The sequence below is a fragment of the Schistocerca cancellata genome, chromosome 7 (genome assembly GCF_023864275.1).
Source record: "Schistocerca cancellata isolate TAMUIC-IGC-003103 chromosome 7, iqSchCanc2.1, whole genome shotgun sequence".
In the NCBI taxonomy this organism is placed as follows: domain Eukaryota; kingdom Metazoa; phylum Arthropoda; class Insecta; order Orthoptera; family Acrididae; genus Schistocerca; species Schistocerca cancellata.
The window spans coordinates 469,952,977-470,208,894 of record NC_064632.1 but is presented as its reverse complement, the minus strand read 5'-3'; the positions used below and the strand labels follow the sequence as shown (position 1 = coordinate 470,208,894).

At 42.8% G+C, this 255,918-nt stretch overlaps 2 protein-coding genes, 1 non-coding gene and 1 pseudogene across 3 annotated transcripts; all 4 read left to right on the top strand.

Moving 5' to 3' along the window:
* The first annotated feature begins 4,835 nt into the window (after nucleotides 1-4,835).
* LOC126092831 (aminoacylase-1-like) lies at nucleotides 4,836-32,327 on the top strand. The gene is made up of 5 exons (XM_049908561.1): nucleotides 4,836-5,088; nucleotides 7,390-7,577; nucleotides 9,309-9,538; nucleotides 18,809-18,869; nucleotides 32,181-32,327. Exons 1-5 carry the CDS (start codon nucleotides 4,836-4,838, stop codon nucleotides 32,325-32,327), a joined length of 879 nt encoding a protein of 292 aa, XP_049764518.1.
* On the top strand, nucleotides 19,041-19,158 carry LOC126093035 (5S ribosomal RNA; annotated as a pseudogene).
* Nucleotides 32,328-80,562: 48,235 nt separating the features above from the next.
* On the top strand, nucleotides 80,563-178,283 carry LOC126092169 (aminoacylase-1-like). Its single transcript, XM_049907644.1, has 8 exons — nucleotides 80,563-80,705; nucleotides 110,443-110,612; nucleotides 118,884-119,055; nucleotides 132,574-132,720; nucleotides 160,270-160,457; nucleotides 170,004-170,233; nucleotides 171,428-171,488; nucleotides 178,051-178,283. Exons 1-8 carry the CDS (start codon nucleotides 80,618-80,620, stop codon nucleotides 178,195-178,197), a joined length of 1,203 nt encoding a protein of 400 aa, XP_049763601.1. The 5' UTR covers nucleotides 80,563-80,617; the 3' UTR covers nucleotides 178,198-178,283.
* On the top strand, nucleotides 165,433-165,507 carry Trnas-uga (transfer RNA serine (anticodon UGA)). The gene has a single exon. It is a non-coding gene; the product is annotated as a tRNA-Ser (tRNA).
* Nucleotides 178,284-255,918: the final 77,635 nt, after the last annotated feature.

Below are 255,918 nucleotides of genomic sequence, written 5' to 3'. Positions count from 1 at the left end.
TCCCATTGCCCAGTAATGAACGTTTCGAGTTTTGTAAACGCCATCCCAATGGTAGGTGCAGTCAGCGGTAAAGAACACAATGGCGGGGAAGTCGGGATCTCGTGTAACACGTCGCAGAAACCACCGGCAAAACGCTAGCCTGTGTTCATAGTCCGCCACAGGATTTAGGTCTTCGCCATGGTGGAAACTAAATCGATGCTGGCCGTCATCCCCGTAAACGTCCCAGAGTAACCGATGAGAGACCGCCATGTCGTGTCTAACGGCTCGAGTACCTGTCGTGGGTGCTTCCTCGAAGCGCTCGGGAACAATCTCTTCAAATGCAGCATCCCATCGTGTTCGAGGTCTTCCAGCATTACCATCATATCCTGATGACGAACCTGTTTCGCCAAGTCGCCGGTGAATTGCTGTAAACGTTTGCGGGTGTGGATGGCGTCTTTCTGGGTACCGTTTCTCATACAACCGTCGAGCTTCATGCGCATTACCTTCGGCCAGTCCATAAACAAAAACCATATGTCGTTGTTCCTCAAACGAATACTGTGCCACCATATTGAGACTTTCACTCTGCAGCGGAGTGTGCGCTGATGTGAAACTTCCTGGCAGATTAAAACTGTGTGCACTTGCCCGCGAAAGGCAAAGGTCCCGAGTTCGAGTCCCGGTCGGGCACACATTTTTAATCTGCCAGGAAGTTTCATATCAGCGCACACTCCGCTGCAGAGTCAAAATCTCATTCTGGAATCATCCCCCAGTCTGTGGCTAAGTCTCCGCAATATCCTTTCTTTCAGGAGTGCTAATTCTGCAAGGTTCGCAGGAGAGCTTCTGTAAAGTTTGGAAGGTAGGAGACGAGGTACTGGCAGAAGTAGAGCTATGAGTACCGGGCGTGAGTCGTGCTTCGGTAGCTCAGATGGTAGAGCAATTTCCCGCGAAAGTCAAAGGTCCCGAGTTCGAGTCCCGGTCGGGCACACAGTTTTAATCTGCCAGGAAGTTTCACTGTGCTACCACGCTTACTGTATGACTTAATCGCAGGTGACGTGTGTGTGGTCCAAAGCGAAGCTTATATGCGAATGCCTCTGACTTGAGGTGAAGACGAACAGCAAGACCTATTCGACGCGTGTGCGTATCACGTTGGGGCAGTGACGGGGCGAGGGACGTTTGTATGTGTGTATCGACAACCATAACGCTGCACGCCAAACGACATACGGGAACAGGGCAATCCCACGTCAAGTTTCAAAAATGGCTATAAGCACTATGGGACTTAACATCTGAGGTCGTCAGTCCCCTAGAACTTGGAACTACTTAAACCTAAATAACCTAAAGACATCACACACATCCATGCCCGAGGCAGGATTCGAACCTGCGACCGTAGCAGCCGCGTGTTTCCGGACTGAAGTGCCTAGAAACGCTCGACCATAGCGACCGGCGGCCAAGTTTCCGTGATATGAAAGTAGTCGATCTACATAATATTAGCAACTTCGGTTCCTACTGGCATCAGTTATCCAGGGTTAAAACTCTGTGACCCAATTTTTCTCCAACTTGTATACACGATTCTTTTTCCCGGGACCACGCTACCGACGTCCATTACTATATGCCTTAGCTGAATTACATAATATTTAATTTTTATGCATAAAAGTACAACGTGATTACAATTAAACTTTCGGTACTTGAGACAGCGTAACCTCAAAGCATATACCTAACTTTATAAGAATGATGTTCAGACTTTGCGCTGCAGGAGATGTGTTGTTAGAAGTGTTACTTTCATGACATGGCGTTAGGCGTCGGTACTGCACAACGACGTAGTGTTGAGCAACTCTGACGCCGAGGACCAAGGACACGCAGCGAGAAACGTTACTGCCTCGCCAAAATAAGACCCCTGCTCTACGGTAGAGAGGCGCTTTGGACTAAACTGTTCGGATAGACAATGGAGGTCCACCTCGCATTGTGTACTGTGTATTAAACCAGTGACCTAGAGACGATGGAGAGGCTTCGTCCCGCCGCAGTGATCAGTGATTCACAATCCCACAACAGGCCACAGCAGTCCACCCACCCCACCGTCGCCCCACATCGAACACAGGGTTATTGTGCTGTTCGACCACCAGTTCCCCCTCCCCCCCCCCACCACCACCACCACCAGGAACGTCTCCTACCAGAAGAGTGTAATCCCAAATGTTTGCGTAGTAGAGTAATGATGTACGCGTATGTGGAGGTAATGGTTGCACAGCAGTCGCCAACATAGTGTAACTGAGGAGGAATAAGAGGAACCAGCCCGCATTTGCGAGGTAGATTGAAAACCGCCTTAAAAACCATCCACAGGCTGGCCGGCACACGGGACCTCGACACTAGTCCGCCGGACAGATTCGTGCCGGAGACCTGCCCGCCTTCCCGCTCGGGAAGCAGGCCGCTAGACCGCGCGGCTAGCTGCATGGGACACCCACCTCGCATTGCTCGATTACTCCGAGACTATGGTGTGCGCAGCGCTGCCCCCTGCACATTTCGGCCACCACACTAACGTGCATGCTTCCAGGCCAGGTACTACTTGACCACGATATTACTGAACCTGGTCACCCGTGGCCGTTATCGGAAACACACGATGACCTTACAGTAAACAAGTACGTAGGTGACGCGCATCGCACTGTGAATAATTTCAAAATAGCTGTGCATATACTTTCAAGTGGTTCAGCGTGTCTTAGCGAAGTGTCACGATAAAAATTCAAGGTAAGATGACTTAAGCGGCCTCACTCCCAGATACAATAATATTGTGGTAGACTAATACAGCCCAATATATCATTGCAAGTAGCAAGCCGCCAGCAGCCGCCACAGCCTTCGGGCGCCATAACCTCTCCGACAGGCAGCTTGCCTGTCGCGGCAGTGAGCGCTATAGGCGACACACTACCTCCCTACTCTACGCCATGTGGCCTTTCAGTGCTACGCGATTACCCATGTGCGGGACACTATTTACTCTGCCCCTGACCACGCAGGAGCCTTCTGTCTCAACGACTTCACCATAGTAAAACCCAGGTAACTAACCCTCACCTACTCGCCACCTAACAGAAAGCTCACTAAATCTACTAACTTGTCGAACATGGGAACTATACCCTACCAATGTCTTTACGCATACAAATCCCTCATTCGTCGCATCCTTTGTTATGCAAATGTTGTGTGGATATCCTCCTCACGCAAGTTCTAAAAGATCATCCAGACACACTAACGCCATGCTTCCGCCTCGCTTTCTGCATCCAGTTACCTTACCCCACAAAATGGTTCAAATGGCTCTAAGCACTATCGGACTCAACATCTGAGGTCATCAGTCCCCTAGACTTAGAACAACTTAAACCTAACCAACTTAAGGACATCACACACATCCATGCCCGAGGCAGGATTCTAACCTGCGACCGTAGCAGCAGTGCGGTTCCGGCCTGATGCGCCTAGAACCGCTCGGCCACAGCGGCCGGCACCTTCCTCCACGAAGATCCTTTACCAGATCATCAAATTCCACCTCTCTTAAATCATATCGAACGCCTCCAAATAATCTACACCATCAGCAAACTCGACTCCAACAATACTATTGTGTCCCGCCTCCTTTCGAATCTTAGTGTGCTGCCGCGCCTCTACCTATATATCCGACCAACCCTCCACCTGCATGCCCTAGACGTCCTCTCCTGAAGAAATTTTCGCCGTCTCTCCCACCCAGACCATGAACTCCAATCCGACATATACCCATCGTACCAAACCGGAATCCAACCCAACTTATCCAGCTCCTCCCCTCCCCCCTACCCCACGTGAAGGGCTTCCTCGTCGTCCTCTACCCAGACCACACCTCCTCCTTTTTCCCTTCCCTGTCGCACTACGGCCCGTTTTCTTCCAAAATAGATCGCAATATCAGCTACACCACTCTCCTTGTCCGTCATAGCCACCCCTATGTCATTAAAAGTCTTTATCATTAGTCCTCATCACCTCCACTCTCCTATCTCCAAACATACACACATTTATTTTCATCAACAATTTACCGTCCGAGTGCAGGTGCTTTTCCAGGTTTTAGTTATAGTTTGCTGTGTTACATTTTTATTGGTCGGTGCCTCTTCTGTCGTGTTCAGTGCTTTTCTTTTAAAAAAACTTATGTCTCCTGTGTTCTTGAAGTGTTTTTAACCATGCTGTCTGTCGAAATTTCTGTCAGCGTTCTTAAACTATTCATGAAGGCAGCAGGCAAGGGAATGTGTACAAGTCGATGGTAAGGCCTGCTATGATATACGGAGCAAAGACACGGCCAATCAGAGTAGCCCAGGAAAGGAAGATGGAAGTGGCGGAAATGAGGATGCTGAGGTGGATGTGTGGGGTAACAATGAAGGACAGGATTAGAAATGAATTTGTTAGAGGAGCTGTGAAAGTGGGACCCATGGGGAAATAGATACAAGAGAGCAGATTAAGGTGGTACGGACACTTACAGAGAAAAGGGGAAGAGTATATCGGAAACAGAATTGAAGATATAAAGATTGAAGGAGCGAGAAGGAGAGGAAGACCGAAGATGAGGTAGAACGATAAGATATCCGGGCACTAAGGGAGAAAGGGTGGAAGAAGGAACAGGCAATGGATAGAGTATTATGGAGGAGGAGGATCCAGAAGAGCAACGCCGACCCTACTTGACGTGGGACAAGGCGACGATAAAGAAGAAAAAGAAGAAGGCAGCACTGTTTCTTACGTTCTCCCTTAACGCCGTCTTTAAAACATTAAATTCGTGGTAAATACGTCTCCTTGTTTTGTGTTCAACAGCTAAATCTGTGTCTGATGTTTGCTGGCTGAAGAGGAGGTTGAATGTACCGCTGCCAGCCGAATCCCCCGCCCACATGGGGACGAGAGGGGATGAAATAACAAAGAAACAAATGCTGGAGCAGTTGCGTATCAGGGCTTCACGCCTGCCACTTCAGCAGCTCGCCGTCCGGAGTCACCGCCCACGCCATGAAGCACCTGTTGCTGACGCCACGCAGGATCTCCGTCTACCAGAGCCAGGTGCCACGCCACGCCTCACGTCGTCCCACCGGCAGCTGTCGTCGACACAGCGATCACCTCCGATATATGCCGACGCCCGACGTCCCGGAAGTACTGTCGCCACTCCGGCAGCCATCATCTTCCTAGCCGTCGTCTTTGACAACTGCTGACACCCGAATTCCAGGAATTACCCTCAGGTCGAATACTAACGTCGATCATTCTCGGCTCCTCCTGATCCGCCGCCTGCTACGAAATTGGCGCATCTCAGGCAACATCATGGAGAGATTTTTCTGTTTTTACTGTAATTGTGTAAACATTCATCCACGGACGTTGTATACGAGTCCTGATTTCTATTTCGATAGTAAACATTGGTGTTGCAAAGTGTGTTTCATCACTCGTCGATACGAGGTTACTTCAGTAACAGATATGGAGAAGACCGATACCAGATTTCTCGATAACACAAGAAGTACTGCTCTTCTTTGAACTTCCTCGATGTAGTCGGTTAATTGTTTATCCTATCTGCTAAGGACAGCAAACGGAGGATGCCACACCGCGGAGCAGCACTGCAAAAGAGGATGGACAAGTGTAGTGTAGGCAGTCTCTTTAGTAGATCTGTTGCATCTTCTAAGCGTTCTGCCAATAAAACACAGTCGTTGATTCACCTTCTGCATAAGATTTTCTGTGTGTTCTTTCCAATGTAAGTTTTTTGCAACTGTAATTCCTAGGTATTTAGTTGAATTTACGGCCTTTAGATATGACCGATTTATCGTGTAACCGAAGTTCAACGTATTTCTTTTAGCACTCCTGCAGACGACCTCACACTTTTCATCATTTAGGGTCAACTGCCAATTTTCGCATTATATAGATACCTTATCTAAATCGTTTTGCAGATTCTTTTGATTTTCTAATGACTTTACTAGACGATAAACGATAGAATCATCACCAAATAACCTTAGACGGCTGCTCAGATTGTCTTCTAATCGTTTGTATAAATGAGGACCAGCAGTGAGCTTGTAACAGTACCTTGGGGAACGTCTGAAATCACATCTGTTTTACTCGATCACGTTCCGACACTTACTGTGAACTGCAATCTGTTTGACAGGAAATCACGAACCCAGTCACGTAACTGAACGATATTCCATAAGCACGCGATTTCACTACAAGCCGCTTATGAGGTACAGTGTCAAAAGCCTTCTGGGCATCTATAAATACGGAATCGATTTGAAAACCCTTGTCCATAGCACTTTGTGTGAGTAACCACCTGGTTGTGTTTCACAAGAACGATGTTTTCCCAATCCGTGTTGACTGTGTGCCAATAGACCGTTCTCTTCGAGGTAATTCATAATGTTCGAACACAATGTACCTTCCAAAATCTCGCTGCTCAAATGGATTAATGAAGTGGATTATTCCTATTGCCTTCCTTGAATGTTAGTGTAACCTGTGCAACTGTCCAGTCTTTGGGTACGGAGATTTTGTCGAGCGAGCGGTTGTATATGATTGTTAAGTAAGGAGCTGTTGCATCAGCATGCTCTGAAAGGAGACTAATTGGTATACAATATGGATTTTAAGACTTGCTTTTATTAAGTGATTTAAGCTGCTTGACTACTCCAATGTTATATACTTCATGTTGGCAGCTGTTTTTGATTCGAATTCTGTAATATTTACTTCGTCTTCTTTCGTGAAGGAATTTCGGAAGGCTTTGTTTAGTATCTCTGTAGCACACTGTCATCGGTAGTATTTCCATTGCTATCGCGCAGCAAAGTGATCTATTGTGTCTTACCGCTAGCATACTTTACATACGACCAGAATCTCTTTGGATTTTCTGCCAGGTTTCGAGACAACGTTTTGTTGTGGAATCTATTATAAACATCTAGCATCGATGTTCGAGCTTCTTTAAAAGGTAGCCGATCTTGGAGGTTTTGCGTTAGTTTGAATTTGTCATGCTGGTTTCGTTGTTTCTGCAATAGTGTTATGACTCGTTTTGAGTACCAAGTTGATCAGCTTGGTCGTTTGTTACAATCTGTGGCATTATTCCAGTCTGTGGCATAAATCAGGAAACCAGTGTTTGATAGCATTAGTTGAAAACAGTCTTAGTTGAAATTTTAGTTTTTTTATTTATCAACTACGCGATTCACCTTATTTAGGCATCTTCAGGCTGATCTTAATTTGGTATTTCTTAGGACGATCCTTTAGACAGTGTAGCTAAAGGGCATCGTCCAGTACATAGGGCCAACATTGCCTTCGTTAACCTCAGTAAATACTTTCCACGTTAACGAAGCGTTCCGTTCCGAACATGGGTCTGATTCTTTGTAAATAGATTTACTTTTAACTATAGAATGTAATTTTCCGTGCACTCTCAACCTGTATTATCTGGTTGTGCGAATTGTACAGCAACACTTTTCTGATTCCCAGAAGTCAAAGTGCGCTGCCGAGGATTCACTGGACATGGCTCCATCCTCGTGCCTGGAACTCCTGGAGAAAAACTGCGGATCGTTCTGGATCGCTTCATGGACTTCCGCCAGGAAGAGCTGGACAAACTACAGCAAGATCCCAACCTATGGATGGCCGACGTCACCAGCACGAATCTCACCACAGTCGAGGTACGAAACACACACTCAGAATGCCAACATAGGCTTCTGTGTGAAATGATCCCATTTAAAATCAACAAAAATCCATCACTTCTCTAATTTTATGAAAAGAAATAATAAAAGAAATTCTCTCCATGCTTTAACCATTCAAGTAACCATCAGAATGACATCTGGTTTTCGGATTTTAACCGCATTTCTCAGACAAAATTTTCGTGTCCTGCTGCGGAAGCCACTATCAGATGCCTTCCGAAAAAAATTGCTATCACAAGCAATTCTAAAAATAAATTATTCAAACACATTTTCTTTTGTAATCTGAGAATGTCTGTTATAGCCAGTGTGATTTTGTAGATAAGTACTAATACAACTTAATCAAACGAGCTATGTAGAAATTTTTCCCAATTTCACACACTGTATGTGTTTCAGCGATGCCTTCATAATGAATCTGGTTTTCCAAGCTAAGTGCAAACTCGTATAGGAGTCGGTAAAGTCCATCTCTTATAATAATGATGTATTAGAAATCTCGGGGCGACATTTCTGTTTTAGCAGACCTCGCATCGGACCATTTGCAGAATGACGCCCAATTTTACAACTGAAAAACATACACCATGTTTGTTTGCGACACTATCATCCGCAGCAAGCATAGAAATATTCGTTTTCTAAATAAAACCCACTTTTTTTTGCTGCAATGTATTTCATTTATTCCAGACGTGTTTCAGCTTTCTGCTTTAAGGCATCTTCAGAGGAATAGTTATTCGGGTTTCTGGCTGGCATCTGCGCTTCCTCATCTGGTGACATGCTGCAGGTCGCGTTTTAACTTCACTTACGAAACAGAAGCACATCTACACGCTACAAACTTCTTTCTTCGCAAGTTTCATGTTCTTCGCGCTAATTGCTGTGGAGCACAATTATTCTTCTTCTCTCACTAGTTGTCGATGTTTTACCTAAAGGTATGATTTTAGTTGTAAGTGTTGTGTGTTCGCCGGCCGTGGTGGCCGTGCGGTTCTAGGCGCTGCAGTCTGGAACCGAGCGACCGCTACGGTCGCAGGTTCGAATGCTGCCTCGGGCATGGATGTGTGTGATGTCCTTAGGTTAGTTAGGTTTAAGTAGCTCTAAGTTCTAGGGGACTGATTACCTCAAATGTTAAGTCCCATAATGCTCAGAGCCATTTAAACCATTTTTTTATTGTCTGTTCACGTTATGTCCTAGCAAAAGAAATAAAGTGGAAACACTTTAGTCACGACTTCATATAGGTACATGACCATGTTGTACTATGGAACATGCTTTCAGATTTAGAAAAATATTAATTTTCTGAAGTGATTTTTGTAAATTCTAACTAACTAGTCTCTTCAACTTCAGCGTACTTTTCATCACTACTAAGCTGTGATCTGAGTCTGTATCTGCTCTTGGGTACGCAGGACATTCCAGTACCTGATTTAGGAAGCTAATCTAACTGAAATATTTCCGTATAACGTTTTCCAAACATATCTCCTCTTCTTGTTATCCTTGAACAGAGTATTCTCTATTACTTGCTGAAATTTATTGCAGAACTCAATTAGTCTTTCTCCTCTCTGATTCCTAGTACCAAGCCCATATTCTCCCGTAATACTTTCTTCTACTCCTTCCCCTACAACTATAAACATCGAATAATCTAAACATTCAGCATCGTACTTGTCAGTAGATGTGCAGCAGGGTGATGAGTATTTGAAGAGCACAACATCCCTGAGATAACTGTTTGATTACCAGGGAGGGTCTGCACTGAACGTAATCCCACCCGAGATGTCTGCAGTGTTCGACTTGCGCCTCAATCCACTGATGGACTTCGATAAGCTGGAGGAGAAGATCAGGCAGTGGTGCTCAGATGCTGGAGAAGGAGTTGAGCTCGAGTTCTTGGCAAAGCAAGAGAAGGTACCAACCACTCTTATCGGCGCAGACAACAAGTGGTGGACAGCCTTCCAGGAAGCCACCGAAAAACTGTAAGTAAAATTTAAATATGCGCTGGAAGTCTCCCGTCTACGGGTAATATTTTTAAGTCATTACGCTAACGTAGGGCATTCTCTGTAGCACACATTTTCCTCCTACACCTAGCGGCAATGAAATCAGTAGCTTATTATCTGAAAATCAGAAGGCAGCTATGAAAAACATAACAAGATTACTTGCATGCTGAAAGCTACGTTAAAAAAAAATCAAAAAACTAGAAAAAAATTCTTCTTCATGCAGAGCAGTTGTCACATCCGAATGTGCGCGCTCGCACACACACACACACACACACACACACACACTGAAGATTTCTCTGTACATTGCTAAACATGATGATGGAAATCTTGGTTCAATCTTTACGGTACAGACGTAATAAATTGGACCGGTGATACCATTTCGACACAGGAAAATAACCGTTGATACACCGTCTTCGAATCGACCGTAACAGACTTACCGACGAGTAGCATTTTAGTATCAAATGATTAAAAAATTAGCCGGCCGCGGTGGCCGAGCGGTTCTAGGCGCTTCAGACCGGAACCGCACGACTGCTACGGTCGCAAGTTCGAATCCTCCCTCGGGCATGGACGTGTCTGATGTCCTTAGGCTAGTTAGGTGTAAGTAGTTCTAAGTTATAGGGGCTGATGACCTCAGGTGTTAAGTCCCATAGTGTTCAGAGCCATTTGAACCATTTGACTGACTTTATTCACGAAAAATTGGTACGGGATAAATTTTTCCCCCATTAGCGTTCTGCGAATTGTATATTAACAGAACGCATCATGTATATAAAATACTGCAGACTTTGATACTATTCTTATTGTCATCTTCAGTCCGAAGGCTGGTTTGATGCAGCTATCCATGCTACTCAATCCTCTGGTAGCCTCTTCATCCCCGAAAAACCACTGCAACCCGCATGTTTCTGAATTTGTTTACTGTATTCCGCTCTTTGTCTGCATCTAGAATATTCACCTCCGGCAATTCCCTCCAATACTAAACTGGTGATCCCTTGATGTCTGAGAATGAGTGCTATCAACCGATCCCATCTTTTGGTCAAGTTGTGCCACAAATTTCTTGCCTCCCCAATTCTATTTAGAACTCCTCATTTGATACGTGACTTACGCGTCTCATCTTCTGCATTCTTCTGTAGCACCACATTTCAAAAGCTTCTGTTCTCCCATAACGAAACTGTTTATCGTCTACGTTTCACTTCCATACATGACTACACTCCAGACCAATACCTTCAGAAACGACTTAAATCTACACTCCTGGAAATTGAAATAAGAACACCGTGAATTCATTCTCCCAGGAAGGGGAAACTTTATTGACACATTCCTGGGGTCAGATACATCACATGATCACACTGACAGAACCACAGGCACATAGACACAGGCAACAGAGCATGCACAATGTCGGCACTAGTACAGTGTATATCCACCTTTCGCAGCAATGCAGGCTGCTATTCTCCCATGGAGACGATCGTAGTGATGCTGGATGTAGTCCTGTGGAACGGCTTGCCATGCCATTTCCACCTGGCGCCTCAGTTGGACCAGCGTTCGTGCTGGACGTGCAGACCGCGTGAGACGACGCTTCATCCAGTCCCAAACATGCTCAATGGGGGACAGATCCGGAGATCTTGCTGGCCAGGGTAGTTGACTTACACCTTCTAGAGCACGTTGGGTGGCACGGGATACATGCGGACGTGCATTGTCCTGTTGGAACAGCAAGTTCCCTTGCCGGTCTAGGAATGGTAGAACGATGGGTTCGATGACGGTTTGGATGTACCGTGCACTATTCAGTGTCCCCTCGACGATCACCAGTGGTGTACGGCCAGTGTAGGAGATCGCTCCCCACACCATGATGCCGGGTGTTGGCCCTGTGTGCCTCGGTCGTATGCAGTCCTGATTGTGGCGCTCACCTGCACGGCGCCAAACACGCATACGACCATCATTGGCACCAAGGCAGAAGCGACTCTCATCGCTGAAGACGACACGTCTCCATTCGTCCCTCCATTCACGCCTGTCGCGACACCACTGGAGGCGGGCTGCACGATGTTGGGGCGTGAGCGGAAAACGGCCTAACGGTGTGCGGGACCGTAGCCCAGCTTCATGGAGACGGTTGCGAATGGTCCTCGCCGATACCCCAGGAGCAACAGTGTCCCTAATTTGCTGGGAAGTGGCGGTGCGGTCCCCTACGGCACTGCGTAGGATCCTACGGTCTTGGCGTGCATCCGTGCGTCGCTGCGGTCCGGTCCCAGGTCGACGGGCACGTGCACCTTCCGCCGACCACTGGCGACAACATCGATGTACTGTCGAGACCTCACGCCCCACGTGTTGAGCAATTCGGCGGTACGTCCACCCGGCCTCCCGCATGCCCAATATACGCCCTCGCTCAAAGTCCGTCAACTGCACATACGGTTCACGTCCACGCTGTCGCGGCATGCTACCAGTGTTAAAGACTGCGATGGAGCTCCGTATGCCACGGCAAACTGGCTGACACTGACGGCGGCGGTGCACAAATGCTGCGCAGCTAGCGCCATTCGACGGCCAACACCGCGGTTCCTGGTGTGTCGGCTGTGCCGTGCGTGTGATCATTGCTTGTACAGCCCTCTCGCAGTGTCCGGAGCAAGTATGGTGGGTCTGACACACCGGTGTCAATGTGTTCTTTTTTCCATTTGCAGGAGTGTATATTTGATGATAACAAATTTCTCTTCTTTAGAAATGCTTTTCTTGCCATTGCCGGTGTACATTTTATGTCCTTTCTACTTTGCCCATCATCAGTTCCTTTGCTGCCCAAATATCAAAACTCATCTGCTGCTTTAAGTGTCTCGTTTCCTAATTTGATCCCTTAGCATCAACTAATTTAATTCGAATACATTCATTATCCCTGTTTTACTTCTGTTGATATTCACCTTATATACTCTTTCCAGTACACTGTCAATTCTGTTCCACTGCTCCCTGAAGTCCTTTGTTGTCTCCAACAAGATGGCAATGTCATCGGCAAACCTCAGAGTTTTTATTTCGCCTCCCTGAACTTTAATTCCTACTCCAAATTTTTCTTTAGATTCCTTTACTGCTTGTTCAGTACGTATTGAATAACATCGAGGGTAGGTTACAACAGTGTCTCACTCCTTTCTCAACAACTACTTCCCTTTCATGCCCCTCGGCTCTTATAACTGCCGTATGGTTTCTGTACAAGTTGTAAATAACCTTTCGCTCCCTGTATTTTAGCCCTGCTACTTTCAGAATTTCAAAGATAGTACTCCAGTCAACATTGTCAAAAGCTTTTTCTGAATCTACAAAAGCTATAAATGGGTTTGCGTTTCCTTAACGTACCCTCCTACATTTTTCCGGAACAAACTGATCTTCTCCGTGGTCTACCTCTATCAGTTTTTTCTTTTTTCTGTAAGGAATTAGTTTTAGTATTTTGCAGCCATGACTTATTAAACAGATAGTTCAGTAATTTTCACACCTGTCAGCAACTGCTTTCTTTGGAATTAGAATTACTCCATTCCTCGGTGAGCCGGAGGGTATTTCACCTGTCTGATGCATCTTGTACACCAGATGGAAAAGGCTGGTATTAGTTCTGGCGGAATATCGTCTAGTCCCGAGCACTGTTTCGACTTTAATGATTTATAGTTTTGTCAAATTCTTCCTGCAGTATCGTATCTCCCATCCCACACTCACCTACGTCCACTGTCCTTTCTATAATATTGCTTTCAAGTTCATCTTCTCTGTATAGACATTCCATATATTCCTCCACCTTTAGTCTTCTACTTCATTGCTTAGGGCTGGTTTACCATCTCAGCTTTGTATATAGATACAGCTGCTTCTCTCTTCCCCAAAGGCCTCTTTAATTTTCCTGTAGGCGGTATCTATCTTTCTCCTAGTGAAATATTATTCTGAATCCTTACAGTTGTCCTCTAGCCATTCCTGCTTAATGCTAGGAGAACTATTTTATGAAAGCTTAAGGAGACTAGGTGGTCACCACTGCTGCAAGTTCAATTCGGAGTACTCTCGACGATTACCACGCTCACAGTCCACGGTTGTGTGTCGCATATAATGACGAACATTCAAAGATGTGACGTTGCAGCTGTCGATCCCGAAAGTAAATTGGCTGTCCGCTTCCTGCAGGCGAATAAAGTTATTATATTGGTATCTTCACTTTTGTATGTTTGATAATAGTATCCACAAAAACTTTTAGACGTGCAATGTATGTGCGAGTATTCCCTTGCTAGGAAATTCCTACGTGTGAAACCAATAATTTCACTATCAAGACTATTTCAATCCGTTCATAAAAGTATTGAAAAGCTAATCGCGATTCGGCCGACTAGCCATTATCAACAGCGCGCTAACATTGCTTGCCGATGACTGAATCAAAACGTACCAGCGTAAGCCTCAATCAATTCCTGACTCCTAGCAAGAGTCCATTTGAATCATCGTCATACTGGACACTACCCTGCAGTACTAATTATTTTACACCACCTGTCTGAAAGCGCATTGAGGGGAAACTCCTTAGTGACGGCGGCTCATATTTCGACATGCCCCTCAACACAACATACTATCTGATTAAAAGTATTGGAACACCGACTAGTGGACAACAGTATGGGATGTGCGCAACCTTCGCCCTGATGACTGCGGGAACTCACCTGGGGAAAAAGTCAGTGAGTCGTCTGAACGTCAGCGGAGGCATGGCAGACCTGAAACCAGAGATGGTAGTGATGTTGGAAGCTCCGATCTGGAGCGAAGTCGACTTTCTGTCTCATCCCAAATGTGCTCTACTTGGTTCATTTCAGGAGCCTGTGTAGGCCAGCACATATCATGAATTTTATTGTGGACAAATGACTGCGCTACAGATGGTGCTTCCTGACATTATGAGTGGTCGTAAAGATTCAAATAATCATCCATCGTTTCCGAACTGTTCATCAACTGTAGCCAGTACAGTGTGTCCCTATCCTTCGGGTTTCAGCGTTTTCTTAAGTTCAGTAAGAGAACCACACCCTAACCATGATGAAAGATACTACCGTAACGTCAGCTCCTCTGTACTTCACTGATTGCGCTGCACACGATGGCGGGTAACGTTCTCCAGGCACTGGTCCAATCCAAACGGTTCCATTGGATTGTCACAGTATACAGCGTGATCCATCATTCCAAATCACTAGGTTCCAGTCGTCTAAGTCAAGTGGCATCTCCCTTTACACAACCAAGAGTGCCACCGAACGTTGACCACAGAAATTTGTGGCTTATAAGGAGATGCTCGACCATTCTACCCCCTTCTTATCAACTTCCTAAGCACAGTCGTTGTGCTAACTGACCTGCTGGACTGCTGGTGACAAAAAATGATTCAAATGGCTCTGAGCACTATGGGACTTAACATCTGAGGTCGTCAGTCCCCTAGAACTTAGAACTACTTAAACCTAACTGACCTAAAGACATCACACACATCCATGCCCGAGGCAGGATTCGAACCTGCGAACGTAGTGGTCTCGCGCTTCCAGACTGAAGCGCCTAGAAACGCTCGGCCACAACGTCCGGCCTGCTGGTAACACTTTGCAACTGACGAGTTATTCTTCTTTCTGATTTCATGCGGCTTTTTACAAACATCACCCGCAATGCTCGACGGGGAACGTCCTTCGCTACACCAGGACTGCCTGGTCTCGGTTCAGCTGTGTTTCTACATCTACATCTACATACATACTCCGCAATCAGCCATACGGTGCGTGGCTGAGGGTACCTCGTACCACAACCAGCATTTTCTCTCCCTGTTCCACTCCCAAACAGAACGAGGGAAAAATGACTGCCTATATGCCTCTGTAGGAGCCCTAATCTCTGTTATCTTATCTTTGTGGTCTTTCCGAGAAATGTAAGTTGGCGGCAGTAAAATTGTACTGCAGTCAGCCTCAAACGCTGGTTCTCTAAATTTCCTCAGTAGCGATGCACGAAAAGAATGCCTCCTTTCCTCTAGAGACTCCCACCCGAGTTCCTGAAGCATTTCCGTAACACTCGCGTGATGATCAAACCTACCAGTAACAAGTCTAGCAGCCCGCCTCTGAATTGCTTCTATGTTCTCCCTCAATCCGACCTGATAGGGATCCCAAACGCTCGAGCAGTACTCAAGAATAGGTCGTATTAGCGTTTTATAAGTGGTCTCCTTTACAGACGAACTACATCTTCCCACAATTCTACCATTGAACCAAGCCTTCCCCACAACTGCCATTACATGCTTGTCCCATTTCATATCGCTCTGCCATGTTACGACCAAATATTTAATCGACGTGACTGTGTCAAGGGCTACACTACTAATGGAGTATTCAATCATTACAGGATCCTTTTTCCTATTCATCTGCATTAATTTACATTTATCTATATTTAGAGTTAGCTGCCATTCTTTACACCAGTCACAAATCCTGTCCAAGTCATCTTGTATCCTCCTACAGTCACTCAACGACGACACCTTCCCGTACACCACCGTATCATCAACAAACAGCCGCACATTGCTATCCACCCTATCCCTATAGAAAACAACAGCAGACCTACCACACTTCCCTGGGGCACTCCAGATGATACCCTCACATCCGATGAACACTCACCATCGAGGACAACGTACTGGGTTCTATTACTTAAGTACTCTTCGAGCCACTCACATACTTGGGAACCAATCCCATATGCTCGTACCTTAGTTAGGAGCCTGCAGTGGGGCTAACGGCTCTGAGCACTATGGGACTTAACAGCTGTGGTCATCAGTCCCCTAGAACTAAGAACTATTTAAACCGAACTAACCTAAGGACATCACACACATCCATGCCCGAGGCAGGATTCGAACCTGCCACCGTAGCAGTCGCACGGTTCCGGACTGCGCGCATAGAACCGCGAGACCACCGCGGCCGGCTGCAGTGGGGCACCGAGTCAAACGCTTTCCGGAAGTCGGGGAATATGGCATCCGTCTAATACCTTTGATCCATGTTTCGCAAGATATCATGTGAAAAAAGGGCGAGTTGCGTTTCGCAGGAGCGATGTTTCTAAAGCCGTGGTGATGCATCGACAGCAGCTTCTCTGTCTCAAGAAAATTCATTATATTCGAACTTCGCGTTTCCAGTCGACAATCGGGCCACTAACAATCGACGTGGGCAGCTTTAGAAGAGTTGAGATGATCCTAACTGATGTGTTACTGAAGCGAAATCCAAAGATTAATGCAGGTTCGAAGTAACCGAGATCTTCTTCTACCACACTGTTTCTCTGCTGACATTATAGCACTCCACGCCTCCTTTTGTATAGGTGGCATATAGAGGACAGTTCTAGATTATGTAAGGGTGTCCTGATAGTTTTCAGAGAGTGTACGTCAGGAACAAAGGGTGAGATCTCGTCCAGTTGGCATTCCTGCCACGTACTACAGTAATAACAGTGCACTTGACGGTAACATCCGTTCTTACGGAGAACGTATCCTAACTCTTTGGATTAATTTTGTTTGTGCAATTGTATAAAACCACAAAAATGAAATAAATTCGATTAGGTTCATCAGCTACAGGGCGAAAAGTATTTAAACCGACAAACTCTGGGAGGTTGTAGGGGACATCAAAGCAAATATTTTTCCTTAATGTCATTTTTTCCTATGAGGATTATTTAAACCGGTGGAGTCCGTATTACGATCTTTAGTTGTTAGAGGCCGTATTACGATCTTCAGTTGTAGGCAACTGCTGTCCACCAGTGTAGTAGTGCATTGTCTCTGTTTACTAATGGAGCGATACACCTGGATTGAGTACAATGATATGGTTGGTGCGTACCACGTAGCGCACCACAACGGACGAGCTGCACAACGGGTTTATCAACAACATCCTAATCACCGTATCCCACATTATACGACCGTTGCTGCTGTGTGCCAACGTCTGCGTGAGACCGGGTCATTTAGCAGATTACCTGGACAGGGACGCCGTCACACGGTAAGAACGCTGCAGTTCGAGGAAGCTGTCTTGCAGCATGTGGAGCCCGATTCTTCAGTCAGCACTCGTGCAATTGCACTTAACATGAGGACGAATCAGACGAATGTTAGATCAGTCCTTCGAGAGCAGTTGTTACGTCCATTTCATTTACAGCGTATCCACAACATGGAACCAGTTGATTATACACCCAAAGCACAGTTTTCGCAGTGGTACCTGGAACAGTTTGAAATGCATCCCACATTTCGATCCTCTGTGTTTTTTACCGATGAAGCAACGTTCGGGCGTGATGGAGTCTTCAACATGCATAATTCGTATGTTTGGAGTGAGGATAACCCACATGCCACAGTTACTAGAGCTCATAAAGGGCGGTTATTTGTTAATGTGTGGGTAGGTGTTGTTGGGGATTGTTTAATTGGGCCGTATCTGCTACCTAGGCCATTGAGTGGCAGGCACTATCACAATTTTCTCGCCAGAGTATTGCCAGAATTACTGGAAGACGTCCCGCTCCCTAGAAGACAACGCATGTGTTTCCAACATGACGGGGCGCCGGCACATTTCAGTCGTCGTTTGCGTCGATTCCTGGACCGACGGTTCCCAGAAACGAGGATTGGCAGAGGTGATCCTGTACCATGGCCTGCTCGATCCCCAGATATGGTCCCCTCTGGATTTTTTTTGTGTGGGGAGAGATGTGCAACCTTTTTTACGCAACTCCTGTTGCATCAGAAGAGGATCTGGTTGCCCAGATACGTAGCTGCAGGAACAATTCAGGATACTCCTGGGGTTTTTGCCTGTGTCAGTCAGAACATGATCCGACCGTGTAACCTTTGTTTATGTGTCAATGGAGGCATTTTTGAAAATCTACTGTAATTGAAATTGGGTTGTGTTAATGTGTTGTCTCTTGGTCATAAAAAAATGTAAAAGTGTTTGTTGGTTTAATTAACTGGCCCCCAGAGAAATCTTCCTCTACCGGTTTAAATAATCCTCATAGGAAAAAACGACTTAGGGAAAAATATTTGTTTTCATGTCCCCTATAACCTCCCAGAGTTTGTCGGTTTAAATACCTTTCACCCTGTATAACAACTGAAGCCTATATTGTGAATGTGCCAAAATCATTTATTTGGGACCACTGCCTTAGGGCTTGCCTCTATTATTTTTCAGTACTATTTAATTTATTTTTATTATATAAGCACTACAAGTTTATTGCTACAGCGTGAATTACAGCTACAGAAGTCGCTATTTTGAGTTCGAAAAATGTAAACTACTTTAGATCGAAAAGATTACTTTCACTGTCTTAATCCTTCCATGTGTAATGGTTATCACGTATCGTTGTTTACAGGGAAATGAAGATAAAGCCATTGATTCTTCCAGCAACCTCTGACGCGCGCTTCATAAGGAGGGTAAGCAGCATTCCTGCAATTATGCTCAACAATCTTTTCAATAAATTCATTCTGTAAACCATCGTTCCTGTCATATGACAGCTTTAATCTGCTCCACTTCTGTTATAATCGGTGGCTTCACAGTTCTAATAACATTATGTAAGATAATAATGAGAACTGAAAGAATCTGTTGCGAACGGCCTTGCCGCAGTGGTAACACCGGTTCCCGTCAGATCACCGAAGTTAAGCGCTGTCGGGCTGGACTAGCACTTGGATGGGTGACCATTCGGTCTGTCCAGCGCTGTTGGCAAGCGGGGTGCACTCAGCCCTTGTGAGGCAAACTGAGGAGCTAATTGACTGAGAAGTAGCGGCTGCGGTCTCGAAAACTGAGGACGGCCGGGAGAGCGGTGTGCTGACCACATGCCCCTCCATATCCGCATCCAGTGACGCCTATGGGCTGAGGATGACGCGGCGGTCGGTCGGTACCGTTGGGACTGCATGGCCTGTTCGGACGGAGCTTAGTTTTAGTTTTACAAAGAATCGGTTAGCTTCCGTCATTGTGGTAAGTTACGCCCTTCGTGAAATTGGCCGCAGTGTTAGTGAAGACACTAGAATTATTGCTAAGCTTGTTAAGACTCGCACTAACGTACTGAACCAAATTTATTTTCTTTTGTATTTCATACGCTTAAGCATTTTCAGTCCACGCTAGGATTTTGCGTAATGTACACTCCCAAAATGTTATTCTGCACTCAGTGTAACGACAACTTTGAAATCCAATATAATCTCTTCAGTTGCTGTTTACCACTTTAACGTCAACAGCGGTTCTGAGCTCCATGATTCGTATATTAGGAGGAAATGTTCAACACGCACACGCAGATATACCGGGTGATCAAAAAGTCAGTATAAATTTGAAAACTTAATAAACCACGGAATAATGTAGATATAGAGGTAAAAATTTACACACATGCTTGGAATGACATGGGGTTTTATTAGGAAAAAAAAAGTTCACAAAATTTCCGACAGATGGCGCTGGACAGCAAAACTGCTAGCGTGACGGGTGAGAGGTACGCCGATTTTTTACAGACTCGCGTCATCCCCAGCCTGGCTGATAAACACCTCCTGGAACACACGATGTTTATGGAGGATGGTGGTTCACCCCATATTGCTAGACGCGTCAAAGATCTCTTGAGTGCGTCGTTTGGTGATGATCGTGTGCTCAGCGGCCACTTCCGTCATGCTTGGCCTCCCAGGTCCCCAGACCTCAGTGCATGCGATTATTGGCTTTGGGATTACCTGAAGTCGCAAGTGTATCGTGATCGACCGACATCTTCTAGGGATGCTGAAAGACAACATCCGACGCCAATGCCTCACCATAACTCCGGACATGCTTTACAGTGCTGTTCACAACATTATTCCTCGACTACAGCTATTGTTGAGGAATGATGGTGGACACATTGAGCATTTCCTGTAAAGAACATCATCTTTGCTTTGTCTTACTTTGTTATGCTAATTATTGCTATTCTGATCAGATGAAGCGCCATCTTTCGGATATTTTTTGAACGTTTGTATTTTTTGGTTCTAATAAAACCCCATTTCATTCCAAGCATGTGTGTCAATTTGTACCTCTCTCTCTACATTATTCAGTGATTTATTCAGTTTTCAAATTTATACTGACTTTTTGATCACCCAGTATATGAAGCATCTACAAGGCACTGTCGGATGTCAATGTATCTTCGTACATGCACACACCATCATTGCGTATGAAAATCGTTTGAGTTACAGTTGTGTGTTAAATCAGAACGGTCACCAGAGTTCACTGGTGTTTTGGACAGCGTGGTGTCACCGCCAGACACCACACTTGCTAGGTGGTAGCCTTTAAATCGGCCGCGGTTCATTAGTACACGTCGGACCCGCGTGTCGCCACTATCAGTGATTGCAGACCGAGCGCCGCCACATGGCAGGTCTAGTCTAGAGAGACTACCTAGCACTCGCCCCAGTTGTACAGCCGACTTTGCTAGCGATGGTTCACTGTCTACATACGCTCTCATTTGCAGGGACGACAGTTTAGCATAGCCTTCAGCTACGTTATCTGCTACGATCTTGCAAGGCGCCATATTCAGTTACTATGTCTTCTGAACAGATAATATTGTGAATCATGTACCGTCAAGAGAGACGTTCATCATTAATGGATTAAAGTTAAGTATCAAACTAATTAAGTCCGCTTTCTGAATTCTATTTCCTAGTCATGTTCCAGACCTCACGTCAGTATAGTTCTTCCCTCCTCACTCCAGCTTGCGTGAGCTAAAACGCGTGCATTTTGGCCTCCCCTAGTAACACGGTGTTGGCTCTTCTGCCAACAAAACAGACAGTATCTGCACTCGTCACAGATAGCGTTACCAGGTGCTGACAGGGTTTGATAGGGGTCTCGTCGTTGGTCTCCATCCGGCTGCCTGGTCGACTCGTGCAATATCCAGATTTGTGGTGCATTCCGATATGACAATGGTCCGATATTCCCCATGGCACTATAAGTACACACACTCCACTACGTTACGGTCGACCGCGTCTGGCCACCACAGGGGAGCATCGCCGTACTGTGCTCCAAGCACACTGCAATTCCTTCATATCTGCTCCAGCCATTTGAGAACAAGTAATTTGAGGCCAGTAATGTAAGTCTGAATCATTTGGTGTAGTGCAACCCATCCATCGTTCAGTAAATTCTTCGATTTAAAACTTCTCGCACTTCCAGATGCCAGTGTGGCGGTGCCCCATCCTTTTGGTAAATGAAGTCGTTCGAATCAGCCTCCAATTGTGTGAAAAGAAAGTTCTCAAGCATATCGAGATATGTACTTCCTGTAACAGTGTTCTCGGCAAAGAAAAATGGACCATACACCTTTACCTGTGAAACTGCACGAAACACATTAAATGTTGGAGGGTCCCTCTCATGTTGTACAACTTCATGTGGTTTTGCCGTACCCCATATTGTCACATTATGACGGTTCCCTTTTCCATTTAAATGGAATGTTGCCTCGTTACTAAACACGAAGCGTGGAAGAATAACTGTCATCCTCTGTCTTTCCGAGAACGAAATTACAGAACTCCACACGTTGTTGTTTATCACATTCGCAAAGAGCTTCCAGTTCCTGAATTTTGTGTGGTTTCATGTGTAAACGTCGACTCAACTCACGCCACACGGACATCGGCGGCCTGTTGAGCTGTCCAGCTGCACGGCGAACGCGTTTCTGCAGACTCCTTGTGAAACTATGGCGGATGCATTCGACATCTGTGTCAAACACTCGGAGACGGCCCAGCGATATACACTACAGGCCATTAAAATTTCTACACCAAGAAGACCACGTGCTACAGAGGCTAAATTTAACCAACAGGAAGAAGATGCTGTGATATGCAAATGATTAGCTTTTCCGAGCATTCACACAAGATTGGCGCCGGTGGCGACACCTACAACGTGCTGACATGAGGAAAGTTTCCAACCGATTTCTCATACACAAACAGCAGTTGACCGGCGTTGTCTGGTGAAACGTTGTTGTGATGCCTCATGCAAGGAGGAGAAATGCGTACCATCACGTTTCCGACTGCGATAAAGATCGGATTATAGCCTATCGCGATTGCGGTTTATCGTATCGCGACATTGCTGCTCGCGTTGGTCGAGATATGGAATCGGTGGGTTCAGGAGGGTAATGCGGAACGCCGTACTGGATCCCAACGGCCTCGAGTCACTAGCAGTCGAGATGACAGGCATCTTATCCGCATGGCTATAACGGATCGTGCAGCCACGTCTCCATCCCTGAGTCAACAGATGTGGACGTTTGCAAGACAACAACCATATACACGAACAGTTCGACGACGTTTGCAGCAGCAGCGACTATCAGCTTGGAGACCGTGGCTGTGGTTACCCTTGACGCTGCATCACAGACAGGAGCGCCTGCGATGGTGTACTCAACGACGAACCTGGGTGCACGATTGGCAAAACGTCATTGTTTCGGATGAATCCAGGTTCTGTTTACAGCATCAGATGGTCGCGGTGAACGCACATTGGAAGCGTGTACTCGTTATCGCCATACTGGCGTATCACCCGGCGTAATGGTATGGGGTGCCATTGGTTACACGTCTCGGTCACCTCTTGTTCGCACTGACGGTACTTTGAACAGTGGTCGTTACATTTAAGATGTGTTACGAGCCGTGACTCTACCCTTCATTCGATCCCTGCGAAACCCTACATTTCAGCAGGATAATGCACGACCGCATGTTGCAGGTCCTGTACGGGCCTTTCTGGATACAGAAAATGTTCGACTGCTGCTCTGGCCAGCCCCATTCTCCAGGTCTCTCACCAACTGAAAACGTCTGGTCAATGGTGGCCGAGCAACTGGCTCGTCACAATACGCCAGTCACTACTCTTGATGAACTGTGGTGTCGTGTTGAAGCTGCATGGGCAGCTGTACCTGTACTCTCCATCCAAGCTCTGTTTGACTCAATGCCCAGGCGTAAAAAGCCGTTATTACGGCCAGAGGTAGTTGTTCTGGGTACTGATTTATCAGGATCTATGCACCCAAATTGTGTGAAAATGTAATCACATGTCAATTCTAGTATAATATATACGTCCAGCGCATACCCGTTTATCATCTGCATTTCTTCTTGGTGTAGCAATTTTAATGGCCAGTAGTGTACCTTTACCCAAACAAACTATTTCTCCGAATTGTTCATGCCATCGTCTAATGCTCTGTGCTGTAGGAGGATCCACACCATACCTAGAACGAAAGTCACGCTGAACAGTTATTACTGACCCGCACTGCGCAAAACGTGGAACACGAAACGCTTTACATATTTCTTGAGACAGTCACTTTCAAAAAATAGTCAAAATGCCTCCAAAAGTCTTCTGTTGTCCCGACACCATTTTTACTACAACTGAAGTTGCCGCACACTGCTACTACCAGCGGGAATCATGTAAAACTCGGGAGTTTCCTCTTTCCAACAGTACGTTGTTCACGCACATACCTCAAATACATATTAGTTATGATTTTTTAAAGATAGGATTGTTCTTTTTGTTACACCCTGTATTTTATCTGTTACCCATTGCTTCTTCGCACTTACCATAGTTGCACCTGTGTTGTCCTTTTCAATGTCTGTGATTACCCTTTTTAGAGATTTTCATTCCAACTCAACTGAAATGCCTGCTGAACTACTCATTATGGCAATGGTTATAGCCTCATAGAACATTAAGTGTATCTCTTCAGTCCTTAGCCGTTTTTCCGTATCCCACTTCATTGCGCATTGATTCTTCTTTTGGAAATTTGTGGTAAGGTCTTGTGGGACCAAACCACTGAGGTCATCGGTCCCTAAGCTTACGAACTACTTAATCTAACTTAAACCAACTTACGCTAAGGACAACACACACACCCATGTCCGAGGGAAGGGGATTCGAACTTCTGAAGGGGGGGTGGGGGGGGGGCGGACCGTGACAAGACGCCCACAGACCGCGCGGCTACCCCGCGCGGGGCGATTCTTCTTGACTAGTCTATTCAATTTCAGCTTACTCAAAATCATTACAAAATTGTGAGCTGTTCCTATATCTACCCCTGGGTACGCCTTACAATCGAGCATCTGATTTAGGGATCTCTACCTAACCACGATAGAATCTTCCTCTATCTCCCAGCCTTTACCACACGCTCATTTCATTTTCGAGTGATCGATCTCTTCTTGTGATTCTTCAACAGAGTATTCGCTACTTCCAATTGATATACTCCCTTGCATAGTGTGGAGATAACACCACAATACAAATGGATGCGTTTACAGTACTACCGTCACCAGGGAGGAGGGACAGCTGATGACTGGCTTTGCACTGTGTTCATCAATGAGCTGCTGTTCTGTTCCACTCCGGATGACCTTATTCGGCGAACATGGTAGCGCCCTCCGTAGAATTCCCATTTCTCCAGTGTTTTGGAGAGGCATGCTTTTGGGAGCCACTGAGTAGGACTTCATATCATTAGTGGTAGTGATTGAGAGAATTCTGACGCCAGAGGCTCTGGACATCGTACATCCTCTTATGTTCCCATATGCAGTTGTGCGCCACCTAGCCTCAGCAGGAGATAAAAATATTTTGTTACGCTTCCCAACCGAATAAATGCGTGCATGTAGACCAGAGAGGGTGAAACATGCTGCCAATTTCTTCGCAAATTTGACTCGATTTTATAGTCACTGAAGAAACATCATATACCCTTTGAGCATGTGAAGTTTCATTTCGTTTCCTCCTCCCTTTTGAATACTTTTTTACTCTTTGTCAATACGAATCTTGTAAAGCTATAATTTTGAGTCAGTCTTCTTCTTATATTATCTGAAAATCATAATTGAGAGGTTGAACTGGTTACGTTGTGAGATGTTCTAGTGACTGTATCAGTAACAGAATAAAAAGAAAGAGATCAATCCTCTCCTTTTTAATTACCAACAACATTACAAAACTTCTCTTCCTGTCAACATTAATAGAAGAACGATTACGATATCCCTTGTTGGATTACCACTCTTCCAGATCATCAGACATTTAATGTCTACTTCTGAAGAAGGTTTTGTTTTTGAGTCTTCTATTCATTGCGATGTTCAGCTTTATGGATCCACGTAGATTCTTCGCTGTCTAGTAATGCCATCTATCCTCCTTCCATTAGGACGTTTGAATGCGATTAAAATTTCGTCTGTTTGACCTTACAGTCTGGCGTCCCTTCGCTAGGTGCTTCTGTCTATTGGCAAAGGATAGGCACATATGCTGTTCTAGACTCCTGGACCACGTACGCTCGTATGGCAGGGAACTAGTTGATTGGTTTTCTCGAACTCTCAATTAAAGTGAACTGTATGCACAACGGACAGTGCCTGCCGAATGTTGGGTTCTGAATTTGCTAGATTGCATTACAGGTTTCATATTTTCCGATTACATAAGGTATTCACCCGGTACGATTAATTTGGAAATAACGCTGCGAGAACCTAGGAATTAACAAAGTCCAGAGGAGCGCTTGATAGGACTAAGTCGCAACGCTGACACAATTTCGGAAGCTGTTTGGAACTCACTAAATCTGAGAGACGGTTGAAAACCAACCTAGACGTCAGAGACGAATCGGAGATCTTTTGGGCAGCAATACTGTTAGACAACGTTATACATTGCTGTGGTAGAACGTTAGCAACTACCTAAAAAGTTATTCCCCATTTAATAATGTTCACAAGAGTTTACAAGTGCTTTTCCCCTTCGTGAATTCGATTCATAGTCAGGGGTCTCGTATTAGATCGTGGAAATGATGCATAGCTGTAGTTGGAAGGATGAAATTAATATATGTTTGTTTCCTGTTGCATAGCTGGAGTTGGAAGGACAAAATTAATATGTGTTTGTTTCCTTGGAAGCTTTATGTATTTTTGTGTGACTCTTAACCTACATAGTTGTGAACTGATACCCTTTTCTGGAGCAAATTTCTGTGCAGATTGCAGGAGATCAACAGGTACAGTGCGTCGTATTTTAGCAGTGTACAGTTTCCAATCCAGTTACCGAGACTTGAAATTTATGTTGCTACAGAGCGCATTTTACTGATCTAGAAGGTGGTACAAATTGAAATCTTTTTACTGATCAAAGCGATGATAACCACCTGTATTAAGCTCAGTTTACGATGGCAACAATGGCCAGAATCGAACTGGATGTGTCGATGGAAATTTTTTAATCAGTAACTGTAAAGCGTCACTTAATCTGTGACAGTCATTGGGCATTGTTACGAGCACGTGAATTTTGGCAGCGTTCGAGTGTGAAACTTTGAGAAAAACAACGGTGTCACAAAGAAAAAGCCCAAAAAAAGGCCTCCTGCTGTCAAAAGCCTTCTCTGAACTTAGTATGGGATTGTTGTTTTCATTTGTAGTTGCCCATGTATATGTTGTCATCTATCCACCTTTTATTAGGCCATCAACTCTCTTGGAATCTAGAAAACACTGTTGATCTTTCGTGTTTTCTGGTGTCATCTGCCCACCTTTGATTAGAACGTTTACTCTGTCCTATATCCTCGAATTTAGAAAACAACTGCCTTTCTCTGCTTACCATGCCACTAGATGACTATGTTCCAATCATGACCATATCATTTTCGTAGCAATGATAATGCAGTTTACCACTCAGTTTTGCTCCATGACTCATTTATTTGACTTCAAGGACATCTATGGAAGCGCTAAACAGTTGTGAAATGATTCTGCCTTCTTTTTTCACCCGTACATGTTTCGTGATACTTCACCATTATCAACATATATCCTATTACACGAAAAATTTAGGTCCATGGAATAATATGATAACACTGATTATTCTCACTAAGAACATAATGTAAGAAAAGGGGAACCATATTTTGTGCAACGTACGACAGCCACATATCTCTTTTATGGAAGCCAATTCCTTTCTTTTTTTTTCAGTATTCCAATACAATACTTTACTCCCCAATCTTTTGGATACAGCACCCTATTTTTCCACACAGTCTCCGTTCAATGCGATGGACTTACGCAACCATACTGTGGTTGCCTGTATGCCTGCATAGCACCATTCTCCTAATCGACGGAGGAGCCAACGCCTTGCTACATCAGTAAACTCCCCATCAACCTCGTAACGCGCAAGCAGTTCCGCTGAGATGGTCCTTCGTTCCTCTTTCTGATCTTCAGTTATGGGGCTAAGAATCCAACGGGCACACACCTTTAAGTATCCCAACTTGCGGACAAGTGAGTCAGCATCACCAACAGAGACGTCAAGTGAAGCAACGTGGTGTTTCATCGTGTTCTGTAGATCACCTCGAATGAAAGTGTCCTCACATTCCAACATTGCAGCAGTCACAGTTATTTACGTCCGTTCGGCATGCAAGAGATCGAAAAGGTTTGTGCGACCTCATTGCGATGAAGACAGACCTCTCGTCCAACGATTCAGCTTGCTTTTGCTCACTGCCAGGTCTCCGTAGACATTCTACAAGCGCCTATGAATACCTGCGATGCTCTGTTTTTCTATCAAAAGAACCCAATGAGAGCGCTCTGCTTAGAGCGCACCTTCATTACGGACGCCATTCTGGAGGCTATGTACAATGCCGCCAACCATCGGAGCTTCATGAAACTACAGGCGCTGAAGTGCGAATATTCTACAATGTCCCACAACAAATTACGCATGTTTTCAATCGAAACTATCCGAGAAAACAAATTTGTTGCACTACTTATCGAACGTCACTCGTACTAATACTGGGCATAAAACAGGAACTTCACTGAATTTCATGAAGTACTGAGAAGTTCAGTTTACAGGATATGTGTACATGATTACTGTTAACGTTAATGAAAAGATCATTTTATTGCTACTCATGCAACTAAACTTGAAAATATGTTTTAGAATGAGTTGTCCAGGAGAGTAGATTTTGAATTAGATTTGAAACTTGCGTCGCCACCTGTCAGACATTTTAAGTTGTTGGACAAATGATCAAAAAGTTTCATTGCTGCATAGTGAACTCCTCTCTGAGCCACTGACAGCTTTAACAGTGATAAATGCGATCCATTTTCGCCTCAAGTGTTATAGGTATGTACATCACTGTTCTTCTCAAATTATGAGGAATTATTTGTGATGAATTTCATTAGGCGAAATATGTATTGCGGCATCACATGACATCTGTGGGTCAATGCCACATATTATTCTTACTGCTCGCCTTTGTGCTGTCAATACTTTCTTTCTGTTTGATAAGTTACCAAAAAAAGTATTCTGTACGAGATTATTTTGTGGAAATATACAAAACATGTCAGAAGTTACATACGTTTGTTTCGAAGATTAGCAGTCATATGACGAGTAAAAGTAAATGAACTTAAGCTCAGTAATATGCTTCTTCCAGCTCAAATTTTCATCAATATGTACTCTAAAAAATTTGGAGCATTCTACCATAGTTACTGACTCCTGCTCATGTGCTGCATCAACTGGTGTGATTCTCTTTATTACACAGAACTGAACGTAGTGTGTTGTTTTCAAAATTTAGGCAGAATCCAATTTGAGACAACCATGTAATAATTCTTTGGGAAATATCATTTACTAACTCTTCTGTTGCTTTCTCTCTAATAGGATTATAAGACTACTATCATCTGCAAAAAGTACCAGTTTCGCTTGTTGAATGTTAAATGGAAGGTCACATATATAATTAATAGGAATGGACCCAAAATTGAATCTTGTGGAACTCCCGTTGTGATTTTTTTTTTTACCCCAGTCACTAAAGTTTTCTACCTTTACGACACTGTCTTAATTATTCAGCACAATTATTTGTATTCTGTTTGTCGAGTATGATTCAAATCAGCTGTTTGTAAAGGCATCAGTTCCGCAAAACTTGAGTTTTTCTAAGAGAGTATCACGATCTGTACGCTCGAAGGCCTTGGAGACATAATAAAAATACCAACTTGTGATATAGTATTATTTAAGGCTTGCACTATCTGATGAGTGAATGTTCTGCTTAAATAGAATTACCAGCTAAGCATCCTTTCTCGAATCCAATCTTTTGTGTACTACTTAAATTGTTTCCACTTAAGTGTGCGACTATTCTCGAAAACATTATTTTTTTCTAACAACTTGAAGAAAGAAGTCAGTAAAGTAATTGGATGATAACTGTTTAAGTCTGTCTTCTCATCTTTCTTCTGAAGTGGTTTAATAATTGCAGATTTTAACCTGTCTGGAAAAATTCCCTGTGCCATTCATGCACTGCTCTCATCACTAAGGACATTGCTTACTAAGTTGGACAAACTTTTGTAAATTTTGTTTGTAATTCCTCCTGCCTCACAAATGCTTTCGTTTTCAGAAATTTTATAATTATATTAATTTTAGTGGAAAATGATGATGCTACTTCTAGTTGCTTAAAGTTTGGTTGCATGACCTTTCTAATACACTCCTGGAAATGGAAAAAAGAACACATTGACACCGGTGTGTCAGACCCACCATACTTGCTCCGGACACTGCGAGAGGGCTGTACAAGCAACGATCACACGCACGGCGCAGCGGACACACCAGGAACCGCGGTGTTGGCCGTCGAATGGCGCTAGCTGCGCAGCATTTGTGCACCGCCGCCGTCAGTGTCAGCCAGTTTGCCGTGGCATACGGAGCTCCATCGCAGTCTTTAACACTGGTAGCATGCCGCGACAGCGTGGACGTGAACCGTATGTGCAGTTGACGGACTTTGAGCGAGGGCGTATAGTGGGCATGCGGGAGGCCGGGTGGACGTACCGCCGAATTGCTCAACACGTGGGGCGTGAGGTCTCGACAGTACATCGATGTTGTCGCCAGTGGTCGGCGGAAGGTGCACGTGCCCGTCGACCTGGGACCGGACCGCAGCGACGCACGGATGCACGCCAAGACCGTAGGATCCTACGCAGTGCCGTAGGGGACCGCACCGCCACTTCCCAGCAAATTAGGGACACTGTTGCTCCTGGGGTATCGGCGAGGACCATTCGCAACCGTCTCCATGAAGCTGGGCTACGGTCCCGCACACCGTTAGGCCGTCTTCCGCTCACGCCCCAAAATCGTGCAGCCCGCCTCCAGTGGTGTCGCGACAGGCGTGAATGGAGGGACGAATGGAGACGTGTCGTCTTCAGCGATGAGAGTCGCTTCTGCCTTGGTGCCAATGATGGTCGTATGCGTGTTTGGCGCCGTGCAGGTGAGCGCCACAATCAGGACTGCATACGACCGAGGCACACAGGGCCAACACCCGGCATCATGGTGTGGGGAGCGATCTCCTACACTGGCCGTACACCACTGGTGATCGTCGAGGGGACACTGAATAGTGCACGGTACATCCAAACCGTCATCGAACCCATCGTTCTACCATTCCTAGACCGGCAAGGGAACTTGCTGTTCCAACAGGACAATGCACGTCCGCATGTATCCCGTGCCACCCAACGTGCTCTAGAAGGTGTAAGTCAACTACCCTGGCCAGCAAGATCTCCGGATGTGTCCCCCATTGAGCATGTTTGGGACTGGATGAAGCGTCGTCTCACGCGGTCTGCACGTCCAGCACGAACGCTGGTCCAACTGAGGCGCCAGGTGGAAATGGCATGGCAAGCCGTTCCACAGGACTACATCCAGCATCTCTACGATCGTCTCCATGGGAGAATAGCAGCCTGCATTGCTGCGAAAGGTGGATATACACTGTACTAGTGCCGACATTGTGCATGCTCTGTTGCCTGTGTCTATGTGCCTGTGGTTCTGTCAGTGTGATCATGTGATGTATCTGACCCCAGGAATGTGTCAATAAGGTTTCCCCTTCCTGGGACAATGAATTCACGGTGTTCTTATTTCAATTTCCAGGAGTGTGTATTCTCTTGCATCTTCAACTGAACCATTCAATACTATATTTGGTGCTATGTTTCGAAAGTGTTTGTTAAAAGTACTTGCAGCTTGTGAATTATCAGTTATGACATTGCCATTTAGTTTAAGTATTATGGAATTTTGTACGCTGACTGGCTGTCCTGTCTCTCTCTTTTGACGATTATCCATGGCTTAAGTGTTTTTTTTTTAATTGATCGCTTAGATAATTTTTTAGGAAAGGAACATTCAAATATGATTTAATAGCCCATTAGCAATTGGGTGCACATTAATTGTTTCGGCCTGAGCACTGTGCATAAAAATGCTATCTGTCAATGTCCCACTATTGTGCTGCAAACGAGTGGAAAATTGACTACCGAAATTATATTAGAACACTAAAATAATAATTCTACTTAATTTTTCCTGTCAGTATCTTTTAAGAAATTTACATTGAAAACACCACAAACTAATAACCGTTTCTTCCTGTCTGACAGGTAGCTCAGTAACGCATCTACATTTCTCATACAGAGCTGAAAGTTTTCTATAGGGGATCTGTAGACAGTTGCAATTATTAGAGAAGTATTCTGCACTAACAAGTCACAAGCACATGCTTCTAGGTTCTGATCAACACAAAAACTCTTTGTTTCATTATTTTTCACTTTGTGTCCAACTTTTACATACGTTAAAATTCCTCCTTTCGCAGTGTTAACTCTATACGGAAATGAAGCACGTCTGTAATCCCTGACATTTAACTTATCTCTCCGTGTGGTTACATGGTGTTTAGAGACACAGGACAGCTGTCCCTTCAGAAATTTCCACATTTTCATACAATAAGTTAGTCTGTCTTGTTTGTCAACTCCCTAACATACTGAAGCAAGAAATTGATTTTATTTTCCTGGAAACTGCTACATAATTTATGGTCTTGTAGTGGTCTAATTTATTTCGCCACATTAGATTTTTTTTTAAATAGATCAGAAACTGAATCGTGTGCTGCAGCCCTCTTTGTGTTACAGGCTGGAATTCCTGCGCTGGGATTCATGCCGATAAACAACACTCCAATACTTCCGCACGGAATAGACGAGTACATTACAGCGGCCTCCCTGCTGCGTGGCATCGACATCTTCCAGGGTGTGCTCCAGGAGGTAGCCAACGTCCTGTAGAGGTCTCCAGGGGCCGCCACTTACCCACTTAGCTGGGCGCCGCTCGTGGTTGAAACCACCAACCCTTCCGTACCCATATTCGATTAAGACATTATGGACAACATTCACACAATACACAGCATTTAATTTCACAAAGTAACAGCCAAAACTTTAGGACTTCTTCGAAGTCACCAAGCACAGACATCACATTTCACAGAACTTTTTGTAAGGTTCGCCTATGACCAACCACAATAAACGTTGGAATACGCAGTATGTAACTGAAGACACAGCTCTGTTGTGGAAAATAAAAACTGTTCAGAGAACAAAAATACCTTGTTGTTTTACTGGGATGAAATAAATCAAGTTTATGTGTATTATATGGTTAAGTTTCAATGCTCCTTTAAGCTGCTTTTCAGAAGAAGTGCAGATGACTTCTGGTATATACTGAAAAAAAGAAATCGCAACACCAGAAACGAGTTGTGCAGCAATCGAAAGTTGATATGCATGACTCGATATCTGAAAGATGATATCTGTTCAAATTTCAAGCCAATCCCACAAGACACTAAGAGGATGGAAATCAGGTTTACTTTAAATGCATGCTGTCACGGTCGTTACTTTTGAAACTGGACGTGGTGAGTTGATGTTAGTCAAGAATGCCTGTACTTGAACAAGGATTACTTGGTTGGTTGTTGGAGTTAAAGGGACGTAACATCGAGGACATCAGTTCCTTCATCTTACATGTATCGAACCACAAATAACCTTCAGAAGGAGGATACAAAAAGCAAATCGTGAGAAAGCAAGTGCTGGGAAAGGGAATCCGGGGAAACTCGATTGTAAGGAAGATACAGTAAGACAGACAAAAAATCGAAGCAGAAGTAGGAGGGGAGTTAGAGGGGTAAGTTGGAAAGCCGCTCTGTCAGAATACAATTGGAAATCCCTGGAGCAATGTTTTCTGTGGGTGACGCAACCTTTGCATCACACCAGCACCATGTCACTGCGTGTTACACGAAGGAAACAAACAACATAGACAAGATAATGAAAGTTTACCAAAGATAAAACATTAAAAATGGCAAACTAAAGAGGACAAGGAGAATAAAAAGGTGGGAAGCAGAGGGGCCAGGCCAGACAACCGAGCAAGGGCCAACATGGGAGCCCTGGCCACAGAAAGCGAGCAGTGAACCTCCAAACCGTCATGCGATCAATGAAGCAAAATTGTCCCATCTCGCAGAGGCAAGTCGAAATCGCGCTCACGGGTGGAACACAAAACCAGGTCAGCAGCTTTGGCACCGTCCGCTAGCGTCAGAGGCAGCGTGTCAAGAAGTTTAAGATATTGCCACAAAGCAGCAAAATTTGGACAGTGTAGTGGGATGTGGGCCACGAACAGGTGGCTACAACATCGATACTAAGGTGCTTCTAATGTCTGAGAATATGGCTTCGGATTAGCCAAGTGTGGCCAATGCTTAGCCATCGAAGGACAGTGGATTTCCAATGAGATGTGTAAAAGAGAAGACCGCCACATGGTGTGGTCTTCTTCATTGCCCTCAGTTTGTTTGGGGACTCCTGGGCGAACCATTCTGATTTCCAGACCTCCAACGATTAATGGTGTAGAGTCAACCGAAGGTCCAGTTCTGGGACCCTCATTTCCGAAAGTATCATCTTGGTAGCCAACTTGGCCAAGTGGTTGGAATTTTCATTCCCTGAGATCCCAAAATGTCCAGGGGTCCAAATAAAGACGACTGGCCGTCCCGCTTGATGGAGGTCCTAAAGAATATAGTGGATAGATGGGACTAATAGGTGAGGAAGGCAGTACTGCTCTATAGCCTGAAGCTGCTCAGGTAGTCGCCACACATTAGAAGCAGGTGCACGAACGAGTGTGGCTAAGGGCTTGTTTGATGATCACCAATTTAGCAGTGAAGATACTGCATACCTTCGGCAAGGAGTGTAGTTTCCTGCAACTTGCATGTGTGTATGCAAAACCGTTTCATTCATGGACAGTTGAGCTGTCAGTGTATACCGCTTATGAAACTGGAAATGCATCGAGAACAGCCAGAAGTCCGTGGCAAAACACGATGGGATCAACCGAATCTTTCAGTCCAAAGGATAGATTGAGGCAGAACCGAGGTCGCGGTACACGCCATTCGTGCACGCGCAATTGCTCCCTGACAAATGGCGACAGTGGGAGAAGTTGGAGTTCAGAATAAAGACACTGTAGTTGAACTGTAATTGCGCCTGTTGTGGGAGGTGGACTTCCTTACTAGGAATAATAACGTGGTAGCTTTGACGCTTAGGACAGCTGTGAACATGTATAGCATAACTGAGTAGTAGTCGTTGGCACGTGATCTGTAGTGGAAGGACCCCAGCCTCTGCAAGCAGGCTGTTCACAGGGCTAGTTCGAAATGCTCCTGTTGCCATTAAAAAGAGAAGTAAACTTAATAAAGAAGCCTGTAGGACCCCATTCTCTTGGATGTTGAGTCTATTATGTGAAGCACCAACTAGAATGTGGAAAAGTGGTGTGACAAAACAACAAGCATTGAAATAATTCATAAGCCTTGGCTGGGCAATGGATCCACTTTTTCCGGTGCGAATACACAAATACGTCCAAACTCCTGTGTGAATCCGTAAGTAAGATGATTTAAGACTCAAGGTAAAGTTAAACAAAAAGACAGAAGGCCTTATCTTCAATTAGGCAGAAGGCCCCAAACAACCTGATGCTCGAAAGACAAAGATCCTTAATTTCAAAATGGCTGAAGGTCCCAAGACTCAAAATTCAAGGTAAAATAAATTTAAACAATAAAGCCTTCTCTTAAATTAGGCTAAAGGTGCCAAACAATCTAACACTTGACAAGCAAGGAATTTTAATTTTAAAACGGCTGAAGGCCCACAACTTGAAACGCAACTAAAATAATTTTTATTGTGCAGAAGGCCCAAGGCTTTATCTTTAAACAATATATTAATCAGGCTGAAGGCCCAAAAAATCTAACACTTGACAAGCAAGAAATTTTAATTTTAAAACGGCTGAAGGCCCATGACTTGAAACACAACTAAAATAATTTTTATTACGCAGAAGGCCCAAGGCTTTATCTTTAAACAATATATTAATCAGGCTGAAGGCCCAAAAAATCTAACACTTGACAAGCAAGAAATTTTAATTTTAAAACGGCTGAAGGCCCATGACTTGAAACACAACTAAAATAATTTTTATTACGCAGAAGGCCCAAGGCTTTATCTTTAAACAATATATTAATCAGGCTGAAGGCCCAAACAATCTAACACTTGACAAGCAAGGAATTTTAATTTTAAAACGGCTGAAGGCCCATGACTGAAACACAACTAAAATCATTTTTATTATGCAGAAGGCCCAAGGCTTTATCTTTAAACAATATATTAATCAGGCTGAAGGCCCAAACAATCTAACACTTGACAAGCAAGGAATTTTAATTTTAAAACGGCTGAAGGCCCATGACTTGAAACACAACTAAAATAATTTTTATTACGCAGAAGGCCCAAGGCTTTATCTTTAAACAATATATTAATCAGGCTGAAGGCCCAAAAAATCTAACACTTGACAAGCAAGAAATTTTAATTTTAAAACGGCTGAAGGCCCATGACTTGAAACACAACTAAAATAATTTTTATTACGCAGAAGGCCCAAGGCTTTATCTTTAAACAATATATTAATCAGGCTGAAGGCCCAAAAAATCTAACACTTGACAAGCAAGAAATTTTAATTTTAAAACGGCTGAAGGCCCATGACTTGAAACACAACTAAAATAATTTTTATTACGCAGAAGGCCCAAGGCTTTATCTTTAAACAATATATTAATCAGGCTGAAGGCCCAAAAAATCTAACACTTGACAAGCAAGAAATTTTAATTTTAAAACGGCTGAAGGCCCATGACTTGAAACACAACTAAAATAATTTTTATTACGCAGAAGGCCCAAGGCTTTATCTTTAAACAATATATTAATCAGGCTGAAGGCCCAAAAAATCTAACACTTGACAAGCAAGAAATTTTAATTTTAAAACGGCTGAAGGCCCATGACTTGAAACACAACTAAAATAATTTTTATTACGCAGAAGGCCCAAGGCTTTATCTTTAAACAATATATTAATCAGGCTGAAGGCCCAAAAAATCTAACACTTGACAAGCAAGAAATTTTAATTTTAAAACGGCTGAAGGCCCATGACTTGAAACACAACTAAAATAATTTTTATTACGCAGAAGGCCCAAGGCTTTATCTTTAAACAATATATTAATCAGGCTGAAGGCCCAAACAATCTAACACTTGACAAGCAAGGAATTTTAATTTTAAAACGGCTGAAGGCCCATGACTGAAACACAACTAAAATAATTTTTATTATGCAGAAGGCCCAAGGCTTTATCTTTAAACAATATATTAATCAGGCTGAAGGCCCAAACAATCTAACACTTGACAAGCAAGGAATTTTAATTTTAAAACGGCTGGAGGCCCGTGACTTAAAAGACCACTAAAAAAATTCTACTTTAATTCAAAACCATCAGCTATGAGCCATACAAATACACACAACAGAAAATAAGAATAGGCGTTGCAGCTAACGGCGCTCAGAAGTTTCAGGGGTCGGCCAGCACTTGAAATACTAGCGTTCACTTAGGTGAGAAAGGCAGTCGGCCCAACCATTCTCGATCCGATGACAACCCAACCAACAGACAGTCAATGGACCCACTCGATCTGCACACAACCAGGAGTTCAGTGCAAAACATAAAATGCATGGCCGCTCACAACCAAGCATACATTAAGCTGTCAAACTAAACACCGTGCTGGAAAGGGACAACATGGTGAGGAAAGGACACTGCCTGAATTTACGTTAACGGCCACGGCAGGTAACCAGAACGTTAACGACCACAAGGCTGAAAATTCCTCTGATGCACTTCAATTGCAAATAACCAAATGCAGTTAGACTCCACCGGATGGTGGCTAAGCCTTCGCCACCTCGAACACACACGTTGTTGCTCGCAGGAACGTTCCAACAGCCAACAACGAGAACCAGACGTCACAATGTGAACAGTCTTGACTTGCTGATAAATTAAATCCAAACTCAACTTTCGTGTCCAGGGTCGGTGAGCCACGGACCTCATAGCAATGGGAACAGCCCCACACACTCCGACACTCCATAGAGACCGCCATCGGGCCCGACCAAACTATGCCCTGCAGAGATTTCGTCGCTGCTCCACGCCAACCGACCAACTGCTCACACACAGCCTGGAGACAGCACTAAACTAACTGAGCAGTCGACATCACAAGCTACACACAGTTTTATGAACACTTGCACAAAGGACTAGACAATACTAGCGGCAGCGATTGAGCAATAATAAGGACGAATCACGAGTCGTTACACGCAGGCAACACCTAAGCGATCTCTGGCCAACATACATGTCGTCCGACAAGATGACCGACCGGTGACCAACCAAGTTAGTCCACACTCAAGTGATATGTATCGGCAACCGTCGGGCGGGTCATGGCTGTCCGGATCTAACTGCAGCCACTCCTCGACTGAACTTCTGCCATGTCCTAAGTCAAACACTACCTGGTCTGAACTGCACTGCTAGCTTCCCAACTCACTGGCAGATCTGAACTAACTCCAAACACACGACAACCGGGAAGTAATAGCAGTCAGAAAAGATAATACGCCAGGGCATATATCGATAAACGCCGCTGCTGCCGCTCACGGGCAGGCAAGGCTCAACTCAGTGACACCAGTAATTGAAATTAACATAACGAGGCGGTAGTGCAGTAAAAACCGATGCCATTGAGATATGGCACGAACACGAGCCACACACAGCTCAAGAAGTATAATGGAGAGGGGCTGTGGGCGGGTGGCGCTCAGTGGGAGTGTGGATTGGCTGTTGCGATAATGCTGTGTCCCAGATGGCACAGTGGTTACCGCACCTGCCTAGTAAGCAGGAGATCGAGGGTTTGAAGCCTGGTCTAGTACACATCTTCACTGATTGATGCTGATTCCGCTTATTGTCCCGCAGCTGCTGATAGCATAAACCCCCTTCAATTTACTTGTAATATCTAATGGTCTTGGTGATTTCCAATTTCGCTATATGTAGAGTTTAGAACTACTGTGTCAACTCCACCTGACACACTACCACAATCTGCACGATTCTTAAAACATCCACGGTAGCCATGAAGGACAGGACCCATGCTCCTGGAACCAAGATCCCTGAAGGGCATGCAGAAAGCAGGGGATAAGCTTAACAAATTTCACAGATCAGGCAGGTGGTGGGGAAAAACACTACATGTCCACTGGAGAATCATGCCCTCGGTATACTGTGAGAGCATAAACGGACTGCGGAGGTAGGTCACATCCTATCGTCACCTGCTGCCACTGGTTGAGAGGGTATGGTATTAAGACACATAGGTTTTGAGGCATATTATACGGTGCGATCTAGAGTCTCAGGAGCCACCACTGGTTGAGAGGGTATGGTATTAAGACACATAGGTTTTGAGGCATATTATACGGTGCGATCTAGAGTCTCAGGAGCCACCACTGGTTGAGAGGTATGGTGTTAGGACACATAGGTTTTAAGGCATATTATACGGTGCGATCTGGAGTCTCAGGAGCCACCACTGGTTGAGAGGGTATGGTATTAAGACACATAGGTTTTAAGGCATACGGTGCGATATGGAATCTCAGGAGCCAGGGGGATAACTGCCACACCCACAGAAGCAGAACATCTGGGATCTGGTGATGTGGGGACCACTGGAATTTGCTTGATCTTGGAAAACTTCTTTTTATGTCTCTTTTCTTTAGGGGTTTAGATGACTTGGAAGGTTTCCATGAATTAGTTTTAGGCAATGAAGAACATTATGAAAAACTACGTCTGAGAAGCCAGATGGTTCTGTGACCATGGCGGGGGGTTGTGGATCGGTGTACCCAGTGGGTGGGGAGCCATTGCTCCCAAAGTGGGATGTCAGTGAGGAGGAAGCAGCAGGAGGGGAACCCCCAGCCATCAGAGAGGATGGGGAGGGGAGGGGGCGAGGCACGGCTGAATGGCCCTCTGGACTCCCCGTAGGGTGCAAAAAGAAGGGGCGTGTCATTGGCAGCGAGAGCGAGTTTGGTTCAAATGGCTCTGAGCACTATGGGACTCAACATCTTAGGTCATAACTCCCCTAGAACTTAGAACTACTTAAACCTAACTAACCTAAGGACACCACACACACCCATGCCCGAGGCATGATTCGAACCTGCGACCGTAGCAGTCCCGCGGTTCCGGACTGCAGCGCCAGAACCGCACGGCCACCGCGGCCGGCCGAGTTTAAGTAATATATCACACAGATATCATCATCATTCGTTGAATAGTTTAAGAGACATGAAAGGTGACCATCATTCATAACCATCTTCTTGGATCCCAGGAAAGAAGCAACGTTGATAGATACGTTTGTTTGTATCAAATCATGACGTGGAACCTCAGTAGGAAACACCTCTCACAGAACTACTTGTCCCTGGGGAATAATGGTTCTGTCAGCGATGGAAACGGCATCAGATGACTAAGCTCAGAAAGTTTCACCAAAACTAACGCAGACTGCGTGCAGAGGCGTTTTACGTAACAGTAAAGAGGTACTTCACAGTGGCACAGCATACGCAAAGTACACACCTTTTGATTATTTTGGAAACTTACTAAAAGACAGTTACAAAAAATCGCAAAGAACAAAACATAATGATGTTGTCTAGATATAATAATTAAGTCACAGGTTAATTTAAGCTCGAGATTAACTGTAGCATACGACATTATCAAGCATGTAGGATGTAGACGCTCATACTTTTCATTGGCGTCTTTGTATGTCAGTCCTGAGTTATATACTGTTGTATTTTTTCTCTTTCTGAAAGACAATGTAGTCTGTTGAGCAGGGAGAATGATGAAGACTGGGCTACCATCGCAACGCGAAGACATGTTCCCTTCATACATTTGAAGCAGCGCATGTGGGGAGGGGGTAGCTCATACGGTTTCACATTACATCAGAATACCATCACCTTGACCTTTTCGGACAACGAATCACTCTCAAAGGCCAAGAGGAAGCCTTGGAGCATTTCTATTGTGCTTTGGCCCGCTATGGCTGCAATGGACAAAGTATACACCCTGCGCTGCAAGTTGGTGTGTAGCTCATCTTCAGACTGCAAGAAGACGTCACGATGGAAAATGATGCCTCGAACCATGTTTAGACTATTATTAGGCGTGAAAGTCATCAGAATGTTATCTACCTTGTCACCTTGTCAAAACAATGGTCAGGGGGGTGGTGTTTTAATCACAACAGACCCACTCTTCATTTTTGAGATGGCTGCGACTTCCCCAAACTTGTCCTCTTTAGTCTCTACAATGAATAAAGGCTTTGTGGCCAAAACAGAATCCCCATCTGTCCTTCTACAAATCTGGTGTTAGGAAGAGCATATTTCTGCTTTTCGCTTAGCCTGATGTTCCACCCACTGTATAGACACGGAAGGAAACATTTTGTGGTCGTATCTTTTTGCATTGAACGAATTCTTTTGTTTGGAAGAGACTGCTGGGGCCGTTTGACCATCAGTGAAAGAAAGCTTCATCCTCTTCGTATGCAAGTAATCGATCTAGGTGCCAACGCTCTACATGGCACCAACCAGCCTCAGCAATGGTTACCCAGCCAGTAAGCCATTGCTTGGAGACCCTGTGCCCCAGGCACATACTCCTTGGCATACGCTGGGAGATATCAGTTCAGAGACCAACGCTGCGATGCCTGCGTGGTCAGGGTGCTACGACCGTGCAGGTACTTGATAACCTGTCAGAATTGGATGGCTACAGTGCAGGCTATAGGGCACACTCCCTTATTAGGAAGGAAGGGTGCTAAAGCTCAAGGTGGAACAGACTTTTCCTCCATGACCAGCAATTCTGATAAGTTTGGAAAAGTGGTGGCAGATCAAACCCAACAGTGGGTACCGTGTATTTATTAATGCAAAGATGTAGGGAGCTCAGGAAGTTAAATGGAAACCAGGGTCCTAAATCAAGTATAGGGTCCAAGTGGGGTCTACATCAGAAAGACCGTACGGTGGAACGGTACAGGTGAAAGGAACAGTAGAAGTGTAGGCTTGCATTGCAGAAAGAGAAGTAGTGGTGCAAAGGCTAGGGACCCGTGGTAGCTAAGAACGTACTCATGAAAGAGTTGTGAGCCATCTATGGAGGGGGCTGGGAGTAGCGGCGACAAAGATGCCAATATCGCACCTCACTGAATTTAAACGAGGTCGTGTAATAGGGATACGAGGAGTTGCATGTTTCTGCTACTATATTTCAGAATTGCTTGCAGCGAAGGTCACCATAATGTACAGTCACAAATAGGCCGATCTCTGGACGGTCACGTGGCACTAACGAGAGGGAAGACCACTGTGTTTGGCGTATGGCTCTGGCGCATCTTACTGCATCTGCCGCAGCAATTTGAGCAGCAGCTGAATCACAGTTATACAGCGAACCGTTACATATCAGTTCTTCTAGGATAGCTTCGAGCCAGACGCCATGTAGCGTGTATTCCACTGACCCCAAACCACCGCCATTTGTGACTTCAGTACATTACCAAATATTGGTTACGATTACTTCTTGTTCTTAATTTCTGTCATTCCCACGCAACGGGTGTTTCTATTAACAAATGTTGCCGTACTTTGATATTTTCTGACGATTTTCTGGTCGTAAATGTAATACGACTAATGTATCCTCGTTAATGTAATTTTGTTTTCTTTATACGTTTCGAAGAACCAAGAAGAGAAGTATATGACTTGACAAGGATGCTTGCATAATCCAGCATTTTCCTTAATTCGGACTGACGGAACTGTGTTTCGTCTACGTCATCCTCCCGGAAATACTGAGAAAATATTTTGCTTCGTTTGGTCGGATTCCAGCCTGTCCTCACAGAGTTCATCAGGAGAGCTTCTAGAGTTGGATCGATACGAAATCTAAGGTTGAATCACAGAAATAAAACCAATAAGGCAAAAGCACTTAGTGCAACCATAATTCATGTATATAAGAGACAATGTCGCTTGAACAGGTCCCATTACGAGTGAAATGTGATTTTCTTGCACATTAGGCTATAATTAAAACGATTTTTTATCCAGATACTTCCATCAGAAGCTAATATTTTGGTCACGTAACAAGGCGGAAATCGGCTTCAAATTTGTTACCCCAAGACAACTCCCCTTATTATGCTCCATGCGGTTCACATATGAAAGACAGACATTGTTTATTTTTAAGTAAAAGTTTTTATTACTAACACACAGCTGTGAATACTTTTATCACGTACATGAATTTTGTATAGAAAAGTGCAATGTATTCGTAATCAGGTAATGAAGTTACAAAACGCAGTTTTACAGATTGGAAAAGTGAAATTATGCATCCCTTCAAGCAGAGGAATCCTCTGCTCCAAACAATGCTCGAATTAATTCGCATTTAAGCTTAATCTTGCTAGCAATAGCTGTGAACTGATTGTACAGTAACATAGCACAACGTAAACACATCATCTGGTGAGAATCTTCAGTACAGAAGACTTACAAAATTTTTGAGTTATACTGTTTGCACTTTACAGCGAATCAGTGGACGATGGTGGGATTAAGTGAATGTTCACAGTAATCATTCACATACTAACAAGGCACTAGAAGTGATGAGAGCTAATTCACTTTTGGAACTACATCCTGTATCCTTGTTCCATACGAGCCAGCGCTGCATCTCCAATGAGCTAGTCTGTAATACAAAACGAAACATACAGGGACCAGATGGGTCTATAAATAAAAATACTAAAATTTATCACTCGTTAACTAATGTATATAACGTGATAGTCGTAACCTCTTTCGACTGATCGTAGATTCTCGCATGATCAGAATCGAAATCTATAAAACAGCTAGAAAGAAATAAAGTTGTCACACAAAAAGTAAAAAGTGTAAACTATGTAAATTCATTTAGACTAGGAAATGAATCTAATTACAGTAATCAACAAATACAGGATCTTACGTACTTAGCCGAAATATATGCAAACTACTATTATTCACAGTAGAAGGTGTTGGGAGTATAAATAAATCAAAACTAAAGAATATCTCGAATGGATCGAACAACTGTCGAAGCAGAGACGAGGGATTCATGCAAACTATAACGCAGACACAGTGATAATTGGTAAATGAAGAAAACTAAAAAGAACACGTAATGAAGTTGTTCTTCAAGCAATCGACATGTATGCGAAGAAAACAAAACATATTTGTCAGGTACACATTTCATCAGCTGCAAAATATCTAGACCTAGAATAAAACATTATTCTGTTTCTACGGTGTATTTTGTAACAAAACAGTCCACGGGTGTCCCGTCGGGTATTAGTGTCCAAAGGGCACAGTATTTTGGCAAATCGATTCTGTCGCCTACATCAGGTGTGCAGTTGATGGTACTGATGAGATCGATCGTCGAAACGTTGTGCCCTTTTGACACTTAACCGTCAGGAGAACTATAGATTATTTTTTTAACACAGTAAATTAGTACATGAATACGAAATGTTGTTTAACATTTTGTGTAATTATAGAGATGAAGCAGGAAAAAAGCTACGTATTTAATGATATCCATGGAATTGTATGAAATGAGGTAAGATATTCTAGAGTGGAGACTTGAGTCTTATTTATCACTGCACCTAGAATTCATAGTATTGAGAAGGCTTTTGATGTGATTTCAGCGAAAAATGCCTTAAAACACGGTACCGAAAATACATACTACGCCAGAACTCTGAAGGAAATAAGCGTCAAACTGACTGTCTACGTTACAGTACATTAGCACAGTGAGAAATACAAAGTAAAGAAATCAGGTAATGAGTTCCTTATTACCAAAATATAACAAGCAACCCTAGAGGAAGAAAGCAGGTGTTGACAGATGTGAAATTTACCAGTAAATTATCATTTTAATAAGTCACAGCTGCAAAATACTAATGCGAATTCTTTACAGAAGAATGGAAAAACTGGTAGAAGCCGGCCGTGGGGAAGATCAGTTTGGATTCCGTAGAAATTGGAACACGTGAGGCAATACTGACCATAAGACTTATCTGAGAAGCTAGATTAAGGAAAGGCCAACCTACGTTTCTAGCATTTGTAGACTTACAGAAAGCTTTTGACAATGTTGACTGGGATACTCTCTTTCAAATTCTAAAGGTGGCAGGGGTAAAATGCAGGGAGCGAAAGGCTATTTACAATTTGTACAGAAACCAGATGGCAGTTATAAGAGTCGAGGGGCATGAAAGGGAAGCAGTGGTTGGGAAGGGAGTGTATACTGAACAAGCAGTAAAGGAAACAAAAGAAAAATTCGAAGTAGGTATTAAAATCCATGGAGAAGAAATAAAAACTTTGAGGTTCGCCGATGACACTGTAATTCTGTCAGAGACAGCAAAGGGCTTGGAAGAGCAATTGAACGGAATGGACAGAGTCTTGAAAGGAGGATATAAGATGAACAGCAACAAAAGCAAAACGAGGATAACGGAATGTAGTCGAATTAAATCGGGTGATGCTGAGGGAATTAGATTAGGAAATGAGACACTTAAAGTAGCAAAGGAGTTTTGCTGTTTGGGTAGCAAAATAACTGATGATGGTCGAAGTAGAGAGGATATAAAATGTAGACTGGAAATGGCAAGGTAAGCGTTCCTACGGTCGCTGGTTCGAATCCTGCCTCGGGCATGGATGTGTGTGATGTCCGTAGGTTAGTTAGATTTAAGTAGTTCTATGTTCTAGGGGACTGATGACCACAGATGTTAAGTCCCATAGTGCTCAGAGCCATTTGAACCATTTGAACCTCTCGATAGGCCACGTGGCCGTCTAGAGCCCGGTTTTCTGGCGACCGTAGGTTCTCGTGACTATCGCTGCCAGCAATGACGTTCAGTGCCTGCATTCCTGGTAAGTCTTTCTGCAATATCGTGAAAGGAACATCCAGCTTTTACGTAGTCGTATTACACGACGCAGTTCAAAATCATTGAGTCGTTGACAATGGCGTCTTTGTCGTCTTAAAGGCATTTTTCACTAACAGAAACTTACCACATTCAACGTCAAAGCTAAGTAACGGTCATGGGCGTTGGTGTGAGGATTTAAAACAAACCTCATTTGCATCATCATGGTGGCGCTACTAGCGCCACTCTTATGTGACTGGCGCGAAATTTTAATAGAAAGCATCTTTCAGATGTAGAAACCAGCCTACAAACATTTTTATGTCGCATACTCCTTGGTAGTCTAGAATTTTCCTGTCAGTGTACTTCTGTCCACAACTCTCCATTCTAGATACATGCTGCGCCAAATCAATAAATCTTCATTATAATCACAAATTCTCTTTGTCACCCCATAAAAATCTGTACTGTTTTTTAAATGTACGTTGATGTATTACCGAGTCAAATGCTTTCCGGAAATCGAAAAATACTGCATCCTCCACGCTGCCTTGTCCCATAATTTCAACACGTAGTTTGAAAAAAAGCGCTAGTTGGGTTTCGCACGATTTTGTTTTCCGAATCCGTGCAGGTTAGCATTGAGGACTTTATTCTGTTGGTGGAACCTCTTTGTATGTGAGCTTAGTGTATGTTCTAGGATTCTGCAACCGATGGATGTCGATAAGACTGATCGGTAGTTGTGTGGATCACTTGTATCTTTCTTGTAGCTGAACGTGATCAGTACTTTCTTACAACGACTGTCTACAGTTCCTCGTTCCAATGATCTGCGGTATATGATGGTTAAAATGGAAGCTAATACAACTATTAGTTCCGTGTAATATTTGACAGTATTTTGATCAGGGCTTGGAGTCTTGTATAATATTAGCGATTTTATCCTGTTATTTTTCCATACTGACACAAATATCTTTCAGCTTTGTGCTGTTCCAAGAAGGTAACTGGGAAGTTTTTCCGCATCTGTCTAGTAAAGCAACCCCTTAGGAGGGGCTTCTGAATTAATGCTTTTGGTTTCCTATCCGCTATTTCAGTTCCTGTGTCTTCGATATGTCTGGACACTAACTCAAGTGAAATTGGCAGCTTTTGTTCAATTGTTCAAATGTGTGTGAAATTTTATGGTACTTAACTGCTAAGGTCATCAATCCCTAAGCTTACACACTACTTAACCTAAAATATCCTAAGGACAAACATACACACCCACGCCAGAGGAAGGACTCGAACCTCCGCCGGGTCCAGCCGCACAGTCCATGACTGCAGCGCCTTTGACCGCTCGACTAATCCCGCGCGCCCGACAGCTCTTGGATTTGATTAGAATTTGTTTGGGTTTTTCGACAGATCTCTCGATATGATTTTGCTACTGTACCTTTCAAAGCCTCACGCATTGCCATCTTGGCAGCCAAATTGTCTTCGTAGAACAGCCGTATCTATAGCACTATGCCTTGTTTTACACATAATAGTCGGCGTTTCTTTTCAAGTTTTTAGACAATCATGAACTATTGTGCTATGTACAAGTCTATCCAGTGCATGGTTAACCGATTTACTAAGCGTGAGCCGCAGTCCTTCTAAATGCTCTGGCCCGGATCTAAATATTTGGGCTTTCTGTTTGAGATATGGCATTACTGCCTCTTCATCTAGCTCACAGAAAATGTAAATGCTCTCACTTGTTTTAGTCGCCCTTCTAACGTTAGTAATCATCTTCATGAGAACAGCTTCTTGGTTTTATTTTCAGAGTGGACATCTTCAACGAAATCAGGTCTGTTTGTTCCCATCAGATCTGATATATCTCCATCATGAGTAGATAGTTAGTGAGATTACTCCAAATCTGGAATGTATTTTATTTTCTAACTTATACGTTTACCAATACTCGGCAGGTAGAGGAATTAATTCAGTGTCTTAGGCTAGGCGCGCATAGCCAATTTTTCAGTCGGCGGGAATGAACAACCGTTATCGCGGAAGTAAAGTATGGCGCGCAGAGCATAGAAGCTCCTGAGTTCTATCTGTGGCTGTCAGTCCCCGGGGGGTTGGGGTGGGGGGCTGGGGGGAGGGGGAGGGGTCACAGGAACACTGTTTATGAAGGTTCCGTTTCATTTAGGGCTTTTGACGAATACTGCTGAACGTATAAAGCTGTGTGGTGTCTTTATGACACAAGTTCGGATGCTGTGGAAACTTGGTGGAAGCTGATAATACCGGCCATTTCTCATCACGCTCAATGCTACTTTTGTTCTCCGTTTAACTTCGCCAGCATTAAAGCAAAATTTTTGCCCTCGTTAATTTCTTCGTTTTGCTTCTCTTTTAATATATTTAAGAGAGATTTCTGGTATGAAGTAACCCTCTTGCTTTTCATTTAGTCGACTGTCTTATTATTGTGCTCTGTACTGCATCGTTGTTGTTGTTTTGTGAAGAAAACCTAAAGGGAGAAACAGCCTGGCTTCCTCTGATATTTCTCGCAATTTCGATGTTGGCGGTGGTCTGTCTCCGATTTGAGGAGCAGAAATAGCATTGCACCAAAGTACAGATAATCATTTGTCATGTTTTCTTCCAGTGTCGCCAGTTGGAGACTTTATCTACGATGCCAGTTCTCTCGCGAAACACACTTTCAGTTTCTTCCACTTCTTTTTAATTGTTTTACCTGCCATGAAAGAAATTAAGACAGTCTATACTCTATAGTAAGTATGTATGGGCAACTCTCGTGCTCAGATAGGCTGCTGTAGCACAGAAGGAGTCTGTCTCCACTCTGTAACACAGTGTGACAGTGATTGGGAAACAGTGTCGATAGTGCGCGAGGATCCAAACCATTGTGCGTTATTCATTCAACATTTGTGACTATCGCGTCGCACGTGAAAGAAGGCCGGGTGCCTCTTTTAGATCACTGCCATAGTTTGATCGCGTGTGCGCACGCTCATATTCCAGCCAACGACGAAAACTCGGTAGCGCGCGTAGCCTTAAGCAGCGCTACAAAATACGATGGTAGCGAGTAGGAAGCCGATGGTGCTGACTAGTGGACCATATGGCGTGGTAGTGAATCATGGGAGTGGGGAGACGTACGCGGACCTTCAGAGAGAATCTTGCTTTACAAGCAACAAGTGTTCTAGCACCGAGCCTACAGGTCATCAGGGCTTTAATACCATAACATCGCTATACAGTAAACCAGTTAATTCAGGAGACAAACGATGACTGTCAAATTACCAAAGGTGCACGAAGAACGATGAAGTTTCGCAATATAAGTAAGAGCTTTCTGCCGCACGCCAATCTCGCCAGTTGAGGATAGAATGTACTCTAAGCCTGTTCTCAAGCGATAATCGCTATTACGATTCTACCTCGGAGTTTCTGTGTCCCAACGCTCGTGCGCCGACTATAACACCACGCTTAAACTATAACACGCACCAATCTTGATGACCTGCCATTGTAACAGGAGTAACAGATCTAACAACTGCTCCAGACACTTGTTCTCTTATATAGGCGTCACCGACCACAGCGCCGTATTCTGTCTGTTTACATACATCTGTATTTGAATACGCACGACTACATCAATTTCTTTGGCCCTTCAGTGTATATTCTCGAACGCTCTTTCCAGGTGGACAGTACTTATGAACGCACCTTGATTTTTCTGTTGTCTCACTTCCATTATCAACTGCGAACTCTGAAATGGCTCTCTGGTGCCTTTTTCCTTTCGGAACATATCCTAAATTTTCTTTTCGTTCTTCTGTATATAATTCTTGTCAGCAATCTGGGTGCATGAGCTGTTAAGCTGATCGTGCAATAAATCAGTCCAGTAAAAATGACGTTACCTGACAAAGAGTTAAGAATGGTCAGAACTTCATTGAAACAAAAGTGTGAAACGATAGAATAAATGTTTATTAAAGGAAACAGAAATGATCAACTAGATAGCAGAAGAAGGAGTAAGGAAACTGATTTTGAAGTACCGGAATGTATTTTCAGACAGCAAATACGTAAGAATGTATTTTCAGACAGCAAATACGCAACGAAAAGTAGGAGAAGGATTATAATATTATTGACACGATGACAGTAATTTATGAAGCTCTGAGATGATGTTTAAAGAAATGGCTTTTGAAATAGCAGAAAGTGTTTTCGAAAAGTGAGTATTTATTGAAGAAAGACGAGAAATCATTCAACATTGTGGACATGGTAAACAAGTATTATGAGAATTTCATAGGTTAGTATACAGTGAGCAGGGTGCCTAACCAAGATCCAGTGGAAGTATCACGTCCTGCATCCCGTCAATAAGAAGTATATACAATGGCCGTTATTTCCAGATATAGCAGTAATGAGTAGAAAGACGTTTGGCTATGACAAGTGTGAATATCAGGTACCAGAAGAAGAAGCATGTCTGTTCTGAACAGATGGAGGATGGTTGAAGAAGGAAGTTTTAAATAGAGTAAAATGTGCAATTAGACGTGACTGTCTTAAGGACCGTGGAAAAATGTAAGTATTTCAAATTTATTTGACTTCATTACAGTAATGGTTCAAATGGCTCTGAGCACTATGGGACTTAACGTCTAAGGTCATCAGTCCCCAGAAACTTAGAACTACTTAAACCTAACTGAGGACATCATACAAATCCATGCCCGAGGCAGTATTTGAACCTGCGACCGTAGCGGTCGCGCGATTCCAGACTGAAGCGCCTAGAACCGCTCGGCCACACCGTCAGTACAGTGATTTACTGCGGCTATGGCTTCACTACTGTAGCGGAGTCAGATAAATTTGAAAAGAAAAGCGTTAAATTTGTATACTAGAGTGGGGAGACGTTCTTGGCAAGAGGCAACTAATGTCAAAGAATCGTGTATAACGTGTCTTATCAGATGTTTGTCAATATCCACAAGGCCGCCTGAGTTGAACTGCAGTGTAGATAAGGAAGCGAGCGGAATATGACTTCTAATGTGGCATTTAAAGTTCATGGTCAGATGGGCAATACAACGCAAATGGCCTCTCGGAAGGAGGCTGACAGATTTCAAGACCGACACGCAACGAAATCATAATGTGACGTAACCACTGACGCGTCACTGTACGAGGCTTCTGTAAACAGGAACTGTGAATAATAGTAATATTAAGGAATTTCCAGAATGAGATTTTCACTCTGCAGCGGAGTGTGGCACACTCCGCTGCAGAGTGAAAATCTCATTCTGGAAACATTCCCAAGGCTGTGGCTAAGCCATGTCTCCGCAATATCCTTTCTTTTAGGAGTGCTAGTTCTGCAAGTTTCGCAGGAGAGCTTCTGTAAGGTTTGGAAGGTAGGAGACGAGGTACTGGCAGAAGTAAAGCTGTGAGTACCGGGCGTGAGTCGTGCTTCGGTAGCTCAGATGCTGGAGCACTTGCCCGCGAAAGGCAAAGGTCCCGAGTTCGAGTCTCGGTCGGGCACACAGTTTTAATCTGCCAGGAAGTTTCAATATTAAGGAATGTTTGTAAACATACACACTGACGGAAAAAATCTCAACACCAAGAGGTTAGCAGCCGGTGTGGCCGAGCGGTTCTAGGCGCTTGAACCCGCAACCGCGCGTCTGCTGCGGTCGCTGGTTCTAATCCTGCCTCGGGCATGGATGTGTTTGATGTTTTCAGGTTAGGTGGGTTTAAGTAGTTCTAAGTTCTAGGGCACTGATGACCTGAGATGTTAAGTCCCATACTGCTCAGAGCCATCTGAACCATTTGAAGCAAGGGGTTATCCGATATAAATCCTAGTTGATAGGCGTGTTTCAGCATCTGAAACAAATTTCGCGCCAGCTGGAGAAGAATGGCGCCGTAGCGCCACTATGAGGATGTAAGTGATGTTTGCTTTAAATACACGCTGCAATGGTCTTGAGCATTATCTACCTTTGAGATAGGACTAGAGCTGATGTTAGTCAAGAATGCATTTAAGGTATCAGAGATGCCATTATCAACTCCTCACTGAGTTTCATTGAGGTCTTGTAACAGGGCTACGAGAGGATGGATGTTTCTTCTACTGCACTGCACAAAGACTTGGCAGAAATTCGACCACTGTACATGAATGCTGGTAGCCGTGTACGGTCAACAGAAGACATGTCTCTGGACGGCCACGTGGGACTACCGAGAGGGAAGACGATCTTGTTCGGTGTATGGTTCTGGTGCATCGTACTGTATCTGCAGCAGCAATTTGAGTAGCCGTTGGCAACAGTGACTCAACGAAGTGTAGCAAATCGATTATTTCAAGTCTGCAGCTCGTGATCGTGCGGTAGCGTTCTCGCTTCCCGCGCCCGGGTTCCCGGGTTCGATTCCCGGTGGGGTCAGGGATTTTCTGTGCCTCATGACGACTGGGTGTTGTGTGATGTCCTTAGGTTAGTTAGGTTTAAGAAGTTCTAGGGGACTGATGACCATAGTTGTTAAGTCCCATACTGCTCAGAGCCATTTGAACCATCTTTTTTTTTTTTTTTTTTTTTTTTTTTTTTTTTTTTTTTTTTTTTTTTTTTTACTATTTCAAGGACAGCTCCGAGCAAAGACGCCCTGTATGTAGCATGCATTCGACTGATCCCAAACCAGTCACTTACGATTTCAGTGGTGTCAAGCGCGAGCTCTTTGGAGGGGAGGATAGAGGTCTTTTGTGTTTTCTGATGAAAGCTGGTTCTTTCTCGGGGCCAGTGATGGCCAGGTGTTGGTTAGGAGGAGGCCATTTGAAGGCCTGCATCCAACCTGTCAGCGTGATATGAACATGGACCTATATTTGGACTTACGGTTTGGGATGCTGTAATATCCACGACTATACAGTGTGAGTCACCTAACATTACCGCTGGATATATTTCGTAAACCACATCAAATACTGACGAATCGATTCCACAGACCGAACGTGAGGAGAGGGGCTAGTGTAATTGGTTAATACAAACCACAAAAAAATGCACGGAAGTATGGAACCCCGTTAGTTTTGTTATCACATCTGAACATATAAACAAATACGTAATCAGTGCCGTTTGTTGCATTGTAAAATGTTAATTACATCCGGAGATATTGTAACCTAAAGTTGACGCTTGAGTACCACTCCTCCGTTGTTCGATCGTGTGTATCGGAGAGCACCGAATTGCGTAGGGATCCAAAGGGATCCTGATCTTACACGTCTGGACTTCTTTCTGTGGGGTACGTTAAAGGAGAATGTGTACCGTGATGTGCCTACAACCCCAGAGGATATGAAACAACGTATTGTGGCAGCCTGCGGCGACATTACACCAGATGTACTGCGGCGTGTACGACCTTCATTACGCCAGAGATCGCAATTGTGTGCAGCAAACGCTGGCCACCACATTGAAAATCTATTGGCCTGACATGTTGGGACACACTCTATTCCACTCCGTAATTGAAAACGGAAACCACGTGTGTACGTGTACCTCACCCCTCATGGTAATGTACATGTGCGTCAGTGAAAAAGACTAATAAAAAGGTGTTAGCATGTGGACGTAATGTGCTGTTCCAGTCTCTTCTGTACCTAAGGTCCATCACCGTTCCCTTTGGGTCCCTACGTAATTCGGTGCTCTCCGATACACACGATCGAACAGCGGAGGAGTGGTACCCAAGCGTCAACTTTAGGTTACAATATCTCCAGATATAATTAACATTTTACAATGCAACAAACGGCACTGATTACGTATTTCTTTGTATGTTCAGATGTGCTAACAAAACTAACGTGGTTCCATTTAAAAAAACGTAGGTTTGTGTTGAAAAACATACTTCCGTGCATTTTTGTATGGTTTGTATTAAACAATTACACTAGCCCCTCTCCTCACGTTCGGTCTGTGGAATCGGTTCGTCAGTATTTGATGTGGTTTACGAAATATATCCAGCGGTAACATTAGGTGACTCACCCTGTATTTTATTCAGAACAATATTCACGACGGCATTGTGTGTGTATTTTGAGCGAACATTCTCGTGATATTAATAAAAAAGGACTCCGTCGATACTAAAATAATCATTATTAATTATTGTCAGTGTTCCAATTTAATTTTCTGTGAAAATTATATCTCAGACAATACACATGGAAAAAGATAATGGAAATCTTCATCTTTTGTTACCTAGAATAATCCTCCTTCTGTTCGAACTGTTGTAATGATCGGACGCCATTGATGTGTTGTACCACTGACGTCGTTAAAAAACTGTTATCTTGCTAAGCAATATTTGAAAAACAGATATGCTGTGACATTGAAATCAATACGTGTGTTTGAACTTTTAATTTGATATGATTCTTGTCCTCTATAAATGATAAGTTTTCTGTTCGGCGCTAATGGAGCGCATCCATTAGCGCCATTGATCTACAGCGCGGATTATTCGTAAAGTGCTGAACAATGAGTGATTAACATGGACAAATACTTTTAAATGTTAATGCATACAGTTAATACATATATATATATATATATATATATATATATATATATATATATATATATATATATATATAATGTTATTTGAGAGTGAAACAACATCTGAAACAGAATTGATAAGTGGCTGTCTTATGTTGGCCGCCATCTTAGTGAAATATTTCAGCGGCAACTTTAAAGCAAACTGCTAAGGACACAACAACCTTTATGGTCAATCTTCACGATAATAATTATGTATTGGTGGCCCAGAACCCACCCAAAAATAAAAAATTCGACTTATATTATGAATAATCTTTAAATATGGTGCAAACAGTATCTTACGTGGTGAAATTGTTCTCTGCTAATGTATGAACCCTGATTATTTCGTAAGAACTGTTAGGAAATATTTTTTGACAGGAAGGAATATATTAGTGTTGTGCGCGTGTGGTATTGTGTTTAAAAATAGTTCATTTTGTTTAAGGAACAATGTTGCCGCCTTGAACAATAGTTCGCTAAACTGTGTGAGATTACGCTTCTGAAAAAATTTAGTCCTATTTACACTACTTGACAGACAACATTGGTACATATTCTCAGGTGGAGATTTCTTTGACAGGATAACTATCTTTAGCGATGAAATGAAACCCCATGTTACGCTAATCATAAGTAATTGGTTATGTTGTATTCCTGCCCACGATTTGTAAAATACTGCAATCCTAACTGCACGCCACAATGCGATTTCGTATGACAGTAGGAACACCCTTGTGGTTATCCTACGCACCCTGACAGCAAATTTGTAAGTCAATCTGGCGATTCGACCTTTTGTGCTGTCATACATGAACAGCATTCCAGGGGGTGTTTTCCAACAGGATAACGCTCGCAAACATACTGCTGCTGCAGCCCAACACGCTCTACAGGCAGACGACCTGTCATCTTGGTCTTCTAGATCACCAAATCAGTCTCCAATCAAGCACATGTGGGACATCATCGACCGACAATTGCAGCGCCATCCACAATCAGCATTAACCTTCGTTGTGTCGTCCGAACAGGTGAAAACACGCATGAAACTCCATCCCAGAAACTGACATCCAGCACGCGTAGATCACCAAGCATGCCCCTTTGCATGCTTGCATTCAACATTCTGGCTATTATACCGGTAATTAGTGTACCAGTATATCACATTTGGAATGGCTAATCTCGCGCTTACATTATCCTGTGGTTTTGCAATGTTAATCACTTAAATACGTTATCCAGACAAATGTATTCCAGAAATTACGTTATTCCATATTAATTATTTTTTTGGTATTGCGATTTTTTTCCGTCACTGTATTTTAAGTATGATTGTTTGGGAAATGAAATCGTTTATCTGAAGGATATGTCAACGTCTAAGGGGCGGAGATTCATTAATTAATTATTTGGCAAGTTGAAAGACATTAGTGTGTCATTTGGGGAGAGAAAGAAAATAGTTAATAATATACAAGCAGTATGGAAACTGTGAGGGTTTATTAGTATGTCGTGTCTAAAATGTTTCTTTGTTACATTTAACTATAATAACAATAATGATGCATCAAATCAGTATTTTAAATATGACTGTTTTGGAAATGAAATTGTTTAACTGAAGATAAGTGAAGGATATGTCAATGTCTAAGGGGCGGAGATTCATTAATTAATTATTTGGGAAGTTGAAATACATTTGTGTGTCATTTGGGGAGAGAAAGAAAATAGTTAATAATATACTAGCAGTACGGAAACTGTGAAGGCTTATTAGTATGTCGGGTCTGAAATGTTTCTTTGGTGCATTTAACTATAATAATATTAATGATCCATCAAGTCAGGGGAAATTTCGAGCCATGATTACAAGGTGACAGGAGGTGAAAGCTTAAAACAGAATCGCAGTCAGTACGGAAGAATTATGAGGTTTTTATGTTTATGTAATGCTTAAATGATAAATAACGCTGTTATGGATCGCTATAGGACGAAGAAATCAAACCGTCGAAAGACATGAGTGATTGGTTTTGTGCATAGGTAGTGTAATGAAATTATATCTCACTAATGAATACGACAAAAAAATTCTATTGAAACAGCATATATCAAATTTTGTGTTCGTTGTCTTGTACGGTATGGCATTTTCTACATTACTTTATATTGATCGTATATCATAATAAACATAGTAATGGGGCTGATATTACGGGAGTACGGGAAGTGAAAAGACAATTTTGTTCGGAGACTAAGAAATTGAAAATCAGTGTGGTTTTGATATTATAGATATTTGTAAAATCTGTTTGCTTATGGTATTTTCCGAGGATATCATTTTAAAAAATTGTTTGAAGTAGGTAATGATGAGATTCTACATTTTTCCTAGAAATTTGGAAAAAACGTGAGTAAACTGCATAAGAGGAAGCTAAGGACCAATTCTACAGGCTATTCCTATATACTGTTATTTTCGAAATATTATTTTTGTTTCAAAAAACTGCAATTTTGAAAAGAAATCACCGAAGAGGATGTGTGAGGTTCTTCTTATTTAGGAAAATACTTTTTTCTAAATTTTACGTTTACTAGAATTCGGCAGATAGCAGAAGTAACTCGCTGCCTTAATAAGCCACATGGTGCGGTAATGAATAATAGGAGTCGCGGAAGGTACGTGAAACAAGAGAGAGAATTTTCCTTGGCAGTAAGTACCTCAGTGAACAAGAAGTGTGGAACGAAACTCGGAATTTTCTTTATTGCGAAGTTTTACGAAGTAAGAACGAAGCAGGAATAGCCTTCGGGTCATCACGAATTTGATACCATAAAATAGCCCTATAGTAAATCTGTTAATTCAGGAGATGAATGAATATAAAACTTCCTGGCAGATTAAAACTGTGTGCCGGACCGAGACTCGAACACGGGGCCTTTGCTTTTTGCTGGAACGTGCTCTACCATCTCAGTTTTCCGAGCACGACTCACTCCCCGTCCTCACAGCTTCGCTTCCGCCAATACCTCGTCTCCTAGTTTCCAAACTTCACAGAAGCTTTCCTGCGAAACTTGCAGAACTAGCACTCCTGGAAGAAATGATATTGCGGAGACATGGCTTAGGCACAGCCTGGGGGATGTTTCCAGAATGAGATTTTCACTCTACAGCGGAATGTGCGCTGATATGAAAATTCCTGGCAGATTAAAACTGTGTGCCGGACCGAGACTCGAACTCGGGACTATTGCCTTTCGCGGGCAAGTGCCAGGAAGTTTCATATCAGCGCACACTCCACTGCTAAGTGAAAATCTCATTCTGGGAACATCCCCCAGGCTGTGGCTAAGCCATGTCTCCGCAGTATTCTTTCTTCCAGGAGTGTTAGTTCTGCCAGGTTCGCAGGAGAGCTTATGTAAAGTTTGGAAAGTAGGAGACGAGGTACTGGCGGAAGTGAAGCTGTGAGGACGAGGCTTGAGTCTTGCTCGGATAGCTCAGATGGTAGAGCGCTTGCAGCGAAAGGCAAAGGTCCCGAGTTCGAGTCTCGGTCCTGCACACAGTTTTAATCTGCCAGGAAGTTTCATAACAGCGCACACTCTGCTGCAGAGTGAAAATCTCATTCATGAATGAATATAGCTAAATTACTGAAGATATGCAAATAGCTACGTAGTTTTAAGATGTAAAAAAGATATTTGAACCGTGCGCCAATCTCACCTGTTGGAGATACAATATACTCTGAGCCGGTTCTTGCATGTTCGTATTACCACGCTCTCGAATTTCATTAACTTTTTGAGAGTAATCGTTTCAAAATGTTAAATTACTAATGTTTTGCGATGTTGGCTAATAAAAGCATCGTTATGGTATTCCTGGATTATGTCAAGTAAATTAGCTACTGCATGTCCACTTATAATCACAGGTAGCCTGCTTGCATCTTCTGGAGAATCCAATGCGCTACAGGAACTGCTAGAAGGGAGTACATATATGAGAGTTTCACGGAAATAGGTACAAGTCAATCCTTCGGTGATTCATTTAGATAATCCACGAAAGGGTTAGCCGAACTATACTGTATGTCGCCTGCACCACTTTCCACGGCAGCGCGGATAAACGGAGAAACTTTTTATCGGCTTAGTAAAGCTCGGGGTTTTAAAAGTTTCAGTGAAGGCTTTTAGGAATGTTTATCACGATACTTGTCACGCTCATCGCTTAGAACAATCTATTGTCAGATGAAAAAATTTTCCAGTGATAAAATTATATGATTGATGGAGGTATGGCATGATATATCTACTAACGAAGTGAAGGTATCGGTAAAGTTTTGGGATACACCTGAGAGTGAACCTCATTGTCCATAAAAAGGCGTACTGACAAATGAATGCCCTCCCTTGTTGCTGAGTCTTGTCAGCCTATTCCGCATGCAACTTCAGTTTCTATCGCGGAAGATATGAATTTCTTGTCTCATGTAAATTACTAAACCTCAATTTTTCATTGGTCTATCTAGTAGATATAAGTTTATATTCCCCCAAAAAATTTCGTTGCTGTCAGTTTCTGGTTTTGACCAGCTTTCTGACGTTCACTGATTTTTATGGCCGAAGCTCTGCGCCTTCCCAGCTAATACTTCGCCAGTCGATCACTAGGAGTTTAGTAGTTACATCTGTGGGGTCGTTTTCTTTGGGTCCTACACGCATATATTAGTGGCTCATAAAGCTACCAATATGCGGGCTAGATGGAGCCGGCTCAGCTAATATAATCCTGAAGAATTATCTCTGAGAGGCTGGAGCACGAAAATAATCTCCAGTAGCGGGATTCCTCAGGGCGAACTGAAGTTTTACTAACTCTCATAAAGCATTTTGGTACAAGGGGCAATTTCGGAGAAAAAGAAAGATTTCGGGTGTATTACATTTATGCCGACGTATTATCTAAGTAAGTTGCCCATCCGGATCTTGATGTTATTCATGTAAACCAGTGGGTTACAGAACTCACGTTGATAATAACAGAAATGCTCTTAAGCTGAAAAAGTATAATTCACTCGAATAATCGATCTACAGCTCCGAAAGGCATGGTGATTAAAACAAATAAAATCTTTTGGCTGCATACAGCCGCTTTGGTTGCTTTATCTGTTCCACTTAGGTAGTTAGGTATGAAACCAAATATTACGCTGATTTTTAAAGCTAGTCAGGGAAACGAGGAATTATAAATAGTACTTCCCAAATATTAAAATGTAAACAAGGTAAAACGGCAGGAGAAAGACGAGTATCTGCTGTAGGCCGTGTTCCACAACTTCCAAATAATTAACAACAGAGAAATTCACTGCTAGCTTGTAGGCTTTATTGCCGAAACTAGGTTCGATCAAAAGACTATCCGTCGTCCAGTATGTAACAGAGAAGAGGTAGTTCACATTGCCTGAAATGATTTGACAGTTGTCGGTGACAAGAGTATCCACTAAAATGATTATTACAGATCATTACTACAAACACTTAACAGAAATGTTCTATGGAGTCGAAAACCATTTTAAAAAAGAATCTGCTGAGAAAATGAAACATTGTCGTGTTTACCTACTTACGCATTTTCGTCGATTGGTCAACAGGTGCAAACTACATCACAGTAACAGGCGTGTACACTAACATGAGACTCATTTCTTTTAAAAATAACCCAAAATAAAGAAATCGTATTGCACTCATGTCAGACATGTTTAGGAAAATTTGTGTAATAAAGTACGTAATGAAAGCGGATTAATACATTTTTTTCTGAATTTTTGGATCAAGAGTGTGGTTAGGGTGAAATTTTGAAAAATTTTCACAAAAGGGCGTCGTTACGAAAGGTGGCTTAGAAGTTTGTAATCACTATAACCTCTTAGTTTATGAATGGGTTTTACTCAGTTTGATGTCGTTGGAAAGATAAAAGGACCAATCATGAAATAAAATTATTAAAATGCTGTAACTACGCACATAAATATTATATTTACAAATATTTAATTAGAGTCGTTTCTAAAGATCTTTTCTCCACATTTTGGGACTTTTTTCACTAAAATGACAAGTTTCACCAGCTTAAATTTTGTTTTAAATAATGCCTGTTATCATACATTGCAAGATTAGTAAAGTTAGAAGGGTGTTTGTCCTTTTTTTTGTTATTTAAAACTAAAAATGTTTCGTTTTCTTTTTTGACTCTTAGCTAGTGTACAACAAATTATGTCCAGTTCACATAAAACCCATTCATAACATTATAAAGAGAGTTCTTGCTTTTAAACAAGTTGTAAATGGGTAATATTGTGTCTGATCCGAAAGTATATACGTGACCAGTGCTCGTGCTTGAGCTAGGAGCATGCAAAGTCACTGAAATATTTCCATTAGGGATTCAGCAAACATCAGCTTGAAATGGCGACAACCTGAAGAAGTTACACTTGGCCTCATAATTGTGATCTTTGCATCTCTATGTTCTTCACAGATATGTTTTCCAATTTTTCCAAGCCACAGCCGGCTATCGTGGACAACTGCGATCAACGACTCTTAAATAATAGTGCTAGAGGCCCTGATTTGTAGCCCAAGATGAACTAGTGTCAATTTACTAGCTGATGAAATACTGTTTATCTGCAACCTGCTGCCATTCAGTGGTTTGAAGAAATGATTGTTTCTTGCACCAGGAACAGCAGAACTAGTTTCATATAGTTTTTGTAACATACTTGTGAAATTTGTTATCTCCCCTCTTGTAACATCAATTGATTAAATTCCAGGAACGAGAGTTTTGATAAAAGTAAACAGGTCTTTTGGACTTAAAACGTGAGTATTTGATGAACACGGTATATTTGCTCTTGTTGCTAAACGTTTGATAGTACCACCAACTCCACGGCATTGTCACAAATTCACAAATTTCCTAAAGCTTTTGTATTGTGCAGAACTGCCATCACTGAAGTAAATGACATATTATATGTGTGGTATTTGTTCCAGAGCATAGGTAAGAGCGGTGCACAAAGTACCATAGAGTCTTTCATTGCTTGATTTTAAGTAGTGACGCTAAGATTTTGATATGTAATTATGTTGGGAGGAGCTTTGAAGTCATATACCGAAATACTCAGCAAATTCATCCACTGTCATCATTAATGTGTCCAACGTAGAACGATCAGTTTGGATACATTGCTTGAAAATAACCTTTACATATTCTTGTAAGGATTCCAGCTCCAGTAAAATTTATGCAGTTCTTCTTCCATTCTGGTGATAAATGAGTACACTTACGTTTATATTCACAGTAAAACACTTGTCACTTATTGCAAAATGAGTCTTTTGTCTTATACACTCTTTTTCTAATACCTGAAAGGTTAGTTAGACAATCGCTTATTAGCAGGAGTTTTATTTATATTAGGTTGATGCATAAGTTCGTAGCGTTTTTCCATGCGTTTAATAAACACAACAGATACACATAATAGAGAATTTAGTCAGCAGTAATGTACAAGGCGTCCCAATATAGTGTATATACTCTTTGAAACACAATATCTCTTTAATTAAGGGAGACAGAAATACAATTTTTATGGGTAATAATTTAGAAGGCCGTGAAAAACATAACAATGCTTTCTTTTGTTTCAGGATTGTCAGCAAACATGGCGTTATCGTTTGAACAACGAAAATGGGTGCTAAAGTATTACTGAAAAACAGAGAATGTGATTGTGGTAAGCCGACGTTGGAGAGTTGAATTTGGAACACCACCACCGACAAAAATTACAATTACAAGAACCAGAAATAAGTTTGAAGTCTAAGGTACGGTGCACGATATGAAGAAGGGACATAGCGGGCGGATGAGAAGTTAAACGGATAATGAGAGTGTTGATGCAGTAATAAAGGCATACACACGATCCTCGTGAGACTGGGATCTGCAGAAGCAGTGTTCAAAAAATTTTGCGGTCTCAGAACTTTAAGCTTTACATTCCAAGACTTGTCCATGCTCTTAACGAGGCTGATCCTGATAGGCGAAGCGAATTTTGTGAGTGGTTCATTAATAGATGTGAAGAACAGCAACGTTTACAAGATCAAACTCTTTGGTCAGATGAAGCGACGTTTAAACTTGATGCAACAATTAACCCCATAATTGCGTGTACTGGGCCAGGGAGAATCCATACGTAACAGAGCAAAGGCATGTTAATCCACCAGGAGTAACAGTCTGGTGTGGTCTGTCTTCTGGAGGCTTAATCGAGCCGTACTTCTTTGACAACACTGTCAAGGGCGACTTGTACTTGGAAACGTTGGAAATGATAACTACTGGTCTTAGCATTGTGTTTGGAAATGAAGATTATTACTTTCAACAGGACGGAGTGCCACCTCACTTTCACCTGGATGTGAGGGCATTTCTCAGTCGTACATTCCCTGCTAGATGGCTAGGTCGAAGGGGCAGTGTGGAGTATCCCGCTCGATCTCCAGATTTAGACTTCTCTAGACTTCTTTCTGTGGGGACTCTCAAGAACACAGTTTACACTGTGAGGCCACACACACTGGATGATCATAGAGAGAAAATTGAGCAAGCCTGTGATGCTGTTCCGTTTGAAACAATAAAGTTGGCATGTTGCTTACAAGGGAACCTCCCCATCGCACCCCCCTCATATTTAGTTATAAGTTGGCACAGTGGATAAGCCTTGAAAAACTGAACACAGATCAATCGAGAAAACAGGAAGAAGTTGTATGGAACTATAAAAAAAATAAGCAAAATATACAAACTGAGAAGTCCACGCGAAGATATGCAACATCAAGGACAAACTGAGTCCAGGAGCGCCGTGTTCCCGTGGTTAGCGTGAGCAGCTGCGGAACGAAAGGTCCTTGGTTCAAGTCTGCTCTCGAGCCAAAAATTTTTCTTTATTTTCGCAAAGTTATGATCTGTCCATGCGTCCACTGACGTCTCTGTTCACTGATAACTTTAGTGTCTGTGTTTTGCGACCGCACCGCAAAACCGTGCGATTGGTAGACGAAAGGACGTGCCTCTCCAGTGAGAACCGAAAACATTTGATCGCAAGGTCATAGGTCAACAGATTCTTCCACAGGAAAACACGTTTGATATATTTTATACGACACTGGTGACGGCATGTGCTTCACATTACAGGAATATGTTGTCGACCCACCTAACTTGTACACCTGGCGAATGGGTAAAAAGATTCTTCTACGTTGCCCGATTTAGGTTTTCTTGTGGATGTGATAATTACTCCCAAAAAAGTGGTGAAAACAAGAGTTTGTCACGTAAACTGCAACAAATGAATCCAAAAGTCTCATAGTCCCACACTTTTCCCTGTGCTCTGTCAAAACATATGTTTTTAACGTTTTCAAATTTTTCCGTGTGTAGACCGTCAAATCCTGCATATGTCCAAGCAAATCTGAACATGTCCTGGAATTTTGGAGAGCGAAGTTGATTATGTGTGAGTGCCTGAACTTTGATAATTGTCTGAAAATAAAAAATTAAACTTTTCGCTCGAAGGAAGACTTGAACCAAAGACCTTTCGTTCTACAGCTGCTCACGCTACCCACGGGACCACGGCGCTGCTGAGTCTTTTATCCTTGATGTTGTATATCTTGCGCACGGACTACTCAGTTTGTATGTTTCGCTTATTTTTTCATAGTTCCGCACAACCTCTTCCTGTTTTCTCGATTGATCTGTGTTGAGTTTTTCAAGGTCTATCCACTGGTGCAACTTATAACTAAATCTGAGGGGGGTGCGATGGGGAGGTTCCCTTGTTAGCTGCAAGTCGTTGTCGACGGTGTATTGCGATGGACGGACACCAGTTTGAACATTTACCACCTTAAGTCTGACCATGAGGCACCTAACACCACACTAGAATTGTATTTCTAACCCCTTTCATTAAAGAGATATTCTGTTTCAAAGAGTGTATACATTATTCTGGGACATCCTATATTCTCCTTCACTGTTAACAACTGTCTGCCAACGCCGGGATAACTTTTCGATTCCACGACTGTAAAAATCACGTGGTTTTCAGGCGAAGGACTCGTCGAACCATCTTTCTTCTAAAAGGAAATTCCTTGAAGGTAGTTCGATAGCGCAAAAGATGAAAATCAGGGCGCTAGATCAGGTGAATAAGGTGGGTGCGGAGTGACTTCCCAACTCCTGTATTGTGTTTTTTGTCAGTCTAGCAGCATGCGGGAGGGTTGTACCGGGGATCAGCATCACTTCACGCAGTCTTCCTGGTCGTTGTTCTTGGACTGCGTCTGCAACACGTCTCAGTTGTCGACAATAAACGTCAGCAGTGGTGGTTATTCATCGAGAAAGCAATTCGTAATACACCACAGTGTCGCTGTTCCACCAGATCCCTAACATTACCTTTCGTAGTGTAAGTAGACTGTATAGGTTTTTTTATTGGTAACGCCACATAGCGCTCTGTATGAAAATCACTGGCTGTGCTGTGTGCAGTCAGTGGCTGGTTTGCATTGTTGTTAGCTATTGTAGTGTTGGGCAGTTGGCAGTTAACAGGGCGTAGCGTTGCGCAGTTGGAGGTGAGCCACCAGCAGTGGTGGATGTGGGGAGAGAGATGGCGGAGTTTTGAAATTTGTAAGACTGGATGTCATGAACTGCTATGTATATTATGACTTTTCAACACTATTAAGGTAAACACATTGTTTGTTCTCTATCAACATCTTTCATTTGCTAACTATGTCTATCAGTAGTTGGACCCTTCAGTAGTTTGAATCTTTTATTTAGCTGGCAGTTGTGGCGCTCGCTGTATTGCAGCAGTTTGAGTAACGAAGATTTTTGGTGAGGTAAGTGATTTGTGAAAGGTATAGGTTAATGTTAGTCAGGGCCATTCTTTTGTAGGGACTTTTGAAAGTCAGATTGCGTTGCGCTAAAAATATTGTGTGTCACTTTAGTGAATGTTTGAGGACGTTCAGTTTTGCTCATCTGTTCGAAAAGCAAATAATGTAAGAGGTTTATCAGCACAGTAATTCAGAAATTTTTCAAAGGGGACGTTACAGTAGTTAATCGCAGGTCTCTGTAACGGGAGTTGTTGCTTTGTTTTCGCTCACTCATTCCTTTTTTTCCCTTACGTTAACATAAAGACACCATTTCTCGTCACCAGTAATGATACGGGATAGGAATGGTCGGTTTTGTTCACGAGCTAGTTACTGACGAGCATCCAGAGACGCACATACGGCTAGTCCCCGATATTTGTGATTTTGGCTTAGAGCATGCGGTACCCATACATCAGATTTTTGAAACTTCCCCAGTGCATGCAACTGTCGCGCGCTGGCGGCACGATGGCACACATTTGCCAGTTCTCAAATACACTGACATGGATCATTGTCGAGTAATACGCTTAAACGGTCTTCGTCACGCCCCCAAGGTCTTCCTGAACCTGGAGAGTGGCTAAAGTCCAAACGATCCTACTTAAAACGACAAAATCGTTTTCTTGCCGTGCTCTGGCCAGCAAAATTATCCTCATACAGGCGCAAATGTTTCTGGGTGCCTCAATTACTGTCACCCCTTCAATGAACTCAAACAGAAGAATACCTCGGAAATGTTCGATTTCTCCACTTGGCACTCCATTTTCTAACATCCACAGCTCCAAACACATCTCCATAAGACAAAACGACAATATGTTAACTCAAATACGAATAGTGAACTACAAATAAAAAAATGGCATTCGATAAATAAACCCGCAGCAAACGAAATACAAACACTCAAAACGAAAACGCTACGAACTTACGAATCAACCTAATATGATCATAATACTAAAAAACGTATGTTTCCACATTTTTTCCTATCCTGCTTCCCACTTTATAGCTTACTTTTCACAAAATCCGTCTTTTACTAGTGGCTGTGGTTTCTGTACCGTGTATTCTATGGTGTAACTTCTTTATTTTTGTTTATCAGATGAAGTTGTTGCTAAGGTAAGTATTTTGATGTTTTCTTTAAGACAACTTCTGCTAAATTTCTCTTGAAGTTTTAGCATTAAAATTTCAGCCACGTTACCAGAAAGAAGAGGCATTGAACGAAGCAGGTAGGAACGTAGAAAGCACGAAATCAAAAAAGTTCGTCTTTAGATACAAAATACACACACACACACACACACACACACACACACACACAGACACACAGACACACACACACGCACACACACACACGCACACACGCACACGCACACGCACACACACACACACACACACACACACACACACTCATACACACGCCCTGTGAGTGTTGACGCTAGACTGAATTTTTCCTTGTTTTTATCATGTATTGTTATTTAATCATCAGAAGCAATACTCATTACAGTATCAGATCTATATAATTTTTTTATGTTGTAAAGTATGTAAATAGGCATTATGTGAAAAAATTAAACTCATGAAAACTATAATTTTGGTAAAAAATTCCTGGATTTCGCAAAAGATCTGTAAATACTAATATGGATAACAGCGGTGTCATATGTCTATAATATAGTTCATTCTTTTAACTTTGTATTGAGAACTGATTGAACGAAACTGATTCATTAATAAAGTAGTTATAGTGGTTACAATCTTATAAGCCATCCAGTCTCTCGACATCCGTTTATGAAAATGATACACATTCCAAAATGGCCTAAATGTACCTTTCATCAGAAAAATCTTGAAAAATTAATATATCCCTGTTCATTATCTACATTCTTACACCAAATTTTCACACACATCTGTTGATATGGGGACAAGAGACACTGGATTATTTCAAATGAAAAAGCCACGGGCAGGGTGCAAGAAAACTAACAGCTGTCACCTACGTCGGCTGGCACATGGAGTCCAGCGACAATCATTCTCAAGTTCTACGATTCGAATTATGTATCACAGCATGGAAGCCAGCCAAATGTACGTAGGAGCTATAGCGTGCCATACATCACAGGATACTAATAAATGGAGATATTGCCATATGCGTCAGCTACCATGCAAATATCAGTTACATAAATTAACCTAACAATGCGAAAGGTGCTACAAAATTGAATGAACGCGATTAGTGTCTTTATGTTATTATTCTCCTTGACAAAAATTCGTTGGTAAGATGTGTTCCTATGCTATGAACTGTTTTTAAAGCGTCTTTTTGCTGTGTGGCTTTTTAACGAGATCCTATGTTGAGAACCTCAGGACTGACACATCAACCATGTGCTATATCTTCACAGTTTTCATTTTTTTGGCTTATCCGTGTAGTTGAAGAGTTGTATTCTCAGTTATTTCAGAGCATTTCACAAGGGGTGGTCAAATGAAGTAAACTGTTTATTATTTCAAAAATAACCTCCATAAATATTAATTCATTTGCCCATTGCGAGACCAGACTGTCAGTGCTTGTTGAGAAACGTTTGTAGTGGCAACCGGAGCCATCGACGGCCACGAGTGTCTTCTTTCTTCAGTGCTGCGAAAGCATCGCGTGGAGAGAGATCGAGGATGTACTAGGGATTTGTAAGGGATTCCCAGCGAAACTTCTCCACCATACTATAGACAGCCTTGGCAACATATGGGCATTTATTCTCGGATCTCCGAACTATCGCAATATTTCTTCTGATTAGTTACCGCGACAACTGACAAGAAGAAACAGGAACCTTTGGAAACGTCGAATTCCCATTTAAGCTGTTTTGAATAGGGATGAGAAGACATTCCCAATCTTATAGTAGCGGCTGATGATACGTGGGTCTGTCACTACTATCTAAACAGTAAGTGACAGAGTATGGCGTGCTTCATGAGAAACGTTTGTAGTGGCCACTGGAGCCATCGACGGCCACGAGTGTCTTCTTTCTTCAGTGCTGCGAAAGCATCGCGTGGGGAAGATCGAGGATGTACTAGGGATTTGTAAGGAATTCCCAGCGAAACTTCTCCACCATACTATAGACAGCCTTGGCACCATGTGGGCATTTGTAAGTAGGCTGTTTATGTTTTCTTATTGGCAACGTTACGTAGCACTCTATATGAAAATCACTGGCTGTGCTGTGTGCAAAAAAATGGTTCAAAAGGCTCTGAGCACTATGGGACTCAACTGCTGTGGTCATAAGTCCCCTAGAACTTAGAACTACTTAAACCTAACTAACCTAAGGAAATCACACACATCCATGCCCGAGGTAGGATTCGAACCTGCGACCGTAGCGGTCGTGCGGTTCCAGACTGTAGCGCCTTTAACCGCTCGGCCACTCCGGCCGGCTGCTGTGTGCAGTCTGTCGCTAGTTTGCATTGTTGTCTGCCATTGTAGTGTTGGGCAGCTGCAGCTGAATATGAACAGCACGTAGCGTTGCGCAGATGGACGTGAGCCGCCAGCAGTGGTGGATGTGGGGAGAGAGATGGCGGAGTTTTGAAATTTGTCATGAACTACTATATACATTATGACTATTAAGGTAAATACAGTTTGTTCGCTATTAATATCTTTCATTTGCTAACTATCACTATCAGTAGTTAGTGCCTTCCGTAGTTGGAATCTTTTATTTAGCTGACAGTAGTGGCGCTCGCTGTATTGCAGTAGTTCGAGTACGAAGATTTTTGTGAGGTAAGTGATTTCTGAAAGGTATAGTTTAATGTTACTCAGGGCCATTCTTTTGCAGGGATCTTTGATAGTCAGATTGCAATCATGAAAAATTTTATCAAATCATTATTGGCCACTGCCCAAAACAATTTGTACAATTTTTTTTGTGGGGAGCATGGGGGCTATGTAAGTAGGCTGTTTATGTTTTCTTATTGGCAACCTTACATAGCGCTCTTTATGAAAATCACTGGCTGTGCTGTGTGCAGTCTGTGGCTAGTTTACATTGTTGTCTGCCATTGTAGTGTTGGGCAGCGGCAGCTGGATGTGAACAGCGGGTAGCGTTGCGCAGTTGGAGGTGAGCCGCCAGCAGTGGTGGATGTGGGGAGAGAGATGGCGGAGTTTTGAAATTTGTCATGAACTGCTATATATATTATGACTATTAAGGTAAATACATTGTTTGTTCTTTATTAATATCTTTCATTTGCTAACTATCCCTATCAGTAGTTAGTGCCTTCTGTAGTTTGAATCTTTTATTTAGCTGACAGTAGTGGCGCTCGCTGTATTGCAGTAGTTCGAGTAACGAAGATTTTTGTGAGGTAAGTGATTTCTGAAAGGTATAGTTTAATGTTACTCAGGGCCATTCTTTTGCAGGGATCTTTGATAGTCAGATTGCGTTGCGCTAAAAACATTGTGTGTCAGTTTAATCACAGTCTTGTATAATTGTTCAAAGGGGACGTTTCACATTTATTCTCAGATCTCCGAACTATTGCAATATTTCTTCTGATTAGTTACCGCGACAACTGACAAGAAGAAACAGGAACCTTTGGAAACATCGAATTCCAATTTAAGTCGTTTTGAATAGGAATGAGAAGACATTCCCAATCGTATAGTAGCTGTTGATGATACGTGGGTCTGTCACTACTATCTAAGCAGTAAGTGACAGAGTATGGCGTGCTTCATGAGTAACGTTCGTAGTGGCCACCGGAGCCATCGACGGCCACGAGTGTCTCCTACCATTAGTGCTGCGAAAGCATCGCGTGGAGAGAGATCGAGGATGTACTAGGGATTTGTAAGCGATTCCCAGCGAAATTTCTCCACCATAATATAGACAGCCTTTGCAACATGTGGGCATTTATTCTCGGATCTCCGAACTATCGCAATATTTCTTCTGATTAGTTACCGCGACAACTGACATGAAGAAACAGGATCCTTTGGAAACGTCGAATTCCCATTTAAGCCGTTTTGAATAGGAATGAGAAGACATTCCCAATCCTATAGTAGCTGCTGATGATACGTGGGTCTGTCACTACTATCTAAACAGTAAGTGACAGAGTATGGCGTGCTTCATGAGTAACGTTTGTAGTGGCAACCGGAGATATCGACGGCCACGAGTGTCTTCTTTCTTCAGTGCTGCGAAAGCATCGCGTGGAGAGAGATCGAAGATGTAGTAGGGATTTGTAAGGGATTCCCAGCGAAACATCTCCAGCCGTGGCACCATGTGGGCATTTATTCTTGGATCTCCGAACTATCGCAATATTTCTTCTCATTAGTTACCGCGACAATTAACAAGAAGAAACAGGAACCTTTGGAAACATCGAATTCCCATTTAAACCGTTGTGAATACGAATGAGAAGACATTCCCAATCGTATAGTAGCTGCTGATGATTCGTGGGTCTGTCACTACTATCCAAACAGTAAGTGACACAGTATAGCGTGCTTCACGAGTAACCTTTGTAGTGGCAACTGGAGCCATGGACGGCCACGAGTGTAATCTTTTTTCAGTGCTGCGAAAGCAATGCGTGGAGAGAGATTGAGGATGTACTAGGGATTTGTAAGGGATTCCCAGCGAAACTTCTCCACCATACTATAGACAGCCTTGGCACCATGTGGGCATTTATTCTCGGATCTCCGAACTATCGCAATATTTCTTCTGATTAGTTACTGCGACAACTGACAAGAAGAAACAGGAACCTTTGGTAAGGTCGAATTCCCATTTGACCCGTTTTGAATAGGAATGAGAAGAAATTCCCAATCGTATAGTAGCTGCTGATGATACGTGGGTCTGTCACTACTATCTAAACAGTAAGTGACAGAGTATGGCGTGCTTCATGAGAAACGTTTGTAGTGGCCACCGCAGCCATCGACGGCCACAAGTGTCTTCTTTCTTCAGTGCTGCGAAAGCATCGCGTGCAGAGAGATCGAGGATGTACTAGGGATTTGTAAGGGATTCCCAGCGAATCTTCTCCACCATACTATAGACAGCCTTGGCACCATGTGGGCATTTATTCTCGGATCTCCGAACTATCGCAATATTTCTTCTGATTAGTTACTGCGACAACTGACAAGAAGAAACAGGAACCTTTGGAAACGTCGAATTCCCATTTAAGCTGTTTTGAATAGGAATGAGAAGAAATTCCCAATCGTATAGTAGCTGCTGATGATACGTGGGTCTGTCACTACTATCTAAACAGTAAGTGACAGTGAATGGCGTGCTTCATGAGAAACGTTTGTAGTGGCCACCGGAGCCATCGACGGCCACAAGTGTCTTCTTTCTTCAGTGCTGCGAAAGCATCGCGTGGGGAGAGATCGAGGATGTACTAGTGATTTGTAAGGGATTCCCAGCGAAACTTCTCCACCATACTATAGACAGCCTTGGCAACATATGGGCATTTATTCTCGGATCTCCGAACTATCGCAATATTTCTTCTGATTAGTTACCGCGACAACTGACAAGAAGAAACAGGAACCTTTGGAAAGGTCGAATTCCCATTTAAGCCGTTTTGAATAGGAATGAGAAGAAATTCCCAATCGTATAGTAGCTGCTGATTATACGTTGGTCTGTCACTACTATCTAAACAGTAAGAGACAGAGTATGGCGTGCAAGCATCCCCCTTCGCCTACAGTCGATCCATATTTGACTAGCTTTTACGTATGTTCACTATGTATTGTTCTTTAACATTTGTGACTCTTAGTTAGCTTCTGAGCCGTGCACGACTCATTTCATTTACTGGCGTCACTAACTTCCTGCCTTATTTGACCGTGAGTGGCAGCGGCAGCGCGTATCGATAGAGCACTGTCGTACAATCTCTGGAGCGACAGATAGTATTTCTCGGCCGTTGTGCGTCTGGAGGTCAGAGACGGACCAGCAGTGCAGTCGAGGACGTAGCAGCGGTCGGCGACGAAGGAGAGTCGGGGGCGGAACACCAGTGAGGTGAAGACAGCCAGTACATGCCGACTGCTGGCGACACACATGCACTGTCCGCCTGAAGGAGGCTGGAGCGGGAATGACCGTTGGTTGGTCGTTCGGTCGGTCGTCCCATAAACCGACGTCTAACTGGTACTTTGGCCGTTTCCAGGTAGTGGCAGTCAGTCGGTGGGGGCACAGCAACGAGGATGTCTCCCCGGCGCTTAGTCAAGCCGGAGCCGCTGGCAGTGTGCACGTGCGGTTGGAGTTGTGAGGCGCTTCTTGCGAGGGTTACGAAGTTCGTCGCCCACCGATCCTGGACATTAAAGTTGAGTGCTCACTTAACCTACTGCCAAGCCTCAACTGCTATCACATCCTGGTTGTCGCTTTCTGGGAGATTCCCGCGAGCAAGAACGTATGTGCTTTGAAGTAGGCTAGAATTCCAGCCGTCTTCCTGTGTCGTGTTTTCTTAATTCATTCCTTCACTAATGAAGTGTACCAGTGGTATCTTCTACACTGTGGCTATTGACGTTCCGGTGACCTTCCATGGTCGTTGATGTAGTTTTTGGCAGTGTATTTTCCTTGTGTTGATGCTGTCCAGCACGGCGTGTAGTTCGACAGCTGAGGTGTTGTTGGTAGTTTTGGGCGTTTATTCTGACCTGGCTGGATTGGGCAACAGCATCCAGAACGTTGTGCTATTGACATGTTGTTGTCGTTTTGCTAGTCGGGTGGAGCAGAACGGATCTTGTTGGTTTGTTCGCCAGCTGGCTTTCAGTTGGGTTGCCTTCCAATTAAGTGGTTGTCGGTCTGGCTGCCTGTCTCACCTAAACGTGCGTAGTGTTACCTTCCCAGGCCGATCCTTGGACCCTTCTGAGCGCCGCTCCTTGTGTTCTACGTATTGATTTTGTTTTTAGTCTTAAGTTCTCTGTGTGGCCTTCAACCGAGTTTTAGCTTATTAAAATTGCAAAGCTCTATTCCTAGGCCTTAAGGCGTTAAATTGTTTGTCGGTATGTGGCCTTCAGCCGAGATTTCAGCCTTTTCAAATCAAAAGATGAAAATTTTCGTCTAGGCTTTAAGCCGTAAGAAATATTTTCTAGTTTTTATGTGGCCTTCAGACTAATTTTCCAGCTTAAATTAAAAATTTCTTTGTCTGGGATTTAAGCCGTGAGATTGTTTGGGTTTCGTATGTGGCCTTCAGCCGAGAGTTATGTGAAGCATTTTAGCATAAAGCCCTTAGCCTAAATTAGTTGGAATTTAGAAGCTCTTCCCTTAAACCGTAAATTTGTTTCCTGCATGGTGTGTGATCTTCAGCCGAGTTTTAATCTCTCTTAAATTAAAGATTCAATCCTTGTTTTGCCCTTCAGTGATAAGATTTTTATTCTTTAGTATGAGGCCTTCAGCCGAGTTTTGCACGAAATATTTTAAGATAAGGCCTTCAGCCTTTTCAAATTGAAAGCTCTTAGGCCGAGTTTTCAGCTTATTTAGGTTAACCACTGAAAATCTTTGTCTCGGCTTAAGCCGCAACACTGCTCTTGATTAATGTGAGGCCTTCAGCCGAGTTCTATGGGAAAAATTTAAGCTAAGGCTTTCAGCCTATTTATATTGAATATAAAAACAAAAATTTCTGAAGAAGTGAAATCTCCAGAAGAACTCCTGTACCTCAATTCCTTCATTAGGCCTTGTGCCTTGGATTTTCAATGTGGCCTTCAACAGATCTAAATTAAATCAAAAGAGGTCTTTCGTTAAAACCTTGAGAGTTTTGATTCTTGCTTGTGTGATTGTGTGTTTTAACAAATAAAGTTTATATGTTGAGTGCAACTGACAAACTTATTTTGGCCCTTTCCATACATATAGCCCCATCCGCTCTGTCCTGTTAGCCCAGGGACTTCAGCTTCCTTGAAAGCATTTGCTGTGAGCTCATAACAGATTTCTTAACATCGACGACTTACACTGATGGGTCAGAACATGATGACCACCTGCTTAATGGCTCGTCTGACTGCCTTTGGTACGAAATACATCACTGATTGTGGATATCAGGGATCCGACTGTTTGTTGATAGATTTATGTAGCTCTGTGGCATTAGACGTCTACGCACAGATCATGTAATTTGCATAAATAACAGGCCGCTAATTTGCGTACCTGGTGATGGCGCCCAATAGCTACTCAGATGGGTTCCATACATTTACATCAGGCGAATTTCGTCGCCGCGACATCAACGTGCGTTCTGTTCTGTGTTCCTCAAACCACTGTAGCACGGTGCTGGCTACGAGACACAGATAATTATACTGCTGAAAGATGACATCGCCGTAGGGGAAGATGTCAGTCATGACGCGATACAGAGCACTTGCACCTGTTAGCGTGTTTTCACCAGGTCCCATTCAAGCGCAGGAGAATGTCCCCCATAGTATAATACTGGTCCCGCCATCTGCGTGCGTTGCGCGCTGCAAGTTTCGCGCCGCCGTTCAGCTCGATGACGACGTTTGTGGCGACGACCATCGATCTAGTGTAGCAAAAATATGATTCACCCTAAAAGCCGACACGATTCCACTGATCGACGGTCGAATCCCGATGGTCTCGTTCCCATTGCAATCGCATTTAACAATATCGTTGGGTCAGTACGTGAACACATAGGGGTGGTCTGCTGTTAGAGCTACTTGTTCAACAATGTACGATGTGCTCCGAAACATTTTTGCGAGCACCAGCACTGTGCTCTTTCGGCAGAGATGCCACAGATCACTATCTATCCTACTTTACAAAGTAGACAAGCCTCTGACCCCCACGTTCTGTGAAGAGGCAAGGACGTCCAACCATTGGGTGCCTAGCGGTAGTTTCACTGTCCTTCTAGCTCTTTCCGTACACGCTGACGGCAGTAGCAGGTGAACATTCGACCAACTTCGCTTTTTTCGAGGCTCTCGTTCGCAGGCTCTGCGTAATACACTCATGCTCATAAATTAAGGATAACTGGAGAATGTTGCACTACTGCCGCTAATGGCATAGGCACATAAGGAACACACACGACACAGATCTGTAAGTCCACGGTATTGGTGACAGGTTGAAAAAACCGTCCCGAAACATATGTACTACAAAACGCCAATTTAACCTGTGCATGTACCCCGACACCAATATGGGATATGATCGCCATGCACACGTACACAGGCCGCACAACGGGTTGGCATACTCTGGATCAGATGGTCGAGCAGCTGCTGGGGTATAGCCTCTCATTCTTGCACCATTGCCTGTCGGAGCACCTGAAGTGTCCTAGAGGTTTGAAGACGTGCAGCGATACGTTGAGCGATAGCATCCCAGACGTGCTCGATGGAGTTTAGGTCTGGAGAACAGGCAGGCCTCTTCATTCGCCTGTATCTTCTATTTCAAAGTACTCCTCCACAATGGCAGCTCAGTGGGGCCGTGCGTTATCATCCATCAGGTGGAAGGTGGGACCCACTGCACCCCTGAAAAGGAGGACATACTGATGCAAAATGACGTCCCGATACACCTGACCTGTTACAGTTCCTCTGTCAACGACATGCAGGGGAGTGTGTGCACCAATCATATTCCCACCCCACACCATCAAACCACGGCCTCCGTACAGGTCCCTTTCAAGGACATTAAGCGGTTGGTATCTGGTTACTGTTTCACGCCAGATGAAAACCTAACGAGAATCACTGTCCAGACTATACCCGGACTCGTCCGGGAATAACCTGAGACCACTGTTCCAATGACCACGTGTTCTTGACACCAGGCTTTACGGGTTCTCCTGTGACAAGGGGTCGGTGGAATGCTCCTTTCAGGTCTCCGGGCAAATAAACCATGTCTGTTCACTCGTCTGTAGACTGTGTTCCTGGAAAAAACTGCTCCAGTGGCTGCGGTAAGGTCCCAAGCAAGGCTACCTGCAGTACTCCGTGTCCGTCTGCGGGCACTGATGGTGAGATATCGGTCTTCTTGTGTTGTTGTACGCTGTGGACGTCCCGTACTGTTGCGTCTGGACACGTTTCCTGCCTGCTGGAATCGTAGCCATAATCTTGAGATCACACTTTGTGCCGCACGGAGGGCTCGTGCTACGACCTGCTGTGTTTGACTAGTCTCCAGTCTCCATAGTGTTCTACCCCTCATAACGCCATCAGTGTGTGTTCCTTGAGCCATTTTCAACACACAGTCACCATTAGCATGTCTGAAAACGTCTGCACACTTACTCGCTGCTCCGTACACTGACACGCACCAACACACCTCAGCGTATGTGGACTGCTTCCACCGCCACTGTGCGACGACCGCAGGTCAAATGCGCCGCATGGTCATACCCCGAGGTGATGTAAACCCGCAAACCGCCCACCAGATCGTTGTTTCACCATGTATCAGCATTATCCTCAATTTATGAGCATGAGTGTAATTATCTGCACTTTGTCATTGCTCTTATCTCAGTGGATTTCCCCATTTGCAGCCCAATCTATGCTGAGGTGATCCACTTGTATGTTTTCGTTACCGTGTCACATGCCCGCAACGCCACTAGGAGGCATCTAACGTCGCGGTGGGCAGTGGTCATAATGTTTTGCCTTGTCACTTTATATCTACAACCTTTCAGGCAATGTAATATTTTTTCTGTCTGTTATGTACAGGACGACTGAAGATGAAGCTAATGAACAAAATGAACAACATTCGAAAAAGTTTTTGGTTGTCAGAAATGAAGTTCATCAAGGAGAAAGAATGATAAGTTATAAAGAATGAACGAAAACTCTAAAACTGGACGCCAGCGTTTGATTCCTTCTAGAACTCCACGACAAAGAGTTTGTATCAAAATTTAGCTCGGTGAATATATTCGGAAAAACACGGTCGCCAAAGAAAATCAGTTTGTCTATAGTGGACTCATGTGTACGATAAGTATCTGTGGTGCCTTCTTAGTCGGTGGGTAAAGTTTCACGTTAGAATACTCGTTTTCCAATGTTTGATGCCGGGCGTAGTTGTACTTTTTTCTCATGTTAGGCTGCGTGATATGGTATTTCGCTTTTTAATCATTATGTAAAGTATTACACCAGTGGCAAGACGCGATGAGTTCCTTAACTGTGTGATGACAATGGTGATGTTATTCATGACAGTGCCATTAGAGTTACTAAACAAGGTATTTCGAAATTTCTTCACAAAAGAAGACGAATTAAATACTCTAAAACTCCAGTTAAAGACAACGGCCAAAATGAGTAACTTAGAAGTAGATACATTGTTGGTGCAGCGATGCAGCTTAAAACACAAGAGAAAGGGAAGGTTTCCGGTTCCCATTGTATGCCAGTCGGGTCCCTCTCAGAGTATGCTAATACAATGGTTCTATACATGGCAATCGCATACAACAGCTCAAAAAATGGCTCTGAGCACTATGGGACTCAACATCTTAGGTCATAAGTCCCCTAGAACTTAGAACTACTTAAACCTAACTAACCTAAGGACATCACACACACCCATGCCCGAGGCAGGATTCGAACCTGCGACCGTAGCAGTCCTGCGGTTCCGGAATGCAGCGCCAGAACCGCTAGACCACCGCGGCCGGCTACAACAGCTCGCCCCTAGAAAGATCTACACGAAGACTGGAAAGTTGCACAAGTCACACCAGTCCCCAAGAAAGAGAATGGGAGTAATCCGTTGAATTAGAGACCCATATCTTTAACGTCCATTTGCTGTAGGATTTTGTAACATATAATGTTCTCGAACATTTTGAAGTACCTCGATGAAAACGATTTATTGACAAATAGCCAACACGGATTCTGAAAATGTCGTTGTTATGAAACACAACTAGTTCGTTGTTCTCACTAAGTAATGGGTACTATCGACAGGGGTCGTCAAATTGATTCCATAGTTTTAGATTTCTAGAAGGCTTTTGACACCGTTGCTCACAAGCGACTTGTAATGAAACTGCGAGCCTATAGAGTATCGTCTCAATTGTACGACTGGATTTCGATCCCCTGTCAGAAAAGTCCCAGTTCGTAATAACTAACGGAAAGTCATCGACTAAAATAGAAGTAATATCTGGGGCTCCCCAAGGACGTGTTATAGGCCTTCTGTTGTTCCTGACTACCTAAATGACTTAGGAGACAATCTGAGCAACCCTCTTACATTGCCTGCAAATGATGCTGTCATTTACCGTCATGTAAACTCGTCAGATGATCAAAACGAATTGCAAAATGATTTATATAAAATATCTGTATGCAGAAAAACACGGTAATTAACTATTAAATCGTACACGAGTACCAGAAGGAATACTCTAAATTTTAGTTACTCGATAAATCACATGAATCTAAATGCTGCCAGTTCAACTACGTACGTAGGGATTAAAATTACGAGTAACTTAAAGTGAAACGATCACATAGATAAAGTTGTGGGGAAAGCAAACTAAGGATTGTCCTTTGTTGGCAGAACACTTACAAAATGTAATAGGTGTACTAAACAGACTGCGTACACTACACTCGTCCGCCCTCTTCCGGGAAATTGCTGTGCGGTGTGGGATGCACGCTGGCCGCTGCGACCGAGCGGTTCTAGGCGCATCAGTCCAGAACCGCGCGACTACTGCGGTCGCTGGTTCGAATCCTGCCTTGGGCATGGATGTGTGTGATGTCCTTAGCTTAGTTAGGTTTAAGTAGTTCTAAGTCTAGAGGACTGATGACCTCAGATGTTAAGACTCATAGTGCTTAGAGTCATTTGAACCAACTTGTGGGTTGCGCATCAGATAGGGTTGACGGAGGACATCGAAGAAGTTCAAAGAAGGGCAGTTCGTTTTGTATTATACCAATATAAGGAGACAGGAATCCGATAAGATACACGAACTGCGGTGCCAGTCATTAATGGAATTTTTCGCTAAGGTAGGACGTTCTCATGAAATTGTAATCACCTACTTTCCCCTCAGAGAGTGAATATAATTTGTTGGTACCCACCTACATAAGTAGAAGTGACTAACATAATAAAATAATAAAAATCAAAGCTCATACGGAAAGATTTAAGTTTTCGTTTTTCCCGCGTGCTCTTCGAGATTGGAAGGGTAGAGATGTAGCTTAACGATGGTTCGATGACCCCTCTGCCACGTACTTGATTGTGAATAGCAGAATAATTTGGTAGATGTAGTTGTAGATACAGCGAATACAGCAGGTCTTATGTGAAACACATGCGCATATGTAATACTAACACTGAAACGGGAGTACAGTCGTTTTTACAGGGTGTTTCAAAAATGACCGGTATATTTGAAACGGCAATAAAAACTAAATGAGCAGCGATAGAAATACACCATTTGTTGCAATATGCTTGGGACAACAGTACATTTTGAGGCGGATAAACTTTCGAAATTACAGTAGTTACAATTTTCAACAACAGATGGCGCTGCAAGTGATGTGAAAGATATAGAAGACAACGCAGTCTGTGGGTGCGCCATTCTGTACGTCGTCTTTCTGCTGTAAGCGTGTGCTGTTCACAACGTGCAAGTGTGCTGTAGACAACATGGTTTATTCCTTAGAACAGAGGATTTTTCTGGTGTTGGAATTCCACCGCCTAGAAAACAGTGTTGTTGCAACAAGACGAAGTTTTCAACGGAGGTTTAATGTAACCAAAGGACCGAAAAGCGATACAATAAAGGATCTGTTTGAAAAATTTCAACGGACTGGGAACGTGATGGATGAACGTGCTGGAAAGGTAGGGCGACCGCGTACGGCAACCACAGAGGGCAACGCGCAGCTAGTGCAGCAGGTGATCCAACAGCGGCCTCGGGTTTCCGTTCGCCATGTTGCAGCTGCGGTCCAAATGACGCCAACGTCCACGTATCGTCTCATGCGCCAGAGTTTACACCTCTATCCATACAAAATTCAAACGCGGCAACCCCTCAGCGCCGCTACCATTGCTGCACGAGAGACATTCGCTATCGATATAGTGCACAGGATTGATGACGGCGATATGCATGTGGGCAGCATTTGGTTTACTGACGAAGCTTATTTTTACCTGGACGGCTTCGTCAATAAACAGAACTGGCGCATATGGGGAATCGAAAAGCCCCATGTTGCAGTCCCATCGTCCCTGCATCCTCAAAAAGTACTGGTCTGGGCCGCCATTTCTTCCAAAGGAATCATTGGTCCATTTTTCAGATCCGAAACGATTACTGCATCACGCTATCTGGACATTCTTCGTGAATTTGTGGCGGTACAAACTGCCTTAGACGACACTGCGAACACCTCGTGGTTTATGCAAGATGGTGCCCGGCCACATCGCACGGCCGACGTCTTTAATTTCCTGAATGAATATTTCGATGATCGTGTGATTGCTTTGGGCTATCCGAAACATACAGGAGGCGGCGTGGATTGGCCTCCCTATTCGCCAGACATGAACCCCTGTGACTTCTTTCTGTGGGGACACTTGAAAGACCAGGGTTACCGTCAGAATCCAGAAACAATTGAACAGCTGAAGCAGTACATCTCATCTGCATGTGAAGCCATTCCGCCAGACACGTTGTCAAAGGTTTCGTGTAATTTCATTCAGAGACTACGCCATATTATTGCTGCGCATGGTGGGTATGTGGAAAATATCGTACTATAGAGTTTCCCAGACCGCAGCGCCATCTGTTGTTGAAAATTGTAACTACTGTAATTTAGAAAGTTTGTCTGCCTGAAAATGTACTGTTGTCCCAAGCATATTGCAACAAACGGTGTATTTCTATCGCTGCTCGTTTAGTTTTTATTGCCATTTCAAATATACTGGTCATTTTTGAAACACCCTGTACCATTCCACTTTCAAAGATGTATTTCGCCTTTAAACGTTTACCCTGTTCTTATCGATGAGCTATGTCGCATCATACTTCTCGGTATATTACCATCATCGCTTTTCTTCTCTTCGGATGTACTCTGTCCCCAAAATTAAAACAAAATATATTCCACTCCTCTCCTTGCTCTATCTCTCATTCTCGTAGCTGACCAAAATCGCCTTCATCGGCGGTAGTTTCTTTCATCATGTGCGTGTATTAATATCTCTCTCCTTGCACCGTAGACTTTTATTGCGAAGCTGAGATTTAGAAAATAAAATTCTTCTTCTTTGGATTAGGCAATGATGTCAGCACTACGTGAGCTTCACAGCTAGAGGGTACTGAATGTAGAACCTGCGATTATATTGTTGCCAAACTGCCTTTGTGTGAGTCAACCGAAAACACGCACTAGACGAAATTTTGTAAAAGACATTTTTGAACTGTTCGTACGCAATAAAATACGCTGTGAGGTCCGAACGCGCGGATTTTTGTTTCCCCTGTATGTCAGAACTAACGCAGATCAGTGGAAGCGGAGAAGTGATGGCTCTGACTTCCACTCAGAGATGAAACATACAGCGTGCTCTGAGTACAGCGGGTGTATTCGGGCCGTTCATTATGCAAAGGCCGCGCTTATCAGCAAGGACAAACTGCCTCACACTGCGCTGAAGCTCCCAACACTCAGAGTGTGCTGTTCGTTTGTGCAATTAGTAGACTTCAAGGCGAGAAGACATGGACAATAAGCAGTTGGACGACCTTGCCGTTGAGACCTTCAGAAGATACCTGCGGATTCGCAGTGTCCACCCTAATCCAGACTACGGTAAGACACTTGAGTTCACTATACCTCGATTACCGACATTCACCTCCAGGCGAACTGTAAATAACGATGCACTGTCTATCTCTCTAAGTGTCCTGAAACCCTGGAGAATAGTTAAAACTCTTTTACAAACTCTAATAAATAACTGTCCTCACAGTTGGTCGCGCACTCTTTTAGGATACTAATCAAAAATTTGCACACTACAATTGCAAGTAGGCTGTTTAGGTTTTTATGTTGGTAACGCCACGTAGCGCTCTGTATGAAAATCACTGACCGTGCTGTGTGCAGTCTGTGGCTGGTTGGCATTGTTGGAATATTTGCTATTGTAGTGTTGGGCAGTTGGATGGGAACAGCGGGTACCGTTGCGCAGTTGGAGGTGAGCCACCAGCAGTGGTGGATGTGGAGAGAGAGATGCCAGAGTTTTTAGAGGACTATATGGACGTGTGTCCGCCAGAAAAATGAAATGTGTGAGGATGGATGTCATGAATTGATAGATATATATATATATATATATGATGACTTTTGAACATTATTAAGGTAAATACATTGTTTGTTCTCTATCAAAATCTTTCATTTGCTACCTACGCCTATCAGTAGTTAGTGCCTTCACTAGTAATAAACTTTTATTCGGCTGGCAGTATTGGCGCTCGCTGTATTGCAGTAGTTCGAGTAACGAAGATTTTTGTGAGGTAAGTGATTCATGAAAGGTATAGGTTACTGTTAGTCAGGGCCATTCTTTTGTAGGGATTTTTGAAAGTCAGATTGCGTTGCGCTAAAAATATTGTGTGTCAGTTTAATGATGATCAGAATAAGTAAAGAGAGAAATGTCTGAGGACGTTCCGTTTTGCTCAGCAGTTTGAAAATCAAATAACGTAGAAGTTGTCCAGCACAGTCATTCATAATTTTTTTAAGGGGACGTTTCATAGTTCGTTATGGGAAATAAAATACTTTTTAATTTTGAAATTTCATCTTGTTACGCTTTGGTTCACAGTTGCGTTAAATTTTGTGAAAGGATTTTTTGCTGTTGATGACGTTTTGTATTTGAAAGAAACCGTTGATATCGTAGTCAAGTAGCGAATTTTTCCCTTTCCGTCCCGGGTTCGATTCCCGGCGGGGTCAGGGATTTTCTCTGCCTCGTGATGGCTGGGTGTTGTGTGCTGTCCTTAGGTTAGTTAGGTTTAAGTAGTTCTAAGTTCTAGGGGACTGATGACCATAGATGTTAAGTCCCATAGTGCTCAGAGCCATTTGAACCATTTCCCTTTCCGTATTACGAAGTAACTTTACACAATATTTCACATCTCACGATCTACACAGCAGTGTAAAGAGGTCAGCGTGCAATTTTCCCATCGAATGGGTTAATATCATCCATATATGTCATGTTCTACACGTACCCGAATCATACGATAATAGTTGGCGGTGACTTTAATTTTCCCTCGATATGTTGGCGAAAATACATGTTGAATTCCGGAGATACGCATAAAATATCATCCGAAGTTGTGCTAAACGCATTCTCTGAAAATTATCTCGAGCAATTAGTTCATGAGCCTATGCGAATAGTAAACGGTTGTGAAAACACACTAGACCTCTTAGCAACAAATAATCCTGAGTTGCCGGCCAATGTGGCCGAGCGGTTCTAAGCGCTTCAGTCTGGAACCGCGCGACCGCTACGGTCGCAGGTTCGAATCCTGCCTCGGGCATGGATGTGTGTGATGTCCTTAGGTTAGTTAGGTTAAGTAGTTCTAAGTTCTAGGGGACTGATGACCTCAGATGTTAAGTCCCATAGTGCTCAGAGCCATTTGAACCAATCCTGAGTTAATAACGAGCATCAAAACCGAATCAGGGATTAGTGAACGCAGGGCTGTCGTAGCAAGATTGAATATTTTAATCCCCAAATCATCGAAAAATAAGCGAAAAATATACCTATTCAAAAAAACAGATAAAAATTCACTTGATGTCTTCCTGAGGGACAATATCCACTCATTTCAAATTAATAATATAGGCCTACGTGTAGACCAGATGTGGCTTAAATTCAAAGAAATAGTATCGGCAGCAACTGGTTAATTTATACCAAATAAATTAACAAACGACGGAGCTGATCCTCCTTGGTACACGAAACGGGTTAGAACACTGTTGCAGAAACAACGAAACAAACGTGACAAATTTAAACAGACGAAAAATCTCCAAGATTGGCGTCCTTTTACAGCAGCTCGAAATTTAGCGCGGACTTCAATGCGAGATGCTTTTAACAGTTTCCACAACGAAACTTTGTCTCGAAACCTGGCAGAAAATCCAAAAAGATTCTGGTCGTATGTGAAGTATGTTAACGGCAAGAATCAATCAATGCCTTCTCTGCTCGATAGCAATGGAGATACTATCGAAGACAGTGCTGTCAAAGCAGAGTTACTAAACACAGTCTTCCTAAATGCCTTCACAAAAGAAGACGAAGTAAATATTCCAGAATTCGAATCGAGAACAGCTGCCAACATGAGTAACGTAGAAGTAAATATCCTCGGAGTAGTGAAGCAACTTAAATCACTTAATAAAAGCAAGTCTTCTGGTTCAGACTGTATACCAATTAGGTTCCTTTCGGAGTATGCTGATGCATTATCTCCATACTTAACAATCATATACAACCGTTCGCTCGACGAAATATCCGTACCCAAAGACTGGAAAGTTACACAGGTCATACCAATATTCAACGAAGGTAGTAGGAGTAATCCACTATATTACAGGCCCACATCGTTAACGTCGATATGCAGCAGGATTTTAGAACATATATTGTGTTCGAACGTAATGAATTACCTCGAAGAAACCGGTCTATTGACACACAGTCAACATGGGTTTAGAAAACATCGTTCTTGTGAAGCACAACTAGCTCTTTATTCACATGAAGTGCTGAGTGCTATTGACAAGGGATTTCAGATCGATTCCGTATTCCTGGGTTTCCCGAAGGCTTTTTACACTGTACCACACAAGCGGCTCGTAGTGAAGCTGCGTGCTTATGGAATATCGTCTCAGTTATGTGACTGGATCTGTGATTTCCTGTCAGAGAGGTCACAGTTCATTGTAACTGACGGAAAGTCATCGAGTAAAACGGAAGTGATTTCTGGCGTTCCCCAAGCTAGTGTTATAGGCCCTTTACTGTTCCTTATCTATACAAACTATTTGGGAGACAATGTGAGCAGCCGTCTTCGGTTTTCTGCAGATGACGCTGTCGTTTATCGACCAATAAAGTCATCAGAAGATCAAAACAAATTGCACAACGATTTAGAAGAAATATCGGAATGGTGCGAAAAGTGGCAGCTGACCTTAAATAACGAAAAGTGTGAGGTCATCCACATGAGTGCTAAAAGGAAAGCGTTAAACTTCGGTTACACGATAAATCAGTCTAATCTAAAAGCCGTATATTCAACTAAATACCTAGGTATTACAGCTACGAACAACTTAAATTGGAAGGAACACATAGAAAATGTTGTGGGGAAGGCTAACCAAAGACTGCGTTTCATTGGCAGGGCACTTAGAAAATGTAACAGACCTACTAAGTAGACTGCCTACACTACGCTTGTCCGTCCTTTTTTAGAATACTGTTGCGCGGTGTGGGATCCTTACCAGATAGGTCTGAGTACGTCGAAAAAGTTCAAAGAAAGGCAGAACGTTTATTATCACGAAATATAGGAGAGAGTGTCACAGAAATGATACAGGGTTTGGGATGGACATCATTAAAAGAAAAGCGTTTTTCGTTGCGACGGAAACTTCTCACGAAATTCCAATCACCAACTTTCTCCTCCGAATGCGAAAATATTTTGTTGACACCGACGTACATAGGGAGGAACGATCACCACGAAAAAATAAGGGAAATCAAAGCTGTACGGAAAGATATAGGTGTTCATTCTTCCCGCGCGCTATACGAGATTGGAGCTGTAGCCATTTCTTCATCTTTGGTTGTGTGAAACAAATATTTCTGCGGCAATCTTTCTGATTTACATATTTTGAGAGATGGTAGTGTGGAGCTAAACAAGGAAAAAATATCCAGTACACATGGGATCTAAAATACAAACCTGAGGTGCTACCGGTACGAGCACTTATTCCGTAGAAGAAATTTGTTCACAGTATCGAAGATGAACTGCCCATAGCTCTTCAGGTATGCTTTTTAGAGCCCATATTTACTTTTTTTTTCTTCCAGTATCGCGTTCTTTAACTGTGTGCGTTTACGCCATTAACTCTGATATTTTTCGCATAAAATGAAAATAGTGCAACCGATCTGCGGTCATATTCACCATACCATGGAGCATTAGGTAACTGGTCAGCATATGTATTCAAACAAAATCACGAGTGATGTGGTCAACGTCTTCAAACCAGCACTACTAAAAACTAGTACTGTGCTCAAGTTTACAGAAGTTGCGCTTACATCTTCGCAGACTGTTTCAACATCGCCCGATTAGTTGCCGTGGTTGTCTTTTTGGAGTCATATTTGAAGACTCATTGCATTCCTTTAAAGAACCGCATTAGTATTCATCACACTCTGCTGTGGGGTGGAATGGGAGACCGAAGCGGGTAACATCAGCATTATTCACAGCTCAAACAAATTAGACACATTATTTTATAAAACATACAGTTCAATTGGTTTAATGGCTCTGAGCACTATGGGACTTAACATCTGTGGTCATCAGTCGCCTAGAACTTGGAACTACTTAAACCTAACTAACCTAAGGAAATCACACACGTCCTTGCCCGAGGCAGTATTCGAACCTGCGACCGTAACGGGAACTCGGTTCCAGACTGAAGCGCCTAGAACCGCACGGCCACACCGGCCGTCAAAACATTCAGTAAAATGTGAGAAGATGTTAAACTACCGCAGCTTAGTGAGTCAGTAATGTGACAGTGACGAATTATTTCAAGAAAATCTAACTACAAGTGTTTGGATTATTTCTCATATGTGCTATGAGTTTCTACTTGAAATTTAAAATTATTTAAAGGTCTTAATTTAATTGCGTTCACAAAAGTAAAAGTAAAAGTAAAAATTGAGAATTTTAAAACTTTGGTTTGAATTAGTTGCTATCTGCAAGCAACAAAAACTCTTAAAAAACTGAATGAAGTGTGAAACATCCATGATTAAATTCAAAATCATTAATTAAGATAGAACAACAGAATGTTCAAGCAAATTGCTTAGTTGGCCAAGGCTCCGTATGAAGGCACAGCGACAAACTCAGATAGGACGCCGACGCCACTGCTAGGGAAACAACGGCCGGGCCGGCGACACCAGACAGCGCTCTACCGAAATCTCTAACACAACTACAGACCAATTACCACACAAAGCACTACAACGTTAGTAGGTTGCCCAGAGAGGGGCGTGACGTAAAATGGCCAGGCCGTATCCTACGAGATATGGAGCCTGCGACAACTGACAGATAGTCCGCGTGACGTCACGATCTGAGTGCCGGGGCCAACGAGATACATGGGTGTTACAACAAACTTGTGATATCACACTAGTCGCCTTGTTCATCACACTTCGCGACCACTCAGCTCCGTGCAGGGCCCACGGTAAATCAATATGTCATTGAAAAGGTACCCACTAAACGTCTAAATTTTGGCGTGCGCTATCGAGAACTTTCGTGCTTTCAAATAACCAGTCAAGAAGTATTAAACTCTTCTGAAACAATTACTCGCTCCCCTCCGATGACAGCTAGTTGCACACCTAAGACCTGCAGTGTCAACTGGTGTGTTGTACGCGCCGCGGAATGTCTTTCTCGTGGGCCACGCTACGTGCCGATCTGTGGGGTAGGCACTTACGCTTCCGGTACTGAATTCACGCGTTCAATAAGCTTTTAGCAATAGTGTCAGGACCATCACCCGCACGTGGGTTTTTCTTGAACTGAATTTGTTTCAAGACTAGTATGCTTTCATATTAGGAAACAGTCCACAGTGAAGGAGGTAAGCACAAACAGTCTTTGCTTAATCCTGAGTATCATGTTTTTTTTGCTAAGTTTACATCCACAAAAATTAACCAGCATATATATATATATATATATATATATATATATATATATATATATATATATATATGGGTTACTTTTTGTAGATGTTTGAAATGGAACGTATTTCCTATGTACCCGGTTGTACTGTAAACTAACTGCCGAATAAGGAAAATATATTTCAATATTTTCTTTTCGAAAAGAGGCAGACAGTCGCGCTAAGTGGTTGTGAACAACTCATTGCGCGAATTTCACACATGAGAAGAAACCTATGGTTATCCTAAGCATTTCGATAAGAATTTGAAGATAGAATGAGGAGAGCAGATGGTTCTGTGCCAACAGGTCGTAGGACAAAAAAAAAAAAAAAAAAAAAAAAAAAAAAAAAAAAAAAAAAAAAAAAAAAAAAAAAGCTTCAAATAGCTCTGAGCACTATGGGACTTAACATCGGAGGTCATCAGTTCCCTAGAACCTACAACTACGTAAACCTAATTAACCTGAGGACATCACACACATCCAAGCCCGAGGCAGGATTCCAACCTGCGACCGCAGCAGTCGCGCGGTTCCGGACTGAAGCGCCTAGAATAGCTCGGCCACTGCGGCCCGCTAGTTAGTAGGACAATTCTGAGATCGGCACCGTATGCTTTTCCTTCTTTGTTTCCTGGACAACCGTCCTATATGCCTGTTGATCTATCTGCTGAGAGAAAATCTCCAGAGGAAAGAGCAAACAAAATTTTGTGTCGAAAGAAACGAAATATCAGTGTAAGGTGTGTGCAGGATGCGATTACGAACTATAATACTTTTACAAGTAGAATAAATGAACTAGGTTTAAGTGACTCTTCGTGTAAGATTACCAAGGATTTCGTATTATTTTGTAGACATTGCGTCAAAGAAATTCCATTTGTTTTACGTTCTATAGTAATTTTAAGAGATTTCATTAGAGAAATATTTGTGGATAGCTGTAAGGTATCCTTATATCTGATGAATTTGAATGTTTGTCTCTAAGCAGCACATATCATAGGGAAGTTTTCAGACAACTTCTGGAAATGCTAGTTGACTTATCGCTTTTCAGAGACGTGCACTTGTGGTAAACATTTTAAGGAAATCATTTCAAAAACATGATCCATTTTGGGGAATATTCTCTCAAATAATTATTCTAAAATAAGGAATAACATCCCCGTAACTAACAGCAGAAGTAAGTTACTTGAATTTTCCAAATAAATGCAGATTTATGTGTAGTGGTGTATGTTTTCGTTTTTACTTTTTCGTCGTGAATGTCTGCTTTCCTCTGCCATGTGAAAAAAAAGTGTTTTTGACATTACATCAAAATCCAGGATTGCATGTTTCACAAAAGCGCTAAAGAGAAGCAAACACTTAAGTAATGGTCTTTGAGCTAAGCTGCATAGTTACGAGTAAATGTGGTTATAATTTTAGTTCCCCTTTCTATGTTCTTTACAGCTACTGTTCAATCTGCGTGAAATGTACAAAGTGCGACGGTTTACACGTTAGCATCAAATGTTTCAACTGTAGATGGTGCTGTGAACTGGAATGAGATTTTCATGCAGCAGCGAAGTGTGCGCTGATGTTACACTTCCTCGCAGATCAAAACTGCATGCCGGACCGAGACTCGAACTCGGGAAAGACACAGGTCCCGAGTTCGAGTCTCTGTCCGGCACACAGTGTGCCAGGAAGTTTCGCGCTGTGAACCGTTACAATGCCGTCGCGCCTCCGTCTGCGCCTAGCACGCAGGCCATGACGTCATTGGAGGCAGTTGCTGGCCTTCCTTCACTTAGGCTTCGGCCAGGCTCCAATGATGAGGCCTAATCCTACAGACGACCTTTTAAGATTTGTCAGTAGCCACTATAAAACTGACGTAAATCTTCATACCAAAAATTCAAGAGATTTTATTTCATAACACACCAGACGGTGACCGGCTTAAATAAGTGACCTGAATATTTCCCTCAATTGTAATTACAGCTTGTGCGAATTTTTAGGGAACTGTTACTAGTAACACACAATTAGAATCATTTGGCCTGCGACTAATAGAGGTTTGGTGAGTCTAAACAGCAGACCTCTAGAAGCAGAACTCAGCACCATGCTCATATTAACGTCATAGTTTAATGACAACCATGAAGCCACGACGTAACACTGGTCTACAAAATTCAACTTTGTAAAACTTTGCGAGCGCCAAAGTAGGTTATCCTTACATGAACACGAATCTGGCATTAGTTTTTCCTCAGCACCCACAGTTTTTGTGTAAATTGCATTAATCACTAATTGTATTCAGTTTTTGTGTTTCTTAAACAATATGATTTCGTCTGTAAATGCTAAAAAAGCAGAGAGCGTGAACTGCAAATGAAATTGTTGTGGATTGGCAAGACAGCCAATCCACTAGGAGGAAGCCGAAAGGCACGCGTTTAAGCACACGCAGGCTGGCGTGAGGTCTGGAACAGGACACGGAAATGAGACTAGTAAAAAACGTACGTAGCTTCTGGAATACTTAACTTTAATCCATAATTGGTGAACATCGCTCTTGACGGTAAATGTCTTACAGCATCAATAGTAACTGGTAATGGCGCCTTGCTAGGTCGTAGCAAATGACGTAGCTGAAGGCTATGCTAACTATCGTCTCGGCAAATGAGAGCGTATTTTATCAGTGAACCATCGCTAGCAAAGTCGGCTGTACAACTGGGGCGAGTGCTAGGGAGTCTCTCTAGACTAGACCTGTCGTGTGGCGGCGCTCGGTCTGCAATCACTGATAGTGGCGACTCGCGGGTCCGACGTATACTAACGGACCGCGGCCGATTTAAAGGCTACCACCTTGCAAGTGTGGTGTCTGGCGGTGACACCACAGAAATATGTTTTCACAAATACCTAAATTTTTTGGAGGTTTTCTGCGCCTCTTATTTGTGGCACTACTATCCTACAGTAGTGTCCCACAGCAGTGAGCCATCATAATTCTTGCACATTGCCCTTGATAGCGAAGCTCCAATGTAGATACGGTCGGATGAAATCTTACTCCATGTTCATTGGAGACTTGTCCAAGAGCACCAGCAAGAAGGAATACAAATGCGAGTTAAGAACAAGCCCTTTCAACGAATTACAGTAGACTGTAGCAGTTCGTTGACTAACACATCTCCATTATCTACTCTCTTGTTTCCAAAGAAATCAGAACACATTTTTATGAAAGAATTCCAGCAGTCCAGTTCAAGATAGAGCAAAGCAGTGACAAAATCAGGATCGTGGATAAAGTAATTTGAGGGCCAACAAAGACACCTGCTTACACTCTGGCTTCTCTCAACACAGGCAATTTCTGACATAAGTACATGAAACTAGGTCCACCTTTGTCCATTGCAACAACGAACGACTTAATAAGTCCAAGATTTATGTGAAGTGGTGGTCACAAAATGTCTCTCAAATTCAACAATGGAACGCTTGCTACGTTCCTCCAACTACGTTCCATGTGTGTACGGTCAGGCCAGATCTGTCTGTCGTAATGACTCGTTCACTGCTATCCCATTCACAAAGGAAACGCCAGTGGTTTCTACACCCAAATTGCAATTTTGTAAGTAAGCTAATTACTTTGAAGGCAGCACAGATTTTCCACTTGTGGCTGTTGTACTGAATTTAATTCCACAAAAGTTCCATACAGCTGTATGTTTTCTTGAAATTAATGGTACAACGAGGAAAATGGTACAGGAGGAAATACGATTGTGTACGAGTACCGCTTTGGGGCTAATTTTGGAGTCATCAACGAATAGTCGCCGTTCCGCTGATTTAAGTTTCATTCCCACACCATTAAAAAGAAGATTCACGTCACTGCAGTAACAGAATGAGTCTTCCATGTCAAAGAATGATGCGAAGGCATCGTGATGATATCGAAAGATACGAACGCTAGTATCTTTCTCTAGTAAATTCCCTAAAGTTCAGCTTGTGCCTTAGAAAGATATAGATCCCTAAAAAGGTCATTCAAGTCATTTTGTGTCAGGAGATCTGCCGTGCTTTCTTCGTAATCGAAATCAGAGCTTACACTCTCCGCGTCTCTGTTGGATTTTACCCGGGATTCAACATTCAGTGGCCACATGTCTGGAGGAATGGGGACAGGTAAGGGAGACCTATGCGGTACGAGTCGATTAGTTGACTTTATGGAGGGATACTTGATCGTCTTTCTGTCCTTGCCGTTCATCCCTGTTATTTGAAACATGCAGAACTAGCAATAACTTACGTAATTGGTCGGTTCCTTCCGTATCATCAAAATTGCAAAAAGCAATGCAATTTACCCTTTTTCTTCACCCAACCATTAAGATGATACGAACAGTTCACCTAATTTGCACCCTAAATAAGTATCTCAATTTCTTCAATACGGGTGTTACATGTCGTCTGCTTTATTTAATAGTGTTCTCCCCACAGACATAACAAAAATTATTTGTGCGATTTAAACATACTCTTGACATTGTACAGGCACTAACACAAATGGACTACTAAAACAACACGGAGCACTCAGTACAAGGTATATTTAGGCCGCACTGTTTGCACTCATGACTGCACTGACAAACAAAGAAAGCATTCCCTCACGACCGACAAGAACACGGGCTTGAAGAGCAACAGATAATGTGTCACTCGCACTGTTGCCGCGTTGTAAAGGATTAATGAAACGGAAGCGTTCCTGTAGTCGTGCCATGAGAGCGGCCTTAATAGGATGCATTTCTTGAGAAATCTACCTATTTTCTTTTTGTAAACATTCCTATGTAATGAAAACTGAAGGTGCTGCAAAAAAAAAAAAAAAAAAAAAAATGGTTCAAATGGCTCTGAGCACTATGGGACTCAACTGCTGAGGTCATTAGTCCCCTAGAACTTAGAACTAGTTAAACCTAACTAACCTAAGGACATCACAAACATCCATGCCCGAGGCAGGATTCGAACCTGCGACCGTAGCGGTCTTGCGGTTCCAGACTGCAGCGCCGTTAACCGCACGGCCACTTCGGCCGGCCTGGAAAAAAAGAAATAACATATTCGTGCATGGGGGCTCGAGAAATATAAGAAACACCCATTTTCATTGTTGAATATTTTCTTCTTGACCGGTGTAAAAAATGTTCAGATGTGTGTGAAATATTATGGGACTTAACCGCTAAGGTCATCAGTCCCTAAGCTTACACACTACTTAACCTAAATTATCCTAAGGATAAACACACACACCCATGTTCGAGGGAGGACTCGAACCTCTGCCGGAACCAGCCGCACAGTCCATTGACCGGTGTAACAAGCGGTCTGAAAGATGAAACCACATGCTTACTTAAAGCTGCTTATAATAACAACAAAGAAAGATTTATGAATTTCAGGGCTCTTAAAAAGAACCGGCAATAAGACGGCCGTTACACTCTATATCACAATACAAATTAAACGAGTAGAATAGTAATTTAAACTCACTAATTCAAACGGGAAAAAGACAATTTAGAGTATGCACAGCTTCTGACCTATTCTGATAGGCCGCCTTGCGGCCCAACACACAATAACTGCACACAATTTGACGACCGCAAGATTAATATAGAAGGTCAAAGTATTAATTGACTGAGGCAAGGTTCAGATAGCACCTCCGCAACACGGCACCAACGGTCCATAAAGTGAAACAGAGTCTCAACGTGCACGCCAGGAACAGCAACCGGCCGCTCGTATCTGGCAGTGGGTGGCGGCAAATCCACGTTTCAGGTTGTCCCTCATAAGCGTACTTCCCGAGACATAGCCCGGCAGGCACAAAGGGGGGGGGGGGGGGGGGGTGGGCGCGGCAGGCACAAAGGGGGGGGGGGGCGCGGTTCAGTCACCGCCGCGTTCCTTGCACACAACACCGCTAGCCGTCCATAACACCCACCTGCCCCAGTAGGGTCACTGTTTTACCAGTTAATAGCACGGCGCTCTGTGGCCACTTCCCTTACGCTGTGTACCTTCCTCTCAGACTCTGCTCCTTGGAGCCCACCGTCAAACTAGCAAGGCGCCGCTGTTACTCGAAGAGGCGCGCTGGGGCAACAATCGCCGCACAACGGCACAATCGACAATCGAAATGTCGAAGCGAGCCGCACTGCTCGAAATGATGTATTTATGAACTTGTCCTCATGAAAAGGCCGTGTTCTGAATCCTAAATTGGTCATTAATGGTTCAAATAGACAATATTCTACATAAATATGCTGCCTAGATGGAAATAAACTCCAGGAGAACGAATTCTTTAACTAAAATGTCATTTCTAAAATATCTCCTGCCCTTCGTTCGTGTGTAAATTACACGTTTAAAAGCGTTTTTTATTCGGAAAATTTCTTATAAGGTATATTCGAAGATAGCTCGTAAGGAATGGATAAAACTAACAGACGATCAGCACATTGTAAAATATCGTAAACCATTGTAGGCTGAACGGAAATTCTGACAACCATTGCCGCCACCACCGATAAGTTATTGTATAAAATAAGCAACATTTATACTCTACAGTGGTATTAATCAAATACTGATGTCAATTTCATTAAAAGTAAAATATTTATGTCGTATAGTATATGGCTAAGAACCTGGAGCAAGCTTGTCTAGTTGCCTCTTTTTAGGTTGTAAATGTTTCGTAACTGGATCTGAGATACCTGTGTTTAAATTTCTAAGTTTTGTTTGCGTTGATGACTTTGGCATAAACGGATGAATGCAAAACGTGACCCTGGCACATCGCCTACGTCTTTCCAGAATTATTACAGGCACCGCCGAACTGGTTACTTGACGTTCCGTGAGACATTGAGAAGAGTTTTTGATACAGCCCACCACTTAACTACACTGCCTGGTAATCACGATCTGAGCTGGAGGGGTGACGCGCAAGGAAGGACCAATACCAGAGTCGTGAAAGCGGAGGAAAGCGTTTGGAGGAAACGAATCACAATTTCTCACAAACTAAAACTGTGTTTATTAATCACCAGACATACTGAGCCATGCTGCGCCTCGCTTTGGTGCTGTTTGTAGGTTTCCGCCCTCTGTTGGAAGCCAGACTGCCTCCTTTAGTTGGCATGGTTGCGGTTGTTTGTCTTCTTCTCGTGTTGACTGGCGGCACTCGGTTTCGCAAGCTTTGCCTGTCCGCTAGTGGCAGCAGCGGCAATTATCGGTATGTAGTAACTGTTGCCCTGTCTTTGTGGCGATGTCATTGTTTTTCCGGGTCGTGTGAGTGGGAAGTTCGGTTGGGGACTTAGGAGGAGCCAGGTCCGCGCAGTACCAGAACACGCCAGGACCGCTGGCGGCACGTATTGTGTCTTTGGTTATATTTGTTATGTTTCGGCCTTCTCTCTTTAGTACTCGTGTATTTCCGACCCTGAGTGAAGTAAATATCCGAAGATGACTTATTTCAGTTATGGGGTGACTGCATTGGTTATAAATAATGGTGATGGTCATAGTGGGTTTCCTATAAATTATAAACTCATGTTTTATGTTTCTCTTGCGTATGTGGAGGTATAAGAAATTGAGTGTTTCATCTGTTTATTTATCAATAGTGAACTGTATTTGCGTGCGGATGGTGTTCATGCCTACATGAAGTGCTTCTACACGAGATTGTGATCCATTTGTTACGAAAATTATATTGGCTACTTATCTGACTTAACATTTTAATTTTTACTGGTTTGGTTTTACTATTTTGTCTAAGATTTAATTTTCTGTTTGATTGATGGTAATCTTGGAGGCCACTTTGGGATCCTACAGGCAGTCCCCCTCGTAGACAGTAAAATTTTTTGCTGAATGTGAGGTAGTTTTGCTTTGTGTTGAGTTTGAGTACAACTGTTATTTCTTGTGTGTTTGTCGTGGATATGTTTCCTTGTAGTTAGAGATTTATTTTCATGATGTTGATGGTTTCTCCTGGTGGAACGTGTGTGTATATGGAAATTATGTCAAATGAAATTAATGTTGCTGTGTTTGGTAAGTTTTCATTCCTCATGTTTTCTTTTAATTCACGTGAGTTCTTAAGACTTCCGTTTTTTGTTTGTTTGTATATTGTCTGTAGCAATGTGGCTGTGTCTGTGTGGCTAAGCAGTATGTTGGTGCTTCGGTAAAATTAATCAGGGTGTGTACAGGGATACCTGGTTTGTTAGTTTTTAGGCAATGATTTTGGAGTAGGGACCTTTGTATTTTTCTGTGTCGTTCTTTTAGTCTGTGTGTCTATAAATATTAGTTCTATGTTTCTCAGAGTTTTCTGTAAGTTCCTTTGGTACTAGTTTATTGGCAGTTGTTAATTCTGTGATGTCGTTGCTCTGGTTTCCTTGTTAGGTTGAGGTTGAATTCAGGTGTATTCAGTCTTTCTTGTTGGTTTATGATGTGTTCAGCTTCTGTTATGATATGCTCTATTGTCCTATGTGACACCATTGTGTTAGTGTTATATTTGTGACCCTTTCCAAGCAGGCTGCTTTCTTGTTTGGATAAATTTATACCTGTTAGATTAATTACACTTTTGTGAAAGATTTGTTTGTTGTATTGATATTAAGATTCATAGATATTTGTGTGATTTATCATTTTGATGATTTTTTTTGTTTGGTTGCCTGTATTCGTTCTATTATGTGATCTGTGTATGTTTTAACACTGTGTATTGGTTCATCAAAGAATGGCGAACACTTAGTACAATTTACTAGTTCTGTTTAGTTCAGTATTGAACTTTTTTCTTTTTCTAAGACTACAGAGAACGGATATCTTTTATTGTCCACATCATTTTGGCTTTCCGTTTGTTCATTGCGCTGTGGATAAAATGTTTACATTTATGATTACATGGCTGCATATTATTTCATATGCTAAACACAGTTTGATGAATTTTATGTGAAGTATTGTTTTTCGGAGTTCGATGGTTGTGTTTTGAAATATTTGAAGAGCTGTACAGAAAATATGAAGTAAGTACCAAAAAAATATTGGTACAGATATGTAGACGATATAATTTACCTAACAGTGGAATCGCAGCTGTGTATCAAAGAACTTCATGGGGACATTAACGCCATCCACCCACAAATACAGCTCATCACTGAAACACAAATGTCAAACTTAGTTTCTTAGATCTCACCATACACAATAGAAACAATAATCATGAGCTTACAGTTTATAGGAAACCCACAATTACCAGCACCGCCATTCACAACCAATCAAATCACCCCTTAACTTACAAAGAAGCCAGCTTTAAACATATACCTAATAGACTGAGCAAACCTCCAATGAACGAAGATGACTACAAGAAGAACTGAACAGAATAAAACAAACTGCAGAGGACAAAGGTTATGATACAAATACTACTAACAACAAAATACAAAAACAGGAATACACACACATGCACACTTGAACTAAACACTACAAACATCAACAACACTTCAAATCTGCGCGCCACATCCCAGACAATCACGCCAGAAACAAATGAACACTAGACAGCCAGAACAACACGTAATGGCGACTGAAACTCTGTACTTGGAGAACAAATCGTAATAAATCCCTATCTATCTACAAAAACGAGAGAAATAAAAGTTTTACCTCGATATAAACAAGGAAAGGTGCCATGACATCAAAAAGTGTAAGTAAAGCGCCAATTAATATGATACATAAATAACCTCAGTCGGAAATGCATAATAAAAATAAAAATAAAATGACGTTTTGCTGTTTGCAGATTACAAGCTGTAGATTGACTTGTACACCTACACCTACAGCTACTACCACAAACTTCAACTAGTTTCATGTGAGATATATAAACAAAAGCACACATCCACTTTATCCCCATATGTACTACAAAAATAGAACCTTTCAAAATGTAGTATGCGGACAACACAGAATGCTTCGCCTCAGTGATAAATTATTCAATTCTGTACTGTATGCAAACCAATGTAAAATATTTGACAGCAATCGCATATATTTTTACAAAAAGATTATTTAAAGGTTAATATGTATCAACAATTTTGCAGAAGAAAAATGAACAAATGAACCCACTGAAGATAGCACAAAAACTGGTGAAACATGTCGGGTGAAATCATAACTACAATTGTGTCTTGCATAAGGCGGAAACCATCTCCAGTGTGGTTATCAAGCACAGAAATAAATAAATTGCAACATTCACAAAATGATTCCATCCATTACATGTTCTGGCTTTCGTCAGTTATTGAGCTGATAACGTCTGTGCGGTGAGACACGACGTGTAGTCGGTGTGCGGAGTTAGCCTTCTTCTGCCAGTCGGGATGTACGATCTTGGCTACATAGCTCTAAATCATAACGAAACACTGTAAACACTGCACCCTGTAGAGCGTCATCAGAAAGCAGATATGGCGGGAAGATAACACTGTAAAGTGCCTAGATAAACAACTGTTGATATAAACTTAGCTTTCAACTTCTTTTTTCTATATTCATACTTACTACAAAAGTAGAGGCATGTTTCACATCTTCTTCTAAATCACTGGATCACTGAAGTTAGTACACGAATCACATAGTGTCTGGAAAGAACCACTGTGGGGGTAAGAAGCGCCTACCTCTCAAAGGGATGGGTGTTGGAGTGAAAGAGGGTAGCCCAAAACAGGCAAGCCCCCGTGCATAGCCAAATGCTTACGATCTACAAGACCCTGATGCTCGTGATTTCATGTCGACAAGAATGAGCTTACAGTCATCTGACACGCAGCTCACGATTCTCTTAAATAAAGCCTAAGGGTTCATTTGAGAACGAATTTTCACTCTGCAGCGGATGTGCACTAATTTGGACCTTGCCTCGAACATGAGACCTTTGCGGATCGTAAGTCACGCTTGCATAGCTCAGTCGGTAGAGCATTTGCCTGCGAAAGGCAAAGGTTCAAGGTTCGAGTTACAGTCCGGCACACACTTCTAATCGGCAAGGAAGTTTCATAACAATACATTATTTCTGGTGATAATCATTAATAGTGGACAACGCTGTTGTGGGATGGCTAGATAACTTGAGAACACAGGTAGTCGACCTACGGTAAAACTACATCGGAATGATAACTACGAAGAGGCAAGACTATCGTATGGTTCCAGGAGAGGGGACGCATCCCTCTGAGTAGTTGCAAGTTCATCTGTGTGACCTTGTTACTGTGTGATCAGACCTTGTAGTATCATCCAGCTTTTCCTTTTCTGGTACATCATCATGATTTAAAGCAAAAGAAAACTGCAGCCGTTGTATTCCCACAGAGATACAGCGAAATCGCGCTACTGTTGTGGAGAATTGTGTGAAACTAGTCTTCGGTCTGCAGATTACAGGAGTGATAATTGTGAATTTAACACGATCCTGGCGGAACAGTGGTTATTAGTTAAATTACTCATTCTCTTTCAATGTGACGAAAGAAGAATGTAGGCGTGTTTGCACTGTCAAAACTAGATGCGATTTCGCACAATGAAACTTCACCAGTCAGTAACGCCCCACATACTGCACGACTTAGTTCTGGAATATCATCAGGAGCCCCACCACAGGGCTGGACGCTATTTCATTATTATAAGTCCCTGTGCTCATTTGCTGAGCGTCGTGACCCCATGAACCAACAGCCTAATCCCCAGCAGTGTAATTTCTTTCACATGTCACAGTGAATTAATTCGCAACGAAGTTTGTAATGTAATATGGTCTAGTGGAGGAAAGTATTCAGAACTTTGTACCCGTCGGATACCACTTTTATTTTCCTAACATAGAAAGTTCGAATGGGCCACGACACCGAAAGGCTTAAGAGATCTCTAAATAAAGGAAAGAACTTTTGATGAACATTTTTTTGTGGTTGTGAAAGCAGTTTTCCATGATTACGGCCTTGAAGTAAAAGAAGAAACCAGCAATTTGATCATTTCTATTATGAAGATATCTTCACGTAATAAATTAATAATATATATTTAAGTGGGCTCATACTTTAATTGGCAATAAGCCAATTCTTAAATAAAGTGCCCCTGCCATGAACTTCAGCTATGGAAAGATCAAGAATTTTATGCGAAATAGAGGCTGAAGTCCCTACAGCGATTTATAGAACCGCGCCCTAACGAAAGACTGAGAAAATTATTTTATGTTCAGGGACCGTGCTGGAGATCATGAGATGCACTTTGCTACGGATACTAATTTACGATTTTTTTTGGTTCACCATTAGTAAAAAAAGAAACGACAGTGTAATCTGCTGGAAAACTTACAGGCACCGTTTTCTGTGATAGGACATATTTCTCGTTACTTTTTCCCCCCTCTTTTTCGATCTGGGACACACGAGACACAGACGTATTTCAATTTTGCTCGTAATTTCACAAAAGACTCCGTTGGGATGAATCACACTAACAGCACATTCAGCCTCCCACTTCTCAAGTTACTGTGGAAAAAATTAAGGCATTTGGGCGCATATGTCTTCCGCACGCTCCCTGTACTTCCAATTTGACTCCTTCCATCTACAATCAGCTGGAGTGGGCTAACAATTAGCTACTACGCCTTTGCTACATACCACTGATGGACATCCAGAAAGTGATGCATCAGTATCTTCGGGCAGCAGAAACAGACTTCCACAGTAACGGAATTTTCTAACTAGCACAAGGGTTGGAAGGATGTGTGCAGAAAAATCGAGAATATACTGAGAAATAAAAGAGAACTCTGCAGGTTAAAATGAACATCATTTGTCAAAAAAATATTTATAACAAAGGATGCTTCATGTCTCTAGGATGCTCGAAAAATATAGAATAACGTCCTCGGTATCTTTCGTTACGAGACGATTCAATAAATCTTTCGAGGGACTCATTCCTCTATTTTCAATAAAATTCTCGATATTTCCATAGCTAAGTGTTACGGCAGGGACAGCAGCCTTACATTCATTTCGAAATTGGTTTACTGCCAACGAAAGTATGTGCCCACTTAAATGTTTATTAATTACTTATTACGTAAAGACCGCATCATATTAGCGGTATTCAAATTTCTGGTTTCCGCAACAGACTACCACCTTCAGGCGTGATTAATCCACTACCAGTTTCATAGTGATGCGTAAAAATTGAAGTTATGTGTTCTCAACAGCATGAAGCCGTATAAAATACGTCATGAATTGTACATCACGCCGTCAAAATTAAACAAACCAGAATAATCAAATTCAAACCATGCGGTTTCAGTTTCGAGAATACTTTATTTGTAATAAATAAAAGGTTGAAAGCAAACAAAGTAAACAAAATTTCTCATTTCAGTGTCAGCGACAGTGGAGATTATAAAGCAGAAAGTTACATTTAGTTTACACTCAAGATCCTGACTGTCATACTCGCGTTTCATCTGTCTTCGGTAACAACAAATTGAAATAATCCATAGCAGCGAAATTTTGCTTTTCCTCGGGACGTCTTACACTATGTGATCAAATGTATCAGGACACCCATAAAACATACGTTTTTCATATTAGGTGCATTGTGCTGCCACCTACTGTCAGGTACTCCATATCATCGACCTCAGTAGTCATTAGACATCGTGAGAGAGCAGAATAGGGTGCTCACGGACTTCGAATGTGGTCAAGTGATTGGGTGTCACTTGTGACTTACGTCTGTACATGAGATTTCCACACTCCGGAACATACCTAGGTCCACTGTTTCCGATGTGATAGTGAAGTGGAAATGTGAAAGGACACGTACAGCACAAAAGCGGACAGGCCGATCTCGTCTGTTGACTGACAGAGACCGCCGACGGTTGAAGAGGGTCGTAATGTGTAATAGGCAGACATCTATCCAGACCATCACACACCAATTCCAAATTGCATAAGGATCCACTGCAAGTACTATGACAATTGGGCGGGATGTGAGGAAACTTGGATTCCATGGTCGAATAGCTGCTCATAAGCCACACATCACGCTGGTAAATGCCAAACGACGCCTCGCTGGGTGTAAGAAGAGTAAATATTGGACGATTGAACAGTGGAAAAACGCTGTGTCGAGTGACGAATCACGATACACAATGTGGCGATCCGGTGGCAGGGTGTGGGTATGATGAATGCTCAGTGAACGTCATCTGCCAGCATGTGTAGTGCCAAAAGTAAAATTCGGAGACGGTGGTGTTGTGGTGTGGTAGTGTTTTTCGTGGAGGGGGCTTGCACACCTTGTTGTTTTGCGTGGCACTATCACAGCACAGGCCTACATTATTGTTTTAAGCATCATCTTGCTTCCCACTGTTGAAGAGCAATTCGGGGATGGCGAGTGCATGTTTAAAGGCGATCGAGCACGTTCATAATGCACGGCCTGTGGCCGATTAGTTACTCGACAATAACGTCACTGTAATGGACTGCTCTGCACAGAATCCTGAAAAGAATTCTTTAGAAAACCTTCGGGATGTTTTCGAAAGCCGACTTCGTGCCAGGCCTCACCGACCGACATCGATACCTCTCCTTAGTGCAGTACTCAGTGAAGAATGCGCTGCCATTCCCCAAGAAACTTTCCAGCACCTAATTGAACGTATGGCTGCGAAAGTGGAAGCTGTCATCAAGGCTAATGGTAGGCCAACAACATAATGAATTCTAGCATTACCGATGAAGGGTGCCACGAACTTGTAAGTAGGTTTCAGCCCGGTGTCCGGATACTTTTGATCGCATAATGTCTACCTAAACATCAGCGACATACTAGCCTGTAAGAAAACAGTGAAAATTATCACTCACTAATACAAAAGCATTCCTCAATATTCTTCGAAGCATAGGTGTTAGAGATTGTATCCAGTATTGTGGAAATTACTGATTTTAGTTACAAACTAAGACACCAGCAAACATGAGAATCTTACATATTTTGCTCCATCCGGATTTTATGTTCTGCTTCTAAGACACTGGTTTAGATCAATGGGGTTACATACTAAGGAGGACGTATTCCACTGCTAAATGCAAATATATCGTCGTTTCCACCTCACATACCGCGAGTGACGGGTTCTCTCGTGAAGCGGTTGGACGTGCGAGTGTGTTCGGCCCGGAGTACGCGCCTCGCACACCGTTAGACGTAAACAAATAAGTGCACTTGCTGTGGGTAACGTAGGTTCATCCAGGCGTGAACACCGTAGTTATGATGCTCAGTCAATCGCCAACGTCGGACGTGTTGCCATTGAATCAGGCGGAGTGCTCCACCAATAAATACTCTGGGACAACGCATTCCATATTGAACATGTCACCTGTAAAATAAAATTAGTTAAAGGACACAGTTCCTCATTGTGAAACACCCGAATTGGCCACTAATGTGTTTAAGGAGAAGGAAGCTGTACTAGGTGGCCAATTAAAATTAAAATCCACATTGAAACAAGTACCTGAAGCAACTGATGTATCGTTCAATTCTATTCGCGGAATCAAGAGAGAGCTGTAAATGATCCAGGCAGATGAATCATCGACATTTTTCGTAGATCATAAAGAAAGGCAGAGAAGATTTTGGAAGTCCAGTTCAGATAGTTTTCATGAGCAAGTCGTTTGCTGCATGATCAATAATTTCTACATTACAGATAAAAAAAAGACCCACTTCAAAGAAATTCATAAACAATTAGGGATTTTAATACATTTTTTGGATATGTAAACACACTTTGTAAAATTCGTAACACTGTAGGACTTAAGAAAGTTTTCCAGGAACAAAGGGGTATTAGGGCAGAACGAATTGCTCACTAAAAAAAGTATCCGAGAGTACAGGTGTGAGTGTCGTCCATTTATCTCTATGGACGAGACACACGTTCACACTTTTCAAACATAAGGGATTTTAATACATTTTGTTGGATATGTAAACACAATTTGTAAAAGTCGTAACACTGTAGGACTTAAGAAAGTTTTCCAGGAACAAAGGGGTATTAGGGCAGAACGAATTGCTCACTAAAAAAAGTATCCGAGAGTACAGGTGTGAGTGTCGTCCATTTATCTCTATGGACGAGACACATGTTCACACTTTTCACCAGCGTCGTACGAATGGCGCGACAAATCACTAAGGGGTCCGCTTATACGTGTTTGGAAGGAATGCTGCATTATCATCAACAATTCTGGCGGGGAAGACGGTTTTGTACCGAATGCCTACGTAAGGCTTAAATGTAGCCGGAAAACAGGGATTTATCACAATCGTATTGACCTCTGAAATTGTGAAAAGAGGGTCAAGTGGAGATCAGTATCTAATCTACCACCTTATATTGTCCTCGTTTCGCGTAACGACCTTTACCACGGGAAATACTTACCCCTATTTGCACATCAGTCTCCACGAGGAGAGAAGTGAAGTCCCTGTTAACAGCAGAAGGAATTCCATTCCACATGGACGAGCTGAGACCCCAGAGATATTCACTGATCAAAATGAACAAAATCAAAATGAACAAACCAGACGACGTCACTTACAAAATAGGTAGTATTTTAACCGAACATCTAAATACTGTGTTACGACGTTATCCATACCACCCACAACTGAATCCAAAAGCGCTATTATGGGTAAGAGTCGAGAACGGCAATTTTGTACTTGATGTGACTATCAGAATGGACAAAAAAAAATGGTTCAGATGGCTCTGAGCACTATGGGACTTAAATTGAGGTCATCAGTCTCCTAGAACTTAGAACTACTGTAAGTAGGCTGTTTAGGTTTTCTTATTGGCAACGTTACGTAGCGCTCTGTATGAAAATCACTGGCTGTGCTGTGTGCAGTCTGTGGCTAGTTTGCATTGTTGTCTGTCATTGTAGTGTTGGGCAGCTGGATGTGAACAGCGCGTAGCGTTGCGCAGTTGGAGGTGAGCCGCCAGCAGTGGTGGATGTGAGGAGAGAGATGGCGGAGTTTTGAAATTTGCAATACTGGATATCATGAACTGCTATGTACATTATGACTTTTGAACACTATTGAGGTAAATACATTGTTTGTTCTCTATTAAAGTCTTTCATTTGCTAACTATGCCTATCAGTAGTTAGTGCCTTCCGTAGTTTGAATCTTTTATTTAGCTGGCAGTAGTGGCGCTCGCTGTATTGCAGTAGTTCGAGTAACGAAGATTTTTGGTGAGGTAAGTGATTTGTGAAATGTATAGGTTAATGTTAGTCAGGGCCATTCTTTTGTAGGGATTTTTGAAAGTCAGATTGCGTTGCGCTAAAAATATTGTGTGTCACTTTAGTGAATGTTAGAGTACGTTCAGTTTTGCTCAGCTGTTTGAAAAGCAAATAATGGAAGAGGTTTATCAGCACAGTAATTCAGAAATTGTTGTAAGGGGACGTTTCACTACTTAAACCTAACTAACCTAAGGACATCACACACATCCATGCCCGAGGCAGGATTCGAACTTGTGACCGTAGAGGTCGCGCAGCTCCAGTCTGTAGCGCCTAGAACCGCACGACCACTCCGGCCGGCTCAGAATGGGCACATTACTAACACTTATAGATGAACAAACTGCTTCCACAATAAAAGAAGCCTGGAAGAAACTCCGCGAGCACATAAAAAAAAATTTACTAGCATTATAGTGCAAGTAAAGATTTACTGGACCAAGCGCTGGAGTAGATAATAAATGTGGGAAGAGGTACACACTCGAATAGTGATAGTCATAGTAATGGAAGCAATACTGATCCCGCCAGTGTAGATGAAAGTGAATCAACTGATATTAACAGTGGAAATGAAACAGAGATGGCTGTTGCAAATGAAGAGACTTCTTGTGGATCATTTTCTAAATACGATTTGTAATTGTAAATAGTGACAGTGAAAGATCCTTAGTATTGTGTCAAGCGATGAACTGTATTATATGTAATGTGCAGTTGTATCTGCAATTGCTCATAAGATTTGTGAGCATCCACTTAGCCATTATGCTACTGTCACGACCAAACTGTACATACCAGATGGCTATGCCTGTAAAATAAACCCGCTTATATTTCCTTATGTACGCACGAGCCGCCTCTAAACCTTCTGCTCGCAATCCTTTTGTAGTACCTCTACCCTTTCCTTGCATTCCCATTCTGCGCATACGAGTATCGTCAGTTCCCATGAAGTGTAGAGAAAGTGACTGCTGTCATGAGGTATGTTTGCTGTTGTGGTCTTCAGTCCTGAGACTGGTTTGATGCAGCTCTCCATGCTACTCTATCCTGTGCAAGCTTCTTCATCTCCCAGTACCTACTGCAGCCTACATCCTTCTGAATCTGCTTAGTGTATTCATCTCTTGGTCTCCCTCTACGATTTTTACCCTCCAAGCCGCCCTCCAATACTAAATCGGTGATCCCTCGATGTCTCAGAACATGTACTACCAACCGATCCCTTCTTCTAGTCAAGCTGTGCCACAAGCTCCTCTTCTCCCCAATTCTATTCAGTACCTCCTCATTAGTTATGTGATCTACCCATCTAATCTTCAGCATTCATCTGTAACACTACATTTCGAAAGCTTCTATTCTCTTCTTGTCTAAACTATTTATCGTCCACGTTTCACTTCCATACATGGCTATACTCCGTACAAATACTTTCAGAAACGATTTCCTGACATTTAAATCTATACTCGATGTTAACAAACGCTTTCCTTGCCATTGCCAGTCTACATTTTATATCCTCTCTACTTCGACCATCATCAGTTATTTTGCTCCCCAAATAGCAAAACTCCTTTACTACTTTAAGTGTGTCATTTCCTAGTCTAATTCCCTCAGCTTCACACCACTTAATTCGACTACATTCGCCGGCCGAAGTGGCCGTGCGGTTAAAGGCGCTGCAGTCTGGAACCGCAAGACCGCTACGGACGCAGGTTCGAATCCTGCCTCGGGCATGGATGTTTGTGATGACCTTAGGTTAGTTAGGTTTAACTAGTTCTAAGTTCTAGGGGACTAATGACCTCAGCAGTTGAGTCCCATAGTGCTCAGAGCCATTTGAACCAATCGACTACATTCCATTATCCTCGTTTACCTTTTGTTGATGTTCATCTTATACACTCCTTTCAAGACACTGTCCATTCCGTTCAACTGCTCTTCCAAGTCCTTTGCTGTCTCTGACAGAATTACTATCTCATCGGCGAACCTCAAAGTTTTTATTTCTTCTCCATGGATTTTAATACCTACTCCGAACTCTTCTTTTGTTTCCTTTATTGTTAGCTCAGTATACAGATTGAATAACATTGGGGAGAGGCAACAACCCTGTCTCACTCCCTTCCCAACCACTGCTTCCCTTTCATGTCCCTCAACTCTTATAACTGCCATCTGGTTTCTGTACAAATTGTAAATAGCCTTTCGCTCCCTGTATTTTACCCCTGCCACCTTCATAATTTGAAATAGAGAATTCCAGTCGAGTCATAAAGTATAGCCTCGTCTTATACCTGCCACGGCCGTTTGTGTGCGAGTAGCACGTAAACTGGCGGTAATTCCAAGCCGTGGGAGGTTGACTTGATACTCGTCGATGCAGATGAACACACGAACACTGTTAAATTACGTAGTTCCTAGTGTAATAATGACGACATATAAACTGTACCGTTTTAGATATTTAATGAACAAGACAACTCTGTTAAAGTGAATTAAAAACCCAGAAATAATGAGGTACACAGCCAGTCTGGCTAAACGTAAAGTTAATAAGTTACGCTAGTCATAAAATTATACCTTCTTTGTTTTAAAATACCGTATCTATGACAATTAACAACAAACAATAGGAATCATAACAGTCAGAGAGATACAGAACAATCACAATGGTCAACCTCTATCATCTGATCTGTTCACAGGTATTTCTCCACACCGCCAGGTCCAGACTTCTTACAGATGTCACTAACGACTTGAAAACAGAAGTATAAGGGAAACATAGACAAAGAAACATTGGTTAGGTTTAGTGTTTAGTTGGAGTTGAGATTTTGTACACCTTTCTGTGCCTTTAATGAGAGTTAAATACACAAGAGGTGAAAAACCTCAGTTACTGCCATGAATCAGTAAACCACTTATTTTGGCACCAACAAATAGAGGAGTGACTTTCGATGAAATATTATGTTTAATTTTGTATTATAAAGTTACAAGCGCTCATAATTTCATATGTATGAAAACAGTACGTTGTGCATAGATTAAGCGTCGTAGCTATCTAGCGTTTGGTGTCGATAGACACAAAATTTAAGCACACGTACTCTTGTAGTTATTTATAGAGGATGATTCAAAAAAATGTTTGCGAAGACATGGCACATCGGGCATACAACAAGGATCAGTAATCACATAGGAATCAGGTGTCGCAAAGGCCACCCAGGGCTACTATATGACGTTGAAATTAGACATTTGCTACAAATGGACGCCCACTACAGGAGATGCTCATTTAAAGTTTTGACCACATTCATCGAGACACGCCTGACATCGAACGTTCCGTTGAATGGGGCACGGTCTCAAAGATACCTGGTGTATCTCGAAGACATCCTGCTGCTGCTACAGTCCTGCCCACTAAGTCCTCCAGAGATATAGCTAATGTTTCATACACAAAGCCCTTGAGAAACCCCCACGGGAAAATTAAAAAAAAAAATTGAGAACAGACCGGGTTATCATGATGGTCATGCGACTGGACCATTGTGACTAATCCAGCGGCCGGGGAAGTTTGCCTGCAGATGTACCCTCACTTGTCTGCTGAAATGCGCGGGGGGTTCCGTCGTGCTGCAATCGAGTGCAGACGCGAATAGGCATGGAAACCTCTCGCAGGAATACCAGATACGTGCGACAATCGAGTCTGCCCGGAAGAACGTACAGCCCAATTAAACATACTCCGACGATGTCAGCGCACATATGACACTGGCGCTCTCTCGTCGTGTTTGCAACCAGGATCATGCTAACCATCAACTAGAACATAATACGAAGGTATGTGGTCCACCCTTAGACTGAGTCCTAAATTTCTCCTTGATCACATACTGCTCCATGCCACACATGCAGTCGGGGCCACTAGTATCATACGAATATAATATCAAGAAATTAATCGTTACTGTAGCTTCTCAGTTCTTTTATCGGCAGTGAAAAAGCTCTTTCTTGGTTTTGGGGACAGACAGATTACTTTTATGCGGCCACCAAGACTTCTCTTTTACATCAGTCTCTTAATAGACGTCTTAAAGTTGCATTTATACAGAAGTTCTCATCTGTTTATTCTACAGGGTGATTATAATTAAACTTTCAAACCGCTGTAGAAATAGCACCACTGGTCAGAATGACGTCAAATTGCAACGGAATATTACCTGAGAAGGGGGAAAACGTATGGCAGCGGAAAAGTAGATAGCTATAAAATGTAGCATTAGATGACGCCGTAATCATCGTAATTTGATAGTGATCGACTGAAAATGACAAATGAATCATACAACAATGCCTAAGGTGTACGTTTGACGCTAAGCAAACTGTACTACTCAGTGTGCATTGGTGCACAGGTGTGATACTGTTGGTTACGTAAGCCCATCCGCCACAGCAAGGTCATATCACATCGGATGAGAAAAATCGGTTTTTAATTGTCTTGCGGCCAAAAACCGTATTAAAAGGATCTATCACATTCGTTTTTATTTGCCCTGAGTCCAAAAACCGCATAAAAAGCATGAATCAAAATCAAATAGGATTTTTAATTTCCGTGTGACTGGGGCAAAACATGTTCAATATGCTGTCCACCGTTTTCGGCAACAAGTTAAAATCGAGAAACAGCATGTTCCACAACTGATCGAAGTTTTACCGAGGTCACGTTTAGAATGTGTTGCGCAATGCGTGCCTTCAGTGCAGCTAAGTTTGCAGCCTGAACACAGATCACAACATCTTTCAGGTAAACCGAGCGGGGTGGCGCAGTGGTTAGACACTGGACTCGTATTCGGGAGGTTTTCCGTGATTTCCCTAAACCACTCCAGGCAAATGCCGGGATGGTTCCTCTGAAAGGGCACGGCCGACTTCCTTCCTCATCCTTCCCTAATCCGATGAGACCGATGACCTCGCTGTCTGGTCTCCTTCCCCAAAAACAACAACAACATCTTTCAGGTAGCCCTACAGCCAGAAGTCTCACGGATTAAGGTCAGGTGATCGGGACGGCCAGGCTGTAGGGAAATAGCGGCTGATTATTCTAGCATTCCCGAAATGGCGCTTCAGTAGCTGCTTAACTGGATTTGCATAAAAATGATCCCATCCACACATACACGCTGATGGAGGGCTGGAATGACGTGGCTGCGCAAAAAACACTCATAACGCTTACCAGTCACGGTACAGGTAACAGGACCGGAAGCACCTGTCTCTTCGAAACAATATGGCCCTATGATGAACGGTGCCGTAAACCCTCAGCACACAATGACCTTTTCAGGAAGAAGTTGTACTCTTTGATTTACGAGTGGATTTTACATTGCCCATATTCGACAATTCTGTGTTTTGACATATCCTGTCAGATGGAAGTGGGCTTCGTCTGTCCACAAAATCTTCCACGGCCGATCATTGTCCACTTCCACGCGAGCAAGAACTTCTAAACCAAAGGTCTCTCTTGCTGGCAGGTCAAAAGAAGCAACTCGTGCACATGGGTAATTGTGAATGGATAGCAAAGAAGAATGTAGGATTTTACTCACCGTGCTAATGAGTATGTCTAATGTTTGTGCAATTCTCCGTGCACCAAAAGTTTGCACACCACCAAGAAAACCATTATATACTTTTTAACACCGATTACAAATTAAGATTTAGGGAAGCATTTTCTGGAAATAGCAGGGTACGGAAGTGAAATGTGGACGGTAAACAGTTAAGGCAAGAGGAAAATAGCGTATAAGTATGGTGGTACAGAAGAATGCTGAAAATTAGGTGAGTACATGGAATGACGAATGAAGACATGCTGCATCGAATTGAGGAAAAAATTTTTGTGGCACAAAGTGACTAAAGGAAGGGATCAGTTGACAGGACACATTCTAAAGCATCAAGATATTATCAGTTTGATAATAAAGGAAATTAGGTGGGTACAACTTATAGAGGGAGCAAAAAAAAAATGGCTCTGAGCGCTATGAGACTTAACTTCTGAGGTCATCAGTCCCCTAGAACTTAGAACTAATTAAACCTAACTAACCTAAGGACATCACACACAACCATACCCGAGGCAGAATTCGAACGTGCGACCGTAGCGGTCGCACGGTTCCAGACTGCAGCGCCTAGAACCGCTCGGCCACTCTGGCCGGCTAGAGGGGGCAAAAATTCGTACACAGCAAGCAGGTTGAAATGCATTTAGGTTGCAGAAGTTATGTAGAAAAGAAGAGGCCTGCCCAGGATAGACTAGGATGGAGAGCCACATCAAACTAGAATTTGGATGTAAGCAACAACAACACGAACGTGAGAACGAACAGCCCCACGGTCTAAGAATGGGAGACTCACTGTGCATCACCATTTTCCGAGAAGGTGGTAGCTTCTTTTCTATCTGGTGAGATATTGTTGATTACGCAAAACATTAAGCAGTCTTGTGTACATTTCCTCCCGTTATTTGAACGCTGGTTTCGAAGTTCAAGACAGTGCTGGGCTTATTTTAGCTCAGTTTTCCTTCTTTTTAATTTGTGTTAGTAAATGACTCTAACGTTCTCCATCCCCTCATTAACGTTCTTTGTTTTTTGTTTTACGTTGTTGTTTTACCAATATGTTGCGCGACCACATAGCGACCTGTAATTGCTGGCTAAAAAACGTATCTTGGGTGTTTAGTAATATGCTTTTCAGCCGTTTACTGTGCTGCTACTGTCCCCTTTCAATAATTTCGGGACTTAGCCTTGTCTTACGCACAGGGGGCAACACAAGCCTAGCTGTGAAAAACAGAAGGCTCAGGAGCAGAGTAGCACAAAGAGTAACGGCTGTAAAATAAAAGGATAAAACATTGTTGCAAGTGTAATGTTCACAGTAGAAGAAAGTTCTCTTCAAAATATTGCCTGTGCTACTGTATTTATTCCTGTTTCTCTGCAGCATCATGTGTGGAGTTCCTACTCGAACAAGCAAAGCTCATCGGACTGGAAAGCAACGTTGTCGAGCTGGTTCCTGGTAAACCTATAGTGGTGATGCGGTGGGAGGGCACGGATCCCAAGCTCTCTGCTGTGATGCTCAACTCCCACATGGACGTGGTACCGGCCAGGGAGGTGAGTACTCAGCAGGCGTACCAGCGCATAGGCAACCCGTATATAACCGCGGAATTTGCTATTCCCGTGTGATCTTAAACTTACTCCATGTTCGTGATTGTGTCCAAAATAGCATTGTGCCGTTTCTCGGCATCGCACTACACTTACAGAGACATGTATTTAAGCACGCGAGTGTCGTGCTTGGAGGAGATTACATGTTACCACTATTAGGAACCATCTATCCTACATCATATGAATACTCGGCAAGGATATGTTGTTATAGTCGTCAGCCCCAACAATGGCTTCATGCAACACACCACGGTAGACTATCCTATGCATACCTTTTCACCTGTGATAACTATTGCCTTTTACACCTATTTCAACCCAATTACTGCTGTCAGGCCTTTATCGTGCTCTACACTTTCTAACCCCCCGTTACAAACTAACTGATCATTGCTGTCTCCCTATCAACCGAGCCGTTCTTTTCCTCATGTTGTGCTGTGACGCTAATTTCTCCCCACATCGATGCACTACCTCTTCAATAGTTGACTGGTCTACTCAATTAACATTCATAATTCATCAATAGCACCATATTTCTAATCCTTCTATTCTCTTGATATTCTGTTCCACTTCGGTGCAACGCTACGCTCAGACAAATAATTCAGAAAAAAAGCTACTACCACTTTTAAATTTATAGTAATCAAGCTGAGTATCCAGCTTTGCCCGGATATGTATGTATTTCAGTTTTTATCTTCTCCTTCCCTTTCTCGCTGTCCACCTCCCCCGCTCTGTCAATCTCCTACTCCCCTCTCCCTTTCTGTCCACCTCCTTCACTCCCACCCTCTGTCCACCTCTCCCTGATCGCTCTCCTTCCATTTGCTCATCCCCCTCTGTCAATCTCTTCCTTCCCCTTTTTGCTCCATCTGTCCCCCCCCTCTTTCTCCACTTCCTGCCCCGATTTTCTATGTCTCTTCTTCCTCTCTGTGTCCATCTCCTCATTCCGCCTCTCTATCCTTGTTTTCCTCCCCTGTTCGCTCTCCACGTTATTACCACCACAACAATATAAGGTTGCTGGTTGTTTCCCGCACAGTACTGGTTTCCAGATCGTAAGTATTATGTGTACCAACTTTGGTTAAAATCGATTCAGGGGTTTAGGAGGAGCTTCTTACCAGTTGCTTTGTCCGCATATGAACATGTCACACATGTTCAACATATTTCAAACATATCTGTACACATATTTTACCTGTATCTCTATCAGATTTCGACGATATGTTTTGTTTTCACGCAGCTCGATGTTTATGACGTCATAAATCCCGAACAATATGTCTTATAATGATATAATTTTTCAGGTACGTCTAGTGGAATATTTGGACATTGTCTGAGAAAGTGTTGTGAATACAGTTATTAGTAAATAAGTAGTCAATTAAAAGAGCTTGTCTGATGTGGCAGTTTTACTGCATGAATAACAGTAAGCGATTAATATTTTCCTTTCACTATTTAGTGGCTTGTGTGAGCGAGAAAATGTATTGAAAGGTTTAAAATAATGTTTATTTCAATTCACCAGCTGTTCCCATTATGAAATACTGGAAGTATATAGTCCGGTTATTTCTGCGTAGTGAGCTACATGTATCTATCACCCCCACCCGCTTGTGAAATAGTTGGTTCTTATCCCCGCAGTCGTTCTTTCCAGAAAGTAAGTAGTATGTTTACCAAGTTTGGTTGAACGAAATCCAATGGTTTAGGAAGATATGTGTAACGTAGATACTTGCATACACTTTTATAGTATGTGTGAATTTGTATTTGTTTGTTTCAGAGAAAGTTTGTTCCTGATACCCTACATTTTACGTCTTCTCTACCTCTACCATTGGCAGCTTTCTTACTATCGAAACAGCAAGACTAATATGTTACTTTCGGTCTATCATTTCCTAATCTAATTGTATCAGCATCATCTAATTTAATTTAGCTGCACAAGATTTTAAAATCAGGGCACCCACAGCCTGGATATATCATTCTAAAAAGATAAGATCGCTTTAGCTGTAAGTCCTTTATATTTTGGCACGACCGGTCTACCAGCATTTTACCTGCATGGTCACGTTCCGATCGAGAAAAGAGAATGAGATAATCAAGCGTTCACCACCAGCAATTTTTTCGCTGCGTAGCAGAATTCAAACATAAAATACCATAGCATTCTCCCGTGATACTATGAGTAACAGTATCTGGTGAGCTAACGAGTTTCCAATGTACAGAAATACTGATCAACGGAAACTGTTGTCAGTGTTCTAAGATAAATATGTTGCGTCATTATTGTCTTGCGTGTTTCCACGTCTGTAGTACTAAGTTACTAATCCGGGACCCGAAACCCAGTACTAGCTGAGGCTGCTTATCTGACGACTTCCAGGAACAAGAAAAATTTTATTTTCAGTTTTTCGCGTAATTATTGACCAAATTTAAATTGCTGTCATAATCCACTCTTTAAGACACATAATCGTTTGTTAAAAGTTCAACACAGTAGGACAAGTATGACAGTTAGAAACTGTGTGTTTGTCTTCAAGCAGGGTAACTGACGACGCTCAGATACGTAGCTAGACAATGTTTCAATGATGGTAATTGGAGACTTCCAGCAAACTTCAAGAACAGATTCATACCTTTTCTATACTTCATCTCGCTTGCATACGTAACGTTAAATATTTAATACATTAACGCATTTGTAAGGTAATCAGACGTTTGAACTGTTTCATACGTGGAACGTCGACTCTTTCAACAATCGTGGGGTTTACTGGTGTCTCCTAACTGATCTTCCATGAGGTCGGCTTCTGGAAGTCCTTCCATTCTTTGGTAAATAATTTGTCTTAGTATTTGGCAACCGTAACTTATTAAAGTGGTGGTTCTGTAATATTCACATTATCAGCATTTGCGTTCATCGGCATTCTGATTGTTATAGAGATGGGGTTGGTTCTCCCGTCTATCTGTATGGGTGTCTATTGTTACGACCTATGCCTGTCAGTGCTCTGTCAGATACATGCCGCATTACCACGCCCCCTATATCATTCGCACCTAATTCCCCTTCACCTTCCACCATATTGCCCTTGTATTTTTTATTTATTTTTTATTTTCTATAGCCCTTCTATAAGTTCCTTCCACCTTTCAGCCTTCCCTCCGTTGCTAGATACTGCCTTCCCGTTTGAGCTCTGGATGTTAGAGCAGCTGCAAGAGTGGGAGTCCAGTGTCTCAAACCACTCGATACAAACCGATATTTCAGTGATGCAATTCTGATGGAGAACATGTTGCGACTGGTACGTTACTATACTTTAAGAGATCGGTACAGAAGACATGCTTGCTCCCACATTTTAAGAGGGTACAAAGACGTGGGCAAATGGGGATTGAACACCATACGTTAATGCACATTTGAATTACAATTTATTAAGATTACATTATTTCACATAAATCAGCACATTTAAAAGGATGACCCCCAAAACCAAACGGTATAGTTAGCAATTTCTAAATTAACAGTACTGCAAGCCAAATATTTAGGTATGATGAAACTGATCAAATATTCCTTAGATCAGTGAGCATTTGAGAGTGCAATTACATTATCTCTACGACACAGTCTTTAAATAAAACCAAACAACTCTTAAAAAGTTTTAGTAGTGCGTGAAATAATGTATAAGAACTCACAGTAACAAATGGTTCAAATGGCTCTGAGCACTATGTGACTTAACTTCTGAGGTCATCAGTCCCCTAGAACTTAGAACTACTTAAACCTAACTAACCTAAGGACATCACACACAACCATGCCCAAGGCAGGTTTCGAACCTGCGACCGTAGCGGTCGCGCGGTCCCAGACTGTAGCGCCTAGAACCGCTCGGCCAAGCCGGCCGGCAACTCACAGTAACACCCTACTGCACCTTAACTGCGCTCATCCAGCGGCAATTAAATCAATTTAAACTATGTTTTGAGGAAAGACGTATACAACAACTGTAATAGGAAATTTGAAGACGAAACTTTTACGTATACATCAACCTTAACAAGAAATTGCAAGGTGAAATTTTTACAAAAGATTCGAAGCAAACTTTTGGCATTCCAAGTGTTTCCCACCGAGTGGTAGAACCCGTGACATTTCACAACAACGAGGCTCAGGAAACCAAATTAACTTGCTCTGAAACATACACGAGACTAGTATTACCAGTACAATAGCCGGCCAGAGTGGCCGTGCGGTTCTAGGCGCTACAGTCTGGAACCGAGCGACCGCTACGGTCGCAGATTCGAATCCTGCCTCGGGCATGGATGTGTGTGATGTCCTTAGGTTAGTTAGGTTTAATTATTTCTAAGTTCTAGGCAACTGATGACCTCAGAAGTTAAGTCGCATAGTGCTCAGAGCCATTTGAACCATTTGAACCAAGTACAATAAAATTAACAATCGTGATGTAGCGTGGCAACAAATAATGGAATTTCACATTCTGGGGATTAGATTTAGTGATTAGCTGCATCCCTTCCTTCAATACCACTCTGTTTTACAATGTAAGAGAGGACAATTAAAAAAAAAGATTCTTGATACCACGTGATATAGTAGAGAGCTACAACACGTTACTATAATTTTCCTTCATTTACATGAAATAGACTTTTTTTTGGCTGCAAGACCCGAATGCCGGTATTTAATAGACAATCCCATCAGTACTAAGAGAGTCCAGGCTAGGTCAACTCCACAAAGCTGGGAGCAACAACACAGATGGAGCCTTAGAAGTCACACCCAACTTTACGCTGTTGACAATGGCAAAATTTACTGAATGTCAGATCCTATGCCCTTATCCACTTGTCTCACCAAAGACCAACGTAATTAGAGGGAAGTCTTTCCACGGGAGGTTGAATCTCGTCAAGCAAATCAAATGATCGGAATAACAAAATGATAATTGGCAGATATAAGCTTCCCGCAGAGGTCCGCCCAGTTAACGAGCATTACCGAGGTTATGCACCTGTCAACACGCTCGGCTGCTATAACGTGTCGTAATACCAGTGGCAACAGCTCTGCTGCACTGCTGAATCTAAGTAACAAATTCAAGCACCTCACCGGGTATTAAAGGAGAGACTTAAATATGCAGCTTTGGCTCCAGTGGTGACACGTTGGGTAGAGCGCTGGCACAGACAGCTGTTTGCAGCATCAGTCCTTTTGCCCCGTTGGAAAAGTCCCCTCTTCGCGCGATACCGCTGACTATAGCGTAACGCGGCCCACACTCCTGCCGTCGAAAGCTCAGCCGGAAACCGCAGACCGCCAGGTCGTCCGCATGCCCCATATGCGTTCCAGCTAACAAGGAAACCTCCCCATCGCACCCCTCTCAGATTCATTTATAAGTTGGCACAGTGGGTAGGCCTTGAAAAACTGAACTCATATCAGTCGAGAAAAGAGGAAGAAGTTGTGTGGAACTATGAAAAAATAAGCAAAATATACAAACTGAGTAGTCCATGGGCAACATGAGCCACATCAAGGATGACGTGAGTTCAAGACCGCCGTGGTCCCGTGGTTAGCGTGAGCAGCTGCAGAACGAAGGGTCCTTGGTTCAAGTCTTCCCTCGAGTGAGAAGTTTAAATTTTTATTTTCAGACAATTATCAGAGTTCAGGCATTCACACATAATCAACTTCGCTCTCCAAAATTCCAGGACATGTTCAGATTTGCTTGGACATATGCAGGATTTGAGGGTCTGCACACGGAAAAATTTGAAAACGTTAAAAACATATGTTTTGACAGAGCACAGAGAAAACTGTGCGACTCCGAAACTGTTGCATTCATTTGTTGCAGTTTATGTGACACACTCTTATGTTTTCATCACTTTTTTGGGAGTGATTATCACATCCACAAGAAAATCTAAATCGGGCAAGGTAGAAGAATCTTTTTACCTATTAGCCAAGTGTGCAAGTTAGGTGGGTCGACCACATATTCCTGTCATGTGACGCACATGACGTCACCAGTGTCGTCACCTGATATATTCTATATCAGACGTGTTTTCGTGGATCAAATGTTTTCGGTTCCCATTGGAGAGGCACGTCCTTTCGTCTACTAATCGCACGGTTTTGCTGTGCGGTCGCAAAACACCGACACTAAACTTATTACAGTGAACAGAGACGTCAATGAACGAACGGACAGGTCATAACTTTCCAAAAATAAACTACATGAACTTTTCACTCGATAGAAGTCTTGAACCAAGGACCTCTCGCTCCGCAGCTCCTCACGCTAACCACGGGACCACGGCGCTCCCGTGCTCACATTATCCTTGACGTTGCCTATGTTGCCCATGAACTACTCAGTTTGTATATTTTGCTTATTTTTTCATAGTTCCACACAATTTCTTCCTGTTTTCTCGATTGATCTGCGTTCAGTTTTTCAAGGCATATCCACAGTGCCAAATTATAACTAAATCTGAGTGGGGTGAGATGGGGAGGTTCCCTTGTAAGAACCATGTGCCTTCTCGGTGAACTGTCTGAAAGAGAGGAAGCCCGCCAGAGATCTATTAGCAGCTACCCGTGGACGCCCTCTAGGCAAGGATAATCGCACACGAAAGCCTGACGCGATAGGTCGATAGACGACACGGTTCAAACGGTATACTTATGTAGGCACTGTATAGCTACTGTTATAATCATGGCTGTTATTCAGCAACCATATACTACACCACTGGCCATTAAAATTGCTACAGCAAGAAGCTGACGTGTTACAGACGCGAAATTTAACCGACGGGAAGAAGATGCTGTGATATGCAAATTATTAGCTTTTAAAAGCTTTCACACAAGGTTGGCACCGGTGGCGACACCTACAACGTGCTGACATGAGGATAGTTTCCAACCGATTTCTCATACACAAATAGCAGTTGAACGGGGTTGCCTGGTGAAAAGTTGTTGTGATGTCTCGTGTAAGGAGGAGAAATGCGTAACATCACGTTTCCGACTTCGATAAAGGTCGGATTGTAGCCTATCGCGATTGCGGTTTATCGTATCGCGACACTGCTGCTCGCGTTGGTCGCGATCCAATGAATGTTAGTAGAATATGCAATGGGTGGGTCCAGGAGGGTAATACGGAACGCCGTGATGGATCCCAACGATCTCGTATCACTAGCAGTCGAGATGACAGGCATCATATTCGCATGGCCGTAACGGATCGTGCAGCCACGTCTCGATCCCTTAGCCAACAGATGGGGACGTTCGCAAGACAACAACCATCTGCACGACCAGTTCGACGATGTTTGCAGCAGCATTGACTATCAGCTCGCAGACCATGGCTGCAGTTAACCTTGACGATGCATCACAGACGGGAATGCCTGCGAGGGAGTACTCAACGACGAAACTAGGTGCACGAATGGCAAAAGTCATTTTTTTCGGATGAATTCAGGTTCTGTTCATAGCATCATGATGGTCACATCCGTGTTTGGCGACGTCGCGGTGAACGCACATTGGAAGCGTGTATTCGTCTTCGCAATACTGGCGTATCACCCGGCATGATGGTATGGCGTGCCATTGGTTACACGTCTCGGTCACCTCTTGTTCGCATTGACGGAACAGTGGACGTTACATTTCAGATGTGTTACGACCCCTGGCTCTACCCTTCATTCGATCCCTGCAAAACCCTACATTTCAGCAGGATAATGCACGATCGCATGTTGCAAGTCCTGTACGGGCCTTTCTGGATACAGAAAACGTTCGACTGCTGCCCTGGCCAGCACATTCTCCAGATCTCTCACCAACTGAAAACGTCTGGCCAATGGTGGCCGAGCAACTGGCTCATCACAATACGCCAGTCACTACTCTTGATGAATTGTGGTATCGTGTTGAAGCTGCATGGACAGCTGTACCTGTACACACCATCCAAGCTCTGCTTGATAGAATGCCCAGGCGTATCGAGGCCGTTATTACGACCAGAGGTGGTTGTTGTGGTTACTGACTTCTGAGGATCTATACACCCAAACTGCGTGAAAATGTAATCAGGTGTCAGTTCTAATATAATATATTTGTCCAATGAATGAAATTTTGATAAATCGTAAAATTACATTGCTAAGAATCAGCTATGAGAATTTAGAGCAGCTAAGCACAAGTCAAAAGTGATATAAAACGTTCTGACCGTTGCATTTTAGCAATGTAATTTTACGGTTTATCAGAATTTCATTTTGATTAAGATACCCTTAGTAGATGTCGAAACCTAGGCCAATGTACCTAACATTTATTTGAAGCTGGTTGGCTGTATAATCCTATGTTGAAACATTGTATAATTAATTGTATTGTTTTAGGGATCTGCTATTGATTTATTGTTTCAGGACCTCTGGGAACACGACCCATTTAGTGCCGAACTCGACGAGGAAGGGCGTGTCTTTGGTCGTGGATCACAGGACATGAAGCACCTCGCCATCATGCACATGGAGGCGGTGCACAGACTAAAGGCGCAGGGCGTCAGGCTGCGTCGCACTGTCGTCATCACCATGGTTCCTGGTTAGTACGAGCCTCTCCTCGCTGTGGGAGGATTCTGCTTGCTAAGGGTAGTAGATCAGAACATAGGCGCATGACGTGTACATCAGTATTTTTTCAGTGGATACCAACTCTCAGAAAAAAACTACGCGCCACGAAGGAGTTACCTAAATTTCTCACCAATTGATACTCATACAGGTATCGATGGAAGAGGCAAAACTGTTAACTTTCGCGGCCGATGGATGAGCGTGTGACGCTGCAAAGCAATTTCATCACGCAGGATAGTAAACATGACGATACAAGCCATAACGTATTTTGCAAATTTCATTTCGTGTACTCATTTGGACTGTAATTATACCTCGCAGACGAGCTCGTGAACGGTACACCCACGCGAGGGGGTTTGAAAAGTCTGTGCAAAAATAAATACTACTTACGTGTTTGGGGTAAACCTTTTTTATTTTTCGACATAGTCTCCTTTTAGACTTATACACTTCGTCCAACGCTGTTCTAATTTGTTAATCCCTTCCGAATAATAGGAATTGTCCAAGTCTGCAAAATAGCTATTAGTTGCTGCCGTCACCACCTTGAATAAAGTCTTTGTCACGCCAGCCATTTCTTCAAATTGGGGAACAAACAGTAGTCCGAGGGGGCCCAGTCTGGAGAATAGGGCGGATGTGAAACGAGTTGGAATACTATTTGCATTAATTTTGCGACCACAACTGATGAGGTGTGTGCTGGTGCATTGTCGTGATGGAAAAGGACTTTTTTGCGGTTCAAACGGTCCAATAAAGTTTTGCCCTTCTCCAGATTGTCGATGAGGATTATCCCTTGCTAATCCCAAAAGATAGTCGCCATAATTTTTCCGGCCGAAAGAATGGTCTTCGCCTTTTTGGTGCAGATTCTCCCTTGGTAACCCATTGTTTAGGTTGCTGTTTGGTCTCAGGAGTATAGTAATGTATCCATGTTTCATCCACAGTGACGAAACTACGCTCAAAGACCTGCGGATTCTTCCTGAACAGCTCCAAACTATCCTTGCAACACTTCATACTATTCCGGTTTTGGTCAAGCGTGAGCAATGGCGGAACCCATCTTGCGGATGGCTTTCCCATGTCCAAATGTTTATGCAAAATATTATGTACCCGTTCATTAGAGCTTACCACAGCACTAGCAATCTCATGCACCTTAACTCTTTTGTCATCCATCACCATATCACGGATTTTATCAATGATTTCTGGAGCCGTAACCTCCACAGGGCGTCCAGAACGTTCAGCATCACTTGTGCACATATGGCCACTACGAAAATTTTGAAACCACCTATAAACTGTTCTAATCGAAGGTGCAGAGTCACCGTAATGTTTATCAAGCTTCTCTTTAGTCTACTGAGGCGTTTTGTCATTCATAAAGTAATGTTTAATCTCCACACGAAATTGTTTTTCGTCCACTTTTTGACAATCACTCGACTTTCTTGATTCACACGAATGCCAAACACAAAGAAATAGACCAATATGGCTGAAACTTGGTGTGCGTTCTTCCGAAAGATGCTACTAACTAAACATGTCCTCGATACGCGACGGGGGTTCCATCTCTCGGACTTCGCACGAACTTTTCAAACGCCCCTCGTATGTCAGCACTTGAGAGAGCACGTGTAGTTGGTCTCAAAGAAGCCGGTTGGAGTATGCAACGAATCTCTTGATATATCAACAGGCGCGAGATAGCGCTGTTCGAAGTTGCTGGCAGGAATGGGTGAACCATGGATGAACACAGGATGAAGAAGGAAGCCGTCGATCTAGGGAGACGACAGAAGGTGAGGACCTAGAAACCTTAAGACAGGCACTCAGAGCCACAGATTCATCATTGTCATCGATCCGACATCCAACTGATCCTTCAGTGACCACAACGACCATTAATAGGCGCTTCAGTGAAACGAGGCAGAGCTCACGGCACCCCTTTCGCCGACTACAATTGACCTCTACACTCCAACAAGCCCGGTTGCATTGGTGTCGGGCACATTTGGCCTGGAATCTCACTGACAGGAGTAGAATTGTATTCAGTGATGACCCCTGATGACGACCGAAGACGTATTTGGACACACCCCCGACAGCGGTGGAATACCAACCTGACGGTCGCTCGCCATAAGGCCGGAGAGCCAGGAGTGATGGTTTCGGTTGGCATTTCGTTTCATAGCACGAACCCTTTGGTTGTCATCCGCGGAACCCTTACAGCACTGCGGTACGTCAACGACATTCTCGACCACATTTGTTGCTCTTCGTGGTAAGTCGTCGTGGGGTTACGTTTCAGCATGGTAATGTCCACGCACGCATATCAGAGTTTTTACTGTTTGTCTTCGTGCTTTCCAAACCCTACCTCGGGAAACATATTCGCCATGCCCCTCACCCCCCCCCCCCCATCCACCTCCCCCCCCCCACCTAAATGAGAACATTTGGAGAATTATGAACAGGGCCCTCCAATCAGCTTGAGAATTTGACGCTATAACGCACCATTTGGATAGAATTTGGCATGATATCCCTCAGGAAGACATCCAACCACTCTATCAATTGATGCAAGTCAGATAACTGGTTGCGTAAGGGCTAGTGGTGCACCGAGGATGTTTTTGACTTGCCAATTTGTGAAGCTCTTTCTCTTGAATAACTCGTCCATTTCCTTTCTGAAACTGTGATCATCTGTCTGTCTGCACATGTACGAGAAGTGATCAAAAATGTACAGGAGTTTACGTTTTTCTTAGAGAATCTTTATTTATGGACTTTTAGATACGAGGCGTGTTTTTTTTAAGTAAGTACCGTTTTGAAATTAAGAAAAGACGTGCTAAGATATTTCAATAATTTTATTTTTACATGAAAGCCTGTACCTTAATCTACGCAGTGACGCCATTACAGTCTGATTCTTCCTTGTTGACGATGTGTACTGAGTGTTTAAGATTCCTCCGATAATTGTGAGTCCCCCCGACTGTGAAGTACGGGCTGTTACAAGATTTATTAGTGCTAAAGGCCTAAAAGCGATCGATATTCATCGTGAGATCTGTGAAGTTTACGGTGGAAACATTATGAGTGATGGAATGGTAAGAAAGTGAGTGAGAGCATTTAAAGATGGTCGCTCAAATGTGCACAACGGAGTGGGCGTCCCTCGGTCGTTAACGAAAAGTGCTGGAAGTGGACAATAAAGTGAGAGAAAACAGACGCTTTACGATTTCCTCCTCGCGGGATGATTTTCCTAATGTTTCTCGTAGTATTTTGTATGGCATTGTGACCGAGCACTTGAATTACCGAAAATTGTGCGCACGTTTGGTACCGAAAATGTTCACGGATGTGCACAAAACTAAACGTTTAGACAGTGCATTGACTTTCCTTGAGCGGTATCACAACGTCAGTGATGATTTCATAAGTCAAATTGTTACGGGCGACGAAACATGGGTGGCCGAAGCCACACCAGGATCAAAGCAACAGACCATGGAAGTTGAGCAAGGGCATCGTTTTGCTGCAAAACAATGCCCGTCCGCATGTGGCGAATCAGAGCAAAGATCTCATCACATCTTTTCGATGGGAAACTCCGGATCATCCTCCGTATAGCCCCGATCTTGCGCCCAGTGACTACCATCTGTTCCTGCACTTGAAGAAACACCTGGGCGGTCAGCCTCTTCAAGACGATGACGAAGTCAAAACAGTGGTGATGCAGTGGTTTAAAAATCAGACTGCAGACTTCTATGAGGAGGGTATTCAAAAACTGCTACAACGTTATGACATGTGCCTTAATACGAGGTGCATTCAAGTTCTAAGGCCTCCTATTTTTTTTCTAATTAACTACTCACCCGAAATCGATGAAACTGGCGTTACTTCTCGACGTAATCACCCTGCAGACGTACACATTTTTCACAACACTGATGCCATGATTCCATGGCAGCGGCGAAGGCTTCTTTAGGAGTCTGTTTTGACCACTGGAAAATCGCTGAAGCAATAGCAGCACGGCTGGTGAATGTGTGGCCACGGAGAGTGTCTTTCATTGTTGGAAAAAGCCAAAAGTCACTAGGAGCCAGGTCAGGTGAGTAGGGAGCATGAGGAATCACTTCAAGTTGTTATCACGAAGAAACTGTTGCGTAACGTTAGCTCGATGTGCGGGTGCGTTGTCTTCGTGAAACAGCACACGCGCAGCCCTTCCCGGACGTTTTTGTTGCAGTGCAGGAAGGAATTTGTTCTTCAAAACATTTTCGTAGGATGCACCTGTTGCCGTAGTGCCCTTTGGAACGCAATGGGTAAGGATTACGCCCTCGCTTTCCCAGAAGATTGACACCATCATTTTTTCAGCACTGGCGGTTACCCGAAATATTTTTGGTGGCGGTGAATCTATGTGCTTCCATTGAGCTGACTGGCGCTTTGTTTCTGGATTGAAAAATGGCATCCACATCTCATCCATTGTCACAACCGACGAAAAGAAAGTCCCATTCGTGCTGCCGTTGCGCGTCAACATTGCTTGGCAACGTGCCACATGGGCAGCCGTGTGGTCGTCCGTCAGCATTCGTGGCACCCACCTGGATGACACTTTTCGCATTTTCAGGTCGTCATGCAGGATTGTGTGCACAGAACCCACAGAAATGCCAAATCTGGAGGCGATCTGTTCAACAGTCATTCGGCGATCCCCCAAAACAATTCTCTCCACTTTCTCGATCATGTCGTCAGACCGGCTTGTGCGGGCCCGAGGTTGTTTCGGTTTGTTGTCACACGATGTTCTGCCTTCATTAAACTGTCGCACCCACGAACGCACTTTCGACACATCCATAACTCCGTCACCACATGTCTCCTTCAACTGTCGATGAATTTCAACTGGTTTCATACCACGCAAATTCAGAAAACGAATGATTGCACGCTGTTCAAGTAAGGAAAACGTCGCCATTTTAAGTATTTAAAACAGTTCTCATTCTCGCCGCTGGCGGTAAAATTCCATCTGCCGTACGGTGCTGCCATCTCTGGGACGTATTGACAATGAACGCGGCCTCATTTTAAAACAAAGCGCATGTTTCTATCTCTTTCCAGTCTGTAGAAAAAAAATTGGAGACCTTAGAACTTGAATGCACCTCGTATTGACGGAAATTATGTAGAGAAGTAGATTAAGGTACAGGCTTTCATGTAAAAATAAAATTATTGAGAAATCTTAGCACGTCTTTTTTTTAAACTTTAAAACGGAACTTACTTAAAAAACACGCATCGTATAATGCACCTGTCTCAGTGCTTTTTCCAATCGTGGAAGCACTTGTGGAACTTACTTTTCGTTATGATGTGCAGTTCCTTTAGTGATTATATTTTGATTACATCTCGGTGGTGAAAGCACGTCCTTTCAGGGTTCCCTTCAGCCTCGGAAATAGAAAAAAGTTGTAGAGGGCCATGTTTGGCAAATGTGGTGGCTGAGGCAACATAGTGATTTTGTTTTTTTCCAAAAAATCGGAAACATTATCATCAAGCCATTTCCACGAGTGGTTTTGCCACATTCTGGTCGTTGTCTTCTGACTGGTTCATGAAAATTTGCGCATAACTTCCAGGTATTATTGACTGTACGGCCATAAGGCTAAAACTCATGACGCACTATCAAATCGTAACCGAAGAAAACAGTGAGAAGAACGTTTACATGTGATGCATTCAAATATTTTTCGGGCTTGGCTCTACAGACAGTCTCCATTGGGACGATTGGGCCTTCGTTTGACATCATACCCGTACACCCGTGTTTCGTCATCTGTTACAACTTTCTTTAGAAGACCTGGGTCGTTGTCATTTAGCAGTTCCTGAGCAATGTCAACGCGACGTCGTTTTTGGTCGAAATTCGACAGTTTCGAAACAAACATGATGCTATATGTTTCATGCCCAAAACATCAGAAAAAATTGTTTGGCCTGAGCCAAAAGATAAGCCGATACCATCAGCAACCTCTCTAATGGAGATTCGGCGATTTTCTGGAACCATTTTTTTTTTATTTCTTCCACATCGTCATCAGTAATTGATGCGCTAGGGGGTTCAGAGCTGTCGTCTTCAAAGTCTTCTCGACCCACTTTGAAACGTTTATACGACTCGTAAACTCTTGTCTAACTCGTAGCAGATTCGGCAAAAGCCACAGTCAACATTCCGAATGTTTATCACACCTCATGCAGCAAATCTAGTGATTTCCGTCCCATTCGAATAATTCCTTCGTGGTGATCGTTTTGTTTTCTTAGAGTGTACTTAATATCCTTTATTTCAGTTATGATAAGCATACTACAGCAGCTTTTTGTGTGGTACAGATGAATAGCTATAAAACAGACAAATACGGATTAAGTCCGTAATACTCCATATTAAGTAACCATAAGAATGAAAAACAGCTTTAGCTTATTAACACAAGAAAGAACCTGTATGCTGAACTCTAACTTTACGTATCGACAACTTCAAACTTCCTCGATCAGCTCAGTGACACTGAACGAGCAGTTAACTACCGGCATGTTGATGTGCTCAACTCTAGAACATTTTCGTTGGCAAGGTCTGATCTAAAATAAACTACACTGTTGCTGAGGATCTCTGTACTTACCAAATTTGTTTAAGTAAAGGTATTAGTCTTCCAGGCGGTAAAAGCGAAGCGCGATAAAAAATTTTCTTGCTCATCGCAAAAAGTCAGCAACAAGAACTTTTCACATGTTGTGAGAAGGTGGCAATGATGGATCTTTGCCAGTTACATGTAACTTTGAATGGCTCATGAGGCTTTCTGAAGGCAGGAATTGGGAGAATAATGATGACCCATTTGGGCGGTTATACGACTCACAAAATGCTACAATTTTGTATACATGTTCAGTGATATGCGTACATAAAATCTGCAAAATTGGTTGCGAACAGAAATAGTAGTTTGTCTATGAACAGCGAAAATGTAGTAAGCGATTAACTTTCACTCTTTCCTCATTCTGTGGGGAAGTGGGGTGTCGGCTTGAAAAAGTTTCGTAAATAAATCATGTGCAAACTTTGTTGGAAGTGGCCAAGTGCTGTTGTATTCAAATACTGCATGATTACTGGAAAATTTATGCGCCACAGGTTTTGCTGCCTCAAGATATACATGGTGGTCCGAAAACAGTCTCAAAAGATTGTAAGAGTGCTGCAAAGAAGGCAGTGCGGAGAAATAATTAAGAAAAAAATTTGTATACGTTGCACCTTTTCCGAGTTGTTTAGCACTGAAGTTTGCCAATCAGGTCATAGCGCTCACAAATTCAAGCAGCCTGTCAGAGACAGCGACGCCAAACTTGTTCTTAGTTGGTTTTTAACCGCGTAAAGGTAGCTTTTGCTCACTCAGTTCAAATTTATCACTTCCGAAGAAGGCACATTGTAATATTGGTAACTCACTGACCTACAGACGACTGTGAACTGCCGCTCCTTAGCCCGTGCTAGTGCTTGAATTCGCATACGCGACGACCTGACTGGCTGATATCGACGTTAAATAACCCTAAAACGGACCAACGTATAGTATTTTTCTCTTAGCAGTTATTTCTAAACACAATCTCCCCTGCATAACCCTTACAAGCTTTTAGACGGTTTTTGACCATTGTATAAACAGTTTATTGTATAAACAGTTTCTAACTGTAATACTCAACGTACTGTTCTAAACTTTAACATGCGAGTATACTTCCTGATGAGTAGATTAAGGTAGCATTTTAAATTCTTTAATACGACCAGTAACTGTATGAAATATCGTAAACAAAATATTTGTTGTCCCTTTAAGTCGTTAAATAGGCAACCTACAACTGAGAGCGTGCCCCGGGTTGGACGTTTAGTAATATAGGTACCATGATCTCTCATTGCGCAAGTTTTAACTAAAGAAATAATGATATTTGCAGGACGTAACTTACGAAATAAATGAAATACCCTAAGCAGAATTTTCGCAGAAAGATTAGAACCATGGTCTTAGAGAACAAGTGCACACGGTGGCAAGAGAGTGATGTGGACGGTATGGAAAAAATGGACGATTAGGCTGAATGAAAGTCATAAAATGCCAGAAAATGTCTGGTTTTTTTTAAAAAAAAATACGGGATCCAATGGAAGCTTCAGGAAGAACAGCCTATTCCATATGCCATTCGAATAGGCGACGGGTTGGTTGGCCGGAAGTTGAAAGGCATAATAGAGAACGCTGGTATTTCAGACGACTGCGGAATAATAGAAGCAGACTGAAGAAGGGACAGACGACATGAAACCGTGTACTCCGTACGACTCTCAACCCACAGGAGAGAGTTTCAGCAGCCTCTCTCGGCACGTACAGTTAATTAGTTAGTTAAATATTCCGGAGATGATCTGAATGTTTCCTTTATCCAAATGATGTGGAACGAATCAGATCATGTGTATACGTGATTAATGTTAAACTTAATAAACATATTTCTTTTTGGTCCTACTCGTGCAACTACACTTAAATACAAGTTTGAGTTTATTTTATGGGCAACCAGATTTTAAGTAAAAATTCACAAACGGAGTTGCTCAGGACAAATGATTTTAAGTAAGATATAAAAGTTTGTCTGATTCCTGTCAGTCATTCTGTGTTATAGGGCAAATAATCAATGTTGCAGCATAGGTAACTCCTTCCCTAGCCGTAATAGTGGGTAATAAAGGTCTTTTTTCCTCTGTAGTTATAGTTATGGACATCACTATTCTTCTCATAGTGTGATGGATTATTTATGACGAACATCATTAGCGAATATGTGTATTGTGACGGTGTGGTTAAAACGAATTATCCCTTGGAAAGATGACTACGTGAAGCCCAAGGGGTGAACACTGCATTTTATGCTCACTGTTCGCTTTTTGCTATCTGCGCTTTATGTCTTAAGTGCTGAGCTACCCCAGAAAATTATTACACAAGCTATAACTCAGTGAAACTCTTGCTTCCAGGTTTAGTAACTGTACGAATACCAAAAGTTACTGACTTCTATTCATGTGCTGTATCACTTGTTGGTAAGACTATTTGTTGTACGTAGTTGAATTTAACGTGTTCCGTCAAAATTTGGGGATAGTCAAATTTCGGTATCAACATAATCGCTTTCTGAAAAAAACGTAAGTGACAATCTCTTCTGTTGCTTTGCCTCTCATGGTATTTATTACAACATCACTATCATTTGCAAAAACTACCAGTTGTGCCTGACGTTTTTAAATCGAATGTCTTTCATATACACTCCTGGAAATTGAAATAAGAACACCGTGAATTCATTGTCCCAGGAAGGGGAAACTTTATTGACACATTCCTGGGGTCAGATACATCACATGATCACACTGACAGAACCACAGGCACATAGACACAGGCAACATAGCATGCACAATGTCGGCACTAGTACAGTGTATATCCACCTTTCGCAGCAATGCAGGCTGCTATTCTCCCATGGAGACGATCGTAGAGATGCTGGATGTAGTCCTGTGGAACGGCTTGCCATGCCATTTCCACCTGGCGCCTCAGTTGGACCAGCGTTCGTGCTGGACGTGCAGACCGCGTGAGACGACGCTTCATCCAGTCCGAAACATGCTCAATGGGGGACAGATCCGGAGATCTTGCTGGCCAGGGTAGTTGACTTACACCTTCTAGAGCACGTTGGGTGGCACGGGATACATGCGGACGTGCATTGTCCTGTTGGAACAGCAAGTTCCCTTGCCGGTCTAGGAATGGTAGAACGATGGGTTCGATGACGGTTTGGATGTACCGTGCACTATTCAGTGTCCCGTCGACGATCACCAGTGGTGTACGGCCAGTGTAGGAGATCGCTCCCCACACCATGATGCCGGGTGTTGGCCCTGTGTGCCTCGGTCGTATGCAGTCCTGATTGTGGCGCTCACCTGCACGGCGCCAAACACGCATACGACCATCATTGGCACCAAGGCAGAAGCGACTCTCATCGCTGAAGACGACACGTCTCCATTCGTCCCTCCATTCACGCCTGTCGCGACACCACTGGAGGCGGGCTGCACGATGTTGGGGCGTGAGCGGAAGACGGCCTAACGGTGTGCGGGACCCTAGCCCAGCTTCATGGAGACGGTTGCGAATGGTCCTCGCCGATACCCCAGGAGCAACAGTGTCCCTAATTTGCTGGGAAGTGGCGGTGCGGTCCCCTACGGCACTGCGTAGGATCCTACGGTCTTGGCGTGCATCCGTGCGTCGCTGCGGTCCGGTCCCAGGTCGACGGGCACGTGCACCTTCCGCCGACCACTGGCGACAACATCGATGTACTGTGGAGACCTCACGCCCCACGTGTTGAGCAATTCGGCGGTACGTCCACCCGGCCTCCCGCATGCCCACTATACGCCCTCGCTCAAAGTCCGTCAACTTCACATACGGTTCACGTCCACGCTGTCGCGGCATGCTACCAGTGTTAAAGACTGCGATGGAGCTCCGTATGCCACGGCAAACTGGCTGACACTGACGGCGGCGGTGCACAAATGCTGCGCAGCTAGCGCCATTCGACGGCCAACACCGCGGTTCCTGGTGTGTCCGCTGTGCCGTGCGTGTGATCATTGCTTGTACAGCCCTCTCGCAGTGTCCGGAGCAAGTATGGTGGGTCTGACACACCGGTGTCAATGTGTTCTTTTTTCCATTTCCAGGAGTGTATATGAGGAACAGGAGAGGACCCAGAATTGAGCTTTGTGGGACGCCGTTCGTGATATCTCGACGGTCACTAAACTTTTCTCTCCTTTTATTACTGTTTTAATTATTCAGCACTAATTCTTGAGTTCAGTTTACTATGTGTGATTCAAACCGGTAGAGTGTAAATTTAAAATAAAACTTAAGTTTATCTGCAATCAAATGCTGTGGAAAAATCACAAAGAACACAAACTAGCGATATTTTATAATTTAAGGTGCGTAATATTTGGTGAGTGATTGCATAAAAATAGCGTTATCATTCGAGCGACGCTTCTGTAATTCAGACTGTAATGAGATAAGTAAATTGTTTCTGCTTATACTCTTGAATCCATAACTTTATCGAACGTTTAGGGAAACGGCATCAATAAAGAATTTGGACGACATTTATGTAAGTCTTTCTTATGCAATTCAGATCACGGAAGTTAAGCAACCGTCGGGCGTGGCCAGTACTTGGATGGGTGACAGTCAGGATATGCCACGAGCTGTTGACTGTTTTCCCTTTGCTTCAAGGTTCAAGACAGGAGGGATGGTGGAGGCAGGTACCTGACCATTAGTCTTGGCGTCAGTAGCTTGGATTAAATCTCGAAAGTCTCCTCAATGTCTCATTAAGTGGGGGCGTGCAACACTGGTGACGGTGACCCGGCCGCGGATTGGGGACATTAAGCTCGGAGTGCCTGTTGGTGGTGTTCAAGAAGAGTAGGCTACTTGCCGGCACCTGTTTTCACCCTCTCCCTACTTTCGCCATCTCCATCACGAATATGACACTGTGCTAAACACACACACATACGTACACACACACACACACACACACACACACACACGCACGCACTACAGCCTCCTACACTCAGCAGGTACGCTTACACACGCAGCTCTCATACTACGCGAATGAACGAAAAGTGCAAGTGGTTGCGAGGGATGGAAAACACCTCCCTTGTTCAGGAAGCTGAACCCTTACTTCAGGGTCTGCCATCAGCCATTCACAACATACGACTTCGCTTTACGTCTCTTATAAAGCGGTTTAATAATTGCTAATTTTAGTCTGTCTGTCGAAATTCCCTGCGCCAGTGATGTATTACGTACGTATATCGCTAAGGACATTCCCTATTAATTTACAGCAACTTTTCAGAATTCTGGTTAAAATTCCATTAACGCTACAGATGCTTTTTTGTTTTTATTTTTTTTTTTATTTTTATGATCTATTAATTTAAGTAAAGGATGTTGATGCTACTCCTAGTTGTTTAAACTTTTGTGGGATGACGTTTTAGTATATTCTCTTACTTAGTCAGCGAAACCGCGTACTTCTGTTTCTACTGTTGCATTTAGAAAGTGGCTGTTGGAAATGTTTGTAACTCATGAATTATCAGTCTCAACTTGTCTTTTTGTTTCATTGTGGTGCCGTTTTGTACAGTGACTGGTTACCATGTCTCCCATTTCACAATATCCCATACAGTTTTAAGCACACTATCTGCACTATTAATTTCTGCTTTGACCCTATATAAATTTAAGTTTTCCTCTGAAAAAAATTTTAATCCCTTTAGTTATCCATAGCTTACTTGTTTCGGTAAGGACATTCTGGACAAGTTTTTAGGAAAATTACTTTCAAATATTGACACCAATTTACCATGGAATATGTCGAATTTCACATCAGCATCTCCTTTTGTATATACCACATCCCATACAATCTCATTTAACTTATTCGTAACACAATGAACTCTGTTTTCGTTAATAAGCCCCCGTGCAATGGATGAACATGCCTCACAGCTATAAGATGTTCTATTAGTTTCATTAATTGTGCGTCGCGATCAGAGAGTCCACTGACCATTGGGTAGACATTAATTGTTTCAGCCTAAGCGCTATCAATAAAAATGTTATCAGTCAAAGTCCTGCTGTCTTGCGACACACACATTGAAAGATCTACCATTTAAATCAGATTGAAAAAGGCAAATAATGATTCCAGTTCAGTTTTTGTACCAGAATCTTCTAAGAAATTTACATTGCAGTATCCACAAACTACTAATTGTTTCTTCGACTCTTGACAGGCACCTCAATGATACATCTGCATTTCTCAGAAATGTTTCCTAGATGGGTTCTGTAGACTATTACAATTATAAGAGAAGTAATCTGCAGTAATAACTCACAAGTGCATGCTTCCAGGTCGAGACGCAGGAGACACTCACAGGGTCCCTCTCCTGTTTAACTGTATTGGTTACTCACTGTATGGTGGACTATGTAGAGTCTTGGTACGCTTATGTACTGCCCTTGGACTTTGGTCTGTCAGTTCAGTACGCATATAGTCGTATGGGTACCTGGCTAGAACAATTATGTACATAATGCAACATGGCAAGGTAATGAAACATTAATAGCTTGGGATCCACGGTGTTACTGAAACCTCGGATTGTACACAAAATTACTGGGCTATTCATACTGCAGGATCAATTATGTTACTGCATCTTCACAGTGAACTGATATCCATGACAGCAATTATGTCCTGGAAGAAACTTTTTACACATATGAGTAAAGCGTTCATAAACCGTGCTAGTATGAGACATTAAATTCGCTTCACCTTACTACTCAGTTTTAGTCACTATACCGGTATGTCATAGTTTTGCCTTCCTGTATGTTTATCTCACTTCAGATAACATTACAATTGAAGTTTTTAGACATGAAGAGCAGACTAGGTTTAAACATAGTGGGAGTTATTTTCCGTATTCCGCCTTCGGCCCTTCTGCGAACGTACTTTCTTATCTACAATATAATGAACACACAGAGTTACTGTTAAGTATGGGTGAAGTGTTGATATGCTACTGCACTGATGATTAAGCGTCTACTTCAACCGAACTGACTTTAGGTACCCAGATATGTCTCTTTTTTACCTATGAAAATGGTTCTTTCAATGTAGAGAAAACGTGTCTCCATTTCAGATGAGGAGATTGGAGGTGCCGACGGCATGGAGAAATTTACCCAGTCGGAACACTTTCGTCGTCTGAACATCGGCCTGGAACTGGATGAGAGCATGCCCTGGATGGAGGACGAATTCATTGTCTTCCACAGCGAGAGGAGCGTATGGCGTGAGTTACATTATGTTACAAGCTCTTATGTCATACTTTAGTGGAATGTAAAGAAATCAATCACATTGTAGTTTGAGACAGGGAACTTGATACCGCTAAACTTAATCGTGCAGTACCACTAACGCTTATTCGATTTGCAGTATCAAACGTTCTCATGAGATTCTCATCCCATAATGGAGCAGTTACTCTACATTAATGGATAAAAATTGAAAAACAGAACTACGAAACTCACGGGTCAAAATTACGGCGTCATAAACAATGAACTGACACTGAGGCGTTCTGTAGAAATGCAAAAAAATGGCTTTGAGCACTATGGGACTCAACATTTGAGGTCATCAGTCCCCTAGAACTTAAAACTACTTAAACCTAACCAACCTAAGGACATCACACATATCCATGCCCGAGGCAGGATTCGAACCTGCGACCTAGCGGTCACGCGGTTCCAAACTGAAGCCCCTAGAACCGCACGGCCACACCGGCCGGCGTAGAAATGCAAATTCAACCCACAGACAACGAAGAGGTTACGGTCAAACGTTTCTGCGTAACTGTTGTGTGAAGTGTTACAAGCAGACTGTACGTATAGCGAAAGACAAATTTGCTCTCCATATCACACTCTCCTAGAGCAAGGGTGAGAACGAGGTCTGGAAGTGGAAACTGCCAGTAGAAACCCATTTACCCAAAAAAGTGAGATTTTTTATTTCATTTGATGTCAATGCTGGTCTTTATAGAAAAAAAATAAAATTTACGAAAGTTTATTGCCGTCAGGCTGAAACACGTACATAAGAATTAGAGTCACGTGCTCCACAGGCACTGAAAGAAATTATAAAACGTGCGTTAATGTGCTCTGTTTACAGTAAGCAGCTAACCTCTGTCATCGATAGTCTTGAAGTGCACACCGCCTCGTAAGATGATGCAATATTATAATTTTTCTAGGGTATTAATGTGCCGATAAGTGGCAACCAAAACATTTGAAAAACTCTCATAAAACATGGAAACATATAAAACACACACAATAAAAAAAAAGGAAACAGACCATCCCAGGATAACCAACACAATGTTTAATAGCGATTAGCTGTAAATAAAAGAATACATTTCAGAATTTTGAATTTCAATTTATAAATCATTAAAAGCTGATAACGTTCGACACAAGAACTATTAACATAATAGACGCCCTACTTGAAAAACCGTAGTTACCGAAGGGACTAACTAAGTACCATAAAACACACACTTATAGCAATTAATGCCTATACAAAAAACACAGTCAGAACACCACATAACCTAGTATACATGTATGTGGGTACAGTCCACCCCTGGTAGCTGAGTGGTCAGCGCAACGGAATGTCCTACCTAACGGGCCAGGTTCGATTCCCAGCTGGGTCGGAGATTTTCTCCGCTCAGGGACTGTGTGTTGTGTTGTCCTTAGCATCGCCATTTCATTCCCATTGACACACAAGTCTCCGACGTGGCGTGAACTCTGAAGACTTGTACCAGGCGAACGGTCTACCCGACGGGAGGCCCTAGCCACACGGCATTCCCATTTATGTGGGTACATGGCCAGCTTCGAAAACTGTAGTCACCAAAGGGAGTAACTTTCGATTAAGTAACGTAGTAAATAATGCCGATACCAAAAAGACAATCAGAACAGCGGAAAGCACAGTACACGTGTAAGAGGGGATATATGGAAACACACCTTTACCCAAACTGCAGTTAACAATTGAAGAACCTCAGTTTATAATAACACACACACACACACACACACACACACACACACATATATATATATATATATATATATATATATATATATATATATATATACTGGGGAGATCAAACCATTACAAAGGAAAACACAACAAGAACCAGATTGTACTGCAACAATATCGAAGGAACAAATGAAGCTTAGCAAGTAAAATAAAGGTAGCAAATGTCAGTGATGCAACGACCATCCACAGCCACGCACAAGCCACTCTGTTGTGGTAGGCAGGGAAGTGGAAAGCATTCTGCCGGATTGAATTTTCTTTGCTGATCCACTCACGATGTGGTGAACGGAGTAGAGAGCTGCTAGAGTTTTGTGCACAGCTGTCATCAGTCTGTCACTAGTCCATCCATTCAGACTGCGGCATGTACAGGCAGAGGTCTTCTCTGATGCAGTATTCCGAGTGCGCCTCCTCCAGTGGGCTGGAAGGCTGAAGTATCTAACTTGTGTGTCTCAAGCAGACAGAAGACAGACAAGGTGTCTTATGTTGACGACATAACGATTTTCACATCGTTACGGTTAAGGATGTTGGGAGCCATCAAGGCCACTCCAAGATAGGAAATCAGAGGCACAATGCAGAGCTAAATTGTAACACCAGAGCCCTGCAAACTGCAGAAACTCTGGGCAGCAGTCTCGGGGGAGAACTTTCACTTCAGAGAATTAACAGGTAACTCCATCCATCGCCAAGACGCTGTTGCAAGGTGATGTGTTGGCAGAAGAGCCAACACCGTGTTGCTAGAGGAGGCCGAAACGCACGCGTTAAGCTCACGCAGACTGGCGCGAGGTCTGGAACAGTTAAGGGAATTTAGAGTAGCAAATAAAGTACGTAGTTGATGTAATACTTAACTTTAATCCATAATTGGAGAACATCGGTCTGAAGGTACAGGCATCACTAGTTAAACATCTATTGATAATGGCGCCTTGCTAGGTCGTAGCAAATGACGTAGCTGAAGGCTATGTTAACTATCGTCTCGGCAAATGAGAGCGTAATTGTCAGTGTAGCATCGCTAGCAAGTCGGCTGTACAACTGGGGCGAGTGCTAGGACGTCTCTCTAGACCTGCCGTGTGGCGGCGCTCGGTCTGCAATCACTGACAGTGGCGATACGCGGGTCCGACGTATACTAGCAAACCGCGGCCGATTTAAAAGCTACCACCTAGCAAGTGTGGTGTCTGGCGGTGACACCACACAAGGCATCATACTAGAACATGGCCACGAAAATGCATGCCTTAGCAGAGGAAGGAAGTTTGATACTTGCTCCTGAGAACTGCAACGACAGTGGCTTTACACAAATCAATGTGCTACCACAGCAGTCCCGACTCACAAAGGGACTGAGTGCGAAGCCAAGTGTTGCTGGCGATAATAGGAATGGAGTGACGTTTTCCTTTAAGCTGATCGCTGTTGCTACGAAACTTGGAATTTGTTAATGTAAAGTCCAGAACCATCCCCACCTACCGAGTATGAGAAAATCTTCGTACATCCATACTTAAGCTGGATGAAGGTGGGACACAGCTGGTATAATTTTTATTAAAAATGAAATTCCTCCAGCTGTACATAACATTTAATATTTACTTCGCTACTAGTTACGGCGTTGCGTCAACGCCATCTTCTGGCTCGTACACTTTGCTGAAATCAGTTGTGTGTGGCTCAGTCTAGAAGTCCGCTGTGAGATCAACACGTGCTCCACATCCGTTGACGCAACGCCGATACTAGTAGCGGAGTAAATAAAAAATCTTAAGTACAGTTGGAGGAATTTCATTTTTGATCAAATAGAAGAGTATGAGAAAGGTAGAAATCTAAATGTGATTGGTCAGAGATATCCTGGAAGTGCAGATCGACTCGTGAGATTGGTCAAAGGTTGTTAAGTGCCGATGTATTGGTGCGATGGCTACAGGAAGGGAGAAACAATGCGCCGCTACGATCCTCTGAAAACTCATGTTTTTCTATTCAGAGGGTGTCCTCAGTCAGAACGTTGGGGCGCCGCATCCATATCACTAATGGCCATCATTGGTAAGCTCCGACACGTCTGTTTTTCTTACTTGGAGTTGACACTTAACATGCTCTTAGTACTCGCTACTTCTGTTAGCGCTCACCCACGTGGATTCAGACACTGGCTTCCGTTGTTGAAGCAGTTGCCTTCTTTGCTTTACTAACCTTTAGAATCAGCCTTCAGTGCAGTAGTTAGTCAGAACAATGAATTCCGTAAGTCTCCACCTGCGAACATCCTGTCGAGTTCGAAAATCCGCGCCTCTCGTACGTGCCCTGTGACAGTGTGGTGCTGATCCAAGTCATCATCCTGCCTCCACTGGCGATTTGTCTTTCTGCATTTGCTCCTCAAGACTCAAAAATTGCAGACTGACCTTAAACTCTCAGACTTCTCTCCATCCAATCCGAAAACAAAGGAAGTAGGTTACAGTACGCTTGTTTGCCCACTGCATGAATACTGCTCAGCAGTGTGGGATCCGTACCAGATGGGGTTGATAGAGGATATAGAGAGGATCCAACGGAGAGCAGCGCGCTTCGTTACAGGATCATTTAGTAATCGCGAAAGCGGTACGGAGATGATAGATAAACTCCAGTGGAAGACTCTGCAGGAGAGACGCTCAGTAGCTCGGTACGGGCTTTTGTTAAAGTTTCGAGAACATACCTTCACCGAAGAGTCAATCAGTATATTGCTCCCTCCTACGTATATCTCGCGAAGAGACCATGAGGATAAAATCAGAGAGATTAGAGCCCACACAGAGGCATACCGACAATCCTTCTTTCCACGAATAATACGAGAATAGAAGGGAGAACCGATAGAGGTACTCAAGGTACCCTCCGCCACACACCGTCAGGTGGCTTGCGGAGTATGGATGTAGATGTAGATCCTGTGATAGGTGTGGGGTATTTTGAGATTGATAGTGGCTTCCCACATACTCAGCCCAGTGCCATAACTGGACCGACGGCTTCATGACTTAATGAGTAGCAGCACTTGCACTCTATTGAAAACAGACAGAGTACAAAGAGCAGAGGAAAGACGCTGAGGTCCGAAGATCGATGCCTGACGAGGGGAGACGCGGCCGGGGCAGCCCTGTCTACGCGACTTCACGACAACGAGGGAGTCGCAGAACGATTACGAGACGGAGCTGCGGGTGAGGTTCAGGGAGGACCACCAGGACTACGACACGGCGGCGACAGCGCGACCCAGTAGCGCAGGGCGCACGCGCGAGTTTCAGCGGCAGCAGCGTCCAGCGATCAGACGGCAGGTGGCGGTGGGAAAAGGTCCGACACAGCACAAAAAATGGTTCAAATGGGTCTGAGCACTATGGGACTTAACATCTATGGCCATCAGTCCCATAGAACTTAGAACTACTTAAACCTAACTAACCTAAGGGCATCACACAACACCCAGTCATCACGAGGCAGAGGAAATCCCTGACCCCGCCGGGAATCGAACCCGGGAACCCGGGCGTGGGAAGCGAGAACGCTACCGCACGACCACGAGCTGCGGACGACACAGCACAGCTGAGGGCAATGCGACACTTCGGGCGTCGTGCAGTCGCGTCCTGCTCAGCTCAGCTTGATTCTGCTTAGCTCAGGTCACCGCACTTCAGCACAGCAATGCACTTACCTTTAAGCAGCGATGCTGTCTCATCTTGCCCCTGCACAGTGTATCATGATACAAAGGTAAGTGATGGGCTTGATACACTACCCACGTTTCTTCAGCATCTGAATTCGCTGCATCCGAATATTAACTTCACAATGGAAGTGGAAAGAGATGGTACTTTACCTTTTCTTGATGTTTTGGTACGAAGGAAAGCAGATAGTTCCTTGGGACACAGCGTCTACCGCAAGCCAACGCATACAGATCTGTAGCCACAAGCTGCCATCATCCTGCACAGTGTGGAGCTGCATTACGTACGTTAGATCATAGAGCACTTGTGGTATCTGATCCTGAAAGCCTGTCGAGTGAACTACAACATTTGAAGACAGTGTTCCTACAGAACGGTCGTTCTGAGAGAGAGAGAGATACGTAATGCATTGAGGGCCAGGCGAGTACAGTCAAAAAATGTTCAAATGTGTGTGAAATCTTATGGGCCTTAACTGCTAAGGCCATCAGTCCCTAAGCTTACACACTACTTAACCTAAATTATCCTAAGGACAAACACACACACCCATGCCCCAGGGAGGACTCGAACCTCCGCCGGAACCAGCCGCACAGTCTATGACTGCAGCGCCTTAGACCGCTCGAGTACAGTCTATGGAGCAGAATGAAGATACGAAGACACCCACCACTTTGGCCTTTTTACTATATTTTGGTGCCAAGTCGTCAAGAATAGGAATAGTCCTCGGAAGATAAGGAATTAAGTGTGTTTTTCAACCATCTGCAAAACTGAGAAACCGGTTCGGTTAAGGACGACCTTGGCCTGAGGAAATGAGGTGTGTACAAGATTCAATGTGGGGCAGCGTATATTGGCCAGACATGCCGCACAGTACAACAACGCTGCGATGAACATCAGCTGCATACACGCCTTCATCAACCGGAGAAGTCCGCAATTGCGGAACACTGAATACAGGACATCTGCATCATCTTCCTGGGATTGCGTCATTAAGGAAGCAATACATATCCGTACAGCCAATAATCTCATCAGTAGGGATGCGGGATTTCAACTGAGCACAGCCTGGAACCCTGCATTGGCTGTTCTTAAATCATGACGCGAAAATCTAGATACTTCGATAACAGGCCCGTTATAACATTGGTCTAGTGCGGCCGTTGGTGAGTAACGTCTGGCCGCACTGTTTGCAAACAGCGTACAGAGCACGCGCAGGAGAGCCGCTCTGCGATTTTCGGCAAAGGGAGTTTCAATATGGCACTATCTAGCTGCAAATCATTGCGCATGCATGATTTCCGGCCTGCGCTTTCTTCGCGATCGTGATCTAGAAACGGGGCGTCGACGTGCGGATAACATCAGTCGTACCTAGCCACCAGCAGGGTTTCACCACCTGAAGATGTCGGACATTTGCTCCGAGTAAATATTGTGGAATTTGCACAACCGGATCCTTCGGCAAATCGTGAGACTATTTACAACACATCCGCCGGGGAAGCTTGAAGAGTCACATTAAATGAATTTATTAGTAATATGGAAATAGCTTTTGAATTATTATATGAAGTAGGCCATCCAATATGTTAAAATTCGTAAAAACCTCTTATTCAGGGTCCTGCATAAAATAAACTGCTCAAGGGCGACTTGGCTTCCACAGGAATACTTTGTTGGAAAATTGTGCATGTAAACATATTTTCTATAACTATGCTTGTGATGTTTTCTAGTAGGCAGTCAAAGAGAGCATCGATTACTGACTGGTACAGCAAAGTAGATACACTTCAACATAAATTTTGTGAAGATGTCCCAGGACTGGGCAAGGTCTTCCCATTAGTAGAAAAATTAAGGCGAGTGGTATTCATTCAGGGCATCTATGATCAGTGCAAACTGACAACTGTGCATGCAAGGGGCAAAAACATCGCCCTCACTGAGGCTGTTGAGGTCGCTTTGATGGACGAGTCGGCAATTAAATCAAACAAGGCAAAAGGATTTGGAGATAAACGACATCAATGTTAGAGGGGGGGGGGGGGGGCGGCGCGCTGGTCTAGCGGTTCTAGGCGCTCAGTCCGGGGCCGCGCGACTGCTACGATCGCAGGTTCGAATCCTGCCTCGGGCATGGATGTGTGTGATGTCCTTAGGTTAGTTAGGTTTAAGTAGTTCTAAGTTCTAGGGGACTTACGACCACAGCAGTTGAGTCCCATAGTGCTCAGAGACATTTGAACCATTTTTTTTTTAGATGGGGGTGGTCACCCTAATTGTTTCTCACGTTTAAGTGGAGCGCACAAGTCCAACGATTACAGAAGTAATGTTAAGTATAAGCTTGTTGTAAATCACGACATTTAATGCAAGAAAAGAATTTGCAAAGTAGGATCGCCTCAAGCATGTCGAGAGTCAGAAGCACCAAAGACAGTCAGGTGCGAAAGTTACAATTTATTGGGACATAGAGGTCCTTGTAAGAAAGCAAAGCGAGTTCTGTGTTTCGCATGTCACAAGCCAGAGGAAATAGCTAGGGAGTTCACTGAAAATGCAGGGTATTCTGTGAAAAATAACAAGCAGGGAAACTAGAAAGGCATAAGATAACAATCGTGCTGAATTGGGAAAGGTATTAAAAGTTGTGTGTGAAAGTAAAAATGAGTTTGTAGAATTGAATTGTCCACAAAGTACAGAAAGTCCATTAAAATTGCTTCTACATAATGTACCACAAATTAGCTTATTCAGTTTGGAGTATCTGCTAAACCAGGTCGAGAATAGACCTGAATAAAGTACGAAGATTAAAGGTATCACAAGTTCAGCCATACATACGTATGGTACGGTAGTTTTAGATCTTGGAATATATCCGAAATCAAGAATATAATATAGGTTTCACCTGGTCAGAGGAGAAAGGGATGCTCCCCATGCCGGTTTAGTTGGAAGATACTTCTTTACGAAGCATGGTGTAGTAGTTGATTACGCCAAAGGAACCCAGTAGAACGGCGGTACGCCCATTAAGCAGCGTACAGAGATAGAAGCACAATGCGCAAGTACACAGGGGCAGGGACTTAGAAAGTAGAGACGTGTAGGTCCAAGATTATAAAGGAATCGGGTCCAGATCTGCATCCAGCTCTGCAGATATGCATTGAGGATCCGTGTCCACTGGACTAAAGCTGGTCAGACAGAGCGTATCTGTGAAATGAATGTTCTCTGATCTAGGAGGATTGCAATTGTATTACACAGGAGTTATATAATATGCGGCCAGTAACATTAACAGATAGCACTGAGTTTTTTTAAAGAATAAGAGGACGTTAACTGTGATAATGTTATGTTTTATTACCAGAAAATTACACTTTGATCCAGTACAAAATCAGTCATCAATTACTATACATGTCACCAAAATCACATTAGTATTTTTCTATTTATTTCTACACCACTAAATTCTTTGTTAACTATTCTTATTTAAGAAAAAACAGTTTTATTCAATCATTATTTTTAAATAATTGCGATTATTAGCTATGTAGGAAATTACATATCGATTCAGCAATGCTTCATGTAAACACATATAAACACGTCCACAAGCATGTATAACTCAATTATTTTAAATTGTGAGCAAGAAGTATTATTTGGGATCTGCTCTGTCGCTCATTAATTATTTGGCTCATCTTGGAAAAAATCTTCCAAATGTTAGAGAGGTGGCAGTGATACACAGCAGTTTCAGCATTATTTTATAGAATTGTGGATAAATATCTTTTCATTGTTTCCATCAGATAGAGGATCTTGAGTCCTGTCAAGTAATTCTTCAATAATATACTTATGTATTTCTATAACGCTCGATGCAGCAGGATTTTGTGAAGCAATCTGATTCTTAACTTTTTGACCAAATTTTCCAAAAATCTACGATTGACATTCAAGTTGAACTGGAAGAGACTATTAATTGTTTGTACTAACGTCTCGGAGGTTTTTGTCAGTATTTAACTTAACTGTAGCACACAACTTTTTGAGATCGCCTATTGATTTTTCTATGTGTCTAGGCGCTGGACCATGAGACCTGATCCTTGCGTCTAGAAATGTCACATGAGCAATTAAATATTCTTTTTAAGCGTCACCAGGTCTTGCGTTTATCTCGCGGTTAACTGTCTGGCATAGTTCTTCAATACCGTATTTATTTTGTTCTGTTCAGTATTCACTTATTTTGTCAAGCATGGCACACTCTTAAATGGTTATTTTTGACAAGGAAACATGTTTTTCTGAGCAAAGAGTCTGTGTAATAACATAAAAATGTGTAAAACTTCTTTGCATTTTGAAATAATTCCCCCCTTCTCAACAGAGATATTATTTAGCCGTGAGTTTTCACCGGCTAGACTAGTTATTATAGCAGTCTGCATTGTATGAAAGCTGCTAATCACATCTTATGTCGAGTTCCAACGAATTACACAGTCCTGTTTCAGTTTCATTATCGGAAAGTTTATTTATTTATTTTTTTTTACTATACTATCCTGTAATCCTTGGGTAACAGAAGAAATATTGAATTTAATTGATGAAAGGAGAAAATATAAAAATGCAGTTAATGAAGCAGGCAAAAAGGAATACAAACGTCTCAAAAATGAGATCAACAGGAAGTGCAAAATGGCTAAGCAGGGGTGGCTAGAGGACAAATGTAAGGATGTAGAGGCTTATCTTACTAGGGGTAAGATAGATACTGCCTACAGGAAAATTAAAGAGATCTTTGGAGATAAGAGAACCACTTGTATGAACATCAAGAGCTCAGATGGAGACCCAGTTCTAAGCGAAGAAGGGAAAGCAGAAATGTGGAAGGAGTATATAGAGGGTCTATACAAGGGCGATGTACTTGAGGACAATATTATGGAAATGGAAAAGGATGTAGATGAAGATGAAATGGGAGATACGATACTGCGTGAAGAGTTTGACAGAGCACTGAAAGACCTGAGTCGAAACAAGGCCCCGGGAGTAGACAACATTCCATTTGAACTACTGATGGCCTTGGGAGAGCCAGTCCTGACAAAACTCTACCATCTGGTGAGCAAGATGTATGAAACAGGCGAAATACCCTCAGACTTCAAGAAGAATATAATAATTCCAATCCCAAAGAAAGCAGGTGTTGACAGATGTGAAAATTACCGAACAATCAGTTTAATAAGCCACAGCTGCAAAATACTAACACGAATTCTTTACAGACGAATGGAAAAACTAGTAGAAGCCGATCTCGGGGAAGATCAGTTTGGATTCCGTAGAAATACTGGAACACGTGAGGCAATACTGACCTTACGACTTATCTTAGAAGAAAGATTAAGGAAAGGCAAACCTACGTTTCTAGCATTTGTAGACTTAGAGAAAGCTTTTGACTGGAATACTCTCTTTCAAATTCTAAAGGTTGCAGGGGTAAAATACAGGGAGCGAAAGGCTATTTACAATTTGTACAGAAACCAGATGGCAGTTATAAGAGTCGAGGGACATGAAAGGGAAGCAGTGGATGGGAAGGGAGTGAGACAGGGTTGTAGCCTCTCCCCGATGTTATTCAATCTGTATATTGAGCAAGCAGTAAAGGAAACAAAAGAAAAATTCGGAGTAGGTATTAAAATCCATGGAGAAGAAATAAAAACCTTGAGGTTTGCCGATGACATTGTAATTCTGTCAGAGACAGCAAAGGACCCGGAAAAGCAGTTGAACGGAATGGACAGTGTCTTGAAAGGAGGATATAAGATGAACATCAACAAAAGCAAAACGAGGGTAATGGAATGTAGTCGAATTAAGTCGGGTGATGCTGAGGGAATTAGATTAGGAAATGAGACACTTAAAGTAGTAAAGGAGTTTTGCTATTTGGGGAGCAAAATAACTGATGATGGTCGAAGTAGAGAGGATATTAAATGTAGACTGGCAATGGCAAGGAAAGCGTTTCTGAAGAAGAGAAATTTGTTAACATCGAGCATATATTTAAGTGTCAGGAAGTCATTTCTGAAAGTATTTGTATGGAGTGTAGCCATGTATGGAAGTGAAACATGGACGGTAAATAGTTTGGACAAGAAGAGAATAGAAGCTTTCGAAATGTGGTGCTACAGAAGAATGCTGAAGATTAGATGGGTAGATCACATAACTAATGAGGAAGTATTGAATAGGATTGGGGAGAAGAGAAGTTTGTGGCACAACTTGACCAGAAGAAGGGATCGGTTGGTAGGACATGTTCTGAGGCATCAAGGGATCACCAATTTAATATTGTAGGGCAGCGTGGAGGGTAAAAATCGTAGGGGGAGACCAAGAGATGAATACACTAAGCAGATTCAGAAGGATGTAGGTTGCAGTAGGTACTGGGAGATGAAGAAGCTCGCACAGGATAGAGTAGCATGGAGAGCTGCATCAAACCAGTCTCAGGACTGAAGACTACAACAACAACAACATCCTGTAATCCAAATAACGCATACGAACAACGCTTAAAATATTCGACAGTACTCTTTACTTTTATTACAACTGATTTAATTTCTTCCTGTGCCAACCACTATTTGCTGCCAGATTTAAGGAGCATCTTCCTTGTTTCCCCCCCACGATTGTCACAGCCCTTAACATGTTGCTAGCCTTATATGTAACTATGGCAGTAACATTATCTTGTATACCCCATTCAGGTTCAACGTCTCTGAGCATTTTTTCCTATATTGTCAGTTGTGCGCTGGCTTTGATGGTGAACACAGTGCAGTAGGACATTTTTCGATGTTGTGTTTTCATCGATGAAGTGAGCTGTGATGGCGTAGAAGTGGTTTTCATAATTTTGAGATGTCCATCCATCAGCAGTTAAACACACATCTTTTCCTCGCATAAATAAATTTCGAAATTATTCCTTTAGTTCATTGTGGATGGCAGGCAATAAACCACAAGAAACTGTTTTTTTTTTTTTTTTGTTCGTATGTTATATGCTGGATAAAGTAAATTAAGCAGTTTTCGGAACTCAGGATATTCTACAGTTTTAAATGGGTGGTATCCTTTTACAATCATTTTTAGTAAATTATTATCAGTTGGCCTCGAACAATGAATTGACAGGTGCCTTGTATTAGTTGTATAATTAGTAATGAAATTTGGTTTTGGTTTTAAATACTGCTTGGGTTCTTGGGATACTCTAATTCAGGGCTGCAAGACTACTGAAGTGTATGGTAAGACATGTACGGAATTGGATGGTATAGATTTGGATGCAGAATTGTGGTTAGTATTGTTAGAATTGGTACTGATAATGGTAAATCCTTCACTGGTAGGAAAATTTATTTCACGTCTTTCACAGTGTAGCAGAATATTGCTGTGTTTCATCTTCATATGTCGAACGAGATTTCCCATTCCAGTTCTGGGATTGTAAGCAAGAGTTAGAGAAAAATATCTGCATTTAGCTTTATTTTCTTGGCTTGCAAAATGATTCCCTACTTCACGGTTCTTTGGCAGTGGCATAATGAAACCTAAAACAACAGAAAAGCTATTCTTAAGCATCTAGACAGCATGCACACACACACACACACACACACGTTAGGCAAGTGTGACTAAAAAGCTTAGTTAGTTATCGGTCATTAAATCAGTGCACAAAGATTAGTGTCAGTAACATCATATGCAGTGGTCAAAGTTGACTTGCAACGTTTACCTGACACAGAGGAGTGGAAAAAATTAAAACTTGTAAAAATATGATAATGAAAAATATCGTAAATATTGAAAATTTGGATTGTTCTTTCCTATTTAACACGTACAGATGTCCACAGCTTAAAACCGTACCACAAAATACACCAAAACCGGGTAATTAGAAGTTTCTATCTACTTTTTTGTCACACAATCAATAAGCTGGCGAGACAGAGAGACTGGCACATTTATCGGTAGGATATTGTAAACAGAGGTTAACAAACTGGGGAATAAGCGATCAAGAATATACCGCTATAGAAGAGGCCTTAGAATGGCATGTCAAAAAGATCCAGAATTCGCAATGTCTAACTGGACAATTAAGCAACGTGAGACACGTAAGAGACGAGATGTTTTAAAGTTTGTGGGTGAAACTAATAAAATATTGTTTCGGGCATTAGATGAAGAGGGTGAGTTCTATTTCGAATGAAAGATTCATTTAACTGAAAATGAACAGAGGCAATTTTTATGTTAACCAAATAGGAAGAAACAGCAGTAAAAGCAGCTTTGTCGAGTTTCAACAATACAGTAGCTAGCCTAGCATGGAACGAGGAAATGATTGTTAAAAAGATGGAAAAGCTCCACAGGTACATGAATCAATATGCTAATAGTACTGATCAAAAGATACAGATGAGATTAAAACTGTTAATGAGCAGGTAATACAATTGGTATCGATTTGTACTGAGGTAGAAGGGGAATATAAGATGCTACTTTCTGCCAAAGTAACTGCTCAGAAAGGAATCCGGGAATCTCATATAATTGCTCCAGTGCCAATTGTTAGGTACTTGCAATTAATTCGGGATGATATTAAAGACGATAAGTTCCATTTGCTCTCCCAGAAGACACGGTGTCAGTTATTACTCACAATTAATTATGATGTGTTTATCTGTGGCCATATACTAAGTTATGTACTGAATGTACCATTAGTAGAAAACGAACTGTTTAACCTATCTTCCGAAGTTGATGGAAGTCAATGTTCATTCATATGCATACAGCTAGAAAAAGAGTATTTGTTATATGATGAATCCAATTGGCATTATGCGAAACTGAAGAACGAGGAACTGTTGTGCAAGGAGACGAATCGCGTTTGCACATTTGTAAAGAAAACTTTGTTTAAATGTCCACATATGATCACCAAATATGTGAAGTAAGGATGTTACAACCCGTAAAGAAAATTCCCAAGGATTGTATCAAGAGGTTTGCGAAACTAAATGATAGTACCTGGTCTCCATTGAGTTAAGACTAATGGGTATTCGTTGCTCCAAAAGAGGAAGGCTTAACAATTTTTTGTAGTGATAACAAGTCAATACATGTACTGGTCAATGGCGCATGGTGACTAACATTTTATGAGCAATGTAAAGGAGATGTTCATATCATCCGAACGAATCATAAGAATTAATGTGACCAGTGAAAACATAGTGCCAGCTTTAAAAATAGAGACTAATTGCTGTATCATAAATAAGGAAAAAAAGGAACGTTTTTGACCTACATTTAGACATGACGCTTGATCATGTAATATAACGTTTAGATGACGTTAAAGTAGCAGATCATAAAATAATAGAAATAGAAGAGGAAGTAGCTTTACAACAGCAGCATAGTTTCTCAGAAGTAACGTGGTATCATTATTAGTTCCGGTCTTCCCTAGGAGTTGTAAAACTTACCATTATGTTTATGTGTTGTTCGTGCAGTTACTGCAAATGGTTTAGAGATTACTTATAATATATGTGGAAACGCCTGGTGATGATTGTTGGCCGGCAATAGTGGCCGAGCGGTTCTAGGCTCTATAGTCTGGAACCGCACGACCGCTGCGGTCGCAGGTTCGACTCCTGCCTTGGGCATGGATATGTGTGATGTCCTTAGGTTAGTTGGGTTTAAGTAGTTCTAAGTTCTAGGGGACTGATGACCTCAGAAGTGAAGTCCCATAGTGGTCAGAGCCATGATTGTTGTGGCAGAATGTGTGTGAGGATGACCGTAGTAAACACAAGTGAAGGGTCGGAAATGACAAGCATTCGTTGTATAAGGCCTTTTCTTTCAAGCAGAGAAAATAGTGAAGATCGTAATGAAAGCTCTGTTACGTTTGAGCACAGTGAAGAAAGAGCCGCTTTACCTATGCCTCCTAGAAGCAGAGATCAAAGATAATGCAAGGCACTGCAAAACTCTCGTAGTGTGCAAGAAAGTACTGTTGTGAAGCACATAAGTGCACTGTAAACAAGAATTTTGTAATATTGTGTGTTTTCTTTTAGATTTATTACTGTAATGATGACATATAATGTGCTGTATTAATATGTTTATTCGTAAGTGATGCGAAGAAAAATAAACAAATAAATATGGACGTGTATATGTAACGTAAAAAAAGAGAGAAAAATATTTTATGTTTGTTGTGTATTTGTATCTGTAAAGTAAAAAAGAGAAAAGTTAATCAGCCAACGATTTAAGTTTATGTTCTATGTAATGTATGTCTTCATGAAAAATGAGAAATTGTTTTACCATGATGATTGCATGCCTGTGTATTTATGTGTACATTAGGATATTGAAAAATGGAACAGTGTTTTCTCTTGAGGTTTACAAGTGTGCGACATTGAAGGATACAAACTTTACAAAGTGCAAAATGCAAAGAAAACTAGAGTCATTAACCAAGAATGTCTATAATGTCATTTCTAGAGGTAAGATATTTTAAATATAACATAAGCCATATTATAAATTTGTTCCCAAATAATTGTAAACAAATTTTTCTCATCTGGGAGATGTCACATATTGATGACAGGAAATCAGCGACACAGTACAGAATGTAGGCACAGTTGGTAGGGTTTGTGTTACCGGAGCTAAACAGTAACACTAGAGCCCTGCAAATTGCAGACGCTCAGGACTGTCCAGGGGAGAAGTTTCATTCCAGAGTATTAACTGGTAACTCCGTCCACCGCTTGGACGCTGTTGTTAGGGGTCACAGTAGAAGGTGGCCACGCCAAGGCACGTCCTAGCAGAGGCCGCAAAATTGATATTTGCTCCTGAGAACTGGAAGGGCTGTGGGTTTACACAGGTCAATGTGCTACCACATCAGTCCCCACTCACAAAGGAACTGAGTGCGGGGCCAAGTGACTTTGACTCGATCGTTCGTTCGCTCCTGAGTATCAAAATGTTTGCCTGCTTTTCTACTCACAACTGAATGTACTGTCGTCTGTTATGGAAAGGTTGAACTGGAATTACTATTTGAAACAGCGTGTCTCAGCGCACATTTACATAAAGGCAAAACTAAATGGAGTGCACTGTGCGGGAGATTAAATCAAAACTGGTACTCAAAAATCACTACCAAAGCCAAATTGTGCACTTTCCAAAACAACTGAAACACTAAAATTACGAAGCAATCCTGTGAAACACAGACTTTTTCCTGTCCCATCAAAAATTTTAATTGCAAAGGAAATGCTTAGAATTTGGGCAATGGAAACCTGAGATGAGACACGTAAGAATCAACAAAATATGAGAAGAACCTCTCCCAAAAATTACAGCATATTCAGCAGCAGCACAGCATGAAGAAATCGCACCAGCTAAAATATACTAAAGTAAAACTAAACTGCGGGAAGGAAGTTTGGGATGATTTCCTCATGCTAAAAAAACTTCTTCATTGAAATGAAAATACTAATCCGTTGATTATAAAGACAACCCTTATTTCAGAAGGATACAAAACCCACATAAAACCAGAAACTTTATTTTATTTACAAAAATCTTAGAAGGAAATACTATTACGATAATGCAAATTGAAATAAATTAAACAGAAATTACCTGAACTGAGGTGGGGAAGTGGACCGTTCTATTGCTAGAATTGCTAACGTTATCAGCGCATGGAAGCAGAAATTATTACCTTCTAAACATAACCATAACGCAAATTCATTTTCTCTGTCCCATAAATGCTGTGTCCGTAAGTTCTTCCATCACATTAATAATTCCTAATACATTCTTTTCAGCAAAATCCTCCTCTAATATGCACTACGTTAAAAGTTCTGCCACCTTATTCCACTTCCAATACTCGACTACTCTCCACTTTACAGCTCAGCCAAAATTACATAAGTTCAGAGATACTACTGTCACTGCCGTAAACCGACTATTCCACAGTTGGACCACACGACTGCTTCGCTCTCATAACACAACGTTTCCTCTCATTCTGAAACTATCCGCAAATAACATCCAGTCCACCCACAAATGTCCACCTTTCACGCTGTTGATACTTACCGAGTAGGAAAAAGGTATGAATCTAAACGTGTTGGCCAGAGATGTCCTGGAGGTGCAGAGAGACTGGTCAGACTGGTCAAAACTAGTTAAGTGCCAGTGTATTGGTGGGTCCTCTGTAGGAAGGGAGAAATACTGCGGCGCCACGGTTCTCTAAAAACTGATGTTTCTGTATTCAGAGGGATTTCTCAGATTGTTGGGGCACCGATCCCATGTCGCCCGTGGATAGCCTCGATAAACTCCTGCAAACTGGAACTCGGAGTCGTGCCTGGGTAGCTCAGTTGGTAGAGCAATTGCCCGCGAAAGGCAACAGGTCCAGAGTTCGAGTCTTGGTCCGGCATGCAGTTTTAACCCGCCAGGAAGTTTCATATCAGCACACACTCCGCTGCAGAGTGAACATCTCATTCTGGAAGCTCTTACATGTCCATTTTTCTTATTTGGAGTGTTGCTTGCATGTCTGTACTTAGTATGCTGCTAGTGTTCGCTACTTCTGTTAGCTCTCACCCCCATGGATAAAGACACGCTTCTGCTGTGCTCATGGACTGTGCGGCTGATCCCGGCGGAGGTTCGAATCCTCTCTCGGGCATGGATGTGTGTGTTTGTCCTTAGGATAATTTAGGTTAAGTAGTGTGTAAGCTTAGGGACTGATGACCTTAGAAGTTAAGTCCCATAAGATTTCGCACAGTTTTTGTTTTCTGTTGTGCAACCAGTTACTACCTTTGCTTTACTAGTGTTTAAAATCAACCTTCAGTGAAGTAGTTATCTGATCACTAGTAAGTAGTGTTAATCAGATCCCTGAATACCTTAAGTCGCCAGCTGCGAACATCCTGTCGCGTCCGATAATCCGCGCCTCTCCTCGGTGCTCTGTGACAGTGGTTGGCGCTGATACAAGTCACCACCTGCCTTCACTGGGATTTTGTCTTTCTGCATTCGCTCGTCAGCGCTCAGAAATTGCAGACTGTCCTCAAACCTCCTGTTGTCCCTGCATCCTGTGTTAGGACATGACAAAGGCTATCAAGCTTCACATACAGTGCAAAAAAAAAAAAAAAAAAAAAAAAAACAATGCTGCGTCTCCTTCAAAGCATTTACATCACGATTACCAGCAATTTTGCGGCTACTGAGACCTTAGGCCACTAAGTGACAGACACACTGTCAGGTGAGAATGCACAGGCGGCATTTGGGCATTGGGAATGGTGTGTACTCTATCATGAAGTGACAGCACTCGTTGCTATGTTAAACGTGCAAAAATACAATAAAGATAAGACTGATGTCCAGAATGAGATTTTCACTCCGCAGTGGAGGGTGCGCTGATATGAAACTTCCTGGCAGATTAAAACTGTGTGTCGGACCGAGACTCGAACTCGGGGCCTTTGCCTTTCGCGGGCAAGTGCTCTACCATCTGGGCTACCCAAGCAAGAATCACGCCCCTTCCTCACAGCTTTAGTTCCGCCGTACCTCGTCTTCTACTTTCCAAACTTCACAGAAGCTCTCCTTTCTTCCAGGAGTGCTAGTTCTACAAGGTTTGCAGGAGAGCTGTGAAGTTTGGTAAGTAGGAGTCGAGGTACTGACGGAAGTAAAGCTGTGAGCACGGGGTGTGAGTCGTACTTGGGTAGCTCAGATGGTAGAGCACTTGCCCGCTAAAGGCAAAGTTCCCGAGTTCGAGTCTCGGTCCGACACACAGTTTTGCCAGGGAGTTTCAAGATTTATGTCAACAGTAAGTTCACGTGCCGATGAACATCGGAGGTGGCATTCCGCTCTCTCACTTTAACAACATTTTCAGTCAGATTAACATTCGTATTTTAGGTCATGATCTCGGTTTTCCCCACTACTAAATTTCGGACACATTGTTTATGACTTTTTTACATGAGGAAATAGTAGACAGAATGTTCGAATAAATGCATGTATAACCTTAGAGAACTTGTACCCGAGGGGCAGTAGTGGAGGCAACAGAGAACAGAGGTGAGGGGAGGGGATGAATTGAGCACCATAAATGTTGAGTGCAGTGCTCAGGCTGTGTGAGTGATTCTGGGAAGCAACATTCAGTGGATCGTACCTGCAGAGGGACTTCTGGCAGTAGCACTTACCTCTTTCCTCTTAGGGTCCGCCAAAAGGGCACCAGTTCGCAAAACATTTTACCTGGGCCAAGTAGCAGTCCATCATGAAGGCAGCCAGTTGATGGGAAGTTGGTGGGGGAAGCCGTTTACGAGAGACTGCTGTAAACTGAGCCTTTGTGGCTCAAATGGTTCAAATGGCTCTGAGCACTATGGGACTTAACATCTGTGGTCATCAGTCCCCTAGAACTTAGAACTACTTAAACCTAACTAACCTAAGGACATCACACACATCCATGCCCGAGGCAGGATTCGAACCTGCGACCGTAGTAGCCGCGCGGTGCCGTACTGAGCGCCTGAACCGCTAGACCACCGAGGCCGGCTGAGCCTTTGTGCAAAGGGTGGGGAGACCATAAAACTCTATGCATTCTCATGTTAAAACCTGGGATGAAATGGACAGAGCACGTGCAGGTGTTTAATGGAGGCACGTTTGAGACTCATCTGACGTCACAAGGACGCAAGGTTATTTCAGCGGGCATCAAAAACATATATTTCATGGGCACGACTTTCTGAGAAGCTTAACTACCTTTTTTTCAGAAATTGGAAATGGTTGACCTCGCAAGATCAGATCTCTCCATACATGATCGCCTTTGGTCCCATCTAGGTAGATGTTTTTTGCCAAAACATGGTCATGCTTACCATGGGAACGACGCCTCTTTGGTCTAAAATCTTCTTTTTCGACAACAGAAATTAGGAGTTGCTGTTTGGCTTCTCTCAGGATATACAAAGTGGATGCTTGCTCCCCCAGTGTGAGAACCCTGGTACTGGTCTGAATTGGCTACTAGGCCAACAGCTCAGCCAAGAGGAGATATTCAGTGAGTAGAGGATAGTGTGACTGGTTTGTACAATGTGGGGGCGATTTTGTTTTTACTAATTCGTCTTCCGTACCGAGGCCTGATGCCAAATGGTGAGGGTTCATTGCTTCTTCACCTTCTGGAGCTCCCCTGATGGAGAATCTCAGGTCTTTCCCTCGTGAGTGAGACTTCTGGTCTGTACCTTGTGGTGGGCTAAGAGCCAGTGGTAGTTTCCAACTGTACATATAGCGGAATTGCATATTATCTCGGACATACCGTGTGTAACGAGGCTGAATTTAGTCATCCTGAGTCGGCCAACGTTGGACAATTCCACTACGCACAGTCGTGCCTGTGAGTCAAATGGGATTAAACAGACCAGCGAATGGGTACACCTCACACTGGAATCTGCCGATATTTCAAAGCTTTGATAGCGAAGTTTCCCGAGTTCTATAATCAGAATGTCTGACCGTGTAGTTTTCAAATGTTCGTGGATACGTCAGAACGTTACAGCTGCAGGGCACTGCTTCTCGCCCACAGCGCACCGTTTTCTGCTGCTGCCTAAATGAAGGTGAAAGGATAAAATACTGCTACATCGGCGCGGGGTTGTTAAATGATATTCACAGTTCCCTGTTCTCAGGTGACCCATAGTTTGGGATATACTTGGCCATGGTTGATTTCATTTGAATGTGGTTGGGCCTCACAGTGGATTCATGTAAACAGATCGCGTTGTAAAAGGGATTAATTCAGGGTAGAATTTGTGTAGCTTCCACCCAAAAATATGCTTTGCCAATCAAACACCATTCCTTTTCTGATTTGTGTATATCATTTTAATTCTTGTCACAAAATTATTAAGAAAGTTGTCATTATTTTGTTGACTTAAATACTCCACTGCTCTCATCCATACTCCCTCAACGATTCACAATTTATGGTGATACATGGATACACGAGGAATTTATGTTCAGTCTTATTAAATTAATTGATTTGGTTATTAATCTGAGTTCTGAAAGTGACCGCAGCCATACGCAACGAAAGTCCCATGAGTACATTCACTGATTCATATACACTCCTGGAAATTGAAATAAGAACACCGTGAATTCATTGTCCCAGGAAGGGGAAACTTTATTGACACATTCCTGGGGTCAGATACATCACATGATCACACTGACAGAACCACAGGCACATAGACACAGGCAACAGAGCATGCACAATGTCGGCACTAGTACAGTGAATATCCACCTTTCGCAGCAATGCAGGCTGCTATTCTCCCATGGAGACGATCGTAGAGATGCTGGATGTAGTCCTGTGGAACGGCTTGCCATGCCATTTCCACCTGGCGCCTCAGTTGGACCAGCGTTCGTGCTGGACGTGCAGACCGCGTGAGACGACGCTTCATCCAGTCCCAAACATGCTCAATGGGGGACAGATCCGGAGATCTTGCTGGCCAGGGTAGTTGACTTACACCTTCTAGAGCACGTTGGGTGGCACGGGATACATGAGGACGTGCATTGTCCTGTTGGAACAGCAAGTTCCCTTGCCGGTCTAGGAATGGTAGAACGATGGGTTCGATGACGGTTTGGATGTACCGTGCACTATTCAGTGTCCCCTCGACGATCACCAGTGGTGTACAGCCAGTGTAGGAGATCGCTCCCCACACCATGATGCCGGGTGTTGGCCCTGTGTGCCTCGGTCGTATGCAGTCCTGATTGTGGCGCTCACCTGCACGGGTCAAACACGCATACGACCATCATTGGCACCAAGGCAGAAGCGACTCTCATCGCTGAAGACGACACGTCTCCATTCGTCCCTCCATTCACGCCTGTCGTGACACCACTGGAGGCGGGCTGCACGATGTTGGGGCGTGAGCGGAAGACGGCCTAACGGTGTGCGGGACCGTAGCCCAGCTTCATCGAGACGGTTGCGAATGGTCCTCGCCGATACCCCAGGAGCAACAGTGTCCCTAATTTGCTGGGAAGTGGCGGTGCGGTCCCCTACGGCACTGCGTAGGATCCTACGGTCTTGGCGTGCATCCGTGCGTCGCTGCGGTCCGGTCCCAGGTCGACGGGCACGTGCACCTTCCGCCGACCACTGGCGACAACATCGATGTACTGTGGAGACCTCACGCCCCACGTGTTGAGCAATTCGGCGGTACGTCCACCCGGCCTCCCGCATGCCCACTATACGCCCTCGCTCAAAGTCCGTCAACTGCACATACGGTTCACGTCCACGCTGTCGCGGCATGCTACCAGTGTTAAAGACTGCGATGGAGCTCCGTATGCCACGGCAAACTGGCTGACACTGACGGCGGCGGTGCACAAATGCTGCGCAGCTAGCGCCATTCGACGGCCAACACCGCGGTTCCTGGTGTGTCCGCTGTGCCGTGCGTGTGATCATTGCTTGTACAGCCCTCTCGCAGTGTCCGGAGCAAGTATGGTGGGTCTGACACACCGGTGTCAATGTGTTCTTTTTTCCATTTCCAGGAGTGTATAAAAATTAAGGGTGTAGCTCACTATTTGAAGGTTATTGAGAATATAATACTTTTATTTACCTAAATATACTAACATTTAGTACCACTCATACATATATTTATGATGCAAACGGTTCATTTGCCCCTTCGATTTCTATCAGACTTGATTACAAAATGTCACTAGTATTGGTAAATCAGTGATCTGACTGATATAACATTGTTGTGCAAACGTAAAAGCACTTGCCTAGCACAGTTTTTCATGAAACTTGTTAGTCCTCGCCTGCTATTTGGAAAGTTTATTCTCTCTATCCCAGTGTCTATCCCGTCGTAAGAGATCCGCTTTTCTCATGATGTGGCAAATTTATTTTAACATTGTGGCCAGACGCCTTTCTGTCACCACATTTGTCACATAAGGGATGGAAATCGTGTACGCCCTCCATCCGTGAATTGTGTACAATTTATTTTATGTGTTACAGTATGTTAACGGTTTCTGTGCAGTGTTTTGTGAGATGACGATTTGTCTAAATAAGCGTGGAAAACCGCGTACAGTCACACTTACGCTGACGTGTGCAAGACCAACAGTCGATGATCTGCAACACATATTCTACGAGGGTGAGTCAAATGAAAACCTTAAATTTGTAATAACAAATCGAAATTTCGCGCCGTTATGCTGCAAGTTGGTAAGCGTGCTACAAACAGCATGCAGAATGGCCTGTAGGTGGTAGCCTAGTGCAGATGCACACATACCGTCGCAGTATCAGTATAAAGGTGGCCGCCCCACTTGCGACTTGCACTAGGGAAGAACAGCGTTCTGTTATTCGGTTTTTGCGTAGTGGAGGTGTGAAACCTATTGAAATTCATAGACAAATGAAGGTTCAGTACGGTGATGCATGTTTGTTACAGCAGCAAGTCTACGAATGGATTAGGAAGTTCCCAAATGGTGTGACTTCAGTGAAAGATGCTCCTCGTTCAGATCAGGCACAACAAGTTGTGACTCCACAGAACATTGCAGCAGTTGATGCCATAGTGAAGGAAAACCGCCGAGTGACACTGAATGACATTGCAGCATGTTTACAGATTAGTCATGGGTTAGCACACTACATTGTGCATGATGTGCTCCAGTCTCACAAAGTATTTGCGGTGCCATGGCAGATGACTCCTGAAATGAGAGAACGACGTATTGATGCTTGTGAAGAACTTCTTCAGCTCTTTGAACGAGAAGGTGATGGCTTCCTTGCATGAATCGTTACTGGGGACGAAACCTGGGTTCACTTCCACCAGCGGGAAACGAAGAGAGCGAGCAAGGCATGGCGCCATTCCTCATCGCCAAACCAAAGAAGTTTCGAACAGAACCATCAGCAGGGAAGGTTATGCTGACTCTCTTTTGGGACGAAAAAGGCGTCATTTTGGAGCATTATATGCCTAGAGGGATCACTGTCACCAGTGCATCATACACAGGTCTCCTAAAAAATCATCTGTGGCCTGCAATCAAATCAAAGCGTCGTGGATTTCTATCATCAGGTGTCCTTTTGCAACATGACACTGCAAGGCCCCACACTGTCCGTACAACAGTTGCATCAATCACAGACCTGCTTTTTGAGTGTCTTCCTCATCCACCATACTCACCAGACCTTGCCCCAAGTGATTTCCATATGTTTGGACCACTCAAAGACGCAATGCGAGGAAATAAGTTCCATTCTGATGAAGAGGTACGCCACGTGATCCATGAGTGGTTGCGCGGACTACCAAAATAATTTTTTTCTAAAGGAATTTATGAACTTTGTAAGCGCTGGAGGCCTTTCATTGAGCGTGGGGGAGGCTGTGTTGAAAAGTGATACAGCTTTGTACCACTTCTGCACAATAAATAATATTTTAAAAAATATTTAAGGTTTTCATTTGACTCACCGTTGTATCTGGTCTCGAAACTTCGTGGCAAATTAAAACTGCGTGCCGGACCGAGACTCGAACTCGGAGACCATTGCCTTTCGCGGGCAAGTACTCTACCGTGTGAGCGACCCATCCTCAAAGCTTTAAATTCCGCCAGTATCTTGTCTCATTCCTATCTGGTGTCGTTCACATTCCTGTCTCGATTGAGATGTCTCCTTTAATTATGCGAGCATCAAATATACAATAACGTCACTTAAAATTATACTTCACATCAAGATAACAGAATATGTACTGAAAACAGTCACAGACTGCATTAATCATTGTCTGTTTCTGTTCGCTTGGGAGCACTGTCAGACTGTACAAGGTGTTAGAGGCCAATGATGAAAGCAAATAATCCTAATAAACATAGTTCTGGGAACCAATGATTTTCGCGATAAGATGTACACGCAACCGTAACTTGATTACCTGCAACAGGACTACTGGTTTAATGCTTCTTGTCGTGAAAGGATAGCTATATAGTGTATGCACAATGGTGCACCAGAACACTATCAAGTTTCTGTTCGGGAACACATAGCACGAATGTTCAACAAGTGTGTGGGTCGTGGATCGTCACTACCACAGTCTCTTGTACCCTAGTTTAACCCAGTGGATACTTTTGGGTATTGATATTTAATAGCTTTGAGGAAATCCAGCTCTCTTAATAGTGTCGATAAACTCCCGGAAGGCTTTGTGGTTGGCTGTCAACGCATTCGGAACGCATCTGGGACATTTAGCGTTTGAGGGCATTGGTGTGGAACGTGCTGAGCCTGCCTTTACATGACGGTGGTAATGTGGAACACTTGTCGTAACGCGTTTGTCCTCAAGTGCATGTCTGCTTTTGGATCCTCCGGGACTGTTATAAGGTGTTTATGTACTCACTCGTAGTACAAAGTATTCGGGGAACCATAGGTTTTCGAAACTATCTTAGTCAGTATTACACTACTGGCCATTAAAATTCCTACACCAATAAGAAATGCAGATGATAAACGGGTATCCATTAGACAGATATACTAGAACTGACATGTGATTACATTTTCACGCAATTTGGGTTAATAGATCCTGAGAAATCGGTACCCAGAACAACCACCTCTGGCCGTAATAACGGACTTGATACACCTGGGCATTGCGTCAAACAGAGCTTGGATGGCGTGTACAGGTACAGCTGCCCATGCAGCTTCAACACGATACCACTGTTCATCAAGAGTAGTGACTGGCGTATTGTGACGGGCCAATTGCTTGGCCACCATTGACCAGACGTTTTCAGTTGGTGAGACATCTGGAGAATGTGCTGGCCATGGCAACAGTCGAACACGACCTACAACATGTGGTCGTGCATTATCCTGCTGAAATGTAGGATTACGTAGGGATCGAATGAAGGGTAGAGCCACGGGTCGTAACACAACTGAAATGTAACGTCCACTGTTCAAAGTCCTGTCAATGCGAACAAGAGGTGACCGAGACGTGTAACCAATGGCACCCCATACCATCATGCCGGATGATACGCCAGTATGGCGATGACGAATACGCACTTCCAATGTGCGTTCACCGCGATGTCGCCAAACACGGATGCGACCATCATGATGCTGTAAACAGAACCTGGATTCATCCGAAAAAATGACGTTTTGTCATTCATGCACCCAGGTTCGTCTTTGAGATCACCATCACAGGCGCTCGTGCCTGTGATGCAGCGTCAAGGGTAACCGCAGCCATGATCTCCGAGCTGATAGTCCATGCTGCTGCAAACATCGTCGAACTGTTCGTGCAGATGGTTGTTGTCTTGCAAACGTCCCCATCTGTTGATCCCCATCTGTTGACTCAGGGATCGGGACGTGACTGCACGATCCGTTACAGCCATGCGCGTAAAATACCTGTCATCTCGACTGCTAGTGATACGAGGCCGTTGGGATCCAGCAGGGCGTTCCGTACTACCCTCCTGAACCCACCGATTCCATATACTTCTAACAGTCATTGGATCTGGACCAACGCGAGCAGTAATGTCGCGATACGATAAACCTAGACGCGATAGGCTACAATTAGACCTTTATCAAAGTCGGAAACTTGATGGTACGCATTTCTCCTCCTTACACGAGGCATCACAACAACGTTTCACAAGGAAACGCCGGTCAACTGCTGTTTGTGTATGAGAAATCAGTTGGAAACTTTCCTCATGTCAGCACGTTGTAGGTGTCGCCACCGGCGCCAACCTTGTGTGAATGCTCTGAAAAGCTAATCATTTGCATATCACAGCATCTTCTTCCTCTCGGTTGCCAGTAGTGTATTTGGGCTGTCGTTGACCTCTACTCGCATCTTTAGTTTGAGCCTAAATCAGACAGCTTCTATATAGTCTCAATCACAATATACTTACACAATGCTCACAAATATTTTAATCTTAATCGTCGCTCTGGATTTAATTAAGAAATGTTGAAATTTGTGTGAAATCTTATGGGACTTAACTGCTAAGGTCATCAGTCCCTTAGCTTACACACTGCCTAACCTAAATTAACCTCAGGACAAACACACACATCCATGCCCCAGGGAGGACTCGTACCTCCGCCGGGACCAGCCGCACAGCCCATGACTGCAGCGCCCCTGACCACTCGGCTAATCCCGCGCGGCCGAATTTAATTCTTCATTGAAATTTTTGTAATAAAAATGTCTGGTTAGCAAAATATTGTGGACAGTGTGTTGAAAGTTATTTCATTTGCAGTTCATCAATTCTCCTTTAATTACAGCAATTTTACTTCTACTGTTAGAACAGACTGAGAAACTAATTATTCTTACTATAATTGTACGTTCGTTAGACAGTGGAAAGCTAATATCGTCTGCAAGTAAGTTCACTTTCTAAAAGAGCCAGCAAGCCTATTGTCTCTTTTCTCCAGAATGGTATGCGTTCCGCCACTTTACGTTCGTTACGTTTGCGCATTCATGGCTGACTACTAATTTCGACAATGCTTTCCCTCTGAGGGCGTTCATACTAATAATATTTCCCAAAAATTCAAAGATTACACATCATTATTTTCAAACCGCATACTGCCGAATATATGTTACACTCTTGCACTGCAGGTCCTCGTGTGACCTGCCGGGGCTTCACGGGCCACGGCGCCAGACTGACGCCTGGAACGCCTGGAGAGAAGCTGCGCGTCGTGCTGGACCGCTTCATGGACTTTCGGCAGGAGCAGCTGGACACGCTGCAGCGTGACCCCGGGCTCTGGATGGGCGACGTCACTAGCGTCAACCTCACCATGGTCGAGGTACGGAAGCCCACGAAGATGGCGTCAAACCGGGAATTCATGTCCCTTTACTAGAAATACTCTGTTCAACCTGCAGTCTCTGAAATCTTCCTGTTTCTCTCAGGCTTTTTTCCAGGTATACCTCCACCTCTTGCCATTCTTGAACATAGCATTCGTTGTTACTAGCTGAAATTTATTGCAGAACTCAATTACTCTTTCTCCTCTCTCACTGTTTGCAACAAGACCGTATTCTCCAGTAACTCTTTCTTCTACTCCTTCTCCTACAACCGTATTCGAGTCCTCAAAGACTATTAGATTTTGATCTCCGCTTACATACGGAATTACCCGTTCAATATCCTCACATACTTTTTCTGTCTTCTCATCTTCAGCTTACGCCGTCCTCATGTATACCGTAACTACTGTTGTCGGTGTTGGTTTGCTATCGTTTCTGATGAGAACAACTATATCACTGAACTGATCAAAATAACATACTATTCATACTATTCATAACGAATCCTACTCCCGTTATACCATTTTCTGCGTACACTCATCTGACCAGAAATCTTTTGTCTTCTTTCCATTTCACTTCACTAACTACCACTATATCAAGATTGAGTCTTATTGTGGTGTCACCGCCAGACACCACACTTGCTAGGTGGTAGCCTTTAAATCGGCCGCGGTCCGTTAGTATACGTCGGACCCGCGTGTCGCCACCATCAGTGATTGCAGACCGAGCGCCGCCACACGGCAGGTCTAGAGAGACTTCCTAGCACTCGCCCCAGTTCTACAGCCGACTTTGCTAGAGATGGTTCACTGACTAAATACGCTCTCATTTGTCAAGACGATAGTTTAGCATAGCCTTCAGCTACGTTATTTGCTACGACCTAGCAAGACCCCATGTTGAGTTACTATTGATATTGCGAATCATGTACCGTCAAGAGCGACGTTCATCATTAATGGATTAAAGTTAAGTATTCCACCAGCTACGTCCGTTTTTCTAAAGTCTAATTTCACATGAAATGAGGTCCTTTGTCCGTAACAATGATGATGATGATGATGATTGGATTGTGGGGCGCTCAACTGAGTGGTTAACAGTGCCCGTACAAATTCCTAACCTTCGCTCAGTCCAATCTCGCCACTTGCATGAATTATGATGATATTATGAGGACAAGAAAAACACCCAGTCCCGTAACAATGACTTCAGGCAATCCTCCAAGGCAAAAAATTGAGGATAATACCTGATTGGTGCTACATGACGTGGTAGAGTTCATATGTACCGCAAATGGAAACCTGGTAAAAGAGTCTACTACAATAGCCCCATGAGTGTTCCAGAATGGTCCTGCAACATCAATGTTCACTCGCTGACATGGAGATTGAGTCTTAGGCCAAGCTGCGGATGTCTGTGGCGGAGCTTATTGGTTGTCCGCGCATGCGCAGCACTTTGACGGTGTCCAAAATGGTTCAAATGGCTCTAAGCACTATGGGACTCAACATATGAGGTCAGCATTCCCCTAGGCTTGGAAATACTTAAACCTAACTAACCAAAGGACAACACACTCATCCATGACCGAGGCAGTATTCCAACCTGTGACCGTAGCAGCGTGGTTCCGGACAGACGTGCCTAGAAACGCTCGGCCACAGCGGCCGGCTTTGACGCTGTTCAATGTGAGCGTGCATGGCCTGCCAAGTACAGTGCCGGCGCGCTATCTGTTTAGTGCGACCAATTCCCGAATGACCTTCGTGAAGCAATTGTAACACACCCTTCTGCAACACTATGAAAACGATCACACGCGACTGTCCACTATCAGACCTTGTTGTACTGAAAGTTTATGCCGACAAACAAAGTATCGGCGTACTACTGAGTTCTGAACACTGTTCAATCAGCGAAGCTAAGAGCTGCGAATGTAATGCTACAAAATCTTCAGATCAGGATCCGCTTCCGTGGCCTGCGCAATTTTTCTGTAATTCATTGGAAAAGTTGCAGCAATTCAGAGTCTGCACATCGCTCTGGCAAAGAAGACGCATCAGAGGAATCAAAATCAGGTTCAGGCCGATAGGAAGCCGAGAAACGGCGTCAGCATTGCCATGCTTTGCCGTAGGTCTGTACACAATTTCGTACTGATACTGGTGTAGAAGCAAAGCCCATCGTTGCAATTTTTTACCAGTACGTGTAGCAACCGTCTTTGATGGATGAAACAAGGACTGCAAAGGCTTATGATCTGTCAGTAAATAGAACTTGCAACCAAACATATAGTGATGGAATTATGTCACACCATACACAATAGCGACAGTTTCTTTTCCACTTTGTGAATAATTGCACTCAGTTTGAGTTAAAGACTATGGGGCAAAAGCAATGGGTATGTTTTGTGCACCAATTCCTTGGGAAAGCACAGCGCCTATTGCGTAAGAGGAAGCGTCTCCTTGCAAAATCACTGGTGTGGCACGATCAAAATGTACTAAACATCTGTCACTGAAGAGAGCATTTTTGTGTTACTGAAATGCGTCGCGACATTCTTCGAGCCACACGAAAGCCACATTTTTCCGAAGCAGGCGATGCAGTGGGGCCATGATCTGTGAAGCTTTCGGAATGAATTTAATGTAGTATGTCAACTTTCCTAGCAGTGACCGCAGTTCAGCTACACTGCGAGAAACAGGCAGGTCACGGATTGCAAGCAAGTGAGATTGGAGGTGGTGCACACCCTGACTGTTTATCACATGATCTAAGTACTGTCGTTCTGACTGAAGAAAGTCACACCTTTCGAGACGACTCTTGAGTCTTGTATCTGACAACATTCGAAAAAGAGTACGAAAATTGCTAATGTGTTCCTCTGGCGAACGACCTGAGACGACAATAACGTCCAGGTTGTCCGAACAGAACGGCACTTGAGCAGTCAGGTGGTTCAAGCAACATTGAAAAATTGCGGGTACGGAGGTACCGACGAAGGGAAAACGCAAATACTTGAACAGGACTAAGTGTGTATTAACAACGAACAATTTCTGTGATTCTTCCTCTAGTGGTATTTGCAAACAAGCATCGGGCAAATCTATCTTAGAAAAGTAACGGTCAGCGCCAAGTGTGTCCATAAGTTCCTCAGGGCGAGGCAATGGATAAGTGTCAATTACTTTGTGTGGATTGACTGTAGTTTTGTAGTCAACACAAATATGAATGTCACCAGAAGGCTTGGGCATCAAAACCAATAGACCTGCCCACTGACTAGTTTTTATGGAAGCAATTACACCACTGTCTTGCAATTCTTTTAATTCACTGGCTACATTGTCTCGCAAAGCAATGGGAACGAGCCGAGCCCGGAAAAACTTAGGCAGTGCATCGTCTTGCAGAGTAATGTGCACTACAAAATTTATAGCTTTTCCAAATCCATCAGAAAAGAGTTCCGGAAATACCTTAAGAAAACTAACTTCACTGTCTTTCGTACTAAAAGCAGTCACTGAAAGTACATTGTCTTGGATGCTAAGGCCAAACAAGTCAAACAAATATAAGCCAAAAATATTTTCACTCTCTCTTGATCGTAACACAGTAAATTTCACTGTCATAGTGTGAGATTTGTAAGTGGCAAGCAAACTACACTGTCCGATTACTGAGATTTCCTATCCGTTGTAAGCAGTGAACGGCGTACTAGATATTGACAGGCGTGGAACGATTAAGTAAAGTTACAGAAGCACCTGTGCCCAGTTGAAAGTCAACACGATGGTTAGCAATTTGTAGTGTTACAAATAGTTTTTTGGGCTGGTGTCGCGCTGTACGGGGGTGAAATGAGGGCGCGACCTTACCTGAATTACTGCTATAACCGGTAGTCGGTTTTGAAAACACCGCATTCACTGAACGTGCATGAGACCTGTTGCTGCCAGAGCGTCCAGAATTGGGGTTCTTTTGCCGTTGCAAACAAACTGCATGGACATAGCCTTTCTTTCCACATGTGTAACATTTCGCGTTGCGTAGAGGGCAATCTTGCCGCTAATGGCGAGCAAAATAGCGAGGGCAAGAATTCACTAGATTTACAGGCCTGGCTACTTGTTTACCAGTCTGTCTGTGCGTGTGTGTGCGCGATCGTTGTGGCGGCTGAGGCAATAGACGACTCGACCCGACAAATCGGGAACTGATCAAATTTATCGGCGGCTAAGGCGGCAAAATCAAATTCTTCCAATATCTGCAACACTTGATGGAGCAGAGGATCTGAGTACTTGAGAATCTGTTCTCTAACTCTGCTATCAGGGACACTGCATGTGATCGCATCACGGATCATCATCATGTCATTAAGAAAGTAGCTACAACGACACTTGAATTAGTAAGAGCCTGTAAGTCAGTATACCAATGACGGTGGGTGTGTTCGATTTTTTTCTTAAGGCGAATGAACTGAAATCTGGCTGCCGCTGTTTATAATGCTGAAATAATGCACCTACTGCTTCATCTTAGGAGAGTGCATCGGGAGGAGACGTAGGAAAGAGTGTTTGAATTAAATGAAACTGAGGGTCCCACGACGAGCAGAAAATAATGATTCCAGAATGAGATTTTCACTCTGTAGAGGAGTGTGCACTGATATGAAACTTCCAGGCAGATTAAAACTGTGTGCCGGACCGAGACTCGAACTCCGGACCTTTGCCTTTCGCGGGAAAGTGCTCTACCAACTGAGCTACCCAAGCTCGACTCACGCCCCGTTCTCACAGCTTTACTTCTGCTAGTACCTCGTCTCCTACCTTCCAAACTTTACAGAAGCTCTCCTGCGAACCTACCAGAACTAGCACTCCTGAAAGAAAGGATATTGCTGAGACATGGCTTAGCCACAGCCTCGGGGATGTTTCCAGAATGAAATTTTCACTCTGCAGTGGAGTGTGCGCTGAGATGAAACTTCCAGGCAGATTAAAACTTTCTTTCAAGAGTCCTAGTTCTGCTAGGTTCGCAGGAGAGCTTCTGTAAAGTTTGGAAAGTAGGAGACAAGCTACTGGCAGAAGTGAAGCAGTGAGGATGGGGCGTGAGTCGTGCTTGGGTAGCTCAGTTGGTAGAGCACTTGCCCGTGAAAGGCAAAGGTCCCGAGTTCGAGTCTCGGTCCGGCACACAGTTTTAATCTGCCAAGAAGTTTCAGGAAATAATGAGATTTCACAGTACTTTGAATTCGATGGACTTGACTGTAGGCCGGGAACTGGGTGAGATATTCCAGCCGTTCCTGTTCTTTTTCCTGTTTGGTAGTCCGCTTGCTTAGCTGGGTGCTAACGTGCTTGCCTCCCATGCAAGCGGGCCCGGGTTCGATTCCCGGCCGGCTCGGAGATTTTCGCCGCTCGGGGACTGGGTGTTGTGTTGTCCTCATCATTTCATTCTCATCACCAGCGCGCAAGTCGCCCAGTGTGGTATCGAATGAATTAAGACTTCGCGGCCGAACATCCCCGAATGGGGCCTCCCGATCAGCGATGCCATGCACTCATTTGCACTTCTTTTTCCTGTTTCGTGGCACTTGTTGGATCGGTTGGTTGGCCGGTTGGGCAGCCGACGCAGCTTGTGCGGTAAGTAGTTGCTGTACAGTCAGTGTGGCAATTTGCTGGTTCTGAAACTGAAATCTGATTTAGTTTCAGCGCAGGAGCAGTCTGCGGCTGATGCACAGGGCAAATAGAAGAGCAATGTGCAAAGCCTGCGAAAAGAGAAATATATTATATCTGCAGCTACCCTCCTGTAATACATCCAACAATAACAATAATAATAAATTAGCAAATATAATCACTGTAACGACAGTTCCCATGCAGCAACCTAGAACACATGAAAAGCAAACAAAACTTGATCAAACTCGCCGCCAATTGTCGTGGGTGTGCCTTCTTGAAATGTTTTGTGATCCCTGGCTCGATTAGGAGAGGGTGGTATGATAGGTACGTTGGTCACGTACGTTTCCTCTCACTACAACACGTAATGTGCATTTGGTTGAATTACACTTTATTGCAGGAACCTACTGAATACTTTAGTTCAATAATGTGCAGTCTGAAGTTCTATGGTTAACAGCAATCAAATAACATGTACTAATTCTTGAATCTTGTCCACGTCCATCTCACAACTATACACAATGACTAGTGTTCCCTCAAAGTTAAGATGCGAGGCGACAACTATCACTGTGGGAGACTATGGAGCAGTGTGACGTATTGAGGTGCAATGCGAACTGAGTCCCAATGCTACTTGCTGAGGTACTGGGATTGAGAGACTGAGACAGCTTGGTCGTCGTCGGCGGCCTATATGAACGCTGCCCAGAGGGCGTTGTCGGGGCGTAGCCGGGGGCGTGTCTTGGTATTCTCTCGTCACAGACGCACCTAGTTCAGCGCCTCCTATACAATGTTTCCAAGTGCCGACCTGTGTGTTTCCGAAGGCGTACGTCAGCACAAAATGATTCTATAAGCCCACAAAGGTACTCAAGCCTGCAAATAAAGAATTCAGATTGACGGTTATCATTCGGGACACCTCATAACTTTTTTTTTTAAGCTCAGAAACTACTTTATTCTTCGGAAAGGGTAAGATTTTAGAATTTACAACAAGACGAAGTGAAAAGTTTATATACGACTCTGTAATCACCTTCCACTGTCCTGAAAATGAGCAACCTATGAGCTTCCATCTTAACTGCTCGGAAACACGCGGCCGAATTCTTACTCCAACCACATAGTACCAATATAAAGTCGCCACTATAATTAAACCTGATCAATGCTAGTAAATTGAAATTATTTCACCCATATCTTTAATCATTGTAGAATCTCCACAACAGCATTGACCACCTCTAGAAAAAGGCAATCTCCCCTAAAAACACGTCTCTAGCAACTAGCAATTAACCGAAGCAATCGCAATCGAGGCCCTGTACACGAAGCGCTGCATCAAAGATCTGCTTCTATCTCTCGCTGCCTCTCTCCAACCTGTATGGTTTCCTAAAGCTTCCACGTCCTTCTCGATGTCATCTTTCCACAATGTGTGAGGTCTGTCCAATGGTTGTGTTGCTTAGAGAGTGTCCTCGAACCCCTTATGAACTATATTGCTTTCCATTCTAACCACATGCCCAGCCCATTTGCAGTTTTCTACTTTTTAACGTCTGGACGACAATGGGTTGCTTCATTTAGTGATAAATTTCAGTGTTCTTTCGAACTCTCCAGATGTCATTCTCAACACAGGTCCCGAGACTTTTCTTATCACTTTTCTTTCTAAAGCATTCTACTTTTCTCTTTCTTTCTTGTTATGCGTCCACCTTTCCGGACCGTACAGTACTACTCGGGAGATAGTTTATCAAAAGTCCCATTTTACTGGCACTGTGCCTTCAGCTCTTCTCCTGTTTCACTGAGCAAGGCTACATCATCTGTGTATGGCAGGAGTTTTACTTCACTGTGCTCTAATCGGACAACTTTATCCAATGCAAGCTCGAAGACAACACATGAAAGAGCATCTCCTTGTCGTATGCCCGTTTTGATTGAAAAGTTGGAGGATATGGATCCTCTGAACTCCACTACTGCCTGTGAGCCATCAATGCACAGTTGTATCATCCTAATCATTTTGCTGGGAATCCTAAATTCTTTTAGTGTGTTGTAGTGGCTACTTCTGCAATTCTGTGGATACTGTCATAGACTCGCTGAAAATCATTGAACAGAGAGTGAATATTTCTGTCATATACCCAATATTCCTCAAAGATCTACCGTAGAGCAAATAGATTGTCATTTGTGGAACTGTTTGGTCGAAATCCACCCCGGTATTCTTGGATAATGTTTTCTGTGTAAGACTTAATTTTTTCGAGAATGGTCACTTACAGAACTTTGTATGTTATGTTTAGCAGGCTGATTACTCTGTAATTCCCCATTCCATTTTATTTCCTTTCTTGTGTATGGAGCAAGTTAGTGCAGTTTTCCACTCTTCAGATAGTGTTTCAATTTTCCAGATCGTTGTAATAAGGTTACCTATTTCACGTAGTTTCTTTCCACCTTATTTTAACATCTCTGCTGACAACTGGTCCTTGTATGCAGCCTTGTTGTTTTCCAGTTTATGAATGGCGTGCACCACTTCCTGTTCTGTAAAGCTGTATTCGCCAGTATTACTGCTGTTACTCTCGATTATTACGTAGTTTAAAATTATGTGAGGGCCAGTGCAATATAAAATTTCGGAGAAATAGTCTTTCCATCTTGCTAGAATATCTTCCAGCTGTGTTAGCATGTTTTGATTTTTATCTTTTATGAAATGTGTTTTCATTAGGATAACCTCTATTACTACTCAGAACAGAACACAGACTCCAGTATATTGGCGAATTCTCAAATAAAAAGGACCTCATGGTTTGCAACCCGCAAATAATATCCACTGGTTGAAGAAAGCTGGCTCCCCAAAGACTTATAAGTGGTTTAGCGATCTGGTACCGCGCGCTGCGGAATTTGAATCCGCGCCAGACGGCATGGACGACGAAGACCCCTAGAGGTCTCTGCACCATCGCGCCGTAAGCCGTGGCGGTGCGAGCCTCCTGGCCCACATTTAGTGTGAGGGCGCCACAGCGGAACAGGTGGTCCCAGCAGCGGCCATTAGCATTGCCCCTGATCATGTATTTAAGCGCCTGCCTCTCTCTCAGTCAGCCCCCCTCCCCCCCTTATGAGTCCTCCCCCTCCTTTTGTTCCTCCCCCCTTTCGTTTTTCCTCTCCTCCCTCCTCGTCCCTCCCCCCCTTTCATCCTCCCTTGGCTATGGTGTGTCATCTTTGTGCCGACATTTTAGCGCAGTGTTTACAGTGAGTGTTCAGTGTTGCGTATCTTTTCCGAAGTGTTGCGAACGGACATCATACTGTCGCTGGGTGTGATTTTTATATCTCTTGCGAACAGAAACCAGACTGTCGCCATGTTTTTTAATTGTCTGTCTACTGTGTTACCTGTCTGCTTCCTGTGTATTTTATTAGCTTTGCCAACCCTTTGCTTTATGTTTTAACTTTCCACAATTTTTCGCCGTTTTACAATTTAAGTCACCGTTTTATCGCCTGCTTATATTGTTTCCTGTCTTCTTCTTACGTTTTAAAAAATCTGTAGGCTGCAGAGCAGCGTAATAAGCTGCTGCCAGCCCGCCCCCTTCTGGGGGAATCGAAATTCAATAAAGGAAAAAAAAAAACTCAGCCAGTCAGTCAAATCTTGCGTACATCTCTCGCCTCGCCTTAGATAGCGTATTTACTTTCTTGTTCTGTCTACGAAGGGACATGGTTGTCTAGTTAGGTTTTCTAGTGACCCTTTTGTTTCGATCTTCTCGTTGTTCGTAAGGTCCTTCGTTGGTCGTGTCCGTCCTCTCCCGTTTGTGTGGTTGTTCGCGGGCCGCTCCATGGGTCCCGCCGCGCTTTCCGTCACGTCCAAGCCGCGACCGTTCCGGGCGCAGTTACAACAGTGAATACCGTGGTCTACGAAAAAAATATACTGGGTAGAAATTAAAGTGCCGAATAAAGAGGCAGCTTTCAATAAATCTTTAGCATCGATATCAGTCAGACGTTTACCAAAAATTCGATACATCCGTAGTTAAGAAAATTTAATTATCCTTACTGGTATCGTCTTCATAAGACCTTTGCTAATGAGCATGTATTGTCTAGGGAGGCATGCAGGCGAACGTGGTACCTCCCGAGATGAGTGCAGTCTTCGACATGAGGCTCAACCCGCGCATCGACTTCGACGAGCTGGAGCGCAGGATGCGGCAGTGGTGTTCCGAGGCTGGAGACCAGGTGGAGCTGGATTTCCTCCAGAAGGAGGCACGGCAGCAGGTCACTGACCTGGGGCCAGACAACGCGTGGTGGGCAGCTTTCCAGAGGGCAGCCGACAAGCTGTAAGCAACAGCTGCTGGCGCGTACACGTTATGTCTCAGACCTGATGAAACGACAAAGGTGCTGTACTCCCTACATTAGTCTTAATACTTCAAGACAGTAATTCAAGGTGTTTAAAACTAGTGTATCCTTATGACAGGTGTTTATTTGCTGCTGCTGGTAAGCTCGCCATGATGCGTTACCGCTGTTTCTCGACAAATATTACGTAGTTTTGACATGCAACATTGTAATGTCTCTTGCAGCGGTCTCCCCGCGATATTTTCAGAAATTTTGTAAATTATATAGCTCAGTACATATCTCGAAATATCTCTTCTTATCTTACCGATCCCTAAACTTTAATATACGACGATTATCAATGGAAAGTAGTTTCAAGCCCTATTATTCCTTGGAGCGTGCATTTACTCCATGGAATAGCTTCTCTGCTATCTATTTTTTTCTCTTATGAAAAGAAGGATTCGGATCTTGCCGATTAGCCAGGAAAGAACGAAGATGTATATGTATCTATTGTTGAGCTAGTCGCCATCTTGATGTGATTCTGTATGAGAAGTAATATATGAACTAAACTAAAGTAAGTGTGTTCGCGTATTATTTAACCGATTATTATTGACAGTGCCTGCTTACTACGCTGTGTTGCACGGGATCAGTGGGGAACGTCTGATTTACACTGGACGAACCTGCCGTTTTGTATGCTCAAGATAACCAGTTTATTACTTCCAATAAATACCAGCAGATCTTCCCCATGTGATCACCGAAAGTTAATAATTATTACAAATGTTTTCAGGAGACCGACTGACAATTTTCGTCGCACCGAGACTTCGAAATTGCTTCATTGCCTTATGGAATTTAAGTTAAGCTCAATTTAATCAGGATAGAACAGTATTGAACTGTGTGAATGTGATAAGCCTGCTTTGTGAATGAAAATTCCCTTTTATAAGCATGTTTTTTACTATCCTGATCAGCGAAGCTAAATCAGGCCGATGTGAGAGAGGTTTTAAATTTTTGATCCCACAAAAAATATTAAAACATGCAGCATCTCATAATGGAGGTCACTTCAACAACTTGCTCAGTCAGTCTCATAAGGTTATTTTTTGCACAGCTTATACGTAATACAAATACTTTCTTACGTTGAAATCCTATCTACTTATTATGAAACATAGACATCTCTCTGGTGAACTCGTTATGTTCTGCTTTTGCAGGGAACTGAAGATACGAGCTGTATCCTGTCCTGGAACAACTGACGCGCGTTTCCTGCGAAATGTAAGTTGTGCAAAGACTTAAGTCTATTATGATGTGAAAGGAAAGGGCATTAGGTTTTGACGTCCTGTCGACGATGAGATATATAGATGGTACGGATGGGTAAGGAAACCAGCGTCTCCATTTTAAAGGAACCAACCCGGCATTTGTGTCTTTCGATGTAAGGAAGCAACAGGAAACCAATATCTGGTCGATTTGACGGGTATCTGAACTTGTCTCCATCCCGATGCGAATTTAGAACCTCACCCGCCTCGCTGTCTTAAGCGGTAAAATATTAGATGTTACTATCCATTAAAAGTCACTTTAATGTAAAAGAGACAACTGTCTAATCTATGTGGGTGTTCAAACACATAAAAATACGAAACGTTTGTTTCGAAACACAAGTAGAGTCTACTAGTTAGCTTAAATCCATCCTTTTATCGGCAACTAAGGTCAATTTAAACTTTGTAATGAGTTATTACGAAAACGAGCCCTACAAGGTCCTGTATTGTCTTTTACAGTACGCCGATAAAGTAGCGTCCTACCGACAACCTGATCAGAATGCACTTCGGCGTGACGTGCCGAAACGCACCTTTAAATGTTGTAACGCTAGTTCGGACTTCGAGGTTCAATTTTGCACTCATTCGTTGCTTCCTCACACAACATCTAAGAAATATCTTGCAACGAAATGATGCTTCATAGCGCAGCATTGTCTTCGTGGTCACCCTTGACTGTTACAGCATCTACTTCGTTCCTCCAGATTTCTCCAAGTCCCGGCACTTAGAATACTGATTTTCACTAGGTAAACAAAATCTAAGAAAAACAGATAAAAAGAAGAAAAATAAAATCAAGAAAGAATTTTCCGAATGGGACGTATATTAGTAGTTATCATGTACCTCTACATTCAAACAAAAGACTATATTTTCAGAAAAATTGGATGATTTATTGAAGACAACGAACTTCGCAACCTGAGAAAGTCAGTAACAGTTGCTCCCTCGAATTCCTATTCTGTGCCAACCTCTTCGTCTCAGAGTAGCACTTGCAGCCCAATTTGCTATATATATCCCAGACTGTGTCTTCCTCTACAGTTTTTTCCTCCACAGCTCACTCTACTACCATGTAAGTTATTTCCTGTTGTCTCAACATGCTCCATCATCCTGTCCCTTCTCACTTTCAGTGTGATCGTCTCAATCGTTACCTTAACAGTCCATCTAATTTTCAACGTTCTTCTGTAACACCATATCTCAGATGCTTCTATTCTCTTATGTTTCGGTTTTCCAAGAGTCCATCATGTCTCCCTGCCGTACAATTAAGTGCTCTAAAAGAACCATGTCAGAAGTCTCTTTCTCAAATAAAGACCTATGTGGGCTTCCCTTGCCCAGGAATGCCTTTTTTGTCAATGCTAGTCTGCTTTTTATGACTTCTATGCTTCGTCCGTCATGGGGTATTTTTTGCCTACGTAGCAGTTTCCGTAACTCCATCTACGTCGTGATCACCAGTTATGACGCTAAGTTTCCCGCTGTTCTCATTTCTGTCACTTCTCAGTACTTTCGTCTTTCTTCGAGTTACTCTCAATCAGTATTCTGTATTTATTACACAGTTCATTTCGTTCAGCTGATCCTGCAACTATTCTTCACTTTCACGGAGGATAACAAGTGCGAATATTATCATTGACATCTTTTCACCCGGGATTTTAATTCCAATCTTGAATTTTTCTTTTATTTCATTTACTACTTCTACGATGTATAGATTGAACAGTAAGGGCGAAATACTACATCCCTCTCTTACACCCTTTTCAATTCGAGAACTTCGTTCTTGGTCTTCCACTCTTATTGCTCCCACTTAGTTCTTCTACAGATTGTATATCACCTGTACTTCCCTGTAGCTTAGCCCCATTCTCTCAGAATTTCGAATATCTTGCATCCTTTAACGCTGTCGAACGCTTTTTCCAAGTCGACAAATCCTATAAACGTGTTAGATTTTTGTTTAGCCGCAACGTGAGAATTGCCTCTCTGGCGCCTTTACCTTTCCTAAAGAGAAACTGATCGTCATCTAATATATCCTCAATTTTCTTTTCCATTCGTCTGTATATTGTAATTGTCAGCAGCTTGGATGCAAGAGCTGTTAAGCTGATGATGTGATAATTCTTCCACTTGTCGGCTCTTGAGATCTTCGGAATTGTGTGGATGATGTTTTTCCGAAAATCTGATGGTACGTCGCCTGACACATTCTGCACACAAACGTGAATAGTCTCTTTGTTTCCACTTCCCACAACGAATTTAGAAATTCTGTGGTATGTTCTCTATCCCTTCTGCCTCATTCGACCTTAAGACTTTCAAAGTTCTTTTAAATTTTGATTCTGATACTGGATCCCCTGTTTCATCTATAATAACTTCTGTTTCTTCTTATACCATGTCATCAGACAAGTTTTATTCCTCATAGAGGCATTCAGTGTACTCTTCCTACCTACGTGCTCTCTCCTCTGCATTGAACAGTGGAATTCCGACTGCACTGTTAACGTTTCCACCCTTGCTTTTAATTCATCCCTTAGTATTTCGGTACCTCAGTCCTGTGCGTCCTGATTCTTCCTGACTAGTTTCTTGAACTTCACTCTGCTTTTAATCACTACTAAATTGAGAGCTGAGTCTATTTACTCTTTGGTGCGCCTTACAATCCAGTATCTGATTTCAGAATCTCTGCCTGACCAAGATGTAATTCAGCTGAAACCTTCCCGTGTGTCCCGGGCTTTTCAAATTTCATTTCCTCCTCTTGTGTTTCTTGAACAGAATATTCGCTATTTCTACTGATATCTATCACAGAACTCAATTAGTGTTTTACCTTTCTCATTCACAGTACCAGACCCACATTATCCCGTGACCCTTTCTTCTACTGCTTACTGCAATCCGGTCATTTGCATCTCCATTTACGTACTGAATTACCCGTTCAATGTCCTGATATACGTTATGTATCTCTTTATCTCCAGCTTGCGACGTTGGCATGTATACCTGAACTATTGTTATCGACGATGTTTTTCTATCGATTCTGTTGAGAACAATCCTGTCACTGAACTGTCCACAGGAAATCACTCTCTGCCCTATCTTCATAACGAAATCTATTCCCGTTGCACCATTTTCTGCTGCTGTTGATATTACCCCATACTCTTCTCACCATAAATATTTATCTTGTTCCCATTTCACTTCACTAGCTTCCCTACCTTGTTCAAGCTCTTGACATTCCAAGCCCGGACTCTTAGAGAGTTATTCCTTCGTTGGTTATTCAGTCTTTTCCTCATGGTTACCTCCCCATTCCCTGTCCCCTCCCGTAGATCCTAATGGGGGGACTAATCCGGAATCTTTTGACAATGGAGAGATCATCATAACACTTTTTCAATTACGGGCTACAAGTCCTCTAGATACACATTAAGTATCTTTAATGCACTGGTTTCCATCGTTTTCTACACAGTCATGCCGCTGTTCGTTGCTGATTCTTCCGTCTTTAGGGACGTTTTCCCACCGCAAGAACAAGAGAATGCTCTGAACCTCTGTACGCTACTCCGCCCTCTTGGCAAGGCCATTAGATGAACGAGGGTGACTTCCTATGCCGGCTTCTTCGGCCTCCAATCTTGATGATTTGTATTCAGAATTTATGCTGTGGTGGGATTCGATCCCGGAACCGAGGACGTTTTTATTACTCATTAAATACGTTACTTCTACATCACGGGTGCCAATGCTGGCCAGTGTGCAAGCAGTTATTTGGCTTGGCACTGACTGATACAATTAGGGATATCGTGCCAAATTCTGTTCAATTGGCGCGTTAGACCATAACAATTCCGAACTGGTTGGAGATCCCTGCCCATAATGCTCCAGACATTCTTAATTTGAGACCTTGCTGTCCGAGACAGGGTTTGGCAATCACGAAGATATGTAGTAGAATCTCTCGCCGCGTGTGGGCGGCCATTATTTTGTTGAAATGTAAGCCCAGGATTGCTTTCCACGAAGGGCAACAAAACGGGGCGTAGATTATCGTCGACTGTGCTGCAAGAGTGCCGTGCATTACAACCAAAGGAAACATGAGATTTCCTGTGAGACCAAACTGCTGAGGTCATCTGTCCCTAGGCTTACACACTACTTAATCTAACTTAAACTAACTTATGCTAAGAACAACAAACACAACCATGCCCGAGGGAGGGCTCGAACCACCGACGGGGGGAACCGCTCGAACCGTGGAAAGGCGCCCAGACCGCGGGGCGACAACCAAAGGTGTGCTTCTACGAAAGGAAGTGGCAACCCAGATCATCACTCCTGAATGACGAGTCTTATGGCGAGCGGCATTCAGGTTAGTATCGCAGCGCTGTTTGGGACACCTCCAGACGTCCTGACCGGTAATCGGAGCTGAGTTCGAAGCACGACTCATCAACGAAAACAACTATATGCCAGTCAATAACATTCCAGGCCGACGACGTATCTGTTGACGCCCCGGACAGTAGTGGGATGCCAACATGACTGTCGTTCCCCATACGTTGCGACGTCCGAGAGTGATGGTCTGGGGTGGCATTTCATTTTGCAGCAAGACCTCCTCGGTTGTCGTCCGAGGCACTCTTGCCGCATAGCAGTACATCGACGTATTCAATGTCCCATTACGTTGCCGTTCGTGGCAAACCACCTGTGCTTACATTTCAGTTAGATAATGCTCGCCCACCAACGGGGAGGATTTTTACTGTTTGTCTTCGTGCTGCTACCTTAGCCAGCAGGGTAGCCAGATCTCTCCCCAATGGAGGAAGTTTCGGTGCGTTATGGTCAGGACCCTTCAAACAGGTGGTGATTTTAACTATGTAATGCACCAATGGACGTAATCTGACACCATATTTCATAGGACACATCCAACAATTCTAACAATCAATGCCAAACCGAATAACAACTTGCATACGGGCCAGAAGCGAACAAATGCGTTATTCGCTTGCTCAATTTGTGAAGCTGGTTCCGCTGTATAAATCATCCAGTTTTACTGAAATTATAATCATTTGTTTGTCTGTAAATATATCGTACATCACATCTACCGACTTACGTCCCAATCGGATAATTCCTCCGTGGTACCGTTTTTGTCGTAGAGTGTATTTGTATTCAACATCCCCTCGACACGTGTGGCTGAGAGGAACTTGTAGCCGGTGGCGAGAGGTAGAGAGAGGGGGCGCATGGGAAATGATTATAGTAGGTCTTCCTAAGAGGAATGATGGTCGACTCTCTTATTTCACCCGGGATCGAATTCAGTATAAGCTTATTCATTACTAGCAGACATCGATTTGTTCAGTTGCCACCACAGCTCCCAGCGTGAAGGCGTTTTGCGCTCACTTGTTCACAGGGCACGATCGATCTGCGATCAGGAGAGCCTTCCAGCAGAACTGCAGCACCTCGAGACAACATTTCGGAAAAATGGGTACAACCAGAAACAAATAAGACATGGACTCAGACAGACTGCGCCAAGAGAACAAGAAAAAGAAACAGAAGAACACAAGTCATTGGCGTGCATTCCGTTTGTGGGAAACACCGCAAGGAAAATCGGTAGAATCCTGGGGCAACACAATTTGAAATGTGTATTCCGACCCCCTGCAAAAACCTTGACTCCACTGGGTTCAGTGAAAGATGACGTAGGCCTTCGAAAACCAGGCGTTTATCATATTCCCTGTCAGTGCGGAAAATCACACATTGGGGAGACAGTCCGCACTGTAGGAGAGAGGTGCCGCGAACACAAGCGCCGTACCGAATTATGCCAGGCTCCTAAATCAGCCGTGGCTGACCATTGTTTAAAGACTGGCCATACTATAGACTATGAAAAAACAAAAATACTCTGTCAATCCTCCTACTTCTGGGACTCCGTTACTAGAGAGGCCATCGAAATCCGACTACAGGACGATCTAATCAATAAAGACAGCGGCCTTCAACTCAGTCAGGCTTGGAACCCTGCGCTCAGCCTGGAGAGAAAGGTGCGGTCCCAGAGATCGAGGACCGCCCCCGACGGCGGCAGCAGGGAGACTGCAGACCCCAATTCAGACCCAGGCGCCGCTTCCCCCACCACCTCCAGTAGCCGCCGCGCCGGCCGCGCCGAAAACACCAGGAGAGGAACCGTGGAGGGGGTAAGGGCTAGTATATACAGGGCGAGAGGAACTGTACAGCATTCGTCAGGAACCACCTGACGATGGCAGCGTGTATGTCTGCTGAAATATTGTGGAGAAATTACGACGCTACCCGATCGGATACCCGAGAACTGTTTAAATTGGAAATACACCGGAAAAACTTCAGATCGCATTTCTTTATTCACTTAGCGGTCCCTCGACGCGACGATACTTGGAACAAAATATAACTACTTATGTTGAACTTAAAGAGGCAATGCACATTTTTTCTTTTTTTCCCTTTTTAGAGTATTTTTTTAATTTGTAATTTAAGTTTTGTGAATATTAAAATGAGGCACAACTTGTGTCAGTCTCGTTATGTTTGAGTGAAATATCAGCAATGATAAACGGCAGTGTATCTTTGTACACGAGGTGGAGACTCTTGAGTCCGTCGTTGTTTTCGTCATTTCCGTGCTGCAGGTGGGCGTGCCGGCGCTGGGTTTCTCGGCCATCAACCTGACGCCGCCGCTGCTGCACGGGCACAACGAGTTCATCAGGGTGAGCACCCTCCTGCAGGGCATCCGCATCTTCCAGGAGCTGCTGCTCGAGCTCGCTAACGTCCCGTAGCACTCCCGCTCCGCACGAACGGCTCGCCTGCTGTGCAGGGAGATGCAGCGACAAATGTACCTCATTCACTATTAAATATACTTTCCACTGCAGAGTTCATCACGTTTCTTGGAATGTGTTCTTAGTTAAGCGTTTCATTTATAAGCGAAACAGTAAACTCGCTGAGATACGATGAAGGGAAAAGAACATTAAGAGCAGGTTTACTACCTTTGACCCGAAAAAAGCATGTTTCTCGGGTTGTGTTATAGATATCACTGTCAAATTTGGTCAAAATGTTTATTGATATTTCCTCTACAAATTCTAATTTTTTCGATCGGAAATGTCGAAGATCAGAGGCAGAAGTGCCGTCAGAACGGAACAAAATTTCTATGTAGAGCTCCACGCGCGGTATGTCACAGCTCAGCCGGCTCCTCTGAAATCAAAATTGAGTTGACTTTAGCGAAGTATATATAATTCTTTAGGAGTTGTACGTCGCTTAAGTTATTTGAACCATAGGAAACAAAATGGCGGCCATTTAAAAAAATAGGTTTTTTTCATCGATTTTTCGACTTTGTCGGTGAAGTAAAAATATTTATAGTTGATGGATCGGAATAAAAATGGTACAACTCCTAGATAAATTAGTTAGCTTCGCCGGAAACAAAGAATCATGCCAATTGGTTCAGTAGATTCGAAGTTACCATACCGTGCGATAAAAGAAAGTCATTTCGAGAAAAACGCGTTTGAAGTTTTGACTACCTATAAATGCAATATTATGCACCTTACGTTCAATATGCTATTCCGGGTCCATAAACTAGTCCTTCCTTTTCCTCAAAGAGGGCGTTCTGCTTGATCTGGGCCATCCTGCGCTGCTCCAAAGCCGGTGACAAGCGGTATTCGGCCGCTTGAATCCGGTGATCGTCCGAATGCTTGGCGAACTGCATCGAATAGAGTCCCAGGGTGACGTCCCTAGTTTGCATGGTCTTCAGGATTGCTGAATACCCTTCGTTGAAGCTGCTCAGTGCCAGGAAAGTCACAATCTCCTGAGTCTTCGCACCAGAATGCAAATGCTTGTGGTCTAACTTCCACACACACGCGTTCAAACTTTAATTTCAATTTCCTGTGTTTCCTCCCAAGCTCCGGTACAATAACTTGTCCTCCGAAAGGCCCTCGTAGATCGGATGAATCACTTTTTGAACTTCTTTGGAGAGCGGCTGGTCGTGTTGATATTCGTCCAGATGTCCGGCAGCCTCTGCAATGCGCCACTTGCACCAGTACCGGACAATTTTGGTGTTTTGGGTGGTCATCCTTCGAACAGTTGTGGGAATACGTTGCCCACATTGCCTTCTTCATATGTTCCACCTAATTTGAATGCCGTCGGATTTCCAAACCGTAGTACGTCGTAAGCTTCTTGATCACTTTATCAGTTTTAGTCATGGGCAAGCGCACAGAATAAATTTTCGCGGCTACAAACTCGAAAGTCCCGAAAAAAACTGGTGCGTGAAAAAGGCCGATTTCAGGCCGGTACATTTTTTTGTTCAACCGAGAATAACAAACATTTCCGTTCTGTATTCGGAAAAACCGTTTCAGGGGTGCAATCTAAACACTTTTATGGATCCAAAAATTCAATTAAAATCGATTTTTTTAACCAAAAGATACTAAACCTCCCCTTAAATAAAAGAAAGACTTGCTAGGCTCGATTCAGGCACGGCTGTAACGTCATTGGCTAGTGAGTTAACAGGTCTCGATCTAATACCTCCGTCGCTTGACATTGCATCCGAGTTTTTAAAATAGCGATATTTCCTGTTGGTGGACTCTCGGTGATTGCTCTGATCCTGGGCAAAGTAGAGGAAGAACAAATCGAAATCATTCATAACGGAAGTTCACCTATGAGGCACAGCAAAAGCGGACAACAAAATAAGGTGTGCGGCCGAAATGCCAGTGGAAGAAATTTTATTTGCGAGGCTGCATGCCCGAAATTTAATGGACTCAAAAATAGGGATTTGTAAGATATGTAGACTGAACAACAAATGAGGAACTTCTGAATAGAACTGAGCAAAAAAGTATGGCTCAACTTGACTGAAAGCAGGGACCGGTTAATAGGACACATCATGAGGCATCAAGGGATTGTCAGTTTGGTAATGGAAGAAAGTGTGGTGGGTAAAAATTGTGGAGGAAGACCAACGCTTAAAAGCTCTGAGCAGATTCAAATGATCGCAAATTGCGGCAGCTATGGAGAAATGAAGAAGAGTCTTGCAAAGAAACCACTAGCATGGATACCTGCAGCATATCAATCTTCGTATTGAAGACTACAATAACAGGAACAACAACAAAGAGGTACAACGAACTGGCGGACGGTAGAGCTAAGTTTTATAAATACTACAGAATGTCAGAAAGTTGTTTCATCTTGCTATTGACGGAATTGGAAGTTAAACAGGAAAAGAAAGGCACACACGCTGCAGAAAAGCTATCATACAAAGACAACGCTTCGCCATTTGTTTTAGGTAAGTGCATAATCTTCTTTGTTCCTTGAAATACATGCAAAAGGTATTCGAAATAAATGGTTCTAGCTCCGTCATAAGTTGCATTGAGATGTATATTTTTTATTGCTTGATGGTGACTAATTTGGGACACCTGTACACCTGTGTCCATTTTCAAACCATTCTGCTGTATGTGTGACAAATACAGGCAGCAGCCCATGTACAGTCATTAGAGACATAGAGTTCTCGAATGTGTGGTGCGTTTTGTTGTTGTTAAGTCGGCCTCATACCACTTCGATCACTGCAGGGGCAGATTCTGTACATGGGCTATCGCCTATATTTGTCTCACTTATAGCACGAATGGTTTGAAAAGGGACACAGGCGTCGGAAACTAGTCACTATCAAGAAATAAAAAATATCCTTCTCAATGCAACTTATGACGGAACTACAACTATTTCTTTCCATTATCAGACAAGTTACGAACCTATTTTTCTCCTGCAGCATACTGCAAGCTCGCAAAAAATATTCGTTTCCTTTTTGGTACTACGACTCAAAAATTTATTCTTAACGGTAAATGCCGTCAGGCTCTTCTGGGACAAGTAGATTACATAATCATAGCCACTTTATTCCACAAGTTATACAGTGTAAGTACGAGTCTATGCTATTACGTTGCTTAGTAAGCAGATGTCCGAAAGGAGGTGGCACACAACAAAGTTTACGTTTTCAAGGAACGAACGCAGTGACGGATTTATCTGTGCACGAGAAATATACGTTGAATATGTTAACTCTAATGCTGAGCTTCATTTTTGGTAATGAAACATCTAAACATGAAGAAATGTTAAGTTCGAACAATACTACTTAACACATGCGAAAAGTACAAGCACATATAAACACCAATTTCGTGCCGTTTGCTTTTACACGCCAGTTTTTCTCTAGATGGAACACTTGATATCTACGTTCATGATTTTCTGGCCTGAACAAATCGTAAACTGCGGGATTCTTGCACACTGTCTCACTAACTCATAATACGAAATGAAAAATCATTAAACTTGGACACCCTATGAGTTGCACGACCGAGAAATTAAAATACGGTCTGCAAAGAATCTGACAATCACGACGCGATCACGGCTACAGCATTGTTGGCGCCAGTACAGTAAGTGCAAATACATGGATTCATGTAGTGTGAATGTTTTTAACCCGCCTTTGTCCACGTGGGAGCGTGCAACACCGTTGCTTACGCCGGGTCTGTCCGGACCCAACTCAGTTTTTGGCTCCGGGGTTGCGTAATCTCATCGGACCGACGTCAAACATATACAATAAATTCAGCAGTGCCTACGAGTATACCCTTCAAATTTCAACCCTCAGGAAGAAAAATTGTAGGTTGTAGCACTGAAAGAAGCATTCAGTCATCCCAGTAAACCAATAATGTAAGAAACTGTTCGGAAGTTGGTACACTGTTGAATTACAACACCGAAACTGGTAACTATCTTATCGACACCAGGGACAGATATAAACTTACGCGAACAATGAGTATGAGAACAGCCTCACTTCTCGTGTAAGTAGCGGTACCTACAGAACTTCACATATTTTCATCGCAAATTCAGACGCGAGGCATCAGTTTCGGAAATTTCTAGAAAATCTCCATCAGAAACGAATTACAATCAATCAACTATATTGACTACGGAAATAAAATGTAGAAAATGTATAACCTCGAATTATTTTATTGACGTCAGAAATAAATACAAACTCAAACACACTTTGAATAAAACGGGCATGTTTTTAGAAATTGCCTTTTCAGATATGAAGCAAAACCAACTTGTACTGCTGACAATACCAAAATCAGTCTTAGAAAAGTAATTAAACTTAAGCAGTCAATAAACTGTGAAAATAGAAACAAACTAATATTGCAAACCTCCATCCCAGAATCAGTCTTCTCCGGTTTGTGAATCCGCAGGATCACACATCAAACATGGTCGACTTAGTTTTTCATGTTTCTTGCAAGTTGCAAAGTTACATTTGGTGCATTTGTTGTTGGATTTATCATCCTTTTTTCTATTGCATCTCATTTGGTTTAGGAGTGGCGTATCCAGAGACAGAGCGATTGGTGTCCTCCTTAGGTACAAGAACCGTTCATTAGAGACTTAGGGCTCTCCTAAACTTCACTTCAGTCTGCATTCGCTTCATATGAGGTTCAGTCAAGCTCTGAAAGTTTTTTCAAAGAATCGGTCGAGACGATTTACCTGCAGCTGAGGTGAATAAAACCCCGCTGTTTATTCCTATCATATGGAGTATTCCACAAACATATGGCTCTGGCCAACATCAACAGTACCTCTTTACCGTGCAAAAGTGACAAATTCTGTCGGTACAATCAACACCTCCTTTCGTCAAATTATAGAACAGAACAACAACAAGGGGTTCTTGTATCAGAATGTATGGTTCCTGAACCATGCACCGTGGATAAAAATAATACTTGCTTGTTCTTCCTTTCAGAGAAAGAGGTGAGCAATTTGTCGGGTTGGTAAACAAATCTTGATGTATAGGATCTAATCTTTCACTGTGAGCCATCAATGAGGTATTTCTCTTTTGCTTTGCAGCATGGTGCCAACAAAAGAAAGTTTACTTTCAGTTAGCTTCTCATCCAATTCGTACTATGCAAACCAGTTGTCGGCTATTACATTGTGACTTATATTTCGGTATTTTGTATATCTTCACATAGCTGGATGACGTAGCATGTTGGCAAATAAGGGAGCCTTCCCTCTGAATTATATTTTTACCTACGTATGGTATCCCACGGCAAAAATAAAATGTGGGTGCGTCGCAAAGTGACACAATCTTCGCTCTATATTTATCGGGGCTTTAAGGGATATACATTTTGAAGGGACATTTCCGTCTGAAACAAAGAATAGTTTCATCGACAGTCAGTACTTGGAAGGGGCAGAATATTTCCAACAGTTTGCGTTGAAAGTGTCCCACACTACACGAATGGGCGCTAATTTATCATTTCTCCTTCTCTCGTCGCATGTTCTTGCATTAGAATCGAATCTTAAATGTGAAAGTAGGGATCTGAATAGGTTTTCGGACATCACACACCCGCAAAACGAGAGATCAAATTTTCTATAATAAATACCATCGAGATTCACATTACAGTTCTTGGTAGCCTCACAAAAAAAGACAAATCCAATAAGAGATTTCATTTCTATGCCGTCAGTGGTTCCATTGTACCTCTCTAACTTCGGTGCCAAAGCCAATCTCTTACTGATTTCTTCATTAGTGCGATGCACAATTTTCTGAGTAATGTCTTCTCTCACGAATAATACAACGAATAAGGAAGGTGTTTAGCCTGTTTGGACAGCTCCTTTTCCCCCAGGAAGGTGAGTAATAATATTTCCTCTGGCAGCTCCGGTTGTACAATTTCTAATGACAGCGTCGTCCAAATTGTCTCTCCATTCTTCCCTCAAACGAATTCTCCGTCTTCACAGTCATCTAAATATAGCTGTAGCAGTGGGTTTTCAGTGTCTTTAGGAGCAACGAAGAACTTGTCGGCCAAACAGTACGCACTGTGGAGCAACGCTGGACGGAACACGACAGGTGCTTACGCCCACGCTATCCAGAAAAATCAGCCGTGACAGAACACGCCTTAGAAAATGGACACCGAATTCTATTCGACGAAACACCTGTCGTTATTAAGACGAAGGGATTTTGGGACAGTGTCATAAAAGAATCTATTGAAATAAAAGCCTCTAAAAACACCATCAACAAGGACGGCGGTTTGCAGCTCAGCACAGCCTGGGACTCGGCCATCATGAGGTTAAAATCGGGGCGACGGAACCGGATTTAAAACATTACCACTTATGGCGAGGAAGAGAGCACTAGTGATGTCACAACCATCAGTACGGTTATATAACGACGCAGCCACGGCGACACAGCAGTCATTCTTAATTCTTACCACTTGACAATGACTGAGGAGAGCTCGGTCGAAAGCTCGTGGGACCACCTGGCGCGGCTGGAAGCCCGAGAAAATTTTATTAATTCATATCGCCGCGAAACCATGCATTCATACAAGAGTTCATAATTTATTCATTTTCTTTGCTAGCCTCAAGTTCAGTTATTTTGCCATCCATGGCACTGACTTCGGCGCCACTAACAGCGCTTACATATGACCAATATTCTTTTTAGATTTTGTGAGAGATCTTCCGATAATATACTGCTGCATTAATCACTGAAGATCCATGCATTGCCCTCTTACAGCCAAACGTATTTCATTCAGCATTTATCTGTCTACAGCCCCGTGTTTTGTTTTACACCTATTACGCAGTAGTCCGTTTCTTTACATCACGAATTATTCTATTAGATTCATATCTCTTCAGTGGACTGTCAATTCAAATATTCAGATGTGTGTGAAATCTTATGGGACTTAACTGCTAAGGTCATCAATCCCTAAGCTTACACACTACTTAACCTAAATTATCCTAAGGAAAAACACATACATCCATGCCCGAGGGAGAACTCGAACCTCCGCCGGGACCAGCCGCACAGTCCGGCGACTGTCAATTATGATTTTAAACTTCAGCCATAGTTCTCCCACACGCTACTGTGCAAAGCTAAATGTTTCTAGTTCCGCAGTGAGATATGATTCTATCGCCTCGTTGTCTAGTTCGCTGAACATATAGATCTTTCAATTTCATTTAGTTGTCTCACGGTAACTAATATCAGTTTCAAAATGAACGTCCACCAACTGGCCAGATCTGTTGTGGAGTTAGGTAACATGTTTCGGCTAACAGTGATTCCGTAACAGTACTTTCGATACTTTTGAGAGATAATCGAGGGATATTATATTACTTACGTACATAACAAGTGAAAGTGTTTTATGGTGAAATATAAGTTCAGTGTTGCTGCAGAAAAGTATATGTATTGCCTGAGAAGAACGTGGTAGGTCTGTTTGTTTACGCTGAACTTCTGTTCAAATGGTTCAAATGGCTCTGAGCACTATGGGACTCAACATCTTAGGTCATAAGTCCCCTAGAACTTAGAACTACTTAAACCTAACTAACCTAAGGACATCACACACACCCATGCCCGAGGCAGGATTCGAACCTGCGACCGTAGCAGTCCCGCGGTGAACTTTTGTACTCAGACGTAAATAGCTATCGGCCCGCAGCGTGTCACGCTCACTAAATGTGGCAGGCGAACGACTGATGGCTGGGTCGGTGGCTCTGCTGAGTTATTCAAAGGACAATGGACTCACTCTACATCTGTGCTCGATTAGTTCCAAGGCGACGCCAAAACTGCTCTTGCACACGAAAGCAGTGTACTGCGGAATTTCTTTGCCTACAGGCTGGAATACACAATATTGTTCGAAGAGACGATAATAGACTGCTAATGATTTCACAGAAAACATTTAAATGTCAAGATGCAGGCTAGCGCTTTCAGTGAACTGCATTGGTTTTAGAATTATTTTATGTCCAATGTCACGTCACATTTCTAAACTAAAATTCATAAATAGTTCACCCTTCCGCCGCTTTACAACTGTCAATTTTTTCACGGACGGAACTATGTTCCCTAGAAAGGATTTTGATCCCTACAGAATGAAGCAACTAGTTTTATCATCTCACATTTATTTTAACTTTTTCAAAATGTTAGTGAAGCCTTCCCACACTGTTCAACAGTCACAAGCTTTATGTAACGTGATCACTTACATATCTTTGTTGTATTATTGTCCATCATGGAGAAGACATCAAAATTGTTTTTTTCTCTTTTCAATTCAGAATAACTGCTGATCAGAAAAATTGGTCATGTGTCCAATAAAAAAAGTACTATAAAGCACTATAAAAAATAGAAACAGGATGTTTTCAACTGGTTTTAAGGACGTAAATTTATAACTCAAAGTTACACACATTTGGTCAACAAAGCACTGCTCGTCAGAGACATGAAGTGACGTAGAGTCCGCATCTACGTCAATACGCAACGGTACGTCAATACGAGTAGTATGGGTATGAGCATCCTGAAACACTTTCTTTACATCTGATATGACGTAACGACGTCATCAGCATTATCAGTGACGTCATACATAATGTTATTAAGACGTTGAACTGAAGACATCGCCAGAGATGTCATCATCCTTATCAGTGGAAAGCCGCATCCCTCCTTATATACTTCTAGTCAGGCTGTAGTATTAGCTACGAAATAGCCAATGAGAAATTCAAGATGGCGAAAATAGCCCAGACGTGTTAGCAGGAAAGTAAAAACCACGTCATAATCCCCAGTTAGCAGCGAATCACAATGGAGTACTCCTTATCGCCACACAATCAGGCCCCAATATTAAACATTTAAAATCTCAGACATTGCCTAATTTTTATAATGGGAAATTGAAAGTCTCTCCTTTTACCTCATGCCAATCCTAGTGCTTTAAAAAAAATGAAACAACCAATGAAAAATAGAAGATGACGGAAACAGTTCATTTGTTAGGAAATTAAATGTTCGCCATATCTCCAACCAATCTCAGTGAAGTGTTCTAAATTTACAAACAAAATGGAAACAGATGAATTGTGCGTTAATGCCCTCAACCCCATCCCTTTTTTTTCAAACAGTCAGAGTGCAGAATCTAAAGAATGCGTAAATATGGTGCCACATGCGTGGTAAAAATTATGTAACCTCCATTTGAAAGCCTAAGATATTAATTATTTCTGGACTACAGGTGCTTTCAAGTGACATTATTCATGCACAGAGCAACTGCGTTATTTATACACCCTTCATCTTTTCTTTCCAACCAATAGGGTGTAATATTACACGGATGCATAAAAATGACACCAAGCAAATGTTATTTACATAAAATTCCGTAAAAGCTCACTCTATAATATACCATCTCTCTCTCCCACCTCGTCCAACCACAACCTAGAATTTCAGCCTCCATTAAGTTGGGCTGCGCTCCAAAGTATCTGAACGACATGAATTATTGACCACAAATTATGTCACAGACCTCTCCTCTATCCCGGAACCAGAACCAAGTATTGCTATTACAATGTAGTACCATCTTCGCTGCACTAATATGTATATGAAATATTTATTAAAAATACGTCAAAGTATCTGAACTGCCTAAAACGTCGAAAAATGTATTAAACATACGTCAAATTAACTGAACTGCCTAAAATATCGAAAATGTTGTCAACTTTCTTTGCATTAATGTCTTCCAAAAGATAGTTTATGGACTGCCTCGCCATTCACATCAGAATATTTCATTCTAATCTATATTTCATTCGCTATGGAACATTGGAATGGCTATATAACATATTCTCTGTAAATAATAAAAACCCACATTTGCTTATAAAACACAAATAATCAATTAAGGAACGATAAGTGGCAAAAATCAATTTCACATGAAATACCATAGAGTAAACCCTGAAAACGAGAAATAGAAACAACTGCTGCTTCATATTCTATCTGCTTACTGTCATGAAAAGATGGCTCACCTGTTAAAGGGTGCCATACGTTTGACCTCTGTACCATAAGTTACTCTTACTGTCATCTGTCAGTACTGACAGATATGTTCAAAGGTCGATCTGTGGACCACATTTTGTTTAATACACAACAGAAATTTTGTGCAATTTTTTTTCATATTTTTGATGCCACAGTATTCCAAAAGTCCGCTAACTACCGCCAGTGACTTAAAGAGGCTTGTCTTTACATCGATTACCACAATGTTATGTTTAATCAAGTTATTTTTCGTTTAAAAACATGATTGTGACCTGTAAATTATGTTTCAGCAGAGAGAGGAGAGTGAAGGTAATGTATCACCAGGAAAATATAATTGATCAAAATTATTGTAAATGATTGGGGACCTAGTTTAGGTCAAGTACAATACAAGCTTACAAGGCATAAATTAACTGTTTTATCTCAGCTATGATGATTGTCAAAATGTCTAACATACACGAGAATACGTAATGTTTTACGTTGCAACACTATCAAAGTTCATAAAGTGTATTGAGTATGATAATGAGTACTCTGTAATCACCTAACACTTCACTTTAGTCACCAATCCAATGTAAGGGGGGAAGGCGACGATCATGCGTGACAAGAACAAGTAAAACCGATGGCAAGTGTTACAAAAGGCTGCTGCAATCGGATCTGTGGCTAAAGAGTCTGTAATCAACTACACCATCATCTAATAAAAGCAAAATTCCCCCTCCCCCCCCCCCTCTCTCTCTCTCTCTCTCTCTCTCTCTCTCACACACACACACACACACACAAACACAAACACACAGAAAACGAAATTTTTATGGGAAAGAGGGAATAAAGTGTTCGATTTTAGGAATGATTTACTTGTTTAATTACAATACATAATTGAAATTGCGAAAAGACATGGAATGTTTACAAATACAAACTCGCGGGAGACGACTGAAGGTAGTAACAACGGGAGATGTCACATCTCCAAAGACAATGTCAGAGTCTATACCTCGTAAATAAATAAAATTATTCATCACCTATGGCGAGATTTCTCACACTTTGCAAGCACAGCGAAGTTTCAAATTAAATGTTGCCGCAACTAAATTGTTTTTATTACTTATTAAAATTGTCGCAGCTTGCTTATTGACACTACTGGAAAGAACTTATAGGATAAACAGCACGAGCGTTCAATATTCTTACCCACTTTTGTGGAATTACATGTGTGCCTCAGCAGATACCTTGCCCACATCATCCATTGCACTGGTATTCTAAGCAGTCGAGTATTGTTCCCCGTCTGGCTAAACAGCTGCCACACCAACTTCTTCGACGTCCAGTTGAACCACACAATACGGTTAATAGCAGGGACAATACGACGAACACCCATTTGTTGGCTTCCTGTCCTGAGAAACATCTATCGACCCGCAATCCGTAAAAGCGAGGGTTTGCTTAGGGAATACCACAAGCTACAGGGGAACCTGGAATCTCCCATACAGGAAGACATACTAAGTCTATGACGAAATAGACTCAGTTCAAGAAACCCACCGTTAAGACAAGCAGAACAGCTAATTGCCAGTGATATCGAGGTGAGAGACCCGTGGGACCATAACTGTGACCTTAGTGAAAATCCTGAAGAACGTGAGCGATATCGAAAGTATAACTGTGACACTACTGGCAAGAGCTCGAAGGGAAACTATTGGTCAAAGCGAACAGAGCTCGCACTGGGCATGGTCGTTGCGCAGACTCAAGTTAAAAATGGTGTGCTACAGAGTCTCCGGTTTGTAACTGTAGGGCTCCGAACCAGACAGCCAAGCACATTAAAGATGACTTACACCTGCGTTCCTATAAGTTCAGTTGGAGCGACCTCACGGAAGCTGGCGATACAGCTCTTATGTGGATTTGGAACTTAGATATTGACATTTAATAAAGTTTTATACTTGGATTCTTGTTATGTGCAGAGACTAACGTTGTATTTAATGAATTTTTATACTACATGTGAGCCATACGAATAAATAAAAAAGTCAATAAAACACTTGCAATTTCTATGAAAGCATAATACATCAGGTGTTAGCTGTTAGGCATTATGTGATACTGGGTCTTACACATTATTATAATGTCAAGTGGACGACAGTTGTTCGAGGGGAGAAAACTGTATTAAGCTGAAGAGCCAAAGAAACTGGTATATTGGCCTAGTACAATGTAGGGCAACTGTTCCGTGGCTTGTTAATAATTCTTAGTCCATCTCTGAGGCAAAGATTCTGGTGCGCAGAGCGGTTCAGCGGGGCGAAGAGGATTTTGACAGAACGGGGCGGCGTGAGGTGGAACGAGTTCAGTGCCGGTTGTCGACACAAGCGGTGCGGCGTTAGCCCGTGGCATTCTGGCTCCCGTAGAAGACATGGCGGTCACGCAGACGTGACACTGCTTAAGACATCTGGTTGGAACAAAGCCGAGCAGTCCGAAAGGTGTGGTCCATCTGCAGTATATCTGCTTTTGGAGGTGTGACCATGTGGAATTTAGTCCGTCAACTTCCCTGCCACCGCCACCCGTCTCAGCTGCCTTCAGCGCCTACTAGGAATCCGGTGAGCATGTACTTAGTGTTGAATCATTCGAGTGGGGGATCCTTTTCTGTGCAGCGTTTAAGCGATGGTTGATGCAGGTTAATTAGACGGCTAGTTCTTGGCTCCGAAATAAAGGTTCACACCAGAATCACAATGGTCACCAGTTGTACTGACAGTTGCCGACATTTGTCTACGTTCTACAGAGTGGTTTTGCTCATTTCCCTGTAGTATTGCCGCAATAGTGGCAGTCCTAAGCTTCAAAATGGTTCAAATGGCTCTGAGCATTATGGGACTTAACATCTGAGATCATCAGTCCCCTAGACTTAGAACTACTTAAAACTAACTAACCTAAGGACACCACACACATCCGTGCCCGAGGCGGGATTCGAACCTGTGACCGTAGTAGCACCGCGGTTCCAGACTGAAGCGCTTAGAACCACTCGGCCACAACGGCCGGCCACTCCTAAGCAATCTGGGGTATTCAGTCTCTGATAGATTTTGACGACCGTGCCTGCCTATCGTTATCTCGTTGGCCCCGATTGTAGACACTGCATTTCTGTTTAAGACGTTAGTGGTGTTGGTATTGATTATATTACTCTACTTGTATACTTTATATTGTGAAACCGAGCGGAACTAATTACTTTCCGCAGCTCTGTTGTGGAGCTTGCTTTCTATTGGTGAGAAGATTGGTGCAAATTAACCTGGGTGTACTTGTTCAGTTTGAATGGCAATATGGGGGAGCCTACTTAAATTCTCAGGCACTTCGTCCTATTTCTTGAGCGGTGTTTCTCCCATGTTAAATTTAGTCACTTGTCCAATCTAACCTCTTTCTCGGACTCCTCGTGAGTTTTTTACTATTCCGGGAGAACAAAAGGCAGATAACATTCTAACCCAAATTATTCACTGCGTTCTTAGCTCGCTCACCTGAAGATTTTGTTTCATCGTTGTGTCCTAAGCTGAATCCACACCCGACAGTGCAGTTGGTTGCTTAAATTGGTATTTAAATGTTATGTGTATTTCTAGGAGAATATTTCATGTTCTAGCACCCGGGCTTAGTCTACAAGTCAGTGTGACGGGTCGGTTGACCAGTCGGCGCCGGAGGTGATAGTGGACTTCCGCCTGATGGTCTAAGGTGGATTGTACTAATTACTATGTTTTGCTGTATTTATGATACCCCTGTTATTCTGTAACTGTTCTTGCTTGTAAAATTTTATTTTGGCTTTGGTAGAGCTCCCGGTGCACTTTATCTTTCTTATTTGGGACTCTGATTAGTAAAATTATTTCTTGTTCCTTTAAGGTCTATAAATGGCTTAATAATTTTGGTTCCATTACACTGAATTTGGGCCTTGGTTCTCCATTAGCACTTCAGAATATCTGCTATTTCAAAATTCTGGCGAAGCCTAAAGGCTCTTTTCCTTTATTAATCGGAAAATTGTTCTCACTACTAAATTCTATGGAACCGTTTTACATATTCCCTGAATAAATTATTTCAATCTCATTTATGGTTTTAAATAAGTTTAATTATGAATTTCTATAATTTAACCTATGGTACTTCATCTTCATTTGGGTCCAGTCTTTCCAACACTTGAGCAATCAATAAATCCCAGCAGACGTACCATAAACATTTTTCCGCCTCTGAAATTGTCTGTATAACTGGTTAAGGTAAATGTAGCTTGCATTCATATCCTAATATGCAAGACTTCTACAAATATTCCAGAGAAAAAAAAGTTTTATTATTAATTTGGAAACTGAGGCGTGAAGTATACCTAGCGCCCGGCGCCCGACGGCTAACGCCTAACACATAATGCGTATTCATCACTGATCATCATGGATCATTGACCACTATCACTGATCCCTGATGACATGTGTGACACTACTGTCGTTCTACAGTAATCAGAACACACAAATTAGGATGATGTAGAAGTACACCTACCAATCATGACCGAGTAAAATTTATAAACTATGCTCTGTACGACTATAGGTTTAATTGCATGAATAGATATCGACTAGAAATAGTTAATGTTGTGGATTGGCAAGACAGCCAACCCACTATAAGGAAGCCGAAAGGCACGCGTTTAAGCTCACGCAGGCTGGCGTGAAGTCTGGAACAGGACAATGAATTGAAACGTCCCCTTTGAACAATTATACACGACTGTGCTTAACCTGACACACAATAATTTTAGCGCAACGCAATCTGACTATCAAAAATCCCTGCAAAAGAATGGCCCTGAGTAACATTAACCTATACCTTTCAGAAATCACTTACCTCACAAAAATCTTCGTTACTCGAACTACTGCAATACAGCGAGCGCCACTACTGCCAGCTAAATAGAAGATTCAAACTACTGAAGGCACTAACTACTGATAGGGATAGTTAGCAAATGAAAGATTTTAACAGAGAACAAACACTGTATTTACCTAAATATTCATAATTGACATCCAGTATTACAAATTATCAAAACTCCGCCATCTCTCTCCCCACATCCACCACTGCTGGCGGCTCACCTCCAACTGCGCAACGCTACGCGCTGTTCACATCCAGCTATAGCAGTTCATGACAACAATGGCAGACAACAATGCAAACTAGCCACAGACTGCACACAGCACAGCCAGTGATTTTCATACAGAGCGCTACGTGGCATTATCCATATAAAAATCTAAACAGCCTACTTACATAGCCCCCATGCTCCCCACAAAAAATTTTACAAATTTTTTTGGCCAGTGGCCAATACAGATTTGAAATTTTTTTTTATAATTACAGTAAGAAAGATATCAAATGCACACACTGATTAATACAATGTTGGTCAAAAGCTAAAATTTTCTCACAGTCCATAAAGACAGTCCTGATCATTCACCACAGTAAAACTGCCGTTTCTTTTATCAAAGTCTGAGCAGTAAAAGACAATGCACACGGAAGTAGTGGATGTCCATGCAGTCTTGAAGAAGTAGTGTTGTCCTTCCAACAGAAAGACAGTGCTGACTCTTGACATGCTGACAGGTAATGGGCCACAACAGAGCAAACCCACAGCAGAGTCAGTCGAAGTTGATGAATATTGGTAGGTAGGTCATCACAGAGTAGACCCACTGTAGTCCTGGTAGAGATTGTGGTATTGGTGGGCCACCAGAGGTGCAGACCCACTGCAGTCCTTGTAGAAATAATGGTATTGGTGAGTCAGAAAAGGTGTAGACCCACTGTAGTCCTTGTAGAAATAATGATATTGGTGGGTCATCAAAGATGCAGACCCACTGTAGTCCTGGTAGAGATGGCCAGCAGCCATCTGCTGCGACTGTGCAGGTGCACAATCACCATCGAAGAGTCTTGCGGATAATATAGCAAGTCCATAACCACCACTTGTCCACTCACAAAGTTTTCTTTTTTTTCTAATTGTCCTTAGAACCAGCAATGCTGTTATCCAGTCCCTTGCTGAATTATTAACACACGTGCAAACACTATCAGTCCCTACTTCTCACATATTGTCCATATACTATGACCAACAGAAATGTGTGCAGTGAAATGTAACATACAAGTTACTTAATGTGATAAACTGGTGTCAATTACAATTATATAACATAAGAATACAATTACAAAGATACAAAATACATCATTAAAAAGATAACAATACAGATAATATTTGTAGTACAGGCTTTACAAAAGAATAGAAATAAACATATACATCAGTGTTACAGGAATGATGACATGAGTACAAAAATAAAAGATCAGAATCACTTTTGAAACGTCAACTTCACACATGACCATTAAAACAACACAGAATAAATAATGTCTAAGCATCTTTACAAAGAAAATAACAGAGTATTAGAAAAATTCTACAACATAGCTCTCATCAGCACATAAACACATCAACACATAAAGACAGGAAAAACACAAATACACAAGGGTACACAAACATATAGAGGGATGACACAAAAGGAAAGGACAGGGTTTGTTTTACTGCAGTATTTTGCATGGAGATCTCCCTTCGTTCATCATTATTCCCAAAAGTCCTATTTATACCTCCTTCCTGTATTCTATTCATATTTCTTTCAAACTAATTATTTCTGATTGTACAATACTCATTGGGGCCCAAATCTTTTTCATATAACTTCGCAGTGCATTCTTTACCTATTCTCCATAGTCAGTTTTTTATATAGTCTACCCCCTCTTAAGCTAACTTAAATCTACTGAGCTCAGATGCTAAACTAAGGGACGAGGCAATGCAGCATCACATAAAACAGTTAATATAAACAGCAATAAAAAAACGCAGATTTGCGAAGCAAGCAGCATTAAGAAATTAGCAAAAGTCAAATTCAATAACACTATGCCTGGCAAACAGCAGCAACTTATACCTAGACATGACATAGCTCAAGCAGAAAAAATATTACAGTAAAAACAACAATGCAGACAAGGGAAATGTCTATTCACATCTTAATGTCTATGTAATTAAAGTGGTGCACCATAACAACTTATTGTAAAAAAAATATTACCATGTACTTGAAAAGAAAATTATGTGTTGACACACAATAATTTTAGCGCAACGCAATCTGACTATCAAAAATCCCTGCAAAAGAATGGCTCTGAGTAACATTAAACTATACCTTTCACAAATCACTTACCTCACAAAAATCTCCGTTACTCGAACTACTGCAATACGGCGAGCGCCACTACTGCCAGCTAAATAAAAGATTCAAACTACTGAAGGCACTAACTACTGATAGGGATAGTTAGCAAATGAAAGATATTAATAGAGAACAAACACTGTATTTACCTCAATATTCATAATATATACCGCAGTTCATGACATTTTTCAAAACTCCGCCATCTCTCTCCCCACATCCACCACTGCTGGCGGCTCACCTCCAACTGCGCAACGCTACGCGCTGTTCACATCCAGCTATAGCAGTTCATGACAACAATGGCAGACAACAATGCAAACTAGCCACAGACTGCACACAGCACAGCCAGTGATTTTCATACAGAGCGCTACGTGGCATTACCCATATAAAAATCTAAACAGCCTACTTACAGAATTGAGACTAGCAAAAAACGTACGTATCTTCTGGAATACTTAACTTTAATCCATAATTGGTGAACATCGCTCTTGACGGTACATGTTTTACAGCATCAATAGTGACTGGTAATGGCGCCTTGCTAGGTCGTAGCAAATGACGTGGCTGAAGGCTATGCTAACTATCGTCTCGGCAAATGAGAGCGTAATTTGTCAGTGAACCATCGCTAGCAAAGTCGGCTGTACAACTGGGGCGAGTGCTAGGAAGTCTCTCTAGACCTGCCGTGTGGCGGCGCTCGGTCTGCAATCACTGATAGTGGCGACACGCGGGTCCGACGTATACTAACGGACCGCGGCCGATTTAAAGGCTACCACCTAGCAAGTGTGGTGTCTGGCGGTGACACCACAGTTAATATAGACGAAATCTGTATTATATAAATGCGCTATGTTTTAGCTGCGTGTGTATGTACATTCAAAGTGTGCTGTTTTAATTGAACATAGAAGGACGCAGTGCCACAAACACACAGCATTACCATGCCTACAATTTATCAATTTATGCCTAACGCATAACGCCTATACCTAGCATCTAACACGTAACGCCTCCAGGCAACAACATTACACATTGAAGCGCCAAATAAACTGGTATAGGCATACGTATTCAAATACATAGATATTTAAAAAGGCAGAACACGGCGCTGCGGTCGGCAACGACTATATAAGACAGCGCAGTTGCTAGATCGGTTACTGCTGCTACAATGGCAGGTTATCAAAATTTAAGTGAGTTTGAACGTGGTGTCATAGTCTGCGCACGAGCGATGGGACACAGCATCGCCGAGGTAGCGCTGAAGTCGTGAATTTCCTCTGCAACCACTCCACGAGTGAATATCAGGAATCCGTTAAAACATCAGATCTCTGACGCCGCTGCGGCCGGAAAAAGATCCTGCAAGAAAGAAATTAACGACGACAGAAGAGAATCGTTCAACGTGACAGACGCTGCAGCTCGTGGTCGTGCGGTAGCGTTCTCGCTTCCCGCGCCCGGGTTCCCGGGTTCGATTCCCGGCGGGGTCAGGGATTTTCTCTGCCTCGTGATGACTGGGTGTTGTGTGATGTCCTTAGGTTAGTTAGGTTTAAGTAGTTCTAAGCTCTAGGGGACTGATGACCATTGATGTTAAGTCCCATAGTGCTCAGAGCCATTTGAACCATTTTGACAGACGTGCAAATTGCTGCAGATGTCAATGCCGGGCTGTCAACATCCGCCATCGTGCGAACCTTTCAACGAAACATCATCGATAAGGGCAGTCGGAGTCGAAGGCCCACTCGTGTACCCTTGATGACTGCACGAAAAAACGCTTTACGCATCGCCTGGCCCTGTCAACACCGACATTGGGCTGTTGATGATTGGAAACATGTTGCCTGGTCGGAAGAGTCTCGTTTCAAGTTGTATCTAGCGGATGTACGTGTACGCGCGTGGAGACAACCTCATGAATCCATGGACCCTGCGTGCCAACAAAGGACTGTTCAAGCTGGTGGAGGCTGTGTAATGCTGAGGGGCGTGTGCAGTTGGAGTGATATGGGACTCCTGATACATTTGGATAGGACTTTGACAGGTGACACGTACGTAAGTATCCTGTCTGATAACCTGTATCCATTCATGCCCATTGTGCATTCCGATGGACTTGCGCAATTTCACCAGGACAATGCGAATCCCAGACGTCCAGAATTGCTACAGAGTGGCTCCAGGAACATTCTTCTGCTGGCCACCAAACTCATCAGAAATGAACCTTATTGTGCATATCTGGGATGTCTTGCAACGTGTTATCCAGAAGATATCTCCAACCCCTCGTACTCTTACGGATTTATGGACAGCTCCGCAGGGTTCATGGTGTCAATTCTCTCCAGCACTAATACAGACATTAGTCGAGTCCCTGCCAGGCCGTGTTGCGGCAGTTCTGCGCGCTCGCGGTTGCCCTGCATTGCATTAGCCAGATATACCAGGCTCTTCACCGTAATACGGTTCTCCCCTCCAACAACTGTCGTACACGTGATATTATAATACTGTGTAAGACCGAGTACCACCTAATACCTAACAGGTAACGCCTAATGCATTATACTTCTAGACAACTAGGTTGTAATAGAGGCGTGCCGGCTTGCATTGATCAACGGATCGCTAGACTGCGGTAGCGGGGCACCATCCTTGGTGGTTATCCGTGGGAGGAGCATTGACCGTCACGAAGGTTGACAGGATTTGCGGGCCGAACTGGAAGGCGCACTTAAGGGACGCAAGGCCGGTTTGCCTCTGTTGTCTAGAGCTGATAGTAAATGGCTTCTGCAGAGCACAGACGTTACTTTGTTTTTGGATGGTTAGGCTGCCGATGGGTCTATGGGAATTTACTTGTGCCCAGCGTGTGGAGATTTTGAGTGCCATTTCGCTACCGACTCATCAAATATTTTTGGTGAGACCCGTTATGTGGCTTCTGCGCCTTTTTGGTTTCTTCTTCCCAGTAGGTCTATTTGTTATTTTTTGGGGTTCACTCTGAAAGAACTGAAGTTTACCTTAATGGAACCAATTGTTTCATTACAGACTTTAATTACAAGTGTTTTAAATGCGTGAAAGTAGCGTGGTCTACGTACAGGGTTAGTGCAGTTATGTTAATCAGAACTGCCTGTGTAAACTGGTCATCTTTCGAGTAGCTTACCGCGGACCATGTTGATGGGTCAAATGCGTTGTTCTTCCGTTTAAATTACAGTCAAAGTGCCTTTCACTGTAATCTTTTTAGTTAAGTATTTGAAAATTATTTTGGTTGCGACGTTAGTTGACCCTTCCTGAGATTTTATGTGGTAAATTTTGCTAAAATAAGAATATTCTTTTCCGTTGTAGTTGTTACTGGTAGCCTGCTAAATTAAGTCTGACACCTAGGATATTTAAAATAGTATAGTTTATGTTAGTGAAAGTCCGATTGTTAGTTACATCTAGTGTTTTACTGCAAAACGTGTTAGGAGTAAGAGAGTTTGAATTTTCTTCCATTTCAAAATAGTGTGTAATAACTGTTCCTGCTGAATAATTAGTACAAATAACTGTCTGCCATTAATTTTCGCGGCACCTAAGCCCTGCTGCTTTTCTCAGTCCTGTAATGAGAGTGCTATCCAGCTGTTGAGCGGTTTGTTGATTAACACCATATTCGTTGACTGGGTAGATGTTTGTTTATTTATTATGATTGACTCTTAGATGGTAATATAATGAAGTATGTGTCGCCCTTTGTGAAGCTGTGAACTGTTACTGGTTTTCTAAGATTACTTATTATTCTAGTTTAGTTCACATTGTACGGAACCTGCGCCATCCACAAGCACACCAGTAGATGGCGAGTTCACACCGCCCACCCTGTCCGCCAGGTTTTCCCTCCTGTCGCGGGGCCGCGTTGTATCTGAATAACTTCTCCTGGTTCTGAACTTATGTCATCAACAGATGAGATGCATTGCTTATGTTGTCACTATTATTAACAAAGTTGCTGTAATCATTTAAGACATTATTTTAAAATCCGACTGAAAAATGTTGTAAAGACTAAGGTTTTCATTATTAATACGCATTTTGCCTTCTTCAGATACTTGTTAATGTTTCACAGAATGCTTAGTTTCTTAATTTTTTTAAAGCCCTTTTGCTGATGTCAGTAGCTAATCTCATTTCGTCGTTAATATTCGACAAGTTGCTTAATATCTTACTTGTTTTTAAACGCTATTTTACTTACGTCATAAGTTGTTGATTTTTATTTGAAGATTATGCATGTTTCCAATGCTGAACGCTGCTTTCTGGGCTAGTGGCTAAGCCCTACCGTTCAACAGCGTTTAAGCTGCTTTAGGGTAACTACACTCCTGGAAATGGAAAAAAGAACACATTGACACCGGTGTGTCAGACACACCATACTTGCTCCGGACACTGCGAGAGGGCTGTACAAGCAATGATCACACGCACGGCACAGCGGACACACCAGGAATCGCGGTGTTGGCCGTCGAATGGCGCTAGCTGCGCAGCATTTGTGCACCGCCGCCGTCAGTGTCAGCCAGTTTGCCGTGGCATACGGAGCTCCATCGCAGTCTTTAACACTGGTAGCATGCCGCGACAGCGTGGACGTGAACCGTATGTGCAGTTGACGGACTTGGAGCGAGGGCGTATAGTGGGCATGCGGGAGGCCGGGTGGACGTACCGCCGAATTGCTCAACACGTGGGGCGTGAGGTCTCCACAGTACATCGATGTTGTCGCCAGTGGTCGGCGGAAGGTGCACGTGCCCGTCGACCTGGGACCGGACCGCAGCGACGCACGGATGCACGCCAACACCGTAGGATCCTACGCAGTGCCGTAGGGGACCGCACCGCCACTTCCCAGCAAATTAGGGAAACTGTTGCTCCTGGGGTATCGGCGAGGACCATTCGCAACCGTCTCCATGAAGCTGGGCTACGGACCCGCACACCGTTAGGCCGTCTTCCGCTCACGCCCCAACATCGTGCAGCCCGCCTCCAGTGGTGTCGCGACAGGCGTGAATTGAGGGACGAATGGAGACGTGTCGTCTTCAGCGATGAGAGTCGCTTCTGCCTTGGTGCCAATGATGGTCGTATGCGTGTTTGGCGCCGTGCAGGTGAGCGCCACAATCAGGACTGCATACGACCGAGGCACACAGGGCCAACACCCGGCATCATGGTGTGGGGAGCGATCTCCTACACTGGCCGTACACCACTGGTGATCGTCGAGGGGACACTGAATAGTGCTCGGTACATCCAAACCGTCATCGAACCCATCGTTCTACCATTCCTAGACCGGCAAGGGAACTCGCTGTTCCAACAGGACAATGCACGTCCGCATGTATCCCGTGCCACCCAACGTGCTCTAGAAGGTGTAAGTCAACTACCCTGGCCAGCAAGATCTCCGGATCTGTCCCCCATTGAACATGTTTGGGACTGGATGAAGCGTCGTCTCACGCGGTCTGCACGTCCAGCACGAACGCTGGTCCAACTGAGGCGCCAGGTGGAAATGGCATGGCAAGCCGTTCCACAGGACTACATCCAGCATCTCTACGATCGTCTCCATGGGAGAATAGCAGCCTGCATTGCTGCGAAAGGTGGATATACACTGTACTAGTGCCGACATTGTGCATGCTCTGTTGCCTGTGTCTATATGCCTGTGGTTCTGTCAGTGTCATCATGTGATGTATCTGACCCCAGGAATGTGTCAATAAAGTTTCCCCTTCCTGGGACAATGAATTCACGGTGTTCTTATTTCAATTTCCAGGAGTGTATGTCGAGTTCAGTAATATACAGTTTCCCCCTCCAATAACTCACATCCATCTATTCTTGGAATACTATCTGAGATAAAGTAACAACCAACATCTACATCTACATCTACAATTATACTCCGCAAGCCACCCAACGGTGTGTGGCGGAGGGCACTTTACGTGCCACTGTCATTACCTCCCTTTTCTGCTCCAGTCGCGTATGGTTCGCGGGAAGAACGACTGTCTGAAAGCCTCTGTGCGCGCTCTAATCTCTCTAATTTTACATCCGTGATCTCCTCGGGAGGTATAAGTAGGGGGAAGCAATGTATTCAATACCTCATCCAGAAACGCACCCTCTCGAAACCTGGCGAGCAAGCTACACCGCGATGCAGAGCGCCTCTCTTGCAGAGTCTGCCACTTGAGTTCGTTAAACATCTCCGTAACGCTATCACGGTTACCAAATAACCCTGTAACGAAACGCGCCGCTCTTCTTTGGATCTTCTCTATCTCCTCCGTCAACCCGATCTGGTACGGATCCCACACTGATGCGCAATACTCTAGTATAGGTCGAACGAATGTTCTGTAAGCCACCTCCTTTGTTGATGGACTACATTTTCTAAGGACTCTCCAAATGAATCTCAACCTGAAGCCCCCCTTACCAACAATTAATATTATATGATCATTCCACTTCAAATCGTTCCGCACGCATACTGCCAGATATTTTACAGAAGTAACTGCCACCAGTGTTTGTTCCGCTATCATATAATCATACAATAAAGGATCCTTCTTTCTACATATTCGCAATACATTACATTTGTCTACGTTAAGGGTCAGTTGCCACTCCCTGCACCAAGTGCCTATCCGCTGCAGATCTTCCTGCATTTCGCTACAATTTTCAAATGCTGCAACTTCTCTGTATACTACAGCATCATCCGCGAAAAGCCGCATGGAACTTCCGACACTATCTACTAGGTCATTTATATATATTGTGAAAAGCAATGGTCCCATAACACTCCCCTGTGGCACGCCAGAGGTTACTTTAACGTCTGTAGACGTCTCTCCGTTGATAACAATATGCTGTGTTCTGTTTGCTAAAAACTCTTCAATCCAGCCCCACAGCTGGTCTGATATTCCGTAGGCTCTTACTTTGTTTATCAGGCGACAGTGCGGAACTGTATCGAACGCTTTTCGGAAGTCAAGAAAAATAGCATCTACCTGGGAGCCTGTATCTAATATTTTCTGGGTCTCATGAACAAATAAAGCAAGTTGGGTCTCACACGATCGCTGTTTCCGGAATCCATGTTGATTCCTACATAGTAGATTCTGAGTTTCCAAAATCGACATGATACTCGAGCAAAAAACATGTTCTAAAATTCTACAACAGATCGACGTCAGAGATATAGGTCTATAGTTTTGCGCATCTGCTCGACGATTCTTCTTGAAGACTGGGACTACCTGTGCTCTTTTCCAATCATTTGGAACCTTCCGTTCCTCTAGAGGCTTGCGGTACTTGCGGTACATCTAAAACATTATGCCTTCAGGCAACAATATTATATTAACGAGAGAGTGCAGTTTTCCTCCTTCCGTAACCGACAGGCGTCTGGTGCTAGAATACTACTTAAGGTCCAGTACCACCTGCCACATAACACCCAATACCTAACTCTTAAAACATAATGGTTCCAGAAACAACATTATAATATATTACTGTGGAGTACAGTTTTCTCCCTCCACCAGCTGACGTCCACCAGCTGCCATCCACCAGCTTTTGAAACTGCTACACAGTGTTATGAATTATACGTGTCCCCTGGAAGTCAGATCTGGATGCTGGTGAGATCTGGAGAGGTTGAATAATAGTCTCTAACCGTTATTTCCATCAACCTGTCGTCTTCTAAAAGTGTGTCCCCAGCGCAGAAGACAACTCGTCGGTCGTGGGATCTTCTTTGGCGGAGACTGCTGTGCCGTCGTCTGGAACCTGTGACTGTGTTTTTTTATGGGATGCCACTTGCCCAGGCCAAGATCTGTAGTACTGACAATGATGGTAGGCGACACTTCTCATTACTGTCTCCTGTATTGTTATATTTTAAGTAATCACCCTTTTTACACTGTCTTTTACAACACTTGAGGCTGATTCTGAGCACTATGGGACTTAACATCTATGGTCATCAGTCCCCTAGAACTTAGAACTACTTAAACCTAACTAACCTAAGGACAGCACACAACACCCAGCCATCACGAGGCAGAGAAAATCCCTGACCCCGCCGGGAATCGAACCCTGGAACCCGGGCGTGGGAAGCGAGAACGCTACCGCACTACCACGAGATGCGGGCTCAACACTCGACATAGCTTTTTTATTGTACGGTAGATTTTCTGACAACCTCCGGTACAGAGTACATGTCCGCCCCGAAACAGAGATACATGTCCGGCTCTGAAGAGCGCCCGAAACAGTCTTACACGTCGGCCCTCCGAACGACCGAAACAGAGTTACGTGATCGGACCTTCAGAAAGACCGAAACAGTCTGACTAGCGCAGCCGAAGTACTTCGTCTCCCAGGAGCGTCAAAGCAACCCGAAGGTGTCCGAAGACTTCGGTTCCAATATCGTTACCCTTACGTTATTCATAACTAGTGAAATTTAATAAACAAAAAGGATAAACTCGTAGGGTAACCATGAGAGATTGTCATACTAAACACTGAGTTAAATGCAATGAACAGTATATAAGCAATTAATATGAGAATTTAGGCGTTATGACGCCTAGCACCCAAATGTGCCGACCAATCACAAGCAAGTTCAGTACAATTGGCGGACTCTCCCACGGGAATGGTACATACTGTACCACGTGTAGCTTGAACCTCACTACACTTTTGTACCATATGCCCCTTCGCGTGTATCATGTTGCATCAAGGCGAGCTTCTAGCAAAATAAAACACTGGCAGCCACAGCCAGGAATATCACATATGCCGCTCCTTCTTTGATTTCCAAAATTGGCCTTTCCTCGAACACAACTAACAATTTTGGAAATGAGAAAACTTTGCCCAAATTAAAAAAAAATGTTCCCAGTCTCTCAGTAGCTCCCCCACTCTATCATTCATAGAAATTCTTTTAAAAAATCCAAGAAATCATTGTTCTTAAAATATCATCCCAGTTAACTAAAATCTTTGACTTCCTAATGCTAAACACACAATTTCTCTGCTTAATTCTATCAACAACAAAAAAACCTTAACTAAGCACACATTACATCAAGAACTTCTTTTTACTACAAAATATAATTTATAATTTGTAGCACACAGCTGTCTTTTAAATTTTCTATAGTCTTATTATTCAACAATAAACATCGGCACCTAAGCCATTAAATATCCTCACTGACAATCATTATACTTATTGATATTTATAGGAATATATGATATTTATACGAATATATGATAGGAATTAAACAATATCTTTCTCGGCTCAATGCCGCCCATCTGTACACAACACACGTTTTTTTTTTCTAATATCAGCGCAGAGACGTCCACTTTCACCTAATAACACATTTTTTTGCTTATGTCAGCACTAGCCATAAAAGTTGTTTACTATCACAAAGCTCAGAAATACCCGTAATTATCTCAGCACATAAGTGTCCTTGCCAAAGGCCATGCCTCAGTGGTAACACCGGTTCTCGTCGGATCACCGAAGTTAAGCGCTGTCGGGCAGGACTAGCACTTGGATGGGTGACCAACCGGTCCGCCGAGCGCTGTTGACAAACGGGGAACACTCAGCCCCTGTGAGGCAAACTCAGCAGCTACTTGACTGAGAAGTAGCGGCTCCTGTCTCATAAACTGACATACGGCCGGAAGAGCAGTGTGCTGACCACATACCCTTACATATTCGCATCCAGTGACGCCTCTGGGTTGAGGATGACACGGCGGCCTGTCGGTTCCGTTGGGCCATCCAAGGCCTGTTCGGACAGAGTTGGTTTTAGTTTGTAAGTGTCCTTACATAAAGTTCATACACTACTGGCCATTAAAATTGCTACACCAAGAAGAAATGCTGATGATAAACGGGTATTCATAGGACAAATATATTATACTAGAACTGACATGTGATTACATTTTCACGCAATTTGGGTGCAAAGTTCCTGAAAAATCAGTACCCACAACAACCACCTCTGACCATAATAACGGCCTTGATACGCCTGGGTACTGAGTCAAACAGAGCTTGGATGGCGTATACAGGTACAGCTGCCCATGCAAGTTCAATACGATACCACCGTTCATCAACAGTAGTGACTGGGATATTGTGACGAGCCAGTTGCTCGGCCACCATTGACAAGACGTTTTCAATTGGTGACAGATCTGGAGAATGTGCCGGCCAGGGCAGCAGTCGAACATTTTCTGTATCCAGAAAGGCCCGTACAGGACCTGCAACATTCGGTCATGCATTATCCTGCTGAAATGTAGGATTTCGCAGGGACCGAATGAAGGGTAGAGCCACGGGTCGTAACATATCCGAAATGTAACGTCCACCGTTCAAAGTGCCGTCGATGCGAACAAGAGGTGACCGACACGTGTTGCACCCCATACCATCACGCCGGGTGATACGCCAGTATGGTGATGACGAATACACGCTTCCAATGTGCGTTCACCGCGATGTCGCCAAACACGGATGCGACCATCAAGATGCTGTAAACAGAACCTGGATTCATCCGAAAAAATGACGTTTTGCCATTCGTGCACTCAGGTTCGTCGTTGAATACACCATCACAGGCGCTCCAGTCAGTGATGCAGCGTCAAGGGTAACCGCAGCCATGGGTCCGAGCTGATAGTCCATGCTACTGCAAACGTCGTCGAACTGTTCGTGCAGATGGTTGTTGCCTTGCAAACGTCCCCATCTGTTGACTCAGAGATCGAGACGTGGCTGCACGATCTCTTACAGCCATGCGGATAAGATGCCTGTCGTCTCGACTGCTAGTGATACGAGGCCGTTGGGATCCAGCACGGCGTTCCGTATTACCCTCCTGAACCCACTGATTCCATATTCTGCTAACAGTCAGTGGATCTCGACCAACGCGAGCAGCAATGTCGCGATACGATAAACCGCAACTGCGATAGGCTACAATCCGACCTTTATCAAAATCGGAAACGTGATGGTACGCGTTTCTCCTCCTTACACGAGGCATCACAACATCGTTTCACCAGGCAATGCTGGTCAACTGCTATTTGTGTATGAGAAATCGGTTGGAAACTTTCCTCATGTCAGCACGTTGTAGGCGTCGCCACCGGCGCCAACATTGTGTGAATGCTCTGTAAAGCGAATCATTTGCATATCACAGCATCTTCTTGCTGTCGGTTAAATGTCGCGTCTGTAGCACGTCATCTTCGCGGTGTAGCAATTTTTATGGCCAGTAGTGTAGGTTTACTGTATTCACAATGTTGCATTGAATACAATACACAGACCGATGACTGTTGCAGTCTGGTCCCTTCAATCCCGCAAACCAACCAACCAACCAATACAATACAATAATATTTACCAAGTATCTGTCAGTGCTGTGATGGCTACAGAACTTTCATTTGAATTTTCTCCTGGCATGGCTAATGTTCCTAACCTAGGCACATCGGTCAGCGCACTCTCGCACCACATGTTAATACTTTGCATTTACCCATGTGGCGTGACAGCTCAATCAGCGCTCACTTTCGTTCAAGTTAATGACGGCGCTAGACGTATTGGGAATGGAAATGATACGAGAATAGCTCTCATTTTATACGTCAGGTTTTATTTTCATTTCAATCGATAACTTAATTAGGAATTCAAACAAGATTCACAGGTCTTTTGAGAGAACTGGAGATACCCTAGATCGTGATGACAGAGAAAAATAATGAAACAGTTTCTATTGCTTTAATTCGCTCGTAGTTTATTATGGACTTTGCGCGCTCAAACATGTAAGCACTATGAATATAACAAACATTTTTCATGTTCTTTATGTGTTTCTACCTCAATACTTATTATTGTCTGTGTCCTACGTGAGATTCATGTCTTGTGTTCGTTAACTATGAGGGTAAAATTTTGTGTCATGATACAATTAATTATAATGCTTCAGCAGAAATACCTCGCCTACTAATCCCTAAGTGGCCGACTCTCACGTTACTTCCTGTTCATTTATATACGAATGATTGACTTCTCTGATCGATCCAAAACTCTCATCATCATTTTGACTCTGGCTGGGCTCATCCTAGTCTAAATATATATGTATTGCATTGGAAATCTCATCACTGCCTGTAATCACTCGCAGACCATCTACCAATTGTTGGTAATAAAGTTTAATCTAATTATCTCAGGACCATTGCGTATTGTTCGTTCTAAATGTGTCCACTTACTTGGTTTGTCGTCGTCCTCTACCTCTGCGTCAGTTGCAAGCTAGCTAAGTGAAGAAATATAAAAGATTGCTTTCTCTGTATATATGCGTACATAATTTCTTTGTGTTTCATAACATACATAAAAAGCTTCTGTACATAGTTTACAAGGTGTTCTCCTGCCTGTATGGATGATGATTTTAGGTCTTATAGCCTAGGTTCTGTACTAGTTTTGTGTACTTTATGCTGCATGTTATCTTTTGATATACATAAGTGTAGTCTATGTTCGGTTGCTTAACTATTCAATTAGTATGTCTTTTGTTTCAATTGATCCCTTTTTTGTCTCTTTTTTCTTTATGTTTCTATTTTTAATCTTCAATAGAGAAGAAGGATAGATGACAGATTTTACTTCAGAATTATGAAGAGGGAAGAACTGACAGTGTGAAAAGAAAGGAAGTAAACCATTAGCTAACTCGGGCACCTGGTAGGCGTTAGCTACCTAGCAACGTAAGAAGGGCTATTGCCCCCTGAAATTTTCGCTGCGGCGGCCTGTAAGGCACCAGTTTTTACGCCAGTATGCCGGCACTTGTCTGTTGCCTGAGAGCACGTCCAGCTGTTCTAATACATAAAGGAGGTTGTTAACCTCACTCTTGTTGACATGAACTAGTTTGTCCTCAACAGACACTGGAAACTTAAGAACTATTATTCCCAAATTTATAAATGATAGAGCGCAGCAATCAGTCGCCCCCCCCCCCCCCCCCGCTTTTTTTTTTTTTTTTTTTTTTTGCAGATTTTATTTTGGTTAAGCAAATCCAGATTTCGCTAATAAATGCACTACTTTTTAAACTTTGGGCGTGATTCACAGTTCTAGCGAACTAACATGCATCGAGTTTAAAATGCAATGAAATGCAAGTGCAATGATATTGGCTAGGCACTAGCCGAAATCTGGAATTGCGTAATAAAACCTGCAACAAAAAGGACAACTGACCGCTGCGCTCTTCCATTTATAAATTATTTAACAGTCGCTGAGTGCACCGATTTTCCTAATTGAAGGTAACCTGATGACTATTATTTCTACTTAATCAGTTTCAAGGATCAGCTAAACAGTAGTTCTTTTCCCAGTAGTGCTGAAAGAACTCCTTATAACTATTGCAGCCACTGTTTCCAAAACTCCTAGCTTCAAATATTTCAGTTTTTGTACTGTTTTGTGTACTTTTGGACAAGTATTGATTTAAGAATGCTCTGATAAATTCTTGGTATGTTTTACATGTGTTAATAGCTCCTGTTCCCCGTGATAATGGGTCCTCTTCAAAACGACTGGCTACAAATTTTATTTTCTGCTGCGCTCTCATGCTGTCAGGTATTATGCCCTCAAACTGAATAATGAAAGCAACAGGATGTTCACTACCTTTGGTAGAAAAGTTTTGAAATTTGTAAGTATTGGCAATACTGACTACGTCATTAATATGAACAACACCCTTACGTTTTTTCCTGTTCAAACCACCTTCTGAACTTCTGTTTTAACACAACGTCCATATTATCTATATTTTTACTCACTCGTTTTCTAACTTCTGTTCTATTTCTCTCAAATGACCCTGAATCGTACTTCTGTTACCATTACAAACAGATTCTATTTATGATACTTTACGGCTAAGGGCTGTATTTTCGTCTTTTAAGTCTATCACTTGTTTGTTTAGCCTTTCATGGATGTCTTTGCAACTTTGTTTATTTTAAACTGATCATTACTTAATTTAAATACTTCATTACTAACTGATAATACAAAAGTATCTTGAGCTTGCATGAGATCATTTATTTTCACTACTTCATTATCAATCTTAACGATTAACCTTTTGCTTACACTGAACTAATTTAAGACCGCATTCTTTACTCTCATGTTCAATTCTTTTCTCACAAGTCTCTGTTCTAGTTTCACGAAAATCAACCCTGGTCTCTAAATCTTTAAAATTACGATGAATTTTTTCTACCTCCTCATTTGTTGCTTCTATTTCATCAGCAAGTAATTTTTGTCCCTGTTCTACCTTTTCTTCTACTCCTATTTTTAATTCTTTGTGGCCAGATACTAAGTCAGTTGGGCCGGGCGCAGACAACGTAATCCCATTAGACCACACTTTTATTATTATCTTGTGTAGGCCATGCATCATCTGATGCTGTTCCATTGTTTAAACTACTTGTTCTACTTGTTGGTTTGTTAGCAATGAAGGTGTCGGAGTCATCACCTCTGACATCACCATTCACCTCATTTAACTCTGTGATTTCACAATTGCTATTATCTGAAATTATGTTTTCTTGGAAAACTGCAGTTTTTTCATCAGATGATTCTCGTAAATAGCTATTATCCATTTGATTTTGTACACTTTACTCTTTACTTATATTACTAATTTCATCTGGCATGCCCTGTAATTGGCTTGATTCTTCAATTTAATTACGTTGAGGCTGCTCTTCCTCTCTGCTTCTACGATTCTACCGCTTTTTGCTTTCCCACGACATTCTGTTATTAAAGAAATTATTACTAAGCAACTTAACCATATTCTTAAAAATCCCTAGGGTTGCCAATACTAGGAAGCTAGCTGTATAATGATTAGTAGACCACGGATTTTTAGGTCGTAAAAAAGTGCGTTTTAGGCACGTAAAATAGGCTCCTTCAGTAGTTCATTTAGGCTATATAAAACCTAAAATAGGCTCTAATAAAAATGATGCAGAGAAAATAAAAATAAATTAAAATACACAGTGTTGACAGTATGAACATCTTATTAGTCATTCAAACAAGGAGAATGAATATTTACACGGTTACAGAGCACAGCAATCTACAACATTAATGTTGAACATAACTCCAAATATTTTTGAGTTCCTGCAAGATAAGGATCTCCGTAAAAAAGATGTTGCAATGGTTTAATTAATACATTCGTAGTTTCACATATTCTGACCATAGTTGGCTTCACAATAAATAACCAAAATCTTTTCTAGGTTTTCTAGTGAAAAACTGTGGCGCTTGTCAGTCAGAATCAGTTCATACGCTGAAAAAGAACGTTCTACATCAACAAAAGTGACAGGGGCGTACTTCATTTTCGGCACATGTCGGACAGAAATGCTGCAGTCAGGAATGCTGGATTTTCCACTAACTATGTCGGCAGCAGCACACAACTCCTTCAGGCCAGTGTTCGTCTGCAAAACCGTTTGCATTTTTGCCCGTACTTTTTCCCCTACTTTACCTGGCGCTTCATTAATTTTCATTTTAACTTCTTCAAGCAAAGAACTATTGTCGTAGATAGGTCTCCCTGAGCCTTCTTATTGTGAAATTATTCTTGCCATGAATGTGTAGTGGGCCCTAATGTAAGATAAGTCCCGTTTTAAAGAAGAATCTTTGAGTAACTCCATTGGTGCAGTTACGGATGCAGCATTCTCCGGTATATTTTCATCCACCTTCTGGACACCTGAGAGATGTGTACTATATACTATTCTGCTGCTATCAGCCACGTGCCCCAGCGGGTGACAACAGGCTCTGGCGGCAATCGGACATCTGGAAGCTGTTCTTTGAATGCCTGTGTTCTTGATGGTGCCTTAACAAAAATTTTCTTCACCATGGATATTACTTTATTTTCTTTAGGAAATTGTAGCCTTACTTGCTCTGCTATGCGATTGATCCCATGCACTACACAAGTTACGTGCAGCATCAATGGGTAGAATACTTTTAATAGCTGAAACACTGCTATCATATATGCAGCAGCCACAAGCACCTTATTCTCATCCACTCCGTTTGGGTATAGCACCTTAAGCCATTGTTCACAAACTGTGCTGTTGCTTCTTGGTTAGTTTTTGCAAGCTGTTTTGAGTAAATCAAATGGGCCCTGGGTGGAGCATCTGGATCTAGCTTGCCAATAATCAGGTTTGCAATGTAACGGCCAAGACTGTCAGTAATTTCATCCACAGAAATCCATATACAAGATTCTCCAACATCTTCTCGGATTCTGTGCAATGCAGCATATTAAGCTGAATCCACATAATTCTTACGTAAAGTTGACTCTGTAGGAATTGACTGATGGGAGAACTTCTCAAGAAAACCTCTGAAAATAGGGTTTTCTAGTTTCCGAAAGGGGATGTTTGCTGCCACAAGTGCATGACACAAATCATTGGAGAACTTGTGTTTTTCGGAGGATTCACCAGATTGATTGGTTAAAAGAGTTTGCTTCAATTTTGACTTTCGTTCAACATTAGCTTTATGTGCGACTTCATCAGCATGCTGAGTTAGGTGAGATTTATTAACACTCGAAACCTAATACGACAGAAAAGGGAAATGCAGTTTAGAATCGCATATAAAGAGTATTTCATATTACTAAAGGATAACGATAAAAAAGAATCCTAAGTGACAGGAAAATAAGAAGTCTAAGAAAAACATCAACTAACCTCCTTGTTGCATGCATGGCAGAAAATAATTTTCCCATCTGTTGTATAATGCGGAAAATCTTGCAGCCACTGTCTTATAGAGTACACTTTGAACTAGCAGTTTTCGGCATGGCGTAGTATTCTCACACAGAAACTAGAATTTATTTTTGCACTTAGAACATCAGTGACACTTAACACGTCTGTCGCTACACAACGTACTGATTTATTTATTTATTTATTTTTTACTGCGGTGCATGGGAACGGTAGGGGAAATACCGTATTCGTTGCTAGACCTATGGCACCTGACAGATGGCCGCCCCTTCTGAACAAGCGAATGGAATCTGCCGGTGCTTCAGATGAAAACATTTCACTACTGGCAAATTATTTTTCGAACCGGAAAATTCACGTATAATACCTTTCACGAAACAGAGTAGTTTGATAGGACTGCCTGTAGACAGCAGCGAGAAAATGCGCGAAGGGCAGTAATTCAGCTGTAGAGGGCGTCTACGATTAACATTGTGATTTTTTAATCCGTGCTCAGCTTAAGGCCTATGAAACTGTTTCATTGCGAAAATACACAGCTGGCCAGAATCCTATGAACGAAATATTTTCAAATATAACATTTAGTACTCCCACGTTCGATTCTAATGTGTAACTCAAGTCTTTGACCGGTTCCCACCGAAGTTAAGCCCTGTCACGCTCGGCGCGTCCTTGGATGGATGACCATTCAATCGTGCCGAGTGCTGTTAGTAGAAAGGCAAGCAAAGGAATTGTAAACAGTCTCTAACGACCTTCGCCTTCGACGAGACGTAAAGCCCTAAGTTTACTTCCTTTTTCTAATCTTTGAAAACACAAGAACTCTATGTCAGATTAACGAAATAGGTACTTTTTAGGATTTTGATGCTGAAATAGGCAAAATTAGGCGTAACGTCGAAGTACGCAATTTTAGGTCCTATAGAACTAACGGTATTCAGTTTAGTTAGTGATGAAATGCATAGGTACCAACTTACATGCAAATTGGAGCTTAGGAAAAAAATAGGTTTTAACCTAAAGATCCGTGATCTATTTTTTACATACGAATAATAAAACACCTATAAAGAGTATTTGGTATTAACAGGGACAGCGATGTAAAAAAAAAAAATTTAAAAAAAACCGAAGTGTTGTTGTTGTTGTTGTGGTCTTCAGTCCTGAGACTGGTTTGATGCAGCTCTCCATGCTACTCTATCCTGTGCAAGCTTCTTCATCTCCCAGTACCTACTGCAACCTACATCCTTCTGAATCTGCTTAGTGTATTCATCTCTTGGCCTCCCCCTACGATTTTTACCCTCCACGATGCCCTCAAATACTAAATTGGTGATCCCTTGATGCCTCAGAACATGTCCTACCAACCGATCCCTTCTTCTGGTCAAGTTGTGCCACAAACTTCTCTTCTCCCCAATCCTATTCAATACTTCCTCATTAGTTATGTGATCTACCCATCTAATCTTCAGCATTCTTCTGTAGCACCACATTTCGAAAGCTTCTATTCTCTTCTTGTCCAAACTATTTACCGTCCATGTTTCACTTCCATACATGGCTACACTCCATACAAATACTTTCAAAAACGACTTCCTGACACTTAAATCTATACTCGATGTTAACAAATTTCTCTTCTTCAGAAACGCTTTACTTGCCATCGCCAGTCTACATTTTATATCCTCTCTACTTCGACCATCATCAGTTATTTTGCTCCCCAAATAGCAAAACTCCTTTACTACTTTAAGTGTCTCTTTTCCTAATCTAATACCCTCAACATCACCCGACTTAATTCGACTACATTCCATTATCCTCGTTTTGCTTTTGTTGATGTTCATCTTATATCCTCCCTTCAAGACACCATCCATTCCGTTCAACTGCTCTTCCAAGTCCTTTGCTGTCTCTGACAGAATTACAATGTCATCGGCGAACCTCAACGTTTTTATTTCTTCTCCATGGATTTTAATACCTACTCCGAATTTTTCTTTTGTTTCCTTTACTGCTTGCTCAATATATAGATTGAATAACATCGGGGAGAGGCTACAACCCTGTCTTACTCCCTTCCCAACCACTGCTTCTCTTTCATGTCCCTCGACTCTTATAACTGCCATCTGGTTTCTGTACAAATTGTAAATAGCCTTTCGCTCCCTGTATTTTACCCCTGCCACCTTTAGAATTTGAAAGAGAGTATTCCAGTCAACATTGTCAAAAGCTTTCTCTAAGTCTACAAATGCTAGAAACGTAGGTTTGCCTTTCCTTAACCTTTCTTCTAAGATAAGTCGTAAGGTCAGTATTGCCTCACGTGTTCCAGTATTTCTACGGAATCCAAACTGATCTTCCCCGAGGTCGGCTTCTACTAGTTTTTCCATTTTTCTGTAAAGAATTCGTGTTAGTATTTTGCAGCTGTGGCTTATTAAACTAATTGTTCGGTAATTTTCACATCTGTCAATACCTGCTTTCTTTGGGATTGGAATTATTATATTCTTCTTGAAGTCTGAGGGTATTGCGTCTGTTTCATACATCTTGCTCACCAGATGGTAGAGTTTTGTCAGGACTGGCTCTCCCAAGGCCGTCAGTAGTTCCAATGGAATGTTGTCTACTCCGGGGGCCTTGTTTCGACTCAGGTCTTTCAGTGCTCTGTCAAACTCTTCACGCAGTATCGCATCACCCATTTCATCTTCATCTACATACTTTTCCATTTCCATAATATTGTCCTCAAGTGCATCGCCCTTGTATAGACCCTCTATATACTCCTTCCACCTTTCTGCTTTCACTTCTTTGCTTAGAACAGGGTTCCCATCTGAGCTCTTGATGTTCATACAAGTGGTTCTCTTATCTCCAAAGGTCTCTTTAATTTTCCTGTAGGCAGTATCTATCTTACCCCTAGTGAGATAAGCCTCTACATCCTTACATTTGTCCTCTAGCCATCCCTGCTTAGCCATTTTGCACTTCCTGTCGATCTCATTTTTGAGACGTTTGTATTCCTTTTTGCCTGCTTCATTTACTGCATTTTTATGCAGTTAAAATGCAGTTAAAATCAGTATTTCTTCTGTTACCCAAGGATTTCTACTAGCCCTCGTCTTTTTACCTACTTGATCCTCTGCTGCCCTCACTACTTCATCCCTCAAAGCTACCCATTCTTCTTCTACTGTATTTCTTTCCCCCATCCTGTCAATTGTTCCCTTATGCTCTCCCTGAAACTCTGTACAACCTCTGGTTCTTTCAGTTTATCCAGGTACCATCTCCTTAAATTCCCACCTTTTTGCAGTTTCTTCAGTTTTAATCTACAGGTCATAACCAATAGATTGTGGTCAGAATCCACATCTGCCCCTGGAAATGTCTTACAGTTTAAAACCTGGTTCCTAAATCTCTGTCTTACCATTAAATAATCTATAGGTATGATTAAGTTGTGCTCTGTGCAAAATTCTACCAGGCGGCTTCCTCTTTCATTTCTTAGCCCCAATCCATATTCACCTACTACGTTGCCTTCTCTCCCTTTTCCTACACTCGAATTCCAGTCACCCATGACTATTAAATTTTCGTCTCCCTTCACTATCTGAATAATTTCTTTTATTTCATCATACATTTCTTCAATTTCTTCATCATCTGCAGAGCTAGTTGGCATATAAACTTGTATTTTCCTATTCATTATTAAACCTACTCCTGCATTACCCCTATTTGACTTTGTGTTTATAACCCTGTAGTCACCTGACCAGAAGTCTTGTTCCTCCTGCCACCGAACTTGACTAATTCCCACTATATCTAACTTTAACCTATCTATTTCCCTTTTTAAATTTTCTAACCTACCTGTCCGATTAAGGGATCTGACATTCCACGCTCCGATCCGTAGACCGCCAGTTTTCTTTCTCCTGATAATGCTATCCTCTTGAGTAGTCCCCGCCCGGAGATCCGAATGGGGGACCATTTTACCTCCGGAATATTTTACCCAAGAGGACGCCATCATCATTTAATCATACAGTAAAGCTGCATGCCCTCGAGAAAAATTACGGCCGTCGTTTCCCCTTGGTTTCAGCCGTTCGCAGTACCAGCACAGCAAGGCCGTTTTGGTTATTGTTACAAGGCCAGATCAGTCAATCATTCAGACTGTTGCCCTTGCAACTACTGAAAAGGCTGCTGCCCCTCTTCAGGAACCTTACGTTTGTCTGGCCACTCAATATACTTTAAATACACGTTCTCCGCAAGGTATGCCTTGTATAAATTATGGTGTCCTCTGGAAGAGGAGAGATCTGGAGGGATTGAACAAGACTCCCTAACTGCTCTATACACTAACCTGTATTCTTCTAAGGTTCTCAGAACAGAAGACAGCTCCATTGTGGTTGTACGGTACGGTTATCTGTATCGCTGAGGCACGCAAGCCTCCCCACCAACGGCAAGGTCCATGGTTCATGGGGGGGGAGGACCGAAGTGTTAGGCAAATACAAAGCGTGAGCGCATATCAACTAGCCACCTTGCTGCACGCTCGGCAGAAAATATTTTTTTTTTCCATCTGTCCTACAGTGTGGAAAAACTTGGAGCCACTGTCTTATATGATGAAATAGGCACTTTTTAGGATATTAAAGCTGAAATAGGCAAAAATAGGCACTAACGTCGAAATAGGCTTTTTTAGGTCCTACAGAATTAACGCTATTTCGTGTAAATAGTCATGAAACGCATAAGTACAAATTTTTATGCAAATAGAAACTCAGGAACCAAATAGGTTTTTACCTAAAATCCGTGGTCTAGTGATTAGCGTGCACGCTACCTTCTTCTCCGGCGCGATGCAGCTCCTCATTTCATTGTTTTTGTCGTGTTGGGTGTCTTTGGCTACCGTAGTGAACCACAAACGCCTATCCCTGCCATTCGCCGCTCTCTGACGCTGGACTGCAGTTGGTGGATGCGACAGGTGTTGCTTCAAAGTCATCCGCCTCGCCTGCTGTACGCTGCTCTGCGAACCGCTCCCTGAAGCGTTGTTTCTCGTAGCGGTGAAATAAAACGTAATTAACTAGGCCACGCACAGACAATGTAATCCCTTTGGACCACGCACTTCGATTTGCGTTTTCGCGTTTTCACTTTCAGCTACGCGACACGGATTAACGGAATTTATAGATTTTCTTTCCTAACAGCAGTAGCCTCCTCTTTAAATACACGTTCTCCGCAAGGTATGCCTTGTATAAATTATGGTGTCCTCTGGAAGAGGAGAGATCTGGAGGGATTGAACAAGACTCCCTAACTGCTCTATACACTAACCTGTATTCTTCTAAGGTTCTCAGAACAGAAGACAGCTCGTCGGTCGTGGGATGTTCTTTGGCGGAAATGGCTATGCCGTCATCTGGAACCTGTGATTGTGCTTTTTCATGGGACGCCACTTGCCCAGATTAGTCTCCATACCTAGAGAGGGCAAGATCTGTAGTACTGACAATGATGGTAGGCGACCTCATTACTGTATCCTATTTTATTATATTTTAAGTAATCACGCTTTTTACACTGTCTTTTACAAAACTCGACATAGCTTTCTTACTTGTATGGTAACTTTCCTGATAACCTCCGATATAGAGTACGACATGGCCGCCCCGAAGCAGAGATACATGTCTGGCTCTGAAGAACGCCAGAAACAGTCTTACACGTCCGACCCTTCAAACGACAGAAAAATAGTTGCGTGGCCGGTCCTTCAGAATGCCCAAAACAGTCTGACTAGCGCAGCCTAAGTACTCCATCTCCATGGTGTGCCAAAGCGATCCGAAGGTGTCCGAAGCACTTCGGTTCCAATATCATTGCTCTTATGTTTCTCATAACTAGTGAAATTTGATAAACAAAAAGGATAAACTCGTAGGTTAACCATGAGAGACTGTCATACTAGCAACCGAATGTGCCAACCAGTCAGAACCAAGTACAGTACAATTGGCGGAGTATCCCACGGGAATAGTACATACTGTACCATCTGTCGCTTGTACTTCAATCTACTTTTGTAACATATGCTACTTCGCGTGTATCAAGTTGCATCAAACCAAGCTTCTAGCACATTAAAATACTGGCGGCCATAGCCAGGAATATCACAGTGTTACCACTGATCATCTCCATTCAACTGAAGTAAGTGAATGATGCTTGTGACACTTCCATTCTAAACAGAAGTTGGCAGTGCTACGATTAGCTGCTAGGCATAAGCCAACAAGTGTTTTGGACCGTGTGTCATGCATTATGCTTTAGCTGTTAAGTGTCAGGCCATATGCATTACGCATTACCACATTAGCTGTTAGCCATTGGGCACTAATCATTAGACATTAAGTGTTATTTGTCAGCTGTTAGGCACTTGGCATTAAGTCTTTGCTGTTATACATTAGGTGTTAGCCATTAGCCATTAGCCATAAATAATTAGAATTAGCCATTGGCTTCTAAGTACTAGACTTTGGCAGTTGCCAATTAAGAGACAACAGTTAGGCATTAGGTGTTATGCGTTGTGCATTTGCTGTCAGGCAGTAGCGATTAACCATTAGTCATTGTATGTTAGGCATTATCCACTATCCAATAGCGATAAGGTGTTAGGCAAATTTGTTGCCAGCAAAGTGTGTTATGTCTCAAATATAATACAACATTATTTATTAATTTTAATTTTAATAATCAACAGCCTCAGCTGCACCGTTTACCTAGAATTTACCTAGGTTTCAGTCCGGATAACCCAACCTCCTTCAGAATAACAATAACTACCGATTGTAAATTCTAGGTAAACGGTGCAACTGAGGCTGTTGATTATTAAAATTAAAATTAATATATATACAGTTGCTGACAGGGTCGCTAAAATGTTGAAGATATTTAACTTTATTTATGGTTGAATTTTCACAGAGGTCTCGTATATACGATAAGCATGTAAGCTGTATGTACTTTAAAAAGTATGCAGACACTTTTAGAAGCAGAAAAATATTTAATTTAAAGGTCCACAGTGCTTGCAGGCATGGTATGCATATCGCACTTCCGTCGTAAACGAGTGCTACGTTAACTAAAAATTCTTATCAGCAGTACCAATATGCAAGCTGCAAAAGACAATTCAGATACGGAAATATTTAATTTGAACCTTCATTGTGTTTGTGAAGTACGAGATATTTCACGATAAATGATAAATAATTTTATTTATTTACTAGATTTCGAGACTCTCGCATGTCTTTTGAGATGTCACATGCTTCACTGTTGCAATCATAGGTTGCCTCTCACGAGTGCACGTTTGTAAACAGTCCATGTCGTTCTGCACTTTAAGTCACATATCCTAACAAAACACTTTATCCCTCTTAAAATCGATTACTTCATCCCTTCTTTCCATAAAGTATTCGTGCTGTGCGCGCGTATGTGTGTGTGTGTGTGTGTGTGTGTGTGTGTGTGTGTGTGTGTGTGTGTGTAGTGTCAGTTTTATTAGATGTTGGTGTAGGTGATCACAGATCTTTTAGCAGCTATAATGTATTAATGTAAGGATAGAATAGATGCTGAATGATGAATGCATGCAGCTTGCCGCTAACTTTGTGTAATGTTTTGTCTGTATAGACGTGTATCTGTTGCCTTTAAGATCCCTTCACTTTCACACATAAATCTATACAGTAAAGTAAGGGCCTCCCGTTTTGTCTTTAGGCTGATCCGTGATAAGACAGGCGAAAAGTTAGACTAATGGAGGCTTATGAGTATTTTCTCTAATTTCATTCGCACTCTCTCTCTCTCTCTCTCTTTCCTTTATCTATGTACAGTTTTAAATATAATATTTCATTACGTGAAATCAGCCCAATAGAATCTCTGGTGGAGCCCTTCGTCTTAGTATTCAGCGGCTGGCTTGCTGTAAAAGATCTTTACATTTATTATTATTATTGTTAAGCGCTGCATTCAGTTGGGAAAATCGATCGTTTGAACAATTCGTTCCTTTTACGACAGATTTCGAATTCCAGATGTGTACGAAGCCTTTTTGGACGATTTAACAAAGACTCGGTGATTGCAGGCTCTCTTCGACACAGCTGAAACTTCCCCACTAATTACAGGGCCAACGCGATCATCAATGATTCAGACAAAGAACTCATTCGTTCATTCACTCCAGAATAAAAGGGGTCACAAACCTTATTTATGAAGGAAATTGTATATTCAATCCATCTCCATTACATGTTCAGATCTCTGTTGATTCCAAGTCTTAATTCTTTTCCGTTTACAGTCTTTCTTTCTCTTCAAATAACCCGCTAGTGGCACAAATGTTAATAGCTCGCCTTAGCGCGAAGAAAAGCAAAAATGTCTCTTTTAGAACCCCGTCAATCTTTTAACAGATACTTCCGAAGCTGTCCTCGTTACCAGTCTCTAACAACCATGGAGATTACATATATGTATCTCTGTTATTCCAAAGAATAAACGTACTAGAAAATACTTTGGCGTCGACGAGCTGTCGCCGCATATGTTACTAGAAAATCAGATCAGATACTTTTCCAAAGTAAATAAATGTGGATGGTTTGATTGACAATGATTAATTGGTGCGTGGTAGAGGGTAATTTTCCGTGGGGAGATTACAATGCCCCTCGCAGCGAGCGAAGTTTGTGAGCTTAATTTTGATTTACCGAACACACTTCGCGAGCTATCTATTAGTGTGGATAACCCGGAAGTGATGATTGTCAGTCCTCCGACTGAAAAAAACTTTGTTTAAGACAGACGAAGAAAAGAAATATTGAAAATAGAAGAAATGAAGAGACAGGTACCGCGGCTGTATTGCTTTTACGTGCATCAAGGTGTTATGTCTGCTGTGCACAACCAAGGAAGATGATCTTTCATGAAACTGTTATCAGGGTCTACCCATTCGGGAATTTTCTTAAGCAGGGAAACCTTGGAAAACCTCTTAAGCCTAGACCCCCAGCCTACAGTACAAAGAAGATAGGAAAGCCTACAGAAGAGAAAAAATAATTTTGAAATTGATCTCTAAAGGACAATATCTTGCGGTGCTGAAACTCCCCCAGGTCTTGCATGTCCCCGACGTCCACATTTGTAGTCGGTCTTCTACGCGGCCCACTTTGTAGTCGGTCTTCTACGCGGCCCACAATGGGAAGAGTAGAAGGGACAGGGATACCAGGTTTCACATGCAACATTCATTCCAAAAGAATTAGCAATGACCGAAAGGGAAACTCTTCCTGTAAGAGAACTTGTTAGGTTGCACCGTCCAAGATTCTCCTTTTTGAAAACAAAATCCCTATGGCTTCATGCATCCTTTTTCTTACGATGTACTGCAAGGAATTTAGCCATTGACGTAAGTTTTCCATTTAGCCATTGACTAATGCTGTTGTCAAAAACATCATCATATTTACTTTAGTTTGAATATTCTTTTGGACTTTGCATCCCCACTTGTGCTTATAAGTCCACAAATTCTGACACATTTCTGTCAATGATTTATTCTTCGTAATTTAAAGGATTCATGCAACTTACAGTAGATTTTGGATTCAAATCATCGAATAATGGAAAGTGTGGTTCATTTTATACAAAGACATAATCCATCATTTCCTTGAAAAGTCATATAATTTATCTATACTCAAAAAATTTGTATCCTAAATACATATATTTCTCCGCTTGATTGCTGTTTAGAATTTTGTGACGTCATGATTACTTGCACACTGATCCCACAATTATATTTTCTCATAAGGCTTTCTTTTTTCAACAACTCCAACTCAATTTCTTGTTTATTAACATTCAACCAAATTTTTCCTGTTTTAAAATCTATTCTGCATCCGTATTGACGTAGGCTGTCGACTCCGATAATGGAATCTACCACCAAATTTTTCACGACAAGGAATGTGCTTAATATTGCTACATTTCCGACTTCTACACTAAGTAGTGACTGCACTTTTACATTAGCCGATCTAGCCCCAACGGCGCCTATTATTCTGCAATTTTGAACGGGAAAAATTGGTACTCGTCTTATATTTCTGATCTTGTTGAATAGAGCCTCCGAAATAACATTTGTGGTTGCAGCTGTGTCTAAAACCGCCACTATAGGTACAGTCTCCAAAATGACTTGCACTTCGGCTACTGCCACCTGTTCCTTATCCTCATCTTGTGGTTCTAAGTCCTCGGTCAGTTCATCTGCCAGTAATCGTCCATCATTATACGTTAGCATGGGTACACATATCCTGTTGCCCCTCAACCAATTGTTGACCGCTCCTCCGGGGCACGAGTGGGTCCTTACAAGTTTGTTGGATTTTGATTTGTTTGCTGGTTGACATCATCCGTCACTTCGGTAATTACCGGTTGATTCGTAGATGTCCGTCCCCACTGATGTTGGTTATTTGAATTCATTCCCCCCACTTGATTCCACTTTCTATTATTGTTATTATTCCAGGCTTGGGGTCTGAAATTTCTTTCGTTCCCCCACACGGGATTGTATCTTATCCCGTTCCTGTTGTTCCTTGAATAGCCCCTCGCAAGACTATTGCCGGGATTACTATTGAGATTTTGAGGGGTTTCTCCATTATTTAACGATCTCTATTCATTCCCTTGCCTACCGTTTGGCGGAGGTTCTATCTCCCTATATTGGAATCTGTTATTACGGGCTTTCTTGTTGTTCTCTTCGATAATATCTATATGGTCTAACGTCGTGAGGAACGACTCCAAGTCTTTATCGTTGCCGTAAATCAATTGATTCCGGATGCTAGTTGGTAGTCTTGCCTTAAGTATGTTTATTATGTCTGGCAATGGCATAGGTCTGTCCCAGTATCTTGTTTTATTTATATATTTTTCGAAATACTTCCTAAGGCTTCCTTTTGAGAAGGAGAAAGGCTCTGGGTAGAGCACCTCCTGCCTTAGGCGTTCCTGTACCCCTTCTGACCAGAACTTTGCTAAAAACGCCTTCTCAAAATCGTCATATGTCGAGCAAACAGAAGTCATGTCCGAGGCCCAGATCGCCCCCGAACCTTGTATATATCCTGTAACAAAACTGATCTTCTGCTACTCCGACCAATTTCTGGGTAGCACTCCTCTGAAACTTCGAATAAAAACAATTGGATGGACCCCCCTTTTGTCAGGGTTAAAAATCTGGAATTGCCGATGCTTTATCATTTTTTCTTCGGCATGGCAAAGGCTTTCGTAATCTCCGTTAGATAAGAATTCACGCGAACAACTAGCTCGTGGCAATTTAATGTTTGAGTTACTTACACAAGTCGGTATCGTGTGCGAATATGCAGTAACTGGCTCTATATTCGCTGCCAACTTCTGCTGCTGGCCTGTATTCATTTGTTCTGAGCTTTGTTGTGAAGCGCGCATCGACTCTTCTATCGTTTGTTTCCAATACTCGAAATCAGCACCTAACTGCTGTCGCACCTCCTCAAGTCCTTTCGCAAACAAATTCTCTTCCTGTTTGCCAGATAAACTCTGGAGTGCTGCCTTAACATTTTGCTCAACGTTTTCACACATTAGCCTTTTGTTTTCTAATGTGATTTCGGATAATTTACCCGTTAATACGTTAATTTGGTGGTCTATAACGTCTTGACGCTCTGTCAGATGTTCAACACTTTCCTTTAGGTTAGTCTGCATACGTGCCAATTCAGGAAGTTGCGCAATTGCACATGACATGGCGTCTTGCTTTTGTACTAATTGCGGAACCATTTCCACCTGTTCCCGTACAGTATCTATCTTAATAGCCACATAATCCTTCATTTCTACACGTACGCGGTGAGTAGATTCCTCACATTGAGCTTTCACCAATTCTATTTGTGCAGTTAATTTTCGTTCCGTCTCTTCGGCCTGATCTTTGAGTTCCTTGGCCTTCGCCTCTATCCGCTGCTCTAATTCGGAAAAAATGTCTTGTAACTGCTGCTTAATCTCAGTCTGGACTAATTTCATTTCTTCTTGAGTTTGAGTAACTGTCACTAACTGTGCTCTAATATCGGTTTTCAGATTTTCCTGCCCTTCAGTAACTGAGGCTAATTTCGCGTTAATGTCGGTTTTCATATTATTCATGCTCTCGGTTATCATCTGCATCTGTCTCATGATAATTACCAATGGATCTAATCCATGTTGCGTACTTGCTGTTACATCTCCAGCCGTGTCTACAGGGCGTTCTATTGCGCTATCTGTAGCGATCGGTTCTACACCACTTCTTACTGTATCATTATTATCAATGCTAACAGCTGAAGGCTGTTGTGTGCTGCTATGCTCCGCTTGACTCATCCTAAACATTTCCCTAGTTAAAACCATATAAATGTTCTACTGTCAATATATATATATATATATATATCTCCCTTCTACTGTCACTATATGTAACTCCATTCGCACAAGAGTACTTCTGTGGCTACTTTCTTACTGTACTTATACAAATAAATGCAACTGGGGCAGGTCACTCAAACTACATCTAGCATGAACACAATTAATCAATGTTCAAATATCCAATAATACTAAACAGAAAAGCGTATACTTCATCTACACTAGCAAGCTTTAATAATAAAATTATAGATCTGGCCTTTTCTCTGCGCTCAGCGTGTTGTCTGCGAGTATTTCCTCTCTTTTCCAAGCGTCAGTTAAGTTAGCTCGTCGTAGTTCACATGAAACAGAGAACAAAATTATTTTAGCAACGTCCAAAAACGTGTCCTGTCACGGATTGGCCATTATAATGTATTAATGTAAGGATAGAATAGATGCTGAATGATGAATGCATGCAGCTTGCCGCTAACTTTGTCTAATGTTTTGTCTGCATAGACGTGTATCTGTTGCCTTTAAGATCCCTTCACTTTCACACATAAATCTATACAGTAAAGTAAGGGCCTCCCGTTTTGTCTTTAGGCTGATCCGTGATAAGACAGGCGAAAAGTTAGACTAATGGAGGCTTATGAGTATTTTCTCTAATTTCATTCGCACTCTCTCTCTCTCTCTCTCTCTCTCTCTCTCTCTCTCCTTTATCTATGTACAGTTTTAAATATAATATTTCATTACGTGAAATCAGCCCAATAGAATCTCTGGTGGAGCCCTTCGTCTTAGTATTCAGCGGCTGGCTTGCTGTAAAAGATCTTTACATTTATTATTATTATTGTTAAGCGCTGCATTCAGTTGGGAAAATCGATCGTTTGAACAATTCGTTCCTTTTACGACAGATTTCGAATTCCAGATGTGTACGAAGCCTTTTTGGACGATTTAACAAAGACTCGGTGATTGCAGGCTCTCTTCGACACAGCTGAAACTTCCCCACTAATTACAGGGCCAACGCGATCATCAGTGGTTCAGACAAAGAACTCATTCGTTCATTCACTCCAGAATAAAAGGGGTCACAAACCTTATTTATGAAGGAAATTGTATATTCAATCCATCTCCATTACATGTTCAGATCTCTGTTAATTCCAAGTCTTAATTCTTTTCCGTTTACAGTCTTTCTTTCTCTTCAAATAACCCGCTAGTGGCACAAATGTTAATAGCTCGCTTTAGCGCGAAGAAAAGTAAAAATGTCTCTTTTAGAACCCCGTCAATCTTTCAACAGATACTTCCGAAGCTGTCCTCGTTACCATTCTCTAACAACCATGGAGAATACATATATGTATCTCTGTTATTCCAAAGAATAAACGTACTAGAAAATACTTTGGCGTCGACGAGCTGTCGCCGCATATTTTACTAGAAAATCAGATCAGATACTTTTCCAAAGTAAATAAATGTGGATGGTTTGATTGACAATGATTAATTGGTGCGTGGTAGAGGGTAATTTTCCGTGGGGAGATTACACAGCCATAGTTCGAATGCTGGAGGAACTTGTTTGTATTACTTTTGATGATGGTATTTTTTTCTCGACATCCATTATTCAACTGGCAATGAAAGAAAACTTCATGTGATAACAGTACATCAATCATCAGACAGAATGCACTTTGATCATACAGGTACTGCTGCAACATAAACATTACATTTTCTGACGCAATTTCGAATATTATGTTATTGTTGACAACCGTCATAGCTGAGGTAAAATAACTCATTTGACCCTAAAGTCGTTTATTTGTACTTGACCTTAACTAGGTCCAAAATCATTTGATATAACTCTTCTCGATTATATTTTTCTACTGATACAGTATCTTTATTCTCTCCTCACCTCTGACACATGTTTTAGAAGCTAAAATCATGTTTTTTGGACGAAAAATAACTTGACGAAACATAACTATGTGATTATCGATGTAAACATAGGCCTCTTTGCGTTGGAGGCGTATTGTTCAGACATTTTAGAATATTGACATCGCAGATGTGGAAAGTAATTAAGGCTGTGTCGTGTCCCCAATAAAGTGTGGGCCATATATCGAACTTCGGATGTTTTTACCAGTACAGAACCTGACAGTGAGAACAATTCGAGGTACAGAGTTCGAATTTATGACGCTTTTTAATAGTGGAGCCACCTGTTGGCGATAGTAAGCAACTAAGATGTGGAACAACACCAGTTTATATTTCACGTTTTCACAGTTTACGGAATGGTATTTCAGGTGAAACTCGTGTTCGACAACTATATATTCATAATTTGTCATTTATATTTTAGAAGTAAATTATAATTTTTTATTATTTGTAGAGAATGTGTTAAATAGGCCTTAGTCGTTCCAGTATTCCACAGCAAATGGAAAACAGCTTCAAAAGAAATACAGTGATTTGGCTTTCGATCCACTCCATAAACGATTTTTTTAAGACATTAATGCATACATAGTTGATAACTGTTTAGAACCGCATTATGCAATACACAGCTATTTTATTGGAGACGATCGATTTCGGTCTTGGATCAGACCATAATCGGTTCCAAAACCATGTTAGCGTGCATTTGGGTAACTGAAGTAACAATTAGCAGATTATAATACGCCATCGTTGATATTAGTTGCATATACGTCACATAACGCCCAATTAACTTCATAGGCGCTTAAAGCTTCTGAGGTTAAAAAGGACGTAATGTTGCGTATATACCATTACAGTCAATGACGGAACATTATGTCTCCGTAAGCATCTGTGAAGTTAAATGGATCTGGTGTTACGTATATACAGGTAATATTAGTGATGAAACATTGTACATCTGATAACTGTTATTTTCAATTACTCAAATTCCTAACTAAGATGGATTTTGGACCAGATGATGACCTGATCCTAGACCGTGATCTCTCGTTTCTAGTAAAATATACCGTTATAGCTAAAGTATTTTTCTCAAAATAGTCGAGGGAGTGATGCACTCACGGGTAGTCCCACATTTAAGAGAAACGTTTTATTTAGCACATCACAGTTTGGATTCCCAAAGCGTAGCTCAACTGAGAATGCTATTTATATATTCACTCAACAGAAATTGCAAGTCTTAGTAAGATGTTTTGTTGTGTATATAACGCTACTCTCGTGGAAAAATCAATCATCAAATATTGACAGTTTTAATAAGATGTTTGACTACTTAGATTACGCTAGTCTCGTAGAGAAACTTACGTTTCATGGAACTGACAGCATTACACGTAACTTGTTTGAATCACACTTAACAGAACCCAGAGTGTTATACTGAATAACTCAAACAGTTTTGGAAGGAGAGAAAATTTTAGTGACTGTAGGAAACTCACGAAGTGATTCCCACAATGTTCAGTTTTGTGTCTAGTCCTCCATAAAATGTTAATGACCTCTCACGTATCATTGATCAAGTATAGCTGCTACTTTTTTTGCAGATGATAATAATGTTATAAAAGTCCCAATAGAAAACAACAGAAGAGATTGTTACTGAAGATTTTCAAGGAATTATTAGCTGCTTATCTGCAAATGGATTCTCCCGATATATTGCGAAAATAAGCTGTATTTACTTCTGTACAACAATATTCGTACGAAAAATTGCTGCAGCAGATGAACAGGATATTTATTAAAGGACATCTTTTGTACATCATGAGCTGCAGAAGATATCCTTTAATAAATATCTTAAAATGGTGGAGCAACAAGCATTCAAGATTTTTACATGAAGAGGAGTCCATAAACAGGGACTAATGCACCAAATTTTCTGGATATACATACTGATAAAAACTTTAACTGGAAGAAGCATGTTGCTGAATTTCTCTGGCCATTAAATTCACTCCATTCTGCTCTTCGTATGATTACTAGCCTTGGAAATAAACGAATCAGCTCCTAACGCATTTTGCTTATTTCTCTTCAACGATAATGATGATTATGATAATGAAGTCCCATACTGCTTGACAGAGCGTATGGGACAATGCGGGAGACCCGCACCGCGGTACTAGGAAATGTCCTGGCGGAGGTGGCTTGCCATTGCCTTCCTCCATGAATGATGATGATGAAGACGACACAACAACACCAAGTCTTCTCGAGGCAGATGAAAATCCCTGACCCCGCCGGGAATCGAACCCGGGCTGCGAGACCACGAGCTGCGGACTCCCGTCAATAACGTCTTATTGTACATCAACATTTAGAAAAAAAGCACATTGATTGATTAATAGCGAACACTATGAGTGGTACGTAGCGTTCACGCTCAGTGTCTTGTAGGAACCTGTTATAAGATTTAGGCATCCTAACTGCACGATCACAATACATAAATTCACCAGTGAAATTCGTCATAAATAATGAATTTAAGAAAAACAGTGATGTCCATACCTACAAGACTAGAAGAAAAACTTACTTACAGTGGCCATTATTAAAGCCTGCTGCGGCTCAGAACGGAATTCAACAAGCAAAAACAAAAAATTGTCATCATTTGCGAAATACAACAAAACATCTGATAGATAATAAAGAAAGTTATGTGTATAATCTAAAATAATTTCTCCGGCACAGCTCCTTCTATTCCATGGACGAATCTTAATTTAAAAATCTGGTAGACGCTAATAAAACTAGTTGTTAAGTTTAGTTGCATGAGTATGACTAAAAGAATATAAAAACTAATCAGATATACCCATCCCGTAAACTGACTCGTCGTGCATAATACGATCGACGGAACATGTAATTAACTAAGTAAATAAATAACTAACAGACTTGCATGTGTGTCGAATTGTTGCTACTGCTTGAGCCAAATCTACAGATGGTGTGCTGTATATCTTTGTTACTGGGTGGATGGTCTCCCCACGTTGGCCGTAATGTTTCCTATTGATTGGGAAACCCTCCTGTTAACATCCCTCGTCTGCACATTCTTCTCTGCTGCTGCTGTTGCCGCTCTAGCCACAATAGTCTACTCACTAGCCATTCATGCTCAGAGAGCCCCAGCAATAACATCACCTCCGGCGGTAGCTGCAGCAGTAACAAATAAACCACATTATCTGCATCGTCATCATCACCTTAACAAAAACGAGTCTTATGTTGATCCCTAAATTTACTCCACTCAATGAAAACTACTTTACCTCCATTTGAAAGTTGCTGAAAATTTAAATTAACATTTATATTTGTTGTTTATTATTTCACACAAAACTTGTACAGTCACAGTTAGAAAGGGTCTGTTAGAAGTAATTCTTTTCTCATCTTAATAAATTCACTTAGTTCCTCAGCTCATAGACTTCTCCTCTCTTCAATACTTGTTCTTCACGATATTGAACTTCGTCGACTATTACTATGTCTGTTTCTTACAGCGTCTGTGTCTTAGATTACAATGTTCTTCAGACAAGCATACTTGTCTGAAGGAATAAACACAATTTCGACAATTACAGCTGCTGTAAATATTACGAAATGGATTCGAAAATTATAAATATGTTTTGACGCCAGCCATTTACTAGTGGCACATAAAAATTTGTACCTGACCAGGACTTGAACCCAGATGTCTCGCTTACGGCCTGCCGGACCTACCCGAACCTCCATAGGTCACGTTGGTAATTTGTCCTTGATGCTTGCATGATCCTCTCTCCCGGTCGTCTTACTTGCTCTCCATTTCAAAGAGAAATACAAAGTCCAATAATTTCTATCTTAATTATTAATCCTTACGAATGTTAGATTTCAATGTGAATATCCGGAATATTGTAACACATTCATGGAACGATACGAAGGATGCGTGGTTAAATATAGTAGATGACCTTAAACCCTTAACTTTGTCAGAATAAAGACCTCTTAAATGAAATGAAATAAAATATTTTGACTATCTTCGCTAGCTTAACGGCGAAGTGCACAGTCGAACCCGAGCCGAACGGATAAGGGCGTGTATTTCCTTGACAGGAGGAGAAGGCAGGGCCACGTGGAGAATCGGAACATGTAAATTTGGCCAACTGTGGAGCGTCAGAGCGCAAGGCAGCACGGCTGCCGGCCGTGGAATTCTGTTATGCAGATGCGTCGGTCGCATCAAAGGCGCCGAGTGGTGGCTTAAGGTGCCGAACTCGGAAGAGTCGGAGAAGCTTTTCGTCTGCCCGCGCAGGCGCGCGTGGCGTGCACCGAAAGAGCGGCGTAGTCTGCCAAAGGAGACGCCTGCAGCAGTCAGGCCGCCGCTTGCATAAAGAGAATCTATCCCTACCTGCTGCTCGCAACTGGAGCCGAGGACTGCATCGTTACCGTGGAGTGGCCTCCAGCCGCGAGGAAACGCCGGCTCTCCAGAGCGCCCTGCCTGCAGGCTACACCTGCGGGGTGCTCACAGTGGGACTGTCGAAAAGCACGCGGCAGCTTCGGCTACGTTGGAGCCGACCTGTCCTCTGCTGAAGACGTCTACCGTACCCCACTGCAAGTAATCCGCATACTCCTTACCAACAAGGTGCTCGAAAAAGGAACTGGCCACATATACGCATAAACTATGTATGAGGAACACTCTGAACTTCAAATTCAAGTTACAGTTGTTCTGGCCTTCAGACAGAAGACTTGCTCTAGAAAACTAGGCATGCTATTCGTCGTGTGGCAGTTCCAGCATGTCAGCACAGCTACTGAAAATTATATCCCTTTTAACCTTCATATTATAGTCATGATTTCGCCTCCCTTTACTGTGTGAACCCCCCTACCTACATATGTCCATTTTGAATTAATTATCACTGCTTCTATCACAGAGTGTCCTATCAACCTTCCCAGCTTTATCATAAAGTTGTGCTATAACTTACTTTTTGGACAATTTTATTAAGTACCTCTTCATTGTTTAACCATTTTAAATATTTAATCCTCAGCAATGTTCTGTACCATCACATGCTTCTTGTCTGTTACGATTTTCATCCACATTTCATTGTCATATAATGGCTGCATTTGATAGAAATACTGACAGAAAATATTTCATGACACATTTGTATTCATTACTTTTGAATACATTATGGGAGTAGCAGTGATCAATGAGTTACAAATATTTACTATTAAAAGCAGTCTTGACCACGATTTATTTATTAAGGTGAGCGGTTTCGACCTCTATTGTGGTCATCTTCAGACCATTGAGTAGGAACCTCTTTCTGCTGGAGAATCATTACTCACTAGTAGTGATTCTCCAGCAAAAAGAGGTTCCTACTCAATGGTCTGAAGATGACCACAGTAGTGGTCGAACCCGGTCACCTTAATAAATAAAGCGTGATCAAGACTGCTTTTAATAGTAAACATTTGTACTCGACAAGCGATTCGGCATTACACTGGTAGCTCTAAATGTCTGTGGTCGAACGATTTGCCTCGCATTGCGGTAATAATTGTTTCTGTCTGTCTCGGATAACCTTTTTAAAGCGTACGATAAATGAATACTGTTTCTGATTTTTATTTTCATCTGTAGTTTACTTTCGCCCATACTTCTTTCATTCTTTGAGAGAAAACTTTCTCTTCTTGTCTTCACTTTCTTCCATCTCTTGATTCTTTTCTGTCCTGAAACCCTTTCTTTTGTATTCCTTCTTTAAAACGTGTTGCACCTGTTATAGGATCTAAGGCGACTCCTGAATTTTCTGTTCTGATTACTACTTCTCTCATCCATGTGATATTGAATCTGTAATTCAATAGTGAATCAAAGATTTGTCTTGTTATTTTGTCATTATTCACCCCACACATGTTTTATTAGAAATTTGATCTTCTTTTTCTCGTTGCATCTGTTACCTTTTCAACTTCCAGATATTGTTCCTTATTAGAGCTTAATTTGTATTACTATTCAGTGCTACTGGTGTTCTAGGGCTCTTCTTTCATTTTTTTCCTAATTTTAAAGCTCTCTGTTAGTAGTCAGTTTATGTATTCCTTCTCTATAGAGTATTACTGATATTTCCACTGTTTTTCCTATCTCCTGGATAGATATCAACCAAATATGGCACAGAAACAGCAGGCCACATGTGTATCAGCACTGTTTGGTTTATAACCTTTTATCTCCAATAGTAGCGGAGGTAAGTGTGCTTTTCATGCCCTTGGTGTATAGGCTGCCCTGCACTCCAATAATGTTGTGAGGACACAGTATCCGCCAGCCAAATCAACTTACATAGCAGGGCACCCTATATGTCAGGAGCAAGAAACAGTTTTCTGGGCCTTGACATCTACGCTGGCCTGCACAGCAGGTGTGTTGCGTTGTAGTAGAATTGGCATTTTATGGACTTGCTTTGCATGGTGGCCTTTAGGTCAGGGAAAAATAAATAACTTTGAAGCCCTTGATGTATTCCAACTGTAGAAAGGTGACTTCCTGTTTAATGTGGAATCTTACCTACATTTTTTATCTGGTGAATTTCCACGTCATTGAGAGATGAATGCTAGGTTAAAAGGTAGACTGAAAATCAGTGGTACGCCAGTGACTCGATCTCTGGACCATCAAGGAGTGTTACTGCTCTACTGCCAAGCCACACGTTGATTCTTGCAAATATGCTGTTCTGTCGAGTTGTGGCGGCTGTTCGTTTGCTGTTATTCCCGCCAGACATCGCCACTTCTGTAGCAGACCAACTCATAGCTTGCACTGTTGCCAAGAGATGTCACTCCCAGGTCGTGCGGTTCTAGGCGCTACAGTCTGAAACCGCGCGACCGCTACGATCGCAGGTTCGAATCCTGCCTCGGGCATGGATCTGTGTGATGTCCTCAGATTAGTTAGGTTTAAGTAGTTCTAAGTTCTACGGGACTGATGACCTTAGAAGTTAAGTCCCATAGTGCTCAGAGCCATTTGAGCCATTTTGTCACTCCCAACGCCAATTATATATGGAACAGATAACAATACATGTATTACACGGCCATCGTTATTACAGACAATAAATTATGCGTATTTACTTGTGAATCATTCTGTCTATTAGCGAAGACTTGATCAAAATTCAAAAAATGGCTCTGAGCACAATGCGACTTAACTTCTTCACGTTACCCTGCTGCCCAAGTAGTTAAACATGTCTATTTGTATTTTAATTTCCTCAAATTCAACTAATTTAATTCGACTGCGCTTTCTTGCTGTCGTTTTAGTATTTTCACATTCGTCTCATGCCTTTACCATCACTGAGAGATTTAAAATGTCGTCAGAAGACCTTAAAGTTTTAATTTCTTTTTCCTCGTATTAAGTCATTTTCGAATTTGTTCTTGTTTTCCTTTACTGACGGCTCTACGTACAAACTGAATATCATGGTAGATAGCATACATATGATATTGTAAACATAACTATTTAGGTTTATACTTCACCAAATTCACCAGTTGGTAGAACAGATATTTACAGTTATGTGAGTTACTGCCAAAACACGCGTTATTTTGATTATTTACTTTTTTTTTAGAGGGAGAGGGGGGGGGGAGTGAGAGGACGGCGAGGGCAGGAAAATATCCCAGCTCGAACGGATAAAATCGAATATGAATGATTCTGAAGTGCGAAGAAATGTCTATTCTGTTATCCACGTAGGCAGTTTATCTGTAAAACTCTGTATTTGTGGACAATAGATGAATAAAATTTAGCGAGTTTACGGACTATAGAAGCACATAAAAGACATGATATCTCATTTTCTTTGTACCCACGCTGCAGTGATCCAGTATCAAAATACACAGTGATCACATAATCAAATGATTCAACAGTAATAACAACGTAGCAGATTTCTGCCACACATAAGTGGTTGTACCTTGGTGTAGAAACTCGGTTGTAGAAACAGAGTGAAGGTGGATGATGAAATATACACTGACGGAAAAAAATGGCACACAAAAAAATTATTAGTGTAGAGTAATGAAACTTCAGTGGTCAATGTAAGCACGAGTTAAGCCACTGCAAATGTTAAATGCTGGTACATTAATTACCTATGTAATCCCCAGACGGTTGAATGTTGTATTGTACAGGCGCCGGATGTCAGTTTGTGGGATGAAGTTCAAGACCCGCTGCACTTGTCAGTCAATACAGGGATGCTGGAGTTGTTGTCCGATGATGTCCCGATGTCCCATACGTGCTCGATTGGAGACATATCTGGTGATCCAGCAGGCCAAGGCGACATGTCGACATCTTGCAGAGCATGTCGTGCTGCAATAGTGATAAGTGAGAGAGCGTTACCATGTTGGAAAACACCCTGCGAAACGCTTTGCGTGAATGGCAGCACAACACGTCGAATCACCAGACTGATGTACTAACTTGCGATCACGGTGCGTGGGATAACCACACGATTGCTCCTGCTGTCATACGAAATCGCACCCAAGACAGTAACCAGATATAGGTCCAGTATGTGGCACGCGGAATGGTTGTATGCAGACCCTGAATTGGGATTTTCCTACCAACACACGGCCATCACCGGTACCGATCCAGAACCAGTATTCATCAGGAAATAAGTTAGACCTCCACCCTGCTCTCCAATTAGCTGTTACTTGACACCACTTTTGTCGCAAAATAGCGGTGGTTGGGGGACAGTGGAACGCACGCTGCGTAGCGTTTGGCTCGGAGCTGTCTTCGAACCGTTTTGTAGCAGTTCCTTGTGTCACTGTGGTGCCAACAGCTGCTCAGATGGTTGCTGCAGATGCTGCACAATGTGCCAGACCTACACGCCGAACACGGCGGTCTTTCCTCTCGTAGCGCCACGAGGCCGTCATGAGCCCGGTCTTCTTGAGACATCACACTCCCGCGATCACCATTGCCAGCAGGCACGAACACTGGCTACATTCCTGCCAAGTCTTTTTGCGGTACAGCAGAAGTAACATCGAGCTTCTCGTAGATCGTTTACAAGACCACGTTGAAACTCAGTGAGCCGGCCGCTGTGGTCTAGCGGTTACAGGCGCTTCTGTCTGGAACCGCGCGACCGCTACGGTCGCAGGTTCGTATCCTGCCTCGGGTATAGATGTGTGTGATACCCTTAAGTTAGTTAGGTGTAAGTAGTTCTGAGTTCTAGGGGACTGATGACCTCAGATGTTAAGACCCTTAGTGCTCAAAGCCATTTGAACCATCAAACTCAGTGCGGTGTCGATAATGGTGTCTTTGTGGTCATAAAGGTATTATCGATCATATTCAATCTCAAAGGTTGCCAAATACCAGCTGCAGCGATTAGTTTATTAACTTTCTCTGACTCGAGTGTGCATGTGTGAAATGCCACACTACTTCCCTCAAGATGAACGGCTAATAAGCTCGTGCAAGGATCTGAAAACTTCGTCTAAAGGAATAAATTTGACGCTGTGACATTAATTTAAGGTCCGGCATAGAGTAAAAATTAGTCCTGCCCCTAACTATTTGTAATAACGCATCTGACTTACGTGCATTCCATTTGGTACGTCTTAATAATGCATCTGACTTGCGATAATTTAAATTTAGTACTTCCTCATAACGCATCTGACTTACATGACTTGAAATTGGTACTTTCTTCGAACTCCATTCACATCATGCAAAGTACGGGGATGAATTGTGCTACTATTTGAAACAAGATGTTACCTTCAGTGAATACCATTTACTCTAACCGCATAAAAATGGACATTGTAAATGACTTCAACAACTGCTGATCACATTAAAAGTGGCCCGTAAGCTGCAATAGAAAAACTAGAACGAATTTTGTTTCGATATGGAAAAAGAGGAATCAGAAACCAACAACGATATTGTCCGACCCGAATAACAGTGATCGTGCAGCGTAGATGCTCATGAAATTGAGCACGCCTTAAGAGAAAAGAAAAACAATTGAACCTAAAGAAATTACCCTGAGTCTTGCCACCTGACTTCCCTACTCTGCCGGAGCTGAGTGGTACTTTGCCACAGTGAGTGACGTGTACTGCGGCGTTGTGGTCGCGACGACGGACGCTGGTCAGCATCCATTCTGTACTTATACTCATCTGGCTGTGGTTGAGTCACGAATAAATCTGCCTTATCCTGAAACAATTTTCCGAAAAAAATTTGTCCTAGTCTAAGTTAAAGAGGACGACGGTATGCGTCCAGAGCAAAAGCAAAACCCATTTTCAAACTTGTGCAAAGTCCAACACAAAGTGAAGGAAAACTTCTAGCGGAAGAGTAAAATCTATCATCCTGAGGGAAGCTCCTGAATAAAGACTTTGAGCCAAAGCTCCCCTAAAGTGAATCAGTAAACGAAAATTTTTCTGATCTTTCTACTTTTCGTGCTCCTAACCAGCAGACTGCTAAATCTTGCAGTTAAGGGCAGAGCTTAGTCTGTCACATCTGAAGTTTAAACAGAAAACTGGATAGCCCGTCTGCCCTTGCCTTTTACGAAGCAGAAGTACCTTTTCTCCATTGCCAGGCCAGTCGGACATAGCGATGACGTAATCTCGTAAAGCAGTCCCCTGATTCAGAAAATAACAGATAAATTCTGAAGAGTGAAAAAGAAAGATTGCCGCCAGACCAGACTTTCGTGCTGGAAATTCCGAAATATCACATTCGCCCACCTTATCAAATCTTGTCTCTCCGGATCACAGGGTAGAACACAGTGCAAAGAGTCTGTAATACCAAACGAAAAAAAATGTCCAGTCGCTCGTGTTGTTACATTTATACTTCCCTGCCTCCCGTCTGACATCGTAACGTATAAGCCAATGGCCGTTTCTCTCTCTACACGTTACTAAAGTAACAAAAAAAATGGGTCTGAGCACTATGGGGCTTAACATCTGAGGTCTTCAGTCCCCTAGAACTTAGAACTACTTAAACCTAACTAACCTAAGGACATCACACACATCCATGCCCGAGGCAGGATTCGAACCTAAGACCGTAGCGGTCGCGCGGTTCCAGACTGAAGCGCCTAGAACCGCTCGGCCACACCGGCCGGCAAGATAATCGCAGGGGCGTAAAAGTTTGATTCATAACGTATGTTGGCGCGCTGAATGTAGTTGGTCACTACAGCTTACTAACCAAAACTTATTTCACTACTTTTGAATTTTATATTGTTGAAAATATCAATATTTTTTCGGAGCCATACGTTTTGCTGTCTGTTATCACGGAATGTATATACAAAAATATTTTGAACCAAAATTTTTAAAATTGAGGGATGAGTTGCATTTTATTCTTTTCGACCATTTTGTTTCTTTTTAAGAAATTGAAATAACACTATATACATACGAAAAGTGCAAATAAATTATTAAAATTCTATATTTATAATACGTGAGAAGAAATGAGCGCGAAATGGAATTACTACGACATTATACCCGGGTCGTCCTCAAAGTAAGTTCCGTTTGGTTATATAATACAAACGTGTACAGATACAGAAAAAATATTTGTTGTACAAAAATCTACAACTGTTAAACTACTTTTCTACATACCTTCCGAAATTTTGTAGGCACTTGTCATAGCGTGGCACATGTTTTTGTATGCCTTCTTCACAAAAGGTTGCCACCTGTGGCTTCAACCATATGGTAACATGTTCCTTCAGCTCGTCATCATCGTTGAAGTGTTGACCACCAAGAACAAATTTTAGGTGTTTGAAGAGTTGAAAATCGCTGGGAGCGAGGTCCGGACTGTACGGAGGATGATCAAACGCGTCCATGTGAAATCCCGTAAGAGTTGTTTGGTGACATTCGCCGTGTGACAGTAATCCTCGGCGCTTGTTTTGTATTACACGGCGCAATTTCTTAATGGTCTCCTAGAAACCATGTGCATTGATTGTTTGGTCTCGTGGTAAGAAATCAATCAGCAAAATGCCTTTTCTGTCTCCAAAAAAGGTGCACATGACTTTTCGAGGTGTCAAGATTTGCTTAGGCTTAACCTTCGTTGGGGATGAAGTGAGCCTCCATTCCACTGATTGCTGTTTTGTTTCAGAGGTGTCGTACGATACCCTTCATCCCCCGTGACTATTCGCCTTCTGCATTGTAGCGAGTAGCGAGTCAAAAACTGAAGTACACTGCGCATCCGTTGTTTTTTTTTTTTTTTATTGTTCAGTAAGAATTTTGGGTACCCAACATGAACAAAGTACAACGTTTGACAGAAAATAAATAAAGACGACTCGGTATGTTTGCAAATTGTATTCGTTATCTTCAATTTACACATTACATCACACATTCCCGTCTTCACTGCATCCGTATGGGTGGATCGTCCACCGCAGGTATAGCTGGGCGCCGGCCGATATGGCCGAGCGGTTCTAGGCGCTTCAGTCTGGAACCGTGCTGCTGCTACGCTCGCAGGTTCGAATCCTGCCTCGGGCGTGGATATGTGTGATGTCCTTAGGTTAGTTAGGTTTAAGTAGTTCTACGTCTAGGGGACTGAAGACCTCAGATGTTAAGTCACATAGTGCTTAGACCCATTTGAACCATTTTTATAGCTGGCAAGCGGAATAAATGTGGGTCTTTTCTGGCCGCTAAGCATCGTGCTGTCGTCAGTCGTCGGGTTTCAGCATCGCGATAAAGTCGGTAGTCTTCTTGGGCTTACCGGTAGAGTGTATGCACATATCATGGCATGAATAAAGTCGTATAAAGTAACTAAACAGTTTTCGAATGTTGATCACCTGCTCGCTCTAAGAATCTCACACACCGTCGCAACCAATCAGGGACCAAATATCTTCACAAATATCTACTTTCCAGTTCACAGCTGAGTTCGCGCGAACGTATATCCACATGTTTGGAAACTGAAAGAAAATGTAAATTATAATTACACTTATTTATTCACGTTGATTTCGGGCGTACATATAGATTAGTCAGATATAATTACACGATTGCGGATGTACTTACAGGTTATGCACATACACAGACATATTCATACAAAATTAATATTTCAATTAAATTTCTCCACTATATATATCTCTATCTAGTGATGTAAAATTAACTATACTTCAATGAAATTTATCTATAGTGGATGCTGTCGAACTCTGTGACTGTTCCTTTATGTGGTGTACAAAAATATCCGCTACTAGTCACAATAAAAGGTTATTTATTTGTCACACGACCGGTTTCGGGCTTGCGCCCATCTTCAGGTGTTTATGCATTCATGTACATGGTTGTACTTTTGGAGATCACTGTATAAATACAAAAAAATTATTTGCTGGTGACTACACAGATACAAGTGGGACAATTGTAAGTGGTAAGGCAGCATTTGACGGAAATATATCTGTACTTACATAAAGATGAAGCACTATTATTATAGTTAAGCTGTGGTGATATTTTTGCCACTTAGTTACACTCTTATGGTCATTTTCATATCCATATTTCAGTTTTACCAAGTATAGCTTCATATTATACTATTATGATGTGCACTCGTGAGCCGGCCGCGGTGGTCTAGCGGTTCTGGCGCTGCAGTCCGGAACCGCGGGACTGCTGCGGTCGCAGGTTCGAATCCTGCCTCGGGCATGGGTGTGTGTGGTGTCCTTAGGTTAGTTAGGTTTAAGTAGTTCTAAGTTCTAGGGGACTTATGACCTAAGATGTTGAGTCCCATAGTGCTCAGAGCCATTTTTTGCACTCGTGAAATACACTATGTTTACATACAAAAATGTTGGCTGTGGTCAAAGAACTATACTTTAATTTTATTGAAAAAGAAATGGTCGCAATAAATAAATGCTACACCGATGTCAGGTTTAAACGATTTTCTCTCAAAACTATCTTCGTGAATACATTTCGTGATAACCAACAACTCCACGTAAGGGTTCAAAAAAATATTGATTTTTACCCAGAACTCAAAAAACCAAAAGTGCGAAAAAAATTGTTTAGCAAATCAGATTTACTGACTGAATTCAGTATGCCAAGATACGATATGAAACAAATTTTGAGGCCCCTGCAATTTTTTTTACGATCGGGTTGAAATTTCGCCGGTACCTTCCCTTAACGGATAAAGAGAGTAAGAAGAAAAAAATGTATGCACACTCATACCAGAAATGTAATAAATGTGCATAAATTATTGGTTTAATGCTACGTAAAGCACTCGAAAAGGTACTGTTAAATGAATAAAAATATGAAAAGCCGTGCGCAAATCCGCGACGTTTTTCAAAATAACTAATGCTCAAGACCGCTACAGCATATATTTAAAACGAACCTGATTTGCATCCTCTTTGTGGCGCTACTTGCGCTACTCTTATGCGACTGGCGTGAAATTTGAATAAACGTCTTCTTTCAGATGTAGAAACAGGGCCACCAACCTTCATTAATGTCACACTACTCCTTCTTGAAGTTGCAATTCTTTCTTCGTCATTGTATTATGTGCCGTGATCCGCAGATTGTCATTTTTCAAGCGAACAAAATCAACGTGACATCTGACACGACTTTAGTACTGTCAGAAGAAAAATGCAGCCATGTTTAAAACTGAAAAATATAATAGTCAGCTCTACAGTATTCTTTCTCGATCAGCTTATGCTTCTCTAGTCTTCAGATTCGTTGAAAATGAAACTTCCATCGATCATAGATGGAGAATTTTACAGATAAATAATAAAGTGGTTGAACATACACATCTCCATACTCGAAAATCGTTCCTATTCGAGGTAGGCTGCTTTGATTTTTGGTAATTAACTGTCACCATTGAACATATTAATGATCAGTAGTTCACAAGAAAAATGCCTTCTGAATGGTGCACATTAATTTCCGTATTTTGTTTTTTCACCCAGACCGGCTTCGCCTTAGCTACAATGCATCGTCAGTGGATGTCCCGAAATATTACATGATTTTACGTTTGCCCAAATAGGTTATAACAGTTCCTGGAAAGGTACTTACATGTTAGCTTTTAATTCCTTATTGGTAAGTCAAACAGCATCCTCTTAGGTGGAAAAACGGCAATAAGCTTGTAGACTTTCCTTGTGATCAATCTGTTTTCGCAAAATAGCAGTTTCACTGCGATTTTTGTGTCATTCGTTTTGCAAGCGTTGCCAGCTTCGTCAGGTTTGCTTTTGATTGTTTTTTGTTTGACTGTATTTCTGTTGACGTAAGTTTCTGTATGTGTGTGTGTGTGTGTGTGTGTGTGTGTGTGTGTGTGTGCGTGTGCGTGCGTGTCTGAGCGTAGACTCTATTTTTTATTTTAATTTTATTTATTGGTAGTATAATTGTATTTTGTTTTTTTAGTTTGTAACAATTTTTTACGCAATTTTCCATTTTATTTATTGATTTACAGTCAGTTCCCCAAGAAAGTGTACGCCGCCATCTATGTGAAGTGTAAGACACTATTATATGTTTGCATGAAAAAACACGTTATTACTAATTGCACCATTATCTAGTAGTTAATCCAGTCGCCGCCATCATCGATTACAGCTTAGGACCATTCTCCGGTAAATCACCCGCGTTTCCAACCTCTAAATATCATTTGACCGACTTCGCAACGAATGTCTCTGACTCTCAGAATTTTAGCAGGAGCTCCATATGAAAGCTTTGCTCCCTTTGGATGATTTACAAGAAACAGTGCCTAGTGACACTTCAGATATTTTGAACTCATTTTAAACTGCAACCGACAAAACAAAACATTCAACTCTCTCACTGTTTATCTATACACTGTGTAAAAGCGCATTGATTACGGATTCGAGACCCCTACCAGAGATGTCGCTGAGGACGTTACTTTTAAAATTATAGCGTACATTTTCTTATGGAACTGACTATATTTGCTTTTTCATTTGATTGTACTTTTTTAAATTCTTAGGAAAGTAATGGATTCGTCATCATCGATTGGCATTTCTGTCTATTATATGATCAATCAGTGTAAACAATGAGTGAGTTGTTACATTCATTTTGTCATTTAGTAGCAGCTTCTTTTCACTCTTTGTTTTGTGTACGTAACAATTTTCTTGTAAGGTTAGGTAATATCTTTCATTATTTGTTCTATTTTTATGTATTTCTCTCTCTTGTAGTAGGCTTGTGATTGTTTTGTCTCAATCTTCTGCTAAAGTTGAGTTTCTTATCTCATAATCCCATGCTAGGTTGGTTGGCTGATTTTGGGAGAGGGGACCAACCAGCGAAGTTATCAGTCACATCGGGTTAGGGAAGGAAGTAGCCGAGCCCTTTCAAAGGAACCATTACGTCATTTGCCTGAAGCGATTTAGGGAAATCACGGGAGACCTAAATAAGGATGGCCGGACGCGGATATGAACCGTCGTTCTACAGAGTCCAGTGTGCTAACCACTGCGCCACTTCACTCGGTTGTTCCCATGCTCTGATGTGTTCTTTGTACCGGGTGTCGAATAAAAACTTCCATGACATGTTTTAAATATATAACCTGCCCGTACAAACAAAATAATCATGTAATATTTCAACGCACCCACTGAAGATGCCTTGTAAAAAAAGCGGTACGCCTCTGGGTACACAAGTTAACACAACAAAAATTAATATGCACGTGCAAACTGCGATTTTCTTCCGAACTGCAGCAATTTACATACACCTGCTGCTGGCCATGGTGGCCGAGCGGTTCTAGGCGCTACAGTCTGGAACCGCGCGACCGCTACGGTCGCAGGTTCGAATCCTGCCTCGGGCATGGATGTGTGTGATGTCCTTATGTTAGTTAGGTTCAAGGGGACTGATGACCTCAGAAGTTTAGTCCCATAGTGCTCAGAGCCATTTTAACCATTTGAACCATACATCCGCTGCAAAGATGGCCACCACAATTAATTTGTTATATTTATGCACTTACATCGCAAGCTGGTAAGTAACACAGAACAAATAGGAAACTGATTTCAAACTCACTGGTCCCCGTAGATGATGTAGCGTCCGTGCAATGACTGCGAAGATGAGGTGAAGCCACAGAGAAAATAGCTAAGCAGGAATTCTGAAATAGTAAACAACAAAGGGGGACAGAAGATCTACACAAAACAACAAAGATGCACATAATATCCAGTAACAAAGCTCCAGTTGGCTCCATTTGAATGAACCTACATGTAGACATACGTACGCTGTTATTCCCTGTAAGCGTAGAAGCAACTGCAGAATCACGTAATCTCTCTCTGTTGGATATATCCTATGGCGTGTCTGCATCGAAATGCCGCCCTATTTTCAATTTGCTCGCAAGACAAAATTAAATGAAATAGTTTTATTTCCTTCTCAAAAATAAGTTGTACGTCCAGTTAAGTTTTCCAAAAGAATTACATCAAATCATAACACTTCCTCGTGAGCAGCTGCGGTGACGCGAAGAATGTATAGTCCGTGTTCAATTTACATCCAGGTCTGCTGCAACGTGTCTAGAGAGATGATATGGGTGACTGCTACAGTCCGACTACGGAGTCTGGAAGGTCCTGAACTTCAACGGCGAACACCCTGTCCTTCACGTAGCGCCAGAGAAAAAAATCCAATGGTGTTATGTCAAGAGAAAGTGGAAGCCAATGCGTGTCCAATCCAGCGTCCCGGAAATGTTCGATTCAGAGTATTTCGAACATCCAACGATTAGTGAGATGCAGCACCACCTCGTCGAAACCAAATTTTTGGTTTCAGGTCTTCAACATTGGAAAAAGCAAGCATCTCCAACATGTCTATGTATGCTGCCTCCTCAGCACAGACCAAGAATCGAAATATATTCTCTCACATGAGGCCACACTAAAACATTCTCTTTAGGGCTATATGGCTATATCACAATTTTCCCTGACACTGTGCGGATTCTGTGAACCCCCCCCCCCCCCCCACCAAATGCGAAAGTTTTGCTTACTCACTGATCCAGAGACATGGATGTGGCGTTCTTGGAAAACATTACAGTTGACAAAAAAGTAAGATACCCGTCGATTCGGTTAAGTATTTCACATGCAAATCCATATCGCCGTTGCTTATCATCGGACTTTACGGCCTGTTGAATCAGCAGCTTGTGTGAATAAAGACGCAGACGCTCTTTGAGAACATTGTGAATAGTTGCACACGGCATCTAGACTTCCCTTGATGACGGAAAAATTGATCAGAGTGATCTTTGTTGGAACGCCTGGTGGACATTCTCAGCTTGTTCTTTTTGTAAACCCTCGTCGCCAGTTTTGGAAAGGCCGCGTCGCTACCGCTGAAACGGTAGGCCGAGTTTGTGAGTTCGTGAAATGGCTTCCGGTGCAGTACACCGCTAAGAGTATTTCTTCCTGCCACTATAACACAGCTGTGCCCCAGGGTCAGGTAACAGGACAGGAAAACGAAAGTTTTGCAACACTCCAACAAATTAGTAACGAAGTCACACAAATGAGTTAAAAAGGTTTACTTATCTTTGTGAGTTTTCGAATGATTATGGCCGGCCGGGTGGCCGAGCGGCTCTAGGCGCTACAGTCTGGAACCGCGCGACCGCTACGGTCGCAGGTTCGAATCCTGCCTCGGTCATGGATGTGTGTGATATCCTTAGGTTAGTTAGGTTTAAGTAAAATGGTTCAAATGGCTCTGAGCACTATGCGACTTAACTTCTGAGGTCATCAGTCGCCTAGAACTTAAAACTAACTAACCTAAGGACATCACACACATCCATGCCCGAGGCAGGATTCGAACCTGCGACCGTAGCGGTCGCTCGGTTCCAGACTGAAGCGCCTAGGTTTAAGTAGTTCTAAGTTCTAGAGGACTGATGACCTAAGTCCCATAGTGCTCAGAGCCATTTGAACCAGTTTTGAATGATTACGCCTGCAACTCTGCATGTAATAAAACACCAAAAAAGGCCCTCAGTGGTTAAGTGCAAATAATCGTAGGCACACTTCACAGTACATAGGAAATGCGATTTACGACAACTGTCTGTTCACTTCTATGAGTTCAGTAAACGACGTTTCCCGTCTAAGTCAGCCCTGGATGATGATCGATAACGAAGTGGGCGAGAGCTGTTCTATCTTCCGAGGAGGCTTCTGCCCATTCTCGTTCAGTCACTGGCGCATTGTACTTGGCCGGTAATTGACCGGGGCGAAGACGATATCTTCTTTCTCAGCGCTATCCGTAGAGCTGGTGACACCCGCGCGAGTGCCTAGTCTCAATGGCATTGGAACCAGCTCGATGCGTCTTGTTCGGACGACACAGCAGCTCTCCAGAGACCCGCCGACCCGCTGCATGCCGCTTTGCAATGCTGCCAGTCTCCATAAAGTGCCTATGCTGTGCTTTTATCCTCTTGGCATCTGGCGCTGCTTTCTTGTAACCAGTACGAATTTGCCTTTGCACCATAACAATGGATTTAAACTCAGCATGCCAAAGAGTATTCTGCAGAAATGAAGCCATTTTCTCTTGGAAAGACAACCATGAAACAATGAAAATGCACCAGACGTTGACAAAAATTCTTTCTGCTCCAAATGGGCTAGTCAAACCTGAAGCAAAGAAAGATTGTCTATATTTAAACCGCCTCAAAAATTGGGGAATTACCGTGTAGCCACCGCATCTACTTGGCGTATAGTAGCACTAGAAGAGTGGTCTCCTACACAAAATTTTGTATCCCGCCTGGAAGGCGGCGCGTGGGTCTGCTCCTGTAAACTGAAGGGTAGGCCGAGTGTAGGAAGCGAGTAGGAGCAGGTGAGGTAAGAATCTCTAGGTACTGTTCTTAGAAATAGTTTAATATATCATAACAATAGTACTTGAATACATAACGTGAATATCTATCTTTGCACCGAGATGAACACGTAGGTGTGAAGCTGTACGTCAATCAAATCTAACAGCTACTAGAAGTTGCGAAGGCAAATCTGTAGTGGCTCGCTCACTATGAAATAGAAGGAATGTTGCTTGGTCGTCTACTCGGAATCAAATGGGTAGAATCTGGAGCGGCGCTCGTAGAGCTGCACAGCGCTGGCTAGAGGACGCTGTCATCGGTGTCGGTGTCGTTGTGTCAACCTAAGAACTTTCACCTACGCCGTGGCATCGTAGCTATACGTACCACACAAAATACGTTTAAAATTACGGAAAATTAGTGTAATCGATATGCATTTTGATGATAAACTAAAACACCTGAAAAGAATTTGCAATCTGTGGGGCAAACCTTAATCCGTAATACGAGGTGCATTCAAGTTCTAAGGCCTCCGATTTTTTTTCTAATTAACTACTCACCCGAAATCGATGAAACTGGCGTTACTTCTCGAAGTAATCGCCCTGCAGACGTACACATTTTTCACAACGCTGACGCCATGATTCCATGGCAGCGGCTTAGGCTTCTTTAGGAGTCTGTTTTGACCACTGGAAAATCGCTGAGGCAATAGCAGCACGGCTGGTGAATGTGCGGCCACGGAGAGTGTCTTTCATTGTTGGAAAAAGCCAAAAGTCACTAGGAGCCAGGTCAGGTGAGTAGGGAGCATGAGGAATCACTTCAAAGTTGTTATCACGAAGAAACTGTTGCATAACGTTAGCTCGATGTGCGGGTGCGTTGTCTTGGTGAAACAGCACACGCGCAGCCCTTCCCGGACGTTTTTGTTGCAGTGCAGGAAGGAATTTGTTCTTCAAAGTATTTTCGTAGGATGAACCTGTTACCGTAGTGCCCTTTGGAACGCAATGGGTAAGGATTACGCCCTCGCTGTTCCAGAACATGGACACCATCATTTTTTCAGCACTGGCGGTTACCCGAAATTTTTTTGGTGGTGGTGAATCTATGTGCTTCCATTGAGCTGACTGGCGCTTTGTTTCTGGATTGAGAAATGGCATCCACGTCTCATCCATTGTCACAACCGACGAAAAGAAAGTCCCATTGATGCTGTCGTTGTGCGTCAACATTGCTTGGCAACATGCCACACGGGTAAACATGTGGTCGTCCGTCAGCATTCGTGGCACCCACCTGGATGACACTTTTCGCATTTTCAGGTCGTCATGCAGGATTGTGTGCACTTGGAGGCGATCTGTTCAACAGTCATTCGGCGATCCCCCAAAACAATTCTCTCCACTTTCTCGATCATGTCGCCAGACCGGCTTGTGCGAGCCCGAAGTTGTTTCGGTTTGTTGTCACACGATGTTCTGCCTTCATTAAACTGTCACACCCACGATCGCACTTTCGACACATCCATAACTCCATCACCACATGTCTCCTTCAACTGTTGATGAATTTCAATTGGTTTCACACCACGGAAATTCAGAAAACGAATGATTGCACGCTGTTCAAGCAAGGAAAACGTCGTCATTTTAAGTATTTAAAACAGTTCTCATTCTCGCCGCTGGCGGTAAAATTCCATCTGCCGTACGGTGCTGCCATCTCTGGCCCGTATTGACAATGAACGTGGCTTCATTTTAAAACAATGCGCATGTTTCTATCTCTTTCCAGTCCGGAGAAAAAAAATCGGAGGCCTTAGAACTTGAATGCACCTCGTATGTACAAATACTACAGAAGCAATAAACTATTGAAAAATACTTTTGCACCAGTTACATATCTGCGAGTGTGTTTTGGCTGAAACTCGGGGAGAGCTGTATATGAAGCTAAGAAAATAACATTACTGTAAAACTGTAACGTCCTCTATCGTGGCACAGTGCGCCACATGTAATGTGATACCTCTTATGGATTTACTGTTTATCAACTTTCAAGCATTAATAGTTTAACGTTTATTAGCTAATAAGCTTGGTGCACGTCTTACAGTCTGACGCCACTTCGGCAATTTCCGTGTCCTTAAAACCGATGGCACCAAATATTTCTCTGCGTTGTTACCCGCCTAGCCCAAAGTTGCTTAACCTCGGTGATCGGGCGGAACCAGTGATATCAACGTGGCAAGGCCGTTGGCTCAGTATCTAAAGAAACTTTAATGATAGAATCTGCGTCATGCAAACATTAACCATGACCTCCTACACATGTGCAACTGGTAAGATGCGCTGAAGTGTGTCGATCTTCTGCTGATGCTGATTCTTAGGTACACAATTAAATCAAATAATAGTCTTATGTTTATTCCTTCTGGCTTCTAACTTATTATTTCCTATTTATTCTTGGTGTCAACTGTTATCACACAATCATATTATTGACTGTAGTACATTTTTTTGCTATTTTATTAAAATAGCATTTATTCGATAACTTCCTTATTCAGTAGTCACGCCGATTTTTGTAACGCCGACGTTACACTTACAGTCTTCTGTCTAAAAATTAACTGACTCAGAATTTTTGCGGCACTCAGTTTTCTCCAGCGTTCTCTCTTATATCCATCACTCTCGATACTTGATTCCCTCCTCTCTCTCTACGTTGTGACGCTACCTTGGCGTCCCTTCCGGCGATTTAGCGTCGCCACATCTTACGCTACGATTACACCAATCGCACCACTACAGACAAGACATTTATATTCACAGAAAATATACATTAGTTTGTTCTGCAGAAATGATAAGCAGTTTAACCATGTCGGCCCGTTGGTTGAAGTTCAACGTCGATATAGCGGCGCAACACCACCCACCGGTAAAATATGCCTGCGGTGCTCGCTGGCGCTATAAACAGAAGGAAATGCATCAGTGTGACTCCAGCAGACGTTCAGGATGCCTCGCAGACGTATGCGCGAACCGTACCGTCAGGTCACTGAGTCTGAAAGAGGGCGCATTATTGGCATGAGTGAATGCGATGCATCCATCCGGGAAGTTACTGTTGGCATAGGACAACGTGTTTCCGTGGTGCAACAGGTGTGTGCAGATGATTCGCGAAAGGCCGTAGAATACGACGAAATGGGTCAGGTCGCCCCACCCAGACAACCCCCCGATAAGATCGACACCTCGTCCTAATGGCATTGCAGGACACATATTCGTCATCCTCAGCTCTGGCGCAACAGAACAACAGTGTAACACATCGTACACTATCAGAGGTGGGAGTCCGTCGCCTTTTATCACGGCATGGGTTACGTTCGCGTCGTCCACTTCTCCGCCTACCTTTGACCAATGTGCAGAAAAATGCTAGACGGCAATGATGTATGGAGCGAATGGCATCAGATGGTGTCTTGTGACGAATCCAGGTTCTGTTTGTTTGAAAATGATGGTAGCATTTTGGTTTGCAGCAGACAGGGGTAGCGGCATCACAGTGACTGTATTCGCACTAGACATACAGCGCCGACTCAAGGCCTTATGGTGTGCCGTGATATTGAGTACAACCATAAATCATGGTGTGTGTCCAGCGCAGTGTGACCTACGTGAATGACGTCCTGCGACTCGCAGCCGTACCCTTTCTGCACAACACCCCAGACGCCATTTTTCAGTTGGACAATGCACGACTACATGTTGCTGCACGAACAAGTGCCTTCTTGATGCCCTAGGATGCCAGCCTTTTGTCCAGGTCCACCAGATCACCAGACTTGTCGCCAATCGAAAATGTGTGGGATATAGTGAAAAGAAGGGTGCAGTGTTGTGCCCAAGGCCAACCACCGCAGATGAAGTTTGGAACCAGGTGAATGATAAGTTGGCATAGTTACCAACCGTTCACAGGAAGGATGACGACTCCAGCGAGCGACCAAATGGTGTAAATTTCCCTGAAGATGACCCCATCGCGGGTTGAAACCAGTTGGCGGCAAAATGAATAATGCTAGTGTGACTGTCACTTTGAAAAATTGATTGCAGTATGGATGGCTATACCACATGACGCCATTCGCGCCTTATACATGTCGATGCCGTCACGCGTGGATCAAGTTATCAGGGTCCATGGGGGACCCTGTGCCTACTAGGCAACAGGACACATGCTGAATCGAGGTGACTGAAATGTAAATCATTTCTGCAGAACATGCTAATGTACATGTCCTGTGAATACGAATGTCCTATCTTTAGTCCTTCAAGGTGTTCTGTTTTTTTTTCTGAACATGAGTGTATTCACATTGTGGTTACGTGGATGACGTGCTATAGTTAACGACACCCATTTTGACTATAGATGATGTGATTTTACGTCCTACATTTTCTGAAGAAGACGGTTTTAAAACCGTCGAAACCATGGTCAAGGATTAATAAACTGTATTTTGCAAGTGTTTGGCTGTTATTTCGAATGCATTGAAGCTCTTCCATGTACAGTTTATGTAGCGCAGCCATTTTCAAAACCTTTTTTTTTTCTTTTTTCTGTGTGTTATAATTTCTCGGATTTTTTCTTTAGCTGTACTGTGAAACTTTGCTTCTCGCCAACTTTCATGATTGAATGTCAACGTGAGGTACACTCTGTTTTATAGTGAGTGACTTTACGAGTATCAAAATGACGTAAATGGCTGTATCTATTGATTTCATTGACTGAGGAGCTTCAATTTTTTACGCCGCCAACGGACAGTAGAAATTAATAGGTGGCACAAATTTCAACTTGCTACGTCTACAGATTCCTTAGCAAAAGCGTTTTTAACAGTCAGACAGAATGACTTACAGACGGACAACAAAGTGACACAATGGGCTTCGTTTTTTTCCGATTGAGATACGGAACCATAAAACTACTGTGAAGTGCATGGGGTAGTATACTTGCCACTGTATCACTCACAAGGGATTTTTCCAGTTCCATTAGAGTATGGAGCGAGGGAAGAATGACTGCTTAAATGCCTCTGTGAGCGCTGTGATTAGTGTAATCTTGTCTTCCTGGTGCCTACGCGAGCGATAAGTAGGGGCGTTTAGTACTTCCTGATATTCCATACTTACAACTGTTTGTGTTGTGACCAGACGAAATTACTTTCTTTTGGCCACAACTGTGTTTCCTCGATTGCTCAAGTGGAAAGCTCGTCATAATAGAAATATTAGTTACTTTATTACATAAATGAATAAAGAATTTACTTAACATTGACACGGATCTTTGCCACAGGAATAGTTGAAAAGTTACAACCGTTATTTACTATTAGAGCATAACTTGGTGCCCAGGTTAACAACCTGTACGCTTGCAGTACAATGTTCCACATTTAAATGAACGAATCCCTCAGAAACATTTAGTATTACCTTGGTCCTACAGTACGATGTTGAGTCCTTCAGATGAGTCACGAACTGGGTCAGAGGTCTTCCTAGTTACACTCTATATTGACCTCAGTGTAAGGGCACTGCTGTGATGAAGATTTCCCAGAAACTTCGCTCAGTGGAAGAGGAGCCAAAATACGTGAACACATGCCTCGGCTTATCTGTAGATTCTCGACCGTTTCTGAGAATTCAATCAAGTTTTTTGAGTAATGTAGATGTCTTCTAGTGAATGTTCATTTAAACTCGACTACTGGCACAGAAGCTAGCATCACTCCAGTTTACTTCTCTGTCCCATGTTCAAAACCTGATCACTGGTTTCATTTACTTTATTTTATTTTTCCATGTATCTACTGTTGTGGGTTGGCAGGAGAGCCAACGCCGTATTATTAGAGGAAGCCGAAAGGCACGCGTTTTAGCTCACGCAGGCGGGCGTGAGGTCTGGAACAGGACAAGGAAATTAGACTTTAGAAAAAAGGACGTAGCTGGTGGAATACTTAACTTTAATCCATTAATGCTATGGCGCCTTGCTAGGTCGTAGCAAATGACGTAGCTGAAGGCTATGCTAACTATCGTCTCGGCAAATGAGAGCGTATTTTGGCAGTGAACCATTGCTAGCAAAGTCGATTGTACAACTGGGGCGAGTGCTAGGAAGTCTCTCTAGACCTGCCGTGTGGCGGCGCTCGGTCTGCAATCACGGATAGTGACGACACGCGGGTCCGACGTATACTAACGGACCGCGGCCGATTTAAAGGCTACCACCTAGCAAGTGTGGTGTCTGGCGGTGACACCACATCTACCAATGTCTGTAGAAGATTACTACAGAAATGTTTCACATCAAGTTAGGGGACACAAAATGACAACTGGCTTTCACAATAACTGTTGTACATTTATTATATATTACATATGTGTACGGTATTTTCAGGAGCTACAGTCTTTTAAATTCTCATATTCTTATATTTCAATATTATATCACTTCCTAATTCTTGTATCTTATTCTTATGTTTGTTCTTCAGGAAGATTTGGTGGATTCTCTTCGATCATACCAATCACAGAAATATTCTTACCATTAACGTTTTGAACAGCACAAGCATCATGTGGAGGTGGATTTGTTGTACCGAGATTTCTTCATGTGAGCCTCGCACGAGAAACAAACATCGTTATTATTGCAGAAGATTTCAAGCGCCGGCAATAATTTCTCGGAAAACAACACATAGTGGATTACTTTTCCGAAAACTGGTGCTTTCAATTGATTATGAATCAAGACAAAAGGAAACTCGCCAACAATTTCAAACAATTTTTCCATTCATTTGTTGTTTTTATTTATCTTTTCTGTTGGTTCACATATAGTAGACGAATAAGGACAACTTTATTTCACTTTAGATTGTGAAGCATTATAAAAATAATCTTCTACTGACATAGATAGATGAATAAGAAAGAAAAATGACAATAATAAACGGGTTTAGCATAGTGAGTGCAAAAGTCTGAGGTCACAAAGACAGGCACTCTGCCACCGCTTCGGTCAAATTAATTGCTCGATGAAAGGCACGTAATGTAACTCGAAAATTTAACTACAGTTGTGTCAGAAATGGTCCGGAACTTCTGGGAAATTGGGCTATGGCACTTGTCATGTTCTCTTCTTTTTTTTCCTTTATTGTATTTCGATTCCCCCCGAAGGGGGCGGGCTGGCAGCAGCTTATTACGCTGATCTGCAGCCTACAGACTTTTTGAAACGTAAGAAAGAAGATAAGAAACAATAAAAGCAGGCGATAAAACGGCGACTGAAATTGTAAAACGGCGAAAAATTGTGGAAAGTTAAAACATAAAGCAATTGGTTGGCAAAGCTAATAAAATACACAGGAAGCAGACAGGGAACATAGTAGACAGACAATTAAAAACCATGGCGACAGTCTGGTTTCTGTTTGCAAGAGATATAAAAATCACACCCAGCGATACTATGATGTCCGTTTGCAACACTGCAGAGAAGACACACAACACTGAACACTCACTGTAAACACTGTACTAAAATGTAGGCTCAAAGATAACACACCATAGCCGAAGGCAGATGGCAGGGGAGGGGGGGCCCGGGCAGATGGGGGAGGGGAGAAGCAAGGAGGGAGGAAAGGAAAAACGAAAGGGAGGGAGGAACCAAAGGAGGGAGAGGACTCATAAGGGGGCGAAGGGCAGGACAGACGCGAGAGGGAATGGGAAAAGGCAAAGAAGGGAAATGCAAAAGGACTCGGGGGAGAGGGGCAGAGAGAGGGTAGGTAGGGAAAAAAGAGGATGGAAGGGGGGGGAGAGGGAGCCCGGGAAAAGGACGGAGGGAAGGAGGGGGGGGTGAGGATCAGAGTTGATAGGAGGGATAAAAGGAGGGAGAGACGGCATCATCCAGGTGGGGGAGGTGATGGAAGCCATCTTGGGAAAGGAGATGTAGGGTGTAGAGATGGAGGGTAGGGGGGACACAACAGTGAAGACGTGGCAGGGGGCAGGGATGGGAGAGGAGCAACCAGGGGGTGAGGGGGATCAAGGCGGCGGGAGGTGTAGAGCACGCCGATATGTTCGAGGAACAGGAGCAGATGGGGGCATGTTCTCTTCTGAGAATGGAGGCATGATATTCAGGAGCGCCTCCCATACGTTGTTAAGGATTGAAGCGAACCCTCGCAGATATCTTTGGTATTGGTTCGTGTTGCTGACCTTGGTGTGGCAAAGCGACGTCTGTACAATACTACAGTATCTTGAAACTTCTTGGGTAAGTTGGTTTCTACGCTGCCAGAAAAAAATTTGTACACCTGGAAGACGACGGTGATATTGATCCGATGACAGCATGTGCCACCTGGAGGACAACAGAAGTACTAATAATGGCTTCAACGTCGTCCGCCAACAGCCTAGTGGCATAGCTGCCAGAGCGCCATCTGTGTGTACCCTTTAACAGGGAATGACCACAGCCAGAAGGCAATGTGGTGCAAAGATGTGAAGCAAGCATGCAAAAATGCCACACAGACGCACTCGTGCTTCCTATGGCCAACTGAACGAGTTTTAAAGAGGTCAAATTGTGGGCTTCTGAGTGGCGGAATGATCCTTTCGGAGAACTGTCACACAAGCAGGACGTGCTGCGTCAGTATCCGGAGTCAATGGTCACGTGATCATTCACACACGAGGTCCCAGACGTCCTTGCAGCGCAGACGCCTGCCACGATCGTCGTATTGTAAGGGCAGCAGTGGCAGATTGTTCAGATTAGAGCGCTTGTGAGCCCAGCCGTATCGGCATGAACTTTCGCCGTTATTAGCAGAGGGACTGTGAGCATGCAGACCTCTAGCCAGACTTCTACTCACCCCACAGCATCGGGTGCCGCCAAAGGATCGCTTGAAGAAGGGAACGGCGCTCCGTGGTCTCTAGAGATGAAAAGCAGATTCTGCCTGCTCGCGAGTGATGGCTGTTTGCGCATACGACATAGACAAAGTGGGCGCTGTCTCGCGAGTTCCAAGACACACTGACACATCCGAGGCTTTATGGCCAGGGGTGCGATAAGCTGTAATGGTCGTTTACCTTTGAGGTTTCTGGAAAGGGCTGCCAACCAGAGCTCGTATATGCAGAACGTTGTTAGACCCGTTCTTTTGCCGATCTTGCGACAGGAAGGTGATGTATTGCCTCAGAGAGGTAATGCTCGCCCATAGACTGCCTGTGACTCACAACGTGCTCTGCAAGACCTGCGGCAACTTCCCTGGCCAGCACGATCTACGAAATTGTCTCCAGTCGAGCACGTCTACTATACGATGGGACGATAGGTGACTCGCTCGACTCGTCAACCAACAGCTCTTACAGAACTACGTGAACAGTTCGAGCCGACTTCGAGTAACGTGTCTCAGGACTGTATTCACAATCTGTACGATCGACAAGATGCCAGCTTCGGCACCTGCATTGCCTCCCATAGAGGCTGCACTACGTAGGTCGACACGTGGTAGCTCACAAGGGAACCTCCACATCGGACCCCCCTCAGGTTCATTTATAAGTTGGCACAGTTGATAGGCCTTGAAAAACTGAACACAGATCAATTGAGAAAACAGGAAGAAGTTGTGTGGAACTATGAAAAAATAAGCAAAATATACAAACTGAGTAGTCCATGCGCAAGATAAGCAACATTAAGGATAGTGTGAGCTCAGGAGCGCCGTGGTCCCGTGGTTAGCGTGAGTAGCTGCGGAACGATAGGTCCTTGGTTCAAGTCTTCCCTCGAGTGAGCCGCCGCGGTAGCTCAGCGTGTTCGGTCAGAGAGCCGGTTGGCCTCTGTAACAAAAAAAACTGAGTAGAAGGATCAACCACCGAACTTGAACAGGATGTCTTGCGACGTCCGCAACGACCAAACACAACGACCAATAACGAACAAAAAAAAAAATAGTTTACTTACTTCATTTTCGCAAAGTTATGATCTGTCCGTTCGTTCATTGACGTCTCTGTTCACTGTAATAAGTTTAGTGTCTGTGTTTTGCGACCGCACCGCAAAACCGTGCGATTAGTAGACGAAAGGCCGTGCCTCTCCAATGGGAACCGAAAACATTTGATCGCAAGGTCATAGGTCAACCGATTCCTCCACAGCACTATATTGCTTGACCTTGTTATTGACGTCGCGAGCTATATTTGCTGGATTCATATTGCCCACGGACTACATCTCACATATTTAATGCACTCTCGTCCAAAGTAGCGAACAGTCAACTGCCAGCCAGGGAGCCTCGTTAGCAGGAATACTCTCTCTTCTGTGCGCTGTAGTCGACAGACGTCGTGTGTTTCGATGATTGTTTAGGTGTAGCGTCCCCATACTACGGCACAGTTACCTCGCATCGGACGGACGGACGGACAGATAATAATTGTCTGAAAATAAAAAATTAAACTTTTCACTCGAGGGAAAACTTGAACCAAGAACCTCTCGTTCCGCAGCTGCTCACGCTAACCACGGGACCACGGCGCTCCTGAGCTCACCTTCTCCTTGATGTTGCCTATGTTGCGCATGGACTACTCAGTTTATATATTTTGCTTATTTTTTTCATAGTTCCACACAACTTCTTCCTGTTTTCTCGATTGATCTGTGTTCAGTTTTTCAAGGCCTATCCACTATGCCAACTTACAATTAAATCTGAAGGGGTGGGGGGGGGGGGTGCGATGGGGAGGTTCCCTTGTCAGAACAGCTTGTACTGTCGATTTGCAAATGTAATCATTTCACGTACTCACTATGCGCTGTTGCAACAATACATTTTGAGTGAATTGTGAAAAATCCCCTTTGGAAAATTATGAATGACTATGCTGGTAAACTTCTACCTTATTTTATACAAAGACAGCTGAGTAAAACTGAACGTACTCAGACATTTCTCTCTTTACTTATCCTGATCAACACTAAACTG

Coding starts and splice junctions, on each gene's coding strand:
- LOC126092169 (XM_049907644.1), top strand. CDS start 80,618: ATGGACAATAAGCAGTTGGACGACCTTGCCGTTGAGACCTTCAGAAGA. Junction 119,056..132,573: donor CGTCATCACCATGGTTCCTG/GTTAGTACGAGC, acceptor TCTCCATTTCAG/ATGAGGAGATTGGAGGTGCC. Junction 171,489..178,050: donor ACGCGCGTTTCCTGCGAAAT/GTAAGTTGTGCA, acceptor TCCGTGCTGCAG/GTGGGCGTGCCGGCGCTGGG.
- LOC126092831 (XM_049908561.1), top strand. CDS start 4,836: ATGGGGACGAGAGGGGATGAAATAACAAAGAAACAAATGCTGGAGCAG. Junction 5,089..7,389: donor CGACGCCCGACGTCCCGGAA/GTACTGTCGCCA, acceptor TCTGATTCCCAG/AAGTCAAAGTGCGCTGCCGA. Junction 7,578..9,308: donor CGAATCTCACCACAGTCGAG/GTACGAAACACA, acceptor TTTGATTACCAG/GGAGGGTCTGCACTGAACGT.